The 248,065-nt window shown below is 38.2% G+C and overlaps 2 protein-coding genes and 2 pseudogenes across 2 annotated transcripts; 3 read left to right on the top strand and 1 right to left on the bottom strand.

The window, feature by feature from the left end:
- The first annotated feature begins 10,326 nt into the window (after positions 1-10,326).
- LOC127410210 (disks large-associated protein 2-like) lies at positions 10,327-185,209 on the top strand. The gene is made up of 12 exons (XM_051645355.1): positions 10,327-10,450; positions 65,773-66,917; positions 85,979-86,187; positions 94,540-94,696; positions 97,122-97,341; positions 167,734-168,095; positions 170,380-170,465; positions 176,163-176,566; positions 179,069-179,160; positions 182,773-182,925; positions 183,673-183,675; positions 184,770-185,209. Exons 2-12 carry the CDS (start codon positions 65,844-65,846, stop codon positions 184,983-184,985), a joined length of 2,976 nt encoding a protein of 991 aa, XP_051501315.1. The 5' UTR covers positions 10,327-10,450; positions 65,773-65,843; the 3' UTR covers positions 184,986-185,209.
- A 26,609-nt stretch (positions 185,210-211,818) lies between these two features.
- On the top strand, positions 211,819-222,178 carry LOC127410471 (uncharacterized; annotated as a pseudogene).
- A 5,226-nt stretch (positions 222,179-227,404) lies between these two features.
- On the bottom strand, positions 227,405-228,664 carry LOC127410469 (potassium voltage-gated channel subfamily S member 3-like). Its single transcript, XM_051645739.1, has one exon. The coding sequence runs from the start codon at positions 228,662-228,664 to the stop codon at positions 227,405-227,407; it is 1,260 nt and encodes a 419-aa protein (XP_051501699.1).
- Positions 228,665-233,167: 4,503 nt separating this feature from the next.
- Positions 233,168-243,009, top strand: LOC127410468 (uncharacterized; annotated as a pseudogene).
- Positions 243,010-248,065: the final 5,056 nt, after the last annotated feature.

Genomic DNA, 248,065 nt, shown 5'->3' with positions numbered 1-248,065 from the left:
GAGATCAGTCAGGTGCTTTTAATAGCTAACTAATGGTCATATAGTGCTACATACTGATATTTGGCTTCTCTCCATACAGTCCATACTAGAGCTTTATAATAAAAATGAAATCTACATTTTTCAGCCTTTTGATAATATTTGATATTTAGTTTTACATTTTTATGTATTTGTTCTGAAATGGCATAAAAGAGTAATTAATTTTTCAATCAGAGGAACCATCATATGCTGTGATTGACCAATCAGAATCAAGTATTCAAGGGAGATAAGTAATATATATTTTTAATTAGTCGATTGGAATTTCACTTGAGCAAGATAATCAGTCCAATAATGCTTTGTCCTTGAGCCATGTATCATAACAGTAAATGGTTACCCATAAGGCCTTCTTTTTGCCCTTTGCTGTGATTAAGGTTCACCTTATTCAAATGGGATGCAGCAACAAAATAATGAGCAGCCCGACAGATCTGCCCTCTGAGTAAATGAAGTGAATCACATTAAAGAGGAGGCTGTCATTAGACGTCTCATACACTCATATACCCATCCAGTCAAAACCTGTTATTTACACTAAATGGCCAAAAATATGTATTAAGATTTGCATTAAGAATTAAGATTCATCTTGACTAGAATGAATGGATTAGCCAAACATGGTAATTCAAATGGGGTGTCCAAAATCTTTATACTGTATTTATATTGGAAAGCAAATATATGTCATCATTAGCACATTATAAAATTTATTAGAACTAGGGCTGTCAATCAATTACAAATTTTAATTGAATTAATTACATTATATTCTGATTAATTAATAGATTAAATCATGTGATTAATTACACACATATCCAAATTTGCTGAAAACAGCCCCCAAATAAAAATAATTACAAATATCAAAATAAAAATAATTATACATATAATATATAATACATACAGTATAATAATATTAAATCAATATAACATGAGCAAGAGTGCTGTATGTCCATCTATCAGCACGGCTGTGATTCGGCTGTAGGCAAAATAGATGGACAATACAGCACGACTGTAAGTGTATTATTGCTTTTTTATTTATTTTTTTTTTTTTACAACAGTTCAACTAACAAGCAAATAAATAAGGTGGGAAAAACTAAGGACTGTACACACCCCCCCATAAAAAAATGTTCTTGTGTGTCAAACGGCTTTCTTACGCTACAGAATCTGCCATTGTTAGTTTAAAAGATGCGCCTAAACCTCCAATCCTAATCCGAAAACCTCACTTTAGAACTAGTAATGAAAGCTTGGGCTGTTTCTAACAAGTTATTAGAGAAACAAGGATGTGTGTGTGTATGAGAGAGAGAGAGAGAGAGAGAGAGAGAGAGAGAGAGATGACTGAGCGTGTGATTACCTTCCATTGGTGAACAGTTCTGCTGCAGCTGTTTGTTTATCTCTGTTCCTCAGCTATAGTGTGATAGTAATCTACTCAGATCGTGGAGTGATGCTGCCATATGTTGTGTATTGCACTCACATTCAAGTGTTTTGTTGTCGGAGAGAAAACAAGGAGGACTCCAGTTTTATTCTTGTATATTTCTTGAGGAACTCTTATTTTGAAACCGAAACAGAAAGCATTCTCTCCTGCACCATTTTGAAAGTTTACGTCTTCTCCCAACTCGGAAACTGGGTGTCAGGTAGGCATCCTAAACGTGTGTGATTACTCCATCTGATGCAGCTTTCAGCTGTGATAGGCAGTAATGCTGAAGCTGTTAGTTTAACTACGTTTCTCAGTTATAGTGTAGTAGTAATGTGAGCGATAATGGAGTGAGAAATAATTCTGGATGAATAAAAAGAAATTCAGGCACTGACTGACAGTTTGTCAATGTCAGGTCAACTCGCTCATAGCACACATGGTGAAAAATGTTTATCCTCAAAACAGCAAGATGGCACTCAGGATGTGCAGAATAAAACAGAGTGGGGTTTCCTTTTAAAAGTTATAACTTAACAAACTATCTTTTAGCAGTGCGAGATGCATGACAATGGTCAAAGATGTCTGTCTAGTGCATGTTTATATGCTAAAATAATTCTAAATATTCCAGTTGGGCACAAGAAGGTGTCCTGTGTAAGTCCCCTTTGGTGTCATTAATAGTAGGCTTATCTGTCCTGCTCTCTTCTCTTCAGCCAACTGAGCACCAGTGGGCGGGCCAAGGGTGCAGTGGTGTAATAGTAGGCGTTGATGTCTTGGTGCAGAGGTGGTGATGAATTTATGAGTCCCAGTGTGACATCTGAAAACCACAGAAGTAGAGAACTAAGCGTTTTTGCAGCTTGGTTTTAATAAATGCTTTTTTGTTGCATTTGGAAGGATGTTTTGAGTTCTAAAACAGTATTTAGTACAATTCTTATATGTAAAAATATCAAGGAAAATTGTATTCCCCATTACTAGTTACATGTAGTTTAAAACTTTGAACGTTGAGACCCCTGCACTCTGCTCCATCCAGCTGTCTTTGATCAGCTGTCTTTTTTTGTCTGTATAGTTGCCCATTGCCTGTACAGCTGGAACTCCACTTACTGCCCCCTATGGACTGAAACATATGGTGGCGTGATTAATTGCATTAATCTTTAATGTATTACTTTAAAAAAAAATAATAGTACTGAATTAAAATGTTAAATCGACAACCTTATTTATAACATTTGTTATGAGCCCTTTTTTTGTCTGTGAATTAGTGCTGGGTGATATAATGTATATTTATGATATATTCGCACTGATTTTGCTGGCAATATAAAATGTAGCAACATTTTGAATATTGCTGTGATTTTAAGTTTCCTAAAGACTGTGCCCATTTCTGCCTGTGAATTAGGGATGGGTGATATATTTAGAATATTCATGGCATATTTGCACTGATTTTGCTTACAATATATAATTTAGCAGCACTGTGAATTTTCCAAAATACCTGTTTATGTTCATTTTGTGAAAAACAGTATGGAAAACATACCTTTTTTTTATATAAAGGTATGTTTTTATTTATTATTTTTTTAAGCATGTTTATTACGTCTGTTGGGTCGGTGTGATGGCTCCTTTGATTGCAAAATCAATCACCTTTTAAATCCATTAGAGCAAATACTTCATTATCAATAAGATATTGCATGTCGTCAGAAGGCTGAAAATACTGAGATTTGTTTAGGAGCAATTGTGACTGTGCGCTTGATTAGTTGTACTAATGTTGTATTTGTCACAGTGGGAGTGTAAATACACCCTGATGCTAATGAGTCTGAACCTGTTATAACAGCATTTGTGCAACTCGGTTCAGGTTCACAGCTCTTGTACTTATAAAACAAACAGAAGAAACGTGTTACACAGTTATATTCAACTGAAGTGCAGACTTTCTGCATGTGAAGATCCCCAGTTGCTGCAACAATCATTTTACGCCATGAGTGTAAGTCAGGGAAGAGGTAGTTGACAGGTAATCGATTTTGTCGTGTATGGTTTGTCTGCAGTCGGCATTCAAAAGGGCAACACTGTCTTGTATACATAAAGTACAAAGACAGTGAGCTAACTTAGCATTCAGTGAAGCAATAACACCGCTCAACAGTGTGTGACATTAGCTGTAAACCTTATCAAACTTTGGAGGAATGTAATATAAAACTTATTTATAACTCAATACTAATTTATAGGTTTCCTCCCTAAACAACTCATTCCCTAAAACTGAGATGTTGAATATACACATTAAAGCTGAAGTGTGTAAATTCTGGACCACTAGCATCACCAAATGGAATTACAAAAACAATTGCTTCAACAGGTTGCCCGAAGACTCTCTTGGCGGCCATTGGTCAAACAAACTGATGTATTTATTGTAGTTCAAAATTGCATCAAAATAGTGTGTTACATTTGAAAAGCTGATGAAAAGCCACAACTAAATATTCTTGCAATGATATATAAGCATGCTTTAATAAACCAGTAGGTAAGTATTTCCCAATAGGGATTCAATTACATATAATAGCCTTTCAAGCCAAGAAGATAGCTGCGTCCGCAATTGCGTCAGAGTATGTACTTCACTTGATGAAAAACACACTTCTTGGCTGGGAAAAAATCAGATCTTTAGGTATGCAGCTGAGTAGTATGAATACAGTCCAAGCATACTTTATAGGGATGTCCACGGATAGCCGACATTTGGTAAACCATTCCACAGACCTGTATTCAAATACCAAAATCACTATTCGGTTATTGCAGTAAATTATTACACATGCAGTAAAGGTCTTCAACCCGATCCGAGCTCGACAGTACCCAACAAACCACAGGTTTTTTCAAGTATAGGGTGAGTTAGGGGCTGTTCACACATGTTTTTGTGTGCGTCTGCACTGTTTTTCAATTGTTTTTCTATGTAAACACGTGTTGGACGAACATCTGTGACTGCTGCACTGCATCTCACTTTTTTTCAGCATCTCATCCAGTACAGCCACGTTAGACACTGTGTCAAGTTAAAAAGAACATTTATAAACGAATATCGAGACACCTGCACTGTCACAAAGATTCGACAGTCTGAAGATGTTTAGGTTGCAAAGAAGATTTAATGTGACTGTTACACTGTTACACATGATTCCAGCTTGTTTTTTTTTTTTACCTGACAAAGTTTCAGCACTTGATAAATGGTAAGCCAATGTTTTTTTCCGCTTTTTTGTCTGGTGTGCAGACAAGAACTCCACAAGTTTAATGCAAAACCATTTAAAAATCAAAGCATACCGATGAAGCTAATAAACCGCAGCAGTGCACTTTATGTTTTTAGATACAAAATATGAATATAAAAATATGAAATTAATTAAAATATTAAATTATACTTTTAAATATGAAACTAAATAATGAAATATATGCAACGTTTAAGAGCAGGCATAATTTAGTCTGAACGCAGAAAAACAAAGGATACCTGAGCCTTTACACCCTTAATAATGTAATTCTTGGGTTCACATGTCTTGCCAAGTTTTAATGTGCTGTAAACCAGAACCTTTGTTTTGTATAGTGGTCCACCGATGTGTTTTTTTTTTTTAATGGCTTATGACAGTGGTCCCAAACCCTGTTCCTGGAGGCCCACCAACACTGCACACTTTGTATATCTCCCTTTTCTGACACACCCAGTTCAGGTCATGGAGTCTCCACTAATGAGCTGATTATTTAAATCAGGTGTGATTGATTATGGAGGTATCCAACATGTGTAGTGTTGGGGGGCCTCCTGGAACATGGTTGAGAATCACTGGCCATTGAAAATGCCACTATAAATATTATATCACATAATTTAAAGACAACAAATGGCATTAAGGACAAAATTGCTGAATAAAATAAGAAAAATAAGTGGACAATTATTTTACAATATATTAACTCAAAGATTTAAACTGGATAAATATAATAAATAAAATAACTAAATCATAAAAAATATGATTTTAGCTTGTTCTCTTGGTTTCTGTTTAGTCACCCCATGATGGTAATTTTTTCACTGAACATTTTTTTAGAATTGTGAAAAATATATATAAAAAATGGTAACAAGCAACATTGCACACAATAATCTGGTACAAGTCACCAACATGATCACATGAGACATCAGCATGTTACATCTGAATATTCATGTACCCTAAAATCAATCCCATTCAGCCAAATTACTGGCAAGCGGCATCACCCATCAGATATTGTTTTAATCAATTCGAACATGATCATGTTTCCCTCTAATGCTATTGATAGCAGGTTGTGCAAACAACCTCTGAGGCATGGGTTCTGGCCCCATGGGAACCCGGAGGTAATCACATACACATATACAATGATGAGTGTGTTTAAGAGGTTGCATTTTCATTCTAAAAATAACATTTTTACTCCACTGATGGTTAGGTTTAGGGTTGGGGGTTGGGTTAGGCAATAAAGGTAATAAAATATGCTTTTGTTTTTGCTCTAAAATTACAGTTTTACTTCACTGACAGTTAGGTTTAGGTTTGTAGTCTCATACATTCACCAACACTTCCAGCTTCGGCCACTGGGTGCAGTTATTCAAATTTTGGTAAGCACAAACCGATTTTAGCTGAAGAACTTTTGACCTACTGTCGATTTTAAAGTGTGATCGGCTGTGTCTAGAAGGTAACCCCACCACAGCCTAAGTCTCACGAGAGTCTCATTCACTGTTACCAAGGTTAGGTTTAGGGTTAGATTTAGTGGTAGGGTTAAGGTTAGGGTTAGGTTAGGTTAAGGGGTAGGTGTAAGGTTTCTGTATTACTCTAATAAACACAAAAAACGTAGTGTGTGAACATTCAATGCGGCTCTCGCAAGAATTTAGGTAACTGGTAACTGGGGGGTTACCTTCTAGACATGACCAGTGTGATCAGTGTGTCCACTCTGGTAACTGTGGTAATAGACCATATTCATGGTATCTTTGATTATTAATGGGAATGACAATGAGGCTGTGAGGGATAGACTTACCATCTCTTCAATGACACACATGGTATAAAGCTGTGAAAAGCTCCTAGATCACATCTGATTTTCCACAACTCATGTTGTCTGGAGTTTTTTTGTCAACTAATTGTTCTTGGACAGATGTTTTTTTAATGTTTTTTCTGCGGAACGATCCAAAAACACTTTAAACTGCAGTACAGCCCATTGAAGAGACTGTACTATCCCTCACAGCCTCTTTGTCATTCCTGTCAATGATGGCACTGCTGTGAATAAGGTCTATGTTTGAATAAGACTTTGTTGGATGGCTTTCTCTTATTGTAGTTGCATTAATTTCAGATTGACAGTCTCTTCAGTGCTTTGATTTCATAACTGTCATCCTCCAACAGTGTCAGGTGGCATCCTGTGACAGCAGTTCAGTGAGGGTAATTACTGGCAGTATCATGTACCAAGTTTCACATGCAGGTCTGATTTAAGGTTATAGATTCCGTCTAATTTATTTTAGACAAACAGGATCTTGCAATATCTTTGTATATTTTTTCTCTTTTGTGGCTCTCTGAATTCATGCATGTAGGACTGCAGACCCTTGTCTTTGGAAATGAAATAGGCAGGGCCTCTCATGAAAGCTTCCATACCCACCAACGTCTGAATGTCCTTTGTGAAGCTCACTGCAGTAGAATATCTGTTTTACAACTTGGCTGTAAAATATGCATGGGCTTCTGAGATGGTAGAATGCCTAGGCATGAAGTTGCTAGATCCCAGTGGCCTAATTAATTTTTTTAAACCCTTTGATGTTAATTGGCTTCCTGTCCATTGCTAATTATGTTATGTAATCTTTAAATGCCTCTCTTTTGTCTGTCATTTTATTTACAGACTCAAAGGTTCTTTGCATTGTTTGAAGGTGATGATTGTGATGCTTAGTGGAGATGCATTTTTAATATAATAATGTTAATTAGTAAAATACTAAAGTGTAGCCTACCAAACAAAAGGTCTAGGTCTATAAGCCTTTTTCACACCCAATTCCAATTTGTTTTCAGGTCAAATCTTGGGGCTAATTTTCTGCACTGTCATTTTGCAAATGATTAAATCAAATCCAGAGAGTGCAGTATAGTCATTGTCTGGTATATCTACATAGTAATAACTTAAACCAAGCATGATGCCAAAAGACTTCACTTGAATTTGCTCATGTCCATCATGACATCTTCAGGCCCCAGTATACTTAACGAGAAGTTCTTCTGCGTTCTTCACTCAGGGATAAAAATAAGTTTGAAACAGCCGAGCAGCGGTATACTGTTTGCGAGTATTCAGACTACCGCCACACCAATGCGGGAGGCGTTTAGAGGTACATTTAAATATGAGGAAGCTCAAGACGTTTATGTAACATTAAATTGTGTTATCAATGACTTTATGCCTCATTCTATGAATATAATTCCCATGAGATCAAGTAAAAGAAGCTGTTTTAACCACTTGTTGATGATTTAAAATAATATATATGCAGTAGAAAATGCGCCATTTGTCTTTTTTACGTTCTGAATTCATGACACTAACACGCTTTATGCGGCCATAATAAGCACTATGTTACACTATGTTATTGTAATTTATGATGACACTGATACTACTGCAAATATGGGTGTATAAAAGAGTGTTAGTGCAAAATACAGACAAAAGAATGATGATAAGAGAAGCATATCTTACTTAGATGTGTGAATGGCTTTCATTGCAGATGGTACATGAGTGAATGGGCACTTGAGAGTATTTGAGTAGATATGATTCCTTTTGTAGACCAATTTTGTAAACAAAAGACAAAAATCGCATGACATGTTCTTGGAAAATTTTTCTACACGAATGATCGTACAGATGTAGGTACATTTTCACCAGCTTGCTAATAACTGCACGCCGGTGTGTTCATGTTGAATGATCTTGACTGACTGAACAGCATACAGAATTAGCTGACCGCCTCAAGGTAGATGGAGCTCCAGGTCACACCTACCGATGACGTGGACCAATGGCAGTAAGGTGTTTAGCAGCCGGTAAGATGTTTCATAAAAGTTTGCCAAGCGAGCTGTTACGAATCACCAAACAAACGCAAAAACACCTTATTTTTGGCTATATTTTGTTCTAAGAGAAGTCACAACTGCTCGTTCTTTGATTTCGTAGGAAGTATATCAGGCTCCTTAAATGTGGTGCTGAACTCATGATTGGCCACATGAAAGAACATAAGCGTCAAAGGCATTACTGTACTTTACACATTCTAGCATTTGTTGTATCCAAAACCATTCATTTATTCACTCAATTCACTATTCACTATATAGTGAATGCCAGCCCAGATAGCACATGTACATCTCCGAGATGTCTGTTTTAGATCTTTTCATCTGAAAAGCAGCAATTTTAGAAATACTCAAACCAGCCCGTATGGCACCAACAATCATACCAAGGTCGAAATCACTGAGATCACATTTTTTCCCATTCTGATGGTTGATGTGAACATTTACTGAAGCTTCTGACCTGTATCTGTATAATTTTATGCATTGTACTGCTACCACACGATTGGCTGATTAGATAATCGCATGAATAAGTAGGTGTACAGGTGTTCCTAATAAAGTGCTTAGTGAGTGAATGTCAATAAGTATGTCTCGGATGTCAACGTTTATGATTTAGAATGTTTGTAAATCTGATCTTTTAAAGATGTTTAGCAGATGTTAATTAGATTGTGATGCTTTGCAGATGAAAAGATTTAAGACATCTCGGAGATGTAGGTGTGCTATCTGGGCAAACATCTTTATAGTGAGTGATGAGTGAATTCATACACTGCTATAGACACTACTGTGCAGTAAGTACTACATTACATTCAGGTACATTAATGTATAGTTAAAAAAAAAAAAATAAATAAAAAAAAACTTTTTGATATCCGATAGGACCATTCAGAGTGAAACACATTTTTAAAAAATCATTTGGATTAAGTTTTGAAAAATCGTATTTAATATGTACTTGGCTGTTAAGAAAAAAAAAAAAAAAAAAAGGCTGTATAAACAACTAAACATTTAAGCCAATAAATCAATTTTCTGCTGCCTGCCTGAACAAGCCTAACTATATATTTGGAATGATTCAACAAACTTGTTGTGCCTCTATGCTCTACCAAATTCTTTATCGATGCAGAAATAATTTATGGAAATAATTTTCTAGAGGGCAGACTTGATCACTATGTATTTGGTAATACAATTGAAGAGAGCAAACAGGGTCAATACTTAGCCAATGGTCGAAGGGAACACTGTCTCATTTTATTATAAGCCACTAAAATCAGTTTTGTCCTTCTTAAAATTAGGAGGTTCGAAAGTAAGAAGTCATGGAGCAACTGTTAACTCCCCAAATATCAGCCTCTCTCCTGTGCGCTAATGTGCTTTCCACTAAGGGACATTTCTGGATTCCTAATATGGTCATCTCATAAAGCATCCTCCTCAATCTGTGATGACAATGATACAGAAATGAGAAAAGGAAATGCTTTCAGCTGCTCCACTGAAACAGTGATATCATCATCCTCATCAGAGAAGGAGGATTTCTTTTTTAACAGAATCTATTTTTTCCCCTCGATTGGATATCAGGCTTGCTTGTGACATTTGCATTGAGAGCAGAAACAGATGACAAAAGATACAGATGAAATAAGAGGAATACAAATTGAGAGTGAGTAAGCAGGGACCAGTGGTGAGCAAGAGAGAATCCTGAATCCAATGTCTGGTTCCACATTTTGCCGTGTACCAACGGAGCTTGTGGAAGATGCCGAGATCGCTGCAGAGGAGCTCTAAACGCACAGCTTAACACCAGCGACGGGGAGATCAGCTCCTCTCCACTCCTCTGCTCTTGAGGAGGTGACGGGAAAGAGAGAAAGGAGAGAGGCAGAGAGAGGGGGAAACAGAAAAACGGGAAAAGCCAGAGACGAGCTGTTTATATCCAGGGTGGTTGGATTGGAAGTGTAAGCCTGTGTGTCATTTGGTTTTCCTGGCTCTCTGTCTCATAACTGTCCTCTGGATTTCGGGGATGGTTTGAAGAGGACCTGTATGTGATGCTTCCAGCACAGAGGTAAGTACACGAGTCAATCCGACCGCATGACTGAAGAACCAGTTGCTCTGGGAATGAATGAAGATGTCCTAAATTGGAGGTGCGGATGGGATCAAAAGTGCTGAATGTGTCGGAGCTTATCTGTAACGTTGTTTTTCAGCGTGTCTGTATGTAGATTGGCTGGTGTTGAATATCACATCTGGCCCCAGTATGCATGTGTGTTTCAGTTGAAGCTACACTCAGGTACAGGTATCCGTGACATGCATTGCGATACCACTACCATGTGATATTCTAATTCAGTGAAGACGTCAACATCTGCTCAAGGGTGATGGATACAGGTTGTCCCTGTACCTCTGTTTATGAATTGTCATGAATGGAGGTAGAGTCGGAATGTTGCCTAGCAATATTGCAACATTTTCTGTGTAGAGAGATGTGCTTTTCTGCTCTGCTGCCTGGCAGTGGGGCATCATTCACGTGATGACACATGGTAGCTACACAGAGCACATTGAGTTCCTGTGTGTATCAGGGTAGGAAGCGGACGAGGCTTGCCGTGTGCTTCCCTTGCTTGAGTACGAGAAGTCATGTGAAACCCTGGAGCTGGCATTCGCTTATAAATCTCTCTCTTGAACGTCTCTCTCTTGGTCTCTCTTCCCGTGGCTGCTCTGTTATGCCAAACGTCTGCTGCGTCTGCAGCTCACTCAAAACTCTCCACACTGCAGGGGCCGAGCATCTGACAGGCTTCAGCACTTGTGTGTGTGTGAGACTGTGTGTGAGTGTGAATGAGTGGGTATGGTAAATATAGGCACTCTACCTGTGATCTGTCATTGCTTAAGTGAGCAGTTGGTTGTTGAAAGGATAATTAGGCTTTGTTCTGTGGTTCTCTGCTTTCTGTGATGTTAGAAATCACAGCACACCTTTTATAGACCAAACACTCATAATACAGTATGTATTATTTCTGTGGCTCAGCTAACAAACACAGTTTTGAATCTCAAACACAGACATTCACGACTTAGACCAGCCCGAAATACAGAGTCTTTCTGTGCGGTACTGGCAAAATGTCAATTAGTTATATATTGGTGAGTTTTTCATTTTGGACTTGTATCATGGTTAAAGCATATTTTTGTACTTTGTACTATGGTAGTACAAAATGTACCATGTATTACCATGTTTTTTTCTGTACTAGGCAGGGTTGGGAAGTAACGAAATACATGTAACGGGATTACGTATTTAAAATACAAAATATAAGTAACTGTATTCCATCATTGGTATTTAGAATACAGTTACATTCAAAAAGTATTTTGATTACTGAAGAGATTACTTTAAATTTTATTGTCATTTGTTTCATTTAATATTTAGTCCTTTCAGATGGAAAACATTTATACATATAAATGATGTGATCCAAAGTGCATTTGAACAGCGGTGAAACACTTTCTTATGATGTGTTACATTCATACGAGCAGACAGAGAAGTAAGTTTGAAGTAAGTCTGGAGCAGAAAAAATACAAATAAACCTTGTGTAAATTGTCAGCTTTACGCTAAGCTCAAATGCTATTTCTAGCCATTTTACATGCACATGCAACCAGGCACAATCATATTTTTTTTATCAAGAAAATTCACATTAGATCATAATTTCTTTTTTTCTAGTAAGACCTTTGATATTAGGGCAAAAATCATATTCTTGATAATAATTTTTGTATTGTTTTCCTGTAAAAATATCTAAAAATCCTTAAAACAAGATCAATTAGATTGTATCTTGTTTTAGAAACAACACTGCATAAGATATTTAGGTTTTTCAGAGAATGTATTTTTAACATGTGTATTTTGTCTTACTGTACTGGCAGAGTTTTTATAGTCAAAACAAGTGAAAAAATCTACCAGTGCTGAAGAAGTAATCCAAAGTATTTAGAATACATTACTGACCTTGAGTAATCTAATGGAATACGTTACAAATTAAATATTACAGCATGTATTCTGTAATCTGTAGTGGAATACATTTCAAAAGTAACCCTCCCAACCCTAGTACCAGGAAATACCAAGGTATTCTTTGAAGTACATTGGAGTACCTTGTAAGTACCATGGTGTACGAATATGATAATACTTGAGTACCATGGTAAATATTAAAATACCATGATATTATCAGAATCAGAAAGAGATTTTGCTTCAAGTGCATCTGGGAAGCTTCTATGTCTAAGTTGGGCATTCGTTATTACGACACATTAAAGTCGGAAATAAAAATACGGAAAAAGCCAAAGTAAAACGAATACACGGTGAATAAGCATAAGTGAATACATGACTTTTACACAACCTAAATGATTTAATGCATGTTATCTGGAAAATGATTAATGAATTAGCATAAAACAAACTGTGAAGGTTGAGTAATTAGCTTTTCATTAGTTGACTATAAAATGTAACAAATGAATTTTATTGAAATAAATCACTGAAATTGACACAAAGCATTGCTTTCCATTATCTTTCACGTCGACACACCCCTTCCAACATCACAACTTGGATATCATCTAGAATTATGAGTTTCCCAATGGTAAATATGACTTCGCTTGGACATTCATGTGCTTGAAACATGGAATTACAATATTCCTGACTCCACTTGATTGCCACATTTATTTGCCAAGTATGTTCACACAAAAAGTTGTGTCCGCCATATCAAACTCAGTGTGGCCAGAGACAGCTGAGATGGGCCAATTTTATTAATATGAAATGTACATGGTTCAATGTTTTGAATAGTGAAAATTAGAGGTGGGAGAAAAAATAGATTCTCCGATGCATCACGATTCTGAATCGATTCTGAGTTCAATTTAAACCCTAGCAGCGCAGTGGCACTTATGTGCGCACCAGAGACAGAGTGAGATGCTAGAAACCAGTGGTCAGATGCATATACTAAAGCCAAGCACACCTACAAAACTGATCGCAGACTAGATGTATACCAACCTCATGACCTTCATCCCTGACTGAAACTTCAATCCCGAAATTCATTCGCAAACTCACACACATAGCAATGGGTTTATTTGTGATAACACATCACATAGCGCCCGTTATTTCACAGAAAGGGGAAAAACAGCTGAAAATAATAATAAAACAGCGACTCGGGAGATGTGGGTGATGTATTTATTTTCTAATAATTTTTTGTCTCCTGCTTTCCAATGCCTTTCTCTCCTCTTGCGCTCTCTATTTCTTTGCTGTTGCTTATTGCCAGTCTCGCTCTCGTCAGATCCTTGCACATACAAGATGCTTGAATGATTTCTCAAGCAGCAACCCCACTATTTGTGTCACTTTACTATCACCTTTGGTGTGGAAAGGAGAAGCTAACATCTGCACTCTCACAGAAGCAGATATCTTATGTAGCCATCCTGGACAAGCAACCGATAGTTATGGTTATAGTTATAGGCTAGAGATCGATTCATTCTAAATGAATAATTTAATGCTATTTAATACTAAGTGTGTGTATTGATAAAAAATTAGAGGACAAGATGCATCATGATGCAACGAGAATCATTTTGTAATCGAATCGTTACCCTTTGAATCGTAATCCAATCGTATTGTAAGGCCAGTGAAGATTTACATCTCTAGTGGGAATATGCTGGAAAAGGATGTATTTTAAGCAGTCCAGCTAGTAAAAAATAAAATAAATGCCATTTTATTTAATAGGTTTAGAGTTGCTGTTTCCTGTAGCAAAAGCAATTTACCAACTATTTAAGTAAATAGTAAAATTCATTAAACTAATTTAGGCCTCCCAAATGGAGCTTCATGTTTAAACTGATAACTCAAAATCACAATGAAAACCATTAGCAGTTACATTGTGGACCACAAGCGACTCAATGTTGCCATATACGTTTGATGGTTTCCAGACCAATGATTGTTCAAAAGCAGCCCAAATAGTGTATAAAAAAAAATCAAGCACATGCTAACAATATTATCAAAGCATAGCCTTTGCAACATTAATGACACAATTAAACCAACGAAACAATAAAGTTTCCAAAAACCTTTACTTTTACCCCCTTTTTCTATTCACACAAAAAGACAAACACACACTGAAAAGGTACAAAGATGCTGCCCTGGGATATCAAGAAGCCAAATAATGAAAGTATGTCGTTGTGCTACGTTTGAAGTTATGTTTTTGCCATTCAATATTTTATGTCCTATAAAGATTATATGTAATCTGTCCTACCTTTTTACACTGTTATGGCTCACTCCAAATTCCAACTTGAAAATAACAGTAAATCTTGAATAAAGTCACTTGAATTGGCTAATACACAGAAGAGTCAAAGTACTCAGACAGCTGTCAGGGAGGACAGAAAACAGCTGATGTTCATCCATTACGTGTTCAGGCTTGTGCGCACATCCAAAGAGGAGCGGCAAATTCAAGAGTCACTTTTAAGTAGTCACTCGTGAAAATGCCCTCTCAGCATGATTATTAGATGCAGGAAGTGTAAGCAATATGATCGCCATAAATGTTAAAATCTCGAAATATCCTGCAGTGGTCTTTCTCATCCAGCTTAATTAAACTTATAGCAAAAAGGCATCTCAGATGCAATTTCTGCATTGGATTGCAAGAGCATCAAATGTGCAATTAAAAAAAAAACAAACAAAAAAAAAAAAACACCACAGATATGTCCTGCCATTAATCATGACTTGAGGTTCACAGTCATTTCCCCATTTTCACTTAAATGTTTTACGACTTTGTCGTCGTTAAGATACCCTTCTATCACTAAAATCCAGGGGCCACACCTTCAGGTCACGTGTTATTGGGTGTGGGAACTCATAGCTCCTCTGAACCAGACTGAACACATTTTCTGTCAATCAGTGTTTTGGCTATTTGATTAAATTATTGTGTGTGGAGATATTTTCTTAATTTTAGTTGCATGAGCAATGCAGTTGCTTAATTGTATCATTTTTTAAACCTGCCAAAATCATTCCAAACCAGCCCACATTTTGTCCATCCTCCCATGCATATTTTCCCCCACACAATTCAATTAAAACTAGCCCAATTGGGCGAGAACCCACCAAATCTGGTAACACTGAAGAGACTACAGAGATAATAAGTGTGTATAAATGAACATACAACTAAAATGACTTTATACTAATAATAATATTTTTATTTCATGTTGTTTTTAGTAAATATTGAGAGAAATGTGGTTGACTTAAAATGCGCACCCGACCGCAACTCAAGCGCTGCGTTGACTGAACAAACACTTTTACGGGGGAACACGGTAGCCGTGCGGCAATATTACTGCTTGCCACATCCAGTGTGAAAAGGCCAAAATCCAAAGAATATCCACTTTACACTCCAATCCTTTAGCCGACTCTTTCCACAGTCCTCATTTTCGTCCTCCAGACAAAAACATTTGTAAAGGAGGTTGGTGGCTGGTGGTTTGGCGAAAGTAGGTAGAAAGATCTTTAGCTAAATTCAGTCTGTGCTTAATGAAATACGAACCACTGCCCCCGCTGGCCGAAGCGATATCAGTAGCACCAAAAGAAAAAGGTAAACACAGTTTTCACAGTAATTGATGCAAAGATCTCTATGTGAGATGCCGCTTGTCAGTAACTCGGCAGAATAGGGTCGATGTCAGGGTACCGAAGCATTTGGAAGCAACATGTCAAGTTCCTGTGTGATCAAGTTGAAGCAAAACATTTATGAAACGTTTGTTTCAAATTTTATTACTAATTTGAAATATGTATTTGAAATGTAAGCTTGGCAGTTTCCATCTCCCCCCCCAATTCATGTAGATAAGAGCTGTAGCTACTTGTATTACTGAAAATAGCTGCCTGGGATAGTTCTCAAGATTTCTGCAGAGTGGATAGACTTGGCGCAACCAACATGCAGGAAGCCATTTTGTTGTCATGTGATGAGATTTAGACCAAATTTGTTTACAAACATTGCAGTGCATGCACAGTAAGTGGTGGCAGAAAGCTGGCAAACTGTTGGGCTATATTTGACAGATTAGATAGCTAGCGCTAGCTAGCTCATCTAAATATTGCTAAAAGATAATATAGAATAAAATCAGCCTTCAGGTTCAAAGCTAGCTAGCTCTGGGTAGACTAGTAACACATAGGGTTGCCAACCGTCCTGTATAATACGGAATCGTCCCGTATTTAAGGGAACAAAGTTGCGTTCCGCATGAAATCCATACAGAATGATGTTTGTCCTGTATTTTAGTGTCTCACACTCACCCAAACTGCTGCGAATGTTTCATAAATCAGGAAAATGAAGCTGAAACAAATGACAGGGGCATAACTACAGGGAGGGCAGGGTGGGCAGCTGCCCTAGGGCCTGGGGTGAGAGGGGGCCCACAACAGTCAACCAAAAGGAACCATAAAAATGACTGCAGGCTCAAGGGGTGACGATAAATGACCCAGGCTCCCCAAGGAGTGGACCCGACAGGTTCTTTGCATGCACTGGGGCCCGTAAGATCCAAGTTACGCCACTGGCACATACCTTTCAAGTGAGTTGTGTGAGATATCGGCTGTTAGAAGTTACACAGATGCCACACTTGACAGAAGCGGCCGGGGAAAAGATAAATGAAAACCAGTGCATATCTTCTGTTGTGTCAGAAGGAGAATTTTGTCAAACATATAGCATTCAAGTGCTTGATAATTGTTTATCACCATTGTGATTTCAAAAACTCCAGTAATTCATGACATTACATAACATTGCATATTTCAGTGCTCGTTCTGGAAGAGAGAATCAGCTAAATGATGGTGAGAAAATGGCAGAACGTTTTTTAAAGTAGGCTACAATACAGTACAGGGTTTTTTTGTGTGATTTTTTTTGATAAATACTATTTAATGACAAAATAACAACACTGTAATCCAAGGAGAAATACAATATATCATGTTAAGTGTTTTCTCTCCCATAAAAATCCATTATAATGCATGGTTACTACTAAGACTTGTACTCAGACAAGTGATAAAAAAATACTATTTTTTATTATACTAAATATAAAATACTATTTTTGACACATTAGTCATATAGCCTACTGTCTACAAACTGATGACCCACATTTTTAACAGGAAGCCATTTCTTTGAGCTTTAAAAATGTAAAAGTTAATTATGGGGAAGAAAATGCTTGATAGAAAAATATTGCCTGTCCCTATTGATTGCAGCTTTGTTCTTTTGACAAAAAATAGTGTTTATTAAAAGTGAAGACTGATAGAAATTAGTTTTTCCAAGACATTGTTTTAAAGCGGTTTTCATTTTTTTTTTTTTTTGGATTTTTCCCCTTTTTCACCCAATTTGGAATGCCCAATTCGCAGTGCGCTCTAAGTCCTCGTGGTGGCATGGTGATTTGCCTCAATCCGGGTGGCAGAGGATGAATCTTTGTTGCCTCCCCTTCTAAGACGCTGTTTAGCGTGTTGCCACGGAGACATAGCGCATGTGGAGGCTTCACGCCATCCACCGCGGCATCCACGCTCAACTCACCACGCGCCCCACCGAGAAAGAACCACATTATAGTGACCACGAGGCGGTTACCCCATGTGACTCTACCCACCCTAGCAACCGGGCCAATTTGGTTGCTTAGGAGACCTGGCTGGAGTCACTCAGCACGCCCTGGGATTCAAACTAGCGAACTCCAGGGGTGGTAGCCAGCGTATTTTACCACTGAGCTACCCAGGCCCCTAAAGCGGTTTTCATTTTAAGCGTATTAGGGGCTGTACACACCGAACACGTTTTTGTGTCCGTCTGCCCTGTTTTTCAATTGTTTTTGATGTAAACAAGCTTTAAGTGGACCTCTTTAACCTTTGTGCAGCATCTCATGCTGGAGCCCATTGGAAAAAAAAGTATTCCGTATTTAAAGCTGGAATGTCCCATATTTGGCTGGTAGAAAGTTGGCAACCCTAGTAACACAGTTAGTTATAATCACGTAGGTGGTGACGTTGCCAAAGTATTGTTCTATATTACAGTTTTTTTTTTAAAGGCATAGTTAGTTGATTAGTTCAAATGGAGTACCCCCTGAAAAACTTTCAAGAAATACAAATAAATAAAGAAAAAAAAAAAAAAAAAAAAATATGTTTACCCTGAAATATGTATGATAAATGTTTTGGAAAAGAATGTATATAAAGTTGTATTCACATGTATTCAAAGTGTAAGGAAAGTATTTTTACAAATATTTTTCTCGATGTTTACACCGCTGGATATTTTAGAGTCATAAAATCATTTTATTTGTCATTTACCCATCTACAGAACAGTTGCTATGTACAACATTGTGCAAAGGGGAATTGGTATGTAAAAAGAGGTCTGATTACCATCTTGTACTGAGACCTATGACATCTGATATAATCACTGTTTTACAATTTACATTTACACCTGTGGCAGATGCTTTTATCCAAAGCGACTTACATTGCATTCATTGTATACATTTTATCAGTTTATGTGTTCCCTGGAAATCGAATCCATTATATTGGCGTTGCTAGCGCCATACTCTAGCAGTTGAGTTACAGGAACACTACCACTACCACTGTACCATGATACCTCCACTGTACATATTTTGTAGGCAGCTCTGTTTCTAGGAAGCTTCACAAAAGCATTTATAAAGCTAGGCAGGAGTCATATATGTGAAATGGTGTTGCATGAGAACACAGATCGTACATCAGTGCAAGCCAATCATATCATGGCTATTAGTATGCAGTGCACACTAGAGGGGGTTTCCTGGATCAGAAGAACTGCTGTATACATTAGAGCTGTGGTGCAGTGCAGTGTTTCCCACCATTTCAGATGTTGGATGTCAAAACAGCTTTGAGTTCTGGTTGGGGATAACACGTGTGTGGTGAAATGTGTGGTGGTCCTGTCTCTAACAGTAACCGAGCCTGATTTCATGTAATAGGACAAAAAAGTGATTCAACCTTAAATTATTGCAGAGCTTTCTTGGTTTGGAGATCTTGCGTCTTAATTTCTCTCTCTCTGTATATTGCATCTCTCTTTTTCATTATTTCTGTCTTTCTCTTTCTCATCCTTTTTATCAGTACACAAAAGAGAGTGGGACGGTCCGCTCTCCTGCTTGTTTCCATGGAGACCCTGTGTGCGCGTGTGTGTTGTGCGCATGCGTTTCCCTTTTTTGTTTAGCACATTCCTCGGAACGGTGCTGGTGTTTTTAGGATTCAGGGCAAATCACGGATTCTGTTTGTGTGTGTGATTGAGGTTTTGCAGTGTGTGTGTTTGTGTTACTTCAGCTGCCTGTTTGCCATTTGTTGGAATTGAGATTAACTGCCAATAATTAGGCCCATGCCTGTGCGAGTGAGTGTGTGTGTGTGTGTGTGTGTGTGTGCGTATGTGTGTGGGTGGCAGCTAACAGGAGTGGGTGGCGACCAGCTCCGCTCAACTCTGAATCCTCTGTAATACAGTGAATCTTCACCATAATGAAGCGGATGACGCTGGCTGTTCTCTCTATTTATATTTATATTTATAAAAGACTGATGACACACTGGGTCAAAGGATCATGACATCAGCCTTTATGCCCAACATGAGCTCAGAGGATGTTGGCATGTTGTTTCCAAATGTTCTTGTACCCTAGGATGAGCCACATTATGCTGACTCACTGACAAGAACCATTTTAAAATTAAACATTTTTGCATCAGCTCCAATGCATTTCTTGTTGCACGACTGGGAGTGTGTTGCATCACCAGCGTGGGAGACTCAGGTTCAGATCCCGTGTTGACACCAGAGAGAAATCTTGTTCACATAATCAGTGATGAGTGCAATTCATAAGTTGCATTTAACCCCTCTAACAGTAAATTTTTACTCTACTGATGGTTAGGTTTTGGTTTTGGTTTTGGGTTTGGATTGGGGGGTTCAGTTTATAAGATATGCATTCCCCTTTATTGTATTATAGCCTGTACAGCTGAAAACAACTAGTTCAAAACCTGCTTTTGGGGCCCCTCCGTGGACATTACTCCCTTAAAATGGAGCTTACACGTGCCTATACGCCCAACAACACTTTCTGCTTTGGCCATTGGAGGCAGTGTTTCACATTTCGGTAAGCACAGAAAGTAAATTTTACCTAAAGAAAAGTCAACCTAATGTTTCCAGTTTCACTGTGAGATCAGTCTGTTACTCCAGCACTTTTAAATGACTCAGCAGATAAGTAACAATTAGGGTCAGTGTAGTTGCTGCGATTGTGTCGGCATTAACGCATGCGATTAATTCAAAAAGTTTAACGAGTTAATTTTTCATAATCGCGATTAACGCATTAACATGAACCGTCATAAACACTTGTTGGAAGGGCGGAGCCTTTGTAATGAGTCCACCTGGAATCATTACACTGACGCACACTTCACACACCAGAGCCCTTCTACCAAAGCGAGCCTATAAGCTTAGCATAAAATCGCAATACACTGCGGTCCCATAGACATTGTATGGCCAGTACAATTGTAACACGCTAGTTGACCGCTATGCTCTCTCCTGTAATAGCCTCGGAGTTTATCTCAGTAAATAAAAGAAACTCTGCACACACATACAGCTCTTCCGTGTTAAAATGATGAAGAAAGGACCTCTTAAGGCTATTTGATGTACAAAACAAGCCCAGATGGGACTTGTGATAAAAATCAAGTATTTTTCAGCCTATGTAATACATTTTAATTACCACAGAAGCACGTCAAGTCTTCACTATCACCAAAACACAGAATGTTTTTGTCGTTAAGTGTTCTTCGTGGGGAGTTCAAAGCGCCGCTGGCGTTGAACGCTGCTTCACTATTGCTGTAACAAAGTGGATAGCCCCAGTCTACCGGCAGTTTAATATTGCCGAGGATAAGAGTTTAAGAGATTTAATGCCCATTGAAATGAAAATGCAGCCTATGTAGGGACTAGTTCTTTGAATTAGTCAAACTCTCAGTTAGACTTTGGGAAACATTTAATGTTACTTGAATTGATGATATTTAGTGCATTTCTATCTTTATACTGTGGAAGGCTTTGTTTGGAAAATATTAATAAAGCATTATATTGTTATATTTTTTTTCCTAAGATGGTAATAAATGCATTTTGACAGGAAAAGAAGTATGTATAGTGTCAAATTTCAGCACTTTTTTCAAAATCTGCAATTAATTTATATTAACTAAAACAAATTGTGCGATAAATCACGATTAAAAATGTTAATCGACTGACAGCACTAATATATATACAGTATATATACTGTATATATAGTATATATATAAAACATCCTTCAGTCGCCTACAGGCATTGTATATTTTATATTATTATGTGTCTCTCTGGAATACTTGATTCTGATTGGCCAATCGCAGCAATCTGCGGTCACATTTTTTGTGTAATGACTGAAAACTGTGTTACTGACTGTTGTCCCATGCAACCGATTTGCAACATATCTGTGTTAGTTTTATGTCCCTCATATCACTCTGTGCATGGGCACCTGCAGGATTTCATGTGAGGGTACGCACAGAAACCTGCACAATACAATCTTATATCTGGGGGGGTCTGGGAACATGCTCCCAGAGAGATTTTATTTTTTTCAAAAACAACACCGGCCCAAAGCATTAAATTCTGGTGACTTTGAGAGAAGCATATTTTTCTCGAGTATGAGTAGCATTCATGTAACTACTGGCTAAAAGCATTTCTTGCAGTAACTGTTCAGAACAAACGCATTCTCGCGCTAAATAAAGCAGAACGCACCTCAACAAATAGAGTAGAACGCAGGTGTCTCGAGAGGCGTTTTTATCAGTTGAAATTCTTCTGAACTTGTCACAGCATCTAAAAATGCAGTGCTTCTGTGAGAGATGCTAAAAACACAGTGAAATGTGGCACAGCTGTTAAAAGACATCCATCTAGCAAATGTTTACATGGAAAACAGCCCCTTGTTCAGCCTGATCTCACATAAAATTCAGCAAGTGTGTGCCGATTTTTCTTAAGCCGAAATCGGTATACGCTGACCGAATTTTAAAACACTGCCTCCAGAGGCTAAAACGGTAAGTGTTTCAGAGCATATAAACAAGTGTGACATCCATTTATATCCAGGAGAGGTCGCCAGAAGCCAGTTGTAAAAAGAACTGTTTTCAGCTGAAGAGGGCGTAAAACAGTGAAGAGAAATGCTTATTTTTTTTAATCTACCCCCCAACCAAAACCCAAATCTAACCCTAACCATTAGTAGAGACAAAATGCAATGTTAGGGATAAAAATGCAACCTCCTAATCATGCTCGTGATTGTTTATACAAACGTGATTACTTCCTCGTTTGAATGGAGATTGAACTGTAGTTTGCCATGCAATTGACGCAACGCACTACCATTCGTGCCACGAGGGAAAGTAATTGTTGTTGAGCCGTTCCAAATATGTCCGATGGGAGATAGGATCAATGAGTCGGCATACCGTTGCTGGTCCTGGGGTACCGGAACTTTCGGAAACAGCATGCTAAATTCCCGTGTGATCATGTTACCTTGTTCACATGACACGGCACTAGCTGAAGTTTCTCAAAGTTACCTCTTAAAAAGACAGCCTTTTGTTTCAGTTGATTGTAGGTAAATTTCCACTGTATCCAGTGTGGTTTGTTCTCAATATTCGTAAATATCCTGATACTGTTTTACTGTGTGATAAACTGCTCCAAATTATTAAGTGAGAGAGTGCTCTGAACAAATTGTAATGAATCACAAATCGATCCAGACCATTTTGTAAGCTGTTTGGCCATTCACTGAAAAGAACCAACTCAAAAGAATTATTCACTGACTCTGTGGTCTCCTTCTGTGGTCTCACACAACAAAAATAATGGCAGATGGTGCAAATAATGGTAGATGCTATTAACACCCCTGTGCAAATATTGGCAGATAATATTTGCACCCAAATTTAAATGCGAACATAAAGTATAGGGTCATCACTGCTGCATGTTCATTGAGCAAGTTCATGAACTGTCGATACTGCAAGGAAAACAACTTTTATGTAAATTTGTATTAATTATTATAAGTAGTTTTAAAGGAAATATTAAGAGTGGAGACAGGTAATAGGATGGGACAAAAGGCGAGTCGCATGCGCTTAAAAGCATATTCACATCATCTTTACCGTTCATGCCACTGCAGTGTCACAAATGATACACTTTGTTGTAAATTACTATGCTTCACCAGACTATTTGAGTGCATATAGCCATGCTGCATGGCAAAAATATTGCATATCCATATATTTAATCATTTGGATATTAGGTATGATAATGTACAGTAAGCTTGTCATTTTTGCAAAATAAACCCCTTTAGGGTAATACAAGACTTCATTGCCCTGATAATGGCTGTATGACTGCGCATGAATCATCACTTCTTAATATTCCCCTTAAAATAAAAGTTGTTTTCACTGATATGCAGCTCAGAACTGAAAGTAGTTATAACATATTTGTAACTATGTTACAACAATTTGACTGAACACACATGCCCCATTTGAACACAAATGTGAGGACTGAAGGGAACTGAGGCCTGTCTTACCCTGACCAGAAAGGACCAACTTCTATTGACTTTACTTTTTGGTATTGAATCATGCTTTTAGCTCTTAAAGGGATAGTTCACCCAAAATCAATTCAAAAACCATCAATCAAATTCTATCATCATCTACTCACCCTCATGTTGTTCCAAAACTGTAACTGTAAACTTTATTCTTCGATGGAACTTCGATGGATTTAAGAAGTACGCTAAACTTCTCTTGTCCATACAATGAAAGTGAATGGTGACCATGGCTGTCAAGCAAGATTTTCAGTGAATAACATCTTCAGTCTTTTCCTTACACATAAATTCAGTACGGCTTAAAAGTGAATATAGTACACAGGTCATATAGACTACTTTTATGGAGATATTTTTGAAGGTTAAAAATGCCATAGTCCTCACTTTCATTGCATGCCAAAGAAAATCATCAAGATTTGGAACGACATGAGGGTCAGTAAATGTTTGGGTGAACTATCCCTTTAAAGTCAGGTGCTCCTCAATGGTGCATTATTTAGTCACATTTGGATGTAGAGCAATGGGAGACTTGGTGTTTATTGGTTGAATGTAAAGACTTTATGTGGGCTAGAACAGGCCTGTGCTTGTCTGTCCTTTCAACATGATCACATGGGAAGTTGGCATGTTGTCACGTGACCAGAAGCACGTTATGTCAGCAGCGAGGAAACCTGGGTATGGTCCCACGTTTAAAACAGGATGTGCTCGGTTTTGCTTAATCAGTGATGAGAGCGATTCAGAGGTTGCATTTTACCTCTAACATTACATTTTTGCTCCACTGATGGTTAGGTGAAGGTTTGCAGGCACTCCTCCGTGGACATTCCACCTAACAAATGGAGCTCACACATAACCATACGCCCAACAACAGTTATAACACTTTGGCCACTGGGGGCAGTGTTTCACATTTTGGTAAGCACAGACAGATTTTACCTAAAGAAAACTCAACTTACTCTTTCCAATTTCACCATGAGATCAGTCTGGTCCCTTGGCCACAGACTGAAGTGTCCCCTCCACTTCCTGTTCTTTTGCCAAGAGCCCTGCCGGTTTTCAATAGGCTGCATGTCACATTCACATGAAAAGATAGGGTTCTGCAGGAAGCAGCCATATGAGAGACGACTGTTAGCAGAATGGGACTATGAGCAGTCAAATGTCAAACAGGCAGCAGATGGTACTCATGTTTACTCTTTCTTGAGACATTTTTTAAAGATTATCTTAATTATTGAATATATTGGTTCTCTTTAGACTTTAAACATGTTGTGGAATTAGATTGGTCTAAATTTTTCCACAGAAACTAACTTTATACCCTGGAAAATTTGGTCATGAGAGTTTTGCAAGCACAGCAAACAGACTTTTAGAGGAAAAACAGCAATATTTCACTCATTATTTATTTCACTACAAAAATGTAAAATGAGATGTAAAATCGTTGAAACTGAAATTCTAAAAACAAGTTTCAAGTCTCTTGAGCCTTAAATAAGCTTACACATAACACACCTCAACAGTTAAGTTCACATTGGACATGACAAAAGTAATGATTTAGTGAGTTCGCCATTAGACTGTTTCAAACCAATTGTTTCAAGAAACTCATGTTCTTCCAAACCCATATATAACTTATTCTGTGGAACACAAAATGAGATATCAGGCAGAATATAGGCCTCAGTCATCATTCACCACTTAATTGCAACTATTCCTTAAAAACAAGTAATTCGTTTTCAGATCAGACTACACTGGTCATGCTGTATGTTTGTTGTTGGGATGCAACCAGCGAGGACAACTCAATAAAAAGACGTGTCTTTTTATAGTCTTTATTAATTTGTTGAACCCATTCTTTCTCTCTTATCACATTCATTTCTGAATGCAAGCTCTCAAATAAGTTAAAACATAATTTGTTTTTGCCATGCCAGTCGCATTATCAGTGCAGGAAACACTGTCATAATATTGTGTTACAATGTTCCATCCAAACTGGCATAACTATGTAATTTCAATAATTATAGTGGAATCAAAAGTCATTAAAAAAAACATTTGATTCAAGTGTTTTATTTTTTTAAATGGAACCAGATCTGGATAAGAACTCATTCTCAATTACCAACTCTATACAACAAGGACAACAAAGGACCAGTAAAAAAACACTGCGTATTCTGCAACTATATGAATTTATCACTTTTCCAGCAGACAGAACAGATGTTGTTAGTTCCAGTTTCTGTGAGACTGGAGTCCTTTTTGCCCAAATGTCCTATTAAAGCTGAAGGGTGTGACTTTTACGGTGTTAAAATACTTTCTCTATCCAAGCTTAATATACAGTGACAACTAAGTAAGCCATTCATAGGTACATTTTCTCGAAAACTGTAAACACGGTGTCTCTGTGGCGCTATGAAAATTCCTGTTTGTTTTCAGTGGCCTGTCCAGCCCTACACAACATCATTAACTCGAACAATGCCGTGAGTTAGGGGCGGAACTACCTGTTTGTTTGATCAACAGCAGACGGCGGTCATATTCGGAAAGCTGTTTTAGGGTGTGTTCACACTTGGCAGGTTTAGTTCAATTAAAACGATCTCTGGTGCGATTGTTCTGTTAGTGCGGTTCATTTGAACAAGTGTGAACGCTGCCATCCGAACCCTGGTGCGCACCAAACAAGTGGACCGAGACCACCTGAATAGTGGGTCTCGGTCCACTTCCATACGAACTCTGGTGCGGTTCGATTGATATATGAACGCAACATGGACCAAAGATGTCTAAATGGACCAAAAACAGGAAGTAATTTGCCTAATACTGACCTCAAGCATACCTGATTCTTCTCATCATAGGAGCTATGTTGCCCATTACAGTTTGGTACAGGCGCCGGAACCACCGTCAGCCGTCCTTGCAGCATATTTTCGTTTGTGTGTGCAACGGAGGAATTCCTGGCGCTGTTTTGACTCCTTTACACATTTTATTAGCTCTTTGTTTGTTCTCAGCTGGTAAAAATACCACCATATATACATATATAAATATAACGAGCGCATTATGCCCAGCAACCAGCATTGTTTTGGATGTTTGGCAAGTTCCGCCGAAAAAATACGTTATAAAAGCTGTTATGTTGTATAAGCAGATACACTGGAGGACAGATTATATATGATCAAATATAATGTGATTTTTAGATGTTTATAATGATTGATTATGATTGATAAGATGTGATCGCGAACGCTGGCTATGCGCGTCGCCATGTTGTTTGATGAACATGAGTTCATCAAGCAAAGAAGGTTCTAAAAACCAAGCCCTTCCACTTGTTGTGCCGGAAGTGGTTAGAATGAGTGATGGATGGAATGGAAGAAGGTTCAAGTGGACTGACCTGTTTGTATATTGTTTTTTTGATGTCAGAAAACATGGCCGCATCGCTGCATCAAAACAGTCTGCTCTGATGGTAACAGCATTACACTTTTATTTTGTGATTATCTGAATGTTTGCAACAACAAAAATAAAGATATTGTGATGTTGAAAAGAATATCTGTGCAGCTGGTTCATTATGACAACCGTTCCGGTTAGCACCGGTTTGATCGTACGCATCTGAGCCCAGCCTAGTGTAATCACACCAGTTTGATCGTATGTGCAAAAAGGTTAAAGCATCATTCTGAACTCTAGGGTGAAAAGGCTTTTCACGTTTTTACCTTAATAAAATACCTAATGCTGTAATTCATGTGGCACTGGGCTTTGCCGCAGGATTGTAGGTTCTGCTCAAATGAGAGCTGCAAAATATTCAGATCTTAATGTGACAAAGCTTAATTAAAGGGATAGTTCACCCAAAAATGAAAATTCTCTCATAATTTACTCACCCTCATGCCATTCCAGATGTGTATGACTTTATTTTCTTCTGCTGAAAACAAACGTAGATTTTTAGAAGAATACCTGAGCTGTGTAGTTCCATAAAATGCAAGTGAATGGTGGCTAGAACCTTGAAGTTCCAAAAAGCATATAAAGGCAGCATAAAATAATCCATACCAGTCGACTCCAGTGGTTAAATTCATGTCTTCAGAAGCAATATGATAAGCATAGGTGAGAAACAGATTAATATTTAAATCCTTTTTTACTATAAATTCTCCTCCCTGCTCAATAGGTGACAATATTCACGAAGAATGTGAATTGCCAATAAAAAAATAAGATGAATGTGGAAGAGAAAGTGGAGATTTATAGTGAAAAAGGACTGAAATATGAATCTGTTTCTCACCCACACCTATCATATCACTTCTAAAGACATGGATTTAACCACTGGATTACTTTTATGCTGCCTTTATAAGCTGTAGATTAAATGATTAGATAAATAAACAGTTTTGTTAAATTCCTTGATCCTTCATTGCTTGAAATAAGGGTTCAGTACTATGAAAGCAAATTTCTGACCTCAAAACTTTAAAGTCTATTGAAAGTTGCAAAATGCCTTGTGACAAACTCGCAATGGAAAATTGCAGATGACCACCAATAACTGCCCATGTTTACTTTTGAACATAATAATTTGTATAAATTCAGTTATTTTGTCTTTGTCATATTTTTTTATTCAGAAGCCTTTCAGAAGCTACATAACGGATATTATGTTATTCCACAAAACAAAATAATAACAATTCACACAATCATTTCTGCTCAAAAGTTTAAACCCCCTTGTTTCTCTTGAGCATCAAGGAATGTTCGTACCTTGTGTAATAGTTGTGTATGAGTCCCTCTGTTGTCGTAAGTATCAAAAGCTGTGTTGTGTAAGATATACAAATATATTATGTCGAATAGCATCATCTGGGCAGTACTAAATTAAAAATAAAATGCAATTTTTATGATTTTATGACTTTTTAAATAATAAACATCTTGCAAATTATGAAAGGGGGAGGTAAATGTATGCACTTTACTATATATATATATATATATATATATATATATATTAGTCTGGTTCATCCTTGGAAGCATTTTCCAAACGCCTGAAGGTACCACGTTCATCTGTACAAACAATAGTATGCAAGTATAAACATCATGGGACCACACAGCCATCATAACGCTCAGGAAGGAGACGCATTCTGTATCCTTGAGATGAACGTAGTTTGGTGCAAAAAGTGCAAATCAATCCCAGAACAACAGCAAAGGACCTTGTGAAGATGCTGGAAAAAACATGTAGACAAGAATCTATATCTACAGGAAAACGAGTCCTATATCGACATAACCTGAAAGGCTTAAAGACACTGCTCCAAAACCACCATAAAAAAAGACAGACTACAGTTTGCAAGTGCACATGGGTACAAAGATCTTACTTTCTGGAGAAATGTCCTCTGGTCTAATGAAACAAAAAGTGAACTGTTTGGCCATAATGACCATCATTATGTTTGGAGGAAAAAGAGTGAGGCTTGCAAGCCGAAGAACACCATCCCAACCGTGAAGCATGGGGGTGGAAACATCATGTTGTGGGGGTGCTTTGCTGTGGGAGGGACTTGTGCACTTCACAAAATAGATGACATCATGAGGAAGGAAAATTATGTGGATATATTGAACCAACATCTCAAGACATTAACAATTTAAAGGCAATGCTACCAAATACTAACAAAGTGTATGTAAACTTCTGACCCATTGGGAATGTGATGAAAAAAATAAAAGCTAAAATAAATAATTTTCTCTACTATTATTCTGACATTTCACATTCTTAAAATAAAGTAGTGATTCTAACTGACTTTAGACAGGGAATGTTTTCTATGATTAAATGTCAGGAATTGTGAAAAACTGAGTTTATATGTATTTGGCTAAGGTAAATGTCTGACTTTAACTGTATGTATGTATATATATATATATATATATAATGGCAAAATGACTAAATTTATTTGACAGTATTGAAATGGTCAAATCAATTAAGAGAAAAAATGGTTTACATATCAGGGAATAATTGGCATAATTAGTCAAAATTAATAATGTAAGGTATTAATAATAGACCTGATGTATTATGTTTTGTTGCAAAAATATTAATAAAATTCACAGTTATGAGACCTTGTTGAATTTCTTAAAAAATTCCTCTTTCATTCCAATTCAAATTCCAATTCAATGTCCTGTGGGGCAAGGTCATTCAATTCAAATTCCAAATCATGAATAGCTATTTGAAATGACAGTCATTCATTGCATACTACATCTTTCTGTACAGTAAACATTTGCTCTTTAACTGACATCAGTTGGATGTTGGTGAGGTTATGTATAGATCCAGAGATCCTCAGTTTCATTTGGAACAAAGCAGTTAGCTAAAAGAGGTAAAGAACAAACAGACTCCAAAATGATTGTCTCACAGAATTTAATTCAAACTCCAAAATGGTCGATAAAAACACTCTATTGTGAAAGTATCTGCTAACAGCTGGAAATCAGAGACATTTAGACCAGTTCACTCGTGTGCCATTGACCAGCGGGAGTCTATTAATAGTGGCCAAGATTTTCAATCCTGTTACACCATTCTTGAAGGGGACTTCATAAATTTCTATTTCATAATTTTGTTTCGTTATAAAAAAAAAAAAAAAAAAAAAAAAAAAAAAAAAACATTCAAACATCATTAACATTTTCATTTATTTTAATCCAGTGTACATTGTCTAGTGTTCTTTCCCGCAAAGAAAGCAGTAATCTTGAAATGTGACACATTTTCTACTTTAACCATATTTAAAAGGAATAGTTTCCACAAAATGAAAATTCTGTTATTATTTACTCTCTCTAATGTCATGCCAAACTGTATGACTTTCTTTATCCTGTGGAACACAAAAGAAACTAATCTGTAAAATCCTCAAATCATTTTGCCATATAATGAAAGTAGTGACTCCAGGATGTCAAGCTCTAAAAAAGACAACATTAACTTCCAACGGCACCACCACAAATCCAATATGGTGACTACAGTTTGGACTGCAAGTCAGTTGGGTCTTGTGATCAAATGTGATGACGTCCAACCTGCACTGCAGTCGCCATATTTGATATGATATGTACTATATATATATATACATAAGTCGTATACTACTTTAACTGCAGTTCTAATGTGTTTTTATGTCCTTTTTGGAGCTTGGCAGCCCTAAGTCACTATTCATTTTCATCATTTGTCAAAAAATCCATGTGAAGTTTTTTTCAAATATTATCCTTTTCTGTTCCATGGAGTAAATAAAGTCATAAAGGTTTGTAGCAACATTAGGATGAGTAAATAATTACAGAATTTTCTTTTTTGGGTGAACTATTCCTTTGATCAAAACATAGTCAAAATCTTATAGTGTAAAATTGAATTTTACAGTATAAGAACCCTAACCCTAATCTTTAAAATGTTAATACGGTTTTATCAAGACTTATCAGTAACTGTTCTAAAAGGCTAGCTAGACCACAAAGAGAACAAACCAACAGAAGAAAACAACAAATAATTTTAGGATTTAAAGTGGACACTTAACCCCTTATACTCTGGTGGATTTTTGAGCTGCTGCCCGCAATTTTTCACACTCAAATTTAAAAGCTCACCATTCACACATACTGTGGACTAATTGCAAAAAATTGGTCTCATTTTTCAGAGAACCCCCCAAATAATAATAATAATAATAATAATTTAAAAAAAGACTCCAATAATTAATAAATTCCAATAAATAAATAATATTGTATGTGTTTATAATCTTATGATAAACTATGCAAAGTAAAAAAAAAAAAAAAAAAATAGATAAAATAATTTTTTTTAAAAAATAATAATTTAAAATGTTTAAAACACTCTACCTCACTTTGAAAAGTCTCATTTTATTCCACTAGATGGCTGCAAGCACTAGAAATGTTTCACAGATGCGCTCGTCCATAGACATTCAGTCTAATTTTCAGTTCAAGCACCACCCTCATTGTTTCATTAAATATTTTAGCCTCTGAGTGGACTAGAAGCTCAATCTACTGTCGGTGTCATTAGAAAATCCTCCCCTTTGCGATGATATATATATATATATATATAAAATTGTATCACCAATAGTCAAAAATATATTGTTCTGATGGTTTGTTTAGCTTTTCCTTCTGGATGGCATATTTTGTTCTGGACATATCTAAGATATAATATTGGATTATTCAGCCAAGCAAGCTCACGGACAAGTAAAAATTGCAAATTTTTTTTTTTTTTTTTTTAGAAAACTCCTTAAGGTAAAAACAGGTATAAAGTTTTTGGCTACTTGGGACTTACAGCAGCAGTTATCGGAGCATAAAAGAAACATTTGTATTTGATGACTTACAGAAATTATATTTCACTTTGTGATTCTTTCAAAAATATTTCAAACTGTGGTATTAGGGCAACAAAATTAACTGTACAGTCACATTCCTGAGAATGAGAGCTTTCATTTGATATATGACTTGTCCATTTAGGTGCTATGTGAAAGACGTTTATTTTCATTTAAATATTTCTACACCATTACCTCAAGGGGGCGCAACTTTTCAACGCAAATGTTTCAAGGCCTTATTTTTTTATTTTAAGTAACATAAATGTAGACGTGATGGTTATCTATGATTCTAAGATTTCAAATGATACTTCATATGCCTGACTTATCTATACGTAGACTTTAATGTTTTAAGTGTAAACTTTATTCGCAATATTTGGCTCTACCATTTTGACTCTACCATAGAGTTTAAGGGGTGTTAAGCTGTGTTCTATAGCAATAAATACAGTAAAAGTACCATCCCTTATGTGCTAACCTCAATCAATCAAATCACTTTTTGTAATGTATTGCAGATGTAATTGACATTTAATGTTATATTGTGTTTGACATTCCATCTAGTATTATTACCATTTTTAATACTATCATTAGCACTTAAAAAAATTCATTATTTTTCATACTTTGATCCATCATCCTAACATTTGTAGGCTCAGGGTGCACATTTACATCCTGTTTTAGGCCAGAGATCAGAGCAGAGGCTTCAATTACAGAGAAGAGTGACTCACTACTCTGATTATTGTAATTCATCTTAGTGCTTGTGATGATGGACTTTGGTGCTTTATGAAACAGCAATTCTTTCCTGTTCAAAATGTTGCATCTATGCTTTTGTGAAAAACACTGCAGGGGAAATCTCTAAGAGCGTGTTTACGCTTAAAAGAATGGCAAAAGACAAGGTTTTTGTGCTGAAATACCATGCATAAATTTGGCATAGCTGTTTTGTGAATATACCCCTTATAATTGTTTTTTATCCCATGGGGAAAAAAGTTTACATCAAGCATGTTGCAGAAGCTGGCTTTGCATTGAAAATTGTGTGCTTTGCTTGAGTAGTTGCTTAGCTACAAAAGACTGAGACTGTCACAGAGCTATAATAGTTTTGGCATAGTGTCAGAAGTGTCGAATTTTTTTTTTTGTGTCAGTGTGCAAACACATTTAGAAATAAACTGTTAGTTATTATCAACCATTAGACTCTAGCTGTTTGACTAAGTGTTTAACTGTGGAATGCATATAAACTAGAGAAGTTTCCAACGTTGCATTGTGATTATATGCTAACTTAAAATAAAATATTTAAATTGTTCTTTTAAGCATAATGTGTCAGGATGCTCAAAAACAGAGCAATGTTTTAATAGAGTGTATGTTGAGCAGACAAGTATGATTATGTCTTCAGTACTCCTCAGCTGCTGGTCTGAGAGCAGCACTGCTGATAGACACTGAGTGGACACACAAACCTTCCTTGCACAGGCACAGGGCATTTGAAGCTGTGCTGTGCCGACAAGTCTCCAGTCCTGAAGATCATCCTTTTGTCAGTGTTAAAGCTCCTTTTTTTGTTTGTAAGCAACTTTCATTTTTAGTAGTGTTTGTTTAAGACTGAGCTCACTGTGAATTCGCCAACAGTAGGTGGAATGTTTAGCTGCTGAAATCGGTTTGTGCTTACCTAATTTTGAAACAATGCCCCCAGGGGCCAAAGCTGGAAGTGTTGCTGAATGTATTTGGAAGTGTGACCTCCAGTTTCCGGGTAACATGGTTGCAGAGGGGCCCCAAAAGTGAGTTATAAAGCAAGTTATTTTTAGTAGTAAATGATATAATACAGTCAGCAGGAATGCATATTTTATTTACTCTAACCTAACCGTCAGTGGAGTAACAATGTAATCTTAGAAGGAAAATGCAACTTCTGAATAACGTCCTGGTTTCCATGGGACAAGAACCAGTGTCTTTGAGGCTGCTCGCACAACACGCTATCAGTATGATTTGAAAAACCCATAACTCTAAGTATTATGCTGCCTTCATGTGGTATCGAAATTATCCTACTTCCCACTTCTGAAGTGGTAATTACGAGTACGTCGTGTTCAAGTGCTTTGTTGTCAGAAAGAACAGGAAACATGGATGATGCCAGGTTCATTCATACAGTATATATTTCTTGAGGAACTTTTATTTTGACACCATAATACATATTACTCAGTTAGCTTGCTGACGATAATGGAAGTTTGGTCAAATACAAGCTATTTCCATGGTGTAAAAATTTATAACATGCATAGAATGGTTGCTGATATACATAAATGAATATTACCAAAACGGCAAGCGCTAACAATTAGCTGTATTTAGAAAAATTAACAAGACCTGTCATGCAAAACTGAAACCGTACTCTCCTCCGCCATGTTGAAAGTTTAGGACTCCTCCCATCTCGGAAACTTGGGTATCAAAATTATCTCAGAGTTTCCCAGTCGTAATTACGACTTGGGTGTCGTTCATGTGCAACTTCCGAGTGAGAAACTCGTATTTGTGATAATTCCGATAGCACGTGAAGGCAGCATTAAACTCCCACACCAACTGTGCTACAGACATTAACGATAACTTAAACCATGTCTAATATCATTGTTGCCTATCTTTTGTAACACTATTTATTTTAAAACAACTGTTTTCAATAAGTCAAAACAAAAGCGGAAGATATGCTACTTACCTGCTCATAAGACATATTTTTGGATATCCGTATTTTTCTACTTTTCGTTATTTATTTATTTTTTGAGGGGGAGGGGGTGAGTTTTGTTGTCGTTAGTGACATTCGCTCTAATAAGATGATCAGCTGTAACCATGGTTACACCGGTACTCCTCAAACCATCAGATTCATCCGCACAGAAGAGTCTAAGCCCAACTCACGTAAATAACAAAATAATGTTCCTCCGCAAATAACCTGCAGTTTTATGCTTCAACTACTAGAGGGCCAAAAGTTACATAGTATAGCTTTAAGCATGTTTCTATTCTCTAATGTAGAGATCGACCAATATTTTTATGTTTACATGTCCAATAACCGATGTGATTAATTTTTTTAATAGTTGAGTGATTTAATGCGAAACACCATGCTGTTGAACACAATGTACACTAATGTGTACTCTAGTGCTTTTTTTACAAGTCCTATATTTACTGTGCATTATCACATTGAGAATCAATAGATTCATCCAAAAGCTGAAACATTTTGCTTTCAGAGGATTTTTATGGAGTTAGGATGAAAATAAGGTGCATTTCTAACTGTTCTGAGACCAGTGCAGACAGACAGCACACTGGAGGTTAAGTCATTCACTAAATAGGTAGCAAGGGAGCATGCAGTTAAGTGCACTCTATCCAAACTTCTTATTTAAAGTTTAGTTTCAGGCTGCAGATGATGTTTGGACCACTCAACATGTTTGGCAGACATGGAACAATGGTAATCAGTACACAGATTCAGAATTTAAAATGTATAATTTTATTTTAACATGGTTAGCAGATTGGATGATGCTGGCTAATACTTAGAATCAGAATTAATTATGCAAATTTCTGATATATAAATTTCTATATATATATATATAAAAAATGCTATTTTGATTTACTGTGCAGCCCTGAAGAAACGTTAAATTAGACTAATGACGTGCTCTTTAGCTTTCTGTTTTTCTGTTGGCATCTCTGGGCACTTAGACTCTATTCTTTACATACTGTACTCACCAGATGATGCCATTTATTGGTAAATCTGACATTGAAAAACTGATGACCAGTTAATAAAAAAAAAAAGTGTAAATATCGAGAAAAATATCTGTAAATTCCGATTATCGGCCAATGTCTGGTCTAATGAGAAACCCTCTGGCGGAGTTGTTGGAGACCTACTGTAAATCAAACCTACAATGACACTGACATACACTACTAGATCCTGTGTGTTGCTTAGCAACCAATTACTGCTCTTAGAGGAAGGATCCCCATGTCCAAAAAAAGACACAGTGAGAGCACTTCCTTGATCTTCCTCTGTGGGTGTTTACATGCAGTATGTATTATTTTACATCCTGATCAATGCTTTTCTCTTCATCCTCTTACAGTGAGCCACTGTGGCTCTTGTGTGGGAGAGGCCGACTCAGGAAACCTGGTGGGACTGAGGGTCACTGAAACAGATTTGAGGCAGCTCTTAATATTTGAAACCAGTATCTTTTGATAATTATCCTAAATTTCTCAATCAGTTAAAACAAAATGGCTTGATGCAGTTTTATTAAACAAATTTCCTACTGAAATAGGAAGTTGGGACAGGACAAATCAAAGGGCTCTTCCCTTTTTTTTAAACAGCAAAAAGGCTTGAGTTAAATCACAGCCATAAACCATGATTTGCTACTTGCTTGTCAGTAACAGGTGGTATTAGAGGGATGGACAGTCTTTTTCTAGAGAGCCTTTGATTGGACAGAAATCTGTTAAGTGCAAGATGAGTCATTTATCATTTTGGTCTGTTTTTCCTGATGAAATTAACAACTGTGCATTTTATTCACTTTCACACAAATCACGAGTACAACGGCTGATTTTGACTTTATAAACGCTTATTTTTTGCTCTATTACTCACACCCTGTTTTCTTAATGATACATTTTAACGGTTGTATAGGCCTTTATCACATCCCATAGATCTGTTTATGGATGATTACCTGTTTTTATAAATGACTTACACCAACTTGGATGCACTTGGCAGTAAACATCATCCATTTAATTGGTTCTTTGGCTTAACACAGCACTTCACTGTGTGCGTTATCTACTACTTTAATGAATAATAGTATCTGATCGAGGCGATTATCAGGGCGAAGTTTTGCCAGTTTATGAAGAGCTGCGCGCTGTTCAGGTTTTTCCCAGAATATTAATGTGCTCACATCAAGTCTGAAGAGACCATGTTTAAGTCTTTTAATGTAATTGTTTTCACTATTGCAGCATGTTCATGCTTATTTTAAATATAATACAGTTAGAGACACTGGGACATTTTCATCTCTATGATTTATTTACATTGTATTTGGTCGCATCTCGCGAATGAACGCATCCCCAATAATCGCACTCAAACCGCGAGGATATAACTCCGCGTTTACAATGATTAAATCTGTTATTTTCTTTTACGGACTCTGGGATGCAAATGTTACTTTATTTGCACATTTTTAAATGGTTCTTACAACATACATGGAGATTATAAAAAGTAAGTACACAAAAGCAATGTGATTATTATCATTGCAAATGCTCTGTATAATCTTTACTTGGAATTAAAAAATTTTATGCCATACTGAATAACCCTGTCTAGTTCTAATGCTCTTTAATGTGTAATAAAAAAACTTACTAATGCTCTGTGAAGTGCTCCCTGCTTATATGCATACTGTTTAAAATAATAAAATAACATGACACCATTTTTCTTTGCTTCTTCATCCATGAGTAATGATTGAAAGATGAGGCAGGTCTGTTTAAATGAAGTATTTGAGATGAATTGTATATAAAATAGACCATAATAATCATGCACTATGGGCACTGCCATTGAAACAGCCTGCAGTGGAAGTTGTTTTAGGCTACTAGTGAGGCTTCCACTGTGCCAACGCGGAAGTGTGATAAAGGCCTATTACAGACTGACTGACAGTTACACACTTATTCCAATGAGATTAACTTCCGCGGTAGCTCATCTCATTGAGTGTTAGACTTAAGACTCAGAGACCGAGCCTCGAGCCCAGTCGAGGACACTCCAAACGAAAGTGTAAGTGAAGCGAAAGTGCCATACAGAAGCAACAGGAAACTGCCTTTATCAGCAACTCTTTTAAATCAGTTAGGTTTAGGTGTTGTTTTAGGGTAAGGATGTCTGTTTTGCTCACCTCTAATTTATCTTTTTGAAAACCATTGGTTAGATTTAGGTAAAAGTTTTAGGTTAGAGAGGTACATTTTACAAAATAAATCATCTATGTAATATTCATCTTAAAAACTTTGTCTGATTACAACATCATTTCACTCGCTCTGTATTTTGCTGCGTTCAGCTTTCCTTCAACCCTGACCAGTCCCCCAGTCCCTGCTGCTGAAAATTACCCCCACAGCATGATGCTACCACCACCATGCTTCACTGTTGGGATTGTATTGCACAAGAGATGAGCGGTGCCTGGTTTCCTCCAGACATAACGCTTGGAATTGAGGCCAAACAGTTTAATCTTCATTTCATCAGACCAGAGAATCTTGTTTCTTACAGTCTGAGAGTCCTTTAGGTGCTTTTTTATGTGTCTTGCACTGAGGAGAGGCTTCCGTCTGACCACAGCCAAAGCCCAGATCGGTGGAGTGTTGCAGTGATGGTTGTCCTTCTGCAAGTTTCTCCCATCTCCACACATGATCTCTGGAGCTCAACCAGAGCGACCATCGGGTTCTTGGCCACCTCTCTTACCAAGGCCCTTCTCCCCTGATTGCTCTAGGAAGAGTCCTGGTTGTTCCAAACTTCTTCCATTTAAGAATTATGCAGACCACTGGGCTCTTGGGAACCTTCAAAGCAGCCTAAATGTTTTTGGAGCCTTCCCAGATCTGTGCCTCGACACAATCCTGTCTCTGAGCTCTTCAGGCAGTCCCTTTGACCTCATGGCTTGTTTTTGCTCTGATATGCATTTTCAGCTGTGACCTTATATAGATAGGTGTGCCTTTCCAAATCATGTCCAATCAATTGAATTTGCCACAGGTGGACTCCAATCAAAGTGTAGAAACATCTCAAAGATGATCCAGAGAAATGGCTGGCACCTGAGCTAAATGTCAAGTGTCATAGCAAAGGGTCTGAATACTTATGTCAATGTGATATTTCATTTTTTTCTTTTAAATAAATTTGCAAAGTTATCAAAAATCTGTTTTTTGCTTTGCCATTTTGGGGTATGGAGTGTAGATTGATGAGAAGAAAATAATAATTTAAAGCATTTTAGCATAAGGCTGCAACATAACAAAATGTGAAAAAAATGAAGGGGTCTGAATACTTTATGAATACACCGTACTGCTAACTGTAACATTTTTTTAGTTAATGGTTATTGATGGCAGAATGCTGTTTGCTGTTTCTCTGGAGCATCTTAAGCTTGCTGAATCGTACCTCAGCAAACATCCGGCTCCTATGGCACTATGATTAAAAGCTTCTCTAATTAGATCAAACTGATAGCACCCTGGCGTCATTCCAAAGCATAAACCCTTGAGGAATCTCTTGTACAGTCGTACACAAACGAGTGTTAGTGGTAATGCTCAAATGTGAGCACACGCTGTGATTCTGCTTGGCTATTTGTGATTCTATGCTGTTTTACTGTTGTATTCAACCCAGGTGTGATGAGCCTGATCAATTCAAAATGGGCCGTGCCTCATTGTTGATGCTGTGTTGTTTCGGGGGCGTCTCACTAATCGAGATAAATCACTATCTGACTCGCTCCGATTAATATGAGCTGCACATCACATACATCCACTCTCAACAGTCATGCCCGGATTTATGCTGTGCATGCCTATGGCTCACCGCTGCTCGGTGGATTTCACATTCACTGATTTTGTTTGAGTTTTTTGACCCTTGGTGGGGAACACTCTGCAAATAAACAATGTTTGATTGACATTTACAAACATAAGCATCAAAGTTCAAATTTTTTTGTTTTCTCATGACATTATACAGTATATTATCCTTACAAGCACCTATTTTGAAAATCAAAATTTGTGTCCAATCAAATGTTCTCTAGAATGAGAATGTCCCTCCCCCTAATACCAACTACAAGAAAGGAGCTCTAAAATACCTTGAAAAAGCCACATATTAGCATTCCCGTTCATTTCAATGGTTAACCATCCACTCCGTGACCCCCTTGACCACAAATGATTAGCAATACCAAGTAGCAAATCATGGTTCATGGCTTTGTCGTAAACTGCATAATTTGGCTGTCTTCTACCAAGTAACATGAATTTGTGCCAAAATGCTTTAGAGTTTGATTGAATGCATGGCCTTTGTCATCAAAACCGAAGGATAAAATTGATATGCCTATGTATTTTGCTATACCAACTATGCATTATTATATGGTTATTTGCATTTAGCATTGCTTTTTCCCTGCTGTCCGTGACCCTATCTAAACAGGCCTATGACCGATTTTGGGTTTTGACCCATCAATTGAGAACCTTTGATTTGAAGTATGTAGAAATCGCCTTTACCAGCAATGACAGCTTGAGGTCTTTTAGGGTAACTTTGTACCAACTTTGCTTGTTCATTTGTGATATGGTTGAACAATATGTGTTCATTTCATTTTCAATTAATCCATTGTGCAACTCTTTCAAAGTGATCATCGGCTTCTCTATCACTTATCCTTTATGTTCCCTCAAGACATAAAGAACAAACCCAAGCAGCATCCTCCATGAGACATTTTTGCATAATTTCAACAATGATCACATTTCCTTGGTCCCGTGAAAACCAGGAAATAATCGCGTTCACATAAACAATGGTGAAAGTGATTCGGAGGTAGCATTTTCGTTTAAAAAATTTTACAAATGTAAACATTTTTACTCCACTGATGGTTAGGTTTAGGATTGGAGTTTGGGTTGGGGGTAATGTTAATAAAATATGAATTCTTGTTGACTGTATAACGTAAATTACAACTACAAATACGGCTCACATTTGGCACCACTTTGTGGACACTTCACCTGGAAACTTGAGCTTACATGTGCCCATACGTTCGACAACATTTCCAGCTTTCCCACTAGGGGACAGTGGTTTGAACATCTGCACAGACTGATTTCAGCTGATGAACTTTCGATCTTCTGCTGCCAAATTCACAGTCGATGGATCCCAATATCCATACTTCCCTACAATATATAGATAAAGGTATCTATATATACTAGATACAGATATATATACTATACATAGAATAGATATCTAAGGACTCCCATCCCTTTTTTAGCAATAGCCAATAGGCTTTAATTTACAGTACATCACAGCCATAAACCATGACTTGCTATTCATAGTCAGCTGTGGTCAGGTGGTCAAAGGGTCAGGGGATCAGAAATTGGCTGGTAAGTCACTGAAATGAATGGGAATGTAAATGGATATTTCTAAGCTGTTCTTAGACCAAAAAAAGTCAATAGAGCTGTTCAGCCATGACGTCAATTTTAGGGATGTCCCGACACTGGTATAGGAATTGGGTCCGATACCACACTCACGTACTCGTACTCATGCCCGTAAAAATGCTCCAATACCAAAAGCTGATACCATCTGATGTTTGAATGTAATTACATTAACAATCAGCACACAAATTCTAATCATGTTATGTCCTAGTGAGATTATTTAACCGCAAAAGCTACAATTTAATGAGATAAATATATAGTTTACTTTACATGTGCAGCACGCTTCAAATAAGAGCAGAGCAGTGTGGAGACAGTGTTGTGCTGATGCCGGCTGCACGTATCTTTTAAACTCCTCCTTGGCTTATACAGGAAAAACACTGTCATGAGCATCAAGAGCTCTGTTTTTGCAGATGACAGCGAACAGAGCACAAATACATTGTATTGTGAGGCACATACAGGGAACGTACTTATTTAATTAAATAGCAGGCTTTTGCAGTTTAATAATCACTTTGAGACACAAAGCACCCGGCTTTGTTGGACTGAAAAGCTACAGGCATAATACAGAAACACTTCAAAATAAAAGCTCAGTCAAAATAAAAGCTCAATTTAAATGAAAAAAAGTATGACAGAAATATATCACTATTGTAAAATTATGTAATATTCACTGTATTACTACTACTACTACTACTAATAATAAATCAATGGTAATTGTATAATATTTAAGCAATATCCCACATCTGTGATTGTCTGTTATGCAGCACTTTATTTGACAAAATATAACTCCAATGCTTTATTTTGGATTGTGCTGTGAGGTTCTGAATAAAAGCACTTCATTTGATAAAAAATAATACAACATAATGTTGAAAATGTATTTTTATATTTTCATTTGATTACATTTTTAATTAATTGATTTATTTAAACACCATTTTGAAGATAAAATTGAAAAAATCTGTTGATATGGCAAAAAAAAAAAAAAAAAAAAAAAAAGAAAGAAAGAAAAATGGTATGGGACTCTGTATCTGCGAATATCAGGAATAAAGTATCGGTACTCATACATTTTTTTTAAAGTATGCAATTCAATACATTTTTAAAAGTCACATTTGAGGTATGACTGTGTGTAATTTATGATGTAGAACAAAACATCCACGTACTGTCAAGTAATGTTTACCACAGACCTTATTTTGCTCATAAATCCAAAACTGCCATTATAAAAACCCATAGGAAAATCCAGATGGAACCCATGGTGAATTCTCTTCCAGGTTTTTGGTGTACGACCTGAACAGCTCTATGCTGTAAACACAATCTAGTTCAAGAAGGCGTAATCAGCACTGAAATTTCGCTGAGTCTTGAGTATTTAAATTAAGTCATTGTCATGTAAATTAGGCTTATTGTAGATTGCACTTCATACACAAAAATTACCTGCCGCAATTTAGATCACGCTATTACCGCCAAATGAAATCAGGCAGTAAAATTAATTTTATTTAATAGAGATGTTTGTGTAAATTTTCAACCGATAATATCAGCAGTAATTCATCAAATAATGATCAAATGATGGAGAAGTTCGTATATCCTGGCATATATGCAGATGCGAGGTGTATACAAGCACACTTTCGGCATGTTTAAGAGATGATTCAGGTGTCTGGATAACAGTAATGCTGTACAGTCCCGACAGCGTGTCAAAAAACTGTGGCCTGCTGCATCCTCCGGACCGCAAGATCGGAATTTGCGCGTGCAAATTGCATTGAGCTGCGATCTTTTGGGTGCATTTGCGCCATTGCCAGATCTGCACAATTCCTTTAGTGAATCACTAATCAATCAAGTTTTGATTTCTATGGGGTCATAAAAAATGAAGCAATCTTAAAGTAAGATCATGAAATATGTATGATTTCTAAAAGTTAAAACTAAAATGAGAAAACAGTTCTCAAAGCAAACCTTTGTGGTCATAGTCAAGGGAACCATATGATTTAAGCTCACCTTACATTTCTGCTTGATCTGTTCACAGTTCAAGGCTGAATACTCAGGGGCCTGTACCATGAAGCTAGCTGAACAAACTCAGGGTTACAGGATTGGTTTCCAAACCAATCCAATCAGGTCCTAACTTGGTACCATAATGCTGCTAATCAGTTCTCTCTGTCAACTCAGGCTTTGATCCTGAGTTTAAGATTAAATTCACTTCTCATGAAAGAGTCAGTGGGATTTACCTCTCTGCTGAAGGCTGATTATTATGATATATGAAGAATTTAAATACATTTAAACAGCACAACAACAGATTGTTATTAAAAATATTACAAATTAATACACATTTACACCACATAAGAAGTCACTAGGAAATAATAAAGATTTAAAACACATGATTTACACAGAAAAAGTGATCACTGTACAATTATGAAGGAATTAAAGACATTTATACAGCAAGGGGAAATACTGCAGCTGCTGTGAGAGTTTAAGAGGACTTCTGGAAACCAATTCTGCATGTGATAAAAATATAAAACAGCTGATATAATGTATATCTGTGCGTAAGTGAATTCATATAGGTCCACAACAAGAACACACATGCTTATTAATTTTAAAAGCTTAACCCTTTAATCGTTGAATGTGTTTTTATATATTTCCTGTTATAATGGCATGCCCAAAATTAAAGGCTCTACAAAAAAACCCAAAGAGGGTAATTTGTTTGGTATAATTGTAAAGTTTTTTTTAATGATATACTGTAGATTCTGATAAATTATGAGACCCCTAGCCTGAAAAACTGCTGAACCATCTCAGCCATCTACCTGCTATGGAAAACAATCAAACAGAGTTTTGGTTTATCACCCAGATAGCACACGTACATCTCTGAGATGTCTGTTTTAGATCTTTTCATCTGGAAAGCATCACAATCTAATTAACATCTGCTAAACATCTTAAAAAGATCAGATTTACAAACATTCTAAATCATAAACGTTTCAAAGACATCTTCAAAGATGTAAACAGGGAGATTTTGCAGTTCTGCTTGTGGATTTCCACTTTACTTGCTGCTCTGAAAATTTTTAAAAGATTTGTTGTCACTAACCTGGCAAACTTTGGCAAATCCAGTGATTATTTCATCCTGAAATGTGCTTGTTTGTATCTACCTGGAACCTTATGAACATGACTCGCTTCAAGACGGACTGATAAAAAGTTCTGTGTGCCTGGTTCGAGAAAGTTTTTTCCAGTTTTGTGTGTAATATTAAACCAGGGAAAATTCTCAAGACCAGTGACATGCATTAAGAAAATAAATAGGGTCAATTTTGATTTCACGCTGGTCTGGGGGGTCCTGGGTAGCTCAGCAAGTAAAGACGCTGACTACCACACCTAGAGTCACAAGTTCAAATCCAGGGCGTGCTGAGTGACTCCAGTCAGGCTTCCTAAGCAACCAGTTGGCCCAGTTGCTAGGGTGGGTAGTGTCACATTAGGTTAACCTCCCCGTGGTCACCATATTGTGGTTCTTGCTCTCAGTGGGGTGTGTGGTGAGTTGTGCGTGGATGCTACAGAGAATAGCGTGAAACCTCCACATACTCTTGGTCTCCACGGTAACACGCTCAACAAGCTACATGATAAGATGCACGGATTGATGGTCTCAGATGCAGAGGCAACTTTGTCCTCTGCCACCCAGATAGGCGAGCACATTGGGAATTGCCATTACAAATTGACAAATTACAAAATATAAGTGGTCTGTCTCAGGCTAAATATTGTCTGGTTACTCTCCAACACTGGAGACCACACACCGAAATTTCAACTCCCAGGACTGCAGGTGCCATTGCTCGATATCTTTGGACTATTTGGGACAGTCTGCAGCATTAAAGATCTTTACATTTATCATTGTTCATGTTTTTGTGCTTGAAATGGCCAGTAATCTCATTTTAACTCAAACTTGCAAGCTGTTTTCATTGGAATGACAGTCTCTGGTGGAAACCATTCAGGTGTTTCGAGCTGTCTTGGCCTCACAGGTGGAACGGAACATGACGGAACATTCTAATGAACCGCACGGAGCTCCTCTCAGATCCCATGGGTGGAGTCTCGTTTTCTAGCAGCTGTATGTCTTGCTTGATAAGAAAATTGCAGTTTCATCTACTGGCAGTATCATTAGTACAGATGAACACTGCCCGAGGGAGGCAGAAGAGAGACAAACTCAGGCATATTAGAGTTTAGTTGTCTCTCTTGGCACCAGTTGAAATCATATCTGTTTCTCAGGAAGTGTTCTCAGGAGAAATAAGGCACAAAGGAATTTAATTGGGTAAACTGTTGAGTAAAACTCATTCCATGATTTCGCAGTCTAAACCATCACACATTCAATAATAGGCTTCAGGTCCCAGCACAGGCCCCAAAAAGAGTAACCACAGGTGTAGTTCATCACAATTACTATGGATATGTTCCACTTACATCTGAAGAACAATAATACAAAATACTTTACATGTTAATGTTAAACAATATACACTCAATGAGCACTTTATTAGGTACACCTGTACACTTACTTATTCATGCAATTATCTAATCAGCCAATCATGTGGGAGCAGTGCAGTGCATAAAATCATTCAAATACGGGTCAGGAGCTTCAGCTAATGTTCATATCAACCATCAGAATGGGGAAAAATGTGATCTCAGTGATTTCTGAGTTATACCAACTATGACGACTTCTGCTTTGTGAAAGCGGACGTGTGAAACCATGTCATGATTGTTGGGGCAAGACGGGCTGGTCTGAATATTTCTGTAACTGCAGATCTCCTGGGTTAGGACCATAGTTTTCCTAATAAAGTGCTCAGTGTGTGTATATGTTATTTTATATTTAAAACATGAAAAATGTTTATGCCTGAAAAGTGTGCTTGTCCTATCTTTCTTTAAAATAAATGCCACTTGGTTTAATGTGACGTTACATTATGCAAAGACATTCATAAATTTTAAGTGTGGCTAAAGGATCCAAATACTGTTTGGGGCCACTGCATGTCATTTATCAAATTAGTGATAAAGTTTACACCCAACCGATGAACATTATGAGACAATATTTGCAATTCAGCTTTCAACCTCCATGTATGTCCTTGAAGAGAAGCTGGATGCCAGTTTATGAGAGAGAAAAAAGAGATTTTATAGTTCCCATAGAAACAATATCCCTTAAATACTCTCAGTATTAATAGTCTGCCTGACTGACAGAACTCTGCAAGAAAAGACAGAAACAAAAGCTGCAGTTAACATTTGCCTTACTCTGTGGTTTCTCTTAAATCTATAGAACATGTGTTCATCTTTTTTTGTTGACGTTTTATTTGGAAAATTAAAACTTATTCACAGGGCATAATTTGGCCAACTGGCATAGCTTTATGACAGTGTGCAGAAGTTTCCAAGGCAATGATATGACATGTTCAGCTATAACTTGATGAGTATAGTTGAAATGTCCATTTATTTAATTCCTTCTTCATATTATCCCTTTTATCAGCATCTCTTTCTCTGGTCTGGCTTTCTATTGCCTACAGTATATATAGCTCTTGAAGATTCATTAATCATTTCCCTTATCATATAGAAATTACAATAATTTATACATTCTTTTTTGGCATTTTATGTCAAATCCCCCTTTGAAACAGCAATGTATATTAGAGTTCTTGTTGGATGTTGGCCAGGCATTTGGACAAAGATTTAATCATTTAATTTGGGTTGGTACTACCTACAAAATGGCTTCGAGGGGTTATTCAGACTGCAATTCATAGAGAGATCAAATCTTCCTACTTTCAAGCATAAAGTTGTAGTTTAAAGGTATGTATGCATTTTTTTAATGGAAAATTTCCCTATTACATGACAGATATTACTGAGTTCGATTTCCTGATATATCATGTGTGTCTGTGACGAACCTAGACTCTCAGAAAAATGTGACCTTGTCAGATTCTTTGTTTAGCCAATTGGGCGACATTGTGGCGCATTCTGCCTGTCAATCCTTGAGCAAATTCACAGGGCAGCCCATATATGGGCAGCAGGAAGCTGAGAGTGAGAAATTGAAGCGGATCATTCAAGTTTAATGTCATTTTTTTGCTTCATAGTCAGCTGTCAGTTTGTTGTGTGAGAACATTATTTTGTTCCCGTTGCTTTTGACAATATTGATGATGCTGTGCTGCTTTCCTCACTTACAGCACCTTTAAGTCTCAACATTTCAAATGGAAAAAGGAAAGAATGAAAGCAAGGAAAAATCAAACAGAATACACTACAAGTCAAAAGTTTGGACACATCAGCTCAGTCTCTGTATTTTAGAATAATAGTTAAGTCCTCAAAATTATGCAATAACACAAATAGTAGTATGATAGAAGTATGGAAATTATATTGTAGCCAAAATATGTTAACCTTGTATGGTTTAGTCATGTGACAATTTATTTTCTTTCACTTTCTCAGATTTCAGAAAAAGCTAAAACATAATGCATTGTTGGACATTGTTGGTCTTTAAAGGGATAGTTCACCCAAAAATGAAAAGTCTCTCATAATTTACTCACCCTCATGCCATCTCAGATGTGTATGTCTTTATTTATATTTCATTTTTCGGTATGTTTCTTCTACATCTTTTTTTTTTTTTTCTTTTTTGCTGCATCTTTAATAAGTTAATTAGTCAACTTTAATTGATCAACTTTAACATAGTTTGCAGAAATTTGATAAATATATGACAACACTGTACAACAATGGAAAAATTGCTATGTTGCCATATGGTAACTCTGTACTACATTGAATTTGCACTAATGCATTTTTTTCTTCTGGAATTATAAAAGAAAGTAGCATCTATTATATTATTGCATTTATTTGTTTATTTGGAATTGTTTGCCATAATGAACTGCAATTATCATTTACATTTATGCATTTAGGCAGACACTTTTATTCAACACGACTTACAAATGAGGAGAACAATAGAAGCAATTCATACAAAGGGTGACAGTAGGAATTGACGTTCTGTAATACAAGTTTCAAAATTGTTAAGAGAAGTTCACATAGCGAGCAAGGTGAGAGACAGAGGTAGAAGAATGAATGTATATATTGTAGGGGAATACAGTCATACCCAGTAATGAGACCAGTATGAAAAATGAAGACCAGGAGTTAAAGTTGAAGTTTCAATCTATAGAGAAAGAGTTTACTGAAGAAAAAGGTCTCCACATTTCCAAAGGCAAAGGCAGAAACAGAAAATGAGTTGAGGATCTACCCTCAAACTAACTTAGATTACAGAAACAACCATCATTATAGGCATATGCAAATTAATTGACATAATCTCTTACAAGTACAGGGTTCTGACAGGTTAAACTTATTTAAACAACAGACTTAGATACTTATGGAAACTTTCCAAATATGGTGAACTGTTGATCTACGCTGAAGATGTAAGAAACATAACACTGATAAGCTGGAACCACAAAGTCTCAGTTGGTCTGACAGGACTTTTCTTCTTTTAGACCTGGGGCCAGAGGGTGACTGATCATTTCACTCAATCACCTGGCACCCATCACTCCAATAATTCCTGAAATCGATTGAAATAAAGACTATAGGAGAGATTGAGATATAAAAAGAAGGAAAAAAGAAAATACTGCATCTTAAGAGAAAGAAGAGACTGTATCTTCTTAATGCTTAATGTCATCGATGCTGATTTTTTTTTCTTTTCATCTAGAACAAACATTGAGATAACTCACAGCTTGCACGTGCACACTTTTAGGGCCTGAGAATTTCTAGGTGAAAGGGTACAGAAGGTTTATTCTTTACCTAAAACTTAAACACAATAAAACTCTTGCTTAATTTTTTTATTTTATCAATTGTTAGTGAAAGTAATCAACTTATCAATAGGCTGGAGAGAAAGGGGTATATATATATATATATATATGTAGGGTAGGGTAGGGTTAAGTGCTCATGAGCTGTTTTATCATGATTTGTCATGAATAAAATCATGATTTGTATTTTTAATTTTTCCAAAAAACAAACAAAAAAACAAACAAACAAAAAAACAAACAAACATGGCAATGTTTTATGGAAAGGGCAAGAAGAGTGCACAGTAAGTTCTTCCACAGTCCAGTTGAGCTAGGCTAGTGACAATGAAAATAACATTGATAATCAACAAATATTTACGAACGAACAATAATAATTCACTCAGTTTTAGTTTTAAGGACTTCCAAGTGTATAAATACATAAATTAAAAAAATATTAATATAGTTCAAGAAGAAATAGATTATTTTTTAGGAAAAATAGTTGTTGAACCATTTTCCATTGTGGTAAAGTTGCACAACACAATGAGTACCATACAAATAATAAATAACTTATATTTTAGCTTCTTCAAAGTAGGAACTATATATCTAGACAACAGCTCTTTTCACTCCATTACAGTCTCTTGTTGACTTCTTTTGGCTACTTTTACTTCACTATCTGCTCTAACTCATCCATTTAAAAAAATGTCTTATATATATATATACACACACACACATACATACATAATATATATATATATATATATATATATATATATATATATATATATATATATACATACATTATATATATATATATATATAGACATTATATTAGGCATATGTATATACCCTGCTGTGTATGGGGCTGCGTAACCGCAGACCGGTCAGAGTGCCCATGATGACCCCTGTCCACCGTCGAAAGAGGCTACAATGGGCACGTGAGCGTCGGAACTGGATCTTGGAGCAGTGGAAGAAGGTCGCCTGGTACGATGAGTCCCGTTTTTTTTTACATCACGTGGACGGCCGTGTACATGTGCACCATTTACCTGGGGTAGTGATGGCACCAGGATGCACTGTGGGAAGACGACAAGCCGGAGGAGGGAGTGTGATGCCCTGGACAATGTTCTGCTGGGAAACCCTGGGTCCGGACGTTCATGTGGACATCAATTTGACACGGTACCAGGTACACCCCTTCATGGCAACAGTATTCCCTGATGGCAGTGGCCTCTTTCAGCAGGATAATGCAGCCTGACACACTGCACACTTTGTTTGGGAATGGTTTGAGGAACATGATGTTCAAGGTGTTGCCCTGGCCTCCAAATTCCCCAGATATCAATCCGATTGAGCATCTGTGGGATGTGCTGGACCAACAAGTCCGATCCACAGGACACCTTCAGGGGTCTTGTATAGAGTCTATATACTTCGGCGGGTCGGCGCTGTTTTGGAGACACGCAGAGGACCAAAAGCATATTAGGCATAATGTTTTGGCTCATCGGTGTGTATATGTAATATATATATATACACACTGGTGGCCAAAAGTTTGGAGTAATGTACAGATTTTGCTCTTATGGATAGAAATTGGTACTTTTATTCACCAAAGTGGCCTTCAACTGATCACAATATATATTCAGGACATTAATAACGTGAAAAATTATTATTAGAATTAAAAAAAAAATTCAGAACTTCTTAAACTACTTCAATGTGTTCTCATCAAAAAATCCTCCACGTGCAGCAATGAAAGCTTTGCAGATCCTTGGCATTCCAGCTGTCAGTTTGTCCAGATACTCAGGTGACATTTCACCCCACACTTCCTGTAGCACTTGCCATAGATGTGGCTGTCTTGTCGGGCACTTCTCATGCACCTTACAGTCTAGCTGATCCCACAAAAGCTCAATGGGGTTCAGATCCATAACACTCTCTTCCAGTTATCTGTTGTCCAATGTCTGTGTTTCTTTGCCCACTCTAACCTTTTCTTTTTGATTTTCTGTTTCAAAAGTATTTTTTTCTTTGCAATTCTTCCCATAAGGCCTGCACCCCTGAGTTTTCTCTTTATTGTTGTACATGAAACTGGTGTTGAGCGGGTAGAATTCAATGAAGCTGTCAGCTGAGGACATGTGAGGCGTCTATTTCTCAAACTAGAGACTCTGATGTACTTATCCTCTTGTTTAGTTGTACATCTGGCCTTCCGCATCTCTTTCTGTCCTTGTTAGAGCCAGTTGTCCTTTGTCTTTGAAGACTGTAATGCACACCTTTGAATGAAATCTTCAGTTTATTATTTATTTATTTTTTATTTATTTTTTTTTGCAATTTCAAGCATTGTTTAGCCTTCATTCCACAAAACAATGATTGACTGATGAGTTTCTAGAGAAAGATGTTTTTTTTCGTTGTTGCCATTTTTGACCTAATATTGACCTTAAGACATGCCAGTCTATTGCACAAAGACAATGTTAAGCTTCATTTAATGAACCAAATAGCTTTCAACTGTGTTTGATATAATGGCAAGTGATTTTCTAGTACCAAATTAGCAATTTAGCATGATTACTCAAGGATAAGGTGTTGGAGTAATGGCTGCTTGAAATGGGGCTTGTCTAGATTTGATCAAAAATGACTTTTTTCAAATAGTGATGGTGCTGTTTTTTACATCAGTAATGTCCTGATTATACTTTGTGATCAGTTGAGTGCCACTTTGGTGAATTAAAGTACCAATTTCCTTCCGAAACAGCAAAATCTGTTCATTATTCCAAACTTTTGTTTGCAGTGTGTGTGTGTGTGTGTGTGTGTGTGTGTGTGTGTGTGTGTGTGTGTGTGTGTGTGTATATATATATATATATATATATATATATATATATAATTAAAAGAATTCATACATAGACAAAATTCATATTTGTCAAGCATTTAAACTTTTTCTTTTTATAAAAAGAAGCATAGATCCTTGTTAGTTTGCTGTGTGGACATCATTTGACATCGCTGAGGCTTCTATATCTTTCATTCTGTCATGAACTTTGATCATGTTAATATTCATTTAAAGCTGCACTATGTAAGATTTTTTGGTTAAAAATGAACAAATTGCCATTATTGATTAAGTACATAAACAATCAGTGTTCAAAACAATGTCTTTACCTTACCCCGATTCATTTCGGTAAGCCTATAAAAATAATTTGTATTTTGTCAAAGAAAAAAAAAAATAAACATTTTCTAATGAATAGGAAATAATAATGAATAGACTGAAGTATTAGCTACTTTTTAGAAGTTAGCCTACTGTACTCTGAATTCTTCATGCTTTAGAGAATTATACATTTTCCGTGAAAGGATATCACATTGCATGTAGCGTGTTTATTATGGAAACATTGTATTACCAATGCAAGTTACGTAACGCAATTTACGATTATTCTGACTAGAAATGCCCAAAACACTGGATTAATGGATTAGTCAATGATTCCCAACCCTGTTCCTGGAGGCCTCTCAACACTACACATTTGGTACATATCCCTTTTCTGACATACCCAATTCAGGTCTTGGAGTCTCCACTAATGAACTGATGAGTTGAATCAGGTGTGTTTAATTAGGGAGATATCCAAAATGTGTAGTGTTGGGGGGCCTCCAGGAACAGGGTTGGGAACCACTGGATTAGATGAATCCATATCTAATATCTTCTTCTATTTAGAGATTATCTTCTTCTATTTATATCTTGCACTTTTAATATCTTGCAATATAATTTTTATTGTTGTTTTTTCGTCAACAGTATGCTTTAATAAAATAATTGAATAATCTTCAAGATGTGCCTTTTTTGTCTTGTCTTCTTATCGTTGACAAAATCAAACAACCTTTCGTCAGCAAACATTTTCATCATTGATTTCATTAACAAGATTAATAATGTAAAAATAATTTAGTATTACATTGAACTCGAATCAGTAGTATCACGAGTTTCACCTCTTAAATTGATAATACAATACAATACAAACATTAATAGTCAATAAAACACTTAAATAATCATATTAAAATATACTTGTAACTGGTGGTGATTCAGAAGAGCCCCCTATTCTCTATGTAAAAGCACTTTGAGTGTAGTGTCAGAAAAGTGTACAATTCATTCATTCAAAATTTGTAAATAAGAGTGTTGTTTATCTTCCTCAAAGCAAGTCATATTTCATTTTTAAATGTTTAATCGTATAACATGATGATATCAACATGAAAATAGCACTTTATGACTCCGGCTCTGAATATCTTCCAATCATGGTCACAAACAGGCGATGTCCAGGTAACTTCAAATCATGAGATTCATCCGCCAGAGCAGTAGTGTCGAAACACGACGGACATGATGTATTCTTCCGCAAATTGTTTTCGGTTTTAAATTTCAACCACAGATGTCGCTAGAGAGCACAAAGTCACGTAATGCAGCTTTAAGAAAATGCCTTATTTTAAAATGGGTTTTGCAGGAAGCGGCATTCTGAAATGTCATGTAAACTAGGGTTAGCATTTTCAAGTTATTTTGTTGTCGAGTATTCTAATCCACAAAAAAAAAAAAAAAAAAAAAAAAAGAGTAATTGATTACTCAAATAATTTATTTTTCAAATGTAAAAGTATGTAAATGTAAAATTAAAAAATGAAAATTTAATAAACAATTTGCAATACAAAAAAAAAAAAACAAACAAAAAAAAACCAACAACTTTTAAATGTAAAAAACATTTGCACTCATCTGTAGCTTAGAAACTTAGAAACCAATGCTGACGGAATTAAGGTAATGCACATAAATATACTCTGAGTCTACATAAAAGACATTATATTTTTTATAATTTTACATGTTATTATTTTTTTTTTTTAAATCAAGTGGTGAAAAGTTGGCTTTTTATAAAATGCGCTCTGCCCATGTTAAAAGATTTAACGCACATACACACCTACTGGTATGATCAGCTTCCGAGATTCTTGTACCGCTTTGTAATTTCTTTCCACCATAAAAGCAGATCCTCATCTGTTGGTTTGCATGACTCCAACAAAAATCGAATATCAATAGAGTAAATTCAGTAATAAAAAATATTACAAGTATTAATGGTGTTACACTAGGCTTTGCTTTCAAAAGCACATCCAACACCTCGACGACACATCCACCGTGCCCCCCAGTGGAATCAATTGTAACTGCAAGATTTGGTGAGAGACTCAGAGGGAAAGTACAGCATTCAGCTGCTCAAAGTAAAATCTATTTGCAATATTCAAGTAGTGTTTTTAATAGTCCACTGGCTGGTGCAGAATGAGAACTCAATTAGTCAATTACTCGTGCACATTCCTAATGTAAACACGAATGCAGCCTGACACGCCGTTAAAGAGATTAAAGGCTGTTAAGAGAAAATGCTTTAACACACACATTTCTGTTGGAGAACACGGCTTATGTGTCCATGTTAATACATAAGTAAATTTCTTACATGTTTTTGAAGAGTGCGCATTTGCAAATGTGCTCTTGTGCATCGGTGGGAACCACAAAGTCTGATGTAGAGGGAAACCCCACTATTGCAGTGCAATGCATCTGTCACATTTCACAGTGCATGCCGCTTTCGAGTTTTCAGCAGCTTTGTCACATTAAACGGCATTATGGTGTATGTGTAAATAAGCTTTCAATTTGATATCCAATTGATCTCTGCAGAAGTTATTACTCCACCCCCTTCGTAACGTCATTAACGACAGCTTTATGTTGTTAAGCCCAGCGTGGTTCGAACGATGTTTGGGGGTGGGGGGGGGGCAAGGCATCTGTCAGGAGGGGCCACTGCCCCCCATGGGCCCCCACTCTAGAACCGCCACTGGGCATGCGCAGGGGCTCGTGATTTTAGTGCAGTTCACCTGCAATGTGAATACCGGTTCAAGTATTTGCACAATTCCAAACATTAGTAACCACTCTTAAGTTATTATACAAATCTACAAACGCAGAACAGTAAAGGAGAGTCTGACAGCAGTTTACAAGGAGCAAAACTCATAACGGTCAAACAAACATGGCACTTTCCGTTTCATAATAAAAGCTGCTGGTGAAGGTGAAATAAACATGCCTGCATGCAGTGTCAAAATAAAAAACCCAGTTTAGGATGTAAATAGGACAGAAATATATTAATTTATCTTTAACTCTTATCCTGAAAATAATAATATTTCAGTATTATATTATAATAATAAACTTGACTGGGTTCCACAGTGATAATTTAGTACTATGCAATATTCATCTGCTTTCCAAAAAATAATTGAATTAGTTTTTGCACACCTTGTTCATTCACAAAGAAATTTTTTGAAGTAAAAATATATGAAGGTAAATACGATTTTTATTAAGCTTCCATATATGATTATATAAGTATAAATGTGCAAATCAATGAAAATTATTATATTTTACTCTCCCTTGTGCTAATTTATTGAAAAAATGTGGAAACATGCCTTCATAATTTGTAAATAAACCTTTAATTAATGCCTTTGAAATATTAATTCTACATGGCTACAATGGCTGTTTAGATAAAATTATGGTTCCTCTGATTAAAAAAACAACAACACTTTTATGCTATTTCAGAGCAAAAAGATAATTATCGAGATATATACCAAATATTGTCAATTTGCTGAAAAATAGAGATATAAATTCTGAAGACATATCGCCCAGCCCTAGTGACATAGTTACAGTGGTTTGGGAAACAGTCGTGACTAACTAGTTTATTTTCCCAATGATTCATCGTACTATGGTGGTTAAGCAGTGAGTTATGTCACTGAATGGAAAACCTGTGTGTGCCAGTGGGTGTGAGTGGGAGACTGGGTCAAAGGCGAACTCCTTCTCAGTCACCCAGCAAAACACATCCTAACACGGTACATTTCCCTGCTGAAAAAAACAGCTTAACCAGCGTGCAATTCCCAGCAACACCTAGCTGGTGAAGCTGGTTGACCTGCATGGTCCTTCTGATGAAGCTGGTTAAGCTAGTTTAAAAGCCTGGCAGGGTCACCAGCATACCAGCGTTCCCTGCAGGAGGACCAGCACCCAAAACACAACATAAGCTGGTGACCAGCTATGCTGGTCTTTTCAGCTGGGTTAAACTGAATTAATTCTCACAATATATTCTCATAATTCTCATAATTCTTAGGCATTGGTGTGCCTGAATGTGTGATAAATCCAGCTGTCTTTTCTCTTTCAGATATTAGGGTAGATTACCATCATTCTGGTCAGACTACTTTTACTACTATTTTGCTAAAGGGCTGGTTACTGAGCCGAGCTCAACTGAACGTACTCTTTTAGCTGTTTGCCAATAGCAATGTGAAACCCCAGTATATGCAGTAATGGCAGATACACAGTGTAGAGATTTAGAGGGAACTCAGTTACCTCTCACAGGAAGGCAAAACTCCCTCCTGTGGTGATATTTTTAGCAGAGCTACTCACGTTCTGGTGGAGTGATGTCTGTTACTCTCCTCTTGCCTCCAGTGATCTTTTGTTTCACTTTAGAGGTTTGGTGTGGAGGTGGAAAGACTTGATAACGCTGCGTTATGCAACTGGCACTGCAGAAGATAGTGGTGCAGCCCAGGGATGGACTGGCCATAGGGAGAACCGGGACTTTTCCCTGTGTGCCATCCGCGAAACAGGGCTGAACGTACGAACACCAACTTTTGGGGCCGGTTTTTATTTCAAATTCAGGGCCGATTTCTCTTCCCAGACCACTTCGGGTGCAGCCTGTTCTTCAGCAAATATGGTGCATTTTCTGTCTATTCTTTAAGGTGCTTGGGTTAATTGCATTCTACCTCTTCAAGAAGACTCAATCTTTGGGAAACTACTTCATTTGAACAAACTCAAACAGGAATACGCATTTAATAATAAATACTGCTAAAATGTTTTTTGGTGCTGCTGGCTTCTTAACTAGATTTACCAGCAAGACTTTCTTGGTCAACCAGCTTCTCGATCAGCTTTACCAGCTATGTTAGCCATGTTTTGTTAAACAAAAGAAAGAAAGAAAGAAAGAAGGAAAGAAAAATAATAAATACTGGCATCTGTTTCTAATACTTACATAAAAACTATTCATTGCAAATACTCATGTTGTGACACATTTTGAAATGTATATATATAAAAAGATTCATATCTTGCTGAATATGAAAACTTGCTGAATTGGTGCTATTTTTACCTGACTCCTACTTTTAAAAATCGATGTATTTAAGTTAAATTAGTCATATTGCATAATATATTGCAACAGTTAATTTTATTAATCAGTTATTTCTCTCAGGAACTGAACAACTGCTGCAAATCGTTGTTTGACTTCAGTTTAATTAATGTTTAATGAAAGTGTGGAAAGGAGTGTAAATTGATATGTAATCAAAAAGTAATTTAAAAGTAATACATTTTGGAATACCTAAAGTGTGCAATCTACAGATTAGATTACATTACTGACTATAGCACAGATGACGATGGCGCTGGCGCTGGCGGTGTGAACGGGGCTTTAAACTTACATCCTCCACAACAGAGGTGGATAGTAATGCGCTACATTTACTCCGTTTTTTTTTTTTTGTTGTTGTAATCTGGCACCAAGACATTAGCAGCAGATCCTTCAAGTCCTGTAAGTTGCGAGCTGCAGCCACCATGGATTGGACTTGCTGGTCCAGAACATCCCACAGATGCTCAATTGGATTGAGATCCAGGGAATTTGGAGGCCTGGGCAACACCTTGAACTCTTCATTATGTTACTCAAACCAAAAATTTGGGTGCAATATCCTGCTGAAAGAGGCCACTGCAATCAGGGAATACCATTGCCATGAAGGGGTGTACCTGGTCTAAAACAATGTTTATGTAGGTGGCACATGTCAAATTGATGTCCTCATGAATGGCCAGACCCAGGGATTCCCAGCAGAACATTGCCAAGAGCATCACGCTCCCTCCACCAGCTTGTCATCTTCCCACAGTGCATCCTGGTGCAATCACTTTCCCAGGTAAATGGTACACACGTACATGGCCGTACATGGACCACGTGACCATCTTCCACGGCTCCAAGGTCCAGTTCCGACGCTCGCGTGACCATTGTAGGCTCTTTCAATTGTGGACAGGGGTCATCATGGGCACTCTGACTGGTCTGCGGCTACACATCCCCATACACAGCAGGGTGTGATGCACTGTGTAGTGACATATTCCTCTTGTAAACACCATTAAAATTTTCTGTGACTTGTGGCACAGTAGACCTTCTGTCGGTTCGGACCAGAAGAATAGCCTTCGTTGCCCTCGCGCATCGATGAGCCTTGGGCGCCCAACACCCTCCTCGGACCACTGTCTGGGAGCACCCCACAAGCCTTACTGTTTCAGAGATGCTCTGACCCAGTCGTGTGGCCATAACAATTTGGTCCTTGTCAAAGTCGGTGAAGTCTTTACTCCTACCAATTTCTCCTGGATTCAACACTTTGACTACGAGAACTGATTGTTCACTTACCATATAATCTACCCAGACCTTGACATGTGGCCTTGTTAGGAGATGATCAACGTTATTCGCTTCACCTTTGAGTGGTCATAATTTTCTGGCTTATCAGTATATATACTATATATTCACACACATATAACAAATTTGTAGTTTTTTTTTGCATACTGTAATTTTATACAAATTAAGCAAAAATACTTTGCTAATTTTAGGAAATCTTTTGTTTGATTAAGAAACAGAAATTCAAATAATTCTCACAGTGCTGAAATATGCAGATCCTAGATAACTGCAGATGACATAACAGACATAACATACTACACAAGTATCTCTACACAAATCCCATCTCAAACAGCACATTCTGTCACATCAGACAGTGACATATTTACTCTGGATCACACTGCAAATCAAAATATTCCTCATTTCGGGGTACTGCTACTCACCCTGAATGTATCATTTTGTGTGAGAGAGCGTGTGTCAGGCAAGATGCTACACGTGGGACTGCATGGTTGTCTTACTTTGACTCATTTAGTTGCTAAGGCAACCACATGTTCTTTATCATTTCTGTAGCAATGTGTTGCAAAAATAGAAAAATACATGGAGGGAATGTTGGGAACATTGCATATTTAAACCTCGCTTTGTGTAGTTAGTTTGTCCCCAAGCTGGAACACTCTGCTCTCAAGATCCATATATACTGAAGTTTGTATGGCTTATTGAGATCCTTATCACACAGATGTGACTGAAGCTGCCTTTAGTATTCTTGTAGCTCAACTGAAAGAGTATGATGCCAGCAATGCAAGGCCATAGTTTTGATTCCAGGGTACTGCATGGACTGAGTGTATATGAATGTAAATGTACACACTGAATGCAAACAAAATATTTTTTTGGCTTACATGGAATATCAAGGAATTCAAAAGTGACTGGTGTTCAGGTCTGAAATAATAAAATAAAATATTTGTAAATTTTAACAAAAACCTTTAAAGGCTATAAACAGCAGTCCTGCTGTGCATTACTATCATCCCTGTGTAACAAACTATGAAATCTGGTTATCATGGTCAGAGTTCTCAGCAATGGTTACCATGACAACTCTTGTGTTATATCTCGTCCTCTTTGATATACTGCTGCAATGGATTATGGTCCTTGGACATTATGTAAAAGGAGATTAATCTCTAAAGTTGTTTCCTGCTTTGATTTATCCTCTTGACATTCCAGCATCTTTGCTTTAACTCAACATTTACTGATATTAGCTGTTGCTTCATATCATGAGAATAAAATTTTGAATGATGCAACATTTAAAGGGGTCATGAAATGCTAGTTTTTATAGTTTTATTATCTTCCCTGAGGTCCACTGATAATGTTATGAAAGTTGTTTTTTTTTGCACCAAACAGTCACAATTTAGTAATATATGATCATTTCCACCCTGTTTTTGGCCCTCTGTCTGAAATGCTCAGTTTTGGCCTAAGTGCACAAAAGCCCACTGATCTGATTGGCTAACATCATGCAGCCCCTCAAATTCAGCAAACTCAATCATTATAAAAGAAAATTACAGGGTTTACACATAACACACATCCAACACATTGCATCTGAATATATTAAACTGTTCATCTCAAGCACAACTGTTAACACTCAGCACCATAAACTATCAAACAGTCATGACATTTGAAATATTCCTGAATGAAATGGTTTACTTATGTTTTTGAGGTGTTTTTAACTGCCCCCTCCTTCAATAAAAGTTCCTATGCAAAGCTTGAATCGTATTTTGTCTGTTCACAAGCAATCCATGCTGACATGAGCCGAAAAAAAAAAAAAACCCACACATACATAGTCCAAAGAATGGTGAAATTATGCACATACATACTGAGGCGCACTGAGGCGGAAATACACCGAAACGGTCAAAGAAGTCCATCATCCTATGTAGCACAGATGGGTGAAAGAACGTGTCCATGACGTGTTTGTGCTCAAAGCAACACAGGCAGCAGCTAAATGAAAAAGAATTGCTTCTCCATTTCAGAGTTGTAACTTGACATTGCGTCTTTTAAATGTGGAACGAGATATGTATCAAGTGGTCAAAGATGTCTGTCTAGTGCATGAATATATTCAAAAATAATCCAAAGTAGTCCAGATGGGTCCCCTTAGGTGTTATGTTTGGAATAGTTAGCCACGGAAGGCCTGTTCTCTTGACCTGAATTGAGCGCCAATGGGCGGGGACAAGGGTTTGATGATGCATGTTGTGGGATGTGTAAATACAAATTAGCAATATGTCATGATGTCATGAACAGACAGATTTCAAAACGAGATGTTTCTGCAGGGTGGCATCTATAAATGCTCTTTTTAGTCTGGGGAGGAAGTTCTGAGTTTTGAAATTTACAGTATGTTTAAAGTACATTTACCTCTTATATGTTTAAATATCAAGGACAATTTGATTCACCATATCACAAGTACAAAAGGCAATTTTTGGTAAGCCCCTCTGTGGCATGGGGGTGTGTGTGTGGGGGGGGGGAGGGGGGGCATGGTCATGTGTCTGTCTGCGGGAGAGGGAGAGCGGTAAGGCTCGTCACCTGGGTTGTGATTACTCTAACACCTGTCTCTCATTATAGTGATGGCGGAGGGAGACCTGGGGCACGTTCAGCCCCGACAAAACGTAGCAAAACGTAGCAAAACGTTTATTTAAATGGAAACGGTGGTGCGTTGAACACCCTGTTGTTTTACGCAAGTGTTGCAACTATGGCACCTGAGAAGGCCATTCTTTGCGTTCTTTTCGTAGAATTTTCGGAGCCTGATAAAATCAGTTTAAATACATGTTTAATACTACAAAATATGCTCGATGTTACAGTCACTGCCCTTGCCATCCAGAATAGCAGAGAACATCCTAGTCGAGTGAAGGGATATGTGGAAACTGTGGTTCCTAATTATGGTGATCCAACATTTGCCTCGCATTTTAGGATGACAAGGCAAACATTTCTTCTAATGTCTTCAGTTGTTGCATACACCAAGCTGCAGTGGACACATTTGTAAAGGACTTTAGTTGGATCCATTGTGCACACTGCCTTTTTAATATGGCAGGGTTTATATACACGTCGCTGCTGATTGGGTAACACCTCTGACACACCCACCAAACGAGAGAAAACATACCTCAAAGCCTGTTGCACACCGTTCTGAGGAAACATGTCGTTCAACCCAGAAACCGTAGCAAAACGGTGCACACCATTTTGAGATTGAATGTGCCCCTGATAAGGCATGCCAGAGTGTCAGTGTGAGAAAGAGACAGTAGAGAGAGTTGTGGCTGCATGTGCCTGCCTGCCTAACAAAGACTCGTTTGTCTGTATTTGGCCACTAAGTGCCCTTTTTTGTTAACGTTTTTGGTGTGACGCTGAAGAGTAATAAAATACTCACGCTGACAGTTCGTTGCCTTCTGACTCCTCCATTGCCCACGAACTTAAACCTATCACACCCTCAAATAGACAAGTAGGTGTGTTGCATGAGCTCAAATGGTAGTGCATGTTACTAATAATTCCAAGGATGTAGGTTTGATTCCCTGGGAACACACATACTTAAAAACAGTGCTGGAAGTAATGTTACAAAGAACCAAGTTTTCTTGGTTGCCATGGTATAAACGGCGTACTGTAGCGCTAAAAAACAAGGATACTGTACATGAGCAGACACACACACACACACAAAATTGTTTTTGCATTTTCAGAATAATATTGGTCATATTGTTGACTTCAAATGTTAAATTTAAGCACCATACAGTGCCTATAGAAAATCATCATACCCCTTTGGAATAGTCTCTTTTTTTTTTTCTTGAAATCAAAACTTCAAATCAAAATTTTGCCTTACAACATTTACCTAATGGGAAAAAAGGCAACAGATCCATAACATTTTAAAAGATGAAAACTAGAAAAACAGGGGTTGAAAAGTGATCATACCCCTGAATTTAATACATCATAGAGTTAACTTGCTTTAATGACAGCCATCAGTCTGTTTGGATATGTCTCTACTAGCTTCGCACACCTAGATTGAGGAATATTTGCCCATTCTTCCTTGTAGAATTGTTCGAGTTCAGTCAAATTGTGGGGTGAGCGGCAATGGACTGCTCTCTTCAAGTCCATTCACAGGTTTTCTATTGAATTTAGGTCAGGGCTCTGACTTGTTCACTCATGGACTTTGACATCCTATCCTTAAGTCACTGCGTTGTTTTTTTGGCAGTGTGTTTAGGGTCATTGTTATGCTGAAAGGTGAACCAACTGCCCATCTTCAATTGTCAAGCAGAGGGCCACAGATTTTCCTCAAGAATTTAGTTGTACATAGCAGCATCCATTTTACCATTAATCCTGACCAATTGCCCAGTCCCCGCTGAAGAGAAACAACCCCATAACAAAATTTTGCCACCACCATGCTTCACAGTAGGTATGGCATGTTCTGGGTGGTGTGCTGTGTTTGGTTCTCCAAATATAACACTTGGAGTTCAGTACAAAAAGTTACATTTTTGTCTCATCTGACCATAAAACCCTTTGCCATAAGGCATCAGAATCCTCCAAGTGTTTTTTTAACCAAAAGTGCAAACAAGACTTATTGTGGCACTTTTTTTTTTTAGAAGAGACTTTTTTTTTTATTGCCACACTGCCATAGGCTAGCTTTGTGTAAAGCTTGGAAGATTGTTGACACATGCACAGACCGATCAATCTCAGCCACAAGGGCTTGTAAATCCTTCAAAGTTGCCTTTGGCCTCATGATAGCTTCCCTGATCAATATCCTTCTGGCACAGTCATCCAGTTTGGAGGGATGACCCAATCTAGACAAAGTTTTGGTGGTGCCATGCACTTTCCACTACTTAACAAATACTCTGAACGGTACTCAGAAGGATAGTGAAAGCCTTTGAAATCTTTTGTACCCTTCTCCTAACCTGTGCCTTTCCACAATTTTGTCCTGGAGTCCTTTTGAAAGCTCCTTTCCAACCATGGTGAATTCTTAAATTCATTACCATGCACTTCTAGTAACGGAATCCTCATGGGACAGCTGGTTATATGTAATCAAAAAATCTAAAATTGATGTCAGGTGGGGGCCAATTAGCCAGGTATGTGATCTGAAAATTGATTGGTTGCACCTGAGCGAGTTTGTAATGGTTAATTTTAGGGGGCTGATCACTTATCACAACCAGGTATTTTACTGATTAATTTTTAATAATTTATCCGAATGTATGCTAACAGACAGCTATCTGCAGGTATTGGAGTTAGAAGGCTTGTGAAGTCCTCATTCTGTGGTGTTTGTGAATAAAAATACATAAGACTGGGAAAGGCTTTGTGGTGACAACTTGAATCAGGTATTTAGGCTGCCATGAAAGACATGCATCACTTATCAACAATATTTTTTTCTAGTATAACAACAATCACAGGCACCTGAATCGTATCTTTAATATGCCGAAAGTGTGCTTGGCAACCTCTGGTTTTTATGTCCATTTATAAAGCTCTTCTCAATGTTGTAGTGCTAGAGACCAGACTCTGCCTTGGACTAGGTCTTGATACCATATGGTCTTGGTCTTGAGAATTAAAAAAAGCCCTCCTTTTCCTCCTCCTTTTCTATTGTTATTCTTTCTCTATATTTAGATTTTTGATCAATTAATAAATTGATTTTTGATTTTGATATATAGGATGTGTACATCAAATCATAAAACATATAATAGTGCTGACAACTTTCTCCACTGGAATGTTCTTAACCTCAACTGCTTCTCATTAAAACATCAAATAAATCCACAATATTTTTTCACTATAACATTCATCTCCAGCATAACATTGTCTGTAGTATGAATCATCATCATCTGAGAACTCCAATTCTGACTCCAAAGCCATTATGTGTGTCTCATTAAACATTCCCAAAGCCTCTTCTACTGTATACTGTATATGAAAGCATATTTGCCACCATGAGCCATTGTAGAAATCTAGGCAAAAAGACTATGAATAACCATTATTTTATTTATTTCAAAATCAGTTACATATATAATCATAATACATTAGAACAACACTCAGAAAGCTATTAGCTCTAATAGTTTGCTAGCAAGCTAATTTACAATTTACAATATCTGAATGTCTATGCTTAAAAATCTACCAGTCATATATTTTAAATTTTACAAAGACCAGTAATAATAGAACAATTATATTTCAATACAGGGAAACAAAAACAACTCTTTTGAGTAATCCATGGAATATCGAGAAATTAAATATTCTTATTGACATAATTGTTCAAAAAATGCCATGGTCAGAATTCTACTCTACTTTTTTTTTTTTTTTTTTTTTTTTTTTTTACAGACACATTGTTAAAATGTATATGTAATAATTGAATAAAAAATTGTGTTCACTCAGGGGCGTAGATTCCAGGGGGGAGGGGGGTACAACCCCCCCAATATTTATACCATGATTAATGGAAACAAGGAAATGCTTGTTTTCACCTAACCTAGTATGTGACATTTATTTCATTTTTTTTCTCGACTGGTAAATATTGTTTAAACCAGTTTAAGCCCATTTTGTTTACAGCTTGACATGTAACACATTAATTAAGATTGCATTAGGCCTAAATGAGTTTTGTCTTAGACTCAGCCTCTTCTGGGCTCAGTTTTGACTTAGAACCGACCCTCTCTGTACTCATTCTTGTCTTGGACTTAACCTACTCTGGAGTGCATTTCCCAAAAGCATCGTTAACCAACTATGGTCACAGGTTCCACTGCAACCAACATAGTTCAACGATTTGGTGTTTCCCGAAACCGTAGTTCCATCGAACATTCACAAACAGCATCGCAAAGTTGTGGTTGGAACTACAGCTCTTTACATGTGGTTAGAAGTATAGTTCCTTGTTAGTTTGCTGTGTGGACATCTTTTGACATCACTGAGGCCTCTATATCTTTCATTCTGTCAAGACTTTGATCACACTGACATGCATTTAAGAAAATGATTTATTCCGGGGTTTCAAAAAAAGTGGCGTTCTGAAACATCACGTAACGTCACGAGTGCAGCCATTTAAGTTTATCACTCACTTTCTGTTGGAGAACGCAGCTTTTGTGTGTTTATGTTAATAAGTGGCGTTAATATGTTTTTGAAGAGTCCGCATGTGCATATGCTCAAGTGCATCAGGGGAACATTGAAGTCTAATGTAGAGGGAATCCTCACTATTGCAGTGCAATACGTCTGTCGCATTACAAAGTGCATGCCGCTTGCGTGGCTTCAGCAGCATTCTCGAATTAAATGGCTTTCTGGTGTACCTGTAAATGAGCTATTATAATTAATTAAAATAGTTATAACTCCACCCCCTGAGAAATGTAATTAATGACAGCTCAACCAACGGAGTTCAAACGATGGATGTGTGACAGTTAAAGTTTCGAGAAACAGTCGTGACTAGCTAGTTAATTTGTATAATGATGCATCATACTATGGTGGTTATGCAGTGAGTTACGTCGTTGTACAGGAAATGCCTGGACTCGTACTTAAATAAGCTGGTCTCTGTCACAGTTACGCTAGCTGCTATTTGACACAATCTTATCAATAATCTACTAACAATCACTAATCAAACTTTTCTCTCCTTTATTTTTCTAGACCAGCAGTATTCCCCCTGGTCGCCATGCCAAAATTTCAATGAGGATAGTGACGTTGCTTCATTCAGGAACATGAAGGGCTTATCAGGTGGTCGCGCATCGCACCAGATTCCCACACTATCCCCGTGTGAGCTGGCGGAGTGCGAACATCTCCACGACCTGCATGGCATGCATGTGTCTGACCTGGGCCACTCCTACCTGCTCAGCCCCACGGAGACCTGCGTCATGGACTTCCATCACCGCCTTTCACCCCGCAGCTCCATCCACTCTGACTGCATGATCATGTCACCCATGGCTCTAACGTCCACTGCCCCTGCCGACCACGTCTCTAGCAGCACCTTCCCCAGAATGCACTATAGCTTGCAGTACTATGACCCGGCCGCACGGGAAGACTACGCAGCCATCCCCACATCAGCCGCTGCAGCTGCTGCAACAACTGCATCTCACCACAGCAGCAGCAAGAGCAACCGCATCCCTGCCAACCTGCTGGACCAGTTCGAAAAACATCTTCCGCTTCATCGTGATGGCTTCCACACACTGCAGTACCAACGCGCATCTGCCACCGGTTGCGGCGAGCAGCGCAGTGAGAGTCCCGGACGTATCCGCCACCTGGTGCACTCTGTCCAGAAACTCTTCACTAAGTCCCACTCACTGGAGGGATCATCCAAGATGAATGGTACTAAAGGTGACAGTGGGAGCGGAGGAAGTCATCACCATCACCACGGAAATCATCACTCATCCAAGCATGGCAGCAAACGCAGCAAAAGCAAGGAGCGCAGGCATCGGTCAGGTACGGGGGGCTGGTGGAGCTCAGATGACAACCTGGACAGCGATAGCACCTTCCGCACAGCCAGTGCCATGAGCCGCCACCATTACGAGCTTGTTGGTCACAGTTTCCCAGAATCCATGCACAGTCACTTTGGAGATCACTCTCTCAAAACCTCCAAAAGCAACAATGACGTCAAGTGCTCGGCCTGTGAGAACTTGTCGATGGCACCTGATGGAAAGTTCATGAAGAGGAGTTCGTGGTCCACCCTCACTGTCAGTCAGGCCAAAGAGGCCTATCGAAAGTCCTCGCTTAATCTGGAGAAGCCCATGATACATCTGGACCTTAAACCTTCTTTCCGGTCCTCACATTACCTACAGGTAAGACATAGGTGTCTTCCTTGATATGATGGTATGGTTGTTGCCTAATTAACAGGATAAAAGTTGTTCAGAAAATAATCAGCAGTTAAATGAGCCTAGATGAGTAATTGGTTTATGGTTTTATTGTTAACTCAAAATCAAATCAAATCAAATCACTTTTATTGTCACACAACCATATACACAAGTGCAATAGTGTGTGAAATTCTTGGGTGCAGTTCCGAGCAACACAGCAGTCGTGACAGTGATGAGACACATACCAATTTACAATAAACTTCAGATTTACACAACACAATTTAAAATCTAATATACACGTAATTACACACAACACAATATACAATGTACAATATACAATACACACAATATAGAATACAAATTATACAATAAAAAAATAGTATATATATATATATATATATATATATATATATATATATATATATATATATATATATATATATAGTATATATAAAATGTACAGTAGGTTGTATTGTACTGTATTGACATTCAGGCTGTCAGTTGATAGTCAGTTGTCAGTGTGTTGTTAAGAGAGATATAATTATGACAGTCCAGTGTGAGGTAATAAGATTAATAAAATGCAGTGCTGTTGTATATTGATCGTGAGAGATCAAGAATTCAAAAGTCTGATTGCTTGGGGGAAGAAGCTGTCATGAAGTCAGCTGATGTGGGTCCTGATGCTGCGATACCGTCTACCTGATGGTAGCAGTGAGAGCAGCCCATGGCTCAGGTGGCTGGAGTCTCTGATGATCCTCCGAGCTTTTTTCACACACCGCCTGGTATATACACTATATTGCCAGAAGTATTCGCTCACCCACCCAAATAATTGAATTCAGGTGTTCCAATCACTTCCATGGCCACAGGTGTATAAAATGAAGCACCTAGGCATGCAGACTGCTTCTACAAACATTTGTGAAAGAATGGGCCGCTCTCAGGAGCTCAGTGAATTCCAGCGTGGTACTGTGATAGGATGCCACCTGTGCAACAAGTCCAGTCATGAAATTTCCTCGCTACTAAATATTCCACAGTCAACTGTCAGTGGTATTATAACAAAGTGGAAGCGATTGGGAATGACAGCCACTCAGCCACGAAGTGGTAGGCCACGTAAAATGACAGAGCGGGGTCAGCGGATGCTGAGGCGCAGTGTGCGCAGAGGTCGCCAACTTTCTGCAGAGTCAATCGCTACAGACCTCCAAAGTTCATGTGGCCTTCAGATTAGCTCAAGAACAGTGCATAGAGAGCTTCATGGAATGGGTTTCCATGGCCGAGCAGCTGCATCCAAGCCATACATCACCAAGTGCAATGCAACGCGTCGGATGCAGTGGTGTAAAGCACGCCGCCACTGGACTCTAGAGCAGTGGAGACGCGTTCTCTGGAGTGACGAATCACGCTTCTCCATCTGGCAATCTGATGGACGAGTCTGGGTTTGGCGGTTGCCAGGAGAACGGTACTTGTCTGACTGCATTGTGCCAACTGTGAAGTTTGGTGGAGGGGGGATTATGGTGTGGGGTTGTTTTTCAGGAGCTGGGCTTGGCCCCTTAGTTCCAGTGAAAGGAACTCTGAATGCTTCAGCATACCAAGAGATTCTGGACAATTCCATGCTCCCAACTTTGTGGGAACAGTTTGGGGATGGCCCCTTCCTGTTCCAACATGACTGCGCACCAGTGCACAAAGCAAGGTCCATAAAGACATGGATGAGCGAGTTTGGTGTGGAAGAACTTGACTGGCCTGCACAGAGTCCTGACCTCAACCCGATAGAGCACCTTTGGGATGAATTAGAGCGAAGACCGTGAGCCAGGCCTTCTCGTCCAACATCAGTGTCTGACCTCACAAATGCGCTTCTGGAAGAATGGTCAAAAATTCCCATAAACACACTCCTAAACCTTGTGGAAAGCCTTCCCAGAAGAGTTGAAGCTGTTATAGCTGCAAAGGGTGGGCCGACGTCATATTAAACCCTATGGATTAAGAATGGGATGTCACTTAAGTTCATATGCGTCTAAAGGCAGATGAGTGAATACTTTTGGCAATATAGTGTATGTCCTGGAGGGAGGGAAGCTCACCTCCGATGATGTGTCTGGCAATTCGCACCACCCTTTGAACAGCTTTGCGGTTGTGGGTGGTGCTATTGCCATACCAGGCAGAGATGCAGCCAGTCAGGATGCTCTCTACAGTGCTGGTGTAGAACTGTGTGAGGATGTGGCAGTTCATTCCAAACTTCTTCAGCCGTCTCAGGAAGTAGAGGCACTGATGAGCCTTCTTCTCAACGGCCACAGTGTGGACAGACCATGTGAGTTCCTCAGTGATGTGGACACCCAGGAACTTCAAGCTGCTGACTCTCTCCACTGGTGCTCCATTGATGGTGATGGGGCTGTGTTCTTTTTCTCTTCTCCTGAAGTCCACCACAAGCTCCTTTGTCTTACTGATGTTGAGGGAGAGGTTGTGCTCCTGACACCTGCGTGTCAGATTGTGCACCTCCTCTCTGTAGGCTGTTTCATCATTGTCAGTGATCAGATCTACCACCGTCGTATCATCAGCAAACTTGATGGCATTGGAGCTGTGTGTTGCCACACAGTCATGTGTGTACAGGGAGTACAGGAGTGGGCTGAGAACACAGCCCTGTGGGGCTCCAGTGTTGACGGTCAGTGATGAGGAGATGTTACTGCCCATTCTAACCACCTGGCGTCTGCTTGACAGGAAGTCCAGGATCCAGCTGCACAGCGAGCTGTTTAATCCCAGAGCCCAGAGTTTCACATCAAGCTTGGAAGGCACTCTGGTGTTGAATGCTGAGCTGTAGTCTACAAACAGCATTCTCACATAAGTGTTCCTTTTTTCCAGGTGGGAGAGAGCAGTGTATATTGTAGATGCAATGGCATCATCAGTGGAGCGGTTGTTGCGGTAAGCAAACTGCAATGGGTCAAGTGAGAGAGGCAGCACAGAGCAGATGTAATCTCCGATTAGTCTCTCAAAGCATTTGCTGATGATGGGGGTCAGAGCAACAGGGTGCCAGTCATTTAAGCAAGTGATTTTGTATTGCTTTGGTACAGGCACAATGGTGGATGTTTTAAAGCATGTGGGGACTACAGACAAAGAGAGGGAAAGGTTGAAAATGTCCGTAAAAACACCAGCCAGTTTGTTCGCTCACACTCTGATGACGTGGCCCGGAATGCCGTCTGGACCCGCGGCTTTACGGATATTCACCCGTCGGAAGGATCAGGTTACATCCGCTACAGAGATGGAGAGTGAACTAACCTCTGTAGCTTCGGCTGCGAGAGCTCTCTCTGCAAGGGCGGTGTTATTTCCCTCGAAACGTGCATAAAAAGTATTTAGCTCATCTGGGAGAGAGGCAGCGGTGTTCACGGTGGAGTTTTTATTCACTTTAAAGTCCGTGATGATATTAATTCCCTGCCACATGCTTCTAGAGTTGGTGGTGTTGAACTGTCCTTCAATCTTGTTCCTGCACTGACGTTTTGCTGCTCTGATAGTTTTTCGGAGGGCATAACTGGCTTGTTTATGCTCCTCCGCGTTCCCGGAATTAAAAGCGGAGGTCCGCGCATTAAGTGCCGTGCGAACATTGCTATTAATCCAAGGTTTCTGGTTTGGGTAGATCTGTATTGTTTTGGATGGAACAACATCATCTACGCACTTTCTGATGAAACACGTGACGCAATCAGCGTAAAGCTCGATGTCGTCATCAGAGGCGGACTGGAACATCTCCCAGTCCACGTGATCAAAACAGTCTTGTAGCATAGATTCTGATTGGTCTGACCAGCACTGGATCGTTCTGAGGCTGGGTGCTTCCTGTTTTAGTTTCTGCCTGTAAGTGGATTTGCCAAATGGTGGGTGGGGGAGGGATTTGTAGCCATCCCGGAAGGGAGAGTAGCAATGGTCCAAAACCCGGTCCCCTCGTGTGTTAAAACTAACATGTTGGTGGTATTTTTGTGTGATTGATTTGAGATTGGCTTTGTTAAAGTCCCCGGTCACAATGAACGCGGCCTCAGGGTGCGTGGTTTCCTGCTTGCTTATAATCCCATACAGTTCCTTGAGTGCCTGGTCTGTGTCGGCTTGTGGCGGGATGTACACAGCTGTGATAATGACCGCTGTGAATTCCCTCGGTAGCCAGAATGGTTGACTCAGAAGCATGAGAAATTCCAGATCAGGAGAGCAGAAAGACTTGATAGAATGTACGTTCCTCTGATCACACCAGGATTTGTTGATCATAAAACATACACCACCACCTCTGCTTTTACCTGAGAGGTCTTTCGCTCTGTCCGCTCGGTGCACAGAGAATCCCGCGGGTTCGATGGCTGAGTCTGGAATCTCCGCAGACATCTAAGTTTCTGTTAGGCAGATAATGTAGCAGTCCCTCATCTCTCGTTGGAAAGAGATCCGCTCTCTCAGCAGAGCTTTTTGTCCAGAGACTGAAAATTTGCCAGTAGAATACTGGGTAGTGGGGGACAATTTGCGCGACGTCTTACTCTGATGAGAACGGCGGCTCTGTTTCCCCTTTTCCTTCTGCGTTTCCGCGGCCGGGCTGCCCAGACAAAGGGCTCTGCTGCCGTGTTTGTAAACAGCGGGTCGGCATTGAGGAATCTGAAGTCCTGTTTACGGTGTGTAATTGCAGAACCAATGTCCAAAAGTGTTTGTCTCCGTAGACAATAAGGCAGACAACATCCAAGACAAAAAACATAAGAATTGTGAACAAAACAAACAAAAAACTACAATGTTGTGTCGGAGCTCGCAACGCAGCAGCCACACTCAGCGCCATCTTGACAATATCTTCATAACAGAAAATAAACTTTGTTGCATGTGGTCAGAACATACAGTATCTACTTTGGTAGATAAAATATATTTTGACAGAGAAATTCTCTAAGAGATTGAATAATTGAAAAAAGGTGAAATTCACTTGTGTGTTTAATTAATATTGATTGAAAAACCTGATTTTAGATAACTGTTAACTAGTATATTGTTTAAAACTGTGTGAAAAAATGTGTAGTTTGTGCCACTAGCGTCACCAAACCGAATTGCAAGAATCCAGAAAAAAAAAAAAACACCTTTGTTTTCCATTGGTTAAACAAAAAGATAGTCCAGCCCAAAACTCACACCATTTGTCGAGCCAGCATTGTTGTGTCAGGCTGGACAGGGAAGTATTAAAGAGATTATATAAAATAAATATTTAAAAGCAAGGTATCATTAAGCAATGCTTATCATAATACACAATATTGATCAACTGATTGTACAGTGGTGGTAGTAGCTTAGTGGTTACATTTCTGTTCTAGATATTCAACAATAATCACTAGTTCAAATCCCGTAAGGGGTGATTCATGAACTGAAAAATTATTGGGAACTCCTATCATGATTGTGTCCATGAGTAAAACACTTAACCACAGGTTGCTAGTGGGATTTGAGTATTAAAAGCCCTTTGGATAAGAAACATACGAATGTTTAACTTATATAGTCCAATTTGGCGAATGACTAATGTACTCTAATATAATGTATTGCTTTTGAGAAGCTCTAAAGAAAATGTGTCTGTTTAGACCATTTTTTTTTACTCGATGTTTATTGGGCAAAATGCAAATAAATCTAGTAAATTATTGTCTAGTTTTATTTTTAAGCCCATGGGCATCATTGTTGTCTATGAATATCAGAAAAAAATCTTAGAAATCTAGAAAAAAACTCTTAACTTCTTATTGAGGCCTATTAAGGTCAAATTCACCTTAAGATCTTTCCTTGTCAGCAACAACTGATTTTGAAGAAGGGGGAGGGTTTGGCTGGTTTGGTGTCTGTAGATGTCATAACTATAACTGTTGCCAAAAATCATCTTTCTCCATAGACAGCCATTCCAAAGTAAGCCATGTATTGTAAATATTGTTTTTGTTTTTTGGCAAGCATCATTATAAATAAAATGTAATAATATTATATTAGATGTTTTACCAGTGCCTGATTCTTTGATGGCCCTTAAAAGCATGAAATTGACCTTTTTCCATGTCTGCTGTCTATGACATCACAGCTTAGTATGGTCTCAGGACTCGACGCGTTCTTGTGGTGTCATTAGCCATTTTAGCATTGTCAAGACATCATTTTTCGGCAGCTCTAAAGTAATTATTTCTGTGATCCAGATGAAGTTGGAGGCTGGAATACCCAAGTTAAAATTTCCCACTTTGACCTCAAAGCGTTCCAGTCATTTACACATCATGGTCACATGAACGCATGTCAAATGCACACCCTGGGCCTCATTCATGAAACACGAGCAGACTGATTTTTGTGTAAATTGTTCGTAAAGCAGTTCTGATTTAAATTTACACTTGCTAGCGACCACTTGTAAATCTTGTGTAAGACATCTGAACGTGTTGTGTTCTTTCAGACAAACTGCCATGACTACATTTTATTAGAAGTAAAATTAAATAAGTAATGAAAAAATTTATTCATAATTACTGAGTGAAATTAACCTAAAAAACCCCCAACATAAATTAGTAAAAAAAAAGAAAAAGAAAATAAACTTTTTTCTTTATAACCTGTAGCCTATACTTATTTAGAAACGTTTCTTTGTTGCTTTTATTTTTTCAAAGAATAGTTTTATTTTATTTTTTTTTACTCGTTTTTCTAGCAGAAGTTCTTGAATTGGGGTGAAAAGTTAATGGAAAGTCACAGTTTGCGTTTGATTTTTTCGAGAAAAAAAAAATGAATGCCCTCTAACGTTACTGGTTGTGCAGTTTTTTTTTATTTGATATGAGCTCTATAATTTAGGTTTCATAATTTGTTATAGGCATCGGTAAATTCGAGTTCAGTTGATAACATATGGTCAATGCTTATGCTGTTAAACCCACAAATAAGCACATCGCGGCTAGATGTATACACAATACAACAGGTGAGTCTGGTGCCTTCCTTATATGGCGTTTTCACGGGTGTGGAATATGATAATTACGAATGAACGTGCATATGCCCCCTATTTACGAATGTTTGGAAATCACTAACATACACACATTTTACTAACAAATCTGGGGAGTACGAAGCGTTTGGGAATCCGACGGAAAGTTTTCGGGAAGGTCCATTTTACGTGCAAATTACTTCTTATTTTCTCATATATTTACCAAAGTTTCATGAATGAGGCCCCCTGCATTTCAAACGGGATAAATCAGCTTCCAAAGGGTATTTTGAAGGGAGAACAATCATGATAGTCAAGCTGTTAGATCGCTTCAAACTGAATTTCCAATAAAAATTACTTAAGTGAGTTCCGAATGACTTATGTTGGAGTCGCACAACTTTCAACACTTCAGTGTTCTCACAGTAGATGGTAAAGGCATAGGGATGATCACTTCTGAATGGAACACACCCACAGTCTTCCAGGTGCTAACTAGCTGGCTATCAAGAAGCTATTCATAAACAAAATGTTGATTGATACACAAACAACTCTCCTTATATCAGCTTGTATATTTATTGTACTGTATATTGCATGTTCATACGTTTTGTGTGGTTAAAATACTTAAAAGTTTGTTTATACATTTCACGAATCCCAACTCCATGTTACGCCCGTCGGTCGCCGCCATCTTTCAAATGACGCTTCTCACCGAGGTCGCGGTTGATCGATCTACCCCAACTTCACAAGTCGGATGTCCAAATTAGAGAGGCGTTCTAGTCATTATTTTCAAGTAAGAGGTGGGAAAATTCAGAGTTCCGAGTTATCTGGAACGCAGCATTAATCACATGCCATTTACACCTTTTTAAAACCTTTATTAATTAATTGCGTGCTTCCGGGTGTCATGAACCAGCCAAGCAACTGCCATTGAGATAAACACGAATGCTCATGTTAAAATAAAGTTAATGTAATATCCTTATGATGTTCTTAGTATTCAATAAACATACTTAGTATTGGTACAGTATACTGTATGTGTGAAAGTATTTTTTGTATTTTATTATTGCAACATTGTTCGCACAGTATGTCCTTTAGATTTGTTAAAAAAAAATTCTGAGAGTAAAAAAAAAAAAAAAAAAAAAAAAAAAAGAAAAGGGTTCAGGAAGACTTTCAGATTTTCAGGAATGTCATGCAATTTAATGGTTCCCACAACCACAGTGTAATGCTTGCAAAACTTTAAGAAAATAAATCTGTTAGATGGATATACACGTAGACCTCCTTTTGAGTGCAGGTCATGCTGACTGCTACAGTTATGTATGTTATTCAGCTAATCAGTTCCTGACATCTAACTGTCATTTTACTCCTGGAAGGTTAATTAAGCCAGTAAGGACTTGTTGCTTCATTATACTGAAGAGCTGAGGACTACTTTGCACAAATCATTAGCAGATACTGTTCCTGAGCTTTGTCATGTTTGATGAGAGAGAAGGCCTATCCTTTAGACCTTATAAGAGACTGCAAGTGACATTAAAATAGATACACTCACCAATTAACCATTCAGGCAGAAATTATGAACTTTAAACCCATGTTATTTTATCGCATTGTAAGTTAGCTGTGTTTTGGTAAATTTAACCTGCCTCTCTCACCTAGATGTGTCTTGCTGATTCATGGTTTGCATGGTAAAGTGCAAACTTGTAAAGGTTAAGCTTGTGTTGTAGGTATTTTACTCTGGTTGCTGGGGAAGACAAATGTCCAGGGATTGGAGTTGCCCCAACTTTGTCTAATATGTTTCTTGTAATATTCCCCTTTTCCATTCCCCTGCCCCTTTGGGAGAAATATAAAGAGGTCAAAATGAGACAATTCTTGACATATGCAGTAGTAAGAGTATAGAGCTCTCTTCTGTATTATACACTCACTGAGCACTTGATAAGGAACACTCTGGTCCTAATAAAGTGACCGACATGGTCTTCTGCTGTTGTAGCCCATCCACCTCAAGGTTCGACGTATTATGCATTCTGGGATGCTATTCTGCTCACTACAATTGTACAGAGTGGTTATCTGAGTTACCGCAGCCTTTCTGTCAGCTTGAACCAGTCTGGCCATTCTCCGTTGACCTCTCTCATCAACAAGGTGTTTCCATCCGCAGAACTGCCGCTCACTAGATGTTTTTTTGTTTTGTTTTGTTTTTGGAACAATTCTGAGTAAACTCTAGAGACTGTTGTGTGTGAAAATCCCAGGAGATCAGCAGTTACAGAAATACTCAAACCAGCCCATCTGGCACCAACAATCATGCCACGGTCAAAATCACCAAGATCACATTTTTCCTCCATTCTGATGGTTGATGTAAACATTAACTGAAGCTCCTGACCTGTATCTGCGTGATTTTATGCATTACACTGCTGCCACATGATTGGCTGAGTAGATAATCACATGAATATGTAGATGTACAGGTGTTCCTAATAAAGTGAACAGTGAGTTTAGACTTTCGTAGTTAAAAATATATTAAGGGTTTTGTTTGATAGAGTGATTTTCATTAAGTACATGACATACACAATGGTCTTTGGCTAAAAAGCCCCCTTGTTAACCAATTAGTTTCCTGAATGCTAGCATGAGTTATTTGAAATGCAGATGGACTTCTTTAAGACTACATTCCTTCTAAGACTTCCCCAGGAGAGACTTCTCTCTCCCAGCAAATAGAATAAATGAATAGCAAAATATCTTAGTAAAAAGACTGAACTCCATATAACTTTGCAGTAATAGCATGCAATCTCAAATTGAGTGGAAATGTCTAAGCATATTCTAGAGTCATCGTTTCAACATCTGATGGCTTCATTTCATTTTGATTCCTCTAAATCTCTGCAATTGAGTGGAGTTTTATTTCTGTATGTACTCACTGACTTCACTGTCAGTTTTTGATGAATCCATTGAGTTAAATGAGTGTGTTTTCTGTAGTGCCTCCTTGTGGTAGAATAGAATAATGTAACCCACTGCTAACACACATGGACGACGAAATCTAATGAGATATGTCTTATTACAGACATGCATTGTGTTGCAGACATGTTTGTACATGTATTACTAGTTTTAAGGTTGATTTCATTAATAAACAGAGAAATGCTGAGCAACAGATGCATGCTTAGAATGCTTTAGGTTGATAGTGCTTGGAGATGCAGTTAATGATCTTATTGACTCGTCAAAGCAGGTTTTGAAGACAGCATTGCATGAATCTTAACTGTGAATCATAACTGTGAACTCATTGATCAAAGTGACTTGCAAACAAGAACACCTGGCATGCCCTGTGCTCTACAACAAATTTAAAGCATCACTTTTCTTTATACTTTAAAATTCAAAGTCAAATTTTTGAAAAGTGAAAGAACTTTTAACCTAAAAGGAAAAAGGAAATAAAAAATGAAGCATAAAAGGAGATATTCTTAAGGAACCTTGTTGACTGATGTGTTTACATAACTGAGCATAACATTTTATGCTCAAAGGCCACATACACTGCAGCTTAATACAGTTCAATCATGACAAATCTCTGAAAGATTTAGCATGTTAATATGGGTATGACATATTGATAGGATATTGGTCTGGGTGGACTAGATCTCTAATCTACACAGACATACCGAGTTAAGCATATGGACATGCTGCTGCTGCAAAATTAGAAAAAGACAAGACATGCTGCATCAATAATGTATGACATGCTGCTGCACAATTAGACATAAATACAAACCCTATGTAGCAGATCTAGGCCTGTGGAGCTTGGGAGGTGGAGGATTTCAGTGTGAGCGAGCTGATTGGCTAACAGACAACAAGCTTGCACCATTCAGAGTTTCATGCCTGAACTTTGTAATTTGTCTCAACCCATTCTTAATCCCGTTCTGTACACACCAGGTTATTAACGGGAGTGATGTGACAGGGGTTTTTTTTTTTTTTTTTTTTCATCTATGGCATCCCTGTTTCTTGTTTACAGCCACAAGACACCAAAATAGAGATCCAGGAAATTGTTTGGTTCTCTTCTCATGACACTGTCTAGAGCTTGTCTTTGATTTTATCACAGTTATGCGATTCAGAATCCAGTCAAGGCACAGCGAACATTAAACTGCCATTGAATACTTGAATACACTTGAATTGGTCCTACTCAGTTGAAGAGGCAGAGTGAAGAACACGGCCTAGACTGCCAGTCCTGGGTTCAAGACGATCTTTGACCCTCTTGCAAAGCCCTCATACCTGAATTGCTATAGTCTAGATATGTGCGACAGAGCATCAATTTAAAAACGGAAAGAAGGAATTTTGATGCACTCATCAATAATAAGGGCATTTCTACCCAACTTTATGAGGCCTGATTACAAGCACTATGCTTAGATTTACTTTTCAGTGTGATCTCATCCAGATACAGGCAGCATTTTATTGAATAGTGAATGAATTGAATGATTTTAATGAATGATCAAGGACTAATACTCTTATATCATGTACTTTAGTGATAAGTTAGGAGCAGTATCAAGTAATTAGTTACTGTAATCTAATTATGTTCTTAGTCAAAAAGTAAACTTTTTTTGAGGAATTTTTCCAACACTACTGTATGTATGAGACACTGTGCTATAATTGCAAGTCACGGCTAAAAGGCGTTCTTAGGCATGAAGCGACTAAGTTCACAATATGGTGTGGCCTCAAGTTACTTATTCATTGTGTCCTTAAATATTAAGGACACAATGACCATTGTCTCTGATTTTGCATTCTGCCGGCCGGTGCCCTTCTTCCCCCAGCAGCATAAACAGCTCACAAAAATGTGGTGCTCGCCCTACTCTGCATGAGTGCTCATTTTGGGAGCCACAGTCTTCACAATGCTCGACTGTACCGAGCAGCTGGTGTGTACTGCACTCTTAGAAAAAAAGGTTCTTTGTGGTTCTATATAGAACCATAAGGTTCTTTACTCAGCTCCAAAGAACCCTTTTTGCCAAAAAGGTTCTATTTACAAAAATGTACAAAAAAAAAAAGAGAACCCTTTTTGAACAAAAGGGTTCTTTAGGCTGAAAACTGCTTAATGTGAGTACAGTAGCTATGTATGTACTGTATATGTATGTATAATTTACATTATTAAAAGTTTTATTTATAAATAGTTTTGGACAATACACTACATTTGCATTTGCATTTTATACTGCAGAGCAATAAAACTCTTTTACTCTTTTACAATTTACTTCATCTTTGGGTTTAATTTGAAAAGGATAAATTACAGTACTCTTTAAGAAGACAGGTTTATCTCAGTATCAATATACAGTCCAAGTACAGTCAATTATTGACTCATAATTCAACAACAGATGCATACAATTGTGTTTATCATTTAAGGCAAACAAATTGATCGTGTAGTGCTGGTTATTTTTTGTCCTATCTACATAGCGCAAAGGCTCATTTAAGCCGCATGCAGACGCTCAACTCGTGATCAAAACACGCGAACATCCCATTTAAACATTTCAACTTTCACGGAAAGTCGGTTGAGCTGAAAGCCTGACAGGGCAATATTACACTGGTAAGTGAGAGAAATAAATTAATTTGTTGATTCATTTTATGTTATTTTTATTTATTTTGACCTAACTCCTTGTCATTTATCACTTACATGTTTATTTTAGCAAGCACAAAGAAGAAAAGTAGACAAAACTGTTTCGTCCAGGCCTGCAATACTCTCCGCCAGGAGGTTAGTAATTTCACACTTGAATCACTAAAATATCTTTAGTAATCCTGATCACAGGTTTTTTTATAATTAAATTTTCTTTCCACCAAGAAAACATTGGAAAAAACTAAACAAGTTTCCAAGAGCACATCACAGCCAAACACTGAATTCAGCATACTGCACTGATTAAAGAGAATATCAAATGTCTAATGTCAAAGACAGGAAGTGATGGAAATGTTTCAGTTTCTCTACTTGTGAGTATTTGGTGTTTGTAGTTTTATTGTAATTTTCAAAAATATAATAATTATGTATTTTTAAATTGAAGAAGCTATATTAATTGAACATGGGTTTTTAGCAAAGGACTTCACCTAATTCAGAGAGGATTTATGAAGTTATGAACATCAACATCAACATCATCAGAGCCATATCCAGCAGCCCTATCACCATGTAGCTCAAGACTGGTTGCCAACTGAAGCTAAGCAGGGCTGAGCCTGGTCAGTACCTGGATGGGAAACCTCCTGGGAAAACTAAGGTTGCTGCTGGAAGAGGTATTAGGGAGTCCAACAGGGGGTGCTCACCCTGTGGACTGTGTAGTTCCTAATGCCCCAGTATAGTGATGGGGACACTATACTGTAAAAAGGCACTGTCCTTTGGATGAGACATTAAAATGAGGTCCTGACTCTCTGTGGTCATTAAAAATCCCAGGACACTTCTGGAATGAAGGAAATATAATCCAGGCTGGGACAGGGGAAACAGGACTGACCAGACTGAGGTAGGGATGGGAATAAAAAACAGGACCGACTAGACCAACTGGAACATTAAAGACCGATGGGATACACAAGCAGAGAAGACAATCTGGCACTGGACAGCACTCACGAGGAGGCTAAAATAGGGAGAGAAATCAAACTTGGGGACAGGTGAGGCAAATTAACCCAAAATAAGCAAACAAGGGGGTGGGGTATGACGTAAGACAGAGAGACATGTGACAATGCAGAAACAAAACAAAGCCACATGCTGTCACAAGACAACAAAGCACCCGAATGGCATGAGTGCACATCAGCAAGACAATAAGGCAATATATGCCCAGGCTAACCGACAAACAAGATGAGAGAATGTGTAGCAACGCCAGACAAAGCGATGCCACACACTCTCACGCTAAACAAAACCTGAGCGTACACAACCCAAACTGACAGAGTGACAGGACCGTGAGAGCAGTGTTACTTATTTCTTCATACAGATAAAACACAGCACTCCTAATCTTCTTCATGTACATTTTAAGATGTAATTTAGAGAGATACCAATTTCTTTCTTTTTTTAATTACTCTGCATACTGACACCACGTCTATTTCATGTTTCTCTTACTTACAGGGATCAGCACATCCACCCACAACCTGATCTTTCATATTGGTGTCAAGACGAGACAAGATGACATGGAGATGGCTGAAGTGAAGTTTTGTTTAATTTGTTGTATCCAAAAGACCTCACTCTGTTTTGTACTTATTATTAATCTTACTTATGGTTATAATTTCAACATAATAAAATGTTTGATGATATCTAATATTACTACTTTTAGACCTTTAGCTTATTACAAACCTGTGGATTTATTAAGTCAATTGTTATAACTATTGCATTATGAATTGTGTTATTTATTGCTTGTGTTGTTGTAAACAAACTATTAAAAATGCTTTACTAAATAATGCTTAAATGTGTTTTATATGGTTATTTCACTTTCTATGTGATATAGTATCTACATGAGCTATTTAATTCACATATCTATTTAACGTTCTTCTGGTAATAAAACAAAGATTAAATGTAAAAACTATACAAAAACCAAATGTTACGATTCCATGTTGGGAACCCCTAAACCTGGCTCAAAGAACCTTTTAAGGTTCTTTTGATTGAAACCTTAAAAAGGGTTCAATATAGAACCTTTTTTGGGTTCCAAAAATGAAACGAGTAATAGAACTGTTTTGGGTTCTATATGGAACCTTTTCTTCTAAGAGTGTGAGATTCCCACTGCGCCCCTCCTCTGCTCCAGATTTGAAGACCAGACCTGCTTATCCATCTAAGCCTTGCATACTAATGTCTGTGCTCTTAGGCAAGGCCTATGGAGTGGCAGGTCAGGCAGGTTCAGCTACGCACACCATGGCGGTCCTGCAGGCCTACCATGCTGACCTGCTAAAGGATATGGATGAAAATGCCCCAGATCCTGAGTCATTTAAGGAGTTGCTGATATGGCGCTCCGGGCTAGCAAAATCACTGCCCAAGCCATCATCAGATTGATGGGTAGCCTAGTGTCTGTAGAGCATCATCTCTGGCTGAATTAAACAGAGATACGCGAAAAAGACAAAGCTGTGTTTCAATTTTTTAAATGAAAAGTTGTTTCCTAAAACGTTTGTGCTCAGTCATTTTTCTTGGGTGCACCCAGTTAGACAATCAAACATGTTTTTTACCCTTTTTTAGATGCATATATATATATATATATATACAGTATATTCCTCTTTGAATGGCATTTTATTCAGTTCTCACAAATTGTAAATTGCTCTGGATGCTTCCGGTATAAACAAGCTCCATCTTTCATCTGGAATTGTAACTGAACTGTTGCATACGCTTTGCGTGTTAATGTTTATTCATGTGTGGTTGCTATGGCTGCATCCTACACAAAATTCCCAACACTATCCCTTGAAAACAAATCTGGAGGTGTTAAAATTATTCAGTGTTCAGATGTACTGCAAGACTTTTTTTTTAAGGTTTAGAGGTCTTTAGGTTTCCCGACCCCATTTTCTCATTGCAGTCATACCGGCTATAAGCTTGTGTAGTCATTTTAATTTCTATAGTATTCTGGTTTAACTTATAATATATAATATAATGTACTTTAGAGAACTGTCTAAGAAAAGAATATGACATTAAACAGCATTTCTTTTTTTCCTTTTTTTTTTTTTTTTTGGAGCAGTGAGCTAGCAGCTAGCGCATGTGCTCCCATACATTGAGTGTGCTGCTCATGCAAATGGGTTGAATCTGACTCGCAGCAATTCATGGCTGAGTTTAAATCAAGTTTTGTTGTTTGTGTTGGATAGTTAGCTTAAGAAGTTGTGATTTTTAACAGTTTGTTTTATAAGGTTCTATCTGGCATTTTGGTCAGGATTAGGGTTAGGTTTAGGGTTAGGGTTAGGGTTAGGGTTAGGGGTGACCCTTTTGGGCAAGTCAGATCACTTGGCGGCCATGTTTGGAACATCTCTGGGCAGCCTGCTGGAAACTGTTTTCAATGGATTCTAGTACAGCTTCTATCTACTTCAACAGGGAATGACAGAAAACTCCAAACAGTTGAGCAAGATTAAGAGACTAAGATTAACATTTCAAATCAGCAAAAATCCCTGACAACAGTCATACCATTCAAATTGTGGTATTTTACCTCAGATCACGCTATTATTCCGGCTGGTCCAGCTAATTGTCACAGTCTGTCTCCCTCATCTTCAAGGACTCTTATTTTGAAGTTTTCCCCCGGACTTCATTTCCCATAGTGCACTGCCCTCATCACGTCCATCTGTTTCTTATTATCCTCACCTGTATTCCATTCACTCATTAGTTCCTTTTGTATAAATATCTTCTAGTTTTACCCACTCCTTTGTCAGTCCTCAAAGTGCTTTGTTGAGTTAATGAAGTGTTATGTTACGCTTAGTTTTTTTGATGTTAAGAGTTAGTGTTTATTCCACTCCAGCGATTACTATTGTTGAGCCTGTTGTTTGTTTCCACTCCATCGATTATTATTAAAGGATTTAAAGAATCTGCTCCTGTGTCTCCTCTCTTCCTCTTCCACTCCTAGACCCCAACGTTACACTAATGCATATGCGCTTTTTCGAGAAAACTGACTGTCAAAAAGGTGATTGGCTCTTTTACCTATAAGGCGGGACTTCCTTTTCTACAGCAAGCATATTCAGCATTATTATTTCTCCCGTTTATAAATAATCTTTAGGGATGTGCCCGAAGCCGAAAACCTTATTTGGAAAGGCAAGAATATTGACTTCAAAACTAATAACGAATTCTATTGAATAGAATTATTTTTTTTTTTTTTTTTTGATTATTCAATGAGCACAGGGATAGAGCAATATTTAAATAAACATCTAAAATGACAATGCAATAGTGAGTCTGTGAAGCCAGTATGACTTCAGTATAAACTATATAAACGAAAATGCGCATATTGTGATTTCAAGCAGGGGCAGACTGGGTAGAGAATTCGGCTCTGGATTTTACATAGAGACTGGCCCAAAAGTTGTTGTCGCTGTCCTTTTTTGCATTTCGCGGCCCCCTTCGGCATATCATGGCACCGTTTTGCAGCCCTCTTCAGGCAGTCGCGGCCCGTTCGGCATAACATGGTGGCCCGTTTCAATTTATCGCCGCCCTCGTTCAGCCCCGTTTTGTGGCCGGCCCACCGGGAAAAGTCCCGGTTCTCCCTATGGCCAATCCGCCCCTGATTTCAAGTTCAAATCAAATGGCCGCATCGCAGTCTCCATTTATTATGAACTTCTCAGAAATCTGAGCTTGTCATGAGTAACATTACCTAAGATAAGTGTGACGAGGAGGGTGGGGCCGGGCCGTGAGTGCGCATGGCAGGCCCCCAATTGAGCTAATCAGCCGAGGAGAGGGATAAGGCTGAGCCGGATGCGGCAGTTTGGGAGAGAGAGAGCCATACGCAGCTGCCGTGTGTGTTTATGTTATGTTACCGACTGTTCAGCCGGTTCCCGCCTCCTCCTTGCCCATTTAACCCTTGTTACAATAATATATACTATACATTTTCCACTTTTTGAAATGTCTATGTTAATGTTTAAAACCTTCCGAGTGAGATATAAGATAACAAGCCTCTATATCTCACTCTCTTCTCAAGCAGGCAGTGTGTGAGGTGAGGTAGGGGTGAAGTTTCTGATCAATGAGTGATTTCTTTCTAAAACAAAGCAAACGCAAGGAACCTGCACAGCACAAGCACGGACTATTGTGCAGGGCTGTATAAGGTTGGGATAGCATGACTATGTAAAATTAAGCAATATCGGGAATATCACAATGATTTTAATGTGCTTTTTATTTGGCCACAGGATTTCCTAAAGAGTGCCCCATAAGACTAATTTCACGATCATTTCAAGGCTGCACAATGAATCAAAATAACATCATATTCAAACCACAGAAAGCTGTGAATAAATTAAATGAATAGCCTACACTGTCTAAAATATTTTAGCCTATTTTTAAGATTAACAAATTAGCATTTCAATTTCAAAACAAACAAAACTTTAAAACCCTGTATCTCAAAGCGAGTCTGGGGGCAGTTGGAACCTTATAATGCTAAGGTCACAAGTTAGCACCTGATGATAGATGCACTACAAAAAGCATGTTTGTCCATTCAAAAGTATCTGTGTACTTCATTATATAATATACATATACGTATATATACTGTATATACATTATATTATAGTAAATGTTTAACCAGTGCCTTATTTCTGGAGGACCCTTAACAGTGTATTTAGTCACATAGAATTTGTCAAAAAAAAAAACTGAGTGGTAATGAAGCAAAGATGGCAGCATCCAGGTTGCCAGACTGATTTCACTGAGAATTTGGTAACAGTAGATTGAAAGTATCTTAGCTGAAATTGGTCTGTGCTTACCAAAATTCAAATCACTGACCCCCAGTGCCTAAAGCTGGAAGTGTTGATAAATATATGGGCACATGAGAGCTCCAGTTTCTAGAGAAGAATATAGCTGCAGGCAGAGCTCCAAAAAATGTGCAAGAGATTTCCAAATCGCCTGCAAGATATTGGGAGTCCCTAACCAAACCCTTTCCCTAACTTTAACTGTGAGTGGAAGTGATGCCCCCTTTTGGAGTTGTGCAACCCCTTTTGGAGTATATCTGCCCACTTCAGAAGTAACCCCGCCCCTTTAGGAGATTACGCACCCATTTGGAGATCTCCGGCCTGCCGCTTTACCTACTTGAGTAACTAGGTGAAATGTCCACAGAGTGGCGCCAAATGTGAGTTGTGTTTTTAGTTGTAAATTATGTAATACAGTTACAGGAATGCATATTTTATTAACTCTACCCCCTAACCCTAAACCTAACCATCAGTGGAGTTAAAATGTAACTGAGCAACAATTGAACCTCAGAATTGCACTGACCATTGTTTATGTGAACATGATTACTTCCTGGTTTCCATGGGACCAGAACCCATGTCCTGAAGATTGCTCATGCTAGAGGAAAAGTTGATCATTGAAATGATGCAAAAATGTCTGATGGAAGATGTCGCTTGTTTGGGACCCAGGTTTTCTCATGGAGATCTATGATTTAACTTTGGGTCCCAAGCTTTTAGAGTCTGACTCAGCTCTCTGTCTTCCTGATAATTGGCCTGATGAAGCTCCATTCTGGAGTTCATGGAATTCCTCACTAATTCCTGTGGATGTAAGTTAGCTGCAGTGCCCGTCGTGAATTCTGGTGAAAGGTGCGATATTCCCTCTTTAGGTGTGCGAGAACAGCTTTGAAAGTGTGTGTTTGTGGATCTGCAGGTCCCTCAGGATGAGTGGGGGGATTATCCAGGGATTGAGGAGGAGATACCATGTCGCCGGATGCGCAGCAGTAGTTACGTCAAGGCCATGGGAGATGATGATAGTGGTGAGTCAGATACCAGCCCCAAGACATCCCCTCAGAAGACTGTCCGGTCTGATGCTCTTGTTCTCAAATCAGCCTTGCAGAGGCCACATATAAACACCCAAAGGTAAGTCTGACTGGCTCCTTATTTTTCTCATTTTCAAAGCTGAGGTGCCCGCAGACTATATGGCTGTTGTTTATTCTCCTGCTTTATCTATCAAATGTATTTCAGAAGCTTGGAATGTTTCCAATGTGCTTTTTCAGAAATCCTCATAAGAATGAACTGTTTTTTAACCCATGTTTTGGGGGGTAGATGCTGAGGCACTTGAGGTACTAAGTGCTTTATGACCAGTCAGTTCATTGCTGCCAACAGTTTATGATGTATGGTAGAAGGCCTGGCTACACAAGAAAAAGAAGTGGTACATTTAATAAGAGTGATTTTAACCCAGTGTAGAGTGATTCTGCATGAGGTTAGATTTTCATGTTAGCTGACTGAGTGGCTAACTGATTTGTGGATGAGTTTGGGCTCTGGATGGTTTTGATTACTCCTATGGAATGAGTTTTGTTAAAAAAAAGTGCTTAAACTATTTAGTAATAAAAGGCTGTTAGATCAGATCCTGTGCTTTACTGCTGTTCTTACACATCATACCTACCAACACTTTTCCCAGCTAGCACTAGCTATAATATATTCACTACATTTTTTAAATGTTTCATTTGAATGTACAGATTACGTTATTTTAAAACCTAAATGTTTACGTTATTTTTAAAATTGAGGCGCATTTTGTTTCTGGAACTTTTAAAAAAATAAGCTAAATGCAACCAAAATGCAACTTTGCCAAATGTTGTAAAAACATTTTGTGCTTACTGGGTTGCTTGTTTCTTCTGATGACCTGTAACAAGTAAAGTTTTGTTTTTGTCTTAATCATGAGTCCTGACAAAAAATACTTGATTATGATCATTGTTCTAAACCTCCTGTCTGTCCGTTAGTAAATCTAACGCTAGTGCTGCAGGTAGAAGTGAAGCAAACCACATCTTGTCCAGGTTTTCCAGAGAGCTTCTGTCTGCTTTTCAAATATACATCAATCACTATTCTGGGCACTTTAAAACTAGAAAAGTGACAGTGATCCCTCATGCCATCTTAGTTGTCATGAACGGCATCATTAAAGCCATTGCTGCAGCAGTAATACACAAGTTTATGTGTTGGGTTTACAGATTCAGCCCAATAATGCAGGTATGTTCCACGAACTGGAGACATGTAGAGATCATAATTTATCACCATGGTGCCCTACCTACAAGACACTTAACCCCACATTTCCCCAAGGAGACTCTTCCTATAATAAGCATGCCATAAGCTGTTATAGGCAAATGTGTCACAAAACAACAAGAGGGACACTTAATACAGCTTAGACATCACTCAGGTATCACAGACGTGACATTATTTCATGCCATATAATGATTCATGATGCAATGCATAGAGTTTTGTTGGTATCAAATTCTCTATATCCTGCACAATATTAAATTAAGAAATATAATGTATCTGAAATATTGCAAAGCTAGAGTGACAGAACATATAAATATCAAGGACAACAATGTCAAAAATAGTGTCTCAAATCGTCAAAAACTTGTCTCAAGACCCCTTCATTTGTTCCAATCAATTGCACCACATCCAGCTGTTTTTAAACATAAGAACGTGTCATGTGTGAACTGCTCTTAAATCTGTTAAAGTCTAGTAAAAGCTCATTTAAAAAAGTAATAATTTATAACTAGGTGTTCTCGCTTTAATTTGTTAATTTAATGTAGAAAAAAAACAACATGTTAAAAAATGTAACGCAATTAATCATGCCTCCTGACCCGTACATAAATACTGTAATAAAAGTACCAATGGCAACCTTCAAACTCATCAGCGTCACTTTGGCATTGAAAAAATGTGACAAAAACCTTTGTAACTTTTGAGTGTATGGTGACTAGATCCACAACTTTAGTTGTGACTGCATCAATGCGTCCTGCGTTGTGATACCTGTGCCTTGTCTGCTTCTCGGTAAATGTTATATCACCATCTTTTGGTCTCCCAACGCTATAATGGCAGACTACATTAAACAAGGCCCACTGAGTGAATTGGAAAGCATGCAAATTAGACTTATTTAAATGTGGGCTAATGTTAATATATTGATGGCTCATAAATATATTGATAAAATAACATGCCGATAAATAATCAATATATTGACATTTTACGACATGCCTATATAACATGATAATTATTTAAATGATTATGCATTATTTATAGAAAAAATGTCAGGGCCTTTCTCAGCAAATATTGATACATGCGATTAATTTGATTAATTAATCTGCATGTCAAGTAATTCATTCGATTAAAATTTATAATCGATTGACAGCCCTTTTAATAACGAATCACATTTTTCGTGTAACTTTTCCAACACTACAGGTCTTTGCAGTGTTTACGATAATGCTGAGCTATTTTCCAGGCAAGCTTTTTTTTATTTGCTGTCACAGTAAGGATAAGAAGGGCAGGTGACATAGCTGGACATGGAAAACAACATGAAGGACAAGGTGAGATAGAAGCTTACTCAAGAGACAACAACAATCACTATTTCCCAAAATAGTTGCTCTGTGTCTCACCTTGGTGTCTGTAAATTCTGCACATTCAGAAACCTGTAAGATGGATTTTATCTGGCTCTCCAAGATGCTGATGCTGAGCAAAAGCTTTCAGTGAAAAAATTTTTTTTAACCTAAAGTGTGCTTAATTATTGGCTTAAACTGGTTTAATTTAAGTCAAAAAATTATTTAGCACTGAATTTACCTAAATGCATTAGGTTGCACCAACACAACTAATTTTAAGTGTTAGATCAGGTAGAAATAGCTCCTTAAAGTATCAATTGCAGGATACCACTTTTTACAGTGTTACTAGCAAGTACAAATGTAGAAAATGTCCTGGTTAATAGGCTCTTGTATACTTTTGTATGATTAACAATTTTGGTGTTGGTTTGCCACTTGATGTTCAATGTCAAATCTGGGTCCCGAATCAAAAGCAGTTCAGAACTAATGATTTAGCCAATGCTTTATATCCATAGTAAAGTTATTGAGAACACTTCTGGTGTCTTAGTCAAATGACACACCGATAAAAATGGATCTCAGTAACTTCACAGTTAATATGCTTCCCCTACATAAGGGCAGCATTTTATACTGGCTATACCTATTAACAATATCTCTTAATTTTAATGTTTAGTTACATGAAAATAAATTACCAACTTCATGTTACCTTCTCTTTTTCGTAATTTCAGCCTAATTAATCAGCCAGCAACTAAGGCATTAATGGTCTATTATTACAGATAATTACAGACTTAAATCACAGTGTCTGTTTTATTACGTTCCCGCACTGTACCATGATCTCCATGCCTTTCCATACACAGTATTAAAATAGGACATACACACATTAAACCTACATCATTTTATTTACCATGTTTTATTTTTACATATATCTTTGTCTGCTATTTTTAAACAAATAATTTAAAGGTGAAGTCTGTAATGTCTGCGCCACTAGCGTCAGTAAACAGAATTGGGGGAAAAAAATGCAAATACGTTTCCCAAGCACTCCCCTGCAATTCAAACTGATTGTCCCACCCCAGACTCACGCTATTGGTTTAAACCATTTTGTTATGTTTTGATACAGACCAATGTTTTGATATCATGACAAGAGTCATGCTAATACATTTACTTATAGTTTTCTCTCTGTATTAGGCGGATATGGGTGAAATTATTTTAACATTGACAAAATTACACACATATCTTTTAATTTTATTGTTAAATGTACTAAACCTTTGACTCTCTTTAAATGTTAAATGACATCATGTCTTGTAAGCATTGTCATGTAATGTCCCAGCAGAAACTTCAGTCATGAGATCTTTTCCAGCTGTCTTATATCTCTAAATAGCTCAAGTGTGGGGAATGCACTGCTTTTTGAACATTATTCATTTGGATGATTTTGGTTGTATTATGTTGGTTGATATGAGTTTGCATGGTGTGGAAAGCCGTTTGGCCATCTAAAGCAAATGAAAAGATTTCATTCATTCATTCATTCATTGAAAGGTACAGAGCTCATTCCCTGGCAAGATGTTTCATGAAACATTAATTGGATAGATAAAATTACTCACACTGCAGGTAACCATGCTTCCGGGTTCTTTCGAGCAGCAGATTTTAATGGTGGATATGGGCAGCACTACAGTTTTAATAATCTTTTAAGCATTACATAATGTAAATGTTTATTGATGTTAGTAAAAGTTATTTAAAAGGGATATCTATTGTTTACAGTTAAGAAATTTTGCAGGTTCTTTCTGAGTTATTGGAAAAACCAGTTTTAACTTGAATCATTAGGCCTATATTATGGTGTCGCACATGAAACTGGTTGCTGAATACACATCCTCACACAGCATAACACTTCTAAAGCCTGATAAATGTGACATATGTAATCTAAACTACCATAAGACAGACAGTAGGCGTCTTTACTGCTTAAATAATTAATGCACATACAGTAAATAATAATAATAATAATAATATCAATGGCATAATTTGTGCAGTATGACATTATTTTTATTTGCATATCTGGTTCAACTAACAATGAACTATACATATTAAGCATTTATGAATATAAGTTAATGTTAATTTCTACATATAGTAATACATTTTTAAATCAAAAGTTGCATTTGTTAACATTAATTAAAGCACTATGAACTAACAATGAACAATTTGTATTTTTATTAACTAACATTAACAAATATTAATAAATGATGTAAAAATATATTGTTAATTGTTTGTTCATGATACTTAATGTATTAACTAATGTTAACGAATGGAACCTTATTATAAAGTGTTACTGCATATCCTTTTATAAACAGTAGCCTATGTGCTGCAATGGGAGACAAGGTCTCGTTGTTCCCGTTAGAACTTTCATGGGTTTTGTTCACATAAGATCATCGTTAGATCATATTTGTCCTCATATCTTTCACAGCTGTTGTGATCGGAGTTTGTGCGATTTCTTAGTTAAAAGTTCAGATCCACCAATAGCGCCCATTGGCAACAGGTCTTTTCTGGGCTGCCAAAAGAACCTGGAAGTGGCGGAGCGGTACGTTTGTTTGTGAATAGTAACTTCATCTGTAGAGAGAGGCATTAAGTCTGGGCTGGCGTGTGGTGACCCAACATGGAGTATGTTTTTTGGATGATTAGATTGTGTCTGGGTTTCTGGGATATGAGAAATATAGGTAATAAGACTTTGGTTGATCACTGTTTTCAGGCCTATACTCATTTTGTGTTCATATTAAAGTTTTTGAGAATTTACACATTAGCTGCTGGTGAGAGAGTTGCTGATGAATGGAACGCTGTCCATCTTTAAGATGTCTTGGCAATGAGGAGACTTCCAAAGTGCCATTAGATTTCTTTCTCACACTTTCCACACTTTCTTTCCTATCCATGTCCTCGCCTAATGTTTAGTACTGACAGAGACAGCTGCTGTCCATGGTGCTGAACTGTGTGAGACTGGAAGATGTGTTAATGTGTGCTCCAAGGCTTCGCTGTCATTCATTCATGTTAATAATATGATTCTGTGATCACATGACTTGCATCATTTCTATGGTCAAACAGTTACTCTCAAAAGTTGCACTGGGCTAGGGCACCACACCATATATATAACACCTTATATGAACCAGTAGTTCTCAACTGGTGGGTCGCATATTTGTTTTAATAGACCCGTGGACAGCAGGGCAGTGATACATACTACTAATAAAATGCAACTAACCAAATAATCATGCATAGTTAGAAAATGTGCATAGAATAGAAAAAAATAAAATAAAATAGGCTTTTTATTTTTAAACGGGAGGGGAAAATGCTTTCCATATCATTTGTTGATTTATCGTCCAGTCAAACTTTGGTGCAAATTCTGTTACTTGGTAAAAGCTAACCAAATTAGGGAAATGCCAAAATGGGCAGGTTACTTGACATTCCCTCATGCTTGAAAGCCCTACCTAGTCTCATTACAGAAACTTGAGTATGGGTAAATTTTTGCAAAAGGGATAAACATTACATTGTGTACGTATCGCTGCAGTTTTTTGTAAAACTATGATTTTTACTCCCATTAAGATAATTAAAGATTAGAGGGGAAGGTTTTTAGTTAATACTCATTTTGTTTCATTTCGGCCTGTTCCTCACAAATCGCTTCAGAACACTTGAAAAATAGTGAAGAATTTGTATGGAAAAGTGCAGAGGGGGAGTACATAAAACATATTTTTTATTTTGCATTGACTGTTTCAATACAAATATTTGATGTAGGTAAGTTTCCGTGTAGCTCTAGTGGTAGAGCATGGCACTTGCAAAGTCAAAGTCACGAGTTCAAGTCCCAGGGAGCAAACAAACTGACAGAATGTACCTTTAATGTACTGTAAGTGGTGTAAATGCATCAGAAATTATAATGCTCTTATTTGTTTAATATATATATTTTTTTAATACACAAAGTTGTAGGTAGGTTTAGGTTGGGGGTTAGGTTTAGTAAATTATGCATTAATGCTTTATATATTTGGAGATATATTCTGCCTTTAACCTTACTATTGTAAAGCCTAGTCTATTTTGGAGAAAATAAAACATTCAGTGGACATTTCACTTAAAAGCTGAATCGATACGTAAATCATTGAATGTTTTAACGCTTCGCCAAAAATGTAGCTATAGCCACATTTCTGTAAGGAGATCAGGTTGCGAAAACCATGAACAAAATTACAAGGTAATAAAAAAATAAATAAAAAAAATACAAACGCAAGACAACATGACCCAAACTGTTAATTGTTAAAGATAGGTTCACTCAACACTTAGAACCCTATTTTAAGGCTGCTTCAACCCTTACAAAAAATCTAAACTAGCTGTGAACATGCAGAAAATTTGTCACTCATTATTTTCACTTGCCAATGAGCTTTTGATTCACCGCAGATATTTGCCAAAAGTTTGCAGCTCTTCGTTGGTAGTGGTGAACCTCCGGCAAACCTTTGGCAACAATGGACAATTTGCTGCAAGCTTGCCACAAAGCTCATTTGCATGTGAAAATTATCAGTGGCGAATTTGCAGCAAGTTTGTTGCAAATTTGCCATTAGGGAATACATCTTAAGTGCAGTGCTATGTGCTATGTCATACATGCAAAGTCTGTTGGGCTGTTTGGAATGCATTAGAAGAATAGAAATATGGATTTGTGTCTAACGTTCTTTTGCACATTAACTGCGTCTTTGTTGAATGTCAGGCATATTTCTATGACAGTGACACGTTCCTCACATAAACATTTAAAATGTGGTGCTCATCAGAACTAACTGGATGTAGGCTGCATTAAAAAATTAAAAAGATTGTAAGTATAATTAATCATTTTGAACCTACTGATAAACAAATCATTACTAGTATTAAAAGTGATCAATAGCTCTTTGATATCATCTCCTGATGGAATCTCCGAACTGCAAATGCAGGAACTGAGTTTAGACTCTGCGCCAAGAGTAGACATGGTTCTCAGAAGTCTTAGCGCAATGACCTATTTCTAAGGAAAATAAAAATTGTGATTTGCGGCACTTCATTTACATACAACACACCCACAGTTTGCGTGCATACGCCCACAGAAAGTGCAAGCACTCCCAGCCAAGCCCACTTTCACGCTGTGCTGGCATGAGCGCTTAGACTTAGTGCTCCCACGAAAATTGGATAAGACTCAGCGCCGGGTCTTTGCGTGTAGCACTGCACCTAGACCGGTCACAAAAATAGAGCCCATTGAAACCAAAATTGACAGTTTTCCTCTTCATTTATGTTGTTTTCAATCTATGTTGTTTAATCTATGTTAAGAATATTGTTGGGCATGTGCAGTTCAAGGCAATACATTTCAATGTTTAAACAATTTAAAAAAAAAAAAAATTTGTATGATGAACAATTTTGGTAGTGTGTTGGGTCGCCACTTGATGTCCAATGTAAAATGTGGGTCCTGAATTAAAACTAGTTGAGAATCACTGTTATAAACAACTTTCATTGTTGCATATGTCTAGGAAGAGTGAAATGAGTTTAATTGTGTGAAAATGTTTCTTATGTTTATTATTCTTAATGTATCAAGACTAATCCACATGTAAACTGAACAAACAACCCTACTGTATGATTTTCTTTGGTTGCCAGTACCTCTGAGAAAGTAGAGTTTGCTTTCAGCACCTAAAATTTGGGGTGAATCTGCATGCATATAAAGCATACAATAATTTTGAGTACTTGTTGAAATGATCCACATTTGTTTCACGACAGTAAAGCTCTTAATTGCAAAGCACTTTCTCTCAAATCGTACCATCAGCTATTACAGAAAAACAGAAGTTTAACAAACTATTGATGGTTTTTCCAGAATCACTCTTCAATCTAATTCTGAGTAGGTTACTCTGTGGCTACATTAGTCTTTGGTTGTTCCTCTATTTAGCTCTGGCTACCACTTGCAAACAACGAGAGATATGCGCCCTCACCCCAGCGTGTCTCTGGATCCAGCAATCAACTTCAACCCTCCACAATTTCGCTCCAGAAATCAGAGCTACATGCGTGCAGTCAGTACCTTCAGTCAGGCAAGCTGTGTCAGCCAGGTGAGTCCAACCATTGCTGCACTTCACGCCACTGACACACAGGTACAAACAGGTAGAATCCACCTACAGTAAGCTGTACTTGCTGTCTGAGATGGCCTGCTCGTTCCTCAGATCATAAACTGGCTTTGTGAGATACTGTGTCATGTGAAGACTAGACTTCTTTTAGACTTTATGCTAGCAGATTATGTTATATGCTTTGTAATTGATTTAAGAGTTTCCCTACTGAAAAATATAGCCATCTTAAAGTGTTAGCTGATTTTACATGGTTTCAAAGCTGTTCATTAGCTGGTTTAGATGGCTGGTTAACTTTACCACCAGCAGGTGGGGCGAGGTTGACCTTGTAGACTATTTTGGTAAACTTGGTTAGAGCTGGTAGACCACTTTAACTGAAAGTAGGATTAACACTGCAAACCCTATTCCTATTCCTAACCCTAACTTCTAAAATCAGCGGGAAATGATTGGTTAATAAGAATGTTGTTCAAGCCCCAAACCCAGACCTAAGTCTAAACCTAATGCTATCCCTTCTCCGTCTCATATCCCTAAATCTAGTTGGTTGATAGCATGTTTATCCTGGGCCAATATGGATGTTGATCCAAGAACATGGCTAAATCCAACACTGACAGGTTTAATAATTTTTTTGCAAGCAGCCTCCGAGACAAGCATTCTGATCCAGTGGGAACCGCAAAGTAATCCTATTCACATGAACAAGGGTGAGCGCGATTCGGAGGTTGAATCTTCACTCTAAAATTACATTTAGACTCGGCTAATGGTTAGGCTTAGTGATGGGGTTCGGATTCTGAGGTTGCATTTTCGCTCTGAAATTAAATTTTTTTCTCCACTGACAGTTAGGTTTGCGGATGGGGTTTGGGTTCAGAGGTTGCATTTCTGCTCTAGAATAAAATTTTTACTCCACTGACGGTTAGGTTTAGGGATGCGGTTTAGGTGTGGATGTTGCATTTTTGCTCTAAAATAAATTTTTTACTCCACTGACGGTTAGGTTTAGGGATGCGGTTTAGGTGTGGAGGTTGCATTTTTGCTCTAAAATAAAATTTTTACTTCACTGACGGTTAGGTTTGCAGACGGGGTTTGGGTTCAGAGGTTGCATTTCCGCTCTAGAATATAATTTTTACTCCACTGACGGTTAGGTTTAGGGATGCGGTTTAGGTGCGGAGGTTGCATTTTTGCTCTAAAATTACATTTTTACTCCACTGATAGTTAGGTTTAGGGATAGGGTTTTAGTTCGGAGGTTGCATTTTTGCTCTAAAATTTAATTTTTACTCAATTGACGGTTAGGTGTAGGGATGGGATTTGGGTTCGGATGTTCCATTTTTGCTCTAAAATTTAATTTTTACTCCACTGACGGTTAGGGTTAGTGATGAGGCTTGGATTCGGAGGCTGCATTTTCGCTCAAAAATAAAAAAATTACTCCACTGATGGTTAGGTTTAGGGATGGGGTTTGGGTTCGGAGGTTGCATTTTCACTCTTAAATTAAATGTTTACTCTACAGACGGTTACGTTTAGGGATAGGGTTTGAGTTGGGGGTAGAGTTAATAAAATATGCATTCCTGTTGACTGTAATTCACAGTGTGATCTATCTGGCTAAATCACAGCTGGTATGCTTTTCCTGCAGGGTTATAGAGATATTTTTTTTGTTATTACTTTAGAACAAACAGATGTGGCTTTTGTAATGTTTGGACAGAGGTTAAGTAATTAAGCTTGTAAGAGGTGATGTTTGATTCACTAAGTTTCTTTCTGATGAGCAACTGTTAAAACTGTTTTTGAATGTCAGAGAGTGAACTCAAAGAGTGCTACTGTTGAGCTGTAGTGCTGTGTTTGTGAAAGGGGGTTTTAGGAAGTTGCCTGTTTTTTGGGGGTTTATTGATTTTGATCATATGATGATGATGATTGAGCTGTTTGATGAAAGTTTTAGAATATGCTAACTTTAAAATGTTTTTAAGTAGCCTATCCCTAGTGTTACAGTGCTAGGGCGCTGATAGCATTTCAGTTTATCGGAATAAGAGGAGTAAACTGACCTTCACACAGTAGTTTAGACTCTTTATAGACTCTTAATATCTTTTAGCTAAGTATTTATCAAAGTCAGTCTTTTGTACATTCAAGCTTTCCTGCTATCTGCTGATGTTGACTGTTTGTGTCATTTTTCCCTCAGAAAAGTTCTTCAAACATTCTGCTTCTTGAAATTTCATATTAAAATAAGATGGTATTTCAGCCTGCTATGTTTTCTCATATCTATTTTGTTGCTTTCTGACATAATTGTACTGAGACATTCAAGGTTGGAAATTGCCAGTGGTATTTTCCTCCTGCTAACACTTGCTTCATATTTACTGTGCAAAGGGGAAGAATCAAAGTGAGAAAGAGAAAGGAAGAGGAAAAATTAAGGACTGCTATTCCTGTTTTTGTCTCTCAGGTGAGTGAGACTGAGGTCAATGGACAGTTTGAGTCAGTTTGCGAGTCCGTTTTTAGCGAAGTAGAATCCCAGGCCGTGGAGGCCTTGGACCTGCCCGGCTCTTTCCGCACTCGAAGCCACAGTTACCTGCGTGCTATTCAGGCTGGGTATTCCCAAGATGACGACTGCTTGCCATCAATGACTTCTTCTACTGTCACTTCAACTCTCAGATCCACAACAGGTAAACGTATGCCTCAAAAATCCCACCTGAGAGAGAGAAAAAAGGCTTAGAGCACATACCCGCCATACATTCAGCACATGCTGAACTACATACTCTGGCATACCTACATATGTACAGTGGGATTCCCTTGTGCTTGAGAGATGACTGATTTGAATGTTGTTTCCGTCCGCTCCTGTCTGTTTTGTGTGTTTGCTTTCTTGCGTCGGTTGCCTGCAATTCCCTTTGCACGAGTCATGCCTCATTTTCTGGCCTTCTGATTGGTTGGGTCTGGTGGTAATGAGAGACTAGATGGGGGCTAAAGGGATTTAGGCAGTGGATTATGTGACATCACATACACATTAAAACACAATTCAGCATGCTTAAACTAGCGGAGCTATCCAGAGCATGTGATGCACTGTGGAGAAGTGTTTTCACACTGATCGGTTCAGTTTGGGCAAAAAGGCTTTAGATCTATTCATAATCACTATGTTTTAAAAATGTATTTAAAATAAAAAAAGATATATATTCCTTCGGTTCAGCTTGTCATACATTAGTAAGCTCTAAATGCTGTTTCCAGTCCTGACTGCACATAGCAACAACTGTGAACTATATAAACAGATGTACTGATGTGATATGTGTTGCATAAAAACATCTTATATAACTGAGTAGAATGAAATTCAGATTCAAGCAGTGCTTTAAAAGTGGGAGTCATGATGTACTAAAATACAAATAGAAACCATAAGTGCTTAAAGGTGCCATAAGCAATTTCAGCCATTTTGCTAACTTTAACCGCATGCCTTCTCTACAAACCCCTGGACTGTCAGCAAATGTCAGCAATCCTGAATTTGCAGAATGACTGACATTTCAGTGATAGCTTTCAGGTAGAATGGACATTTTATTCTTGGTATTTGCTTATAGCACCTTTAATATCTAAATAATTTAAATCAAAATATTCGCATGCAAAACTGATGGAATTATAATGCTCATCTTTCAACAAAATTAATTGTGGAGTACTCCAAGCATGCAATAATGTATAAATCTTAAGTCAACTAAATGCTAATTATCGTTCAAGTCATGATATTTAGTGAATGTTAGATGAAACAGAAGCAGTTCATTAGATTGTTTATTTCTAACTGTCTTAATATAATTTAAAGTTCATCTTTATTCTAGTGGCAAGTACGAGAATACATTTCCTATTAATGCTGGGTATTGATACAGATTTCCCGATTCGATTCAGATTCACAAGCTCTCGATTCGATATTGATTTATATGGGCATATTTCAGTTATAATGTCCCTTTTGCTTACATATGAAAGACATTCTCTCCCAGCTAATGCTGTTAATTATAGGGGACCTTCTAACTAGGTACATTATGAAAATATTAACTTGAATAATTATATTTTATTCGTTTTTCATAATTTTGGTCAAATTTTATCTTTTTTTAAAATGAACAAATTGATGTATTCAATCAATAAATATGATAATATATTGCATTTGTTATTTTTTTGTTACATGTTCATTGTTTAATTACATAATTTGTACTATTTACAAGTATTTACATTGATTTGAACACGTGTTAAAAACCTGTACTGTCTCTTTAAGAAAACCAGCATTTCTGTAAAGAGCATCTGCAAATGAGCGCATTTTAATGAGAGAGACTCAAACGGCTTTATCTTATCTGTCCTATGCATGATTAGAAATAAGTTTCTTTTTTGTTGTTTTTGATCAACTACTGACTGTAAACAACAGAAAGGATATTAAAAGAGACATTATTAAATGACAAATGGGTTGCGTGGATCTCGTCTTTTGACACACATTATGCACAACAACTTTTACTCTCAACAGGCAGTCAAAGGATCTCGCTGCTGAATACTCCACCACTTCACTACACAATCACTGGTAACTTAAATCTAAACATTTACCAGCCACTTGCCAATATGCATTGTATTTGCTAATGCAAGCGATTTCCTCTGATTGTAGTAGAGAATTACACATAGAATAAAACATCGATCTTGGGATTTAAGAATCGATATCGAGATCGTTAAAATGAAGATCGCGATGCATCGGAAAATCTATATTTTTACCCTCCCCTACTTTGTATCAAAGCAATCATGTCTTAAGCCATTTTGGTTTCTAATTTTGAATATTATATCACATTGAATATTTTAATCAAATATTTTCACTCACAGTTAGTTCAAAAGTTTGTTGAAAACTTCTCCCTGTTTGCTGATGTGAGCAATCTCCCCTCACAGGGGTAAAATTTTGTTCCCCGTGTTTATGTGCTTATTGAATCTGCTATTATGATTTACTAATCTCTCAGTGCATTCAACAACTGAAGGTGAAATCCCATTATCCTAATCCAGTTTTAACATTAATTCTAACTAATGAGTAATTTAGTCAGCCTAAATGAGTTTTTGAAGACCTGACGGAGCAGGTTTTGTGCAACACATACACATCTGACATCGGAAAGTGTATATCCGTCTTATAATGTGTCTCTGCTTCTTTGTGCAAGCAGAGTGCCCACCTCCACACCCAGCCCTCCAACACCCCTGCTGTGTTTGGTTTAAACATGGAGTAAAGCTATGAACCCTATTGAAATATCACAATTTGATGTCAAATATTGCAACACAACAGAATTTCTTTTTTTTTTTTTTTTTTTTTTTTTTTTTTTTTGCATATGAATTGTTTCAATATTTTAAACAAAAATGGTAATTTGTTTGTATGATTTGTTTGATGAGTTAAACTTTGTTATTTATTTATTTATTTTATTTAATGTGGGTTTCTTTGTTCATTGGTTATTCAAACTGGAGTTTGTTTTGATTTGGACCTTCATAATTGGTCAGAAACCCACACTGACCGCACACACTGAAGACAATAAGGAGAAAGGAGAGCCCTTCAATCCCACCGTCTCACTCTGCTGAAGTGCTTTCACCCATATGGCTCTGAATGCAATCCCTGTCAGCTCAAGTCAACTGGCTGTAAGACAAAACCATTGTTTTCAAAAGGATTTCATCTACTCTGTTTCACTCTGGAGGACTATCTGAGTCAGCAGTCCTGTACTCCTTGGGTTTTACAAAAAGAAGCACATTTTGTGTGTTAGATGCTAAATTAGACCACTTTCTTCCCATAAAGAAAGTTCAAATAATTGCTTAAGCTCTGGTATTTATTTTCCCTTTTCTCTTTGGTTCCGTTAAACTTTAGTTAATCACATAAGATCCAAAAGCATTAACATACACCGATCAGCCACAACATTAAAACCACCTGCCTAATATTGTGTAGGTCCCCCTCGTTCTGCAAAAACAGCGCCAACCCGCATCTCAGAATAGCATTCTGAGATGTTATTCTTCTCACCACAAATGTACAGAGTGGTTATCTGAGTTACCATAGACTTTGTCAGTTCAAACCAGTCTGGCCATTCTCTGATGACCTCTCTCATCAACATGGTGTTTCCATCGGCAGAACTGCCGCTGAACTGGCACCATTCTGAGTAAATTCTAGAGACTGTTGTGTGTGAAACTCCCAGGAGATCAGCAGTTACAGAAATACTCAAACCAGCCCGTCTGGCACCAACAATCATCCATGCGATTATCTAATCAGCCAATCGTGTGGCAGCAGTGCAGTGCATAAAATCATGCAGATACGGGTCAGCAGCTTCAGTTAATGTTCACATCAACCACCAGAATGGAGAAAAAAATTGATCTCAGTGATTTTGACCGTGGCATGATTGTTGGTTCCAGATGGGCTGGTTTGAGTATTTCTGTAACTGCTGATCTCCTGGGATTTTCACGCACAACAATCTCTAGATTTTACTCAGAATGGTGCCAAAAATATCCAGTGAGCAGCAGTTCAGTGGACGGAAATGCCTTGTTGATGAGAGGTCAACTGAGAATGGCCAGACTGGGTTGAACTGACAGAAAGGCTATGGTAACTCAGATAACCGCTCTGTACAATTGTGGTGAGAAGAATAGTATCTCAGAATGCTATTCTGAGATGCGGGTTGGCACTGTTTTTGTGGCATGAGGGGGACCTACATAATATTAGGCAGGTGGTTTTAATGTTGTGGCTGACCGCTGTATCAGAGTAATGTTATCAAGCATTGAATATCCCATAAATTCGCCATGTACATTGAAAGGATAGTTCACCCAAAAATGAAAATTCTGTCATAATTTACTCACCTTCATTTTGTGAGAAATTTTAAAGAACATACTATTCTCATACATTTACAAAGAATGGAGACTGGAGGTTTCAAACTTCAGATTGGATGCAAAAGTACCATATAGGTATTCATAAAAGTAATCCATACATCTCATGCATATTCAAGTCTTCTGAAGCCAAAAGCTTTGTGTGAGGAACAGACCAAAATTAAAGTTGTAATTCACTGATTGTTACTATGAAGGGCTTGGGCGGATGTCCAGATTTTCAGTGAATAACAAGTTCAGTTTCATTCTGTTCCTCCAGTAGGTACTTTCTTCAAAATTTCTCCTTTTGTGTTCCATGGGAAAAAAAAGAAGTTTGGAACAAAATGAGGGTTCATAAATGATGACAGAATGTTTATTTTTGGGTAAACTATTCCTTTAAGCTAAATTTAGCCACAGCTAAAATCATTCGGCATTATTAAGCAAGTTGTTGGGTGTTCTGTGATGGTGGAGAGGGAGGGTGAGCGGCAAGGCCTGTCTTTGGCCGGCCATCACAGGAAGGAGATCCAGGGGAAAAGAGCAGCTGGAGGGACATCAGGGATGCCTGTCACAGGTATTATAATGTCAACACGCATACATGTATCTATGGATATGTGTGTTTTTGCACTGCCTTCTCAACTGAATCAGGACTAGTCCTTTGAAAGACACAAAACTAAAAGGTCAGATTAGGGAAAACATGATTGCCCAGTGGCCTGTCTATGTAAGGCATTTAACAACAAAAGAACAACGGCAAAAATTACCAGCTTTATTTGTACTAGCACACAGGTTTTTTCCCCCTAAACCTATGTTCTGATTATTTTATTTTATTTTTGTTGTGTAGTTGTTTGTTCCCTTAAAGAAAGGTTCCAGGTTCAATACAAATGAATGCCTTAGATTTCCACAGAACTTGTCCCTCATTTTATGTGTTTACAGTAATTAATTTACAATGGAAGTCTCTGGGGAAAGTCATTCCTGTTCGTATTTTTGTTAAAGCACAATTGATATAAATTCTTCCGTACAAAAATGTTACTTGTAAAGTTCTTTCTAAATCCTCTTTATAGAGGTGGGACTACTTTTCTAGGTGAATGAACTTCTACTTATAGTTTACTGGTGTAATTCCTGTGCGTTTACCAAGTGTACATGGTCATGCCAGGAGTTGAATGATTGGACATAACTTTACACAGACAAGGTTGATAAGCTATTTTATCATATTAGTCTCACATTAACATGTATAATGTTTTAAAGTCTTGCGGCTATACTTTAAAAACACTGTGGGTTTTAACATTTATACTGGTACAATGCCTTGCTCTATAGACTTCCATTTGTTGTCAAAATTGAGAATTTGAGGTAACCTGGAACATTCTTATACACTACCAAATGGTAGCAATTATTATTAATTTTATATTGCAGTTTAATTTTATCATGACAATGTATTGGTAGGTTTTCTTAGAATGTTGCACTATGTTCAAAGATGGTTTGGTCACTTTTAACGTTTCACTTAATTTTTACAACAACCTTGGCATCCTTGAAGGACAGTTGTGTCTGCGCTTTGAAGTAAGAGCTGGTGTGGAAGATTTCAGCTGTGATGTACAGTGGGATTGCAGCCTCTGCCTGGTGCAGCCCTCACAACAACCTAAAAAAATTAACTGGATAGAATCTCTTCTTAATCCTGCCCCTATAAACTCCACATGGTCCAATCAGCTCTATAGATGAGCTCTTAACATATTCAATAGGGTTCATACCTCCTCGCCTGAATGACTGCATGACATTCTCTTATTGCCTTTTTCATCTTTTCTTTTGCACAATAAAAAGAAATCACTAAAATCAGATCTCCTGAAATTTAGCCTCCATGAAAATACCACATTTGCTACAATGCTTGGTGATTTGATACAAATCAATGGATAATAGTTGGTTAAGAGTTAATAGCACTGAGATATTGCTACTTCATTTGTTTCACTGTGAAGAGATGGAAAGGCTGTGCAGACGGGATGTTCTTTGACACGAGTGAGAAGGCAGTGTAAACACACATTTCAGAGCTAAATGTACAGTATGTGAGTAAAAGGAAGTGAAAGACCCTTACAGCAGCAACAATGTGGTCGCTTGAAATTAATGTTGTTAAATTAAAGCACAAGCTTAAAATGAATACATTCCTTAAACCTAGAAATAGATATATTTGCTCTATTGCTTTCCCTTGACTGGTTTGCTGGTTTAAAGGGATAGTTTACCCAAAAATTCTAATTTTCTAATAATTTACTCACCCCATCACGTCTCAAACACATATGACTTTCTTTTTTCTGCAGAACACAAACAAAGGTTTTGAAAGATGTATGAGGTATTTTGGTCCATACAATGCAAGTCAATGGGGTCCAAAACTTTCAAGCTCCAAAAAGGACTTAAAGGCAACATAAAATTAATCCATACGACTCAAGTTCTTTTTCACTATAAAGCTGCTCAGGTTGTATTCCAAAAACCTGGAAGAGAATTCACCATGGGCTCCCTCTGGATTTTCCTATGGGTTTTTATAATGGCAGTTTTGAATTTATAAGTAAAATACTGTTTGTGGTAAACAGTACTTAATGATACGTGGACGTGTTGTTCTACAACAAATTACACGCAGTCACATCTCAGGCATGAATTTTGAAGCTGTATTGAATTGCATACTTTTTTTAAAAACACGGTGTCTTCAAAATTCACGTTTGAGGTATGACTGTGTGTAATTTATGTTGTAGAACGAAACGTCCACGTATCGTCAAGTAATGTTTATCACGGACCTTATTTTACTCATAAGTAAATATATTATAACCCCATTATAAAAACCTTTAGGAAAATCCAGAGGGAACCCATGATGAATTAGCCTTCTGAGTTTGCCTACAAATTGACGTCACGGCTGAACAGCTCTGTTATTACACGGCTCTCTGGAATACTTGATTCTGATTAGTCAATGGCGCCATCTAGCTGTGTGAAATGCCTGAGTAACAACCGCACATCCTGGGATTCAGTCATATCAGACCAGTTATCCAAGTACTGTGAGTCATCTTTCCTACTTCTCGTATCACTCTGCGATCTCTACAAGTAAGCTAATAAAATTATTTCAACTAATTTCAATGTTTCATGTTCATTTGACAAGTAGTCTTGTAAGGCACGGTAGCTCAGTGGGTAGCACTGTCGCTTCAAAGCAAGAAGGTCCCTGGTTTGAGTTCCGGCTCACCCAGGGTCTTTCTGTGTGGTGTTTGCATGTTCTCCCCATGTTTGCGTGGGTTTCCTCCAGGTGCTCCGGTTTTCCCCACAGTCCAAAAACATACAGGTTAAATGAATTGGAAACTCAAAATTTCCCATGCATGAGAGTGTGAATGTGTATGTCTGTATTTCTGGGTTTTTTCCCTGCCTTCGGCCCATGATAGCTGAGATAGGCTCCAGCACTACCCACGACCCTACATAGGACAAGCGGCTATAGAAGATGAATGGATGGAAGTAGTCTTGTAATAAGCTGGAAAATGAGCAGTCATTTTCACAAAATAAACCCCACCAGAACTCCAACGCACACTGGAGGTGCCAATCAGCTGTTCAGCGATTTCTTTCTTCTCACATATTAACATAAGTTCAACGCAAATCAATATTTCATGTCCATTTATTAATTTATTTGGGTAGTAGCCATGTAATAAGAGGGATAATGAACAGTCAGCCCGTTGTTATTGCAAAATAAACCCCTTCAGGGTGATACAAGTCCTGATCACCTTGTCAGGTTTTATTTTGCGATAACATCAGGATGACTGAACATTATCACTTGCTTAATCTTGATTACCAGCCCATTTGAAACACAGGGCAGGCTTCAAGACGTTGATTCTTTACACTGCACGCAGTTGCCAGGTACTCGATCCTGGTATCATAATACATCAATGAGACGTATTTTAATTTTCTAGTGTTTACCATCAACCTTTTGCCGACTGAAGTACATTTTAAAATTAGCCCATAAACTCAACCTGCAACTCTATCATTTCAACTCACTTTGGCATTTTCCAAATTGCCCAACTAGGTGTGAAAACCGCAAATATTGCAACACTTTGTCTGGTTTGTGTACAGTGATTTGCACAAGCATCAAGTGCGAGGAAGTGTGTGAACGAGCTATTCTCATGAATGTGCCAAGGAGACTGCAGATGTCAAGATTTATAGTGAACAAAAATTTAAATTGTGGTCTGTTTCTAACCCAAAGTGACCGTATCACTTCAGAAGACATTGAAGAATGCTCCGTTCCATTCAAGTCGGGTGTGGTATATACCTACTTGATACCTCCGATTTTCGACCATAAAGTCATTCCATTGCCAGATGCTTGGAAGATGACATGAAAGGAAACAAAACTGTAATGCTCCTGTTAGCTTAGCAGGGGTTTGACTGTCACCAGAGACGTGTGCTAGCAACCCAATTGATAATTGTGCTACAAGTGTACGATTATCAAAAGAGAGTAAATTTACCATGTTTTGAATACCTGTCTCTGCAAACCTTAGTTAAACAAGCTTTAATATCATGTAATGTAGTAACTTTAACTAATTTATTGATATTATTTAATAAAAGTGATTGTTTATCACTTACTTTGCATATCTCTCTGGGTGCTGACATGTTTGTGTGATGTCACGCACCTGCATCTCGGCGATCATCTGTTTTCTGCGACTGCTAACTGGTCCTTGAATAACGTATAATGTGCGAGGAAGGGCAGCCATTGGAGTTTCTGGTGCCCCCTTCTGTTAGATGGTGTCCCCAAGGGAGTTGGTGTGTCCTTTTGGAGCTTAAAAGTTTTGGACCCCACTGACTTACATTTTATGGACAAAAACGCTTCATACATCCTTCAAAATATCTTAATTTGTGTTCTGCAGAAGAAAGAAAGTTCTACAAGTTTGAGATGGCTTGAGGGTGAATAAATGATAAGAGTCATCATTTCTGGGTAAAAAATCCCTTGCTCAGCCTGGCCAAGCTGGTCTTTAGCTGGTCTAGCTAGTCTTCCAGCCTGTCAAGCACCTAAAAACTCTCTAAAACCAGCAAACAGACCAGCATGACCAAGTTGGGAGGCCATCTAAATCTGGCAAACTAGATAGTTTAAGTTTTTTTTTTTTTTCAGCAGGGAAGCTTGCAGTTTAGCAGCAGAATGAACTTGTGCCCCCACTACTTTAACTGATCAAATAAAAAACGAATGCATATTCTATGCATAATAAAAAAAATTTAAACTCTCTCCATAATTCGTTAGTGAAGGTTGTTTAAATTATTCACAGAAACCAAATGAGTGATGAATTAAAAACTGTGTGTACAGGGCCTTTACTCACATACTGCTGATATATAGAGTAGATACACTATTTGAGACATAACCAAGTGTTGACATTAAATCTTGAAGTGAGAGGCCTTCACCGAATTCCACAGCTGTTCATCCCTTTGAATTTCCCTATCTGCATATTCAAATTTGTCTTCCAGAAGTGTATGATGCATTGGAGGGCACCTCATTGCTAAATGAGGATATGATTGAGGATGACGATGGCGCCAGCTCTTCGGCTTATCAAGAAATTGAGCGGTTCGAAAGAGAAAACGCTGCTCGTAGTCAACACAGCACAAGTTCCACGGTCACGGCCATCTCCGTTCCACCCTCCTCCACGCATGCCTACCGAGTTCCCTGTCCGCCCCCTTCCCAGCCCCCACCAGATCCTCCCGTCCCTCAAGCTATTCAGGCCTTCAAGGAGTCTGCAAACATGGTGGCTGCCTTCAACATGCAATGGAAGGAAGAGATCTCTGCAATGCGCTACGAGCTGGCAGAGTTACGCAGGGACGTCTGTGGGGAGCTCAAGACCTTCAATAGCAACTTCTTTAATTTCACCCAGTGCTATAACATGTGGACAATATGTCGGGAGGCTGCAACTGGCACCAGTTCCTCTCAGTCCAGTGAGAGAGTGTCTGTTGGCGTCCAAACTGGTGCTAACGGTCTGGTGAGACAAAACACTGCAGACGCCTCAGTAATGTGTCAGCCCGAACCGGCTGCTTTCAATATTTTTGACTTGATGGAGCCTCCACGCATCGAGATCACTGAGGGAACTCCTGAAGGAACTACGGCCACCAACAGCCCAACCAGTCCTGGCCCAACACTGTCCAAGCCACTGGCAAGGTCCAAATTAGACACTGGCAGGAAGAAGCGGAACTGCAGTCGAGCAGATGGTCAAAGAAGCGCCAGCCTTGAACTCTGGTGCAGGAAGTACACTAGTGGACCAATGTCCTACTTGTCCCTCTCATTCTGATCATATTCATCTGGACCAGGCATTGACGTATCTTCTGAATCAGCCCCCCATACACCTGGGGGGAAGCTCTGCATCCAGAGAAGACAGGGGTGCTGAGAGCTTGTCCCTTTTCTCTGGGCTTGGCTCATATTCCGATCTAATGAAAAGGAGCCTCTTTGGCATAACAGGGATAGTGTAGCCACTGTAGATGAAACCATTTGCTGTGTCAGATCATAAAATCAGTTTACATCACCACAGAAATGAAACATGAATGTCATTTAGCATTGTAAGGAATGTCACTATTTGTCTGATTGTCATTGTCAGTGTTTTGTCCATGGCTAAAGCAGTTCTTGTGTGACAGTGGTAAGAATTACCTAAAAGGATGGTATGAATATGATAGGTGGATGACAGAGTTTATTTACATAAAAGTTTATCAATGTGCATCAAACAAATTACTTCATTAAAGCTAAGTTCCTTTTTATTGTTTTTCGCAATTACCATCATAGCCTTTTTTTTATTATTATTTCTAAAGTTCTTTTCAGTATAAAGTAGTCTTATAAATACGGAAGACCATTAACAGCAGAACGTTTGTCTCTATAGTGATTTAGTGAGTCAAATAGCTGTCACACAATGCTTTTACTTGTCATGCCAAGTTGAAATAATGAACCATGCACAGCAATCATGTTGAACACATGGATTATTGTTTTGGCATTCAGTTAAATCTGAAAATCTACTTTATGTCCTCAGTTTCTTAGGAGAGTCAAATGTAGATGGATTTCAGGAATTATAGTCACAAAATTCTAATGGCATTTTAACTCAAGCAGAAGCCCTTACCGTACCCTTAACTGAAAAATAATAAATAAAATAAATACAATAAATAAAAAAAACGCACAAGATCTTTATTTGTCGATTAGTTTGCAGTGTGTAATTAATAACCAATATACTGTAAGCATCTGTGGACAAAGTAGTGCTGGGTGGTACAACTCATTTAAATATTTAAATATTTAAATATTTTTAATCAGGGATGGAAGTAGATAGAATTTATTTCACTGATAAGTGCTCAACAAATATGGCAGATACTTGCCCTCAATCCTAAATATTTCATTACAGCTTTGCAAAGCACCAGTAGTTACCCTAAGCCTAACAGTAAGTGTCACAGTAAGTTAGAAGTTATATACTTATCATTTTTAATAGATGACTCTGTAAATTATACTAGTATCACACAGTTTCAGTGTGCCTTGTAATAATTTGCACATTATCCCAAGCCATTAAAAATGTTTTGGGGTTAAAGTTACGTGGTTGAAGATCAGTGCCAAAATGTCTAAAAAACGGCCTTAACTAGCACATTTCATTGCAGAACACCACATTATTTACAGTCAGTGTTCTTGTGACTTATGCCAACGTCAAATTTCTGTTAAATAGAAATGCATCACTATATTTTTGTTCTCTTAACAGAACTTAAGGCGCGGTCACATTATGTTCGAATGGCAAAATTTCGTGAGCAAAATGCAGTAATCTAAATGGGAATCTGTGCAATCGTGAATTCCGCGTGATTGACTTCCAGTGGTGAAGAATTTCCCCTCGCGTATTTCGCGTGGAGTTCAAGTTTTCTGAACTCTGACAGGTGACAGGCCACACTGACCAATAGGAAGTTGCTTGGTTTGGCAGTGACCTCTGTGTGTGCGGTGCTTCGTACACTGCTAGATTGAATATTCCCAATGGACAAAAATATAATTTTAGCGATAAGTTTCTTTTTAACTTCAGTCTAACAGAGTATAAAGTGCAGCATTAAAAAGAGCCTGCTTGGCAATTATTTTTTTGCTGGTTTCACATGTGCTCCACATCCATCCATGGAATTTCGCTGTGCAAAGGTCAATATTATATTGATATATAGTGATATATTTTTTTCCAGATATAAATAGGGCTGCTCGTTGCACAATAGTCTTTGTCTTTCAAACATATTTCTCAACACAACTCTGATAAAGTGTGAGCGGCACAAGACACGTCTAGCGGACAACATGGCACGTTCTAAAATTAAACAGTTATTTTCTAGGAAGGTATGTATGCACACACAGCAGGCTTAGAATCTCCGGAGGCTGTTAAAAATTCTGCAGTGCTACGTAGCTCAACTCGCATAGTTTTTTTTATTTATTTTTTTTATTATTAAATTCAACCCAAATCATTATCAAAGGACTTACATTATTTACTCTAGTCATTACTGTATAATATATTGTGTACAGGTATCTTTCATAGAGCCAACACAATATATTTTCAGTTACAAGTATGTCTTTTTGTGGTTTGACAACTTGAAAGACCTATTCCATGCTACATACAGGGAAACTGCATAATAAACGTCGCCATTTCTAATCGTTCAGTTCGCGCTGTAACACCAGTTTTATACACTAACCTGCAAACTCATCGACGCCACTTTGTTAATTCTTGAAGTATAAAAACCTTCGTAACTTTGGACTGCCGTCAGCTCGTAATGTGTGATATCTGCCTTGTCCATACCATGACCGTACCCTTGTGGTCTCCCAAAGCTATTACATCAGACTACATTGAATGGAAGGACACTGACAGTGATTTGAAAACACACAAATTAGGCTTCTAATTTAAATGTCAGCTGATGTAAATATATCGATGCCTCAAAAATGTATTGATAAAATAATGTGTCAATCAATAATCTATATACTGGTATTTTATAACATTCTTAGTAAATGTGACCGGGCCTATAGGTTAACTATTGAGCTAGACGAGGCCAATATAAGTGCAAGCATAATAAAATACTGATAAAGACGTTAAGAGAAACTTAACTCTGTTTGAATCATGTGACCAAAAAATTTATGTCACTCCCTTAAGAATGATGTCATAAAGATCAAACTATATCAGCATAATGGAACTGGGGAAAAGTGCAAAGACAGACATGTTGCGTTTTCTTTAAAAATATGTAAAGCATAAAAACAAATATTTTAGTTTCAATAAAAGCAAAATATAGGATTTGTTTAATTCTATATTACTCAGAAAGGGTAAGCCAAATTGGCTGATATTTCAAAATGTTTTATTTGAAAAATTATGTTGCATTATACACTAAACGGTGTTAAAAGGAGAATTCACCCCCAAAAAATCTATTTTGTCATAATTAACCCTCATGTTGTTCCAAACCCCTGACTTCCTTTCTTTAGTGGAACACATCAGGAGATGTTTGACAGAAGGTTAGCCTCAGTCAACATTCACTTTCATTATATGGAAAAAAGATGCAATGAAAGTGAATGGGCTGTCATTGTCATTTTAGGTGAAATATCCCTTTAAATCTATCAAATAGTGTGTTTAAGTTCATGTTAATTACATCAGTAAGTCATGGGGACACATATACAGCACACAAATGGCATAATTCCCTGAAAACGGTCCTCCTAGCACAACTGTCCCCTGCTCCAAATTTAAGAGCACACACCCTTCGAATCCTAAAAACACTTAAACATTTCTATTCTAAAACTTGTTTTTGTAAGAATCAGCTTACATTAAGAAAAAAAAAAAATTCATTTGACTCATGGGGAATGAGAAATCTGTATAATGTTTTTATGAGACTGGGATCAATTGCAATTTTACATGGTGTAGGGTGAAAATGTTTTGAAGCAAAAGATCAAGAAAATTGGACAATAACCTAACCAAAATAATTCACTTATTTTGTATAATTTGATTGTCGTGAATATTAAATTAGATCATGGCATTGCTAGAATCAACCTGTAAAGTGTTTTTCTGATAGGTGTGGGTGATGCTTTGAAATTTGTTTTGAATTTATAGTATTTATATATAAAGCACTACAGATGGACAATGGACAATTTATATATTTATTTATTTATTTTGTAGATTGGGATTACATTCATTTAAAATACATTAATTCTAATACATTAATTGAATTTCAGTGTTTCACAATTTTTTTTTAAGTGACAGAGCAAAGTGTGTTTGGTAGTGCACACTATTAAAATTTCTGCATAATTCTGCTGGTCCTTTGCACTGTGTCAATAAAAGATATATGTATTAAATATTTTTTTGATTTTGCTTAAAAAACATTAAATGCAAATTGCAAAGATATAATTATTTTCAAAAACTCAGTTTACATAGAAATGAAAATTGATTATCTCTCAGCACTACTGTAGTTCTACACTTCTTATCTTTATAAAATGATGCCAGATATTTGGCAAGGGTTATTAATAAATGTTCTTTGATTGTGACTCAAACTACATAAACTACTTTTATTGAGAATTAAACAAAAACACAATGCACAATAAACAGATGCTTAAAGGGATAGTTCACCCCAAAATGAAAAATTCTCTCATTATTTACTGTCCCAGATGTGGATGACTTTTTCTTCTTCTGCAGAACACAATCAAAGATTTTTAGAAGAATATCTCAGCTCTCTAGGTCCATACAATGCAAGTGAATGGGTACCAAATCTTTGAAAATTCAAAAGCATATAAAGCAGCATAAAAGTAATCCATACGACTCCAGTGGTTAAATCCATGTCTTCATAAGCGATTTGATAGGTGTGAGTGAAAAACAGATCACTATTTAAGTACTTTTCTACTATCAATCTCCAATTTTACTTTCACATTCTTCTTCTTTTGTTTTTGGTGCATTCTTTGTGCATATCGCCACCTACTGGGCAGGGAGGATAATTTATAGTAAAAAAGGACTTAATATTGATCTGTTTCTCACCCACACCTATCATATCACTTCTGAAGATATAGATTTAACATTTGGAGTCTTATGGATTACTTTTATGCTGCCTTTATGTGCTTTCTGGAGCTTCAAAATGTTGGTACCCATTAATTTCCTTTGTGAGGACCTACAGAGCTGAGATGTTCTTCTAAAAATTTTAATTTGTGTACAGCAGAAGAAAGAAAGTCATACACATCTGGGATGGCAAATGAGGGTGAGTAAATGACGAGAGAATTTTTATTTTTGGGTGAACTATCCCTTTAAGTTTATCTTCCCATCATTTTCTGGATTATTTCATCAACAGCTTCATACTCTAACCAGTCTTTAGTCATTCTCTATTATACATATTTCATTTCAAGATTACACTTATTCTGCATTGAAGGAACCAGCTGAATTTGTCTCCACAGGACACACACAGCATTTGGGACCAGTTTTACATGTACAAAATGTACATTAATAAAATGGGGTATTGAAATAAAATAATTAAATTGTGTGAACTTTAGAACTTATTTTATTAAGGTTTGGTCACAGGACATTCAATCTCCATGTGCCACTATAATGAAATAAATGCAACACTGTGACACATATGATAAAATACCATATATAAATATAGTTAGCATAGCAAAATAGGTATTAAGTTAAAAATGTAATAAGATACACACTCCTTAATCCTTAACGTAATATATTTTTTCATACTAAATTTAAGTAGTTTACTCAAAATAGAGGATATATAAAATATTTTGTTTACTAGAAAATACATTTCATCATGCCAAAGTTAAAGGCAATATTTGTCTGTTGACAAATTATGAATATGTGAAGATAAGGGAAAAAAGAAAAAGGCACAATCTATAACAGCTAAACTAGTGATGTTTGAGAAACTGGGATCAAAATTGTGTTAGACAAACTTTTTGGTCAGCCTGTTACAACAAATACAAAATTCACATCTATGAAACTATTTACAATTTAGAGTGATATACAGTGCAAATGTAGGAATGTAAAGGTCTGTTTACTTCAGAATATTACAACATAATTCATGTGTTAGATTTCCAGTGTTTTGAAGGGCATATTGCCCTTGAATTGCAGTAACAGAAGTTTTCATTTGTGAATAACAAAAGTAAATAAAAGAAATACAAAAATGTCTTCGGACTTTAAACAATTTATTGGCATGTCTTCTTCATCTACCATCAGTAAGTTCGGACATTCTTTGTTTATATAAATTTTATTTTATAGTCAAAATGTCCATTATAAGCTTATGATTGCTCTCTGTATTAGCATTTAAAATATATTTTGGTATTAAACCACAACAACTTCTGCGAGCCCAATTTCTCAAAAATGTAATAATTAAATATATATATATATATATATATATATATATATATATATATATATATATATATATATATATATATATATATATATTGTTTTTGTTTTTTATAAATCATTAAATACATAATTAAAATCATTAAAAGGTGCACTCAGTAACTTTTGTCTTTGTGTCATCTTGGACCTACACTGACACCTAGTGGCTTGGATGTAACATCATTTAAAATCAATAGTTTTCAGTTTCAGATGCCATTATAGAAATCTAGTATTCACAGTCAGCCATGATTACTTTAATCAATGAGTGAAAGTGTCAAATAACAGGCCGGTTACTGAGATTAAGTGAATAGTATTCGGCTGGTCATGTCATTCCAACATGGCAGCCCCCATGTGCGGACCCTCTCCATGTAGAAAAAACAGCTTTTATAAAAGTTACTGATATGACTGAAGTCTTCATTTGAATGTGAGTCATGATTTCCCACATATTTCACTAAATTAGATTTCATGTCTTTAGGAGTTAAAATTTTAATGAGGAAAACATTACTGAGTGCACCTTTAAAAACCTGTTAATCAAACATATCAATAAATTACTAAATAAATCAATACATGTATCATCTATTTCATTTTAGTGCTTTGCTTTAATTTTCAATGTACTATTCGCTTTGGGTCTTTTTATTTTTGTTTTTAGGGTTATGGTTATCGGCACGTCACTCAATGCAAGTGTGTGTCACATTTCAAAATCGACTTCTTTGGACATAATGGTTAGTGAGCCAAATTTAGACAGGCACTGGCTAAGGAGGTCTATGTATCTGAAATTGTTCACTCATTCGCTATTCTCTAGTTAATGCCATGTGCACAATGATATGGAAGATGATTCAAATATTTGGTTATAACCAGTGACGGTTCTAGACCATTTGGTCACACTTTATATTAGGTGGCCTTAACTACTATGTACTAACATTAAATACATACAAGACTATGTATTTACTGTGTAACTACATGTTGTTCTGCAAAATTCCCACATTTGCTGCTACTGAGGTTGAGGTAAGGTTGGTTTAGGAGTAAGGGTAGGGTTAGGGTTAGGGTTAGGATTAGGGGTTAGAGTTAGGTTTTGGGGTAAGGGTTGGGTTGGTTTAGGGTAAAGTTAAAAGTGTAACTAAAAATGTAATTAAATGCAAGTACTTTAAATGTAATTACAATGCAAAAACATGTATGTACATAATAAGTACGTTGTATCAAATGGTTAATTACATAGTGGTTAAGGCCACCTAATATAAAATGGATCCAACCATTTTAATTGGTGGGTGACTGCATTATACCTTAAATGTCCTATGTAGGCTACAAGTATAAAACATTGCTTTTTTAATATTTGCCAAATAATGCTATTTTTTGAAGACAACCAAAGATTTTCTTATTTCATTATGAATACAAAGTTCATGACAAGTGTTTGAGCCATATTGCCGTGTTGTTCTTTAGAGTGACTTTGAGCAGTGGTTCCCAACCTGGGGGTCACGATCCCCACTAGGGGGGTTGCCAAGCTCTCTCTATTTTGAGGGTTAAAAGCAACGACTATGGCAAAGCATCAGGGAGAAGATAAAAAAAAATATGTGGTAAAAAGTGAACAAGGATTTATTTGGGTATTATTTGTTTATTATTATTTAATTGTATTGAGCGTGTGATTTATGGTGAAATACTAGTAAATGAAACATGAATGAATAGACTGGGCGCGCGATTGAGTGCTCCAGGGCTTGAGCGCTAACGGAAAAGCACAAGATATTCTCCATTTCCTTTCAACATTAACAGATTGTCTGATTACAAGAGATATGACATATTTCAGTTAGTTGTACCGTACTCTTTCAATATAACCTCTGATATTCATTCATGTTTTTTTCATGCTATGTTGGAGTGAGAGCGTTGTGCCGCTCCGTTTGAATGTGCAGCTGCCGCGATCTGTCACACCAAGCATTAAAACATTATTTATTGTTTGGCTTTTGTGATAACATTTACATAATTTGAAGGCTGAGGCTAAAGTCGAGTTTCTCCAAAACACTTCTTCTGGTTAAAATAATGGAGCGTGTCACATTTGTGGATATGTAGCTAATGGGAAAACCATATACGCAGTCTATATGCAATTTGGAACAAAGGCAACTATGTTTGTGTTCTCTGGAATAGACAGTGTCCCCCAACAAAATTCTGTATATTTGGCGGTGGGGGATCTGATGTTCCACACACTCTGATAGCATCATCATAGGGTTATCGCTTGTCATATTGCTTTTTCCAACAATTTAACGCATATAGCTTTGTTCCTTCATATTATACTGAAGAGCCATCAGAGAACCAATCACCCTCAGATAGTGGGTAAACCCAGGGAGTTTTTCCTTTGGGAAAACCTGTACTATCAAAATAGACCTCAGAACTTCAGGGATCTTTTGACTAGCTCACAATAAATATCATAAATATGCATATAACTTATTAGGTGAATATCCCATCCCACAATATTAATGTTCTTAAATGATTCGTTTTATTTTTCCAAGTTTTATAGGTTAAGCTAAATTAATACATTTGTACATTTGTGATTTCTCCTCCGATGCATTGATATTCACATAAACAGATTGATTACAGATGTTTTGCTTCTGTTACAAGGAAAATCTATACTTGTGAACCTGTGCATATTGCTAGTTTTTTTCATTGAGCCTGTGTTAATTTCATTCAACAAATAACAAATTAATATGTTGCTCATGTCATTAATTTGATTTTGAATGTTAAAATAGGGGTCCCCTAGAAAAAGGTTGGGAACCACTGACTTCAAATGAATGACATTATGCAGTATTAACAATGTGTACAGGTCTTGTAAATGGTCACAATTTCCTTTATTCACCATTTTTGAGCACATTTAACTTGAATTAACACTAGTTCATTGTAAATGGTCCTGCAGTATAACAAAAGAGTTATCATATGATTGTACAGTGCAAAACCTAAAATTGCCTCATAATCTAAGATTATTTTGTTTGTTGTTTCATAAATAAAAAACTGACAAATTTACACATACAGTACAAAAATATTTCCTCTTCTTTATCCTCCTGAGACCCAAGCGTGACTGCTGTGTGCTTTTTCCATTCCCCTTTTTGATTTGTAACTAGTAGGCCCTAAGAAACATGCAAAAATAATAAATAAATTTTTTTTTTGTTTTTAGACCAAACAATTTTTTTTTTGTTTTCCTAAAAATGTATGTCCACATATGTGGACATACATTTTATAACTCCATATAAAGTCTCTGAAAGCAACATATTCCAGTTTTTGGATGCATCCATTTATTCTCATTGTGATAATGCACAGTGAATATAGGATATTTTAACTGAAACTGAGCATACAGTCCACGAATGTGGTCATTGTGTTTAACAGTGTGCCGTTTAGCAATACATTGCTCAAATAAAATAAAAAAATGACATATCGGATGAAACTAGAGACTCTAATATTTTGACTCAAACAGATTTCAATGTAAAAACTTAATTCGTTTTCTTACTAGATGTAGTTTTGCTGGTGTTTGTCCCAAACACAAACTCCTCTGTGATTGCTGCCATGTTGTTTTGTCACATTACTCCGTGTGTCATAAGTTTAACCTTTTACTGACAGCCCAGAGTCTCCTGAACTGAGATCAGTCAGTTTAAATCAAATTAAATTATGCGTTGCATATAGTGAAGCCAAAATGTAATGTCCACGCAAGTGGACGTGGGGTCTCAGGAGGTTAAAACAATGGATGCTTGCCAAGATAAGATCTATCTTAAACAAGTTGGGCTCAAGTGCTAATTCAATAGGGCAGAAAATCAAATATATTTTGTGATAACGTGGGGAATCACGCTATTACAGTAATCTTAATTTACCCTTTTCTCTTATTTTGATGAAAACCTGTTTACCAAACCAGCACGTGGAATGCACATTAAGTAGAACTGAAGCAGGAGCTGTCAGGTCCAAAGATGCTGAGATAATTATGCTGAAACTTCCACTAATATCTACAGAAATTAGTTGTAAGTTCAATATTCGTTTGACATTCGGTTTCTCTTACCCATGCTTTCTGGAGGGCGACAATCTTACAAAAATTTCATTCGCATAATTAGTTAAAACAGTCAACACTTTTTGCTGTAGCTGCAGAATTATGCCTTAAAATGGTCCGATGCACTTTCATTGCTTCGAGGATGGAAGGGACCATCTAAAAATTCCACCCACAGTGCTAAAACATCGGTGTTGGCCTTGCAATTCATTCAATTGATGTGTAAGTTATACATAAAAACTACAACTTTTAGACATGTTTTTTAATAACAGTGTTTGATAGATAGAACATGCAAATCAACTGAATTAACCCTTGGGCATGATTGACGTTTTAAAGCAGTGTGAGGACTTTTCAGATGGTTCCTTACACACCTTAGTTGAATATTCAATGAATATCGAGTTTTTAAAAAATGTACCCCGCTAAAAAAATATTATACATTCATTATGCATCTGTGCTTTGTTTAAATATAAATAGTTTTGATTATTTACTGTGATGTGGGGTCACTGAACTCTCAGTGGGAAGGTAAATTGACACAGGGGCACTGGCTCCCCCGGGCCCCCCCCTTAGAACCGCCCCTGGTTATGACATGCAATGTATTAGTCTAATCAATTATTATTATTGATAACTGAGTGCAAAAACTGCACAACTTGGATAGGAGAGTTTCAAGATACAGTAGATGTCCCAAAACAATTGATTTTAAAAGGTGACGGCATGCTCATAACAATAACCTTAAATGTATATATATATATATATAAAAGACATAAAGCTTATGCATTAATGAAAATCAACCCAAAGCTAATGATAAATTAAAATTAGATTTAAGACAACTAAAATCAAATACATGACGCACATTTATTAATTGATTTATTTATTAATTTTACGGTTTAATCATCTTTACAATTTAATTATATATTTATTGGTTTATTTAAATATTAAAAATATTATTGATTTGGGCCTCCATAGCAAACAACTCTAATAAAAAAATCCTCTTTCCGTATCTAAGCCACCTACTTGGTCAAATGTTCTTGCTCTCCTGAGAAGCACATAAGTGGCACGGTTTGAATGTACAGACACCGTCATCACTAGTGATTTATGGGCTTTTTAAAACTCATGGATCTGTGGATATAATCTTGCTGATGTGTGTCCTGCTGCACATGGGTGGGATGGATTTATAGTGGTGGTTGACAGTAAGATTATGTCTAATTGTTCACAATCATAGGTCATAGTCCTCAAAGTTGGTGTAATCAAAGGTTCTGAGATGATAGCCTTCAAATCTTTATTATATATAGAAGATCAGTAATTGGATCTAGGTTTTATTGTTTTGTTTTTAATGTATTACATTTTTTCATTTTTTTCTGTTTTCAGGTCCTTGAAATAAGATTTTTAAAGTAGTATAAACCAATATGTTGAGAAGAGTTACTGCTTGGACCTCTTAAACTTCTGTGCTTGAGATAATTTTCCACAATAATAATGTTTTTTTTATTTTTATTTATTTATTTTTTTCTATCAGAATTATGAGAGGCACTTTGAAAAAGAAAGAGAATATACCTTTAAAACACCTGTGGATGAACATGCCATTTTATTTTAAATGTTCACGGTGTGGAAATCTGATATGATACAAAGGTTGTTCCACTATTTGACTTTTTATGCCACTTTATATGCTATATCTTTCAAACATCAGCTATTTATTACATTAGCCATTTAGCCATAAAGAAAATGGTATCAGTTTACAATAAGGTTCTATATGTTAAAAATGAATGTGATATGTATCAAGAACTATGATGTAAATTATGTAAAAATATTGTTAATTGTTAGTTCATGTTAAACTATTGCATCAACTAATGTTAACATATTCAACCTTATTGTATAGTGTAACCAAGAAAACATTAACATCTTAAAGGGACAAATAAATTGTTAAATCATTTTACAAGTATTGTATTTGTATGATGCATTATTTATTGTGATGTTAGTGGGACCTAAGAACTGTTACAACAATTCAACATTCAAATATTTTTATTGGTTTATTATTCAGCAGGTATATATTTATCCATTGTCAACTGCTTATCTTTCTTGTATAAAACATAAAGTAACTGCAGTGGGTACCATATTGTAATTCTATTATTATAATTATTATTATTATTATTAAACACATATCACAGTCCTACAGAGAGGTGCAATACATTGATAAATTGTCCCAGTTTCCAATTTCCCTGTTTTTGATTTGCCAAGATATGTGTTCAGGGAATGAAAGGTTATTTGTTTAAAGGTGCTGATGATAATGCAGGTGTTCTCACAATCTTACAACCTTCATTCATTCTATGCAAGTCTTGTGTTTTCTGTATTAATCACTGGCATATGACCATATCATTCTACACTGCACTTAAAGGGCCATAAAGATGATGCCCTTAAACAATTTTCAAAAACCTTGCATGAATCTCAGGCATTTCTTGTAACACTTTGCCTCTTTTTTTTGCTGTTAATAATTTTGTTATAACTATTTGCACTTGTTTGTTAAGCCAATGCATACTGTTTACAAGTAGCAGCTGCATTTCTTTTTACCATTGTCAAGACAATTTAAATGAAGAAATGAAAAATGATGTACAGTACAATTATATAAGAATAAGGCAATGTGTCCTCTGTAGCTGTGAAATTTAGATGCCAGATTTAATGGGCTATAAAGGTTATGGACAGCATAATGATGTCACCAAAAACCAAAAAGGATTTTACAAAATGTAGCTTTCTTGTAATTTAATGCTAAAACTACCATGAAATCACACGCCCCTCTATTTGTCATATTTTCTCGGACTTCAATGTTATTTATAGGGGTGGAATTTCACAATGAAAACTTGGGCTGTCAAGATAAGGAGGGACTTAATTTTCTTAAAATTGCCCAGAACAGACCATGTTACACATTAACAATCTCAAACATGTTATATGCTCTCCTCTTTCCAAACTAACTGTGATTTTGATTTGTTTTGTATTTTGTTTGTTTTTTCAATGTATACATGCCTTATGTATTTATGTATTTATTTATTTTTTGTCAAAGATAAATATAAAAGAGTGAAATGATTTACAGATATGACATTGATTGTGTAGTTGTTTTTTAATCATTTGACATCAAAATTTCATTTGGGATCATAGCTGCACTGCTGTGTTCAAAATGTTTTTAAAAGAAATGAGTGAACCAATGTTTTTAAATAATAAACATAATAAAGCAAATATATATATATATATATATATATATATATATATATATATATATATATATATATACATACACACACATACACAATAGTGTAACTGAACAGGGGTGCGTTTCTCAAAAACATCGTTAGACATCTATGGTCGCAAGTTCCATCATTAGCAACATAGTTTAACTATTTGTTGTTTCCCAAAAGTGTTGTTCAAATGAACATTCACAACAGCATCACAAAGTTGTGTGGTTGAAACTATAGCTCTCCACATGTGGTTAGAAGCATAGTTTCTAATTAGTTTGCTGTGTGGACATCATATGACTTCAGTTCAATATATATCTTTTATTCTATCAAGACTTAAACCACTTACATGCACTTAAGAAAACTGCTTATTCTGGGGTTTTGCAGAAAGCGGTGTTCTGAAATGTCAGTGCAGCCGTTTAAGCGATTAAATGCTGTTAAGAGAAAGCGCTATATTCATATTAATATAAGTCAAGTCAACCTTTATTTATAGAGCACATTTAAAAACAACAGAAGTTGACCCAAAGTGCTTTACAAATCAATCAAATAAATATACAATGACAGAATTATACACATGCAAAAAAAATTATAATGATAATAATAAATAGATGCAATTAAAAACTGCATCAAATATTTTCCTAATTTAACCTATTAAAAAGTCCTATTCAAATGCACCATATTAATCACCAATAAGCACCATATTAACACACAAGTGAAGTTTTTATATGTTTTTGAAGAGTGTGCATGTGCGTATGTGCTCAAGTGCGCCAGGGGAACTCTGGATGTAAAGGGAAACCCTACTATTGCAGCGCAATGTGCACAATTACAATGTACACGCAGCGTTCGTGTCTGCAGCAGCTTTCACACATTAAACAGCTTTCTGGAGAATGTGTAAATGAGCTATTATAATTTACTACTATATAATTTAATATTCGCAGAAATTATTACTCCACCCCCTGTGTTACGTCATTAACAACAACTCTTTATTTTTGAACCAACGTGGTTCGAATGATGGATGTGCAACACAATTACTACAGTTTTGGGAAACTAGTTGTAGTTGTAGTTGTATGGGAAACGCACCCCAGAACTGTTTCTACATAACATGGCAAGCTTTTAGTTAAGTTAACACAACACAACACACTTACTGTGAACTACTTTACTATCATCACTACTATGACTTGAATCAATACAAAAACATATTAACATTTAGTGAGTCAATCTAAGCAAATTTTGTAATAAGGCTTGACAAATATAGCTTAATCCATCAAATACACTTTTCAAAATCTATTTTTGGAAAAGGAAACTATGATTTACCATATATTTTAATAGTAATTCTGTAAAATTCTGTTCAAAGCTTTCCAAAACTACAGGACTTGCATAGACTTATGCTGCCTTCAAGTCATGTCAGAATGAATACTTTTATGAGTTGAGTATACATGAATGGCACAACAGTGTCTTAAATACTAGTGGGAAACTCTAGATTTTCTTAAAGCCCTGACTGTGTGTCAATTAAAGAATCATGGTGAAGCTAATTGGTAGCTAATGGGAAGCTAATTAATCATTAGTAAGTTTTATTTGTGAATTCTGAATGTACAGTTTAGTTTTTATGCATTTTGTGTACTGTTTATGAGAAGTAGCTTAAGATTCCAAGAAAATACAACAAATTTAACGTTAGGTTACTCACGTAACACCGGTTCTCTGAAAACAGAATAAGGTATCTCACTATGGGAAACGCCTCAGGCATTATGGACAAGGGAAGCACCAATTATACCCCTTCTGTCCGAAGGACAGTCTAATCACAGCTCATAATAAGGAGCCCACCCCCTCCCTATATAAACTGCTTTGATGCCCTAAAACAGCATTCTGAAGCACGCTATTCCCCCTTGTAATGCAAGAAGACAAGCTTGGTGAGGTAACTCACCCTGTTTTCAGAAAACCGGGGTTACATGAGTAACCTATCGTTCTCTTTCAATCATTTGCTCGGTATCTCACTATGGGAAAGGTGTGGCCAACTCCCGTATTGCTTGCTTTCCGAAGGCACTGAACAAACCTGGAAATAGTGAAAGATAACCTCTCATTTCTCCAGAGAACCAACGTCAAGAACTGCATGAGCCATCGAAGGTGCAGGGAGCATCCAGCTGGTAAAATCCGATAAATGTATGCGGAGAAGCCCAGCTTGCCACCACACAAATATCTTCGACAGATATCCCCTTGATTAACACCCACGAGGTAGCCATACCAAGGGGCATAGTTACCAAGGGGCATAGTTTCCAAGGGGGGGGGGAACTATGCCAAATCTATGCCATTGGCCATACCCCTCATAGAATGAGCTCTTAAGCCCACAGGGGTTTGAAGACCCACAGATTTATAAGCCAACAAAATCACGTCCACCATCCAATGGGAAATGTGTTGAGAATATATGGGTTTACCTCTATGCTGAGTAGCCTGAATAGTTGATAATTCTTCCTAAATTATATTTTCCAGTTCATATATTGGCCCTGACCTTAGTAACAAAAGCCGGGTTAGCCAGAAGCATAACCTTTCTACTGTCTAATTAGAAAGGTTTCTTGAGAGGAGGCTGCTCCTACATTCATTACCAATGTGACATGAGTCGTACATTGCAATCTGAAGTGTGTGCTGCCCTGGCGATTGATGTGCGCCCTCACTTTATTGTTGTCTGTCCTGACCAGGAGATGACATCCTCGTAGGAATGACAGGAAATGTCTCAGTGCTAGAAACACCACTATCAGTTCCACAAAATGTATATGAAGGTTACCATGCCAGGGTATCCAGAGGCCATTTACCAGCCTGCCCTGGAACACAGCCCCCCAGCCTGACAGGGATTCGTCCAGTGTTACTACCTTTCTCAGAGACACAACCCCCCAATGGTGCGCCCATCCTAAAAATGCTGGGGTATCTCTACAAATGAAGAGTCTCCATGCATTCCGTTGATATTCTCACCCTGCGGGCAAGGTGTCGGCAGGGACACAGGTGCTGCATGGCAACCCACCGTTGAAAATCTCTCATCCTTATTAAATCCAGTGGGACTGCTGCCAATGACAAAGCCATCATGCCCCTAAGGCAGAGACAGATCCTGCATGATACCATACTGAGAGAGACACTGATGAAATGGCACCATACTCCTTTCCAAGAGCATAGTGCGATGCATTATAGAGTTTATATGTACTCTATTTCCTGAGACGCAATCAATTGGCTCTTGGCGTAGTTGATTATAAATCCCAAAATTATGAGATGAGTTTGCACACTCCTGTGAGTGGGTGCAAAGCAGATAATCATCCAAATAATCAGATATCCTGAGACCCTTGTGTCTCAGTGGAGATAAGGCTGCTTCTATGCACCTGCTGAATATGTGAGGTGCAAGGCTGAGCCTGAACAGAAGAGTAACAAATTCTAAAACTTTGCTCTGATAAGCAAACCCTAGATTTTTCCTATGTGCAGGATAAATGCTTACAAATACTTACATGAAAGTAGGCATCCTTGAGATCGACTACTGTGAACAAGTCGCCCAGGTGAATAGAGTGAATGAGAGTTTTGAGCGTAAGCATTCTGAATTTGTACTTTCTTAAGTGATTGTTTAGAGCACGCAAATCCAATATCGGCTGAAATCCTCCATCTTTATTGGGAATCAGAAAATAACAAGAGTAAAAACCCCTCTGAGTTTCCTCCACTGGAACTCTCCATATAGCTCTTTTTTCTAAGAGTGAGGATATTTTTGCCTCCAACATTTCAGCTGATTTCCCTTTTGCTACAGATGCTATAACCTCGTTGAAAGGAGGGGATTTCCCTGCAAACTGAAGCCTGTAACCCTTGATTACAGAGACTGAATTCTAGGTGTCCCTCTTCTTTTTGTTAGAAGGGTGAGCAGACCTAGATTTTGTGGCTGCTAAATACTGTTTTCCCCACGGTTTAGCGTTTGGAGCAGCGGGGGTACGAGCCGTCTGCTAAGAACTGGGGTATTGCAGTCCTGCAATTCACAAATCTCCAGTTCTGAAGTGGAGGAGCAGGCTGCAAATGCGGCAGACAGACATCAAAAGCCTCCCCTTCTTTCTTTTGAAGGTTGTATCTCTTTCTCATTGCCACAACCACAGGGCTGAACAAATCCTTCGAAAGGACTGGAGCGTCAAGAAATATAATTTCTCTCTGTCCCGAGGCTCAAAATATTAAGCCAGAGAGAACTCTCTCCCACAACTGCTAGAGCCATGGTCCGGACACTGTCTTCGACCACAATGCGCGAGGTGCGCAGATTAAGGTTCGTTATATTGCAAATCTCATCCCAAACTCTGGATTTCCGGAGTCCAGTTGAGTGCCCAGCTCCTCCAATAACTCGGCTTGATAGGCCATCAGCAGTGAAGTTGCTTTTAGTGCCCTTACAGACAGCACCAATAATTTATATATTTTTTGGTAAATGGATTTTACCGGGCAGGGAGGGGCTGGCAGAGGAGAAAGTGGTCTGCCTGTTCGGATGCAGGTGGTGAGCCACTGACTGTTCCACCGTGGTTGGGTTAGAGAGCCCAAGCTCTTCCATATCGCTGATATCAAGCAATAAATAACTCTTGACAGGCACGCAATGAGAGAACGTTTCATTTCAGCTACACATGCTGGCAAACAGGGAAGCAGCTCTTTAGCTGGAGAAAGGTGATCATAAATATCACATTTAACTCCTGGGTCACCAGGAGTCGCTGGCCAATCGATTTTAGGCTTAACTGTGGCACATTTACACACCTCCACCACAATCTACCACTGTCGACGCTAAGTCGCCGCTTTGAGCGCTCATAGGCCTGGACATGTGGGCCAAAATAGCTCATTTTCATCATCGTCCAGAGAAGGCAAGCTAGCATCTCATCATCCTCCTTGTCATCACCCTCTGCCTCGCCGCCTTCCGCTAGCAGCAGTTGGTCAAATAGAGGCATTAGCTCGTGAGACTCAGCATCCATAATAATGACAGCTGGCGGGTTAGCAGAAAGGCACGGGTCATCATTGGACGATGCAGCCATGCGAAGCCTCCTTTCCAAGATCTTAGCTGGCATCGCACTACCGTGGATGCGACCTTCCTGCCTGTGCATGCTTTACACCCATAAAGCGAAGTTACATTTTTTAGTGAAGAGACGTTCGGCAACGTTATCCATAATGGTACGTCAATGAACTGAAAGTAGTGCCCTGGTGCTGAGGAATAGTCTTCACATGGAAGAGAGCAAGAATGCCATTTTAGGGCCTCACAGCAGTTTATATAGGGAGGGGGCTTCTTATTATGAGCTGTGATTGGTCTGCCCTTCTATGAAGATAAATATGTTGCAAAACTTGAGAGCTTGCAGATTTCAATTTGAGATTTTCAACTTGTACAAGAAATATTCGTACTTGTAAGTTGAAAATTACACTCACAACCCCAATGTGAAAACTTGAAAAATAAAAATCTGAAGTTGAATGCTGCAAAAACCTGTGTTTTGAATTCAAAGTTGCAGACAAATAGTCACAAATGAGTAAAATTACATTCATATAAATACAATGACAGATGCAAACTTGTATTACATATTTACATTTGTACTTTAATGCACTTTTGCAATACAACTACAAATCATCATTTACAACCTCTCAAAACTGCCACTGCAACTTCAAATCTTCCCGCCTTGGCTTTTGCAAAAAACGTATAGCAAAACTCACTTGTGCACTTGTAAATCAAGATGTGAGAGAGCAGATTACCCGTACTGGGCAGGGCGGGGCCAATTAAGTTGTGGCCAGTCACAAGAACTGTAACGACTGATGCCAGACCAATCAAAATGGATCATCTTAAAACGCAATGACCTCATGCAACAGCGCCAGTGCTGTTTTCATATAAGCAAAACAAGTCCAGCGGTGACAATTGTTGGCTGAGGCAGTGGCAGGATAAGTTAAATAACTTGACAATTAAATTATTAAGAGTGAATTTATCATGTAACAAATCAAATGAGATGATTTGATCACCTTGATCAATGCAGAATTCGGTGAAGAAAGACCGCACATGTAATGTCTAATGATGGCAATAACTGATATTGCATTGTTGCAAATTAGCAAGCAAATGTTAAATCTAAAGAAGTTACAGTACTTGCTTAGATGAATTGCAATGCAACTGTAATTATCGTAAGAAACCCTTGTGAAATAAAGAGAATATTGTGTACAGTGTGCCTTGTTTGAAATGCGACTCTGTTCGTATATTTATCCATTCAGAATATAACTCGGGTAATTTTAAATGTCTTTTACATGACAGTAATTAATTTCTTAGTTTCATCTGTTTTATCAACCCGTCCATGCTGATCAATCCTTAAAATCAAGCACTAAGAAAGTACACCTTGACACCTTAAGAATAAGATATATAATTTAGAACTTATTAAGATATATATATTGCCTGACCGCAATGATTTGCTTTAATCATGGTTATTTGAGATTACCACAGTCATGTGCACTTTAATTTACAACACATATTGACATCTAAATAAGGGAATTGAGCGAATAATAATAAAAAAAAACCACCAGAAAATGCACATTTCTAGATCTCTAATTCAGGTGCAGCGGGAAAATAGATTCATTATAACTTACACTGAATTCTATATATAGTAGATAGCTATCAAGTAAGTACTATGATCTGTTTTTATTGGTCCAATATTGATTGTTACAGCTCTTGTGATTGGTCACGACTTCATTGGCCCCACTCAGCACCAGTATTCTATTCTCTCACCTCTTGATTTACAAGTGCACAAGTGAGTTTTGCTACAGGTTTTTCGCAAAAGTTGTTGCAAAAGTCAAGGTGGGAACATTTGAAGTTGCAGTGGCAGATTTGAGAGGTTGTAAGTGCCGATTTGTGGTTGTACTGCTAAAGTGAATTAAAGTACAAAAGTAAATATGAAATACAAGTTTGTGTCTGTCGTTGTATTTATATGAACGTCATTTTACACATTTCTGATATTTGTCTGCAACTTTGAATTCAAAACACAGGTTTTTGAATATTGTCTGTACGTGCAAATTGCAGCATTCAGCTTCAGATTTGTATTTTACAAGTTTTCACATCGGAGCTGTAATTGCAAATTTAAACTTACAAGTACAAAAATGTATTGTACAAGTTCTCAACTTCAAATCTACAAGCTCTCGAGTTTTGCAGCAGATTTACCTTCATAGCCTTTTGAACAGATGGGGTGTAATTGGTGCTTCCCTTGTCTAACATGCCTGAGGCATTTCCAATAGTGAGATACAGAGCGAATGTTTGAAAGAGAACCAGTCTGTGAGGAGATAGGCTTTTGCGAAAAAAATACATATATCATCACAAAAATGGATCTGGCAGCACAAACATGACAGTCATGATAACGTACCTAGATAAACCATCAGTTACAGATCTAATGGTTGTACTTTGCTCATCATTTTGTTGCATTAGCACTGAATAAGCTTCTTATCTAGTAAGTGCACAAGTGGGAAAGTAATATAAATTGTCCAACATGGCCCTTTTTTCCGACCAAAATCACTAAAACGGTCATCACGGTAATTACAACTTCTAAAATCGTAGGTAGGAACTTCCCAGGAAGACTTGGAGGCAGCATTTTATTATACAAGAACAGTTGTTTGTATGACAATATAGCAAGCAGCATCAAGGTCGAACTGGTCATTAACATTTTAAGGCAGGACTTCATGGAGGGTCAGTTCTACAGACAGAGTATTGTATGAGATTGATGCCTGCAAATCATTGTGTTGGCTGATATATTGTTAAAAAGAAACGAGGCGTCAATCGAGAATTAAAAATTATTTATTTATAGTGTTATAATGGTTTTATACTTGTGGGATTTTTTATGTTTGGGCAGAATTTCACAGAAAAACAAATTGCTTGCTCTATGACATCCAAGATCCAACACTTTCTTGAATTGATATCAGTGGTAAATTACTAAAAAATATAATCCACTACAATGACTAGTTACATCTCTAAACTGTAATCAGATTAGATTACTGACTTGGAAATGTAATCACATTACTAATTACGTTTAAGTTACTTTCTACAACACTTTTCACAGAAAAATAATGTCTATATTTCCTAAATGCCACACATTTCTCCCATATAGTGGCTAACTTATTGGGGTGCATGCCCTTCTGTGGTCACAGAAACACAAACAGATGTGCATATTAACATAATTCTTGTTTCTAATGTAATCTACATGAATAATATTATTTTAGAAATGTGCATAAATAATTAGCATACTCAGTTAAAGGTGCACTCAGTAATTTTTTCCTCATATAAAAAAAAGTTTTATTTCTAGAGAAATGAATTGCAATTTAGAAATATATGTAGCCTATAAAATCATGAGCACTCACATGAGATAAAGACTCCAGTCATATCAGTAACCTTATAAAAGCTGTTTTATTCTATATAGAGAGGGTCCACTTATGGGGGCTGCCATTTTAGAATCACATGACCAGCCGAATACTACTCACTTAATCTCAGTAACTGTCCTGTTATTTGATACTTTCACACATGGATTAAATGAATCATGGCTGACTGTGAATAGTGATTTTCTACAATGACATTAGTAACTGAAAGCTAGGGATGTCCAGATACCGATACTGGTATTGGAATCGGTTCTGATACCGCGCTCATGTATTGGTGCTTGTACTCGTAAAATTGCTCCGATACCAAAAACCAATACCATCTGACGTATGAACGTCATTAAGTAAACATTCAGTGCACAAATTAAAATCACGTCATGTCCTAGTGAGATTATTTAACAGCAAAAGCTGCGATTTAATGAGATAAATATATAGTTTGCACGTGCAGTTTTTTAAATGTGAGTGCTTGTGAATGTGTGGAGCCGGTGTTGTGCAGGCATAGAGACACAAACTGCTCATACATTTAAGAGATCCTTGGCTCATACACGGAAAGCACTATTATAAGCTTCGCATGCTCTGTTTGTAGCAGATGACAGCAGGCAGAGCGCTAATTCACTTTTTAGCACGAGTCATATGCAGACTACATATTTATTTATTTAAATAGTAGCCTTTTGCGGTTTAATAATCACTTTGTGTCACGTAGCAACCTGCTTTTTCCGGATTGGGAAGCTGCCGTCATTACGTCAGAGCTCCTTGTTCAAAACAATGCAATAGCACTTCAAAATAAAAGCTCCGCCAGAATACTACTACTACTACTACTAATAATAAATCAATAGTAATTTTATTATATTCATGCAATATCTCACATCTGTGCTGTAATGAAGCACTTTATTTGACAAAAATAACTCCAATGTTGTATTTATGATTGTGCTGTGAGGTTCTGTAGAAAATCACTTAATTTGATAAAAATAATACAATATCTTGTTGAAATGTTATTTTTATACTTTCTTTTGATTAAAGTTTTAACAAATTTATTTATTTAAACACCATTTTGATGATAAAATTAAAATGAACTGCTGATATGGAGTTCAGATAAAAAAGAAATAAAAAAAAAAAAGGCATCGGACTCGGTATCGGCGCGGTGTCAGTGTAAGTCCTAGACATCATTTTCAAAAAATTACTGAGTGCACCTTTATATGACACACAATAAAAAATCTCTTCAGATTTGCAGGAATAGGATTTATTAAAAATAATCTATAAACCAATTAATATAGATGTTACCATATAAAGCACATATTAAAGTAACTGAATTTGTTTTACAGTAATTTAGATGCCAAACACTAAAAGCACCTGCACGAAATTCTTTGTGAATTCGCCTAAGTGTGTTTGTTTGTTTGTTTGTTTGTTTGTTGTTTATTTGTTTGATAAAGTTGAAGACACATACAAATTGCAGAGAGTGCATGTCACAATGCATGAGTCAGGGACAGTGTGTAAGTCTTTATTTTTCATTGTGCTAAATTATATATTTATTTTTATTTTTATTCTTATTTATTTTAAATTCCCTTCTTACTAAGCTATCACCTTTTTTCATTTTAGGGGCCCGTAGCTTAGCTGGGGGGCGTAGAATGTACGGTAGGTCTGATGGGGCTTTTTTGTAATATACCTGTTGTGCTTCATTTCACATCATTGTTTTGTCTACTTTCATAACTTAGCTGTGTGAAAACATAGCCAAGGGCCATGGTGTAATAACGTTGCACTATGGACTATTTTTGCATGTAGATTTTTGTTTGCATATTGCACAAGTTTTATTAACACATTATAGTGTGAGACGAAACCTCAGAGGCAGTTTATTTACTTTACTTGCCTGGCCACCATTTAAAGGGATAGTTCACCCAAAAATGTAAATTCTCTCATCGTTTTCACAACTTTTATCCCATCCCAGATGTGAATGACTTTCTTTCTTCTGCAGAACACAAACAAAGATTTTTAGAAAAATATCTCATCTCTGTAGGTCCATACAGTGCAAATGAATGGTGGCCAAAAGCACATACAGTAAAGGCCACATAAAGGTAATCCATAAGACTCAGCGTTGCACCAGATATGCATAAGGTCTCACTTAAAAAAAGTTAGAAAGTTAAAGTTAACACTAAGGGCTTGGTAACTACTAGTTAGTTTGTAACAAACTCAGTGCTTAATTTGGTTCCACCGCTTATTCTTAAGACAAGGCTTAGCTGCTCAACAAGCCACGTGATAAGATGCGTGGAGTGATGGTCTCAGACAAGGAGGCAACTGAGATTAGTCCTCCACCACCCGGATTGAGATGAGCCACTACACCATCACGAGGACTTAGAGTGCATTGGGAATTGGGCATTCCAAATTGGGGAGAAAAGGGGAGAAAAATCAAGACTTAAAAAAGACAAGACTTAGCTAGTAGGCCATATCCGTAAAGAAATGCATAATTGCATAATATGACGTTTACCTGTATTGATCCAATAAACAGCCTTCAAATTTGAACACCAAAGTGTTAAAATGATGTGCATTTCAGTTTTATTGGTTACGGTTATGTTCAAACCTTGTTTTCTCACATAACTGTCAGCTTTAATAAATTATAACCCCATTGAAATACGATATATAAAGAATTTACGTATAGATTTAATAAATAGTATATTTAGCCTATGTAAATAATATTATTCAGGAACTGTATCTAAAATTGATAAGGGGCAATAAATAAATGCTAATACTGGAATAAAAAAATTTCATTTTAATATCCTATATATTTTGTGTGTTGAAACTTGTCACTGGGCGGCGCACCCTGGAAAGTGCACCGTTAGATCAGTTTCATGCTGAAGAGCCACTAAGAAGTACGTTTTTTACATAATGTTCTCTCTTGTAAATGTAAACGAGTGTAAATGTCAACATCATCATGTATGTCTAAAGGATTGAAGTCTTTCACGCAAAACATGAGCTCATTGATGTCATTAAATATCAGTCTATGTTTTTATTCCATCACTTACTCCTGGTCGGAGGCTGCCGTAATTATTTAGTTTATACGTAGCGTTACGTTCTACCTCAGTTTAATGGTGCAAATATTTATTATTTATTAAAATATTTAGTAGTGCATTAATTGTGACTTAGTGCCCATTTACACTACAACTAGGCTAAGTTGTAACTTAAGTATAGCTGGTGCAACCGGTCCCAGTGGTTTAATCAATGTCTTTTAAACTGATTCAATCGGTTTTGGGTGAGAACAGACCAAAATATAACTCTTTTTTCACTATAAGTCTTGACATCATTAGTCTCCTTGGCGATCATGATATCAAACTCAGTTACTCTTCCTAGCGCCATCTAGCGATCTGTGCATGAGTCCAGCACTAGGAAGTGAAATCGAGCTTGAGATCATGATCGTACCTAGAGACTGGAATGGCAAGTTTTACAGTAAAAAATGAGCTACATTTTGGTCTGTTCTCACCCAAAAACAATTAGATTGCTTCAGAAGACATGGATTCAACCACTGGAGTCTTATGGATTACTTTTATGCTGCCTTTATGTGCTTTTTGGAGCTTCAAAGTTTTGGTCACCATTCACATGCATTATATGGGCCTAGAGAGCTGAGATTTTCTTCCAAAAATATTTGTTTGTGTTCTACAGGGGAAAGAAAGTCATACACATCTGGGATGGCATGAGGGTGAGTAAATGATAAAAAAAAAAAATAATCATTTTGGGGAACTATCCCTTTAAGGACAAATCATTAACAAACGGAAGATAACAGACTTCATTTCAACGTATTTTATTTATATCTTAAGAGTATTTTTTTGTTCTGTTTTTAAGCACATCTGTAGTTCATTATTATTGTTGTTATTATTATTATTATTGATTTATTTTTTTACATTTTGGATTTCTTATTTGAATTCACAGGGGATTGTGCACGTTTAGCAAATAGTCTACATTTTTTTTAATTAGTGTGTGTTATAACTGCAGTTGTCCCCAGTAAAGACTCACTTTATTAAATAATTTTGTTTTACAATAAGATTATGTTATATAAATGCGATGGTTCAAACACTCTGAGGACATACCAGAATGTTTAATTGTAAGATACATTGCATATAGAGAGCATTAAAAATTATATTTGAAAGTTGAAATATAGGATAATATTAATTACAGTTCTTGATTTACAATGTTAACCAAAGTAAAACCATTATAATAATCAAGTGGAACCAGCTTTCTAAATGTCAGTGATTACACTAGGATAGCTTTACTGGCTAAAAGGTGGCCTCAAAGGTATTTGGACACTTAAGTCCTACTTAAAAATATTTGAATGTCACTGCATTATACATAACAAAATATAAAACCAATTGCCATTTATTGTAAAGAAATATAGCACAAACATACTTTTCAAGAAAAACATTTCACAATTTTAAATGATAAAACAATAGATATACTGTTCAAAATTAAGGTAAAATTATTTGGACATGTTCCGAGTGTTAAACATTAGAGGAGTGTGTCTATTGTTCATATGATGAAATAAATCTGTGGTAACTCCGCTAGGACACCTGTGTGAACCTGTGGGGCACTGACATACACATCTACAAAAAAAATCACCTTGATACCAGTTGGTTAGAAGTAACTGCAAAAATAGCTGAGAAAAGTGATGTTTTCTAATGACATTCAGACATTTTTAAGTGTGACTGAAACACTTTTTGGGGCTAATGATTAATTGAGTCTTCACTGAGATTTCATGTGTGGAATGATTTTAATTGATTGTAGTTACTTATACAATAATGACATCCACTCTACATTCATGGGGCATTGCCACTGTATGTATGTATGTATGTTAAGAAACAATTAGCCATTCAGCTCTAACTTCGGATCAGAGGTGAGCTGTATCAACTGCCACTAACACATCTTCCACCTCCATGATGGACTGGACATGGCAGAGTTCATATCACCCCTCCCTTCATTCACTTAATGATCAGTCCATCCAACCATCCCTGCATTCATTCATTCCCCTACGTCTACACCAAACAATCAGTGAAATACTTCAGAAAATCTATAGCAGGTAGAGAAATTAGTCAAAATAAAAAGTCAAAAGACATATCAGCCAACCCGAAGTCCAACGCGATCTCATTAATATTCGTAGGTATTCGTATGTAAAATATGTACCTAAAGTATCACATATGTATTTTGGTAGGTTTCAGTGTCTATCCAAACGTAAGAATGGCATGTGTAAACATCAAATACAAATATTCTATAAATACTATTGAGATAACCCTACGATGTCAGCAAACTGACTCGTGTTTATGTTTACAGAGTCTAGGGCTGTCACAGAGACAAGTGTGATTTTTAGGACACACGTTTCAGTAATATCTGTCAAGTAATAGGGACATTTTATGCATGGTAAAAAAATTGAAATACTAAGGGGTTAATTCACTTAATAGTTGCGCCATGTTGTAAATATTAATAGTCATCTCAAATAAAATAAAAAAATAGTTGACTCAACTTAAGCATTATTTTTTTACTATACTTACTAGTTTTAATTAAGTTACAGTTACTCTCTAAACCCTAAAGTTGTCATTAATAAAAACAGTCAAGTTTTCCTTATTAAACAGTACATGAACTTTTACATTTTGGAATCATAACTCAAATATACACACTCACCGGCCACTTTATTGCGTACACCTGTACATCTACTTATTCATGCAATTATCTAATCAGCCAATCATGTGGATGCAGTGTAATGTATAAAATCATTCAGATATGGGTCAGGAGCTTCAGTTAATAACAATAATAGTAATAATAATAATAATAATAATAATAATAATAAGTTTATATTATATAGCGCCTTTCTTGAACCCGAGGTCACTTTACATGAGAGCAATTACATGAAAAACAGCAAATGGACAGATAAACACACAAAAAGGCTCTCCCTTACTAACTTCCTAACTAACTAACTAGCAGCCGAGAGATAACACTGAGTGAAGGTGTGAAGTGAAGACTTAATGTTCACCATCAGAATGGGGAATTTTTTTTTATCTCAGTGTTTAAGACCGTGGCATGATTGTTGGTGCCAGACGGGTTGGTTTGCATATTTCTGTAACAGCTGAACTCCTGGGATTTTCACACACAACATCCTCTAGAGTGTAGGGATGTGCCCTAAGCTGAATACCTTATTCGGAAAGGCATGAATAATGACTTCAAAATGAATAACGGATTCATCCGAATAATATTAAAAAAAAAAAATATTTGTATGTCTGATTATCCAAGAGGCACAAGGATAAAGTGACATTTTAAATAAACATATACTAAATTACAAAGAATTTATGAATCTGTGCAGCCAATATTTCTAAAGTGTAAACCTTATGAATGAAAATGCGCACTTTGTGATTTCAGATCGGATGGGCGCGGTCTCGACTAATTGTGTGTGTCTGGAGCTTGTCAAGTGTAACATTAACTAAGATACGACATCATATACACGTTCCACTTTTTAAAATGTCTATGTTAATGTATCACACGATTCACATGTGATTCCCATGTATTGATGTATAGCCTAAACCTGAGCACGATGTTAAATTCCTGGCCTGAAGTGATGATTTCACATCGGAGCCCATCTATCCGTCTTTTAAATTTGACCACATTTATGTCAAGGAAAGGATATTATCTGGTTAAGACTTTATTAAATGGAAACATGCTCCGTCCTTTTTCTCTTCTTTAAACTGTGCTACCTCTGGTAAGGAGCTATATAAATTTAACATTATTATTATTATTATTGTCATTATTATTATTATTATTATTATTATTTTTGTTTAACTATATAATGGTGTCTTATCGTAAAAGGTCCTGATAGACTTACGGGATTTTCACCTGTTTGTAGGCTATTTTGATTTTATTTTAATTTATTTTAATGTTTGAATTTGTATTTATTATACACTGCAAAATGTGTGTTTGACATTTCACATTTTGCTTGACACCTCCTGCCTTCATGTTGTTATTCATGCAGAGACAAACGAAAATATTTTTTCATGCAGATAATAATATCAGAAATACCAGGAGAAACCAAAGTTAACAACATATTCCACAGTTAATGGAGCCTACAAATTCAGCTTCATCTGGTAAGAAAAAAGGAATTGCAGTCAAAAGGGAGCAGTTGCTCTTCTGATAGGACTGTAATATTGGTCCTGATGTTGCACCTATCGCAGGTTGCCATCGGTTCCGACCTGAAATCAAATCGTCATGGCCCTGTTCAAGCTGGCAACCTGCACCAAGTAGTGGGGGAAACTTTCGGTCTTAGTACAAAGACCATCTATCGATGTGTATATGCTGTGTGCACAGCTATTAAAGAAAAACTGATGCGGTGTAATATCAGGGTTTACATATGATACATTCCTGATATTCAATAGGCTATATTGAACAATCATCTTATCTAAAGCATCGCCATCACAACTGCATTATGTCCCACATATTTGTCCAGCAACTTTAATGACCAACTGAGCTTGATTATCATCCAAAATTAATTTTAGTGTCATAATGCAATTTACATTTTCTGAAGAAGCTCAGCAAATGCGATCCGAGGTAAAGAGGGTTCGATTTAAACAATTTAAAAGTTTTAAAAGGTTCAAAAGCTGGTTTTCTGAAAGTGAACTCATTGGACAAATAGTTCTGGTAGTTTCTAGTCTTGAAGTGTAGAAAATGTCATTCAACCACTTTATTCGTCTACAGAACAGGGTAAGGCTAATTTAAGTTTGTGTAAAGAAAAAGGCATATATACGTCTAAAAATAAAATGTTTTTCATTTGGTAATTAATTTTTTTAATTTAATGCGTTTTTCATTTGGTAATTTATTTAATTTAATACAGGGAATTTTGCCTGCATTTTTTCAAAAGTAAGCTAAGCAATAATTTTATAGAATTGGGCTATATGTTCGTGTTCCAAAAAAGCACACTGAAGCTTTTCTTCTAGTATTGTGCATATATTTTTAATTTAAAACATCTTTGTGCATAGAAATTATGTGTTTTTTTGTATTGTGGGCTAATTCCGTGACTGCCGTCTATTATTTTGAATGGTGTGAAAAAGCAACTTTAATAAATATACGGTTGGCTACCACGATTAAATTAATCGCAAACAGTGGCCATTCATTTGTTCTCCATGCACTGGTCGATGTGCATGATATGATATATTTGTGTTGGCACTCCTGGTAGTGTCATGATGCAGATGTGTTTGCAGTGATCGGATCTTTATGCCATTCAGATCAATCCATAATCACATACAATAAATTAGCTTTCAAGGATGTATACTGTCGTCATGATTAATACAGGCTAACGATTGGGGTAAATTCTGTCATGTGACACTACATTTTTGCATTAATGCCAATTTTCTTGACAAAAAGTGTTTCCAAACCAGTTTTTCGCGACATTTGATGTATCGACATAGAGTTAATGCGCTAGAGTTAAACGGAAAAATATTATGTCGACACTTGTGAAATTCTAGCGATAATTTGCATTTCCATCACCTTAATTTTGATGCGCTAAAATTTTTTCGCAAAAAATCCTTGGATGGAAACGTAGTTATTGAGGCAGATGGGCTACAGCAACAGAAGACCGCTCTGGGTACCACTACACTGAGGCTGCAGTGGGCACATGCTCACTAAATCTAGACAATAAACGATTGGAAAAACATTGCCTGGTCTGACAAATCTGGATTTCTGCTGAGGCACACAAATGGTAGGCCGACTGCAGCCTCAGTTTTCTGTTCTTGGCTGGCAGAAGTGGAACCCAACGTGGACATGTTGTGCATTTTGAGATGCTATTCTGCTCACTACAATTGTACAGAGGGGTTATCTGAGTTACCGTAGTCTTTCTGTCAGCTCGAACCAGTCTGGCCATTCTCCTCTGACCTCTGTCATTAACAAGGCATTTTTGCCCACAGAACTGCTGCTCGCTGGATGTTTTTTTGTTTTTCGCACCATTCTCCTTACACTCTAGTGACTGTCCCAGGAGACCAGCAGTTACAGAAATACTCAAACCAGCCTGTCTGGCACCAACAATCATGCCACGGTCTAAAACACTGAGATCACATTTTTTCCCCATTCTGATGGTTGATGTGAACATTACCTGTAGCTCCTGACCCATATCTGCATGATTTTATACAATACACTGCTGCCACATGATTGGCTGATTAGATAATCACATGAATAAGTAGATGTACAGGTGTACCTAATAAAGTGGCCAGTAAGTGTACATTCTTTAAAGTTTGGCTTCGAGTACAACGTACTCAAAATTATCAAGTACAAAATTGCGGCTGTGTGAAATCGCCATAATTGCTTGCGCTTGAATAAATTATGAATGTTTGGTCAGGACAAGGGAGCATATGGAGAAATGTAATAATTGTTATTAAAAAATTGGTATAGCTTTAATTCCTATGACTATTTTTGTTTTGTTTTAGTTGTTAGTTGTGATTTGTGTGTCACCATTAGGGTGATTAGTGTTACCTCTTAAATTTAAAGCCTGTTAAATGTAAGTAATTCTTCTTTACTTAATTATACTTTACAAAAGTGCAGATTTATGTGCACTAAGAAGTACTACAGAAAATCCAATCTAACCTAGAGTCCAGTCATAATTTCCCTTATACTGTATTAGACATGCTATAACTCAATTTAAATAAATAAAAACGATACTGTAATCACAGATGAGTTAAGTTTACTTGTAACTAGTAAAATGTACTTAAATAAGTTCATTTTACTTGAGCCAAATAAATTTAAGCGCAGCGTAGTTCTAGCGGGAAGACTAGCAGCTGTACATCATCGCACCATTAGCTAGGTAACTCCTAGCCAATCACATGTAAGCCATTGCTTTATAAGTCTGCTCACAATCTATCACATTGCGTTTCAGTATGCTAACACGGCAACCTCCACCACCCCACCACCACAGGTTGAGTCCCGTCCTGCATGGGGGTAGGCTCCTCGCCCCTGCCTCCTATCTCCGGCAGGATATGCGGTTCCGAGTACAACTTCTTCGGACTGCCAGACGGGGCTTACGCCAAAGAGAGACATTACATTTCTGTTTTATATTCATCAAATAAATGTCATCTTAAATTTCACTCAAGTCTGCGAGTCTTCCTGATAGAGGTATGTGTACTTAGAAAAAGCATGTAAACAGATTGCATTATAAATACAAGGTCAACAAATTAGATTTTTACACTGCACTTTTGCGCTTGGTATTTAAGCGCAAAAAGATGCATCTTGTTCACTAACCAGCCGCAATAAAGTTCAAGAAGGCACAATCGAAGCCAAAATAACGTTGCGTCTTGAGTATTTGAATTAAACTGTCATTCCTTTACGCACAAACACGTCTCTTTTCTATGCCAATTAGTCTGATTATAGATTGTGCTTCATTCACAAAAATTGGCAAAAATTTACATCAAGCAATTAACGCCTGAGGAAAGCAGTCACATTTTTATCGATTATGGCAGCAGTAATTCATCAAATAATGATGAAATTATGGAGAGGAGTGCTGTAACCTGGCATATATTCAGATGCGCAGTGTAGTTAAGCACACTTTCGGCATGTTAAAGAGATGATCCAGTTGTTTCTGGATCACCTTAGTGGAGTAATGCTGTACAGTCCTGGCGGAGTATGTCAGATCGCAGTGAACTGCTACATCCTCTGCTATTTAGGGCTCAGAACCAGCCCCCAAGATCAGAATTTCAGCGTGCAAATTGTGTTCAACGCAGATTTTCAGGGCGCGTTTGCACCATATCCTGATCTGCATAATTATTTTATCGAATCAGGCGCTAAATCTGTGCAGTTTGCACCGCCACTTTTACCATCTGCAATTTATTGTTAGTTAAAAAAAAAAGTAAAACGTAAAACTAAAAGTAGTTTAGAAAATAAGTATTAAACCTGTATCTGCCTGTTTCTTTTAACAGGACCCATTGTACAATAAAACATTTGGAGAGCTGCATCTAACTAATTCTCTTCAACTTGAAAACTGTTTGCACTTATAATTATTATTATCTGCTTTTAAAATGACAGTGATACTTGTCAACATTAGGTAAATGTTTTGGCGAATATTTCTTCATGTAGCCTGTGTCTCATATCATTGAAACCCCCAAGCATGTCACCTCACAGTTACTGAGCATATCACCTTCCACACTGTGAGAGCCCCTGCACATGATAAGGACGACCCAGCCGAAACGTTCAGGATCAAGCAACGCTCGCACTGGAATCTTTAATGAATGAACTGACACTACGGTGAATTTTCCAGTTATGAAGGCACTGGAACTGAAATCGGATATTGATGGAATACCTGTGGATGATTGTGTATTTGAATTATTATGCTTTAGGCTGTTGTTTTTTTAGACCGTGCAAATGTAGTTATTCATCACTCATACACTTATATTTTAAAAGAGGAATACTTTTTCATTGCTACATATTTATATAACATTTTTTTTTTGCTACATATTTATATAAACTAAGCAGAAAATGCTAATTAGTCAAGTTCATCACTGTCAAAATATCACTTAGTTTTTCTAGTAATTTATGTTTTTATATTTAACTTATTTAGCTGAAAAGCTGTTTGTCACAGGGTTTTGCTAATTTATTCATGCATTTAGTTAATTAAATCATTGTTTTGAAGCATAAAATACTTTAATGCTTGTTTTTTGCCAACACATTCCATGGCCTTTTTTTTAATTTAATTTTTTTACAATTGTAATCATTTCTATGTTTTAAAATATCATATTTTTAAGTGTTTTTAAATCTTATGAAGGAGAAAGAAAAAATCCCAAACACTACCATTGCTTGCAAAAACAGTCAGTATTTTATTGCAATTGTTTCATTCATGCGATCTTCGTCAGCCAATAAAAAAGGATAGTGTATGCTAGCAAAGCTATGGTAGTGTGTGGAATTTTTTCCCCCCTTCTTAATAGTTGATGTCTTACGCACCTACCAGTAATCTTATAGGTGTGCGAGGTAAAATTTAAAATATAGGCATTATATAATTGTGTACTAAAGTATATATCTGTATGATAATGGTTATGTTCTGAATGGTTTTCTTACTATCTAATTTAGCAAATTAGACCACGTGCACATGACACAACTAAAATCAATAGATGATAAATGTTGATATTTTTACTGTAATGTATGTATATCTTAGTATCATTTTATTTTCAATTGGAATTTGACATATATTTGGCTTATAAGGTCTGTGAGAGATGCTGGTGAGAAAACCATTTAAAATAAATGTTTTAATAATGTGCCACCCTAAACCTCTTGTGGCCAAAAATTCAATCGACCACCAATTTTCTATTCATAACTAAATGTCTTGGCCTATATGTCATTTTGAATACATGTGACCTTTTAAACGTATGTATGTGCATTTTCAACAGTCTGACACCATTGATTACAGCTTAATTCTGTTTTTTCAATTGGCTTTAAAAAAGAACAAGAAAATACTTTCTGTAAACCCAAACCACTGGTGTCAGACTGAATACAATCCAATTCACTGTTTAAAATGTCTTAGTGTCTTACTTACTTACTTAACTGTTCTTTACAGGGATCCAGTTTCGTCTCCCTACTGCCTGTAGTGTGGATCGAACAGAAACCCCCACCCCAGGTAAAGCCACCAATTCTAGTGAAGCCATACCACAGTGTGCACACCAGTGCCGATTACAAGGTATCAGGGGGGCTGACCCTCTTACCTGAATATGACATGGCTCATATTCAGTCTTTTTATCAGAATATCCACTCTTAAATCACTGGCCTGCTGTTTGATTGTCTCTCACCATGCACCACAAGTACTGAATAGATTTTTTTTAGTGTAAACCGACCATCTGTTGTTGATAAAACAGTCACGCTCCAAGTTTTATAACCCACTCAAGCTGCTAATAAAAATTTGGAAAACACAACTTAACACATGCAGTTCACAACCTTATGTGCTTTAACACAAGTTTAGGCAAAAACACCTTAAACATTAACACTGCTATAGCCTAAGATATGTTAATTAGTGTGTAATTAGTTCAGCAATGTCATAGCAGGAGATCACATAGCATGGTAAAATCTTTAATGTCTCAGGATACACCCGGAGGCTTCCTTAAGTCAACCGAAGTCTCTTTACCCAATGTGCATGTTTGTAATACAGAGCACAAGCATACCAGTAAATGAGGGTTCATTTTACTTGACACGGCTATAGTAAAGATGACTATCCATTAGAAATATATTTGTAGAAGCTGTGGAACAGTGGGTAGATTATGCACTCACGGCACATAAGGAGGCATTACGCTTATGGGGATACAAGTTTAAATCCACCCCAGCCTGTGTTATGTCCCAGAATAATTTCCCCTCTCGCTCTCCTCTCCACTTTCTTCTCTGTCCTGTTTGATATACTGTAAGTCAATAAATAAATAAAATCCACCAGAAACCAATACTTTGTTTATTTTCAAAATATATTTAATAAGTAGCTACCGAGAGAGTTTTATGTTATAGTTTTCTCTTTGCTTTAATGGTTTTCAAACCATTATATTGATTAAACTCTGAGAAATCTGCCTTAGAAAGAACCCTTTATGTTCTCCATTACTTTTTCGTGGTTTTGATAATACCCACAATCTTTATTTGAATGTTTTGCACAGTGTGGCATTTAAAAGCCCCAAGGTAAATGTTGTCAAGAAACCAAGTCATTCACCGGCCCTTCTTTGGCATGCTGGGCTTTCTAGGAGAAAACTGGAAGAAAAGATGACCAAAAATCTTAATAAAAACCTGTCCACACTCACACAGTTGGGGATTTTCAATATTTTGTAGCTCTGTTAAATGTTACATATTTTTAACTAGGGGCATAGGAATGATCTGAAAACTGGGGGGTAGCCTACACATTCTAAATCTCATCAGCCTCTTTTCACAGTATGACAGCTTTAAAGAATTTTTGATTTTTGATTTATTGTTTTTTTTTTTTTTACAATATGTTTATGGTTTTAAGAATATGTGATATAATTTGAAAGAAAGTATATCAACTTCCCTTTCAAGAAACATCAGCATTTTTATGATATAACTTTAATAATTAGAACTAAAATGTAGAAATCTGTATGAATAAAAAAATAAAAATAAAAAAATCATATTAAACAAAAGAATTATCACATAATGTAATGGCTGTCAGACTTTTCAAACATTGATCCAGTCAGCCAGAACCAAAGAATCAAAGCACAAAAAAAAAATATTCCTTAATGTCCGTGTCAAATATGATCTTACCTTAACAATTTCAGAAGCTTGTCTCACCTCTCTGTCTACACTGTTGACTCAGTCACTGAACTTTTTTTTTTTTTTTTAAATGCTAAAATAGATATGCCACAAGTATCACCATTACTATTAATCCAAATTAATCAATATAATGGCCATACAAAAAACATGTAAAAAAATATAATAAAAAAAAAAAAAAATAAAAATATCATTGTTTAGATGTATACTATGACATTAGATTATTGTTGTTACACACATGTATCTATGAAAGAACTCCCACATTTCTGTCCCCTTCAGTTTTTTGGCTGGTGGTTGTACATGTGACTTGGTCATTCAGTGTTTCAGTAAAACAAGACTAAGAATAAGAGGTCTGAGATTAAAAACTCACTAAAAGTTACCAAAACGTAAAATGTTTTCATCTGTTCAACAACATTAACTTACAATAGTCAAAGATGACTTCTCTGTTTGCTCAAGTCTTCGCTCAGGTAGATAGCATATTGTTAACAGCTCAGTGTCTGTCGCTACTGGAGGGTGGTGGCGTAGTGGGCTGAAGCACATAACTGGTAATCAGAATGTTGCTGGTTCAATCCCCACAGCTGCCACCATTGTGTCCTTGAGCAAGGCACTTAACTCCAGGTTGCTCCAGGGGGATTGTCCCTGTAATAAGTGCACTGTAAGTTGCTTTGGATAAAAGCATCTGCCAAATGCATAAATGTAAATGTCCTGGCAGGCTATTTTGGCTCATTAATATTAATCATGTTGTCTGCGTTCCCTCTAACTGATTTGCTGAATCAAAACGTGGACTGTGAATATGTGAGCGCTAGCCAATAGGATTGCCGATTTTGAGTTAGTTTTGCCTGCTGCCACTGCAACCAGCTGGCAGAGGCTGCCCCACAAATCAGAGGCATCATTTTTAAGGAATATAGAATCTGTGTTTTTTTTATGCAAGTTAGATGAGAAAAGAGCACTGTTGCAAAAATATATGTCCTTTTTTTATTTGTACATTTTACTACAAGAATATTTCAAACGGACTCCTGAACCCAACTTTTTTTAATGCCTGGATAATATAACATAAAAATACACGTGGAATAATGTACATTAAGAAAAAAACAGGTATAAAAATTATGATGCATAACATTAAAAATTATATATATAAAAAGCACAGGCTCACAGTCTTTATTTAATTATTGCATATTTGTATTGAATTCAGGGTTTATTGTGCGTGGTGAGAAAAAGAGCACTGTTACAGGAATACTTTGTGTTATTTTATAGTTTTAATGCAATTAACCATGGCGTTACTACAGTAATATGGTGTTAATATAGTAATCATGTTTAATATAGTGGTTACTATGATGTTACAACAAAATGCTATGGTGATACTATGGGTACTGTAGTAAAACCATGTTAAATTTTTGTAAGTCAAGTCAAGTCATTTTTATTTGTATAGCGCTTTTCACAACACACATCGTTTCAAAGCAGCTTTACAGGAAATCATGCAACAAAAACAAAAATGAAACTATAATATCTATAATGTCTTAAAGTGATCATTGTGTAATTTGATTAAATATGATTGTAAAATGTGTATAGAAATTAAATAATTAAAATATAGCTGCGAGCAGCAATCAACGGGATTCAAGTGGTTTAAGGCCTTTAAGCACATGCATAAAAAAGGTATTATGTTTTTTTTTTTTAGCAAGCATGTAACCACCTAGATCATAGATGGAATAGACCATTTACAGCCAATACAGGCAATTTACTAAGGAAATACATGGTTTTTAAAGCTTTTTAAAGCTCATAGCGCCACCTATGGTCCGATCTCCATAAAAGTGAAGTCTGCATGCTTGTTTAGAATCATATGTGGCATGTGCTCACCTAATTTCGTGAAGTTCTTTTTTGTTTAGGAATTATGGGCTTATTTGTACACTTGACCATGCCCATTTTCTAAATGATACTGTTATAGCTACCCAAAGGGTGAAGTTCAAAATTTTAATGCTAAGCACTTGAACCCCTAAAAATCGTAACAATTACAACAGGGTTTCAGCGCTAAACACTTGAACCCCTAATAATAAAAATCTTAACAATTAAAATAGGGTTTCAGCGTTAAGTGCTTGAACCCCTAATAATAATTGTATTTAGAACCCCTGTGAGCAAGCTGAAGGCGACTGTGGCAATGAACACAAAACTCCATAAGATGTTCATTAATGGAGAAAAATAACCTTGGGAGAAACCAGGCTCAACATGAATATAATGCCAATTTTTGTTATTTGTGTGCAGTGCAAGTCATGGTTTTAAATTTGTAAATAAAATAAGCATTAAGGTCCAGTGTTTTAAAAAGAAAAAGAAAAGATTATGTATGAACAGTAAGATTAATGACTAATGTCTTTGAAGTCCATCCTGGATTAACTGCAGAAGTTCACATATATGCATTGTCCTTTGTTAGTTGGCTAATGAAGTCTTTTGTTGGCAATTAAATGATAGTCTATGTATTCCATTTCAAGAGTGTAGTCCATCAATAGACATAGGTGATGCAGGCAGAGATTAATGAGGTGCATCACAGTTCAACCTGTAGGTCATTTCGGTGAGGTTCGGTGGGGTCCATCCTAAGTCCAAGGTTCAGGCATTGGCATATGTAGTTTCTGGTGTCTTACAGTTGTAGTTGGCATCAGTTCATCCTCTGAAGTCAAAAGACTGAAGTGATGTCTGGCTAGCACCGGCTGTAGTTTGTCATCATCTCTCAGCGACACGTAGCAGTGGAGTCCGACACCAAGCAGGAACGGAGCTGAATCTGGCAGGCTCTGGTAACCTTGGGATATGAATCCTGAAGTTGAGACATGGCAACAAATAGAATAATATTAGTGCAGATGCCATTCTATTTTATGCAGAGTTATAGATCATGATGGATGTTTCAGGTTCCGGCAGACCTAAGTAAAGCAGCCTAATTGTGAGTTGAAGGATAAATTAGGTGTATGCCTGGCTAAATAGATGAGTCTTTAGTCTAGAATTAAACTGAGTGAGTGTGACTGCATACTGAACAGTGTTAGGGAGAATATTCCATAGTTTAGGAGCCAAGTATGAAAAAGATCTACCTCCTTTTGTGGATTTTGATATTCTTAGAATTATTAAGATATTATTATTATTATCTTAATAAGAGATTATTAAGAATTATTAATTATTAGCCAGAATTTTGTGATCATAATGAACGTGATGGAAGCATGTCAGAAGGTCACATAAGTACTGTGGAGCTAGACCATTCAAAGCTTTGTATGTAGTTAACAGAATTTTTAAATTAATATGAACTTTAACAGGTAACCAATGTAACAATGATAAAATTGTGCTAATATGATCATAGTCCTTAGTTCTAGTCAGCACTCTGGCAGCTGCATTTTGAACCAACTGAAGTTTATTTATTGAACTTACTGGACATCCTCCCAGAAATGCATTACAATAATCTAGTCTTGAGGTCATTAACGTATTCATTAATTTTTTGGCACCAGCAACAGAGAGCATGTGTCATAATTTAGCAATATTTCTCAGGTGGAAAAATGCTGTTCTACAAACATTGGAAATTTTATTTTTAAAGGAAAGATTGGTATCAAATATAACACCTAAGTTCTTTGCAGAAGACGACATAACAGTACATCCATCGAGAGGCTTATTTTTAGAGGTTTTTGGTCCAATCATTAGTACCTCAGCTTTGTCGGAATTGAGTAGAAGGACATTTCTGGCCATCCAATCTTTGATTTCACTGATACACTGCTAATTTGGAGAATTGTGAATTTTTGTTGGGTTTAGAAGAAATATAAAGTTGGGTATCATCTGCATAACAGTGGAAACTTATTCCATAATTCCTGATAATATCTCCCAGGGGAAGCATGTATAAGGAGAAAAGCAGAGGTCCTAAAACTGATCCCTGTGGCACTCCATACTTAACTTTTGTTTGATTTGACAATTCTTCATTTACACATACAAAGTGGTAGTGGTCTGATAAATAGGATCTAAACCATGATAATGCAAGTCCACTAATGCCAACATAATTCTCCAGCCTATTGAAGAAAATGTTGTGATCTATCGTGTCGAGGCCAGCACTAAGATCTAAAAGCACCAGAAGAGAAATGCAGCCATGATCAGATGATAAGAGCAAGTCATTTGTAACTCTGATAATTGCAGTCTCTGTACTGTGATGGGGACTAAATCCTGACTGAAATTGCTAATTTATTCCATTTCTCTGTAGAAATTAACATAGTTGGGAGGACACTACCTTTTCTAGTATTTTCGACATAAATGATAGATTTCAAATCAGTCTGTAATTAGCCAATTCTCTAGGATCAAGCTGTGGCTTCTTAATAAGCGATTTGATAACTGACATTTTAAAGTTTCTTGGGACATGTCCTCAGGATAGCGAGGAGTCAATAATATTAAGAAGAGGCTCTGAGATTACAGGGAATACCTCTTTTAAGAGCTTAGTTGGTATTGGATCTAACATACATGTTGTGGCTTTTGATTTTTTGATATGTTTTGTTAGCTCTTCTTGACCTTTAACAGTGAAGAATTGAAGTTGTTCGTGAGTAAAATTATGAGACACTGTTTTCTGAGGTGCTGTGACAGTTGATTGCATAGTTCCAATTTTGTTTCTGATTATTTCAATTTTATCAGTAAAGAAATTCATGAAGTCATTACTATTGTGCTGCGATGGAATATCTGGTTCAGTCGATGCTTTATTCCTAACCAATTTAGCCACAGTACTGAATAAACACCTAGGATTGTTGTAGTTATTTTCTATGTGTTTGCTAAAATATGCTGACCTGGCAGCTTTTAGTGCCTGTCTGTAGCTACAGACACTATCCTTCCATGCACCGTGAAATACCTCTAATTTTGTATTCTTCCACTTGCGCTCCATTTTCCGAGCTGCTCTCTTGAGAGCATGAGAGTGATCACTGTACCACGGTGTGAAGTTTTTCTTTAATTTTCATTAATCAAAGGGGGTGACACTATCAAGGGTGATAGAGAAGACTGTATTTATATTTTCTGTTATTTCATCAAGTTCTTCTAGACTTTTTGGCTTACTGAGTATGTGAGACAATTCTGGAAGATTATTAGTGACGCTATCTTTAGTGGTTGAAAGAATAGTTCTACCTGAACAATAGCGTGGGGTAGATTGAATAACATTAGCTGATCGCAACAAACAAGAGACGAGGTGATGATCACAGGAAAATACTCTGGAGTCTTTATGTTTATGAACATTTATAATACAAGCAAATATTTTATAAGTAGACTTTCACATTCAGACCGGTTTTATGTTTGAAGTACAAAGGGTTCATTAACTATTTAGTATTAATTTGTCAGTAGTTTGTTTCAGCTGAAAATCCAGTTGATTAGCACCACCAATGCACTGGATTGTGCAGCAGCAGCAACCCTGGAAAAAAATCTTGTATCTCATTGGTCAGTCATGTTTCATCGCAGTCTGAAGAAAAGAAAAATCAGACAGCTCACTGTAAAAAAAAATCTTTGCATTGTCGGTGGATGATTTGTCAGACTTGGTGTGAGTAGTGGCATAGAAATGCATTGTTCTTTTTCAAAAGCTTGTTCAGAACAAACATTTGCACCGAAAATAAGGTTTAATTAATAAACATTGGTTAATGCATTGGGTATAATGAACTAACATTGAAAACCATTTTTACAGCTTTACTAGGTTATGTTTCATTTAAATATACTATTGTTCATTTTTAAATACTGTTCTGTCATAATATATTGCCTAATTGTAATATATAAAACTTAAAATGTTAAAAATGTATACATAGAAATTAACATTAACCTAGATTAATAAATGCTATAAAAGTATTGTTAGTTGTTATTTCAAGTTTGCTATTGTATTTACTCATGTTTGCATTTAGAACCTTATTGTAAAGTGTTACCAACAATTTTAACTATTTACAGTACTTCATACCGTTAGTCAGCTCAGCTCATCGCTACTGGCAGAGGCATGCAACAATGTAAAAAGAATGTTTTCTCCTGTTGCAGATAGACAACTCTCCGCTCTTTCTTTACTTGTAAAGATGCTCATGCTGGTTTCAGCCAAGTCTCCCTTGGAAGTTTCCCCACACGGCAATAATAAAGCCCCACTCACATCACAATTACTCCTTGTGATCTGACTCAATTTCAGTGAGCGCACATACAACTGAAAGTAAGCATGCACACTCCATATGGTAAAAGCTCACAGTTGTGCACCAAGCCAATACAGTGAAGAGGAATGAAGCACCAAGCCAATACAGTGAAGAGGATTACTTGCAAGTAATCACAGCCATGCTCATATTCATACCCACGGCACGATTGCGAGTTACATATGCAACAGATCATCAAGCAATTAAAAAAAATATTTAAATAACTTTAGACAAAAATTGGCCAGTCAGTACATGCATTTCTTCTCCCCCAGTGAAAATAGTTCCAATTGAAGCCAAAACATCAAACCCAACTCTCTCTGCACTACTCTCCTCTCATACTCTGGCTTTGAAACTGTGATGTTTCTTTCGTAAACTTTGGATTGCCTCTCATTCTTGCCTTCCCATCAAGACATCCCTCCTTTACATAACATGTAGCCAAGGTTTAATGCCCCCCATACCCATTAGTAGCCTTAGCCTACATCCAAGGCCTCTGCCATGCAAACATCTGGTGCCTATACCGTCTCATTACCATATTGCGCCATATTACCTCCTAAGCGTCCATACACGCCAACCCAGTGACTAAGGCTGTGCTAGTCCCACTGGCACCATTAATGCATTCTCAGTGCCCCCGGTTCCATATGGCATAACCTTCCATCCAACCATATGCACCAACCCGGTGGTTAAGGCTGTAATATTCCCTATCCCCACTTTTTTCTTTCCTTCTTAACCATAGCCAGAAGCACCCTTTTCTCAGCTTGCTCCGCTATTTCCTTCAGAAACCTCTTCAATGCTGATCCACCGATACCAATGTCCTTCAATAGGCACTGCACTGATGTTCCTATAAATCCTTGATACCCTACCTCCACAGGGTAGGTGGCAGTCCTCCATCCATTATACCTGCACTCGGCAGCCACATCAGCATAATTTAGTGATGTAACTGTTGGCCTTGTTGTCCATTCTTGCCAAGCTGCTGCAGTAATCTCACATTTTTAGCAGCCGCATAAGGCAATGTAAATTGGTAACACCAGACCTTGAATTTGCCTGGGAGATGACACTAGTCTATCTTATCCAAGCCCTCGCTCAGCTGATTAAGATCCAACCCTTTAGTTTGCTTATCTGAAAGATCTGCTGTGTATTCTCTCCCTAAACTTTGAATAGGCTGCTCTGCCAGGACCGGAAATATTTCCCCATCCACCTCAAATGATATCTGGTTGTTCCTAACTCCCTTACAAATAGAAAGGCTGCATGATTTTGTTGGTTTAATCTTCATCCTGGCCCGTGCCATATTAGCTCCTCCAGCAAGAGTCTGTTAGTACATGCAGCAGTTTGGAGGATGCTTGTGATGTTATCCATATAACTGTGCAAAGCTGGCAACCTCAGCCCAGACTGTGCATGGATTCCTCTGGCCATCTGTTTTGCACCAATTAGGATATTCTCAAATGCATCTGTGCACAGGATGGGAGAGACTGAACATCCCATCACTATTCCTTTTCCAGTTGCTGCCAACCAGTTGTGTACTCCCGTGTTGTATTACATATTATTAGGTCCCCTTAGTAACTGTCTACCAAGCTCCTAATACACTCTGGTAGATGGAAAAACTCCAGTACATAGCTGACAATCTGGTGAGGAACAGATCCATAGGCATTTGCCAGGTCCAGCCAGACTACATGGAGGTTTTTCTTGTCTCTCTTGGCAGACTGGATCTGGACCCATATTAATGATGCATGCTCCACACACCAAGAAAAACCTGATGGGCCTGCCTTCTGGCAGCTTGTGTCTATGTATCCATTCTTTAGGAGGTAGTCAGACATCCTCCTTGCTACCACCAAAAAGGAAATCTTTGCCTCCACATTCAGTAGTGCAATACTCCTAAACTGACTAATGTCGGTGGATTCCTTTTCCTTGGGTATAAAGATGGCCACTGATCTTCGCCACTTGAAGGGTATGAACTGCTTCTTCCAGGCAATTCTTAGAAGTCTCCATAACATTTGAATAACTGTGGAGCACTTCTCTCTTTCACCAGCTGTACTGTTTCCTTTTCTCTCCACTCTACCTCACTAACACTTCACTAAATCTGCCAATGCATTCTTCATAAACAATGTCACTAAACATATTAAGCTTGGCCTCCACCTTTCCCCTAAGTGCATTCTCCAAGGTAGAGCACATGTCCTGATCTAGTCTGCTCCATGTTTCCTTATTATTAGATCTTAGCCACTTGATTAGTTTTCTTCTCCCTGGTTCCTTATCATTGCCTTGCCTTCCCTGTCTTGTCTGTGGGTTGACGGTCATTTCCTAATACAGCTTACATCATGGGCTTGACTTCTCTTGCTGCCGTTTCTGGTCTTCTTGGTGCCCCTTCACAACAGTGGATTCTGTAGCGCTGTGGTGCTCAACCGAGCTCTGTATACTTTATGTCTGAATTGCTGCTGCAGCACAAGAGTCATCCTACCTTGAGGAATCCACAGACCTTTGTTAGTCATTACCCTCATCCACCCACACCTGCATTTCCTAATAATCCTTTGCTCTTTAGTCATGGCCATTCTAGTCATGTCCATAGAATCCTTCCTAATTGGTCCATCTTCCATCCTGCCTTTTAAAGGACCACTGGGCTGTTTTTCTTGTATTGTGCTCATAGTTGGTTATAGTGTCCCCTGTATAAGGACATATGGGTAAGGTAACTAGCCTGCCCACCACTGTGCAGACTTTCCTGCACTCAGCCTGTCTTACCTGACTGTCCTCCAGTCTTCCCTGGACTCCAACTGCCCTATTCACAGTAGTCATTGGTTTTCCATAATACTAATCATGTGCACAGGTAGCTGTCTAATCCTGCTGGGCTTTGTTGCCTGCCGCACATCATCAGCCAGGTTCCACCCATCATAGATGTTTTGCCCCATTAATCCTGTAACATGTAGCCAAGGTTCAATGCCACCTCCCCATTAGTAGTCTTACCCTACGTCCAAGGCCTCTGCCATGCAGATTTCTGTTGCCCATACCATCTGATAACCACAGTCTGCCATATTATCTTCCAAGCGACTATATGCGGCAACCCGGTGACTAAGGCTGTGCTAGCCCCACTGGCACCGTTAATGCATACTCAGTGCCCCCAGTTCCATATGGCATAGCCTCCCATCCAACCATATGTGCCAACCCGGTGGCTAAGGCTGTGCTAGCCCTTCTGGCACCATTAAGGCCCCAATATACTTCCGTAGATAAGGGCCATTGGCCCTTATCTATCATGGCCCCCTAATAATCTCCATCCCTGAATTGTCTACATCACTTTCCTCTCCACCAGTAGCTAGTGTGTTGTGGGCATTCAGGCGCACTATGGCTGCCGTTGCACCATCCAGGTGGATGATGCACACTAGTGGTGGTTAAGGAGATTCCCCTATACTATGTATAGCACTTTGAGTGCCTTGAAAAGCGCTATATAAATGTAAGGAATTATTATTATTATTAATTTTTCTTTCAGGAGTACAAAGAAGTTCTAAACAGCCGAGCAACGGCATACTGTTTTCGAACATTCAGACACCCACCACACCACTGTGGGAGATGTTTAAAGGAGCATTTAAATATGAAAACGCTAGATGTAAAACCTAAACTAATGTGACATTAAAATGTGATATCAATGACTTATGCCTCATTCTATGAGTAGTATTTACACTAGATCAGTAAAAGAAGTTGTTTTAACCACACAATGGTTTAAAGTAATAGATATGCAGTATAAAATGGTCAATTTGTCTTGTTTACATTTTAAATTCATGGCGCTAATATGCTAACATGATATACGCGGCCATAATATGCGCCGATTACACACTGTTATTGTTATTTATGATGTCACTGATATTATTGCAAAGATGAGTGTATAAAAGTGTTAATGTGCAGAATAAAGACAAAAGAATGATGATTGGCTTATTTTGGGCAGATGTGTAAATGGCTTTCACTGCAGATGGCACATTAGTGAATGGGAACTTGGGAGAATTTGTGTAGATTTGAGTCCTTTTGTAGACTAATTGTCTGTGGCATGATTGTTGGTGCCAGACGGGCTGGTTTGAGTATATCTGTAACTGCTGATCTCCTGGGATTTTCATGCACATCAGTATCTAGAGTTTACTTAGAATGGTGCCAAAACCAAAAAACATCCAGTGAGCAGCAGTTCTACGGATGGAAATGCCTTGTTGATGAGAGAGGTCAACGAAGAATGGCCAGACTGGTTCGAGCTAACAGAAAAGCTACGGTAACTCAGATAACCGCTCTGTACAATCGTAGTGAGCAGACTTGCATCACAGAATGCACAACACATCGAACCTTAAGGCGGATGGGCTACAACAGCAGAAGACCACGTCAGGCACTTTATTAGGACAAAGAGTAGTGTAGTGTTTTCTCTGTAAGAAAATGGTCAAACAAATAATGCTGCACCTAAGATCTACAAAACTTGTGCAAACAGAAATAAAGCCCTTTTTGCATAATAAAAACCTTGATGCAATCCAAAAGTGTGGAGGTGGTAATAATGAAAAATTATGGTAAATAATGTACCTTGTTGTCAGTTTGTATTGAAGTGGGTTGATTACACTGTTCCCTCTAAGCTGCGCGCTTGCGCGGCCGTGCACTTGTAATGTTACTCCTGCGCAGAAGGAAAAACATCTGCGCACTGTGCAGACTCAAAAGGTGTGTGAAATAACCTAGAAACTTAGGCTTTGTTAATCATTGTGCACGACAAGTTGTTTCGTCAAGAAGACACGTACTGCATTCCAAACAGATACAATTTTGCCTTCACAGGGCACTTCGAAGGGGAAACACTAATGATGGCCATGCTGTAGGATCATTACAAAAAAAAGTTCTATAAAACATTACTTAAATAGGGAGTTCAGAATGACCGTTTAATTACACCTTTCAGGCCACCGACAGTGGAAGATAAAGTCTATGAAGGGAATTGGGCATTGGGAGGATCACTTCTCGATGGAACGCACCCATGTGTCATGTACAGTATGTTACAGTAGTGTCTGATGAGGTGGGCATACTGTGAATTTATGAAGGACCACCCCCCCACCCCCCCACACACACACACAAAATCATGCACCTGGTTACATACAGTACATATGTAAAATGTGTAATATATATATATATATATATATATATATATATATATATATATATATATATCCATATATATATAAAAAAAAAAATGGCTGTTGTAATTATAGTCCAACATGAATTTACAAAATTGATATCAGTGTAAGTTTCTTGCTGGCATGATGTACAGATCAACTAAGAACCATGGTATGGTAACTTGATGTTAAATATGTATTTAAATTTATAGGTCTTCTTAATGTTCCTTTCATAAGGCTACTATAAAAAGTACTCTAATTAATAAACTAATACATACATAATACACAATAAACTGTTAAGCACTGTATACGCTATTTTCACAAAGTTTAATTGCATAAGTTAAATTTAAATATATGTACAGTTGAAATTAGAAGTTTACATACACTTAGGTTGAAGTCATTAAAACTAATTTTTTTTTAACCCCTCCACAGATTTAATATTAGCAAACTATAGTTTTGGCAAGTTGTTTAGGACATCTACTTTGTGCATGACATGAATAATTTTCCCAACAATTGTTTACAGACAGATTGTTTCACTTTTAATTGACTATATCACAATTCCAGCGGTCAGAAGTTTACATACACTAAGTTAACTGTGCCTTTAAGCAGCTTGGAAAATTCCAGAAAATTATGGCAAGCCTATAGACAATTAACCAATTAGCTTCTGATAGGAGGTGTACTGAATTGGAGGTGTACCTGTGGATGTATTTTAAGGCCTACCTTCAAACTCAGTGCCTCCTTGCTTGACATCATGGAAAAATCAAAAGAAATCAGCCAAGACCACAGAAACAAATTGTGGACCTCCACAAGTCTGGTTCATCCTTAGGAGCAATTTCCAAATGCCTGAAGGTACCACGTTCATCTGTACAAACAATAGAATGCAAGTTTAAACACCATGGGACCAAGCAGCCATCATACCGCTCAGGAATGAGATACATTCTGTCTCCTAGAGATGAACGTAGTTTGGTGCGAAAAGTGCAAATCAATCCCAGAACAACAGCAAAGGAGCTTGTGAAGATGCTGGAGGAAACAGGTAGACAAGTATCTATATCCACAGTAAAACGAGTCCTATATCGACACAACCTGAAAGCCTGCTCAGCAAGGAAGAAGCCAATGCTCCAAAACACCATAAAAAGCCAGATTACAGTTTGCAAGTGCACATGGGAACAAAGATCTTACTTTCTGGAGAAATGTCCTCTGGTCTGATGAAACAAAAATTGAACTGTTTGGCCATAATGACCATCATTATGTTTGAAGGAAAAAGGGTGAGGCTTGCAAGCTGAAGAACACCATCCCAGCCGTGAAGCATGGGGGTGGCAGCATCATGTTGTGGGGTTGCTTTGCTGCAGGAGGGACTGGTGCACTTCACAAAATAGATGGCATCATGAGGAAGGAAAATTATGTGGACATATTGAAGCAACATCTCAAGACATCAGCCAGGAAGTTAAAGCTCAGTCGCAAATGGGTCTTCCAATTGGACAATGACCCCAAGCATACCACCAAAGTTGTGGCAAAATGGCTGAAGGGCAACAAAGTCAAGGTAGTGGAGTGGACATCACAAAGCCCTGACCTCAATCCGATAGAAATTTTGTGGGCAGAACTGAAAATGCGGGTGCGAACAGGGAGGTCTACGAACCTGACTCAGTTACACCAGTTTTGTCTGGAGGAATAGGCCAAAATTCCAGCAACTTATTGTGAGAAGCCTACCCAAAATGTATGACCCAAATTAAACAATTTAAAGGCAATGCTACTAACAAAGTGTATGTAAACTTCTGACCCACTGAAAATGTGATGAAAGAAATAAAAGCTGAAATAAATCATTCTCTCTACTTTTATTCTGACATTTCACATTCTTAAAATAAAGTAGTGATCCTAACTGACCTAAGACAGGGAATGTTTTCTATGATTAAATGTCAGGAACTGTGAAAAACTGAGTTTAAATGTATTTGGCTAAGGTGTATATAAACTTCTGACTTCAACTGTATATATATATATATATATATATATATATATATATATATATATATATATATATATATATATATATACACATTTCGGAGGGAAATAAATTTACAGCACAAATTATGGTTACTCCAGGAATGCTTGTGCATCAGCATTAGACGCTGGAAATGTCCTGCCCTTACTGAAACGGAAAATATGAATGGTAAGCAAATATCCAATCGTGTCTGAAATGAACGTTCTGATTGGTGGATCAGCTTAGTTGGACTGTTTGTCTTGCCAGTGCCATCAGTTGCGCTCCAGCCTCCTGCCTCCCGCTGCTCCGTGCGCTTTTAGTAGGGGTTTAACAGTTCTCGGTAAAAAAACGTATGGTTCACCAACCACGGTTCGGTAAGCATTTGCTCCACAGTTCATTTCTAGTTTAATAACGCATTTGAATCATACAGTTTGGCAAAGAAACCTCCGCTAATACACCTGTATGACTCTGTAGATGGACACACTTCGCCTGTGTTTCACATGGGTCAACTTTCTACAGAGAGAAGCTGTCCTATTAACTGTTAGCATGTTAAATCAGTTGAAGACATCACAGTTATGCACGCGTTAGCTGGCAAAATGGCAAGCTGAGAAAGCAAGCCGCAAGATAGAGAAACCCCTGTGTCATTTAAGTCTCCTGTCTGGGAACTTTTTCTTTATGCAGTCAATTACAACAGCGATGGTCAAAACACATTTACAAAACAGGCACTGTTTGCAGACATTGCTTGATGCGAGTGCCGTATACTGGTAATACATCGATGTTTGATTAGTTGTTTACGCTGACATCACCCGAGGATACATAGCACATGGTGCGCACAGACACACTCCCTTCCATCTTTAAACAGGCACTTGGTGTTAGTTCGGACAGACATGAAATAAGAACTAAAGCGCTTGGGGTGTTCATTGCCAAAGTGATGTTGCCCTTACTCCGTTGATGAAAATGTGGGATTTCCGCGTATGATTAAAATACTCGAGTTGCGTTACGACATCTATTCTCGTCTTCATTTTAATAGCAACTTTATTTCTTCCATAGTGATGTACAGATTCTGAACATTGAATATACGTTGAGTTGAGTTTGAAATGCACTTTATGTTGATACATGTAGTGTAATAATGCAGGTATTAAGTTAAAATGTTGAGTTAGTAATTAGAGAATGTTTTTTTTTTTTAGTTAAGGACCCTAACGAAAATTAACCATGGTTTTACTATAGTAATATTGTAGTAACCATGACTGTAATAACAAGGACTGTTGTCACCATGGTTTTCTTAGCAGAAATTATGGTTTTGATAGAATTAACCATGGTTTTATGTAGTAATACTGTAGTAGCTATATAGTAACCATGATTTTTACTATAGTAATATTGTAGTAACCATGACTGTAATGACAAAGACTGTTGTCACCATTGTTTTCTTAGCAGAAATCATGGTTTTGATAGAATTAACCATGGTTTTATGTAGTAATACTGTAGTAGCCATATAGTAACCACGATTTTACTATAGTAATATTGTAGTAGCCATGACTGAAGTGGAGACTACTGTCAACATTGTTTTCTTGTCAGAAATCATAGTTTTGATACAATTAACCATTGTTTTACAACAGTAATACTGTAGTTTCCATATAGTAACCTTGATTTTACTATAGTATTGAAACCATGACAGTAACCATATTAATTTTGGGGTTACTATGATTTTATTACAAATACAATGTTTAAACTATGGTTACTGTAGTAAAACCATGGTGATTTGTAGTGAGGACAAATCTCTTGAAGTGTCTGTTACCAAATAGAATATTTTTATAGGAAATATTTTTTTCCCCGGAACATAACAAATACCAAACCGCACTGAAACCGTGACCTTAAAACCATGATACAAACCGAACCGTGAGAAATATAAACTGTTACACCCTTAGCGTTTAGAGAGAATCTCTGTACACTTTTTAAAATTGTAATAATAATAATAATAATAATAACAAAACACACAATTCACTCAACAGTGCTGCGGCATCGCCTTATTAGATGGAAAAAGTTTCAGGTCAAAAGCCTACTCTTTGTACTGGCGGCTATACATATCACTTTAGGTGGGCATATCCTAAGAAAGATAGGTGGGCATACGGCAAATGCCTGCATATGACCTAGACTACACTACTGGTTAAAGGTCAGCCAAAGTAGTGCAAAACTCTAAATTGATACAGATATTGGCTTTACTCGCCCAAAGAGATGTGCTAAAATACAGGAAAACAGGCCTCCCATATGGGATAAAACACAGGACAGATCAGCTAAAATGGGACCATTGTAAACCCTAGCAGCAATACACATTGCATATGCCACCTCTCTCTTTTTTAAGCTGTTGTCTGTGACGAATGTAATACTTTATATTGCCCTTATGAAAACATCCATTGCGAAACTCTCATTGCGAAACTCTCAAGCATGCTGAATACGCAAGTTTGCATCGTTACTATGACAACTAACGTGGACTTGCTAGCAAAAGCGACTGCTGTCTAAACAGAAAAAAATCAGATCTGTCCACATATAACCTGCAGTTTGAACAGTCAGTCTAAAAAAAATCAGATTTTTCCTGCAGTGTGAACAAAGCCTTATTGTATTATAGTTAAATGCATGCTCAGTGTTTAAACTGGAGTCCAAATGAATATTATTTTTTTCCCAGCATGGAGCTGAAATTTTGAGTGAAATCTTGTATGTAAATACAAGGTGTAATTACGCATTATTAAGTTGTGAAACAACACATACAAATAGCCGCATTTACTGTGAGGCGCGAGCTTTGTTGGTGAAAGTGGAAATACGACGGCACACCCGACCGGTTAATATACATTAAAATTTAATGTTTTAAATAAAGGAGTGTATTCAATAGCATATCAGCCTATCCATTTTTACTGTGGTACTGAAATTTAAAATATTAACAATTGTGAAATTTCACCAGGATTGGTACCAACAGAAATTGTGTGTGTGTGTCCAGCAGCCATCACTCCAACACCTTATCCTTTAGTATTCATGCTTAATTGCTAATTTGGTACTAGAAAATCACTTGCCATTATATCAAACACAGCTAAAAGCTATTTGGTTCGTTAAATAAATCTTAACATTGTCTTTGTGTTTGTTTTTGAGTTGCCACAGTACGCAATAGACTGGCATGTCTTAAGGTCAATATTAGGTCAAAAATGGCAAAAAAGAAACAGCTTTCTCTAGAAACTCATCAGTCAATCATTGTTTTGAGGAATGAAGGCTATGCAATGCTTGAAATTGCCAAAAAACTAAAGATTTCATACAAATGTGTACACTACAGTCTTCAAAGACAAAGGATAACTGTCTCTAACAAGGACAGAAAGAGATGTGGAAGGCCCAGATGTACAACTAAACAAGAGAATAAGTACACTTTAAAAAAAACCCTGTTAAATTTACGGTAAAAAACTGGCAGCTGTGGTTGCCAAAAATTCACTGTAAAAATACAGTAACCACGTTAATGTAATGGCTTTACGGGATGTAATTTTGATGCCTGTATATTTTACGGTGCATTGTCGTCGTTTATATTATTAAATAATAAACTTGATATATTAACCTTCTGAAACTGTAAATCTGCTTTTCACTTTATAATGTATTTGTTAATCACCATAGTAATTACAAAAGGGCACATGATGACATGAAGTTCATCAATAGTGCCCCGTCCTGGAGCAATGACCAATAAAAATGTTGAGACAGTGCTCAAGTGTCACTCAAACAAACACTAAACACCATCAGGGTAAGACATGTGAAATTAAAATAATGCAATAAACTTGAACTAAACTACATCAAATATAAAACAGAACACCCCAATGTAGATAACCAATATTAAAAATAAGAAGAAACAGCTATTCCCATAAAATATAATGAAATGAACTGGGTCATGCGGGAATTCTGGGAACGCCCAATTATTATTTTTTACCGTAATTTTAACAATCATTTACTCTCTTGTTAAACATAATATCAATTTTTGCTGTTAATTATACAGAAAATCATACTTTTTAAATAAAAAAAATATATATTTGTACAAATTTTTACCATAAAACTACATGTATTGTCTTTTTAAATATATTACTTTTTTTTTTTACTATGTATTTTAAGGAAACTACCCATTAACCAATTAACATTTTTTACTGTAGCATTTTTACAGTCTTTTACCATTAAAATTATGAAAAATTTGTCAGTGTACATCAGAGTCTCTATTTTGAGAAATAGACACCTCACATGTCCTCAGCTGAGAGCTTCATTGAATTCTACCTGCTCAACACCAGTTTCATGTACAACAGTAAAGAGAAGACTCAGGGATGCAGTCCTTATGGGAAGAATTGTAAAGAAAAAGCCACTTTTGAAACAGAAAATCAAAAAGAAAAGGTTAAAGTGGGCAAAGAAACACAGACATTGGACAACAGATAATTGGAAAAGAGTGTTATGGATCTTAACCCCATTGAGCATTTGTGGGATCAGCTAGAATGTAAGGTGCATGAGAATTGCCTGACAAGACAGCCACATCTATGGCAAGTGCTACAGGGAGCGTGGGGTGAAATGTCACCTGAGTATCTGGACAAACTGACAGCTAGAATGCCAAGGATCTGCAAAGCTGGCATTGCTGCACGTGGAGGATTTTTTTGATGAGAACACTTTGAAGTAGTTTTTTTTTTTTTTCAAATTGTAATAGTAATTTTTCATATTATTAATGTCCTGATTATACATTGTGGTCAGCTGAATGCCACTTTGGTGAATAAAAGTACCAATTTCTTTCCATAAGAGCAAAATCTGTACATTATTCCAAACTTTTGGCCGCCAGTGTATACATTATATATATATATATATATATATATATATATATATATATATATATATATATATATATATACACATATATATTGTGGCAGAATGATCCACCCCTCTGGTTCGTCATCGTCGCCCACCTCTTAAGGCCACTCTTCAGCCAGGCTCATGACGGGAGTTGGGCGGGAGAGTGAAAAGAGGTGCATAATTAATAAGCCTCGTTTGGTCAGCGGTGAATGAGGCACACCTGATGGGGATAATGCTTTATCACCGCTGTCTTTAAAACACAGTGCGCACCTCTTCTCTTCAAATCTCCATGTGTGCACACACTGGCATCCTCACACGGCCAGGACCAGAGCTGGGAGGGATTGGACAAGTGGACGCGCAGCCGGACCCGTTCTTTGGACCCCCAGATGCTGTAATGAGTCACCGGGGTTGAACTGCTCACGTTGCCACCGACGGGCTAGATGCCGGGCCGCCTTCCCCTCACGTTTGCCACGGGCCCAGGAGGCTGCTACACTCCTAGTAGAGTGGGCTTGTAGTGCCACAGGGGGCGGCACGTCCTGAGCATGATATGCCATCACGATGGCGTCAATGACCCAGTGGGCGATCCTCTGTTTGGAGACAGTGCTTCCTTTCTGCTGACAAAGAGCTGCTCGGAGCTTCTAAAGCTCTGCGTGCGATCCAAATAGATGCGTAAAGCATGCACTAGACACAGCAACGCCAAAGCTGGGTCCTCCTGGGGCAGCACTTGCAGGGCTGTCGTGAGGAGCATGAGGTTCGAGAACCACATCTGGGTGGGCCAGTAGGGTGCTACTAGGACAACCTGCTCCTTGTCCTCCCTGACCTTGCACAGGGTCTGTGCAAGTAGGCTCACTGGGGGAAATGCGTATTTGTATAGCCAGGGGGCCAGCTGTGTGCCAGTATGTCTATACCGAGGGGTGCCTCGGTCAGGGCATACCAAAGAGGGCAGTGGGAGGATTCCCAGGAAGCAAACAGGTCTACCTGTGCTCGACCGAATTGACTCCAAATCAGCTGGACCACCTGGGGGTGGAGTCTCCACTCTCCCCTGAGTGTAACCTGTCGTGACAGTGCATCTGCTGCGGTGTTGAGGTCACCTGGGATGTGAGTGGCTTGTAGCGACTTGAGGCACTGCTGATTCCAGAGGAGGAGACGGCGGGCAAGTTGTGACATGCAACGGGAGCATAGACGATGTACGCTACCATCGCTGTGTTGTCCGTCCAGATCAACACATGCTTGCCCTGGATCAACGGCCAAAACCTCCGCAGGGTGAGCAGTACTGCCAACAACTCGAGGCAGCTGATGTGCCAACGTGGCCGCGGGCCAGTCCAGGAGCCGCCAGCTGTGTGCCCATTGCATACGGTGCCCCAGCCCGTCTTGGAGGCATCTGTCGTAACCACGACGTGCCTGGAGACATGCTCTAGGGGAACCCCTGCCCGTAGAACCCGGTGTGGGTGTGTTTGTGCCACAGCTGGGCACGCAGGGGCGGGGGGTCCGCCACTGGAGCACCAAACCTGCTGAAATGGGACGGTGGATGGCGGTCGTGACGACAGCCGTGCACACCTGACATGTGACCCAGAGAACAAGGAAACCACTCTTTTAGTGAAGTTTTGGGTACCACAGCCACTTGGACATGCAGTGAAAAATGAAACAAAAGATTCTCATCCCGGCACTCCACCAGGGGATGGAGTGGTCTGTCTACCAGCTCCGTAGAAGTGGATCTCCTTGTCCCTGGGTCGCCCGTCTCAGGGGCACTTCGAAGCCTTCCTAGGGTTCTTGGTGGCTGGCCGTGAGACGGGTGGCGTCTGCTTCCTGCGGTGGGCTCCACGCCGGGGCCGGGCCTCGGGGGCGGGCTGCGGCAGAGCCAGTGCTGTTGCTGCAGGAGGACACCCTTGGCGACGAGCAGACGTTGGTGCAGGGTCTTGAGCCGCACCAGGGCAGGATGTGTTGAATGGCCTCCGTCTGCTGCTTCACTGCCGAGAACTGCTGGGCAAAGTCCTCAACGGTGTTGCCGAATAGGCCAACCTGGTAGATGAGGGCATCAAGGAACCGTGCCTTGTCGGCTTCTCTCATCTCGACTAGATTGAGCCAAAGGTGGCACTCCTGGACCACCAGGGTGGACATCGCTTGCCCGAGAGACTGCGCCATGACCTTTGTTGCCCGGAGAGCAAGGTCAGTCACCAAGCATCAATCCCGGGTAAGAACTACCCTCGTGCAGCTCTTTTAGCACCTTGGCTTGGTGAACTTGCAGGAGAGCCATGGTGTGCAGGGCGGAGGCGGCTTGTCCAGTGGCACCGTAGGCCTTAGCCGTCAGGGATGACATAAACCTACAGGCCCTGGATGGGAGCTTCGGGCACCCGCGCCAGGTGGCGGCGTTCTGCGGGCACAAGTGCACCATGAGCGCCTTATCCACCTGGGGGATCACCTAACACGCCTTGGCCTCCCCACCATCGAGGGTAGTGAGAGCGGGGGAGCTGAAAGATCGGGATCGGGCAGTAAAAGGTGCCCCCCACGATCTTGTCAGCTCCTTATGCACTTCCGGGAAGAAAGAGACCGGGGCGGGGTGCGGCCATGAATGGTGCTCTGAACCCAGGAACCAATCATCGAGCCGTGAGGGTTCAGGGGAGAGCGGAGGGTTCCACTCTAGCCCGACGCTCGTGGCTGCCTGGGAAAGAATGTCCGTCATTTCTGTGTCAGCCTGAGATCAGGCGACCAAACCCGAAGGAGGGAGCCCAGCCGAGGCGTCCACATCAGAGTGGACAAGCCCGCTCTCCAATGCTGCGCTCGATAACTCATCGTCTTCCCGGGCTCCGAATAAGAGGTCGAACTCGCCGTGAGACGAGCCAGCGGTCTCATCCAAGAGCCCGACCGGGGCAAGCGAGCATGCTGGGGAATGCTCGCTTTTGCTCGCGGGTGGGGGTTTACCCGGCGGAGGTGCTCCCATTGAGGTCCCCTTATGAATGCAACGTTGCCATGGTCAAGTTCTCGCATTGAGGACAAGTCAATTACTGACATACCAGTGCCACCTTGAGTAAGAAATAACATGGACAATATGTATGTGTACATGCATAGGATACCTAAAATTCACCATTGTCACACAGAAAATTAACCGGATATAGTAGTAATTTTTATGAATAGAGTACTCATTTGTCTTGTAATTAACAAAGAAATAGATATCCTGTGATAGAAAACTTATATAGATATAAAATAATAATAAAATAATAACAATTATAAAATAATATAATTATTTTATAAAATAAACATGTTATATAAACTAATATAAAATAATACAAATTTGGTCTTTTTTCTTATTTATTTATTTATTTATTTTGGTACACTATTCAGAAGAGAAATGTTGAAGAATATTAAAGAGGTGTGGGCATAACTCCAAAAAAACGGATGAGGTACAGGAGGTGAAATGTGGTCCCTGGTCACTAAAGACCTGAGGTATGCATTAACAGGTTAAAGGTGATGTAAGCGATTTTTTTATGGAATGGTACACAGAAAATATTTCTTCTCCACGAAAAAAATGTCACTGAAATAAGTGTCCTGAGATCCAGTATCTCACTGGTCTCTGTGACAGCACTAGACTTTGTAAACAGCAAACAAAAATGTGCCCGTGGGCCGCAGACACACTCTTTGATCAGCCAGTCAGAGAACTTTGATGTGCTTTCTGCCTGTCAATCATTTTGCACATTCTCATGGTGTAGTAATTGAAGCTGATCATTCAGGTTTCATTTCATATTCAGATTCATAACAGTTGTTAGCTGTGGGGGCTATTTTGCTACTGTTGTGTTTGACAACCATGAGAAGAAGCACTGCTCTACTGTTTGCTGTCGGTCTCAACGCTATCTTTGGAGGGCAGTGTTTTGGAAAGAGGAGGCTTGTCTAATTCAATGGCTCAGTCTCTTGGAAGTTCCACAATGGCTAAAATCGCTTACAGTGCCTTTAATGGAATCTATTCAGGATTTTATTTGTGTTTATGTGTGTTTAGATAAAAAAGATGGAAAAAGATGGAAAAGTCGCAAAGACCTAGACCTCTCAGATGAAGCATTGGCTAACATGTTTTATATATAAAACGTTATGGGTCAAATGGGACAAAAATGTCAGAACAGAACATAAGGGTTAATATATAAACATTAAATATTAAGATGATAATTAAATGGCAAAATATTGGGATTTTTAAAAAAATATATCATGTATCATTTTAACATTAAAATTCCAGCTTCCAGCTTTCTTCCAGAAGAGAATAGTCATATTCTGTCATTTTTCTACATGCTGCTGATAGAGTGCTTTATTACAGAAAGCATTAGTACAACAGGTCATGAACTGATGTTTGTGTTCCTCTCTTATACAACCCTATATTTTATTTTTGGAACTCTTTTACTCTTCGGTATGAATCATACGTCTCTCTCCCACTATTTTCTGTTTGGTCTGTGACTCATTCAGCAGTTTTATAACAGCCACTATTTGCAGCCTATGCATTTGATTGGCACATTCATATGTAGATTACTGTTTTGCACTTGCTTAATGACAATAAGATGTCATTTTTGTCATGTACTGACAAATACAAACAACCAACAGTTGCTACAGAATCACACAGCAGCAGGTTTGTGATTCGTTTCAAGAGGCTTCTTTAAAAAAAAAAAAAAAACTGCTTTTTAAAGGATATATCCTATTTGAGGTCAGGGCTGCTTGATTCTTTCAAGGCATAATTACCTTCATAGAGTCAAGGTGGAGCAATATGAGGGTCCACTGCAATAAGCTTGTTTAGCTCATAATAAATGAGAGTCTCCAAATCGTAATAGAACAAGAGGGTATTCTAAAACACTTAACCTGAAAAACACTTAAAATGGCTGAATTTACTAAAACAATGACCAAGGAGAACCCATTGTAGCACAAGTATATCACCCAGACGTCTATCTGATGTGTGTGTTTACATTTAGAAGAAATGTTTTATGTTGTTTGCTTATCTGCAATACGTCTAGACGTATGTCTCGTATGTCAACCTGGGACTTAAGATTTCTCTCAAACTGTAGTATTCATAAACATCGTCTACAAGAAAAAGGATGATGTTGTACTCAAAACACAAAGCCAAAAGTTTAACCTTTACGAAAGACAATGCAGGGATTTCGAGACTACTTTTAGCTTGACACAGCATCCTAAAAATTTAGCGTTTATGATGCTGAAAACCAGAGAGACGCTCCAAAAGTCTCCGTCTAAAGCATATTTATACATGGACGACAATTAAAGGTAGCGCAAACTGAACGGAAGAACGCATCCTGTGAAAACAGGACAGATTGACGAATTAAATAGCAAAATGGATTGCTGTTGACTGTAGGCTTAAGTTCAATTATATGGGAATAAAACAAACAATATAGGCCTATTGACTTTTAAAGCCACTTTTTGTATAGTCTATAATCAATGCTTTACTTGTCTGCCACAATAATGCAAAATATTTCAATCTGAATATCTGAATTAGATAATTATTTGAATTGTTATGTATTGTTACCTTTATTTGGGGGCATTTCTCAGCTAATTTTGACAGTTGCGATGAATTGTGATGTTAATCAGCATGTCATTTAATTAATTCGATTAAAAAATGCAATCAATTGACAGCCCTAATAAAATATTGCCTTTTTCCCCTTGGATTACATGCTTGTGTTTTTGAAGTAGATAGTGTGTATGATAAAGGAGTTGTGAGAGAAATTTGGTTCTATCTAGTCACTGTTGTAGAACATAAAGCAATGTTAATCATCCTGAACAAGGTTCTTGAGCTCTTAATAAAATGAAACTGTCATCATTGAATGCGTTTCAAACTGCTTTATCACCACAGATTTTCTTGAAACATTATGCCATTTTAAAGGATTTATCCTGGCACCTTGAAGTGTTCTCATGCTGAAGTCTTTTATTAAAAGCAAATTCTCTCTACATCTCTAAAATATGTAGGCTAATCATTCTGCACCTGTCACATCTGCTCCTAAAAATGCTTAATTTTCCCTCAAATCTAACTTATTGTTCATCTGTTCCTTTATAGCGACAGTGACATTCACACCTGGTTATAAGAAGACTCCTCCACCTGTTCCACCTCGTTCCACCACTAAGCCACTGATTTCCGTAACAGCACAGAGCAGCACAGAATCAACGCAGGATGCTTACCACGAAGGCCGTCTGCCACGTGGAGGGCTTTGGGCACCGGACAGCCTTGGCCAGGCTTTTTACCACTCAACTGACAGCCTGGACAGTGCTAAAGCGGTGACTCTAGCAATGGAGACTGCTGGGTCAAAGCGACTCACGTCTGCAGGGAGCTATAGCTCTGTGCAGACGTGTGATAAGGCCATCCTGGTGTCCAAAGCAGAGGAATACCTCAAGACTCCACGCTCTTCTATCGGAATACAGGTGAACCCTCATATTTTTAGGTTTTCAAATTGTGTCAGAGCTCTTGAGGATCCCCCTCTCCTTTTATAACACATGTCAAATCAATAAATACATTTGGCTTCACTGTAGTGTCAAATTAAAATCAAACATCGAAAGTTTCATTAACACAACAAATTTTGAACTAATATTATATACTAAAACTAAGGCTCAATTTAACGTTAATTTAGTCCAATTAATATAAAAAATTATGCAAAAAAATAATTATTTATGCCTCAACCCTACGTAATTTACAAAATAAAAGTCAATATTTTCGTAGCATTGAAGCAATTCAAACTTGAAGTACATGTAATTTCGTGTTTTTACGAGCCGCATCAGCAGGGGGCAGTCAGTGTGCCTCAACACACCTCACAAGCAGCGCAGCTACAGAAAGAGAGCAGGGCATTCATTTAGGACGTGTTCTTGATAGATGGACGAAGCACAACAGAATGCAGGGATCTCGAGATGCAATTTTCAAAGTTTCAACTACTTTTAACTTGATACAGCATCCTAAAAATGCAATGTTTATTTTGCTGAAAACCAGTGAGATTCTCCTAAAGCTTTCGTCTGACTCTGTGTACATAGACCAACAATTAAAACTAGCACAGATGGAACGCAAGTTCTCTGATTTTACGTAATTTTTTTTATACAAATACCTTCAGTTGGTCATTAACTTATTGTAAACCCAATGCGTTCGTGTCTCTCCTGAAATCCAAAAATAGCCAGCAGCATTCAGACAGTGAGTCACCCACCCAGAAAGTGCACACAAAAAGCCAGAAAGCCTCTCATATAGCCAGATTCTGTGGCAGAGAAAATGAGATTGCAGATTGACCCTGAACAACAAAGATTAATGGGGTTACCTCTCGCTGAGGGCCCTACACCATCAGACAACAACCCGCAAAAGCACACTGCTGTCCACATGAACAGAATATTACATTGATAAAGCAATGGATCATTAACACTCAATTGCAAATCCACAGAAGGCTTGAATGATTTATTTAGCTAAATCTGGGTCTCACACAACCAACCATTAAATCTATCACTGCTCATCTAACAAATACACTGAAAAAAATGCTTTTTACTTACAAGATTTAATTATGTACATCAGTTCCACGTGAATCAATTAAGTTACATCAACATATTTTTCCATCAACATACTTTGTCAGTTAATATAATTTGTTTACGTACTTCAAACATAATGGAATAAAATTATTTTTAAATGTCCCAATTACATAGCCTCAAAGTGATTTTATGTGTCCCTAACATGCTTCTTTTCTTCAGTCTTACATAATATTTTTTTTGTATGTCAAATTGCTGATTTATGTTATAATGTTAGGCTAGTTAGCTAATGTTTAGTTAGCAATAGCATACACCAATCAGCCACAACATTAAAACCACCTGCCAAATATTGTGTAGGTCCCCCTCGTGCCACCAAAACAGCGCCAACCCGCATCTCAGAATATAATTCTGAGATAATATTCTTCTCACCACAATTGTACAGAGCGGTTATTTGAGTTACCGTAGACTTTGTCAGTTCGAACCAGTCTGGACATTCTCTGACCTCTCTTATCAACAAGGCGTTTCCATCCACAGAACTGCCGCTCACTGGATGTTTTTTGTTTTTGGTACCATTCTGAGTAAATTCAAATGACTGTTGCGTGTTAAAATCCCAGGAGATCAGCAGTTACAGAAATACTCCAGCCTATCTGGCACCAATGCTCCACACAATGTGGAAATGCTCTTACTTTCACTGTTAAACATAGCCGTGAGTTCTACTGTCGATTTTTTAAGATGAGACTTCAAGCGTTTTAGTGATCTCAGATCATGATCATTAAATAATTTTTTTCGACCACATTTTTTCTGTGAAGTTGACGGTTCACCACTATACTTCCAGGTTTTAATAATGCATTGGACAGTTCTTAACCCAATTCTAGAGATTTCAGCAATCTCCTTATTAATTTTCTTATTAATTTTCTTTGTTTGATGCAAGCCAATAATTTGCCCCTTCTGAAACACAGTAACATCTTTTCCATGAGCACGGGATACGTCTTCCAACATGGTTGTTTAAGAAATGAGAAGCTACACACTGCATCAGTTAGGGTTAAAAGAATTGCTGCCAACTGAAAAACATTAATCACTGCAATAATGATCCAATCATAGGCTCTTAAGTATCTGCTTATTTAAATCCAAACAGCAACTTTGTTTTGGCCAGGCAGTGTATTTTTCACTCAGTCTATTCTTATTTCTTTCTTTTGCTTGTATTTTTCAGGTGGAAGCGGCCACCGATTCTGAGACAGATAGTAAAGGTCTCCCACAGTATCAGTCCGTGGGTATCCAGGTAGAGGATAAGAAGCGGTAAGTTTGCTGAGCTGTTATACACAGGACTGTTTGAAAGAATAATTTAATCCAGTGCAGGTCTAAACAAGGTTATTCTCAAATTCTAAATCAAGAACCAGGGCACTGATGTTCCATTATTTGATTATTTACATGGTAACACTTCACTTCAATTAACATGTTAACGCATGCCTTTAATTTAAAAAGGTTTAATGAGTTAATTGTTCTTAATCGTGATTAACACATTTACCGTTAATAAATCAGAAACCAGCATAAACACTGGTTGGAAGGGCGGAACCTTTGCGATGTGTCCAGCCTGATATATTACACTGACGCACACACCACAAATACACACAGCAGTGATTAAGTGTTGGTGATAAAGTGAGCTCTTAATGCTATTTGTTGTACAAAACAAGCCAAGATGGAACTTGTGACAGAAATCATGTATTTTTCAGCCTAAGTAAGGCACATTTTAATTACCACAGAAGCACACCAAGTCTTAACTGTCACCAAATGCAGAATGAGACATTTTGTTTGGAAGCATTTTTAATGTGGAGTTCAAACCGGTGCTTGAAAATGGGGCTGACGCCCTGACGCAAATCATGAATGCGACTTCACAATTGGTGTAGCAAAGCAGATGAAAAACAGTCTGCCAGCTGATTAATATTGTGGAGGATGAGAGTTTAAGAGATTTAATGCCCATTGCAATGAATATGCAACCTATGTGGGGTTCTTTCAATCAGTCAAACTCCCACTTAGACTTTGGGAAATGTTTATTGTTACTAGTGCTGGTGCTATTTTAGTGCATTTCTATCTTTATACTGTGGAAGGCTTTGTTTGGAAAATGTTAATAAAGCATTATATTGTTACATATTGTTTTTTTTCTTTCCGAAGAAGGAAATAAATGCATTTTGACAGAATAAGAAGTATATTTATATTGCGATTAATCGCGATTTCAAATGTTAATGACTGACAGCACTCATTTTTATAATTTAACATTAATCAAGCTTTAAGGTGCACTAAGTAACTTTTGTCTTTGTGTCATCATGGACTTACACTGACGCCTAGCGGCTAGGATGCAGCATCATTTAAAATCAACAGTTTTCAGTTTCAGGTGCCATTGTTGAAATTTAGTATTCACAGTCAGTCATGATTAATTTAATCCATGAGTGAAAGTGTCAAAGAACAGGACGATTACTGAGATTAAGCGAGTAATACTTCGCTGGTCATGTGATTCAGTGATATGACTGGAGTCTACATTTTAATGTGAGTGGTCATGGTTTCCCACATATATTGCAAAATTACAACTTTTTTAATAAGGAAAAAATTACTGAGTACACCTTTAATTGGACATTTAGTTTGTGCATTTCCTCTCTGCCTCTCTGTTTTGAGTGTACTCTGGTTTTGAATGTTTTGTTTGTGAACGAATCTGTGTTTATGAACATATCTTTTACGTGAACAAACAATTCTTGTTCACTTCTATTGCTTCGGCCATGAATGTTGAGTCAATGATTCAATGACTCACTTCTAACATAAACAACACTCATTTGTCACCTCCTACTGTTGTAAAGATGTAATTTCCATAAATGGTCACTGAACAAATCTTTTTGGTGAATGGATTCAAAAGTCTGTTAGCCATTCAAATTCCAGGAACGGTGCTAACTGTTGTATAATATCCATTAGAACTAGGGATGTCCCGATACCAATACTGGTTTTGGAATCAGGTCCGATACCACACTCATGTACTGGTACTCATACTTGTAAAAAAAATGCTCAGATACCAAAAACCAATACCATCTGACGTACGAATTCCATTACGTAAACATTCAGCGCACAAATTAAAATGACGTTATGTCCTAGTGAGATTATTTTACCGCAAAAGCTGCGATTTATTGATATAAATATGTAGTTTGCATGAGTGGCGTGCTTCGAATGTGAGCACTTTTGAATGTGTGGTAACAGTATGGTGCCGACGCTGGCTGCACGTACTTTTTAAAGCTCCACCTTGGCTCATACAACACCGTCATGAGCATCGAGCGCTGTTTATAGCAGATGACAGGGAACAAAGTGTAAATTCACTTTGTAGTGTGAGGCGCATACAGAGTATATATTTATTTATTTAAATAGCAGCCTTTTGTGGTTTAATAATCACTTTGAGTCACGTAGCAAGAGTGTGAATGCTAACGTCTTATGTCCTTGGTCATACAACACAGAAACACTTCAAAATAAAAGCTCAGTCAAAATAAAAGCTCAATTTAAATAAAAAAATGTATGACAGAAATGTAGTATTCACTGTTATACTACTACTACTACTACTACTACTAATAATAATAATAATAAATCAATAGTGATTGTATTATATTTAAGCAATATCTTACATCTGTGATGCTCTGTTATGCACCACTTCATTTGACAAAAATATATTTTAGATTGTGCTGTGAGGTTCTGAATAAAAGCACTTCATTTGATAAAAATAACACAATATCATGTTGCAATTTATTGTTATACTTTCATTTGATTAAAGTTTTAATGAATTTATTTATTTAAACACCATTTGGTGATAAAATTGAAATAATCTGTTGATATGCAGTTCAGAAAAAAAACAAAAAAAAACAGGTATCGGCAAGTAGCAAAATTCGTAAAAAATCTCAAAAATTTTTTATCGGGACATCCCTAACTAGAACAGGGCTTGACATTAACACCCGCCAACCCACCGAATGTGGGTAGAAATCGTGTTTGGCGGGTAACTCAGTCACCTTTACAACTTTGGCGGGTGCCTGCAGATGAAGCAAATTTAACTGTATTCATTTTGTGTTCAGCACCTTATAAGAAGTAAATATTCTTCTCACAGTCACATCTGACATGCGCATCTTCGCAGGTCGAATGAAGTGTGCTTTCGTGCGAACCCCCACAGCACACATCAGTGTGCTCCAGAGACAGAACCAGAGCTCAACGCAGAGCAAAACGTCCTGGTTACTTGCGTAACCTCCGTTCTCTGAACGAGATGTTGTGTCAATGTAGTGACACTAGGGGTCACTCTTGGGAGCCCGAGACACCTCTGGTCTTTGATAAAAGGCCAATGAATATTGCCGAGTGGTATTTGCATACCACTCCCCGGACATACGGGTATAAAATGAGCTGGTATGCAACCACTCATTCAGGTTTTATGCTGAGGAGCCGAGACAAGGTCCCGGCCATTTCAGCGGGTAGTTCAGCGTTGTGGCAGGAGGGACACAACGCCTCGTTCCCTCCATCAGGGAACGGAGGTTACGCAAGTAACCAGGACATTGCCTATCTGTCACTCACTCGACGTTGTGTTGATGTAGTGACACTAGGGTTCCCTATAAAAAATGCCGCAACTGGCTGAACTGTGTTACATGAAATGGCAGTGTGTGATGGGCAGACCACTGTGTGCCTCGTAGCCAGCGCACCAGGCCGACACGTAACCTCCCCCAACACTGTTATGAGTGTAGAACGGCCCTTTGGGACAAGATGACTACCCAAAAGATAGAGACAGGCTAGCCCAGTCGTGGCCTCTTTTCCCCTTCTTTTTTTCCACTCCCTAAAAAAAAGGGGGATTATCCGACTGGGCCGACCAGGTCTAGTCAGGGGGTGTCCCTCCCAAGGGGAGGACACCGCAGAGACCACACCTCACCCAGAGATTGGGGGGGTATTTAAGTGGAAATACGTCACATGGTTTTGCCGAGCTATGTCGGAAGTATGCCATGTGGAGAAGTCCCATGGTAGGTCCTACCCTGTGGGAGAGGAGTTACTACAAGCATGGAGACTGGGGCAGAAGGGCCTCTGCCCAAGGAAGATGCAGTTTGCCAATAGGGAAACGAATTAGCAGAAGATATACATCACATGGGGTTACCTACGGGGAACCGCCACATGCAGAGCACCTACTCCAGTACAGGGCTTTAGTTAGCACATGTACTGGGCCGGCAGCGAGTCTCTCCAAAAACTCGACTGCCACAGGGCTCGGAGGAAGTCAACTAGGGAACACAGTTTGTGAACACTACTGGGAGCTAACGGTGCACGTCTTCAGCTCAGGGGAGGTGAAAGGCGCTATGTGCAAGCGATACACCCGGCCGGCTGTCCTGGACTTACCTGCTTATGCAGAATAACACACAAACGGAAAGGCATCTTTAAAAAGACACGTCTTTAAAAAGACGTTCCGTGTGTGCCGCTGTTTTAGAGATATATATACTCTTTTAGAGAAAAACACTCTTTTATTTTTGCCGAAGAGCCCAGGGGCATTCTCTGCAGTGCACCAGTGCAGAGGGGGGAGAAGCCGCTGAAATGCGGGATCAGATCCAACAGTCATGGGAATTTAGCTCAGTGAGCATGACCGTTTGGCTCCGAAGAGAAAATCTGAATGAGTGGTTGCATACCAGCTCCTTTTATACCCGTATGTCCAGGGGAGTGGCATGCAAATACCACTCACCAATTTTCATTGGCCTTTTATCAAAGACCAGAGGTGTCTCGGGCTCCCAAGAGTGACCCCTAGTGTCACTACATCGACACAATGTCGAGTGAGTGACAGATAGGGAACTTGTGTGACTCAGTCGGGTTTCAATATTGCGGCGGCCGGCAGAGACCACAAAACTAATGTGACACATTTGAATTCTACTGAGAGAAGTCAGACCTCTCAAACTGTCAGACAGCCCTGACATTAAACAGCACTGACAAGGTAAAGAGACAACAGTGTGAGACAACATCGATTACAAGGTTTTTAAAATACACATCATCATCCAAACTAAAATGTTTTTAATGCAGTAACACTAACTCCACTTACCTACTACTGTTCTAACTGGCCGTGTTTTCCTTCAGATATAAAGGTGACTTAAATTATTAGGCCTGCATCCTGCTGAACTCTGCTGATCATTCTTGTTCAAATAAAATTTCCAAAGAAATACATGCAGTTACAGTCTCCAGTTACCTTTATCAGTTTTTGTGGGGCAGGGGATTTTGGCTAGTGAAAACGCTGAGTGACTAATGACTTTGGAATACCACCAGCCACAATGGCCGGTGAGCCAAAATGTTAATGTCAAGCCCCGATTAGAACGCTTAGTCCAAAAGTGTGCACATATACATATTAAGGGCTTGTCATACACTAGATAGCCAAAAGTATGTCGACAACCAAACACCACACCCATATGTGAAATTAACATTTAATTTAAAATGGGCATTAATCCATTCCTCTCCAATTTCAGAATGATCATCCTCAGATGATAAACATGGACTTGTGGCTTTGTCTCCACTGTTTCTAGGCTTTGACATGTTTGACTAATTTGACTAAGCCATCTGTTTTTTCATAAAATGTATTTCATGCAAAAGAATTGCTGATCACTTTTCAATAAATTCAAAAAAAGACACAACTGTGCACGTGGACCAAAGGGTTTGTAAACTGCAACCATTTTATATTGAGTAAATCATGTCTTAAGTTTGTGTTCAAAAAGGAGTATAAAACACCTAATCCTCTTTGGATGAGTAACTCAGAAAAGTAAATAAATCAAGTTCATGAAGAAAATAAATAAATAAATAAACAAACTGTTAATTCCAGAATACACAAAATCATAAATACACATATCTTAATTAACAGTATCAGTAAAATTTTAACTGTGTTTTTATTTGGAAAACACATGGAGGACATGTTTCTGGTGCAAATACAAGCACTATTGTTAGTCACTTTATCATGCTTGTGTGCTCTTTCAGACTTGGACGCTTTAAACGGTCCTACAGTGTGACAACAGCAGTTCAGGCAGATTTGGAGCTGGAGGGGTTTCCTTCGATGGAGGACAAGAGTCTACAGTTTGGTGGATTCCAGCGGCACTCTGAACCAAGTACACCCACACAGTACAGTGCGGTCCGGACCGTACGGACGCAGGGCCTCTTCAGTTACAGGGAGGATTACCGGCCCTCCAGCGGACCGCCCAGCCCGCAGCCTGAACCCTGGCTGGTGGAACCCACTCATGAAGCAGCTGAGTCCGGTCGCGTGTCGCCCCTCCGCCGCGATGGCAGCTGGTTCATGCAGCTTCTGCACAGCGAGACCAAACGTCTGGAGGGATGGTGCAAAGATATGGAACGTGAGGCAGAGGAGCACGACTTGTCAGAAGAGAGTGAGTGTGCAGAATATCAGAGCATCACCAACACATGAACTTACTGACGCAATCACTCGTCTAGTTTTGAAGGATAGAGTCAGTAAATTTACACACTATTCTGTCCTAGTGGTCTAAACTGTTCTTAGATACTCTGTTGAGAAGACCAGCTGGATGACCAAGGAAGCTTCTGGTTAAGCAAGTTAAGAATCTTGGTAGGGACGCCAGCATTCAAACCACAACATACTGTATGCTGGTCTTTCCACAGGGAAACAGTAAGAATCTTTTCTGCCCAGCTGGTTGGGCCAGTAGTTGAGATTTTTACTTGGCCTAGCAACATATTTTCATAAGGGCTGTCAGTGTATTAATATTTTTAATCGAATTACTGGTAATTAATCACATATTTTGCCAATTAATTAATTGAATTAATCACATATAATCAACATTTGCAGAGAAAGGCCCCCAAATAAAAAAATATTTAATATATAATGATTGAATAATTATAAATAATTACAGATAATTAAACATAATGCATTATTGTGGCAGACAAGTAAAGCAATGATTAGGCAATACAAAAAGTAGTTTTAGAGTGCAATATATTGTTTATTTCAATATCACTGTAAAGCTTTTAGCCTGCAGTCCACAGCGATCCATTTTGCAATTGAATTCGGTCCGTGTAACGCTTTATAATAAATATTCAGATCATACTAATCCAAATGCAAAAATAGAAAAATGGTTTGAAACTTTTATTTTCACTTTTTTTCGGTTACTTCAAGAATGGATAATTGTCATTTTCTCTCCTTCAGTTGTAATTTTTCTAAATTAAAATTTACTTCTAAATTGTGACTTTAGAAGTAATTTTTTGAATAATTGACTTATATATATATATATATATATATATATATATATATATATATATATATATATATATATATATATATATATATTGTCTTGCAATTTGCACTGGGGGCTGTACCATTAGCACAGGGGTTGTGGGTTAGGGAATGGACTGCATGTACATTAAAGAGTAGTTTAAAAGGCTTGTCCAGGGGTCCACAACCATAGTTACACAATCCACCTTTGCCACGCGGAGGGGTTGGCACGCGGGCATTGGCAACAGTTTGCACAACCCACTAAGCGCCAACTTGGCGCCAAGCACGTCAGCGTAAAGGGTTCGGCTTTGCGTTATTTGCTCCGCACAGTGGATGATAGGGGTTTGATCTCTCGCTGGCTGGCAGAAGCTGGCACTGACAGATAACGTGTCAGTCCTCCTGCCGCTTGTATCACTTTTTTCTTTTTTTTTATGCATTATGGCATTTGTGCTGAGTTTACTTGCAGTTTACCAGGTCCATTTATCCTTGTACCACATTAATTTCTAATGTGAAGGAAACTTTTGCTAATTGGTGGCTCGTTGAACAGCTCCGAATGTTGCTCTCCTTGTTCACTCTCACTCCAAGGAATTACATTATTCTATTCTTATAGATCTACACATTAATGCCTTTTTATGGAATTTACTTGCCATTAGAGCAGTCGAATTACCGAACTGGTAGAAAACTGCCACGTCCGGGTTGGTCCAGCCAGCCACTATTGCGTGAAAGAGCCCCGAATTTTTCAAAACATTAGCAACATAAATGTATTGGTGTGGATCTGTTCTAATGTATTAATGCCTTTATAAGGAATTTACTTGCTAATAATTTTCGGAATTCTGAGTTTTTCCCTTTTTTCCCGTTTTATTCCAGTGAATATCATACAAGGAGAAATGGACATGGTAAATTGCAAGTATCCGCTCCATATAAAGGCCTTAATACATTAAAAAATATAATAATAATAATAATCATTATAAATAATATTAATTAGGTTACGACCCCTGCAGCCTTTTAATCTCCTCAACATTCATGCACTAATAAGCAGTCCGTTCCCTAACCTACACCCCCGTGCTAATGGTACGTACAGACCACAGCGCAAATTGCTGTCCGAGATAGAATTATTATAAGGGCTTTCATTCGGTCAGAACGATGCTTTTGGAGCATCTCACTTTGTCACGTTATACATAGTTTGAAACTTAGAAAAGCACACCTTGAAACCCTTGCATTCGGAGTTGCACACCATTCAGCTGTATTTAAAACCAAGAACACGTCCACATCTTGTGCTGTCTGCTTTGGTTTGTTGCCAGCTGAAGTGGCGCTTACTGCCTCCTGCTGAATGAGAATCGCAAAAACACGAAGGTGGCGTTTCAAATTTGAATATCTCCGGTGGTTGGAAAATTCCTTATTACGGTCCGGTGGAATGATTAAAAACGCATTGTTTTTAATATAATTAATTGCACTGGATTAACATGTTAAATCAACAGCCCTCATTTTCATGTCAGAAAATAAAATATTTTTCATGTAACTTAAGTTTCATTGCAAAAAAAACAAAACAAAACCATATTGTAATTCCTATATACACTCACATCCTCATTTATTTATTTTTAAAGCCCTGCCATGTATGTTGCTGCTGACAGTCCTTTTTATTTTCTTGCAGTTCTTGGGAAGATCCGGAGTGCTGTGGGCAGTGCTCACCTCCTCATGTCCCAGAAATTCCAGCAGTTTTACTGGTTGTGTCAGCAAAATCTAGTACGTGCCATTTCTACAGTCCCCATGAGATATACATTAATGGTTATGCTGTAACATAAAATGCATCAACCATGCACAAGTTATGTCATAACAGATTCATTTTGCCTCTTTGACAGGCTATACAACAAAGAGTGTTTGTAAGAGTATTTATCTTGCATTTGATATATACTTCAAAGCTTAACCTGTAGGTTTTTTGTTTTGTGTTTTGTTTCATGTTTTTTGTTTTGTTTAGGTTTGTTTGGTTTTGGTTTGTTTGGTTTTGGTTTGTTTGGTTTGGTTTTCCCTTGTGACAAAATAATATACATAAGCACACTTTATTCTTGGGTGCTTCAGTATACTAAAGTGTATTGCTGACAGACTATAAATTGGTATACTTAAAGTGTGCTAAATTATTATCTGCTAAAAATAAACAAATTTAGTGCTTCACGCACTTTAGTTTGCCGAAAGCAGTGCTGTGGTGCAACTAAAGATGTAAGTATACTTGGTTGTGCTAAAATGGAACTTAAGTACACTTTAAATATCTACCCTTGTATTTCATTTTTTAATACTCAATTTGAACTTATAATGTATTTTTGTAACATTTCAATTGCAACTCTATTACACTGTAAGAGTGCTAGACAGATGTTAATATAATACTGATAATATACTGCTGGCCCATATCATAATTGAACTTCAGCTGGCATTTTTATATGCACTTCTAGCACTTGTATCATAAACTTGTTATTATTGAGAATAAATTTGAGAAACCAGCATAATGAGCCATAAACCACTATTATTCAAAAGCGATTACATTGAAGGATTATACAAATCTTACACTGTCTTGGGCAAGATCAAACCTCTCTCACACCAACACTAATCTCACCCGGGGTAACTAAAAAGGAACCCCTTTTTTATAATATAAGACAACATATTTAACATTAAGCTGAACTTGAAACATAACTATAAACCCAATTACCTTTACATGTTAGTAATAAAAAACCCCAAACAGTCCCCCAAACCTACAGAGACCTACCTAATTAATTATGCAAATACACCAGCCAATAGCAAGTCCCCAAGCAGAAACATCAACAGACATTACAATATATTCCTGAAAATGAGTATAATTCTATGTAGTTTTACCTTTTTATTTTTATTAAAATAGGTAAACGTGCCATTTTGCCCATTGTACAAAGAAAAGTAAAAAATACGCAGACGTCTGATTGGTTCATCTTATCACTGAACTACAAAGGCCCTTGGCTTACCTCTTCAAGTCACACAATGTCGAATGCAGTATGCTGCTTAAAAAATGGAATAAAACACAGGGCACATTGTACTTGTGTAACGTTGCTGAATGCAGACACTAACAACAAAAGACTGATTGAGACTTTAATAGATACATAAAGAGGAGGAACCCATACACAAGATCCCACAGTAGAACCAATTCAGTGTTCAATGTTGAAAAAAAATGTTTGAGCAGCGATTTGTGTGAACTGAAAATAATGACAAGCACATAGTCTCTCTCCATGTAAGCAGATTGAAATCTTTTTAGTTTGATTGCGTCAACATTTGAACTGTGTAAGGGGACAGTTTTTGACTAACATTTATGTAGATAAATAACTAGAATCACCGTGATTTTGACAAGCTTGGAAGCTGGATTGGTATAAATTGGGTGTACAACACATACTGCATACTGACTACTTAATGCTGTTGTGATGATATCACAACCAGCCTATTTGAGGGTCTGCCAGTTCAAAACTGGTTCTGGTGCAGTGACTGCTGCACATGTAAATTTAGTATACTCTTGTGTTTTAAGGAATGTGCATTGTGCAATTAAAAGAAAGTACTCAAAATAATGTTTAAATTAATAGGTTTCCAACATTAGTAACATCTTGTTAAAAGACATCCGAGTTAAAAGACAAATATAGAGTTTGTTCTCAGTTAATATGATAACAGTTTGTTGAAATGCAAATGAAATATGCATTCTTAAAAGTTTTCAAAATAGACATGGCGTAATTTAAAATATACAGTATATATATTAGGAAATATTAGTCATATTACTAGTAATTTATTTATTTATTTATTTTTTGCTTGAAGAACATTTTTATAATAATCGCTTTAACACTTAACTTGTAGAATCATAAAACAAGTTATAGATGGAAACAAAGACCTAACCAGTGTACTTTCTTAAAGTAATCTATATTTGAACTTAATGTATACTTTAATTGCATTTGTAAAAGCTATACTACTTTACTAAGAAAACATAAAATAAGTGCAAGTACATGGTATTTTCAATTAGTACATAGATATGTTAATGTATTTGTAGTGTACTTATCATGAAATAAAAGCATTTTAAATACAATTAGGTATATAACTTTTTCACTAGGGTTGTTTTGTTTTGTTTTGTTTCGTTTCGTTTCATTTGTAGTTGAATAGTAAATTTGTTTAGTTCTGGACTGAATTACACTTGCATTTGTTGCACTGTCAGCACCACTGAACATCATTTTATTTAGTCTAGAACAAAACGTAAACCAGTGTCATGAGGCGTTAGTGTAAAAGAAACTGACATTAATTGGTAGTTGACTGGTTTTATGACATTTTAAAGGGTTTGTTTAGTGGTCAAAGATTGTTTCTGTCTTTCCCTCTCTGGAGATTGTGTAATGATGGATGCTGTAATGCATTTACAGGGACAGGCTGAGACCAGCCTGTCCTCTCGAGATTCCAGAGTGAGCAACTCAGCTCAGCACGGTTACAGAGAAGAGAGGACATAGCCTGAATGAATTAATGAAATATCCTGTTTGTACAGTAACTGAGATATGGTACAAACCATCATCGATTTTATAAAAAGAAATAATTTTTACTGCCATTATGATATATACATACATACCTCTGTCAGGTAATAATGGACAGCACATCCATCTATTGCAACATATATATATATATATATATATATATATATATATATATATATATATATATATATACACACATTAGAAGAGCACAATAAAAGAAAAAATAATATACGTATATATCTTTCCAGCCATTTAAATATAGCCATATATCCTGACTATATATTGTTTTTCAAGCAACATATACCATTTATTTTACCAGTGCCAACTTTTTTTTCTCAATATAGTAGTTAGTGAATTTTTTGCACTGTGTGTGTTCTTGTGGTGCCATCAGCCAATCAGCACTGTCAGCATGTCAGAACAGCAGCATACCGATTAGTAACATAGCATTTATAGCTCTGGTGATTGGCTCAAAAGAACCCTGTATCGCAACTAAGTGCCCATGAACAAAGATTGCAGCAAGAAGGCCACTTACTTCTGGGGTCCTGCACCAGTCGAGCAACTGTCATTGAAATGAATGGGAACGCTAACAGATAGCTCTCTCCAGGTATTATAGGCATCCTTGGTTGGAGCCAGTAATCAGAGTTAAGAATGACTACAGTAACCTCTGGTGATTGTTCATGATAATGTATCATGCACCAACTGATGCAGAAAATGCATAATGACCAGCTTGCTTATTTGATTGCTTTTAATTTATTTTTTAATTGTTTTATTTTTTTCATTGGCAATTTGATGTAAAACAAAGCTTACTGTTCTTTGTAAATGGTCTGTTTGTGATTTTGTGCAGGACCCTAGTGCCATGCCCCGGCCTACCGCTCAGGACCTGGCTGGGTTCTGGGATCTCCTGCAGCTCTCCATCGATGATGTCACTGCCAAGTTTGATGAGCTTCAGCAAATTAAAAGCAACGAGTGGAGAATAGTGGAGAGTCCAGAGAAGAAGGTAACTGGACCATCACAGAGTGTCTAGGGCAGTCTCATAAGGGAAACGTCAGTTTAGTGACTTGTATCTTGCGCCACCAAAACGTCAGACTTGTCACATACTCAACTCATATTGTTTAACCACAATATATTTTATTATATTTATAAATAGGGCTGTCGATTTAACACATTAGTTTGATTCATTATATGGAAAATAACGTATTAAAAAATGAACACAATTATTCATGCACCCGACCCGTGCGTGAATTCCGCAAAAAGGAATTTCCAATGATCAGAGCATTTCAAGCTTGATGTACCACCTTGATGTCTTTGCAAATCTGTGGCTGTAGGGGGCAGCAAGCACAGACTCAGCTTAAAGGGATAGTTCACCCAAAAATGAAAATTCTCTCATTACTTATTCACGCCATCTAAGATGTGTATGACTTTCTTTCTTCTGCTTAACACAAATGAAGATTTTTAGATGAATATCTCAGCTCTGTTAATCCTCACAATGCAAGTGAATGATGATCAGGCCTTTGAAGCTCCAATAAGGAGATAAATTCAGCATAAAAGTAATCCATAAGACTCCAGTGGTTTAATCAATGTCTTCTGAAGCAATCCCGTTGGTTTTGGGTGAGAACAGACCAAAATATAACTCAGTTTTCACTGTACATCTTGCCACTGCAGTCTCTAGGCATGATTATGATTTGAAGCTCGATTACACTACCTAATGTTTCACGCATGCACAGAGCGCTAGATGGGGCTATAGGAAGTGTAATCAAGCTTAAAATCATGATCGCCAAGGAGACTGCTGTCAAGATTTACAGTGAAAAATGAGTTACATTTTAGTCTGTTCTCACCCAAAACCAACTGGATCACTTCAGAAGACATTGATTAAACCATTGGAGTCTTATGTATTACTTTTATGCTGACTTTATCTCCTTATTGGAGCTTCAAAGGCCTGATCACCATTCACTTGCATTGTATGGACCTACAGAACATTTGTTTTGACAGATTTCCTCCTGTTCCAACTGTCCATGACATAGATATTCTAAAGGTGACTTAAATCATTAGGCTTGTGTCCTGGTAAACTAATATAATTCTCATTCAAATAAAATGTCCAAACAAATGCATGCAGTTCTCTGCAGTTAAATTTATCACTTTTTGTGGGGCAGGGGATTTTGGCTAGTGAAAATTTGAAGTGGCTAGTGACCTTGGAAACTACTAGCCACAGTGGCTGGTGAGCCAAACAGTTAATTTCAAACCCTGGATGTAATGTATTTTAATGATTTAAATTATAATATGTATGATATATTATATAATATTTAAAATGATTTTAATTAATATATACTAAATTGTCTTTATTTGGGGGCCATTCTCCGTGAATATTGAAATATGTGATTAATTTGATTAATTGGAACATTATGCAATTAATTTGATTTAAAAACAATTAATCAATTGACAGTCCTAATTATAAATATATTAGCTTAGTTACATTATACTAGTATATGCATATTTGTCCTAAATCCAACCACTTCTCAACAATATTACATGCGTAACAAGAAAATACATTTACAATCACAATAGTTTTTGTTTCCCTAACTCCAACCCTACCTACTAAATACAAACTGTTTTAATTTTCCTCTAGTATGCTCTGGCTAGATTTGATAGTTTCCATACTTTGGTATGCTTTTTCAGTAATGTTTACACCCCTGGAAAATAAATGTTGATTTGAGTGAGATTCAGAAAGAGCTGCCAGTATAGAATAGTATAGTATCAACCTGCAGATTTTTACAAATGGACTTGTTAATTTTAATAAACCATCAAAATGGAAAAACAGTGCATGAACTCTACCTAATTTTTCAGGAAAGAAAATGGCCGCCTCCTGTTTCAAAGAGGCCTCCTAAAGGTCGTGGAGGGGTCACGCGCGAGCGCTCCTTGGACCTGCAGGATCGACAGAGGCAAGAGGCCCGGCGCAGATTGATGGCTGCTAAAAGGGCTGCATCTTTCCGTCAGAACTCAGCAACGGAGCGGGCCGACAGCATAGAGATCTACATCCCAGAAGCCCAAACCCGTTTATGAAACACACACATCCAGCTACACCTTCCTTACACCAAGGCGCTTCACTGACAGGGTACATCCATTCTGCTCCATGTCAAAGCTCCACCCGCACATATTCTCACATCTGTTACAAATCTTGTTTATGATACACTTCTTTACTGCTATTATTTCAGCTCATCTGGAGATCATCTAGTCTGAGCTGAGACAATAGCGCAGAGTTTATATATGCCTCAAACAGAGCTCAATGCAAGGAGGTCATTGCAGTCTATGTGCTGCAACACCTGCAGCCCACTTTGTTTTAGTTTTAGTGTATATGCATAGGCACAATAAATGCTCACTTTTATTGCACTGGCGCAAAATTAATGTCACAGCTAGTCCATTCATCTACACTGTAAAAATCCTTTGCTTAATCAGTATATTTTTGTCTTGTTGTTCAATAAAAATATCTAATGAGAGAAAGAGAAAATTGCATAAGATGATGAGACTTTGTTTTAAAAGGATAGTTCACCCTAATTGAAAATTCTCACATAATTTACTCACACTCATGCCATCCCAGACATGTATGACTTTCTTTCTTCTGATGAACACAAACAAAGATTTTTAGAAGAATATCTCAGCTCTGTGATTCCATACAATGCAAGTGAATGGTGACCAGAACTCCAAAAGCTCCAAAAAGGAGATAAAGTCAGCATAAAAGTTGGTTTTGGGTGAGAACAGACCAAAATATAACTCAGTTTTCACTGTACATCTTGACAGCAGCAGTCTCCTTGGCAATCATGATTTCTAGGCCCGATTACATGTCCTATGAATATGTATAGCGCCATCTAGTGCTCTGCGCATGCGTCAAGCACTAGGAATTGTAATCAAGCTTGAAATCATGATCGTGCCTATAGACTGCAATGACAAGATGTAGCCTACAGTAAAAAAGGGTTACATTTTGGTCTGTTCTCAACCAAAACCAACAGGATCGCTTCAGAAGACCATTAAACCACTGGTGTCTTATGGATTATTTTTATGCTGACTTACTTTATGCTAAGTAATTCTTGGCATATTATGCAATTTTGCTTCTAAAGTAAATGTATCTTGTTTTAAGGATATATAAAACATTTTTTTTGAAAATACTGCAAACCAAGACAAAAATACAGATTAAGAAAATTATTATACAGTGTATGCCATTATTCTCACAAGCAAGAACATACCTGCCAAACTCTAAACTTGACTCAGTATGGAGAGTTTAGATTTAAATAAGTGAAATAAAAATTACATTTCTCAATGCAATTTATTTTGCAAACAAAATGATAAAGTCTGTACTTCTTCAACGATTCATTTGTATTTTCAACAGAAATTATGATCTTGACCCTCATGATACTGTTGCAGTTGGGGATTTGCTTGAAGGTTAAACTGTAATTTAGTTTTAGCTTTAGGGTTGACAGAGAATAAGTTTAGTCGCTGTCAAAGGGACATCCTGTTTAAAATCCTTTTATTCTAAGGCTTAAAGCTCATTCAGCCCAAAAAGGCCTTGATATCATTCAATCATACAGTTACTGCTTGATGTTCATTGACTGACCACCAGTTTTACACAATAACATTTACAGAGAAGTATTTACAACACCAATCTTCCTCAGCGCTCACCACTCAAGGTAGTCTGTGACATATAAAGGTGCAAAAGAAACTTTAATAATATTACTGTAAATGGTGCTGCTTTATACTCTAATATATAAAAATCCCCACCACCCCCACTACCCCCACCTCCACCTTCTGCACAGCACTGTAAACCACCTGTGGACTTTTTAAAGGGAGGTTTAACATGGTGTCTCAATGCATTTCTAATGATCATATTCATGGTTAATGGTTTATCGAAAATAAATACATTTATTTTGGGTTAGACAATTATTCTTTTTGTATATCAATTTTTTTCAATCCAGCATTTGCACAAAGATGTGCCCACTGAGACCCTCGTGTGCGAATGACAGAGCTGGCTGATGAAGTGTTGAATTCAAATTCAACATCTCTCATTTTTACAACCCCAATTATGAAAAAGTTGGGACAGTATGAAAAATGCTAATAAAAATAAAAAGGAGTGATTTGTAAATTAAATTCACACTTTGCTATATTGAAAGCACAACAACTAAACATTATATGATGTTTTACCTTGTGAATTTCATAGTTTTTTTTTTTTATGTACAGTAAGTTCAAATCAGATGATTGCAACACACAAGTTGGGACAGTTGAGTGTTTACTATTGTGAAACATCACCATTTCTTCTAATAACTCTTATTAAGCATTTAGGCACTGAAGACACATGTTTGTTAAGTTTAAAAAGTGGAATTTTCCCCCATTCATCCATTATGCAGGTCTTCAGTTTCAGTTGTACGGGGTCTTGTTGCCGTATTGTGTGCTTCATAATGCACCACACATTCTCAATTGGAGATGGTCAGGACTGCAGACAGGCCAATCTAGCACCCACACTCTCTGCTTTTTCGGCCAGTATGTGGTTTGAAGTTGTCCTGCTGAAAATTCCGGGACATCCCTGGAAAAGACGGTGCTGAATGGCAGTATATGTTGCTCCAAAATGTTTACATATCTGTCTGCATTAATGGTGCCCTCAGATGTGCGAATAACCCATGCCTTGGGCACTGACACACCCCTGGCCCATACAGACACTGGCTTTTGGACCTGACACTGATAACAGCTTGGATGGTCCTTTTCCTCTTTGGCCCGGAGAACACGATGGCTGTGTTTTTCAAAAACTATATGAAATGTGGACTCATTGGACCAAAAACTCCATCTAAAATGAGATCGAGCCCAGAGAAGTCAGTAGCACTTCTGGACAGTGTTGATGTATGGCTTCTGCTTTGCATAGTAAAGTCTTAACTTTACTATGGTTTACTAAAGTAATCCCTAGCCCATTTTCATGATATCCATTACAGATGAATGATGTTTTTTAAGAGAGTGATGTCTGCATTCAGAAGTGGTTTTCGTCTTGCCCTTTATGCACCGAGATTTGACCAGATTCCTTGAAACTTTTAACTATATTGTGCACTGTAGAGGGTGAATTGCCCAAAATCCTTGCCAATTTCTCTTTGGGGAACATTGTTCTCAAAGTGCTGGATTATTTGCTGAAGCATCTGTTGGCAAATTGACAAGTCTCGAATGATCTTTGCTCTTGAAGGACCAGGCTGTTGTTGGAGGCTCCTTATATACTATGACACGATTGGCTCACCTGTTTAACATCTCCTGTTTCACATTGCCTTGTTATTTTAACTCGTCAAATTGTTATTAGTCTTAAATTGCCCCCGTCTCAGCTTTTTTGGAGAGTGTTGCAATCATCTGATTTGAAATTACTGTACTTTAAAAAAACTATTCACAAGGTAAAACATCATATATTGTTCAGTTGTAGTGCTTTCAGTATAGCAAAGTGTGAATATAATTTGCAAATCACTCCTTGTTTTTATTAGCATTTTTCATACTCTCCCAAATTTTTTGTAATTGGGGTTGTATTTAGGATTTGGCTTTAGGTTCTTCAATATGTTGATTGTGGACTAAATTATGAACCAATTACATTAGCTTCATTAACTTGTAGATACAACAGTTTCATTTATTTCTCTCTTTAATGGCACAATGTTGAATTTTAAATGTCCACAACTGTGCATAATAATAATTCTGATGTTTTGTCCCTGGTTCCAAGCCTAACTACCCCAGAGATCAACATGATTGCTGTTTGCTACATTGCAAGCAGTACTGTCTATCCTTTTAGAGTAAGTGCTGCTTACATTCATAAGGCATAGCAGGCAGCAAATAAATCCTTATCTTTTTAGCTATTTCCTTTACCTGGCAGCTTTACAGCATCTTAAGCAAAAAGCATTGTGAATGTACTGCCCTGCTCTTGCAAAAAAAAAAAAAAAAAGAAAAAAAAATGGAGGTGGAATGGAACTGTCAAGTGTTTTCACTCTTTTCTTGTTTCTGGAATAAATTCTGCCCAAACTGGAACACAAAAAAAAATAGATTTTTTAGGAGAATGTCCAAGCAGATATTTTCCATACAATAAAAGCAAATGGTAACCCAACTGTAAAGTTTCAAAAAGGACAAAAAAATTACCATGAAAATAGCCCATTGAACTCTATTCCAAATTTTCTGAATCCATATAATACCTTTGTGTGTGGAACAGACGAACATTTAAAAAATCAATGTGAGTACATATACATACGTAAATTGTAGTTCTAGCACACATACTGTACATTTGCTTATGTTTTCATAAACACAGAAACATACAATATTGATGTATTGACAGCATCTAAAACATTATCTCTTATTTTATGTATGAACAGCTTTAGAGACGAATACTTATTGAATCTGAGCATACTGAATTAATGGAATAGCTGTTTCATTCTGTTCTGTGTGATTTCTGATGTCTTAGTCAACTAATTTAGAAGAATTATATGACTTTAACCAACAATAAACTTTAAAAGTTAAAATAAATAAAAATTCTGTAATCATTAAAACATTAACCTCCTCAACTAAAAAAGTGAAAAAAGTTTACGCTTAAAATGTTCAAGTGTCCGAATACATAATTTAGGCATATGTGGTATAGTTTGAAAGCTTACAATCTGAACTTTTCATAGATAACCATCACTTCTGCATTTATGTTACATAAAATAACATAATAAGGCCCGAAAACATTAGCATCGCAAATCAGCGCCACCTAGAGGTCGTGTGGTAGAAATATTAATATGAATATAAAAGTATTTCAAATGGCACTTAAATAGACTAGTCATATATCAAATGAAATTTCTCATTCTCAGGAATATTTTGATGTCCTAATTTCACAGTTCAAAAGATTTTCAAAAGAATCCCAGAATGAAATATGATTTCTGTAAGACATCAAATACAAATGTCTCTTTTATGCGCCAATCACTGCTGCTGTAAGCTCCAAATAGCTAAAAACTTTATATCTTTATGCTAGGGAGGCACCGATGTGGAATTTCTGGGCCGATAACGATAACCCAATAATTCACTGCCCATTGTAGCTGATACCGATAACCAATATTTAAAAAAAAGTTATGTTTTAATATTTCGTCCTTTAGCCTGGTGAAAAGCTTCTAATTTGAGAAATATGTGTCATTTAAAAGCTTTGAATTTGGACTTGCTGCTATTTAAGGTTTGGCGGATGTAACATGAACCAGAAATTCACCTATATTACAGATTTATGCTGATTTGAATGACAAATAAATGACAATATGCATAAATTGTATGGTGCCCATTTAAATGAGTGTTTACAGTAATCCTGATGACTCACTAATAGAGAGATGGTTTAATGCATTAAACCAAAATGAGGCTATAAACTGCATGTAACGAACATCAAACTACAAAACACACAATACAACCCCTAATCTCTGTATACATAGTGTAATATTTATGCTAGCAGCCAGAATGCGAGTGCAGCTGTGGTTTGTGTGTGTTATGTATGTGTGCTTATGCACATCTCATTCACAGATGCTTGTTACAGTGCTCATCTTTGACAGTTATACTGTATAACTTATGAAATGTGAACACAGCAAGCATAATGGAATAGGTAACATCATAAAGATCGAATAGTCATGAGTCATAACATTATAAAACTCTCAACTTGTAAATTACAACAAGTGCATTCGTTTCACTTACAAACTAGTGTTTTTAGCCATCTCGAGTCACTCTGTGAGAATTATTTCAACATAAATGTATCATGTTAGGTTGTGTGTGGACTTGTTTTAACCACAATGCTTTGCTGTAAGTAATGATGTGCCATTTCCCACATTCTGTTTATGTTTCATGAAGTAATACGTGAAAATGATTGCTCCCAAGTAATATACTTTACATGCATGTTTTTGCCACATTTTCATTTATTGCCTCATGAAACAAACAGAATATGGGAAATGGCATGTCATTAATTACAGCAGATGACTAAACCAGCCCCAAAACAAACTAACAAGGTGCAGAGTTGTTGAAATATTCCTCACAGAGCCACATGAGCTTGTTTTTCACTCACACAGAGAAGTTGTGTGTGCACACACACACTGTCTTTGAGGCTGCCCGAGTCCCTGACTGAAGGAAATAAGCCACAGGCAGTCAGAGATTCTCAGCTGCAAGCAAATAAACCGTAACAAATTATTGGCAAAATATCAGCAGTAATTCCATTATCGGTGCAATAATAATATTTTGATTTGCCTGGTTATTGGCCAATAATATATTGGCGGCCGATATATCGTATATCCCTACTTTATGCTTTTACCTTAGGCAGTTTTCTAAAAAAAAAAAAAAAAATTCACATCTGTGAGCTTACTTGTGTGAATTATCCAATGTTATATCTTAGATGTCCAGAACAAAATATGTGGTCCAGTAGGAAAAGCATGCTAAACAAATAATCAGAAATACTTGTTATCGATAAAGGGGATAATCTCAGCTTTTAACGACACCTTTATTGAGCTTCTAGTCCACTCAGAGGCCGAGATATTCGATGAAACAATGGGGTTGGTGCATGAACTAAAAATTAGACTGAATGTCTATGGACGAGCACATCTTGCAACCATCTAGTGGAAGAAAATAAGACTTTTTGGAGGGAGATGGAGAGAACAGAACCAGAATTACATGCTTACAGAGTTAGGGAAAAAAAGGATTAAAAAAAAGATCTATTCATCATAATATTGTTAACATATACAAAATTATTTATAAATAATTGGAGTCTTTTTTAATTACTTGGAGGATTTCTAAAAAAATAAAATTGACACATTTTTGCCAATTACTCCACAGTATTTGTAAATGGTGAGCTTTTAAATTTGAGTGTGAAAATTGCAGACAGCGGTCCAAAAATGCACCAGAAGAAGAGGTTTAAGCATTTAATTTTTATTTTGATAGACGTGGGACACAAAACTTTTCAGAATATGCTGCAGCTCACAAAAATTACCATAAAATACACCACAAAAGCACCACAAACAATTATAGAGGTTAAGGAGTAGGTGTAGGGTTGAGGGATCAAAAATATTGAAAAAAAAAAAATATATAGTAAAAATGTAATTATAGAAATGCAGTATATTTACAATTTAAAGGATTCATAAGTATTTTTACATTTCAAAAGCTGTAAATACTTTCAAATATTTACATTTTAAATGCTGTCAATACATCCATATTATATGAGTTTACTGTATGATGTTTAAATGTTACATAAAAATAGCTTTTAATAATAATCAGAGTAGGCTGGAAAAATTGCTTAAATTTAGGTCTTTTCTTCACACAAACCCATCACATGCTTTTAGAAGAATTATATACTGCATAAGTACCTTTTTGTCCTTTTTGGAGCTTGACAGTCAGGATCCCCATTCTCTTTCATTATATGTAAAAGAGCAGTCTGGACCTTTTGCATAATATCTCCGGGTGTGTTTCATGGAAGAAAATCAAATGAGTTTGGAAGGACTGAAGGTGAGACTATGACGGAATGATATAGTTTTTTGAACTACATTATACCTTTAAGAAAGACTATAATGTTGGTGAAGAATAAGTAGTAGTGTCTCAGTATTGCTGTAGTTAGACATCAGCTTTAACACTGGCAGGAAACATTTTCCTCTCTCAAAGTACTGAAAGCAACCTAGACTCTGAGAACCAACCAGAGCTTTCCAAATGGTAAGGAAAGTTTCAGAGGCCATTGTCCAAACTTTTAAGGTTTGAGACAGAAATGTTGTGCTTGAAATTCTTATTTGCGGCTATTGCTTTTCCCTTTTCAGCAACTGTAGGTCACCCAATGGACAGATGACATGCTACCAATTGCTGCTAATTACGTACAGCTATCATTTTGCACATTTTATACAAGTAACAAATTATATAATATGAAATATAATACAGTCCACTATACAGGTGCCAACGATTTTGTAGGATGCCAGTTATTTGGGATTGTGGGTCAAATACATTGAATATCTATTGAACATTATTCTTATTCAGATTACATAACAACTGGGTCCCTTTCCAACACAAACATCCAGCCCTGTTTTAAGATATTGTCTTGGAATAATGTTTTCACAAAGTTCTGAAAAGTTTTGAAACAGATGTATCGCTGCTTGTGTAAATGTAAATAGTTCTAGACATTTAAAAAAATGGAGTGCCATCACTTGACACGTGCCATGTGTCTGTTGTTTTTAATTTAAGTAGAGATCTAGCAGATTTCAATGATTTCATGATTATAAAAGGTGGAAACATCCATAGGTGCCTTATAATCAGTGGTGGAGACTCAAAATGATTTGCATGACATTTTGAAAATGTTGCTAATGGTGAGGACTGGCGAAACCCTGCAGTATTTTTGTTTTCTTGCGATATGGGCCGTTTCATGCATTTCAGATCATTTGATAATTTAGGGCCCCGGAGATTTTTAATTAGATGCATGATCAGTGGATCAGCTGATTTAATTTGACTGATATTGTGAGACTTTTTGTTTAGGGATGTGATTTTCACATCGTGGATTATTGTGTTCTGATTTATGGGTTCTGTTTTTGATAGAAAACAGCTGTGTGATAGTGATGTGTTCAGTATACATTTTGGGAAATTATTAAAGGCTATTAAGAGCAGTATCCATTTGGAAGTCTATGGGGCCATTCACACAGGACACATTCTTGCATTCAAAAACAGCTAGACGCAACAGAGCAAAAAGGAACACAATGCAGGTGTATCGTAACATGCTTTTGAAAGTTTAAGGGACCATTCAAACCACACACATTTTGTGCTGTTTTTAAAACGTTTTTTTATGTAAACAAGCACTAGACGGACATCTTTGACCGTCATTTTTTAGACACCATGTCAGGTTGAAAAGAACTTCATCTTTTAAAAACGCTATCTCGAGAGACCTGCATTCTGTTCAGTTCATTGCGTCTAGCTTTTTTTTTTTTTTTACACAAGAAAGCAGACCGAACCAGGGCTTTGTGTGGGGGGGGGCTTTTTGACCATTAGGGTTGGCAATAGGGGTGATCGTTTCCCCATCTGTCTGAAGTAGGTATTGCTGCAGGCTGGAGATCTCCAAATGGGGCAGAATCTCCAAAAGAGGGTAAGGTTACTCCAGAAGGGCGTAGGGCAACTTCTAAAGGGTGTTGCGCCAACTCCAAAAGGTGGCGTCACTTACACACGTGGTTAGGGAAAGGGTTAGGTTAGGGGCTCCCTATATCTTTGTTGGCTGTTTGGAGTTCCCGCGCCTTTTTGGAGCTCTGTCTGCAGCTACATCCTTCTCATCCGACCAGGAGAAGGGTGCCCTCGTCAGAAGTTTCTGCGGGGCACAAGAAAAATCTGGGGGGCATTGCCAAGGGCAGTCCTTACTTAGACCCGGCCATCAACCAAACGCGTTTTTGCAATCATATGCTTTTTAAAAATGTGTCTCAAGACACTTGTGTTCTTTTCTGTGTGTTGCATTGTGTCTAGCTTTTTTAGCGTAATAACAAGTTTGGTCTGAACGGCCCCTAAATGTTTCTTTTTACTTGACATGCTGTCTTAAAACACTGGCGCGCGTCACTGATCAAATAGCGAGATCCATTGTAATGGTAAAAAACATCTTTCTAGCGTGTTAAATGCAGGTAACTTCAGTTTTGATATTTATCTGTCCTCTGTTATAACTTATGAGGCCTTCAAATCGTTCATCTCTGCAGAATATAATATACGGTATTTAGAGTGCTGTTAATCACCAGTGTCCACCTCTCGTGTGCTCACACACTCTACCAGACTTGCCAGAATGTGCAATAGTGTATAAATACACAGCAGGCACATTGTGTCATTACCTCTTAATGTGTGCAATTAAAGGCAGGACACTATAGTACTGAGTCTCTCTGCGATCAGTTTGAGGCAAACAGAGCAATTTGTCATGCCTTTCTACTATGCAGCAGCTCTAGTGTGACTTTCTGAATTTCAGACGAGACACTTTCAAAAAACCATTTATTGTGAAAACATTTTATTAGGAAATATCAAAACTAGCCTTGTTGGCCACATGAGCGCAAGTCAGCTGTAATACAATTTATTTATTCACCATTTCCCCTGATAATATTTACATTCTATAAAAGTATTTTTTAAGTTGTGGCCCTACAAAGATTTTAGACACTGTAGGACCATTAATTCACACTGAACCCTCCTATGGTATTGAAAAATAGCACCTCCCTTTGGTATCCGCAGTCATTTTTGACGGTCAATTTTTTTTTATGATGATAATGATACCATTTCTTCTTCCCTGATGTAAAAACAATGAAATTATGCATTTCTTTTGGGATTTTATGCTATTTTTATCTTATTTACTTTTTACCATTAATCTGCATATACAAATAAGCACATTTTTTAAAGAAAAATATTAAAAATTCAGAACCTACACTTCTATAAGTTGAAACATGAAGAAAATATGAGAATGTGACATAAATTGGGCAGACTGCTGCCATCTGGTGAACAAAATATAAATAACATGGCTTGAAAACCATGTCATGCCAGTAACAGCCAGTAGATGGCTTTAGCCACCTACTATGTATTCTGATGGCTTGTTGTAACCTAATTTTATATTTTAGCACAAGATATGCATTTGGATATATATTTAGACATTATCAAACTATTATTTGTCAAAGTTTAACATTTTAAATTGATTTGAAGTGTCAGTGTTTGCAGTTAATGTCATTATTCTTGCAATCAAACCTGACCATGGCATTACAAAGTGAAGACAGAATAAGCATTTTTCTACCAATAATTTATTTCAACATTAAAATGTAATAACTCAAAGTAAATGCATAATAATGTCAAGAAAACAGAACATCAAGAAACAGAAATGAACTGCAAAGAGTATAAAACAGAAGAATCAGAGTAAACATTTTGCAATTTCAAACGTTCTATAGTAAAAATGTATTTAGCAAGCGTGTGTGTGTGTGTGTGTGTGTGTGTGTGTGTGTGTGTGTGTAGAGAGAGAGAGAGAGAGAGAGAGAGAGAGAGAGAAAAAGAGAGTGTCAGACTGCTGTCATCAGCTGGAAAACAACAGATGGCTTGTAATGCCAACAATGACCAAAAGATGGCTGTAGAACCCCACTTATTGATGCCCTGGTTCTCCACGTGTCTGTGTATATACTGTGTGTGTGTGTGTGTGTGTGTGCGTGTGTGTGTTCTGCATTGTGAGTATGTTATCATCTCACCCCTTCATTTCTGAATGTGTGTATTTAGTATTATGATTTATTGTTTTTTTGACAAAAAAAAAAAAAAAAAAAGAAAAGAAAGAAAAAGGCTCTGTGTTGTTGTCTCACCAGTTCATGTTTGTGTGTGAGTGGGTTTGTATGGTTTGCACTGAGGATGTTTTAGAGTCTAACCCTGTAATTTCTGTCTGTTTTTTGTTTTTTTCTACATTGTGGCTGATTTATTGATTGTATTTGACGGATAACAAAAAATTGCTCTGTTTTTTGGTCTTTCCCATTCATATTTTTTATAACCACTTAGACTTATTGAATCAAGCCTATTTTTTCTTATTTTTTATGTTTAGATGGCAAATGGAGTAAAAGTCACCAAGTCTTATACTGCTCAGATAAAGGGAAAAAAAAATTAAATGAGGAAAATTTATTTTGGTAAAAAATGACCGAATTCCATAGGAGGGTTAAAAGTCTGTGAATCCAAGATGGTTGACAAAGCGAGATAAATTTTGATTCTGAATATAATCCATTCAATACTGAAAAGTATCATTACAAAATAGTTCAAAATAACAAAGATGTCCTGGTTACCTGATGGAGGGAACGAGACATTGTGTCGATGTAGTGACACTAGGGGTCACTCTTGGGAGCCCGAGACACCTCTGGTCTTTGATAAAAGGCCAATGAAAATTGCCGAGTGGTATTTGCATGCCACTCCCCCGGACATACGGGTATAAAAGTAGCTGGTATGCATCCACTCATTCATGAGACAAGGTCCGGCCATTTCAGCGGGTAGTTCAGCGTTGTGGCAGGAGGAATACAACGTCTCGTTCCCTCCATTAGGGAATGGAGGTTCTGCAAGTAACCAGGACATTCCCTATCTGTCACTCACTCGACGTTGTGTCAATGTAGTGACACTAGTGGTCCCTATACGAAACGCCACAACTGGCTGAACTGTGATACGTGAACTGGCGGTGTGTGACGAGCAGACTACTGTGTGCCTCGTAGCCAGTGCACCAGGCCGACATGTAACCTCCCCCAACATAGTTATGAGTGTCGAACGGCCCTTTGGGGACAAGTCGACTACCCAAAAGATAGAGACAGGCTAACCCAGTCGTGGCCTCTTTTCCCCTTCTTTTTTTCCACTCCCTAAAAAAGAAGGGGGATTATTCCGACACAGCGGAGACCACACCTCGCCCAAGGGGGGGGGGGTGTATTTAAGTGGAAAAATACGTCACATGGTCTTGACGACCAAGTGGAGAGGAAGACGCATTTTGCCAACAGGGAAACAAATTAGCGGAAGATATACATCACATGGGGTTACCTTACAGAGAATCGCCACATGCGGAGCACCTACCCCAGAACAGGGCTCTTAGTTAGCACGTGTACTGGGCCGGCAGTGAGTCTCTCCGAACACTCAACTGCTACAGGGCTCGGAGGAAGTCAGCTAGGGAACATAGTTTGTGAACACTACTGGGAATTAATGGCGCACGTCTTCAGCTCAAAAGAGGTGGAAGGTGCAACGTGCAAGCGATACACCTGTCCAGCTATCCTGGGCTTATCCGCTTGTATTGCGTGCCACTACCTGGGATGAAACCAGTTCCACCCAGAGGTTGAAGCACCTTGCAAATGTGTTGGGTGTTGCCCAGCCTGCTGCTCTGCAAATGTCTGTTAGAGAAGCACCCCTGGCCAGGGCCTAGGAGGCCGCTACACCCCTGGTAGAATGGGCTTGTAGCCCTACCGGGGGCGGCATGTCCTGGGCGTGATATGCCATAGCTATGGCGTCAATGAGCCAGTGGGTGATCCTCTGCTTGGAGACAGCGCTTCCTTTCCGCTGTGCACCAAAGCAGACAAAGAGCTGCTCAGAGATCCTAAGCTCTGCGTGCAATCCAAATAGATGCGTAAAGCGCGCACCGGACACAGCAACGATAGGACTGGGTCTGCCTCATCCTGGGACAGTGCTCACAAGTTCACCACCTGATCCCTAAAAGGGGTCGTGGGAACCTTGGGCACATAGCCCGGTCGGGGTCTCAGGATCATGTGAGAGTAGCCCGGACCGAACTCCAGGCACGTTTTGCTGACAGAGAATGCTTGCAGGTCATCTTCCCTCTTGATGGAAGTGAGCACAGTCAGGAGGGCAGTCTTCAAGGAGAGTGCCTTAAGCTCAGCTGACTGCAAAGGCTCAAAGGGGGCTCTCTGTAGACCCTGAAGAACTACAGAGAGGTCCCATGAGGGAACGAGGCACGGTCTGGAGGGATTCAGCCTCTGGTGCCTCTCAGGAACCTGATGATCAGGTTGTGCTTCCCTAAGGACTTACCATCTATTGTGTCGTGGTGTGCTGCTATGGTGGCAACGTACACCTTCAAGGTGGAAGGGGACAGCTGCCCTTCCAACCTCTCCTGCAGGAAGGAAAGCACTAACCTGACTGCACATCTCTGGGGGTCTTCCCATTGGGAAGAACACCACTTAGCGAACAGACACCACTTAAAGGCATACAGGCGCCTCGTAGATGGGGCCCTAGCCTGAGTGATCGTGTCTACCACCGCGGGTGGTAGACCGCTTAGGTCTTCCGCGTCCCGTCCATGGGCCAGACATGGAGATTCCAGAGGTCTGGTCGTGGGTGCCAGATGGTGCCCTGTCCCTGAGAAAGAAGGTCCTTCCTCAGGGGAATTCGCCAGTGGGGGGGGGGCTGTCGCAAGGAGCATGAGGTTCGAGAACCACATCTGGGTGGGCCAGTAGGGTGCTACCAGGACGACCTGCTCCTCATCCTCCCTGACCCCGTTAAGGGAAACTATTTTGATGACTGGCTAATCCTAGCTCACTCTCGGGACATGTTGTGCACACACAGGGACTTGGTACTGTCACACCTCAGCCGACTAGGGCTTTGGGTCAACGGGGAAAAGAGCAAGCTCCTCCTGGTTCAGAGCATCTCTTTCCTCGGTATGGAGTTGGACTCAGTCTCTTTGACAGCGCGCCTCACGAACGAGCGCACCCAGTCGGTGCTGGCCTGTTTGAAGGCATTCAAACAGAAAACAGCGGTTCCACTGAAATATTTTCAGAGGCTCCTGGGGCATATGGCATCCTTAGCGGTAGCCACCCCGCTCGGGTTGATGCATATGAGACCGCTTCAGCACTGGCTTCAGACTCGAGTCCTGAGATGGGCATGGCGCTGTGGGACACATTGCGTGGTCATCACACCAGTCTGTCATCGTCTTTTCAGCCCTTGGACCGACCTCTCGTTTCTACGGGCAGGTGTTCCCCTAGAACTGGTCTCCAGGCACGTCGTAGTCATGACAGACGCCTCCAAAACGGGCTGAGGCGCTGTTTGCAACTGGCACGCAGCCGCAGGCTTGTGGACGGGCCCGCGACTGCATTGGCACATCAACTGCCTCGAGTTGTTGGCAATTCTGCTCGCCCTGCGGTAGTTTAGGCCATTGGAGCCAGCAGCACTTCAAGTCACTGCGAGCCACTCACATCCCGGGCAACCTCAACACTACAGCAGATGCACTGTCATGGCAGGTTACCCTCAGGGGAGAGTGGAGACTCCACCCTCAGGTGGTCCAGCTGATTTGGAGTCGATTCAGACAGGCACAGATGGACCTGTTCGCCTCCCAAGAATCCTCCCACTGCCCGCTCTGGTACGCCCTGACCGAAGCCCCCCTCGGCATAGACACACTGGCACACAGCTGGCCCCCTGGCCTGCGCAAATATGCGTTTCCCCCAGTGAGCCTACTTGCACAGACCCTGTGCAAGGCAAGGGCTGCCTCTGCGACCTTCTTGAAGACGTGAGGACACAGGGACAGGCCAAAAGGGAGGACCTTGTACTGATACGCCTGACCCTCGATTTCAAACCGCAGGAAGGGTCTGTGTCGAGGTAGGATCGAGACGTGGAAGTACGCGTCCGTCAGGTCTACCGTGAACCAATCTTGATGTCGGATGCTCGCCAGAATGCGTTTTTGCGTCAGCTTCTTGAACGGGAGTCTGTGTAAAGTGTGAAAAGACGTTCCGTGTGTGCTGCTCTTTTAGAGAAATACACTCTTTTAGAGAATTAAACTCTTTCAGAAAATATACTCTCTTTTTTCTGCCGCAGCGCCCAGGGGCGTTCTCTGCAGTGCACCAGTGCAGAGGGAGAAGCCGCTGAAATGCGCCGTCAGATCCAGCAGAGGTGAATGAACAGTAGAAATTCAGCTCAGTGAGCATGACTGTTCGGCTCCGAAGAGAAAATCTGAATGAGTGGTTGCATACCAGCTCCTTTTATACCCGTATGTCCAGGGAAGTGTCATGCAAATACCACTCGCCAATTTTCATTGGCCTTTTATCAAAGACCAGAGGTGTCTCGGGCTCCCAAGAGTGACCCCTAGTGTCACTATATCGACACAACATCGAGTGAGTGACAGATAGGGAACAGACAATTTTACCCCAAACGTGTACTATCTATATTTATGTCCAGTAGCATTGGTCTTCTCGCATCAACCTGGACTGAAATCAATTGCGAGACTATAAAGAGTCCAAATTTGTTTTGTAAACAATTTATGTATTGTTTTATAACTTGCAATATAAGAAACAAAAAAATGTGTTCGTGCTATATTTCTTTAAAATAAAAAATAAAAAAACGGCACTTGGTTTGATATTCTGTGAAATAATGCGATATAAAGACATTTTTAAGTGTGACTTTAGTGTCCAAATACTTTTTGGGGCCACATCGCCAACACATTACAGCTGATATAAGCTCATCGTTATGAAAAATGCTGCCACTTTCGGTTTAGTGATACTGCAGGGAAGCCCTTTAATAGGTTTTGTTAGTTTGCGATTCTCCTCTTTGAGGATCAGTTGCTCCATAATGCAAAGATGGCTATTGTTCTATGAACAATGCCATTATTTATTTTAATTAAACTGAAAATGTGAAACAATGTAAACAGCTGTTTAAAATAAAAACTCTTTGAGACATTTGAGAGGTTAAAATTGGTGCTTAATTTGTAAGAGAGGTGTGTCGGATTCATATCATAGATTGGTTTTATCAGGACAATCAACACGCACACGTACACACACTCACACAAAAAAAAACAATATGTTCATTATTGAAAAGGCCTCAATGTCTGCAGCCAAAAAGGCACGATTCTCTTTTTCAGTCAAGCCAATTGCTTATAAATAATAAAAATAACCACAAACCCTCCTCTCCCTTTTCATTTGTCAGTTGTCATCCTATTTAAAGCTTCTCTGCAAAGAAATCATAGTATTGTAGGCAGCTGTATGAGTGTTCAGCTGTGTTAAAGTTCAGTACAGACTACTGTGTCGTTATCTGTACAGCAATAACCTGAAGGATTTCATTAAATGATCATGGTGCAGACACAATTTGACATCCTTGTTTTGCTGGTAGACTACATATGAAAATAATGATTCCTTACATATAAAAATGTTATGCGTAATCAGACAGAACAGGATGTTGATGTCTGTCTGTGGTGCTCTGTTCACTTTTCTAAATGTGAGATGGGATTCCAGGCAGTTTTTCAATGTGTTCACAATTGGCTACTTCATTTTCCCATCTAAGGTCAATGACTACAAAATGAACAGAACTAGTTTATTTTCTCAATTCATCAAGGGGAGGGATTTTCTCTTTTTGTTTTGACAAAAAAACAACAACAAAAAAAAAAAACAAACAAAAAAAAAAAACACCTGTTCTGAAATAATGTTGTTTGAATAAGTGAGACCTCTCATAAAATATCAAACGGGCTATAACAGAGTTTTTGAGAATGGTTAAGCTTAAAACTTGTTTTTAATCATTAAATATATCAATAATGAGGATGAATCTAATGCCAAATATACATTTATAAAAAAAAAAACATTAAAAAAATAATTATATTGATAAATTAATATATGCCTAATTATTTGTATTTTTTTTCTCTAACCAATGTTTTTTTTTTTTTTTTTCTCTAACTAATGTTTTGATTTGAACTTTTGTCTAAATTATTTTATAAAGCTGTGACAGCATGCAGGATGGTAAAAAAAGAAAATGAATGTATGATTTGATGTTTCATTGCTGTTAGTTGTTTTGGAATTTTTCAAATGGTTTGGTATTTGTACAATGAATTTGCCTTTTTCTTTATAATTTATTGAGTCATATTCATATCTCTAAATATATCAAATGTTGGGGGTTTTGCAGATGAGGATACCATGAAAGGTTTGGTCCTTCTCTGCTTTCTTAGTTTTGCTTCAGTATTTTGCCTAATATCTGATTTGATCAATCTGCCTCTTTGAATAACTGAATATTAAGTATGATCATTTGTTGTATATAGAACTCCTATTAAACTTTTTTGAAGAAAGCCAAAAAAGGTATTTTGTCATTTTGTCACGCGCTGCTTGTTTCCGTTTGTTACAAATAAGTCATCACTTGACTTGAAAATTAAAATTTTAGTAAGCATCCTTTCCCAATTTATATGACTTATGCAAGTTTGATAAATTACATTTGTGAGAGAAAGGGGTGGAGTTATCTCTCTCTCTCTCTCTCTCTCTCTCTCTCTATATATATATATATGTTTTTAACTATAAATTATAAATAATTCTCATTACTGCAACGTGCATATCATTAATAAAATTAGACATGAAAGAAAATTTTAATAATTATTACATGCCAAAACTGTTAATTTAGTTCTTAATATACAGTATATATATATATATATACACACACACACACACAGCTCTGGAAAAAATTAAGAGACCACTGCAAAATGACCAGTTTCTCTGGATTTACTATTTATATGTATGTGCAGTGATGGGCAGTAGCTTTGCCTTAAATAGTGAAGCTATTAGCTTAACTACATTTCTGAATAGCGAGGTGGTAGCTTTGCTAGTTTTTTAATTAAGTAGCTTTTCATTAGCCATGCTATATTTTTGATTAGGTAGCACATAGCTTTGACAAAAGTTACACCACTACATCATACATCACACTTGTGTTTACTATTGACAGTTTTGAATCAGAACTAAAGATGTCAAACTCACAAATGAATCGTTCATCTGAGTCGGTGAACTGGTCACACGTGATAGCAAAGCAGTCTTTATATGACTCAGAAAGCTCACGCATGTGCTACTGAATCATTGGGTGTGCGCACTCACTTGCCAACACGTTCACGGAATATTTTAAAATATGGAAAATAATGATAATGCTGGATGCAGTGGATCTCCAATCAATGGAAACCAAACCTGCAAATGTGTCCCATCATTCGCTTGTAATGAAGAAGGTCTTTATTAAAGTTCAACACGTGTACAGCTTGTAAACGACTTCTGCAGGAAAAAATGTTACCACCAAAAGAGTATCAAAATACTTAGTAGCCTACATGAAAACACATCAGAAAAGTACCATGGCATTACCATGTTTTTTTGGGCATGTACCATTACCTGGGGGCACCATATTTAGACAGTGGAATATGAATAAGTTAATCGTATAGTAATGTACCATAGTAGTACCATGGTATTCTTTGAAGTACTCTGAAGCACCATGTAAAGACAGAATTGTATTTAAATATGGTAATTGTATCTCAAAGTACCATGGAATAACCATCTGATACCATCAGATATCACATTGTTGTTGCCCAGATGTGCTCTCACTCACTCACTCACTCACTCACTCACTCACTCTGTCACTCACTCTGTCACTCACTCAGTCAGTCACTCACTCAGTCACTCACTCAGTCACTCACTCTCACACACACACACACACACACACACACACACACACACACACACATGTTGGTGCAGCTATCCTTATGAGGACTCTCCATAGACATAATGATTTTTATACTGTACAAACTATAGATTATATCCCCTAACCCTAACACTAAACCTAACCCTCACAAAAAATGTTCTGCATTTTTACATTTTCAATAAAACATCATTTAGTATGTTTTTTTTAAGCAATTTGAATTATGGGGACACTAGAAATGTCCTCATAAACCACATTTATAGCATAATTCCCTTGTAATTACCAGTTGTAACCTAAAAAAAAGTCCTCGTAAACCACTTAAACCTACCCACACACACACACACACACAGAAGAAATGTGCCTCTGATCAGAAGTAGTCAACTGGTGGCCCACGGGCCAAATTCGGCCCACCAGTCATCTGGCCCTACGACTGATTTTTTATTAAATTTTCTCGCCATCTGAAATACCAGAGTGCTCTCTGTGCAAAACTCAGTGTTCATAGGCGTGAGCTTCAGCAATCAGTGATGAGTTTAACAACACTCACTGGCACATGCAACAGCATTCATCCGTCATCAACCGGAGCATGCTTTAAGCTTTTCTGGCAATAGTTTAGTTACACTGCTTTGCTAAACATGGATCACACCGTTTAGGTGAGCATTTGCAGTAGCGGTTTTAACCACCACATCAGGGGGGCCCCTGCCCCGGTAGGAAACGCTGTTGTCAGCGCTCATAGAGCAGTTCACGTTAGAATCCGCTGGGGTCGGGACAGGTGAGGTTTTTTAAGCAGGGTTCTGGTTTGTAATTTATGAAAAAATATATAGGCTGTCTGAAATTGTTCGCCGAATGTGTTTTTGCCTGCCTCTGCTCTGTTTTGCCATTGTTTTCCTGTGTAAACACGCTGGACGAACGTCCATACATCCAACATCGGCTGCACCGCATCTCGCTGTTTCTTCAGTGTCTCACGGAGGACTGGCACATTTTTAGACACTGTCTCAAGTTAATAAGAGCTTCAGGTTTCAAAAATGCATGCCGAGACACCTGCGTTCTATCAGTTGTTGAACTGTGTCTAGATTGTTTTTTTAGTGCAGGTGTCACAAAAATGTAATGTTCTGAAAAAGTTCAGGTTGCAAAGAGGGGACTGTTACAATGTTTAACATTATTCCAGATTGTTCTGCAACAAGCAAAGTTTTAGCGCTTGATAAATGGCAATGTTTTTTTTTCTTTCTGCTTTAGTGTGCTGGGGGGCCGCCATGCTTTGTATGTTTATTGTTACAATACGAACGTTGCCTACGATGCTTACATAAAATACAGCCTCAGAATCAGAATATAAACTCCAGGTGAAAGTAAAGTAAATAAGACAGGAATATATTACTATTGTATACAACAAATCCTCAAAGTAATAAAAATACTGTATCATATTATAATGGCAAATTGGACAACAATAAATAATTGTTGGGTTATAAAATTAATAAATAACAACTGAATTCCAAAATGTTACTGGGTGAAGTAGTAGGTTTTGCACACCCTGTTCAAAAAATTTTTTTGTATAAATGTATGTAGGTAAATATTGCTTTTTTTTATTACTGTATTGTGGAAAAACTGGAAAACATGCATTAATTATCTTTAACTAGATTTGTATTTCATTAAACATTTTGAACGTACTTGGCTACAGTGGTTGATAGGATGAATTTAAAATTATGATTTAAAATAAAATGTATGTAATAATTTAAGCAAACAATTTCAAAATGGGGCCACAGCTTGGTCGTTACTTGGGGCCTCGGAAATCGTAAACCCGCCCCTGAGCATTTGATCATGTCTTTTTCAATCAAAGGTATTTATATAAAATTGCTTAGTTGTGTGGAATGCAGTAAAATCTACAGATGGAAAAATGATCACTGCAGTTGTGACAGAAATGTTGTCAGCACATACTTTATGCACATTAGGCAACAAAAGCAATCGATTATGAAAACTGAACGTTCAAAGAAAATGCGCTGAAAATATCTTTTTATTCACTATTCTTGAAGGGTCAAACAAGCATGTCTCATCTGTTCAGGGTCTGTAGGGCTCATAAAAAAAAAAGTTGTAATGTGAAACTGAGCCTGCAAATATCCTGATTATACTTGGTTCTATACAGCTGTGAGTCAGCCCTCTCAATCACGAATAGCACCAACTCAAAAATCTGGCTCCTGCACTGGCTATTGTGTGCAAATTTACAATATTTGCAGGACTAATTTTTTCCTCACTGAATAGGATGATATTTATAGAGACAATGGAAGAATAGACATTTTATCTCTTTTTTTCTTTCCAAAAGTAAAATTACATTTAAATGCTTTTTTTAAGTAAACGTGACATTTTTATAAAACCATTGTTTTTATATGTTGGTTGATATTTTGAGAGGGCTTTAGCAGATCTAAATGTTTCTCCTCAGTTTTAAACATTTGTAAACAATAGCCCTGTTAAAATGATTATGTTGTTGTTGTTGTTGTTGTTGTTTTTAAAGTAAAGTTGATCAAAAAGTATTTGTTAGTTAAGAGTATAAGTCATGTTGGTTTTTCAGCCAGATCTTATGAAGGAATTTATGGCAAGACCTTAAAAAAGTATAATTCAATATACAGGATACCCTGTGACTATTTTAATATGAATGAATGCACTGTATTAAGGTTTTTTTTTTATTTTTTATTAACCTGTTACTTGCGATGAAAGTGTTAGCTAAGATAAATACGGAAAAAATGTTGGCCCCTGCCAAGTTTTCATCTGGATAATCTGGCCCCCGCAAGAAAGTGGTTGAAGAGCCCTGATCTAGTACATACAGAAATACAACAGCTAGACACAGAATTACAGGATAAGATGAATAGTGTATGTATGAGTTTTTATACAGGTATGTGCAAAGGAAATTATGTTCAAATGCATATGGGTTTGTAGAGGTAGTAGTATAAATATGAAAAATAAAATGTAAAAATTGTGATTTTTCATTTGTACCACATGTATTTGTATAGGTAGCATGTGTAAATATCAATTTACATGTTATTTTACATGCACATACATTTCATATTGCATACTGTATTGCACTATACTGTACCATGGCTTAGATAAACATCATGTGATGAGATGTTTTGTCTATCGCTGGGTTTCCACCCAACTATTTTTATGCTCATTTTGCAATTGTGTATAAGAAATCCTGAACTGAAACGCTTAAAATGCGCATAAATTGTCTAAATTCGCTTAAAAGTTTATGCGCAAGACAGAGGAAGATTTTCTAGAGTTTTGCATAAGTCAGAATGCGCATTAAGGTGATGGAAACCGTTTATCCGCATAACGATGACATGTTTTAAACATTTATGCACATAAAGCGTGATGGCAATCCGCTCTTATGTTGGTATCGGCACACAGTTCTTTGAACACAGCTCGTGACATTCAGAAGTGTTTAACCCACAACTGGTCCTCACAATCAGCCAGAACAATTGTGTGCTGGCGCTAACAGGTATACGGAGGCTGGCGGCGTAACAGCCATTTCAGCCCTCATTATATGAGATATTACACTCATTCCTCAGCGTCTCCCGGCAGCATTTAATAAAACGATTTATCCTTGCTCTTATTCCACATATAACTCTTCCCTCATGACAAGGCGGGCTCCTTTAAAATAATGCACATGACGCAGTAAATAGAAACGCGCATCGCATTTTCTTAAGTCGAATTTTTAGAAATGTGCTTAAAAATGCTAAACATTTTGGATGGAAACCCAGCTTAGGACAGCATGCTCTGTGCATCTGGTTGAAAATAAATAAAGTAGCTTAAAAGAAGTCTCTTCTGCTCACCAAGGCTGCATTTATTTGATCCAAAATACAGCAAAAACAGTGATATTATGAAATAGTTTTACAATTTAAAATAACTGTTTTCTATTTGACTGTACAATGCAATTTATTCCTGTGATCAAAGCTGAATTTTCAGCATCATTACTGCAGTCTTCAGTGTCACATGATCCTTCAGAAATCATTCTAATATGCTGATTTGCTGCTCAAAAAACATTTATTATTATTATCAGTGTTGAAAACAGTTGTGTACAATTTTTTTTTTCAGGATTCTTTGATGACGAGAGTATTACCGAAGGTGGATGGTTTGTATGAGCCCACTCATCCACCTACGCGTAGCCTTCTTGCTCACATAATATTGCACATAAGTACTGTAAACTTTGAAGTGAACAGTTCGCAGCACACAGATTTAAGAATACAGTTACATGCCTTTGTGACATTTTTGAAAAGTTCCTGTTCAACTGAAGACACAAGTGAACATCACATGCCTGGCATTTCCAAGGTGTGACCTGCCTTTTACCATGCTTTACTATGCAAAGCATGCACTTCCGGCGACCAACAGTGGCAATATTCTTTGCATCTGATGTCAGCTCAGCTCCAGGGAACCAGTACATGGTCACTACTGGTCTGTTTTGGTGCAACTTTCTGTGACACACCACAGAGCTCTACAATAAGCTGTTCCATGAACTCTTTGTTGGTCATGTTACCACCTAGCTCTTTGAGCATAATGAAAGTGTTGGTGGAAGCAATGTCCAATAAGTGTAGAAAGATCATTCTGTATCACTTCATTGTTTTGTGTTGTGCAGTGTAGTACTGTAACAGCTGATCAGACAGGTCAATGCCCCCCATATGTTTGTTGTAGGCAGTCACAGGTGCAGGACATAATTTTCAATTGCTTTGAAAACTGAACGACACCTGTCACGTGCCCTCCCTGTGAGAGTGATGCTACCACATTCCTAAAAAAATAAAATAAAGGTTGAACAAAGTACTATGCCAGTACATGCATAACTGATGTGCAATTAGCATGCTGATAACAACAACAGAAACTAAACTATATTATATTAACATTACCAATCACTAATTCTAATATTGTGCATGCATGCTGTATATGTCTGTCAATGGGCCATTACCGGAGATAGCACATCGCAAACATTGACACATTCGCGCACTTCATCAACCGGGCATATTTACAGCACATTTTACACATTTACACCCGAACAGATATTTGCGAACACAAGCTTTGTTGATGATAATGAGGCAGCATAAACACTAGTTAAAATATTATCTAAACATTAATATTATGTTTATATTATATTACATATCATATTTATATCATACAGCATACAATTTAAATACCTGCTTTAGCCGAAACAACATTTAAATGTAACTAAAACTTGCCTATTAGGACATATTTCAAATTTCAATACCCTGAATACTGGCTGGCAAGTCTGGACATAGTCCAACTAGTAAAATATGTACATTTATATAAAATAGCATGTCAACTAATGTAAGTAAAGACTTACTCATCTGAAATTGTATCCTCGGCTGGATCAAGTCGCTCTTCAAAATGCAAACGTTCATCGCCGGAGTCCTGCTCTTCTTCTGAGGAAAATGTGAGCTCTTTGTCACTATCCAGGATCATCTGAAGAGCTTCCTTACCTGTGTAGCGTGCCATCTTCCAAACATGCAGGAAAGTGAATGAATCTGATGATGAACTTGATGCTTTTTAAGGCACTGTTGAAGGCGTTTACCATTTGCATTGATCGCCTCAGCACATTACTGCATGAATAGCACGCTCTGCTGATGGGTGGGATCACATTAGCGATAATTAGCTGAGCCAGAAGAAACTGTACATCTCTTTAGTTCCATACAGATTACATTGCAGGAGAATATTTGTTTTAAATTCAAATTGTTTTATTTAAAAGTAGACCTTTTAAGCTTTCTTTAGACATATGTTTCATGTTTGTCTGATAATTATTCGCTGAGTTTCAGTTCATTTTTGTGAAGTGTTTCAGAAGGATGCTCATGGAGACAGAGATGGCTGAAAGCGCACCCTGTTTATTTTCTTTATTTTACAAAAGCACAAGGTTATGTTGTTGTTGTGAGTGTACACAAATAAAAGTAGACCCTTTATAGTCTCTAATGATGTCTTACACTTATCTGTATGCCCAAAAATGCCGGAGTATTTTAAGTTGTTTCTGCTGTTATGAGGAAAAAATCCAGCAGGACGCGCCGGTGAGTCCGTCGTCCCCTGAGGGTTAACCCTCTGGGGTCTGAGGGTGTGTTGGGCCCTGGAGAAGTTTTGACATGCCTTGACATTTGTGCTTTTTTCAGCTGCTTAAAAACATATTAGCAAGTCTGATAACACTGTATTCAGCACAAACTGGGCTACAATAATATGTGAGCAACATGTATGTACTTGTTTGTATTTATGAGAAAATAAAGTTTATGTGTGGTTTTTGAAAAAAGTCACTGAAATAAGGCCATATAACACATACTAAACATTTGTTCATAAGACTTTTGAGAACTGGATCTTGTAGCCTAGAGTTTTTGCTACAGAATGATCTGAAAACAATCCTGATCACTCATTCATACAAAACAATATAGTCATTTAACTTTTGTAAGACACTTTTGTGTTAGAAAGGCCATATGCGAGGAGGCGTGAATGATCATGAATATTGATGTGATTCACACCTGAGGAGACAAAGACCCCTCCCCTGGGCCTATCAATGAGGAATGTGACTGAGAGAGAATGAATGTGAGGAGACTTCATGATTGAATGTATTGTTTGTAGCTTATTCACAAAATCAAGTTTAAGTTAAAAGAAGTAATCTGACTATACATTTTCTTTACATAAAGACTTTACTTAAACACTTTAGACCTACACTACCATTTAAAAGTTTTAGATCGGTAAGAATTTTAATGTTTTAAAATGTAGCAAGCTACTTTTGGCGTGTAGCTTGTAGTGTAACTTGCTACTTTCTATGAGGTGTAGCTTTTAGCTCAGCTTAACACATTTTTTTATTGAGTAGTTGGTAGCTTAGCTAGCTTCATTTTTTTTTTAGTAGCTTGCCCAACACTGGGTATGCGCTTGAGTAAAATGAACATTTTTGTTTTATTCTATAAAGTACTGACAACATTTCTCACTAATTCCAAATAAAAATATTGTCCTTTAGAGCATTTATTTGCAGAAAATGACAACTGGTCAAAATAACAAAAAAGATGCAGTGTTTTTAGACCTTGAATATTGCAAAGATATTCATTTTTAAACAACACATTACTAATGTTTTAACTTAGGAAGAGTTCAGAAATCAATATTTGGTGGAATAACCCTGATTTCCAATCACAGCTTTCATGCGTCTTGGCATAGTCTCTCTACCAGTCTTTCACATTGCTGTTGGGTGACTTTATGCCACTCCTGGCGCAAAGAAAATCAAGCAGCTCAGCTTTGTTTGATGGCGTATGACCATTCATCTTCCTCTTGATCACATTCCAGAGTTTTTAATGGGGTTCAGGTCTGAAGATTGGGCTGGCCATGACAGGGTCTTGATCTGGTGGTCCTCCATCCACACCTTGATTGATGTGGCTGTGTGGCATGGAGCATTGTCCTGCTGGAAAAAACAATCCTCAGAGTTGGGGAACACTGTCAGAGCAGAAGGAAGCAAGTTTTCTTCCAGGATAACCTTGTACGTGGCTTGATTCATGCGTCCTTTACAAAGACGAATCTGCCCGATTCCAGCCTTGCTGAAGCACCCCCAGATCATCACCGGTCCTACACCAAATTTCACAGCGGGTATGAGACACTGTGGCTTGAAAGCCTCTCCAGGTCTCTGTCTAACCATTAGACAACTAGGTGGAGCATGATCAATAATTGCTGTAAATTTGACTGTAAAGATTTACAATAAGTTTTTTTTTTATTTATTTATTTATTTTTTACTACTGTTATTGTATTTTTCTATGAATTCTGGGAGCATGTTATCCTGTTATCCATTTGCTGCACGATCATGTATGCAATGAAAACTGTGACATTTTTCTAGGAAAAAATTTAGACTGCCATTTAGACTCTGGCAGTTGGTTATATAATATACACATCTAGTAGTTTAAGTAGTTCTATAGTTGTAGTCATTTATCTAGTATTTCTGTTGGATTTCAAAAACAAACACATGGATGGACAATGACATCGGCTTAGCACGGTACACGTGATGTCTTACGTCATCAGCAGCGGACTTTCAAGTGTGCTGGCCGAAAGACAATTACCGCTACTCACACATCTGACACGTATGCGCATGCACTACTTACTTCAGAGGAGGACCGCACTGAGGGAGTGTAAGATGTACACAGTAGTTCAGGTGAGTGCAGTTGATGCTGCAGTTGACACATGAAATGTGAAGTCCTGTTTCATCCAATCATTCTTTTACCACTCATCGAGATCTTTCAGTTCATATCTATTATTTTTATTATGCAACGTTGCAACAGTGGGAATTTAGGTTATCTGTCAAATTTTTTGCTCCTGAGTTTGATACGTGAGTCCAAAGTGACAAATTTGCCATGTTTAGCTGGCTATTTTCTCCATTGTGAAAGTGTGACCGGGCTGCAATTTACAAAATATTATTTTTTAATTTTTTGATAACCGTTTGGTATAACATTATTTTAGACTGAAACAGTACCCTTGCTGGTATTTTAACATATTAAACTGTTAGTCATCTCTGAATGGAAAACAGATTAAATTGTGTGGGTTTTATGGTACTGGAAAGTGGTTAGCTTACTACAGCTAAGCCGTTTGCTATGGGACCATCAAATTAGCACGTGTTTGTTCCCCATGAGGGTGCCATGATGAATATAAATAGCTTTTTATAATTTGTTTAATTGTTTTTATATATATAATATTGTTATAGGTTAATATTACTTGTAAGGGTGCATGGTACCCATATTTGTACTTTAATCATTAGACAGTGTACATTGGAAATTGGCGCGCACATGCTTAATTTCTTGTATTCATTCATTAGCTTGTGAAGTCCTGATTTTTGCAGGTTTGTGGGTTGTGACATCCTGTTGAACATGTTTAATTTTCAGTTCTGTAACCATGAGAGCAGTAAAATTTTGAGTTTTGTGTAGCATATGAAGTTGCAAGTTTTCTTCATTGAAGTCCCACATAAATAGACATCATAGGGAACATCACAGGACTACTAAAAAGTCCCAGACACAGATGTGTGATAAAACATTTAAATGCCAGGTAGACTTTTGTGAAGTTCGATGTGGAAACCTAACACAGTTTTTATCTAATTTGAAGAGCCATACCCAGTCAGGCCTGGAGATTCAGGTGCAAAAGGATATTTATGTGAGATCTACATTTGCATCACATGTATCATAGACACATAAAAAGTGTTCTGTAGACCAGTTGGTAGAGCCTGCTATGGCCATGGAAATTCCAGTTTCTGATGTTGTGTCTGAAAGTAAGAGAGTAGAGGTTGTAGAGCACAATTTTCCAGAAGTTGTGGATGAATCGTCATGGTTACTTGTGTAACCTCCGTTCCCTGATGGAGGGAACGAAACGTTGTGTCGATGTAGTGACACTAGGGGTCACTCTTGGGAGCCCGAGACACCTCTGGTCTTTGATAAAAGGCCAATGAAAATTGGCGAGTGGTATTTGCATGCCACTCCCCGGACATACGGGTATAAAAGGAGCTGGTATGCAACCACTCATTCAGGTTTTATGCTGAGGAGCCGAGACAAGGTCCGGCCATTTCAGCAGGTAGTTCAGCATTGTGGCAGGAGGGACACAACATCTCGTTCCCTCCATCAGGGAACGGAGGTTACACAAGTAACCATGACATTCCCAATCTGTCACTCACTCGACGTTGTGTTGATGTAGTGACACTAAGGGTCCCTATACGAAACGCCACAACTGGCTGAACTGTGTTACGTGAACTGGCGGTGTGTGGCGGGCAGACCGTTGTGTGCCTCGTAGCCAGCACTCCAGGTCGACACGTAACCTCCCCCAACATAGTTATGAGTGTCGAACAGCTCTTTGGGGACAAGTCGACTACCCAAAAGATAGAGACAGGCTAACCCAGTCGTGGCCTCTTTTCCCCTTCTTTTTTTCCACTCCCTAAAAAAGAAGGGGGATTATCCAACTGGGCCGCCAGGTCTAGTCGTTTGGTGTCCCTCCCAAGGGGAAGACACCGCGGAGACCACACCTCACCCAACGAGAGGGGGGAATATTTAAGTGGAAAAATACGTCACATGGTCTTTCCAACCATGTGGAGAGTCTTCAAGGTAGATCCTACCCAACGGGGGAGGAGTTACTACAAACATGGAGACTGGGGCAGAGGGGCTCTGGCAAACTCTGTGGGTGCCTGGCGAACTGAATCACGTAGCCGAGTCGGACGGTCCAGATCAGCCATCACGACGGATTGGAAAGCGCAAGTCACGCCTCCAAGTTCCGCGCAAGGGGGACAAAGGGGACAACGTTGTCGGATGTACCAGCAGGTGGGGCCTTGTGGTGGGGCGGAGCTCGAGGTGCCACACCACGTCATGGCCGTGCTAAGTCTAGGGACATCGAAGCATTTACCTGGCTCCTTGTGACCACCCCCGGAACAGCCTGGGATGGGGGAGGAAGAGGCCTGTCCTCGTAACCCATATAGATTGCCACATCGGGGGTGGCAGTGTGCCACAGCTGGGAACTCAGAGGCGGGAAGACCACCTCTGGAGCGCCAATCCTGCAAGGAAAAACCCGTGGACCGTAGTCGTGATGATGACCGTGCACACCGGGTATGTGACCCAGGGAGGAAGGAAACCGCTCTTTTGCTGAACTGTTGGGTACCACAGCCACTTGGGCATGCGGCGAAATCAAACAACAAGGCAACAAAAGATTTTCCACGGGGATGGAGTGGTCTTCTTACCAGCTCCAGGTGAGTGTGTTTTGTCATCCCTGGGTCGCCCGTCTCAGGGGCGCTTTGACGACCTCCGTGGGTTCTTAGCGGCCGACTGTGAGATGGGTGGCGTCTGCTTCCTGCGGTGGGCTCCACGCCGGGCAGGCGGGGTGCGGGATCTTGACCTCCGTCTGCTGCTTCACCGCCGAGAACTGCTGGGCAAAGTCCTCGACGGTGTCGCCGAATAGGCCAGCCTGGGAAATGGGGGCAGCAAGGAACCGTGTCTTGTCGGCCTCACCCATCTCGACCAGGTTGAGCCAAAGGTGGCACTCCTGGACCACTAATGTGGCCATTGTCTGCCTGAGAGACCACGCCATGACCTTCGTCGCTCGGAGAGTGAGGTCGGTCGCCGAGCGCAGTTCCTGCATCAAATCTGGGGCAGAACTACCCTCGTGCAGTTCTTTCAACGCCTTGGCTTGGTGGACCTGCAGGAGAGCCATGGCATGCAGGGCAGGGGCGGCTTGTCCAGCAGCGCTGTAGGCTTTAGCTGTCAGGGATGACATGAACCTACAGGGCTTGGACAGGAGCTTAGGGCATCCGCGCCAGGTGGCGGCGCTCTGCGAGCATATGTTCACCGTGAGCGCCTTATCCACCGGGGGAATCGCCATATAGCCCCTGGCCGCCCCGCCATCGAGGGTAGTGAGGGCAGGGGAACTGCGGAATCGGAGCCAGGCAGTAAAAGGTGCCTCCCACGATTTCGTCAGCTCCTCGTGCACTTCCGGGAAGAAAGGCACTGGAGCGGGTCGTGGCTGCTTTGAGGGGCGCCATGAACCCAGGAACCAATCATCGAGCCGTGAGGGTTCAGGGGAGAGCGGAGGGTTCCACTCTAACCCGATGCGGGAAAGCATGTCCATCATCTCTGCATCAGCCTGTGACTGGGCAATCGTCCCCGAGGGGGGGAGCCCAGCTGAGGCTTCTGTGTCCGACTGGACAAGCCCGCTCTCCGATGCTGCGCTCGAGAGCTCATCATCTTCATGGGCTCCGAACAAGAGGCCAGACTCGCCATGAGACGAGCTGGCGGACTCATCCGGAAGCCTGATTGGGGCAGACGAGCGTGCTGGGGAATGGGAGGTCTGTGGGGGGATACCCGGCGGAGGCGATCCCATTGGGGTCCCCAAATTGCCCCCAGTGCTAGGCGCGCTGGCCTCATACCCGTAGGTAGAAGGACCGAGGCGGGGAGCTGCTGAGATGGCTTGCTTTCTTTCTCTCAAAGTGAGAACATGAACCATCCATGAATGCTACCTCCGTGTGGGTCATGCCCAGACACGAATGACAGCGATCATGACCATCCGAAGTTGAGAGATAATGACCGCAACCAGGAATAACACACAATCGGAAAGGCATCTTTAAAAAGACGCATCTTTAAAAAGACATTCCGTGCGTGCCGCTCTTTTAGAGAAATATACTCTTTTAGAGAAGAAATCTCTTTCAGAAAATATACTCTCTTTTTTCTCCCGAAGCGCCCAGGGCGTTCTCTGCAGTGCACCAGTACAGAGGAGGCAGAAGCCGCTGAAATGCACTGTCAGATCCAGCAGAGGTGAATGAACTGTAGAAATTCAGCTCAGTGAGCATGACCGTTCAGCTCTGAAGAGAAAATCTGAATGAGTGGTTGCATACCAGCTCCTTTTATACCCGTTTGTCCAGGGATGCAAATACCACTCGCCAATTTTCATTGGCCTTTTATCAAAGACCAGAGGTGTCTCCGGCTCCCAAGAGTGACCCCTAGTGTCACTACATCGACAAAATGTCGAGTGAGTGACAGATAGGGAACTCTCTTTGTAAGAAATGTAACCCTTTTCTATCTGAAACTGCAAGCAAAATTGTTTTTACCTGAATCTACCATTCAAGGCATTGTTGAACAATTTCAAAATATCTATGACACTGGTCAGTCTTATTTCCTTACCAAACTGAGAGAAAAGCTTGCTTTGCTTGAATTACCAGAGATGAGAATTAAAGATGTGATTGATGAGTTGTCTAGGGAGGATTTGCTGACAGCTTGTAATAGTGGGGTTCTAAGCACAGCTCAGAGGAGAAAGACTGCTTTCAAGTCTGATTTTCACTATGTTGAGCCGGTCCCTGTTTTTCTAGGGGTTAATGAAAGAAATGGGACAGAGCGCTTTGCTCAATATGTCCCAGTTAAGCGGGCCATCAGTGCTCTGTTTCAGTGCCAGTCTGTGAGGGATCAGTATGAACAGATGCACTCACAAACAGCTGAAAATGGTCTGTTTTGAGATTTAAAGGATGGCAAGAACTTTTATAGAAAATTCTCTGTTTCAAACTGACCATCATCTCTGGGTTTGATCATTTACCAGGATTCATTTGAGGTTGTAAATCCTTTGGGTTCAGCTAGGAAGAATCACAAATTGCTGGCAGTTTGTCTTACCTTGTCTGATATTTTACCTCACGACAGGTCAAACATAGACCACATGTAACTCTTTCTTCTGTGCAATGAGCAAGATTTTAAGCACTTTGGACCAGCTCATGTTTTCGGATCACTGATTGAAGATCTCAAAGATCTTGAAGAGAATGGTGTTGTTGTGAATGATGGCAAAACTTTGAAAGCTTCTTTGTGTTCCATCGTAGGTGACAACCTGGGATCACACACCATTGGTGGTTTTGTGGAGAACTTTAAGCCTACATTTCTGCAGGTTTTGCACCATTGACAGAAACACATTTCAGGCCACACCTTTGGAACCCGCTATAAAGCAAACTGTACAGTCTTATCAGAGAAACATTCAGGAACTTACTGCCAGTGGCAATAATGTAGTAGATGGAGTCAAATTTAACTCTCCTTCAATCAGCTGAATTATTTTCATGTTTGTCAGCCTGGCTTGCCCCCCTGCCTTGGCAATGACCTCTTTGAGGGCATTGTGGGATATGATCTTAAGCTGTACATAGATTCCTTGGTAAATCAAGAGAAATGCTTCACTTTCACAGATCTTAATCGCTATGTTAAACAGTTTGAATACTCAGGAAATGATGCTGCCAATAAACCAGCTGAGATTTATTTAGGGAATGAGAAGCTTTGTGGTCATGCTGTTCAGAACTGGTGTCTGCTAAGACTACTACCGGTTATTGTCGGACACAGGATTAAGGATCCAGAATCAGCAGTTTGGCAGCTTGTTCTACTCCTCAGACATGTTGTAGACCTAATTTGGGCACCAGCGATACTGGCAGATCAGGTCGCTTTTCTAAAAGTGCTCATTGATGAGTACATTCATTTTAGGGATGTGACTTTCCCTTCTGAACCTCTCAAGCCTAAACATCACTACTTGTGCCATTACCCAGAGCTTATAACACAATTTGGACCACTTATTCGCTTATGGACTATGCAGTTTGAGAGCAAGCATACCTATTTCAAGCAATGTGCTAGAAAATTGCACAACTTCAAAAACTTATGTGCAACACTTGCAGAAAGGCACCAGCTTCTCCAGGCCTACTTAAGTGCTGGAAACCTATTTCAGCTCTCTGTACAAGTTGAAAAGGGCTCTGAATTTTATTCTGATGATTAAAATGAAGTGATTAAGGAATCAGTTGCTCAATTTGAGTTTCAGCCAGGGAATACTTTTGTAGCAACTTAAATCACTTTGAAAGGAACAAAGTACAGGAAAGGCATGGTTGTTCTTCTGGCCAGTAATGATGAGGGCTTGGTGGTTGGCAGAATTAAACTAATACTTGTTCACCAGAATTCCATGGTTTATTTTGTGTCTGAGAAATGGCATGCGGTGCAGTTGGTGGATTTGGGTGTGTTCTGTATAACAGATGAGGACTCAAGATTTGTCTGTGTACTTCAGGAGGAAATATTAGATTATTACCCTCACCAGGAGTAAAAAACATGTGGCTTGTCTGTGATTGTGTTACACCACTCTTGTCCATCTTTTTAAGGTATGCCAATTTAGAGGAGATAAAACTCTCCATCTGCTCCTCGTTACCTGGTCTCTCTGATTAAACACTCCAAAAGGTGATTCGTGGGCTTATTGCTATTGGTGTTAAAACAAAATCTGACCTCCACTTTGCGAAGGAAGAAGACCTCATTGAATATCTCAGGCCTATCCAATGTCACAAACTGCTAAATGCATGGAAATGTGAAGGTATTTAATTTGCTCTTCAGATACACAGAAAAAAAAGCCGACCTGAAATGTCCTTGTTACTAATGGGCATTTGAAAAAAAAATTAGTCGTGTTCCATATTCAAACTTCACTTTTCTATTGGTTATTTGTGTTAGAACAAGCCAGGTGCTCGACAACCCCCCACCCCCCCAACCCCCCCACCCCCCAATACTCATCACATCAAGTCCTCTCTGATGCATCAAGCCCAGGATCTTTCAAGTTCTTCAAGTTCTACACCACCTCGTTCTTCTGCTTGCTCCTCAGCATCTTGTGCCTGGGCTGAAACCTTTAAAGCGCCTTGGGAACTCATGGATCTTGGGATTAAGTTGGCCATCGCAAATAAAAAAAGACTATCACCAGCCAATCGAAGGCAGCTGGTAAGAATGGTTTTAGATAACATGCGATAACATGAAGTCGACCCAATCTAGGGCACAGTGTGAGAATGTAGTCAAGAACATTGTTATACAGTACCCAGATAGCTTTGCTGATGTTTCGGCTGATGGAATGAAAATAGGTAGTGGGTATGGCTCTTTGCTCATGCAAGTTAAAACTCGTGTTGAACATGTAAATAGAAACAATACACTGGCTCGTCGGAGAAAAGAACGGCTTCAATTATCAGGTAGAACCATAGGCCAGAGTTCAAGAAAACCAGCTGATCAATATGGTTGTGTCAGTTGGCAGCCAGAGGAGCTTCCTGCAGGAGAAAATTATGAAACTTTAGAAGGAAAGCGAAAGCAAATGGTACTGCTTCATTCTACTGAAGGAATATCTGGAGCCGATAGGGGAGAACTTCACAAGTTGATGGAGGTCACATATTACCATCAGCGATGTGATACAAACACCACTCCACCTCCGTCACTATCTGAACTAAAGAAGTCCTGGCCTTACCTGATTTGTCTCAAGGGGATCTTCTTACACTTCCATTTGCTTACTGATATCTCATTTCTCTGAAGAATCATGGAGAGCATTGAAGTGAAAGGGAAGAGGATTCTAAGATTTTTCAAAGAAAAGCCAACAAAAAATGAGGTGCATGATATTCTGTCAACGTATCAAGAGGGAAATTCTCTGGTCCTGTGCATCCTGCAACTCCTAATGGCCCATTTTAAAGAGAGATCAGAATCCCTTCTAATCGAAGCTGTTGTAAGTAATATCACTTAATTTTTTGTTTTTTTCATGTCTGTCTTAAAGGTTTAACTGTTAGTTGTTAATACGTTTTTCTGTGATTTTTGTTTTTATTTTTTTAGGTAGCAGCACCTGCAGCAGATTTTGAAATAGATGGATTACCAAATTCACTAAGATTGATCATCCAAGGTAATTTGCTTTACTCTGTATCTCTCAATGTGTCCATTACACACACTATCCCTTGTTTTCTAGTTCTGTACACCTATACCTCTGTCCACTACTTTTTTTGTTAATTTTTACGATCTACCGAAGTTATCTCTCTCTCTCTCTCTGTGCCCCATTATTTTATGATTGTCTCTCAACTGTTCTCCCTCTCCCTAACAGTAACAATGTTCAATATGACAAATATTGGTAACACAGTTTTTTTATTTTTATTTATTTAATAAGGTTGTATTTATTAACATTAACTCTATTAGTTTACATCAGCTGTCCATGAACAATACTTTTACAGAACTTATTAATCTAAGTCTGCTTTTCAAAAAAAAAAATGTTATAGGTGAATCAATGACACCGTGCAGGTGGATGCTGTCAGTTGAAAGGGAAGTTGTCCTGGGCCCATTTTCGGAGGCATCTGTTGAGGACCTAGCAGCATTATTTGCACCCTACTACAACTTCAACCTTTCTTATCAGGAAGAAGCTGCATGCACATTGGAATTTATTCAGAGGTAAGTCAAAGCTTTAACTTTTTCTCATTATGTTTTATGCACTTGTCCTTACTCAAAAGGAACCTCTTATGATTTATAATCAGGCAGGCAGTTATTATTGCTGGGTTTTTTTATGCAATAAAAATTTTATGCAACTATTTTTATGCAAATTTTACATTTGGTCTGATGATGATGTACAGTTGCTCCAATACCGCAAATACAACTCTTCCCAAAGCAATATTTTAAGGAGATCATTCAACTGCTCCATCATCACAAGGTGGCCTTCCTTAAAGGAATAGTTCACCCAGAAATTAAAATTCTCTTATGGTTTAATCACCATCATTCCATCCAAGATGTATATGACTTTCTTTCTTCAGCAGAACACTTTTAAAGATTTTTAGGAAGATGCCGAGATCTTTTGAGCCATAAAATGCAAATGAACAGATACCAACACTTTAAAGGTCTAAAAGTCACTTTTAGGCAGCATAAAAGTTATCCACATTGCTGGAGTCGCTCAATTGATGTCTTCTGTAGCAAAATGCCATGTGGTTATAAGAAACAAATCTATAATTAAGACGTTTTAACTATAAAAAGTCGCATCTATCGCATAACGTAGCTTTCTCCAGTGAAATAGTCCATCTCCTCTTCTCCTCATACATCCAAGTCCAGCGACATCTTTGTTTACAACTGTTTTGGACTGTTTTTGCTTGAAAACGGTGCTTAATCTGTGTATATTATCCTTTTATCATATGAGCAACGTGTATCACTATATCAAAGGGATACGTGTCAGTCAGTGATGTGTGTTGTGATTTTCATAAAAAGGAAATCCATCCAATGCAAGTGAACAGTCACCAATTTTTGACGGTCCAAAAAGCATAATTTGGCAGCATCAAAGTAATCCAAATAATGTCAGTCAATCAAATAATGTCTTCTGAAGTGAATCGATGCGTTTGTGTGAAAAACAAATCGATAATTAAATTGATGGCCTGAGGGTGAGTACATCATCAGCAAATTTTCATTTTTGGGTGAACTATTCCTTTAAGATAATGTGCATGATGAAGTGGATAGCAATGGACGATGATTTGCATTTTCTTTAGTCGATTTTTTTCGGAATGTGCTTTTAAATATGCTAAACATTTGGATGGAAACCCATCTCAGAGCTCTCCAAAAATACACCAAATACTCAGTTTCTAAATAATACCAAATTCTGTACATAATCTGTGTCATAATCACATAATCTGTAAAAATGTTATATTGTTGTAAACATGGAAGAAGGTTAAATATTTTCAAAATTTCTGATAACATTTTAATGATATCTGCTATGGAGATAATATAGTCCTATGTTATGTCTGTGGTCTTCTGAGGTAAAAATCTGACCATAACTGGTTATTAAAGAAAATGAAATATGGTTATCTATCATCATGTGATTAAGTGATTAAAATGACACTTGCTGTGTCTGACAAATTTTGTATTATATTATTTCATGAGTATATACGGTTTTTTCTTTTTTTTTTTTTTTTTTTTTGTTAATTAGATGTTGTGGGTGTCTAATTTCACAGAGGAATTGTAGGCATTAACTCAGAAACTGGATCAAAGGTGGGTGCTGGAAAGCGAGACAAGAAAATGTGTGGAATAAACCCACATGTATGCACTCGGCTTTGAAAACTGATGGACTTTGAATGGCTTGCCGTTTAAAATGTTTTATTCCAATGTAGGTAGGCACACAGCTCTGACCAATATGTTACCATGAACTCACACAACCTGCAAACTTGCCTTGAAACACATCATCTTGTTTTACTGGACTGGATAAATCAACATTCAAGTAAGTAAAATGCCTAAAATATTTTTTTCTGTGATTAGTAATATGACTAGATCTTGCAGATATTAAGGTACTGTTGAATGCTTTGATCATATTAGATTTTGAGCTTGTTATATCAATGTTGTAATTTTACAACACTGGGTGAAAGGGGTAGCAAAATTTGCCTGTGCACCTTGCACATTACATGGATGAATTGTACTTCTCACCTGTTCCATGTGAAAAAAATACTAATAGAAACATACTATTTTAAAACATTCACAAGTATAAAATGTCTTCTTTGTTACCATTTTGAGTTTCAGTCAAAATTAAATGATTATTAAATGATAAGTTCAAGTTGATTTAAATAATAAATTATTTCTTTGAGAATTTGAAAGTATTTGTGTAGCAATATTTGAAACTATCTGTATCTTATAATTTATTAAATATACTTAACTGGTCCTGTTTTCTTTTCTGGGCTTTGCTTGTTTGCCCAAATATCTGCTTGCTTGGTGATAATGTGATAAAGGTGATAATGTTCTGGAATGTGGGGGGTATAAGTGCTATTAGCATGATAAGTAGAGGGCACAATATGCTAGCCAGACAGTATTGTGTGAATTCTGTGGAATGTGTGAATTCTGTGGAATGGGTCAGTTCTTTAAAACGTGTAAGTATGATTGGGATTTATTTGCATTGAGATTATTTAGCCTGGAAAATATATATATATATATATATATATATATTTTTTTTTTTTTTTTTTGTTATTTATTTATTATTTTTTTTTCCATTTCAGAATGCCACCAGCCAGGAAAGACCATCTTATCTACAATGTGTATCATGTCATTGATGCCGTCCAAAATGGGAACAGTGACTTTGAGAAGGACTCTGATACAAGTGATAAAGAGGAATGTGGAGATACCTGTGAACTGGAAAAGGAAAATAAAAAAACCCAATATCGGATGATTATGTGGACATCATGCCAACAAAACCAAGCCATTCAAGAACACAGACCATGCCCTGTGACAGGTATCATTGGCTGAAAATGGATTTTACCAGTCCCAACACTGATTTTTCAGGTCAGGGCTATGAACAGAGCTAAACATAGTAAATGCCAAAGTTTTCATTCAGTTCATCAGGTTTTGTAAATACAATCTGAACATATTTTTATAATAAACAATTTTTCATAAAAATAAAAAGATTATCATTATTGTGTGATTATTAGTGTATAGATATATAGGCTACTGTTATGGGGCTACATAAGCAGTACACCCTGCAAATGAACCATTAGATGTTCTCTACATTTGTTCAGTATTATATAGTAAAAAAAAAAAAAAACAGCGTATTGTATACTGTACAGTGTATGTTATTATTTGTATATTGTCGAGTGTAATTATGTGTATAACAGATGTTTAAATTGTGTTGTGTTAATTTGATGTTATTGTAAATTGGTATATGTCTCATCACTGTCACAACTGCTATGTTGAATGGAACTGCACCCAAGAATTTCATACACCATTGCACTTGTGTATATGGCTGTGTGACAATAAAGTGATTTGATTTGATTTGATTTGATTTGAGACAGTGAGTAAAATCACTGAAATTCTGCTACCCAACAGGCCCAACATTGCAATATTACAGCTTTTCCCTAAAAACTTACTAAAATGTAAAAAATGTAAAAACCCATTTATTTCTGCATTAGAGGCCTCTTACAACAACATATAAAAGGTGAAATTTTTATTTTATTTTTTTATATATATTTGGGTCTCACAGTTAATACTCCTGAATGTATCTACAACCATGGAATAATAAATGCTTTGTAATGTAATATGAGTAATAATGAGTGCCATGGTTATTTTTATTTTTTTACTAATTTGAACCCTTGACCATAGAGCACCTTAATATTACACCCACTTTTGTAGTGCTATGGATATTTTGTAAGTGAAAATTGCTCATTGTTAGTGAGCAAAAACTATAATAAAAATGAGTTATGCATGTTTCACGTGATTTTAGATCCATAACATGGCTACCTTATTACACCTGGGATGAACCAAAATCCAAATGCTGGACCAAGTCACCTATAATGTCTTTGATGTCCAACAGTATTTACTTGTACTTGTTATATAACAGCTGATCATCAACCATCCTAAGAAGTCATCACATTAATACCAAAATTTCTGTATTACAGTCAAATCAGTATTCAAAACCATTGCCAGTTTAATTTCACACTTCTTGATACCAATTTCAATACCAAAAGTAATAGCCTATGTTATTGTACACACTCTTTTATTACAGTTAAAATGAAATGCTTATATAACTATCACATCAAAACAATAGCATTTAGCCTTAAAGTATTTCTGAAGTAAACATTGTTTCAAGATCAAGGGTGATTAAATCAGATGGCGAAACGATTAGGACCCATCCTGTTTGACATCCCCACTGTGCACTAACCTGTCTTTGAAAAGAAAATCTTGATATACTAGGTTCCTGCAGTTCTCCTTGCCTCCTGCTTATTCTTTTACACAAATTTCTGGTACCAAGCTGGGTCCCAAATGATGCACTTACAATATACACTATGCACAAAGCAATGTATTGTATGATTTTTCAAAGTGTAGATTAGTCCCAAATGGAACAAGTAACTTTTTTTAGTACACGGAAGCATTCACTGTTTAACAGCTGACGGAAGTGACGTTTCAAATGCATGTGATGTTTTGCTGCTAGCTTTAGCGCGTTAGCCAACCTCAGTTCAACACTTGTATCTCAAACAACATATGTATTCACACAGCGTTGGGTGATGTTAAAGCTTTCAACTTACATTTGTAAGGTGCTGTCTTTAGTGAAGTTTCACTAGTTACCATATTCTCCATTATTTACAGTTGTTTTGTCAGACCAGCAAAGCAGCTGCGTACGGCAAGCCACACACCATTTTGATGGTTGAAGAAGTGCATCATCTGGGTACTCATAGTGCACTTATTTTTGTTGATTTACAGTGTTCACATACTATTCACACTACTTACATTTCAGAATGACGTTGAATAGTGCAGAAGTGTGCGGTTTGGGGCACAAAACTTAAGTGTGTGTCTTTCTCACATCAGATGTGCAATGCAGAATCGGCAGAGTGGAAACCAAAACAGTCGATGTTCTAAACACTGATTGGTTGTGTTCACTGGTTAGGGCAGGACTTTCCAGTTTGTTGAGTTTTTATGGGCCCCTTTGGGATGTGGACCCCTAGAAAGGGCCTACGTTCACCCCACTAGTGACGGCCCTGTTGCCCTGTTACGCACACAATGACTGACTGGCAGAAAGTCTTCTGATTGGCTAAACAAAGGATATCTTTTCCTCCACTGTTTACTGAGCCTAGGGCTCCATTTAATTGCATCTGTTTCAGTGATATCTGACAGGGACGTTTTCAATATCTAATTTAATAAAAAAAAACATAGCACCTTTAATCTAAAAAATTATAGGTGATAAAATTTTTTCTGGACGTGTTCTTGAAAATGTTTTCAAAAATGTGGGAAAATGTTAAAATATGTTGTGGTGAGCAGGGCGGATCCGAGTGGCATCTGGGCAGAATGAGGCCAGGAAGATAACTGGCCAATGACTTTCACCTGTGTGCCACACCGGTCTCACATTCCAGTGAGGGGCGGCGGGAGTACTTAAAGAGAAGAGACAGTGGCAGACGAGATAAAGAGACACGTGAAGCTGTCTGTGTGGGTCTGCGTGTCAGAAGTGCGGGTGCTGAAAAGCATGTTGAATGTTCGGCTGAAAAGTCTTATTGTGGAACGCTGAAAAGTCTTCGACAATAAATGTCTATGTGCTTTGTCAACCCAGTCCCAGCTTCCTCCTTTCCCCTCGTTAATTGTTACATTGGTGCCAAAACCCGGGTAGGAGAAAGGATGCGCCGTCCAACAAGTCCTCGCCGCTGACTGAGGATCGCGACGCCGAAGGAGTGCTCGATCTGGTGGCACCTGAGCACTGCATCAACTGGCAACTGGAAGGGACGGCTGAGGGGTCCAGTGCCATTGCCCGGTGTTGCAGAAGGAAGCATGACAGCAAGCTGAGGACCAGTCAATGACGTGTCTGGGGCCGACGAGCCCTTCTCTCTCCTCTCTGCTTTCTCTCTCCCTTTTGTTATTCCCGCCCCCTTTTCCCTTTCTCCTCTCTTTCACCCTGTTCCCTCTCCCAGGCATGCACAGGTCGGATCCTCCCTCCCTAGAAATTGGGGGGGGGGGGGGGGGGGAGTAGGTCACCAGCTGGAGAAATCCCCGACCTGAGTTCAGCAATGGGGTTATGTGGTGAGCAGGGTGGAGCCAAGCGGCGTCTGGGCAGAGCGAGACCGGGAAGATAAGTTGCAAATGACTTCCACCTGCGTGCCACACCGGCCTCGCATTCCAGCGAGGGGTGGTGGGAGTATTTAAGGAAAAGAGATGGCGGCAGACGGGAGAGAGATGTACAAAGCTTGTCCGTGTGTTTGACTATCTTTATGATTTGACGCAGCTGGCTGAAAAGCAGTGTGTGTTTTTGTTTCTTTATATGCTGAAAAGTGTCATTAAATGTCTATGTGTTTGTCAAGCCACCCCCAGCTTCCTCCTTACCTTCTTAAGTGTTACATATGTCTTGATTATACTGTTTACAATCATTTCAGACTTCCCTTTTCATGTTTCAAAAGAAAAGAATTTGGATGAAATCATTATTTATTTGAGAATTACGCAATACTGTGTTAAAAAAAAAAAAGTACAAAAATAAAAATAAAAAAAAGAATCGACCAAAACCAATCCAGGGAATCCATGTTTATTCTATTTTAATGTGATCTATTTTAGTGTAGGGTTACTTGATTTTTGGATTCTTCTGAATCATATTACTGGAACAACATTGGTCTAAATTAGAGGCATTGTTGTTAAAAAAAAAAATAAATAAATAAATAAATAATAAACCCTGAAAACTGCAAGTATTCAACAACAAGACACTTTTATCAATTGGCTTTATTTTTTACTTAGATAATGTAAATATTAAGTTACACTGGATTTACATATCATGCCAAAAAAAAAAAAAAAAAAGTTTCTGTAGTTAAGATTACAAAAAAGAAAGAAAGAAAGAAAAAAGGGATTTTTTTTTTCTATTTTTAATGCTCACCGTTTAGCATTATTTCTCTCAAAATACTTAGAAAAGTTGTTCATGATGACGGTGATAGGTAAAGAAACTACTAGTAAACCACAGAGAATGCAAAGGGTAGCTACAATTCTCCCAGCTGCTGTCTGTGGATATACATCCCCATATCCCACTGTAGTCATAGAAATAATGGCCCACCACCAACAATTAGGAATGGTAGATAGTTTGGATGAACCATCCTCCTTTTCAGTATAGTAGATCAAAGTTGAGAAAAATGATATTCCAACGGTAATGAAAAGAATGAGAAGTCCCACCTCATATTGGCATTGATTAAGAGTTTCTCCAAAAGCTCTCACACCCTCTGAATGCCTCGCAAGCTTTAGGACCCTGAAGGCCCTCATTAAACGAAGAACCTGAACAACTTTTCCCATGTTGACCAAACTTTGGTTTTCCTCCCCATTCTCTACGGCCAAACTTTCAAAGGCCAGTGTCACATAGAAAGGCAAGATAGAAGCAATGTCGATCATATTCAGAGGGTTTCCCAAAAACCTCCACGGGCAAGGAGCTGCTATGACCCGCAGGGCAAACTCCACTGAGAAGAAAATAATGCAGATCAGCTCTAGAGAGTCTAGCTCAGAATGCTCGCCATCAGTGTCAAGCCTGAGTTCTGGCATACTGTGGATACACATCGCCAAGATAGAGGTCAAAATTACCAAGACAGAGACCAGAGCAACACCTTTGGAACATCTGGAGTGACTGGGGTCTTCAAGAGTTTGCCACATTAACTTACGCATATCGGAGCACCATGTACCCTCAAACCTCCACAGGTCACTGCTCACAGCTGAGATTTCTCCAAATGAAGCATCATTACTCGACTGCCAACAAACATTCTGATCCCTCTCGTCTTTGCGCTCAAGGAACCAATCAAGACAACAGGCTTCCAGATCCAGCTCACAAAGGCCCCAGTATTCAATCTCCTGACTGAAGCAAATCACACACAGCTCCTCCAGTGCATGAAAGTGGCCTGTATGGTAGAAATTGAGGACACAGTGAAAGACTTGTGGGCTCCTGTCGAAGTAGTATTCCCGCTCGGCAGGGCTGTAGTCATCACAAAGCTCCAGGATGGCTGCATCGCCGCAGCACTGAATCAACTGGCCCACGCGCGTATTTGGAAATCGGAGCAGAACGCAGCGCTCCACCCTGTGCTGGATGCCTCCGACATTGAGGTTGACCAGATCTTCATCCCTGCTTTGATGGTGAAGGACTTGTCCATACATCATGGTGGTACTTCAATTACTTTGGCAGACTTGAGAATGATGTCCTTGCATTTTCTATACAAATGATAAAAATGTGGAGGTTAACAGAACAATTCAAAATGAGTACATCAAGACTATAAAAGGAACAAATTAATCTTATTAGGTATCACATCTATGAATGAATGAAACCAGGGACTAATGAAATGAAAACCAAAAACATATGAAATTTTTTGCAGAACGTAACTAAAAACAGGAACAATGTCCCTTTCAATCGTTCCGGAGTTAGTGTTATGTTTAAATGCCACATCGATAAATAACTTTGTTTCGTTCCAAAAAATATTAATAATTAATTTCTAAATCGTCTCTAAACTACATATTGTGCATTGTGACTGAAACTCATTCCTATTTCAGGTTTATTCTCATTCACATACACTGGCGGCCAGAAGTTTGGAATAATGAACAGATTTTGCTGTTTTGGAAGGAAATTGTTACTTTAATTCACCAAAGTGCCATTCAACTTATCACAAAGTATAGTCAGGACATTACTGATGTAAAAAACAGCACCATCACTATTTGAAAAAAGTCGTTTCTCATCAAATCTAGACAGGCCCCATTTCCAGCAGCCATCACTCCAACACCTCATCCTTGAGTAATCATGCTAAATTGCTAATTTGGTACTAGAAAATCACTTGCCATTATATCGAACACAGTTGAAAGCTATTTGGTTCGTTAAATGAAGCTTAACATTGTCTTTGTGTTTGTTTTTTAGTTGACACAGTATGCAATAGACTGGCATGTCTTAAGGTCAATATTAGGTAAAACATGGCAAAAAAGAAACAACTTTCTCTAGAAACTCGTCAGTCAATCATTGTTTTAAGGAATGAAGGCGATACAATGCTTGAAATTGCCAAAAAACTGAAGATTTCATACAAAGGTGTACACTACAGTCTTCAAAGACAAAGGACAATGTGGGGATGGGGGCGTGGTCGCGTGTCTATTTGCAGGAGAGGGAGAGTGGTAAGGCTCGTCACCTGGGCTGTCATTATCATTACAGACAACTGGCTCTAACAAGGACAGAAAGAGATGCAGAAGGCCAGATGTACAACTAAACAAGAGGATAAGTACATCAGAGTCTATAGTTTGAGAAATAGATGCCTCACATTTCCTCAGCTGACAGCTTCATTCTACCCACTCAACACCAATTTCATGTACAACAGTAAAGAGAAGACTCAGGGGTGCAGGCCTTTTGGGAAGAATTGCAAAGAAAAAGTCACTTTTGAAACAGAAAATCAAAAAGAAAAGGTTAGAATGGGCAAAGAAACAGACACTCAAATTGTAATAGTAATTTTTCATGTTATTAATGTCCTGACTATACATTGTGATCAGTTGAATGCCACTTTGGTGAATAAAAGTACCAATTTCTTTCCAAAAGAGCAAAATCTGTACATTATTCCAAACTTTGGCTGCCAATGTGTGTGTGTGTGTGTGTGTGTGTGTATATATATACAGGTGCATCTCAATAAATTAGAATGTCGTGGAAAAGTTCATTTATTTCAGTAATTCAACTCAAATTGTGAAACTCGTGTATTAAATAAATTCAGTGCACACAGACTGAAGTAGTTTAAGTCTTTGGTTCTTTTAATTGTGATGATTTTGGCTCACATTTAACAAAAACCCACCAATTCACTATCTCAAAAAATTAGAATACATCATAAAACCAATAAAAAAAAACATTTTTAGTGAATTGTTGGCCTTCTGGAAAGTATGTTCATTTACTGTATATGTACTCAATACTTGGTAGGGGCTCCTTTTGCTTTAATTACTGCCTCAATTTGGCGTGGCAAGGAGGTGATCAGTTTGTGGCACTGCTGAGGTGGTATGGAAGCCCAGGTTTCTTTGACAGTGGCCTTCAGCTCATCTGCATTTTTTGGTCTCTTGTTTCTCATTTTCCTCTTGACAATACCCCATAGATTCTCTATGGGGTTCAGGTCTGGTGAGTTTGCTGGCCAGTCAAGCACACCAACACCATGGTCATTTAACCAACTTTTGGTGCTTTTGGCAGTGTGGGCAGGTGCCAAATCCTGCTGGAAAATGAAATCAGCATCTTTAAAAAGCTGGTCAGCAGAAGGAAGCATGAAGTGCTCCAAAATTTCTTGGTAAACGGGTGCAGTGACTTTGCTTTTCAAAAAACACAATGGACCAACACCAGCAGATGACATTGCACCCCAAATCATCACAGACTGTGGAAACTTAACACTGGACTTCAAGCAACTTGAGCTATGAGCTTCTCCACCCTTCCTCCAGACTCTAGGACCTTGGTTTCCAAATGAAATACAAAACTTGCTCTCATCTGAAAAGAGGACTTTGGAACACTGGGCAACAGTCCAGTTCTTCTTCTCCTTAGCCCAGGTAAGATGCCTCTGACTTTGTCTGTGGCTTAACAAGAGGAATACGACAACTGTAGCCAAATTCCTTGACATGTCTGTGTGTGGTGGCTCTTGATGCCTTGACCCCAGCCTCAGTCCATTCCTTGAAGTTCACCCAAATTTTTGAATCGATTTTGCTTGACAATCATAAGGCTGCGGTTCTCTCGGTTGGTTGTGCATCTTTTTTTTCCACACTTTTTCCTTCCACTCAACTTTCTGTTAACATGCTTGGATACAGCACTCTGTGAACAGCCAGCTTCTTTGGCAATGAATGTTTGTGGCTTACCCTCCTTGTGAAGGGTGTCAATGATTGTCTTCTGGACAACTGTCAGATCAAGCCAGATTGTGTAGCCTAGTGAACCAAACTGAGAGACCATTTTGAAGGCTCAGGAAACCTTTGCAGGTGTTTTGAGTTGATTAGCTGATTGGCATTTCACCATATTCTAATTTTTTGAGATAGTGAATTGGTGGGTTTTTGTTAAATGTGAGCCAAAATCATCACAATTAAAAGAACCAAAGACTTAAACTACTTCAGTCTGTGTGCATTGAATTTATTTAATACACAAGTTTCACAATTTGAGTTGAATTACTGAAATAAATGAACTTTTCCACGACATTCTAATTTATTGAGATGCACCTGTATATATATATATAAATATATATATATATATATATATATATATATATATATATATATATATATATATATATATATATATATACACACACACACACACATATCTTCAGCACTGGTAGATTTTTTTCACTTGTTTTGACTATAAAAACTCTGCCAGTACAGTAAGACAAAATACACATGTAAAAATACATTCTCTGATAAATATATATGTGGCAAATTCACCAAGAAGCCTTGAACATCCTATCTGTCAATAACCAGGAAAAACTGTGTCCAGGTGTACCTAGGAGAATTGGTGCTGTTTTGAAGGCAAAGGTGTTCACACCAAATATTGATTTGGCTTTCTTTTTTTATTTTTACTGGATTTAGTTTGACATTAATTGATAAATGAAAACTATTTATGGCATAATTTTTGAAGACATCCTCACTATGCAAAATATTTCACAAGCGCCTAAAACTTTTGCAAAGTATTTTATATACAATATACAATATATTACAGATCAGTGACAGTAGGGATGGACTAGGGCTGTTACAGAGACACGTGCAATATTTTATGGCACCCATTTCAGTGAAATCTGACAGGTAATAGGGACATTTTCAGCATGTATTGTTTTTTTGTTTTGTTTTTTTTAATCACTTGCAGCACTTTTAATTTTAAAAATGTTTTATTTACACTAATTGTCTCCTTAGCTCCTTAACACACAGCTGTAAACGGATCCTCTCAGACAACATAAAATGAAACTAGAAGCCTATGTAGTCTAAGCCTACTTCAATTACAGGAAAAAAATTAGGTGACCTAATTTACTCTAGGGGTCAACATATTAGAAATGGTGACATTCAAAAAGAATAAAACACTGCATATGACATATAATAAATAATGAGCATAAACAAATGATCACCAATGTATGCATACAACTCTTTTTTTTTTTTTTTCAATTCTGGATTAGGCCTACCTTGTGGAGTTGTGTAGACTTTTTTACTGATGAGAATAGTTTACGTTTTTTTTCTTTTTTAAATTAATAAATACATAAATACTATCTAAAGTAAAATAAAAAAAGGAAAGGAAAAAAGTCAACATGGCACAACATATGCATTTAAAAAGTATTATATGCAATTTAATGGCTTTTCGGCTAAATTTAAAGAGTAAAAAAATTATGAAACACTCAAAACCTTATAGTCACTGAGATATAGCCCAATATTATTGTCAACTACTATAGCTAAAAAACAGACAAAATTGGCAACGCAAAAGAAAGAAAACTTAAATACTGCTACTATACTGCATGAACTAAAGATTACCTACCCATGCAAGTGTCCAAGTCATTTCCCCACTAATCCAACAGAAACGGTTGCTTCTGTGCATGTAAATACTACCAATAGACACTCAGTGATCACTATAAGCGCAAATGGTCTGTAATCCTGTCTTTTTAGAAGTGTTCCGTTAAACTACAACTCCAGATCCACACATAGATGGGCGGAGAGTCCCATCGGACTGTCAGTGACACAGTGAAGGCGCATGCACGAGAAGGTGCGTGAGGTGTCTGAATTCTTCACCTGTACCATACTGTGCAATTACACAGAGTGCTTGCAACAGTTAATTAATTAGCTGATGCATGTAACATCGCTCTGCTATTAAATCTTGTCAAAGATTTCAAAAGAATGGGATGCTTTAAAATAAGGTATGTGTTAGGTGACAGAAATATGCTTTAATTTATCACAAAATTTGTTGACCACATTTGTTTATTCCTAATCATTTAGGGCTTTCTGGCTACCGATTGATGTTATGAGCATTCATGCAGATACCACTGCAGGTAAGACATGGCATGGCCATACAAAACATTTACATTACCTACAGTAATGGACATAATACCTTGCTTGCAGATGAAATACAAGTTGAATGCCTTGGAAATTGGGTACAATTTACTCTCCCCAATGATTTGAGCGTGGCGAGTCCTGTAGAGGTTTATGCAGTCAGTAAGTCAATTATTCCATTGTTTGTGTGCCAAAGATTTGATCAAACATGGGAATCAATTCAAAGCTCCTCTTGGCGTTTCAGATGACACGCAGCCAATTCTCCTCACACATAGTGTGGCTACACCTAGAAATCTGATCCTTGGGGGAATATAATAGTGTCTGCTTCACTACAGAGTTGTTTTGCAAAGAACAAGGTACATGTCTTTATAAATTAAGCATTCATTTACCATGCACTCCTTCTGTAACTCTAATTTATCACATACATGATGAATAAAAGGAAGTTATTTTAATGTAAAGATTTGCATCGAGTGGGTATGTTTAAAAAGCTGAGATTTGTATATAATTTTATATGTATATTTTTATATTTGAATATTTCAGATTCTACCCAACCAGATATTTTTGACGGTTTCAAAGGGTGACAAGGAGTCTGTATGAGTTCCCCACATTATTTGAGAAAGCCCTTGAAGTGTTTAAGAACTGTAGTCACACCATGACTTCATGTGAGATTCTGTGCGAGACAAACTACATGAATTTCTTTTTTTCCTCTAAACAAAAGCCTTTTATGGACTTCGCTTTGAACCTTTCCAAATGAATATTATAGAAAAAATAGTTTATGGGGATGGATTGTTAACTGGCATGTCGGCATAGCTGAATTTTGGAAACAGGATTACAGCACGTTTGAACTCTTTGTTCTAGGAAAGAAGTTGCACACATTGAAAAAATGTTGCAGACCAGGGTGGTCTAGTAAGGGGAACATCACTGAAGCGACTTGTTGCCTACACCATGAAAAATTAAAGGTATAGTTCACCCAAAAATGAAAATTCTCTCATTTACTTATCGTCATACCATCAGATGTGTATGACTTTTTGTCCTGCTGAACACAAATGAAGATTTTTTGAAGAATATCTCAGCTCTGTAGGTCCATACAATGCAAGTGAATGATGACCAAAATTTTTAAGCTCAAAAGCATATAAAGGCAGCACAAAAGTAATTCATACGACTCCAGTAGTTAAATCTATATCTTCAGAAGCGATATGATAGGTGTGGGTGAGAAACCAATCAATATTTAAGTCCTTTTTTTACTATAAATCCTCCTTCCTGCCCAATAGGTGGCGATATGCATGAAGAATGCAAATTGCCAAAAACAAGAGGAAGAATGTGAAAGTGAAGGTGGAGATTTTTACAGTAAAAAAAAGTACTTCAGTATTGTTCTGTTTCTCACCCACAGCTGTCAAATTGCTTCTGAAGGTACGGATTTAACCACTGGGGTCATATGGACAGAGGCGGACCTACGGGACAGGCAAGCCAGGTAATTGCCTGGGGCCCCAAGCTGGGGGCCCCCCGTGGGCGGCAATAACAGTAGTTCACTGCAACGACACTTGAAACCAATGATTGGCAACAGGGGCGGTTCTACCGGGGTGGCAAGGGGTGGCAAATTCCACCCTAAGAAAAAGCATTGCCACCCCAGCATAAGTATCCAAATGTATTCAATATAAATGTAAGTATATTATCACTGATTTTGACATTGTGTTGGGGTTTATTCATGTCAAACTGCCTAAACTCTCACTGAACACACAGATGACTGCAGATCCATTGATTAATTACATCAGCGACCAAACTCGTGATTGTTTACAGCAGCAGCCAATCACAGCATCGGCCAATCACCTACCTACTATGCAGCACGTGTACAGTGTTTGGGCTCTCATGGGTTGATGAACTTATTTCCTCAACAACAATGACCACATGGACAAATATGTGGAAAAGAGGTAAAAGATTAATTTCTCAGTTGTTTTCAAGCATTCACTGAATAATTATAAGATACATTGCTGTCAGATATGGGTTGAGACATGTCCTCAACACTTTTTTAAATAGCTTTCGTCAGGTATGTGTATTATCCAGATGAAACATCTCCAGTTCTTGAGTTGGAGATTCTATTTCATCTGTGTGTGTTTTGACTGACGATCAGGTGCTGGAATATGTTATTTTGAATGTTGTTAAGTGTTTGTTGCGGCTGTTATCAGTGTCGATTAGTGTCAGCAGTTTTGCCGCAGCTCATGCTCTTTTCCATGTCTCCCATTCTGATGGCCTTCTCGGCCGTATTGTTTGTGTGTGTGTAGTGTGTGCATGTTGTCTTTTTCTCTTTCTATCCCTCTCTCTTAATTGCTCTCAGGTGTGTGGTAACCAGGTGAGCTGATTGTTGATGGGGAGCACCAGTGTGCATGTGTTTCCTCCAATATAAACTGAGTGTTTCAAGGCTGGTTTGTGTGATGGGAGATGGTTGTTCATGAATGGTGTCATCTCGTTCACGGGCGCTCAGGTGCATTCTGGGTTCCTGCTGCTGGAGCGGAGAGTTTGTGGCTGTCGCTGTCTGAATTTTGGAGTTTGCTGTTCTTTCATATACAGAATTGTCAATAAATGTGTCTGTGTTTCTGCTACTCTTGTCTCCCCGCATCTTTTATTGCTTTTTATTTTTAAAGTGTAACACCCATCCACTGACGTACAGATGCAATCTTGTTTTATCAAAAATAAAAAGTTATATTTGGGCGAATTAGAATCCAAAACCTCTAAAAACTAAAGGCAAAAATTTACCACTAGATGAATCAGTCATGTTCTTATCAAAGTGCTGATCCATGTATTCATCCTCTGATTAACAAAATCCCAAGGCTGATAGTTGCAGATGTAGAAATGAAATTACCATATGTGAAATATTTATTTGGGTGCTTACATCGGTCATTAAGTATGACTGTTGATCAAAACAGGTCATTTAAAAGAATCTTTTACTGTGCATAACATAATATTCATGAGTTTTGCAGCACTGCCCCCCACAGTACAATTTTCTGTACAGTTTATTTTAACTTTGTGTTAATCTTCGCTTTCATATTGATTATTCCAGCTGTATCAAAGGTGATAGGTCTACAGGACATTATTAGCAGAATAACATGGGATATGCATGCATTTTCCATCCATGGGTACACTTAACAAAGGTGGTGACGTTTAGTCCAGACTGCAGGTTCTATATGTGAAGCATAGGAACATTTAGAATTGTATGTGTTTAATAGACAATGTCTTGGTGCTCTGGAGATATAAATTTTGTTACTTATTTTTTATTACGCAAAAAAAGATTTTTTTTTTAATTTTTATTTTTATTTTTTATTTTTTAATGTTGGCGAATCAGTATCAAAATGGTTACTATGTGGTTCCTGTGGAAATGCAGTTGTATCACAAATTCATGAACATTTGTAATTTGATAGTGACTCCAATTAATGAACTACTAATTCTTGCAATGAAGCTTGGTACCTTAATCCAGAAGAATTACGCATGGGTGATTGCTTTAGTATTGCCACCCCTTATAGTCTGCTGGCCAACCCCTTCCCACCCCATAAAACAAATTCTAGATCCGCCCCTGATTGGCAATGCTCAGCAGACTAGAATTACATTTTTGAAAACCCCCCTAGAGGGGTCCCCATCCATTTAGCTAAGTGTTAAGTAAGTGCAGAAGCATTAAGTAAGTGCAGAATTTAAAATGTTGACAGTCACACAATTTTCATGAGATCAGGTTGCATGTTTTGAATGTTCAAAATTCTGTGACACCCCCTAGAGGAGTCCCCATACCTTTAGCTACTAATTCAAGTAAGAGTGGAATGCTGGAATCATGAAGAGGACATACAATGTACCAATCGGTGAGTCAGAAGAGGTAAAAAGAAAGAGGAGGAGGAGAAGCATTACAGTGCTGACTGGTACAGAACCTGTAATGTTTACTGAATTATCCCTTCTTATGAAAAGATTGCCGACGGCAGTGCGATTCGTGATCGGCATTGTTTACATTCACAGTGTTCAGAAGGGCGGGTTTTTTTTTGTTTTTTTTTTTGCCTAGGGCCCCCAGAGTCCCTAGGATCGCCTCTGCATATGGATTATTTTTATTCTGCTTTGTGGACCTTCGAAGTTATGGCCACCATTCACATTGTATGGACCAACAGAGCTGAGATATTCTTTTAAAAATCTCTGTGTTCAGCAGAAGGAAGTCATACACATCTGATGATATGAGGGTGAATAAATGAGAAAGTTCACCCAAAAATGAATAATCACTTTAACTGTTATTCATTTTATTATGCTTTTCCCAGTTTGAGCTGCAGCTTGGACATTCTAAAAAAATGTGTAAAAAACAACAGGAAGCATCTTCATTGCACTGAGAGCAAATCGTTTTCGATGCTATTTACACAGTGTAAAAAGTAGGTAGATGGTATTTGGATGCTACCTACTTAAAGGAAAATTAACCATGGTTTTACTACAGTATTAGTATTAAGTTTAACCATGGTATTTTGTAGTAAAATCATAGTAACCAAAAAATTAACCATGGTTTCTGCTAAATGTAACATACTTCTGACTTGTATTAAATTTGATGTTATGATCTAGTCTTTCTCAAGTTTATGGAGCATACAGTTATTTTGACCACATATACATGCTATTTACCAGAAGTGGGCGGGTCAGTTTGTAATAGTCTAAGTTATAAATAAAAATTAAAAATGTTTTGTCTTCCCTACGTTCGTAAGGTATCTGTAAGGAATGCAATACCAGAAATGAAGACTGCTGCAGAAAAACAGTCGGTATGTACTAAAAGCTAACCCCCCAACCAAGATGATCTTCATGATGCAGAAAATCTTACTTTTTATGCCTAACTTACAAATGTGGAAGATCCTACTGTACACCCCTGAAGAGAAGGCTTTTCAAATAGAGGACCTCCTAAGTATGGGTTATGTTTACAGTTCTCCAAAGGACTGATGATGCGAAGCTCGTTCAGCATGGACGAAACCTTTATAACAAAAGTATGAATTCAGTTTTGGGCCAGTAGATGATTCATTCATCCCTTTCTCTGTAGTGTCTAAAGCAGTGTTTCTCAATCTTGGTCTTTAAGTACCTGATTTAACTAATGAGCTCATTACTAGAGGCTCCAAGACCTGGGTGTGTCAGATAAGGGTGACATACGTAATTTCCAGTACCAGGATTGAGAACCACTGGCCTAAAGCATGAGTTCTCAACCCGAGCCACTTTGCTGCTGAGTTTAGTTACAAAAGGGTTGAGAACCTCTGGTCTGAGGCATCCTTCCATTTCAGGTTGCAGATGTTGATATAATGGTGTTCAAATCGGTGGTGTTGTACAGAGACCGCTGGATAATGACTATAGTAGAGTCAGCAACTGCCTGTCCAACCAGTGAGACTACTTCCACTCATTTTTCCTGTCACCTGGTCATCAAATGTTAATGTTCCATAAAAATGTTATATCTGATCTGCTATAATCTATTGAGTCTGTAAGGGAAAATTTATCTAACGCTGCATTCCATTCAACTGAAATCAAAATTTCCATATTCCTTTCAGTAAAAGTGCAATAAAATACCTTTTGATGTCACACGAACATGCACCCATGGAGATGAACGCAGTTGATGATGATTAGGGATAGGAATCGTAAGGAATGTAATGATTCTGGTTCCTTAAAGGAATAGTTCACCCAAAAATTAAAATTAGCTGATAATTTACTCACCCTCAGGTCAAGATGTATCTGAGTTTTTTCTTCATCAAAACAGAATTTAAGATTTTTAGGATTTCATTTTTAGGCCTCCTCCTCTAAACAATGCTGAAATCCTAATAGTCTTAAATTCTGTTTTGATGAAGAAAGAAACTCAGATACATCTTGGATGGCCGGAGGGTGAGTAAATTATGAGCAAATTTTGATTTTTGGGTAAACTATTCCTTTAATTGTTCCAATAATGATTCTTGGAGTACTTTAGAGGAAGAATTATTTGTATGATTCACGCTTTAGATTCAAAAGAACCGGCTCCGAGTAATTTGTTTGGGAAGACTACACTGGATGCACTTTGTTTTACACGGATTTATTAGAGGGGCAGTGGCTGCCACGGAATTGCACTGCAGGAAACACTGTGCGAGGATTGTAGTATGGTGTTCCATCCGCATCAGTGGAAAATGGCATGTTCAGGAAGCATTAATGAAACTGAAAGTCATCAATCAAACGGTTCCGGTTTTTTAAAAAGATGAACCAGTTCTGACCAAGAACCGTTCCTCAGTTCCCAACCTTATTGAGAAACATTCCACTTCAGGTCGAAACTCCTACGTTTCATGCAAATAAAACCTGTTTCTAGAAATAGGTGTGTAAAATGAGCTTTTCTGTTGATAATTGTACACCTGCTAAACCAATGCTAGAACTGTGCAGCATACTTTATCCTCCACAATTTACTAGCTCGGAAACTTTGACGTATACAAACACCTGCAAAGTAAATGCAAGCATTGAAAAGTTTTTCTTATATGTAATTATCCAAGTGTCGGGTAATGAAATGCCTGTATGGTCAGAAGTTGGATATAACAAGTAGGAATATCCAACATATGACTTTGAATGGAATGCAGCATTAGTCTTTGAGAACCATGGAAAACCTTTGTAGTTCTGAAGCATATTCCACTCTGATTTGACCTCAGATGGAGCTACTGTTGTGGATCAAATGATTTCTTGGCGCATTCCTTGACATATTACCCCTTTGGTGTCCTTGCAAGTTACACCTCCAGAAATACTTGAGGTGCACATAGGCATTAATAGCAGAATGCTCACACCTGCTGAGATGGCTAGCCTTAACCACACCATGTCCTTCACAGAATCCCATGTAGCTGTTGAGATTCCCATTGGGTCTCCTGATGGATACTAGAAGGTTAGGTATTTGGCTTGCACAGCATTATAAGAATGTTCTTTTGCTTCTTAACTTGAATATAACGACCAGTATCCTTGTGTTACAGAGTCATGCTCACGAGAACCAGTATCATATCAGTTACACCATAGAGCCCATGCTTGAGCTGCTGTGGAAGGAGGGGCTGGATAAGACCAGATATAAGGTCTTGTTCCCCATCACAATCCCTTTGACACCATGGCTACCCCAACTCATTAACCATGAGTGTTGAATTTTGGCAAAAAGGGTTTACTGCTGAAAAGAAAGTTAAGAAACTTAAACCTGAGCAGGTTTGCTGGTCTTCCAGGCTGATCTAGTTTGCTGGTTTTAGAGGACTTTGGAGAACTTGTCCAGTTTGGAAGACCATATAGAGCAGCTTAAATATCCTGCTTATGCTGGTTTCAGCTGTTTTTGAGTTGTTTTATTGTTGATTTTTCCAGATTATTGTTTGTGTATGTGAGCAGACACTCAGCCAAAGTAGATGTTTGATGTTGTGCTGGGTTACTTCCTACCTGATGTGGAGCTGCTAAATATCAGGAGTGCTGACTGTCACTGATGTCATTTTAAAAGGCTTTGGCCTGTTAGAGCACAGCTTCTCTAATGGCACCAAAGCCTTTTCTCTCCAAGTTCCCTTCTCTGATCTCAATGTTCAAAAGCAGGTACACTGGTTCTTGTTCAAGCTGATCTTTTTTATCAGCTTCTATAATTTTTTTTCCTGTTTTAAAATCATTTAATTTGTTATTCAGATTCTTCAGCCTGGTGTCTCAACCTACACACTTCCCCTCATCTTTGGTTTTGTCATCTTGCCTGAACATGATGCTTTCAAATACTCTACTGTACTAGAAACTTCTTTAAGTGATATTGGTAAGACTGGTTAGACAGATGTAAAGGCTCTGTAACATTTCCCTTTGCACAGCGAAATCCCACAGTGAAGAAGTCGGTGGATGTTAAGTGTGAAGCCCACAAAACTACTTGCCTAGCAGCCTTCTTTTTTTATGCTGCAATTTATACTCTGAAAGACTGTAGTAATAAAGAAACTCACCGCTGAAATGATTTGCTCATCCATTGCGAATATTCATTGTAGCTATGTACAAAGTATTGCTCACACAGAGGTCACTGGAAAAAAAAAAAGAACTTCCTATTGGTCAATGCTGCAAATTTGTTAAAGTTTCCCCATGTCGAATTTATGTAGAGAAATTTCTTCATTAACGGAAGTCCATCAGGCAAAGTTCCTGATTCCAAAGAGATGACTGTATTTTGCCATCAGAATTTTGCCATGCAAAATAACGAATGTGACCGAGCCTGAAGAAAACCCCATGTATTGACTACTACGGGGTTGCCCAGTCCTGCTTCTGGCCTTCATGCAGTTTAACTCTGACTCTAAAATATTAAGCCTGAATTGGCTAATCAAGATATTTGGGTGTGCATTTGTGATGCAGATTCTTCACCCTGGTGTCACAACCTGCACACTTTCCCTAACACACCCAAGTTCAATTTGCCCCTACTGGTAGATGTCGTAACCACACCATTGTGTGGGCAAATGTCATCTTGTTCCATTGATAGCCATGCAAAAGTAACTGTGTATTGACAGAATTTTTTTTTGTTTTTGTTTTACAAGCAACATATAAATCACAAATTTCATTACATTATAATAGTTGTTTAACTGGCTACTGATTGTGTTGGAGGGACTCTTAAAAATGTGAAACTGACTTTTGGGGAAAATAGATTTTCCCTGTCTGCTGCCTTTGATGTCACAGCTCAGGATAGTCACTAGCTTGGGACTGTGCTGCTTCTTGTGGTGTCATCAGCCAATGAGCATCTGCCAGCTGAGCAACTGCCTTTGCAATGAATTTGGAATAACGAATATACCTTTCCAGGTATATTCTACAAGTGTTTCTCAATCCATTTCAGGTCTTGAAGTCTTTACTAATGTGCTAATCAGTAGAATCAGGTGTCTTAGATAAGGGGGGCATCCAAAATGTACAGTGCTGGTGTCCTCCAGCACCAGGTTTGACAAATACTGGAGCTAAACACTTGGGTTAGAGCTAAACTCTGCGGGAGGGCTGAACTACAGAAGCAGAATTAAGCATGCTTGAGTTACACTAATATTTTAATTGTATTTGAATTTGTCTATTTTTCCTTATAATTCTCCTTGCAGTCCTTCCTAATGCAGGGGGAAGCTGTGACAATGAGAATTTTAACATTTTATGTCCAATATGGCAGCACCCCAAGTTTCCAGCTGAAGGTCATACTGGGGTAAAGACAGCTGAATGATGAGATCTTACAGCAATATAACCACAATTCAAATGAAACCCATTTCAGCACTATTGTGGTATTTGAGCTACCCTTCAGATTTATGTTGCATTGGTGATTAGTGACTATTACCACAGCACAGTTAGACCATAAATGGTGTTTGTTATTTACTCATTCCTTAATCTTCACTTTCTCCTTTTGTTTCACAAAGAAATGATTGCATATGGGTTTGGAATGACATGAGGGCGAGTAAATAATGACAGATTTTTCATTATTGGGCTAATTATCTTTTTAGCACATACCAGGCACTTATATTTGATATATTGTCATTATGTGTTCGTATTAGCAGAGTCCTTACTGACCTGAATTGGGTTTGTCTTATAGGGGAGACATCCAAAATGTGAAGTTTGGGGTGGACTCCTGGACCAGGATTTAACTTAATGTGAAGTTATAACTGTTTGTTTTATTCCAATTACTAACTGATTTCATGTCGTCCATTTTCAAGTCTGTTCAGTCGACAGGAGTTATGGGAAGAATTGATGTGGAAAACGTCATGGTTACTTGTGTAACCTCCGTTCCCTGATGGAGGGAACGAGACGTTGTGTCGATGTAGTGACACTAGGGGTCACTCTTGGGAGCCCGAGCCACCTCTGGTCTTTGATAAAAGGCCAATAAAAATTGGCGAGTGGTAATTGCATGCCACTCCCCCGGACATACGGGTATAAAAGGAGCTGGTATGCAACCACTCATTCAGGTTTTATGCTGAGGAGCCGAGACAAGGTCCAGCCATTTCAGCGGGTAGTTCAGCGTTGTGGCAGGAGGGACACAACGTCTCGTTCCCTCCATCAGGGAATGGAGGTTGCACAAGTAACCATGACATTCCCTATCTGTCACTCACTCAAAGTTGTGTCGATGTAGTGACACTAGGGGTCCCTATACGAAACGCCACAACTGGCTGAACTGTGTTACGTGAACTGGCGGTGTGTGGTGGGCAGACCACTGTGTGCCTCAAAGCCAGCACACCAGGTCGACACGTAACCTCCCCCAACATAGTTATGAGTGTCGAACGGTCCTTTGGGGACAAGTCGACTTCCCAAAAGATAGAGAGAGGCTAACCCAGTCATGGCCTCTTTTCCCCTTCTCTTTTTCCACTCCCTAAAAAAGAAGGGGGATTATCCGACTGGGCCGCCAGGTCTAGTTGGGGGGTTTCCCTCCCAAGGGGAAGACACCGCGGAGACCACACCTCGCCCAAAGAGAGGGGGGGATATTTAAGTGGAAGAATACATCACATGGTCTTTCCGACCATGTGGAGAGTCCTCTGCGACCTTCGGGGGAGGAGATAGGGACAGGCCGAAAGGGAGGACTTTGTATTGATACGCCTGACCCTCGAATGCAAACTGCAGGAAGGGTTTGTGTCGAGGAAGGATCGAGACATGGAAGTACGCGTCCTTCAGGTCTACCGCTGCAAACCAATCTTGATGCTGGACGCTCGCCAGAATGCGTTTTTGCATCAGCATCTTGAACGGGAGTCTGTGTAAGGCCCGGTTCAGTACTCGAAGGTCCAAGATTGGCCGCAACCCACCACCTTTATTCGGTATGATGAAGTAGGGGCTGTAAAACCCCTTCTTCATCTCGGCCGAAGGGACAGGTTCTATTACGCACTTCCGTAGGAGGGTAGCAATCTCCGCGTGCAAGGTAGCAGCGTTTTTGTCCTTGACCATGGTGAAGTGGATACCGCTGAACCTGGGCAGGCACCTGGCAAACTGAATCGCGTAGCCGAGTCAGACGGTCTGGATCAGCCATCACGACGGATTGGAAAGTGCAAGCCACGCATCCAAGTTCCGTGCAAGTGGGATCAAGGGGACAACGTTGTCGGACGTACCGGCAGGTGGGGCCTCGCAGTGGGGCGGAGCTCGAGATGCCACACCACATTGTGGCCGTGCTGAGTCTAGGGACATCGAAGCACTTACCTGGCTCCTTGTGACCACCCCCAGAACAGCCTGGGATGGGAAAGGAAGACACCTTTCCTCATAACCCATGGAGACTGCCACATCGGGGGCGGCTGTGTGCCACAGCTGGGCACTCAGGGGCGGGAAGACCACCGCTGGAGCGCCAATCCTGCAAGGAAAAACCCGTGGACGGTAGTCGTGATGACGACCGTGCACACCGGGTATGTGACGCAGGGAGGAAGGAAACCGCTCTTTTTTTGAACTGTTGGGTACCGCAGCCACTTGGGCATGCGGCAAAATCAAACAAAAAGGCAACAAAAGATTTTCCACCCAGCCCTCCACCGGGTGATGGAGTGGTCTTCTTACCAGCTCCAGGTGAGTGGGTTTCGTCATCCCTGGGTCGCCCATCTCAGGGGTGCTTTGACGACCTCCGTGGGTTCTTAGCAGCCAACTGTGAGATGGGTGGCATCTGCTTCCTGTGGTGGGCTCCACGCCGGGGCCAGGCTGAAGGGGCGGGCTGCGGTGGAGCCGGTGCAGTCACCGCAGGGGGACGCCCTTGGCAACGAGCAGATGGGGTGTGGGATCTTGAGCCACGCCGGGGCAGGATATGCTGGATTGCCTCCGTCTGCTGCTTCACCGTCGAGAACTGCTGGGCAAAGTCCTCGACGGTGTTGCCGAATAGGCCAGCCTGGGAAATGGGGGCAGCAAGAAACTGTGTCTTGTCGGCCTCACCCATCTCGACCAGGTTGAGCCAAAGGTGGCGCTCCTGGATCACTAATGTGGCCATCGTCCACCCAAGAGACCACGCCATGACCTTCGTCGCTCGGAGAGCGAGGTCGGTCGCCGAGCACAGTTCCTGCATCAAATCTGGGGCGGAACTACCCTTGTGCAGTTCTTTCAATGCCTTGGCTTGGTGGACCTACAGGAGAGCCATGGCATGTCCAGCAGCGCTGTAGGCTTTAGCCGTCAGGGACGACGTGAACCTACAGGGCTTGGACAGGAGCTTAGGGCATCCGCGCCAGGTCTGCGGGCATAGGTGCACCGCGAGCGCCTTATCCACCGGGGGAATTATCGTATAGCCCCTGGCCGCCCTGCCATCGAGGGTAGTGAGGGTGGGGGAACTGCGGAATCGGGGCCGGGCAGTAAAAGGTGCTTCCCACGATTTCGTCAGCTCCTCGTGCACTTCCAGGAAGAAAGGCACTGGAGTGGGGCATGGCTGCTTAGAGCAGCGCCACGAGCCCAGGAACATGCGAGGGTTCAGGGGAGAGCGGAGGGTTCCACTCTAACCCGACGCTCGCGGCCACCCGGGAAAGCATGTCCATCAGTTCAGCATCAGCCTGTGACTGGGCAATCGTCCCCAAGGGCGGGAGCCCAGCCGAAGCTTCTGCATCCGACTGGACAAGCCCGCTCTCCGATGCTGCGCTCGAGAACTCATCATCTTCGCAGGCTCCAAACAAGAGGCCAGACTCGCCGTGAGATGAGTCGGCGGACTCATCCGGAAGCCCAACTGGGGCAGACGAGCGTGCTGGGGAATGGGAGGTCCGCGGGGGGATACCCGGTGAAGGCGATACCAATGGGGTCCCCAAATCGCCCCCAGTGCTAGGCGCGTTGGCCTCATACCCGTAGGTAGAAGGAGGGAGGAGAGCCATGGTCATTTTCTCACATTGAGAACACGAACCATCCACAAACACTGCCTCCATGTGGGTCACGCCCAGACACAAATGACAGCGATCATGACCATCCGAAGTTGAGAGATAACGACTGCAACCAGGAATAACACACAATTGGAAAGGCATCTTTAAAAAGACACGTCTTAAAAAGACATTCCGTGTGTGCCGCTCTTTTAGAGAAATATACTCTTTTAGAGGAAAAAGCTCTTTCAGAAAATATACTCTCTTTTTTTTCTGCCGAAGCGCCCAGGGGCGTTCTCTGCAGTGCACCAGTGCGGAGAAGGGAGAAGCCACTGAAATGCACTGTCAGATCCAGCAGAGGTGAATGAACAGTAGAAATTCAGCTCAGTGAGCATGACTGTTTGGCTCCGAAGAGAAAATCTGAATGAGTGGTTGCATACCAGCTCCTTTTATACCCGTATGTCTGGGGGAGTGGCATGCAAATACCACACGCCAATTTTCATTGGCCTTTTATCAAAGACCAAAGGTGTCTCGGGCTCCCAAGAGTGACCCCTAGTGTCACTACATCGACACAACGACGAGTGAGTGACAGATAGGGAAACAAGATTCTGTAAATGATTGGCATTTCAAAGATATCTCCCTTACCTGTCCTTATTTTTTTATTTTTTGGGGGGAAAATCGTCAGGTTGGTTTATGATTTGCATCACCTTCCTATCAATTTACCATGTTGCTCTATTTGACCATTTTGGGGTACCTTTTGTTTTGTTCCAGTGTGCTTTCTGATGGAACAATGACTGTGGTGGTTCCCAAACTGGAATTTGTGACACATCTGAATCCTGGCAAACTCTCTCTTAGACACCCGGCCTGTAAACCCTTCTACAGTGAAGAATACTTAGCTTTAATGTTAACACCTGTGGAACTTTACGAACGGTACAGTAAGGGCACTCACACTAAGCATTCACACGACTGCAGTTATATACACTCATCAACCACTTTATTAGGTACACCTGTACACCTACTTATTCATGCGATTATCTGATCAGCCAATTGTGTGGCAGCAGTGCAATGCATAAAATAATTCATATATGGGTCAGGAGCTTCAGTTAATGTTCACTTCAACCATCAGAATGGGGGGAAAAAAATTATCTCCGTGATTTCGACTGTGAAAATTATTGTTGGTGCCAGATGGGCTGGTTTGAGTATTTCTGTAACTGCTTATCTCCTGGGATTTTCAAGCACAACAGTCTCTAGAGTTTACTTGAATGGTGCCAAAAACTAAAAACATCCAGTGAGTGGCAGTTCTGCGGATGGCCTTGTTGATGAGAGAGATCAATGGAGAATGGCCAGACTGGTTCGAGCTGACAAAGTCTACGGTAACTCAGATAACCAGTCTGTACACATCGAACCTTGAGGTGGATGGGCTACAACAGCAGAAGACCATGTCAGGTTCCACTTCTGTCAGCCAAGGATAGAAAGCTAAGGCCACTCCTCCATTGCCTTATTCATGTGCATTCTCACAGAACAACACAAAAAAAGACTATAGGGACAAAGGGGCCAATTTGTTCCTTACCTTCCAATGACGGAATCCCTCATACAGCATTTTTTAATGGTGACGGCTCAAGATGCGCATGGTAACTCTTTCGTACTCTTCGTTTGTCAGAAAATGGCCGCCGTGCTAGGCCTCAGAGCATGTCCGACGCGACTCGCGCTTTCGCTTAGGTTGAAGGCGACAAACACGAGGAAGAACCCAACTTCTCAGACACAAAGCTGAAATCCTAAATGGCTCCCACACATGGAGCTCCAAATCTGGAGGCCGTGGAATTGGAACAAGTGGGGA

Source organism: Myxocyprinus asiaticus, chromosome 19 (genome assembly GCF_019703515.2).
Source record: "Myxocyprinus asiaticus isolate MX2 ecotype Aquarium Trade chromosome 19, UBuf_Myxa_2, whole genome shotgun sequence".
Classification (NCBI taxonomy): Eukaryota; Metazoa; Chordata; class Actinopteri; order Cypriniformes; family Catostomidae; genus Myxocyprinus; species Myxocyprinus asiaticus.
This window is presented reverse-complemented; position numbering and strand designations above follow the sequence as displayed.

Bases quoted from the DNA above. Each gene is read 5' to 3' on its own strand.
- LOC127410469 (XM_051645739.1), bottom strand. From the start codon at position 228,664: ATGATGTATGGACAAGTCCTTCACCATCAAAGCAGGGATGAAGATCTG.
- LOC127410210 (XM_051645355.1), top strand. From the start codon at position 65,844: ATGAAGGGCTTATCAGGTGGTCGCGCATCGCACCAGATTCCCACACTA. The intron at 168,096-170,379 runs GTGAACCCTCAT...TGTATTTTTCAG, and splicing joins GCTCTTCTATCGGAATACAG to GTGGAAGCGGCCACCGATTC. The intron at 176,567-179,068 runs GTGAGTGTGCAG...ATTTTCTTGCAG, and splicing joins GCACGACTTGTCAGAAGAGA to TTCTTGGGAAGATCCGGAGT.